We start from the raw sequence: 288358 nt of genomic DNA, 5'->3' as shown, positions 1-288358 counted from the left end.
ACTCTTTTTATGAAGACAATCCCCAGGCTAGGCTGCCTCCCTGACGCTCAGTGACTGCACGTCTTTCAGGCTTTGGTAGCTTCATTGATTCACTCATAAGCACTTGACAACAAATCCAATATTTCATTTGTAGATTGTCTGCAACCTCCCCCCTTGCTCCCCCAGATACAAAGCCACTTTAACAGTCTTCAGGCCTGGCCCTTTCTTCCTGCAAAGGACACCTCTCAACGGTTTTAATTTGGAATTGGAAAACCCAAACAATTCTCCTTTCCAGTAAGCGTGACCTGCCTGGCCCCCACTGCCATGCATTCAAACCCAGGCCTGCGGCTTGCCTCGATTCATGCCCTTTGCAACGTCGATATTTTTGTTTAACCAGCAATCTCTGGCTGCATGCTCAGGAAGTCATCTGTATGAACCATTTTAGCGATGTCAGTCCCTGTAGTACCATAGCATTACAAGGCTACAGTTCTATTTATTACCAGACATTTTAAGCAAAATAACAACATTTCACTTGTGTAAGATTATTATTAAAGCGTCCTCTAACCTCACGCTGCACAATGTGTCACTGTGATTAGGGGCTGATAATAAACCAAGCAGCATTCACTAAGTGCTGCTATATAAATGGCTCTTCTGAAATAACAGTACTTTAGCCCTCCAGCACCTATTTAAAGTCCTATTAAAAGGGATCTATCAAGATTTGGATGCCCAAAATGTGCCCTGCCTTATTTAATGCAGCTGGGTATGCACTTCAAACAATCCTTTCTATAGGGTTTTTCTCAAAATAAATGCTTAGTGCTCTTAAAATATCACTACTAGCATCCCAGTGCCCAGGGTACACGTATACAATTATAGGCCCGTGTGTGCATCCCAGGGCTCACGGACTAACCCTATGAAAACAGGCCACTTTACACATGACAGAGGAAACATTGTTTTGCTAAGAAAACAGATCCAGGCTTCAATCTGTCCATGAAGAGTTATAAACAGGGGAGAGACACGTGATGTAAACATTAGGGCTGGGACTCGGACTCTGTCCCTCTGGAAATGCACAGCCCCTTGCTGCAGCTAGCTGTGGGCGTCAGCTGGGCCCAGGAAGGGTCTGTTGTTACAATGCATGTAATGGCAGCAGGACTCTGGAGTCTGGGAATCTCTACGGTTGCTGTTAGAACCAGACCAGGGTGTGATTCAGACATGAGACTGGGGATTGTTCAAAGTAGCACAAATGGGCAGACTGAGAGCACATGTGAGGAGGCTCCAGCAGCTGCTGGAGTGTGTGTGTGATGGGAAATATAAAGCAAGCTGAAATGAATTTAGTCAATGTACTGAAAACACAAACCATCTACTAAGGAAATCTCGCTCTTTAGCCAATGTAAATCTTTATGCCTAATTTACCGTTTAATGTTAACCATTAACCTTTCTCCTGTGCCTGCTTCCCAGCGGAGGCGAGGGGTACACTGAAGAGGTTAGAGAATGAGGCTTTCAGGAAACGTTTGTGTGGGGAGAAGGATTTGGGAACAGGGTTTAAATAGACTGTTTTAAATAAATACAAGCAGCCAAGGCCTATTTTCCTGCTATTGCATACTAACAGCAGAACGTGGGTGCACACCCCAGTGCACACCCTCCAACCAACTGCTTGAAACAACAGACCTGGCAGTTGCAGGTGGTGGGGTGACTTGACCCCAGACAGAGATTTCCTCTCTCACATTCACTGTTGGCCCGATGGACTGGATGGAGCATGCACCATTTTCATTAGATGCACGGTCTTACCTCCCTGGGCAAGTTAACGGTGCTTGGCCAGCACTGCAGACACCATCAGGACAACACAGCTTTCTCCTGTAACCTGCTGAGGAGAACCTGTGTGCCAGGGCAGCAATTCCTTGGTCGACGTCTGACATTAAACAGGGAAATCCCTGGGTTGGCCCCTGAAATGCAATCAGTGCGAAGTGGCATATTGTCAGCGGACGTTTTTGGCCACACACAAAGGATGTTTCAGAGGGAGAACCGACCCTCATGGAATGAGGCTGAGTGGGCCGGGGGGGTTGTGTCCCACACTGACTACAGAAATGCATGCAACCCGAAGTATTCTTCCCACAAAGAATACCGAGCAGTTGCAATAATAGTAAATGATTGTAGTTAGGGATGACACCAGTTAGGGGGTGATGCTCCCCCTCAGACACACACACACACACTGAGCAGACAAGCGTTGTGAAGGAAACGTAGTGGGGATTGCATGATGAAATAATGCTCTTCTGTACCCACGCTGCCTCGCCTCTGAAGATGGCAGCTTATATGCAGGGGTCACTGGCTGCTGGAGCCACGTAAGCTCAGATCCAAGGGTCTGTTCTTGCCCCCCCGGTTCCAGCCTATCCTGATCAGCACAGACCCCACCTCTACACGATGCATGGAGCATAACAGCTTTCAGTGCTGCGTCTCCACTGACAATCCAGACCCCACCCACACACCCGGTGTACCCTCAGGGCATCATGTAGGCAAGTGGTCTCCTGGGCCTGGCAGAGACCCTGGGAAGGGGGGGAATTCATCCTTTGTACTCAGCCATTTAGGGGGCTTTGAAAGCAAACCTTCCCCAAGGACATAGCTTACCCAAGAGCCAGGCCTTACTGAGATCCTTAGGGGGCTGGCTTTCTCCAACCAGGGGAAGAGAGAGAAGTGTGAGGTCTTTTTAAGTCAGACTTTGTGTTGTTTTCCAGTGGCTGGGAGTTTTGCGGGCGAGTGGGGACTAATGGTTGGCAGGGGAGACTCCTGGGTTCCCTTCCCAGCTAGGGCAGGGAGTGTTGTCTGGAGAGCCCAGGCGGGAGAGTCAGGAATTCGCTCTGTTGCTGACTGGCCAGGGGGAAAGTCACATGCCCACTCTGTTCCTCGGACTCCCCGTCTGTGCAACGGGGAGTGTAACGCGTCCCGGACCCACAGGGGTGCTGGGAAGCCAAATTCAAGTGGTTTGTGAAGTGCTGGAAGCTACTGGGCTCACAGGCCCTAGCAAGGGAAACATTTGAACTTTCAGTTTATGCTTCCAACGCTGGCCCCTCTGTGCTGCCAAAGGGAAGTGTCGTGACGCCGCACAGTTAATGACTCCGGCAGTCTGGTGACGTTGGAGGGCTGCGTTGCCCATCAGCATAACACACTGTTATTAAGCAATATTTCAGATTCATTCAGTGGTGTGCTGGCTGCCCTGCGAGGCTCAGTATCTCCCTGCCGCTCTGATCCTATTGTGAATGCCACAAAAGCTGTTTCCTGCTGCAGCTAATTGCTCTACAAACCAGCGCGCCTTGTGTCATTGTTCGCTGAATGACACGAGCACACTTAATGACAATTCAATTTCTTTTTGACTCTAAAGATAAATCCTCTACAGCCCCCGTTCCGGGACCAAGACACAGTGCAATAATCTGGATGAGGTTGTTGCTGAAGCTAGAACTAGGGATCTGGCTAGACGTGAAGAGGAAATACGTGTTAGAGCAGGTGTTTCTCAACCTTGGGGTGCTGCCGACTCCCTTTGGATTTAAAAGAACTCATGAGCTCAGGGCTCAGGCTTCAGCTCCACATGGCTCGGCGCTTCGGGCTTCAGCCCCACACAGCTCGGAGCTTCGGGCTTCAGCCCCACACGGTTTGGGGCTTTGGGCTTCAGCCCCACACGGTTTGGGGCTTTGGGTTTCAGCCCCACATGGCTCAGGGTTTCAGCCCTACACGGCTTGGGGCTTAAACATGTAAAATAGCTTCTCTGTGGTATGGGACCCCAGGCAATTGCCCTGCTTCCTACCCCCCACCCCAATGCTGGCCCTGCTTGTGACCCCCCTCTGGGGGTTGAGAAACGCTGTGTTAGAGGAGTCTGAGAGAGTGGGAGAGGGGTGGGAAGGATTTCTAGATTTGGAGGGTGTGGGTGTCAATTTGTAACAAGGGGTCAAATTTATCCCTGATGTAACTCCCCAGAGGTCACTGGAGTTACACCAGAAATCACTTTAGCCCACAGGCCCACTTAGGTCAGACTGGGATAACTTCTGGAGCTGAATACGCTGAAGGCGTGTTTAGCGCCGTGCTGCTCAGCGGCCAGGCACAGGAGCTGTGCCCTCCTTGCGCTTTCCCTCTGGGCTGGCTATGGAGGCTTCTGGGGGGGGGGGGGGATTTTTCCTCTTCTGGGCCCAAAAGTTTTACAAAAGTTTTCTGTAAAGCTTAAGTTTGAAAAATCGTTATGAAATCACCTGGGCTCGAGACAGCTGCTCAGGGCAGGAAGGTCTGGGTTTGCTCCTACATGGCTGGACAGATCTGAGGCAGCCTGGTTATCATCATCTTCAGTCCCTTTTAGCTCAATAAAAATGTGAATAATATCTACTCTACGTGACTTTGCGTAGAAGTGAGCTCAGGGCCGAGACTGGGAATGCTAAATACACCAGGCTCCAGACTAGTTTGGATTCAATGAAAACAAAGCAATTGTCATTCAGAACAAACGTCTAGCATTTTGAACATCATAAACCTATCTAGCCTCACCCCCAAAAGAGTGTTTTCATCTCCACTGCCCAAGCTCCTTTCTGCAAAAGCCCAGGACTAGAAGATCTCCTAGCGTATTGTATGGGATAGTGTGAACAGGGTCTGAGAGCAAACCCAACAGATTCTGAGCTGATGCAGGCATAGCCAACTCCAGTGAAGTTCATTTAATTTCACCGATTACCCCAGGGCTGCATCTGACCCTTGGACATTATCTTCATTTTGTAAGAATCTCCCTTCAAGGTGGTGAAAGTAGGAGCTGTTTGATCTTCTCGTTTAGCTACAGCACTGCTTTGGTCAAGAATTTTTTGGACCTACCTGTTAAATGTACCTTTCCCTCTTCTAGGAAATATTCCTCAGCATCCATTCAGGAAGAGGCAATATTCTAAAGGAATTGTGGCCAATGACTGTGACAGGAAATAAACCAACCTCTGTTCAGGAGGAACACAACAGCAAATGTCTTCTTATGAGTATCTGTACAAAGAATTGTCTCCAGCTAATATCCCAGTGTGACATCACCCACGGCACTGCTTAGAAGCAGAGCGCTGACTTTCAGGAAATCAGATTGGAACGTTGCCAGTCATTGCATATCTTTAATATGCCCATAAAACAAACGTAGTCCTTGGGGAACAGGGCACCGCTCCAATGGGCCTTCGCAAGATGCTGAGCTCAGCAAACAAAAGGCTGACAATTCCTACATGCTGCAAGCTTCTGAATGTGATGACCCCCGGATCCGTATTGTCGATGTGAGCTGAATGAGTTAACAGGACTGGGAGAGATTTAAAACGTAAGCGGCCCCCCAACAACCCAGATGTAGGTCAAACACCTTACTATAACTACTCTTACTGCAGAGTATTGACAGTCTCAATGCATAAGGCTGGGAATGTCAAAGGCACTGAAGGGCAGTTGAATTTCAGCACAGGGTGCTGCTGACAGCACAATTTACCGTCTGGCAAAACTTGGCTTCAACACCCCCACTGAAAACCACATTTCACATATAGCAAGAACCTATAGAATTGGTCCAGCAAGAGGAGAACTATTCCCCTAAATTAACGTGACTGGACGCTAATTGCACTTGACAAAAGTCACCTAGATGGCCCCTAGGTAGGGATACTTTAAAAAACAAGCTAGGAAATGCTGATGTTCTCTTGACTCCTTGCAGTGCAGATGTCGAGAGGACTGAGCACTGGACTGGGCTCAGGAGATCTGGATTCAGTTCCTGGCTCAACCACAGACTCCCTGTGTGCCCTTGGCCAAGTCATTTAATCTGCCCGGTGGCTCGGATCCCTTCTGTACCATGGGGCTAGCAGTGCCCCACCTCCCAGGGGTGCCGTGAGGACAACATCCAGTCATGACTGTGAGGTGCTCAGATATTACAGTGATGATGGCCATGCAGGTACCTCGCAGCGCAGGTCTCTAGTGCACATCAGTGGCTCTCCGTTTGTATGAAGAATGTCCACTGCCATCTGCGGCGCTAGGCTGACCATGGAAACGTGGACTCAGGAACACTCCGCTACGAGATTGCTCACAAGTGGTGAAGGGTTGCGTGACTGGCTCTAGGACTCCACAGGGGCTTGGGGTCCACGCTCATCCCCAAGACACCAGTCAGTCCTTAGGTACAATTAATGCTGCCTTTCTGAGAGGGTCGTTCGAAAGCTGGTTTAGAGTTTGCAGCCGGAATTCAGGTATCTCTTATCATCTCCGTACACATGGTTGCCATTATTTTATGAAACATACGCAAGGACTGCCTCCCCCCCACCGCAGGCCATCTGTCACCCCGGCCATCTGCCGTTCCTGGGAGCCCCACTGCCAGCAAGTGAGGGAACAAGGCTGGCATGGAGGGACTCTCCTGCTGGTGGGATGCCAAGTACCGAGCTAAGCAGCCACTCCTAGGCAATGAAATTAAATAGGGGGCTAAATGCGCCTCTAAGAGGCAGCTCCAAGCAGCAGTATAAAAGGACACTGAAGGCACTAGAGGAGAAACGTAGGGAGGTGGAATATTACTCGCGTTTACAAACTGGCTAGGGTATTGCCCTTCCAGAAGGTGCCACGCAGCCCTGGATGACCACAAGGGGTCAGGATCTTACCTACACGTCTCATCTGTAATACAGCACTCCCAGGAGAACGGCTCCCCCGCCCCACAATCTACAGCATCAACTTGTGGGATTCACAGGGAAGAAAGTCGTATGTCGGATCACCAGGCCCACTTCCTGCAGCACGGAGCTGCTCTCTGTCATCTCCTAGCCACGTCTGACCAATGCCCGGACATGCCGAATGTGTACGTTGAAATGGGTCTCAGCGCCAGGCAGCTGCAGCTTGCCACGTTGATACCTCTACACAAAGGGATTGACTTTTTAGAAGAAGATGCATGTTAAAGAAAAAGCTTTTGCAATGACGCACTGAGACGTGTGTGTCTGGGATAAAGTAGGCTACAAACTGCCCCAACCTTGTTTTGCTGGCCTGCCCTTTTCTAAGTGAACTTAGAGGGATCCCTGGGTTTGCTTTTTAATTGGATAACATTTCATTTCCCGAGCTTGTCTGGGGAGCAGGCTAAGCGCTGAGCCAAGGAGGATCGGGAGCCGGTGTGAAATGCCCACAAGCTTTATCTTGGCAGCAAGTTAAAAATAACAGAATGCAAGTGTTTGCATGTGACTGCTTCTCTGTGTGTGTCTAACTCATGGAGTGAGCTTGGCAACCGTGCGTTAGGGTAGGAACTGCTGATTGGAATCACGGCCTGGGAGCTTCAGGCCCTGAATGCACTTTGAATGGGTTTGCGAGTTTGAGCTCTAAGTCCGGTTAGAGATGAATTGGTTGGGACTTTTCTTATTTTCTTTTCTTTTTACATTTAAAAGTGACTTTATTGCTGCTGAATGGAGCTGGGACGAGAGCCCTAATGGCAGACGTCCTCTTTTCAACCGCAGAACACCAGCAGTGCAAGCTTCTTCCCTCAGTGCACGTTCCCTCCTCCCCCGCCACCACCCCATCAGTCGTGCTGCAGAGCGACCTCCTCTCAGGGGGAGAGGGGAAGGGAGGCCCAGTGGCGACCGTGCTAGCCTGGGACTTGCAAGCAGACTAGCTGTGTGTGACCTTGGGCCAGTCATGTCATCTCTCTGTGCCTCAGCTCGCCATCTGTACAATGGGGACAGTAGCGCTGCCGGGCCTCACAGGAGTGCTGGGAGGAGAAATCCATGGAACGACTGGGAGGCGTTCAGATACCAGGGTCATGGGGGCAGAACTGCAGAGAGAGATGTTAGTCCTTGGCTTTTTTTGCCATCAAGGGCAAGAGTGTGCTGGTGATTTTTGGTAATGTAGACGCCTGGCCAGTAGAAACTAGATGGAAACCTCACTGTCAACTTGGGGTTTATCTAAACTGGGCTAATGTGTGTTTCTGCATTTCTGCTCTTTGTCCCTGGTAAAGGGCCCAGTGGATGGGAGCAAGTATCCTGGATAATCCACGTCTTTTTTCTCCTGTATCATTTTGCAAGAAATAAACCACAATCCTACCATTTCTGCCCAGCCATCCCTGCAGTTTTTCAGTGGCCCCAGTTAGTAGCTCACATTGCCACTTCATCCTCCACTGCCCCGGCTTCGGCACGTCTCCTGCAGTCCTGAGCACAGTTCCATGACATGCTGACTCTCCAGGGGCTTCTGCGAAGGCTCTTGGCTAACACAGAACTGCTGTCTCTGGAAGCGTCACTTTCGGGAGTTTGCATAGATGCTGTCCAAGCCCCTCTCAGCCTCTGTGATCAGCGTTAGCATCTCCAAATACAGTGAAACTCTAGCAAATTAATTTCTAAATATTTTTGCTGACTACAGATTGGCTGGGGTTTAAGCCCTTGCATTTCAAATGAGTTTATTGAATTCCTGCCTATTTGCAGAGTGTCTTTACAGGCAGCATCAGCTGGTGGGGATCAAATATGAGGCTGAAAGCACTGTGAGGGTTTTACATTCGCCTTGCAACTGAAACGATGACAGGTTGTTTATTTCAAATGCTTCAGGCACAATACAAATTGCCCCCAGTTCCGACAAGTCCTGGCAGAAGCCCATTGCTATTAGCATAGATTGTCGATGGCCCTTTAATAAACAGGCTGGGCGGCAGTTTAAGGTTTGTAAGTAGGAAGAAGATTGAAGGCAGCAATTCCTCTTGGTGGAAAAAGAAATGGAAAATTGCTGTTTTCCAGGCGACAGCAAGGTGCGTTTGTATCAATTACCACAATGACGGGAAAACATCCAGTGTCAGGTTTGCCTCTCCAAGTCTTTGCTGGGCCTGTTCGGTTGGACTCTCTTTGACATCCTAACAAATAACCCTGCCCTGGATGCCTGGGCATAGAACAGACGCCAGGGCAGCTGAGAAGGCTCAGACAAACGACCCAACTGGTGCCTGCAGCTCGGGGTGACCTGGGGATGCTGACATCAAACATTTCCCTCCAAGGTTGGAAAGTCTGTGAAAGAGAAGAGCACTAATCAGGATCTCTGTTACTATGGCAACCCCATTGGCAGCTGAACTAGTAATTAAAAGGACACACACCTGTCAAGAGAAGACACTCACCCAGGGAACCCAGCATGTCTGCTGCTTAAAAGCCAGGCCTCCACGTTGGCTTGCCGATCCCTTTCTGACTAAGTAACCAAGAGATGACAGTGAAACCAGACAATCAACAGAGTGGCATTGGCGTGGCAGGCCCAGAAGTCACAGAGCGAGCATGGAAGGCAGTGGACAATGCTAGGAATGAGCTGAGCAGTTCCATTTCTAAGCCTCTCTGTTCTCCTTTCTCTATAGTGCACATAGGATCCGATCATGCCGGCCCTTACTTGTGAGAGCAAGCCTTGTTCACATGAATCTGGGCTACACAGGTGAGTGGGGGTTGTAGGACTGGCCCGTAATTTCCCAGGGGGCTGTGCACTCTGTGGGGAGTTATACATTCAAATCAAGGAGATCAGACTTCTCAGACATACAGGTGATCACAAGACTGTACAGCTTATCCAGCTGTAGGGCCTGACCTCGTACGGTCCTGAGCACCTTCAGGAGAGGGGCTGAGTTCCCTTAACTCCAGTCCCTTGCGGGATCAGCCTTGCACCCCTTAAAATATTCCTTCAGGTAGCAAAGCTCAGATAGACAATCCCACAGAGTCACTTAAATGCCATCCTTGTTTCTCTCCCAGAGGTCAAATGCATCCTGCGTACAAGCTCACAACAAAAGCAAGTGTTTGCCTGCTCCAAATACCTGTGTTTGCTGCTCAGTGACCCTCAATATTATGGATCTAGTTATGCCCTGAGTAACACATATTTCTCCCAAGCATGCATCCATATCCGAAGGCAGAGTGGTCCCCAGAAATATCAGCCCATCAGTCTACGAGCGATGGCAGCCAGTAGGAAAACAATAGCCTGTCAAATCAGCTCATTGTAAAATAGGACCTGGCTTGCCAAGGCTACAGTGGATTTAATTAAAGCCAATGGAGAAAAACAATAGGATGGGACAAATGATGACGTGGGACACATAATGAGGAGCCTGTCCCTGCCAAAACAAACCCCAGCCAATGAATCGTTCTCCTCCATGGTGTAAAACAGGACCAAGTGCAGCGAAGTCAGTGGGGTTACACCAGTGTGAAACGGGCATTACTGCGGGGGAATCCTCACTGTGAAAGTGGTGCAAAGTGGCTGCATCAGGATGAGAAGCTGTCCCCTGGTGGAGATGAGAGGAGAATCAGGCTCTCTACCTGCTAGGGATCAGACATTCAGCGGTGATGAGCTCCCACAAATCCAAATGGAGCTATGGATGCCTGGCACTTCTGTGACTCAGGCTCTGGCTTGAAACTCCAACCCCCCTGCCCAGCCATAACTCCAAGCAGCCACACCCAGCCAGTTCCCAGACTCTCACCTCTCTCTGCTCAGCCGTTATCCCCTTGTATCTACCATCTAGGCTCTCTGCTCAGCCGTTATCCCCTTGTATCTACCATCTAGGCTCCCAGGGCAAGGCTTGCCTGCGTCCCAGTGCCAGCCAGGGTCCACAGCCAATCTGATTCCAGAGAATAAATCAAATGCCTACAACACGACCTACCAGCCAAGGGACTGGCAGGAAAGCTCCTGCCCCAGCTGACGAACGGGATGTAATTGGCATCCAGCATGTTCGTATTTAATAACACCACATTAGCAAGGCTCTTTCCTCTTATTAGTGGTAAGTAAAATACACATCTTTGTAAGGGGCGTTATTTTTCTGTCTGTGGTTAGAGGGAAATTCTCCTCTCCTCCAAGAGCCATGCGGCAGAGCAGACATTTAAAATGCCTGAAGATCTAATATTTAAGCCTTACTTTGCCGGTGTTCCTCTACTACTGCAAATCTACTTGTATGGAACATACCACTTACGTAGCATCTGAGTGCCTCGTAACCCGTGATGGATTTGATCTCAACACCGCCACAAGGAAGGGAAGTCTGCCCCATTTGGAATGGCAGGAAACGGAGGCACAGGGCAGATTATGTGACTTGCCCAAGGAGGCTGAGCTAAGAATTGAACCCGTGTTTATCCACTAGACCATCCTCCCTACCAAGGCATCCTCTGCATTTGGGATGTGGGAACTCCAGAAGGAGCCTCTCTTCTCAAAACACATCACTTATTCCACTTGCCTTGCCAGGGCACGAGGGATCCTACCTAGGGATGATTTACTAAGTGCAAGTTACAACTGACTTGGGAAGGAATAATTTATGTTCTCCCTGAGTCTCCTCAAACGTGGAGTCAAGAGGGAGCCGTCTGGCTTCATGGGTTTTTATGCATCTTTCAGCAGAATCTGAGCTCTGAACGCCGTGCCCAGCACCGGGGGACATTTCGGAGATTTGTGGCACATTTTGGGCCCATTGATTGATTAGACTCAGCCTCAGCAATTTGTTTTCATCACTCACAGCTGTAATAGCAATAATATTCTGGATGATAATGTTTGGTTTCACTGATTGGGGATGGATGGTGTCGGAGAACAGAGCAGAATGGAAATGAACCTGTCAAACAGGACGGTAGGGAGTGAGTAAGGCTGGTCTGTGGTTAGGGATGGGACTCCGAGATCTGGATTCAATTCCTGGCTCTGCCCAGGCTCTCTGTGCAAACTTGGACAAGTCGTTGGCGCTCCCTGTGTGCCAGCTCCCCATCTGTAAAAAGGGGGCAGTGGCTCCTCCGTATCTCCCTGGCTGGGGCTTGGAGGATAAATTCAGTCCTGTTCGGCAGGTGCTCAACCCTATAGTGCAGGGGCTGTAAGAGTGAGGAGATTGCAGTGACAGGCTGCTCACAGTGTTACTGTTGCATGATGGGCCTTCCCTTAGTTGCACAAATTGATAGCAAAGTAGCTATGAATAGCCCTGAGCCTGCGCTGTCTTGCAGGCCGTCTCTGCTGCCCCACGGTGTAACATGCTGCTGGTGGGTAAATTACAGGAAGGGATGCGGATTCCTTTACATGTGGGAAACAGGCCTGCATTGCATTGGGGATGAGTTCATGTATAAACACAGCCCTGGGATCTCAGCTGTCTGCTATTTCCCTCCAGAGGCCTCTCAGGGAGACGCCCTGCATGCAGTGAAATACACAGCTTGCTGCGAGGGAAGGCGAGGGGATGCCGAGGGATGCTCAAATCCCTCTCCAGGGCAGCCTGTGTTAAGGTCAGATTAGCTAGCTCGGTCTCTAGTGCAGGCAAGGGGCTATTCTGCTCAGGCCCTGCTCACCTGGCGGTACAGGTCTGACTCCCCACCCAGCCAGACGGGAAGGAGCTGTTGAGCTCCATCCCAGCAGCTCATCTCAGGCAGCTCAGGGAGGCCTCCTGGCGGGGCCATAGTCACTTGCAGCTGAGCCTTGTTACAAGAGGCTCGGCGGGTTCCGGGGAAAGACGCCGGGCTGGGCCGGGCCGGGCTGGGCTGGGCTGGCAGCTTGCTGGTGGGCAGGGCAGGCGGTGGCTCTGGTCTGGTTCCATGTTCATGGAGACAAGCTGCATGAAGGGAGTGTGGCCCCAGGCTCCCCATTTCAATGGATTGTTCCTTTGGTTTCCTCAGGGTCTCATGTACGTAACTCTGTCAGGCCACACGGGCCTCGTGAGCGTCCTGCTGAGCTGCACAGACCCCAGCCCATTGCTGGCCGTGGTGACAGCTGGGCCCAGCTCCAGTCAGATCCCAGCCCAGCGTTTAATGGTGGGGAAGAGAGCGAGGGCCTGGTTCATTAGCAAAGCTGGGCTCCTTGGCTGGCTTGTAGGCTACTCCCCCCTCTGCTCTCCCTGCACTGATGCCCTTGGGGAGGGGAAGGAGGCTGCAGGATGAAATCCTTGGGGAGGTCTCTGAATGGCCCCTGGGGACAGACCCTGGTTCTTGAGTAAACAGTTTGTTGCAGAATCATAATTGTTGTTCCCCCAAAAAAGTCTCTGAAACAGAGCTCCTGGCACCCGGGTCTCTACTGCGAATGTCAATGGCAGGAGCCGGGGTTCCAGTAGCTCCCGGCTCACTACGGTAAGGGCCCAAGGGGCAACTGATTTGAACAGTTCACAGTGTCAGAGAAAGTCCCTGATTCCTAAGCAAGGGGTTCTGGGCTCGTAACGACACAAAGGTCGAGGTTTGGGGCTGCCTCCATTCTGGACTGTGTCGCTCCTCCCTAGGCCTCAGTCAGATTTCCATCCTGAGCTGGGTTCTGGTTCAGCTCCCCCAGAGGCACCTACTTCCGAGCCCGCTTTCCAAAGGTGCAGCTCCTAGCACTGAGTCACCCTCGAAACGCTGGCCTGACCTTCCACGGAAGGCATTTTAACGTGTGCAATAACCTCCAGTTCTCATGTCCATCTCTCCTTGTGCAGGGACTGCTGGGGGCTGCTCTTCCAATATTCTTGGCCGGGAGTCAGATTCCACGTTTGACGCAATACTTCAGCGTAGTGCACATACTGGTTCTCTGGCATCTCTACCCTCATGGCCATCTGCTTGAGCGGCACCATGCTCACTCACTGCGCAATGGGCGAGTTTCCAACAGGCAGAGGTGCCAGCTAAAGCCGAGTTGTGAAGGCTGGTGGAGCAATGCAGAAAGGAAGCAGTGTGAGGCCAATGCAGCTTGTTCCCCTGACACCTTTACGTTGCCCCTGGAATCGAGGCATGAGACTCTCAGAGCAGCCTCCTCTCACTCCATGTCCCCGTCATCTCTCCAACCTCCATCTCCAGTGTTCGGCAGGGTCAGGAAGCACCCGGCAGTGGTTCTGCTGCCTGACGTGTATAACATTGGGCCTGATCCTGAAGTTTTAGGGAATTTTGCCATTGGCAGCAGGATGGGGCTCTGGGTCCGTGGGGATGTCGCTCTCTAAAGCAGTGTTTGTCCATCACGGGGTGGATTTTCCCAGGGACAACAGAGATATTTTCCTTCCAACTTAATTTCCCACTGGTCTGAACAAAGGCTCGGCTGCCTCTTGCTCATCTGTATACGACACCCCATAAATGCTTCCACTCCGGACTAAGCCATAACATTTAAGGGGCTGTACTGCCTTGCTCGAAAGCCTCTCCCGGCCACCCCAGCCTCTGGGGAGGAGGCTAAGGGTCATCCAAGAGCGGTCTGTATCCAAGAGCGGTCTGTATCCAAGAGCGGTCTGTGCCTTGGGGAGGCGGTGCTGGAAAGAAGACACTAGGGGTATGTGTACACAGCAACTAGACCCCTGCGGCTGGCCCGTGCCTGCTGGCTCGGGCTGGGGGGCTCGGTCTGGGAGGCAGTGTAATTGCAGTGGAGACTTGCAGGCTTGGGCCGGAGTCCGGGTTCTAGGACCCTGCGGGGTGGGAGGGTCCCAGAGTCAGGCTGCAGCCCCAGCCCCGAAGTCTACACAGCAGTGAGACAGCCCCACAGCCTCAGCGCCCTGAGCCTGAGTCGGCTGGCGGGTTTTTCTTTGCTGTGTATCCACACCCTATGCCTCTGCCCTAAGCTAGAAGACATGGGGGTTTTTCAGCAAGAACCTCTTTGAAGTGACTCATCCCCTTGGGGAGAGGGTCTGGGCCACTTGGTTTCAAACAGGTGCCTGGTGACCAGGCATCCATGTCACCCCCACCTCCCCTGCGCCTCCCAGCATTTGCAGCCAACTGACCAAAGAGAGACTAAATTTCCCCTTTCACTTCTGGAGCGGTTGGTCCCTCTGGGTCGGTGCAGAGGCCTGTTGGTAGGGGACAGTAGGAGGGTAGCGAGCACGGATGCTGCTCATGTTCATTGGCTAAATAGATGTTGGTTTGTAGCGCTACCTCCCCACCAGCCCTAAATTTACATATGCGCCCCACCCCCCAAATAAATGAGAAAGAAATATATTATGTGTACTATGGTAGTGCCTGATCCTGAAGTTTTAGGGGCCTCCATTCATGGAGCAGGCCCCAGTGCGCCAGGCGCTGTACAGACACAGAACAAAGAGATGGCTCCACAGCGCGTACCTCCGCAGAACAAGGCGGGAGAGACAATGGGTGGATGCAGCAAACAGCCAGGGAGAAGGCAAGGAAGTGACGAGATGATACTGGTTAGCCGGAGAAGGAGGAGACCATGCGCCCACCACTGCACACACAGAGCTGTCGTGTTTATAAGGTAACCCAAGGAGGCGCAGGGCCCAGCGATGCAGCATGTCCGTGGTAGCAGGAATTAGTGAAGCATTTTGCAGCATACACCAGGGATAGTCAGTTAGAAAAATAAATGATGAATGTAATAGTGTGTGTTATCTATCTAATTACTTTTGCCAATGAATTGTTCTGAAGTGCAGCTGTAATTGTCAACGCCTCCCCTTCGTTCCTAAAACAAGCCCCAGCCCTCAGCAGGGGGCTGCACCGGCAATGCGCCCTTGCCTCCAGAAGACAAAGGAGAGGGGAAGGGCGCGCTGGAGACAGCAGCTTCTTCCAGAGGGATTGGGGCCTGGGGCTCTCTGCTCCCTGCTTCTGTGGGGAGGTGGCTCCTTTGTGTTCAGCCCAGGTTGGGCTGCTCCTGTCAGGGACCCCCGAGAAGGAAAAGTGCTCAGGACTTTGGCATGTTAGGATGAGACTGGCCTGCTGTTGCCATGCAATAGCGACAAAGGGGTAGAGAGATCCTGACGGCTGAGAGCAGGTGCCTGAGGCCAAGGACACTTACAGTCACCACGCAATAACAATAGCCAGACAAAAGCAACAGAGGGTCCTGTGGCACCTTTAAGACTAACAGAAATATTGGGAGCATAAGCTTTCGTGGGTAAGAACCTCACTTGCATCTGAAGAAGAATACTTCTGTTAGTCTTAAAGGTGCCACAGGACCCTCTGTTGCTTTTTACAGATTCAGACTAACACGGCTACCCCTCTGATAATAGCCAGACAGTGCAACGACCTGGGCCTCTACCAGCGGGCATTGGCGGCAGCTTTCAGAGGGAATCCAAACGATTCTGTTCCTATCTGCGATGTCTCTGTTGTCAGTGTTCGTTGTGCATGAAATTCACCCCCGCGCACAGAGCTAGCGCCAGGCCCGGGTACCGCCGCCCCGTCACCCCCACGCACAGAGCTAGCGCCAGGCCTGGGTACCCCAGCCGTCCCGTCACCCCCACGCACAGAGCTAGCGCCAGGCCTGGGTACCGCCGCCGCCCCGTCACCCCCGTGTACAGAGCTAGCGCCAGGCCTGGGTACCGCCGCAGTCCCATCACCCCCGCGCACAGAACTAGCACCAGGCCTGGGTACCCCCGCCGTCCCGTCACCCCCATGCACAGAACTAGCGCCAGGCCTGGGTACCCCCGCTGCCTCATCACCCCCACGCACAGAGCTAGCGCCAGGCCTGGGTACCGCCGTCCAGTCACCCCCGCGCACAGAGCTAGCGCCAGGCCTGGGTACCGCTGCCGTACCATTTTATCTCAAGTTTTGTAAGAGAAAGGATTTGCCCCAATCTCCTTGGCCTAAATTCCTTCTTTTTCCTGCCTGCTATTGTGCTGGAATCCGTGGTCCTCCCCAGGGCTGGCTGCATTTCATTTTCTTATTGCTCTGGGATAATGGGCACATGGCCTAATTATTATGGCAAAATACCTTTGTAGTTTCTTTCTGTGAAGGCACCGAGGGGCCCTCTGGCATTGCTGCCCAATGGTTAGTTCGTCGTTCTCTTCCGGCTACACAATAGAAGTTGCCGTGTTATTGTTAATAACAGTGATAACACGTTACAGGGCTTCAGTGCAGGTAGTAGAGTGGAATGTATTTTCAGGACATTGTGAATTGTGTCTGCTGGAAGAAACATGAGGTTTGGGGAAAGGGTGGAGAGATTCTGTGAACACCCAGCAAGATGCTCCAGAAGGTGGGATGAGTCTGTGCGAGCGTTCCTGGGGCTCGGCCAAAAATGCACTCAGCTCAATGGGCAATTCCTTCCACGCGAGGTGAGGCTGCTCGTGCCTTTCCCCTGGATCCCCTGGCCCAGCGGATCAGGGCAGGGATGCTGCATCCCAGGACTGTTCATAGTGAGACTTTACGTTCTGTGCTGAGAAACACAGAGCCGCATTTTATGCTTTGCAAGTGCGATTGCTTACAACTGCGTGAAATTACAGCCCGAACCGCTCAGCCTCATGGCAGATAAGGGAACCTATCCAGTGTGGCAGTGCGTTAGTATACGGCGGGGATCAGAGGAGGGAGTCTGACATCTCTGAGACAATCAAATAGACTTTGGAATCAGTCTCCTTTGTGGGAACTAACTCAAAGGGACAGTGCCTGGAGGCCAAAATGTGACCTGTCTGATACTTCCTTGGCTCTTGGTGTGTGTGTGATTCCCAGTTACTGTACAGGTCTCACCTAGGCACTCAGAAACCATGGGGATGAACGTGGGTTAACAGTTAGCCAGGACACTTGCACCGAGAAGGGTACAAACCCCATGGTGAATTTGAGCGGAGGTTTCTCTAGCCAGCCCAGTCCAAAGCACTCCGGATCCCGCTGCAGCCAGCACTCCGCTTGCCAGATGTAACTGTTTACATTAATTAGCATCAGGACGTTTCTTTCTGATGTTATGTTTTATGTTGTAAGCACCGTGCGTGCTCTCAGGGGAGGCGTTAGGCAGAGCAATGGCTGAGCTCTGCCGGACTCTGTTGCTAGCACTGTAGCCAGTTGGCTGTTCTCCTGTGTTGGCTATGTTCTCCCGTTGAGTAAGGCAGGTGTGCGATGCACTTGGCTGTTTGCAGGGTTCTGCACAGCCATGACCCCTCCGAGAGCTACGGAGATGTATGCTCCCCATCATCTCCCTCCACAGCACTGGTGCCCCCCACCCACCCACTCTCCAGGCTGGTAGCTGTCACAAACAACACACCCCACGCAAGCTTCTGTTATGCTCTCAAACTGTCACTGCAAGGAGGAAATGAATTAATCCTTCAAAAACTCAGTGACTCCAGTGTACAATCCAAGCAGCTATTGCAGGAGCAGTGAAACCTCTGCCTGCAGGAGCCAGGGGGCCATTGGGAAGAGAGTCAAACAAGCCCTCGTCGGCTCACCTGGGGATTGGGGACTTGCCCCTCCCTCTGGGCTATACGCATGCTGGCAGCCAGGTGGGACAGAGACATGCTGCTCCAACCCATCTCACTCAGATCATTGCCAAGGATCATCAGTCAGCTGGGGAGAGGCTCGGGGGAGGCTGGACATATGCAATATTGATGTGAACTGGAGCTAATGGTGGCAGAGGCGTGACTCGCAGGGGAGAAGATTGTCTGTGGTTTTGGGGGATATATCATCCTGGCTCCACACACGGAGCAGCCTGGGAATCGGCTGCTGGAGAGGGGAAAATCATATTTTAAATGGGAATTCTGTCTGTTTCTTGGTACAGAGAGAGCCAGGCACGGAAATATGCCCGGTCCTGCTGCGTTGCAGCCGGCACCAACTGGAGAGGAGTGGACTTGGAGGGCGAAGCAACTCCTGCTTAAAATGGTATCAGGTCATTTTAATTACATGTGTGTGTGTGTGTGTGTGTGTGCGCGTGCATGCTGTGTGTGTGTGTGTGTGTGTGTGTGTGCGTGCTGTGTGTGTGTGTGTGTGTGTGTGTGCGCGTGCTGTGTGTGTGTGTGTGTGTGTGTGTGTGTGTGTGTGTGTGTGTGTGTGTGTGTGTAAAATCCCCGACAGACGTGATTTGCAAAGCACTATACTAAACATAGAGGGGGATGGTGTGTCCACACAGACTCACACGATGCATGGAGCACAGTTATACAGGCACAGGCGCACACAGACAGTACATACACTGCATGTGCGCTAACAGAGAGATGCGTACACAAAGCATGTGGACACCCAGGTGCATACACCACGCCAAGCAGAGCCATACACAGAGTGCAAGCATGCACCAGTGAATGGTGAGGGGGTGTCTACCCCACGCAGGCAGAGAAAGGGTTAATGTCACACCCGGAGGGTGGGCCAGGCCCAATGGAAGGAGAGCTGGGTAGCTACTAGAAAGAGAGGCGAGAACTCTGCCGTCACTCTCTGGGGTGGAGAGACCTGAGGGGAACAAGGAGATTCCTGCAGGAGCCAAAGAGCCCAGGACAGGCCTGGGGAAAAGGCCTGAGGAAAGGCTTGTGGTAGGAAGGAATCCAGGGAGGTAGCAGCCAGGGGTCTGCCTGAGCACACAATGACTGTTCATCCTAGGGACCCTGGACAGGAGCCTAGTGTGGTGGTAGGGTCTGGGGGAATCTACCAGCCGCTGGGAAAGGTGACATGGAAACACCCTGCCAGCAGAGGCGGAAGGACTGTGGAATTAGGAGCTGGAGCTTGAGGCGAAAGCCCTGGGAGGCGTCACCCTGCACGACCCCGCAGTGCCTGGGTAAGGGTGAAGCATTTTCTGTATTTGAGTTTATTGCACTCTGTTTACCCTGGAAGGGATGGGACTGAAGGTGACCCGGCTGGAGGGCTGAGTCACAAAAAGAGGTGAACCACCGTGAGACCAGGGCAGCTGTCGGGGGCACTATGCAGGGGAGAACTGTTATGCCACGTGGGTGCATTAGTGGCGAGCCCACTCTGCTGCATGCCCGCAGAGAGAGACGCAGGCCCTAGGCGTGTGCACGGAGAGACTGCCAGGATGCTGGCACACCCCCCAGAGCTGTGCTCTCATGCATGATTTGAGGTCAGGAATAGTGCCTGAGGTTTACAAGACAGACAGATTGTTTTATAAGCCTTAGTGCCTGAAGCCAAAGGCTGAGGGGATATTGCACCAAGAAGGTAGTTTTTGTAACCCGTAGGCAATGATTTCTCCCTTGTGCTCGCTTCCTTTTTCAGACGCACAGTGGTGTGTACGGATATATACACGTGGTGTGTGCCTCTACGCAGTCCCTCCACCCCGAATACAGCTCTGTGTATTCTCTGGCTGTAATCCACCAATTACCATCAAACACTGACTCCTGCAGAAGGATCTCAGTATGGTGGACACGGACTCCTATAGAGCTGTATCTTTGTAGATCCTTTCTAATCAGGGTGAAACCATCACCTTGGGGAGGCACATAGCTGGCTTCCCAATCATTTGTTAGTTTCACTCATCTAATAGTCAAAGAAGACAGTGGATGGCGTTTGTTGAGGGGTAGGAAGGGAACGTTGCAGAGCGCAGCTCAACACTGTTCTAAATGCACAATCCCAGCTCTGAACAGTCACGTGGGGGCAGTGTCTCTGAATGTTCCTCTTACACTCTGACAGACAGCCTAGCGACATTGTTTTGTGACAGTGGCCCTGGAGTTGTGCTGACTTCCTAAAGGGCAGCTGCTCTGTGCCAGAACTTATTACACGAGGTTTAATTTCTCCTGAGACTCCACACCTCCTGGTTTTGATCTAGTTTGAAACACTCCCCATCTCGCAGAATTCTCTAGCTGGTGGAAGCCAAGAAGCCCTGGTGTTTGTGAAAATACCTATAATGAACTGTCTTGAGTCTCAAGGAAAGTGCTGATTTGATCCAGTTCTTAATCACACCAATCTGGCCCGTCCCTAGTAATATAGCGAGGTTCAGTTTAGTACAGCTGTCTAAGGTTTGCTACTGTCTGTGGGGCTTGCACAGGGACTCTGATTAGGCCTCATGCTTCAGAGCAGAAGCTGATGACGACAAAAGATGGGTCAAGAACACTCCCATGATATCGTAGTGTGTGTGTGTGTGTGTGCAGGGCCGCTTTAGGCCAATTCCCCCGATTCCCCGGAATCGGGCCCCACGCTTAAGAGGGCCCCGCGCCTTTTTAATTTTTTTTACTCACCCGGCGGCAGTCCGCTCCGGGTCTTCGGCGGCACTTCGGCGGCAGGGGGTCTGCTCCGGGTCTTCAGCGGCATTTCAGCAGTGGGGGTCCTTCAGTGCCATGGAAGATGCGGAGCAGACCCCCCACCACCGAAGTGCCGCTGAAGACCCGGACCGCCGCCGGGTATTCGAATCGGGCCCCGCAGGTCCTAAAGCTGGCCCTGTGTGTGTGTATATATGCGAGGGATTATGGTTTCTTGGCCACTGTTGGAGAGAAGAGCTCAGATTGGATGGGCCATTGGTCTATTTCAGCATAGCAGTTAGCATCTGTGTGTTGTTGTCATATAGAAGCTATGTTAATCCTCTCTCTATCATTTCTGATCACATAGAAAGGGCCCTGGGAGAAGAAAACAGGTACAGTGGTGATGCTTAGAGCTGGTAACATTATTTGTTGCAAATAACCACCCTGCTGAATTTTGCGGTTCCTTCTGTTTGCAGATTAATAGCTCCTGATTCTATGAAATGGTTCATTGTTCAAAATTTTTCGATGAAGCATTTGTCTCAACAAACCCCCTTGGTTTGTTGTTGTGAGAACTCTCCCCACGTTACCCACAACTTGTTCCATATGATTGGTCATCTATGTCACGTGAGATTGTTTCTGTCTCCTAAGATTCCAACAGGAGAAGATCTTTGTCCTGGTCGTACACTACCCATGAATATCAACACTCACGTTGGACAAATCCAGGGTGTACATAGTAAGCAGCGCTTGTCAGGGCGGGGAGAGGAAATCAGCTTGCGTAAATGCTCTCACAGCGTTGTTGGCACTTGGATTCGCAGTGGTTTTGCTTTCTATTGTTTATTAGTATTTTGGTAGTGCCTTGCCGCCCCAGTCATGTCCTGAATAAAATCCCTCCCAGGCCCATGGCCGACGTTTCACTGGAGCCTAGTCCTTCCTTGTGCTTTCCCCGCTTTGTTACTGTAGGTTTCTCCAGAAAAGGTCTCATCGTAATCTGTTGGATTTTGCTCTTATCTTTGCTTCAAGAAGTGGGTGCTGTTTAGACTGGCAGATTAATGAGAGATGGGAAATATTCTCAATGGAGCAAATGACTACTCCTAAAAGAAATACCTGCATTCTTAACAGCTATTTTGACTGTGTGACCTCTAATCATTAACCGCCCAGAGATGGACTCCATGTTGCAGACATCAACCAGAGCGTGAATTCTGCCTATACTAAAATAATCCCTGTGTGTTGCATTGTCATAACAACGTGTGTTGATGTATCAGGCTAATTCTCTGCAGCTCCAGCCTTTGTGGGACGCAGGGTGTGGTGCTGCTGTGTAACCACCTTGCTGTCTGTTTTCACTGCGTTGTTCTGTGGCTCTCCTGCATTTCAGAGAAATTTCTCTTTTGGGACATTTTCCGGTGCGAAGAATAACCCAACAGGCCGAGGGGATTGGGCCGGGAACACTCTAGGGGGTTGGGATCGTTTATGGAGAGACGGTGCTGCGGCAGCCTGACCTTTTCAGTATTCAGTACTTAGCTTGGCTGGCAGAGGCTCCATTTTGCTGGACGCAGCCCTTTCCTGGAATGTATTTTCCATTTGCTTCCTTTTACAGTCAGCAATTAAAGCTGATTCGGGGGCTTGAATGCGCTGTCTCCATTCAGGGAAGAGTCCCAGGCAGCGCAGTGAAGACAACACACAGCAAAGGTCAAAACAAGCGAGCAATGCTAGGGTGCATAAGGAACAGGATGGCAAATAATACCCACACTATCCTAATGCACTCGTAGAAATGGATGTTCTGCCCTGGCGTGATATTGTGCCCTCTCACTATCCCCACACCTGGTGCACCTTGACTTCTCTCTCTCCCTGCTGTGTCACCACTTTGTTTTCTTTCCTCCCACTGGCTGAGTTATTTAATTGCACAGGGAATTGTTTGTTCAACTGCACCCCCCTCTTTTTCCCCAGACTCCTTACCAGGAGGCTGGTGTTCGAGTCACCCGGTCCTTTGAGCCTCGGGATTTGTCTCAGTAGGTTCAGAGCCTCATGTGTCAAGGAATTCCACAGGCTGATCAGACACTGTGACAAGGAAGCTGCTCTGGTTCTTACTGTAGCCCACAGATCTGTAAGATTCATGCATTTACTTCTGCAGACCAGCTTTCCGTCCCACCAAGCTATGCAGCTGGCGGGGAGGGCTGGCAGATGGCAGGATGTTTACTGATCAGGAAATTCTCACCACCTCCTTCCTGGTGCAGTGAGTGCTGGGATCAGCTGGTCTGTGTGGCATTTGGGAGGTCTAAATACGACATCAGAGCACAGGAAATCCAACAGGTAAATTTGTGTTTACTTATTAATGGACAAATAACCTTGGAGGTTAGGTCAATGTGGCACCACCTTTTTATGCACTGGCATTTCTTAGCATCCTGCCCTGGGATCTGCAGTCAGTTTCACATGTGGGCAGAGGGAGCAGGCTGGCGCTTCTATACCAAAGTTGTTGAGATCCCCTTGACTTGTATTCGGGCAAGGAAAACCTTCCACAGCACAAATTTTTCGGTGTGATTTGATTATATTTAACAAAACACATCCAGCCACTCAGACTAATCACCAGCTGGGTTTGGAGAAGCGTTGCAGGGTCTGGAAGTGCCTCCAGGTTGTCTCACTTCTCCCTCTGCTCCCTCCCCAGTTCTATGGCCCCCAAACCCTTTCCTCTGAACACTGGTTTCTGATTGGCAGCTGCAGTCAACCCTGGAACGTGGGGTAAGCGGAATGAACTGTTCTGAATACTCTTGTCATTAAACAATATACGTGTGACTGTATAATGGAGTGATATCCTGGGGGAGCCCCAGGCATCTCTGCCATGGGGTATCCCAAGACATCCAAGTATCCCTGAGCTTGGCCAGCCCCAATGGTAACTGGACAGGCCGGGTGTGCAGGTGCCTGTTCAGATGCTATCATTGGGATGCGAACAAGTGCCTTTCTGCCATAATACATATCCCACCTCCACAGAGCAGCATGTCAGGGAGGGCCTTAGAGCACTAGCAGAGCTGGCTGGATTGCTCTCTGACTCATCCTCCAGATCACAGGTTTATGGGAGAAGTCCTTCTCCGCACATCAGTGAGGGTATCTGCGACTGAGGACAAAACATGGGCACAGGTCCCTACCGGGCAATCTAATACCTGTCACTCATCCTACCCAGTATCCAGGAGTTTAATGGTTTGTTACTAATTTGTAAAAACAAACAGATCCTCTGGCTGATTTTGACCATTGGACCATTAATGAATATGGGATGGTTGTGATGGTACCTCTCCAGGCATATGTGAATCAGTCTCACTTGTCATGCAATTTTTCCATCAACGCTCCCTTCCTGCCCCATTACATCCCAGACATGTCTACAGCTAGCGAGCTGCCTTGCATGCAGCTGGTCTGTGGTGGTATCTCCGTACGATGACCTCACAATCGGAGCATGCCCTCCGTTTCTCCAGTAGCCATTTCAGTGACAACCTAGTTACAGTTGGAGAAACATCCTTCTGAGGCAATGGAATTCACTGTGGGCAGATGGGTGACACCGGGAGGCTCAGAGGGGATAGGTCAGTGTTTCACAAAATACCGGAAAGAGCGTAACCTCAAAGACGAGATGGCCGAGGTCAGCTGGTGCATGGAGGGACGATGGTTCTGCCAAGACCATCACACTCTGAACAGTCATTCAAAATAAGCTGTGGCGCTTTGGAGATGGTCCCATGAGACTAGCTGAGGAATCTTTAAATATTCAGCAGGACTCACTTGCATACTGAGTTGAGGAAAGCTAGCTGATGTGCTAGGGATTGGCACCTCTAATGTCTGCCAGTTATGCTTGTGCAGACTTCTAACACACAGTGGCAATAGTTCTGCCACGCTTTTATGAGGCATTAATGCAGTTTCCCTGTTGGAATTAAGTACTTGGCTTCTGCCCACATGGTTTTTCAACACAGGGAACTGGTTTATCGTCTCTTTAATTAGTGCAATTGTGCTATTAAAGCTTAAATAAAGTGCTCCTGGTTTAAAGGACTGTTCTTTGCAGTGCATTTAGGTTGGGATTAAGAGACCAGGTCTTGGCATTCTCTGTCCATGTGTGTCTTGGAGGCTGGGAATGCAGCTGGGAGTCAGGAGTTCTAGTCCCGATTCTTCACATGACTTACCCTGGTTGGTTTGCTTTGGGCAAACCACGTAGGAACTCTGTGTCCACATTTCCCACCTGTAAAATGGGGATAACACCACCACCCTACCGTACAGGGAGACTGTAAGGAGGATGCGTGAACGGTGCTTTGACTGTGTGCTGAGGATCCTCCTGGTGATGGCATAAAGCTCTTCGGGCAGATTGTATCCATGGCAGGTTCATTTTCTGGTGAGTTTTTGTGTCCTGTAACTATCAGCATCTGAGATTAGTACCACTGACAGAATTTTAATAAACACATTTACTTATACTGCTTGCATTGAGACTGGACAGTAAAACCAGACTGATGTATCTAGTCAGTTTCACTTTCTGCTGATAATTAGTTTCATGTGTTGGTTCCCCTTGAATCAGCACTCAGCCTTCCAGCATTGGAAAAGGGGGTTTAAAAGCCCCGTTCCTCACTCTTCCATCTGTGGAATGGCATGATAACACTTACCATGTGTTCTACACACAAACACGTACCCAGGAGACAAGAGAACAGGAAATATCCCCAAAGGATGTCCAATCCATTCAGTCTTCTCCTGTTGGACACTGTCTCTTTGTTATTATAAATCCCATAGGACTAAAGCTCCCTGACTGTGTCCCTTTATCATACAGCTGAAATCTCTAGCAAGAAACTAGGCCAGATTCAGCCCTGAATAAACCCACTGACATTCAGCTGACACTGGACTCTGGCCTGCTCTTTGTAGCTATTTCTTGGTATCTTTCCTTTAGCTCCCAGAGAGCACTCTGCCACTTGCTGCCACTGCCCTGTTGCGAGTAGGACTCTCCACTGACCGCCAGCTCGCAGCTCACTCTGTGTGCGAACACAAGCTGTTCAGGTGAACATTATATCACTGGGAGGAGGGAGGCAAGGAAGAAAGAGAGGGAATTTTTGTCTAGTGTTGAGCACGGGGAAACATTTGGCATCTCCTTTCTTTCCCTGCAGAGTCTCTCTCAAAGATGCTCGTGAATGAGGGCCTAGTCGTTCACCTCATGCTGTGCCTATATTTTACACAACCCAGGGATGGGTGGTCTCCTTAGGGTGTGGTGCACTGCCTATGATGGGTGCTTTGACTCACTGACTTCAGAATAGGCTCTGTTAAAGTCTGCGGCACCATTCGTTCAGAATCTCTAGTTGGAAGGGAGATGTTACCTCAGTGTCCAGCACCCAAAACATGTCCACAGACCTCAGATACCACTGGTCTTTTACTCCTGGGTTGGATCCCTGAATACCATGGAACACATGGTCTAATGATTTCAGGAGACATGAGCACAAGCCCAAACCCCACATTTTTAGGAGGGGATTTGAAGTCCAACCCAAGTTTGGAAGCTTTAGCCTTCCTCTATCATCCCATGCAATAACCAGAAGCCCTCTGCTGCAGCTGCTGATGAGAGAGAACAGTTACTCCAGCTTCTGATGCCCCTTAGGAATTATGCCGAGACCCTCAGCTCATTTCAAAAGCAGTAGGTAGGAATCAGCCAGGTACAGTTAGCGCTATTTCCTGAGTGGAACTGGAACCAGAAGTCATTGCCAGCTCCCTGAGCCAGCCAGCCCAACAGCGGATGCTCATAAAGGAAGAGTAGAATGGAAGGTAGGAGAAGGACTTCTCTGTTGAAGTATCGCTTTGTCCTGCTGGCAGGGATTCCTGCCTTCCTTCTCTAAGTCAGAGCTCACCCCACGCTCCACAGGGAATAGTAATAAGAACACTCACCTCTTTCTAATACTTTCCCTCTGCAGATCTGAAAACACCTTACAAAGGTGGGAAGTATCACTAGCTCCATTTTACAGGAGAAACTGAGGCACGGGGGAGGGGAAGTGACAGAGGTAGGCATAGAACCGAGCTCTCTGGAGTGTCAGTTCAGTCTCTACCAGTTCTCGTTGCCTCACGTGAGGGTGATAGCCTCTCCAGGCTCATGGACACCAGTATGTAACTGGCTTGGTACTTTTGGCATATACTGCACGTAATTTGCACAACATCCCCTTTATAGGAGTCAAACTTGTTGGAGAGGGACATGGGTAATGCAATGTGTGCTGTCCAGGGTGCTGACACCTTCTGTACACTGCAGGAGGTCCCCACTGCATAGGGAATGTTACAGTGTGGAGATGGTGTAGGAAATAACTGATGGATACCTTACAAAGCTGCAAGGACTGCTCCATGGGTGGCTTTCTCTATGGGAGGTAAAAGCATGCACCTGTCACCCAGGGCAGCATGGCTTTGACACCAGCCCTTCCATGTGGGATGCCAAAACAGTAGCTAACACTGTTATGCCTAACAAAGAAGGAAGCCCGGAATCGGGATAATAGCAATTCAATGTGCTGTGCAAAGATGGATTTGGGGACAGCTCATAATGCAGAAAAGGATTTCACATGCAGTGAAATACTCCAGTATTGTCTTCTCCTCCCAAGTCAAAGTCAGCCCTCTCAAACAGCTGTGTCCAGTAAGGCAGCCAGCCACTCCCCTCCTTCATCATCACCAGACTTGCCACTGCTGCATCAGTTCCTTCTCTGGCCCCACTGCAGACATCTGTGGGTAGGCTCCACACTAACAGCTCGCCCTTTCCGTCTGTCAGATGAACTAAGAGCACTGGGGTATCTTGTGACGAAGTGCTGGGTCAGTGTTCAAGGTCCGTCTGGCAGATACTGCCCCAGCGCCTGAGGATGGGGCTGTATTACGCTGTCTGGAGTGACAATGTGTTCATGGTAACTGATGCTTTTGTGGCCATGTTCCTTGTGCCTCTAAAGGTGTCTGTGATCTGTCTTAGCTGTAGTGTGCATGGCAATGTAGTCTATGCATTTTCAGTGCATGTCTGGATCTTCACCAAGCATTCTCAGAACTATGATACTCGCACGAGGAAATAAGGAAACAAATCAACAGAGTCAGACGTGTACCCAGAAGCCTCCTGCTGCAAGACAAGCCCAAGAAAGAAACCAACAGAACTCCACTGGCCATCACCTACAGTCCTCAGCTTAAGCCTCTCCAACGCATCACCATCATCTACAACCCATCCTGGACAATGATCCCTCGCTTTCACAGACCTTGGGAGGCAGGCCAGTTCTCGCCCACAGACAACCCGCCAACCTTAAGCATATTCTCACCAGCAACCACACACCGCACCATAGTAACTCTAACTCAGGAACCAATCCATGCAACAAACCTCGATGCCAACTCTGCCCACATATCTACACCAGCGACACCATCACAGGACCTAACCAGATCAGCTACAACATCACCGGTTCATTCACCTGCACATCCACCAATGTTATATACACCATCATGTGCCAGCAATGCCCCTCTGCTATGTACATCGGCCAAACTGGACAGTCCCTACGTAAAAGGATAAATGGACACAAGTCAGATATTAGGACTGGCAATATACAAAAACCTGTAGGAGAACACTTCAACCTCCCTGGACACACAATAGCAGATTTAAAGGTAGCCATCCTGCAGCAAAAAAACTTCAGGACCAGACTTCAAAGAGAAACTGCTGAGCTTCAGTTCATTTGCAAATTTGACACCATCAGCTCAGGATTAAACAAAGACTGTGAATGGCTAGCCAACTACAGAAGCAGTTTCTCCTCCCTTGGTGTTCACACCTCAACTGATAGAAGAGGGCCTCACCCTCCCTGATTGAACTAACCTCGTTATCTCTAGACTGATTCTTGCCTGCATATTTATACCTGCCTCTGGAAATTTCCATTACATGCATCTGATGAAGTGGGCATTCACCCACGAAAGCTTATGCTCCAATACATCTGTTAGTCTTTAAGGTGCCAGAGGACCCTCTGTGGCTTTTTACAGATCCAGACTAACATGGCTACCCCTCTGATACATGAAATAAAGAGACTCTCTCCCAGCGCTGAGCATTCCCAGGGACTGCTGAGAATCAGCTCACTGACACTGGGACACTGCCAGGCCCGGCAGGGTCTGTGCTGATGATGCCAATTCTTGGGGCCATGCTGGTTTACGTGCCACACTCAGCAGGAGCAGTTCACTGTGTACTCCTCTTTCACAACCAGATTTCTAAGCAGCAATTTCCCTGTATCTGTTCCTTCCCATAGACTGACACCTGGGGCCAGGGGGGACAACACATGCTTGGTGTAACCTGCTGGCTTCCGGGGAGTGATGCTAGGGAAGAATTGTCTAACTCTCACACTGCGTGTCTGCTCTTTGTGTGAGGTGCCAGCTTTATGAAACCGCTGCAGCAATTCCACAGTAATGACCGAAATGAAATCCCTGCCGAGGGCGGAAGGTCTATAGACATTGCTGGGCCGGCGCTGCTGGGACAATAAGTAGCTCAAACACGGTCAGACCTGCCTGAACGATGCAGGGGGCTCCAGCAGAGAACGGAGCACTAGGGCTTTAGTTCTTTATTTACCTATCCGTTATCCCCCTCATTCTTCAAGCTCCTTAGTGAGTGATAGAGAGAGAGCTGCAGACCCAGTGACACCGCTCTGCCCCGCTTCACGAAGCTAGACTGTGCCTGGTAAGCAAATGCAGAGCGTTCTCCTCCAGAGACAGAACGGCTCTCTCAGCTCCCAGTGCAATTACGGCCCATGGTTCCGAGAGAAAGTGGGTTGAGGGGAGAAAATTAAAACAGGAAACTAACGGAGCAGCTCCAGCAACACCTGCCCGGGCCTCTCTTCCCATGGCAATACAGTCAGGCCTTCCAGGGCGGGGCTGGATACTGTGCTCTGGTTTCATCAGTCTTTGCTCCCCCATATCGATGGCAGCAGGATGGATCTCCCCACGTGATGGTGCACTGCCACACAGGGGCCCTTCTCTTGCTGGCTTTGTGTTCGACAGGCTGAGATGCAGAGTGCTGGAGCCACTGGAAGTGTTAGGAGAATATGAGACATGAATTTAGCTGTACGGGGGCAGGTACTTTGAAGCAGGAAGCGTTTTGCCAAGGGAAGCTTGCTTGTAGGTCTATGCACTGAGAGGCTGAGGATGATTTGTACTGTGATAGCAGCCAGCGGCCCCAGCCAGAATGGGGACCCCATTGTGCTGGGTGCTGTGCAGACACATAGGGAGACTCTGGCAACCCTGTGATCTCATTTGTGTGATCTCAACCTACAGACCTGGCCCAAGAGCCCTGGCTTCTGTGCAATATGAGCATTTGCGGAGCCTCTTTAATATCTTTCCATGACATTTTTTTGTTCCTCCTTTAACTGGGGAGTCAGCAAGTTTGTTCTTTCGCCACCTGAGTTCTAGCACATCCGCACTGAGTGCACAAAGAATGCATTTGAACCAGACAAATTGGGCCTCGTTGATTGCACACAGGAGATGGGCTTCTGTTTTACCATAAACCCAAGGTGGGTTGTTGTGTTCCCTGATTCCCATCTAGAATTTCAATCCTCCAGCAATGCCCTGCCAGAAAGCTAGGCAAGGGGAGAACAGAGGGTTTTGACCACCCAGCAACTCAGCTCTCTGCCCCAGCTCGCTTAGCGTTACATTGCTGGACCTATTTGTGATTCTTCCTGGCAATTACAGTGTCCACATCTAAACAATGTTAAGATGGCCAATAAGGCAAGCGCAGAATAACCCAGCAAGATCAACACCAGCTTTTGGGAGGTTCATTGCTGGGCAAAAGCTGCGACTTTGCCTGAAATAAGGCCCCTCCAAAGCAGTAGGAGACACCATGATAACGCTTTTAATGTTTTAAAGAATGTAACTCCCTGCTGAGCATCAGCTTAACTTCACATTAACCTGCAGGTGAAAAGAACCGAGTCTAATGACAGTTTCCTCACCTCTTGCCGGAATGAGTTATCCAGGAAAATAGCAATCCTCCCCCCCCCCCCCCCAAGTGATCTTGTTTTACTTTGATGTCTATATATCTTTGTTCCAAGAGAACAGGCCCAAGTTGAAAATCAAATCTGAACTCCACATTCCCTCAGGAATTCCTTTTCTTCAGGCTTCGCTTGGTGTTATAATGATCTAATCAACTCCAGGAGGATCCGGATATTTAGTAATTAACGCAATGATTGGGTGATCTGGACACTATTGCAACTGCCCTTCATGCGGAAAAGGAAAACACTTTCCTTCTGCCCTCCCCGCCTTATTTTCCCTTGTGCCTGGCTTTCTGACGACGTGCTCTTCTGCCACAACAGAAAACATGAAAACCAGAGAGACTCACAGTCAAGAATTTGTATCCAATATCGGTTCAGATTACATTAGGTTTGCCTAATGCCTTAGCAATAAAGTTACTCTTCATTCTACAGCTGCAATTTATTCCAGCTCCTGCTTTGGTACAGAGTAAATACTAGTCCTACTGCAATGTGTGTGCCCTGTGAATGGATCACACGCTTGTTACTTGCTAGATTTAAATGGAGCTTAGGAATTTCTGGCTTTGTACATCTGCTCCTGTGCTTCTTTGCTCCTTGCCATGGTACCCGTTATTCAAGTTAACCACAGTGGCCCTTTGCTTGGAGGTGCGGAGGGTGGGGTCTGCTCATAAGAATAGTTTTAAAGACAAACACAATGAAGTAAGACTAGAAAAGTTTTTTTTGAAGGAGATTGTGCTCAAGTAAGGTCAGCAAAATGGGAATGCTGCAAAGCAAAGTTCCTTCTGTTCTCACATTGGAGTCCAGGTTTGGACCCCCGGCCTGCCCTCCAAGTGCACTCTGTGACTTCAGGTTGGAGGGGCTCAGACAATTACTTGCGTCTCGCTGTCGGAGCTGTTCTTGTAAGTTGGCTCAAAATTTCCAAGAGAAACTCGGCTGAAATGCCAAGCTGGGCCTGGTTTGGGGTCAGACCCTCTCATTGCTGCCCTGAACCTGTGAAGAAGGTAGGAAGGGAAGAGGTGTGTGTGTGGAGGGGAGTTGCTCGCACTTTGGCCCACGTTACCAAGCCTCAGGAAAATCTGGGCTGAACTACAAGGTTATAAACCAGGCAGGGTCCTGTATTTTTGGAGTGGGCTAGCAGAGCCTGGGGAACTAGGGTATGTGAAGCATGCACACCCTTCCAATGCACTTAGGACTAGGCCCTGGTCTTTGACAGTTACCAGCCCATGCAGCCCTCAGAGCTGGCCTGGCTGGTTTGCAGCCCTGTGTTCCCGATGTTGGCAGTAGCCCGGGCAGGCAGATCGACGGGCACTCCCAGGACCAGATTCTCTTGGCAGAAGGCACAGGTTCCATTCCAATGGTCTTGCAGCCTCGGGCTGCTTTAACTAATGCTGGCTGCTCAGAGCCAAGGACTGGAGCAGCATGGGGTGTCCTAGCCATGACCCCTTTCTTCTGGCCAGGCCCTCTGTGCTGGCAGGGAGGGCAGTGGCTTAGGTCATTGGGAGATCCTCAGGGACCAGACAGACCAGGAACTAAATTCTGCTAGTAAAGCTGCCATCCCACACTCCAGGTCTGAAGTCTGGACAGATCAGTTGGCAAGGAGGCACAAAAGTGCGGGTGCCTTTTTGGAACCATTTATTCGATCGGCGATGATGGGTCCATATTCCGTGGAGTCCATGTAACGGGTGCGCAATGTGATTTCCATGCAGGTGATGAAAGCACCAGTGCTGAACGCAATGTTTAGATTGAATATTATACAAGCAGCAGAGAATAAGTCTATGGATCGCATTTCAGTCTAAGGCCATTGGTTGCTTTGCCTGAGCACACGGGTTCTGTCCATAAGGGTTCTAACTTGAGATATAATTGGGACTCCCCTTGCTCCAGCACTCTGGAAATATCAGTCCTAATGTCAGCTACCCGCTTCCCCAGACCAAGTAGTGTTATCTGCTCAGCCAGAGCCGTACATCTACCAACTGACCAGACTAAGTCCAAGCCCCAACGTAACTTTGCCTCACGGAAGCGAAGGCAGCCATGTTGGATTTGCTCATGGGGTGATAGCAGAATAAATAAATATCTTCTAGTTTTTAATTAAAAACACAAGATTAAAAATGCATGAGACTATTATTCCAAGCGTGTAGCCAGTAGGCAGAGAAGGGATTCCAGCTGCATGTGCAGATCGTATTGCAGGTCAAAAAGCTCACTCCGTACGCCAGGGCTGGGGAACGAAATTGTGGGGTAGGGTTGACCTTTGTGTGAGGTTTGGGTCTTTGTCTCCTAAATGTGGGAAGGTGTTTGAAGTGCCCTGACTGACGGCCACCCTACAATTGCTCTCCGATAGCAAAGCCACAGCCCTCTCCTGCTCTGAGTCCAACAATCACCAGTGTCATGCAGAATAGCCCAGGGCTGCCTCGGAGTGTGTGCGCATGCCCGAGAGAAAGCGTCTTCCTCCGCCTTTCTGTCAGTGCCACAAGGGCGGGTCCTTGGCCCCTCCTCGTCTCCCTCCAAACTTTGTCACTGGGCAAGGTCCTCTATTCCTCTGTCTCTGACAACCTTCTCCAGTGAGTTCTGCTCTCGTCTGACAGTCACATGTGCATCTCATAAGTGATCTCTCTCCTGCCATCCATCTCCACCCTCTGGCATCTCCACCCGCTGACATCCACCTCCTCATGGATGTGCTCTCCCACCTCCGGAACAAGTGGCTGATTCCGCATTGCCCATGGCTCACGTCAATATGTAGTCACGCAGTGCTGTCCCGCGACACTGGTCTTCTGCATCTGCCACATCCAAACTGGCCGACGGTCCAGGATCCCGTCCCCAGTAGCGGCCAATACCTGAAGCCTCAGAAGAAGGTGTAAAACTCCCATGTTGCATCTTCTCATGAAGCACTCTGTACCGTGACGGGAGAGAGGGGATTCTTCCTGGCCTTTCATCTGGGCAACATTTTCGGGGACACTAGCAAACAGTTATTTTTATACAGCATCTCCACCCAAATGCTAGCCTCTCCTTGTACTAGAAGAAGTGACTGTCATGGGGCGCTCAACCCTGGAACCAGGACTTCACTCTCCAGCAGTTGTGGAGGTTTACACAAAATATTCTGCATCCCCACTTTAGTATTTTGTTTCAATCTTCCATTTCCTGACAATGCATTTATTTGCACTGGCTGGGTTGCCGCTTTGCCTGCTTTCTCTGCCATCTTAACTCTGTCACTCCCACGGCGACTTATCAGCTTTGATTAACAAGGGATTTTAATTCAAATTTGAAGTAAAGCAATTTAAATCTCAAGAGCCCTGCTCTCTTAGCAGCACTTACTCTGTTCCAGAGACCAGTGCTGAGAGAGCCAGTTTGCTGTCTAACCTGATGGGTTTGTATTTCTTTTGGGCTGCACACTGCTGCTTTCCCTTGCTGCTCACATCTCCCCAGCCCTGCTATAGACCTAGCCACCTTTGCACTTACACGTCTCTTCCTTGTGCAGAATCCTTAATAAAATAAAAGGCACTCAGCAAAGAACCCAGAAAGACTCGGATTATTGAGTGCATTCGCACCCAGCAGCAATTGGTTGGTAAATGTTTGTTTAACTTTTTGAACAGCTACGGTCCATTCTAAGGCAGAGCAGGCAGGCCTAACAGGCAGGGAAGAGTGGGGTTGATTTTGGTGGAGGTGCAAAAGGGTGAAATTGGGGTAAAGAACAGCCTAGCATTAGGGCTCAGTATGTGTTACGCTCCCCCTGTGCAGTCAGCGTCTATGCTCCACAGATGTGCCACCTTTGGTTTAAATTGGGTTTTTGTTGCATGGCCTCATGCCGTCCCTCCACCTGGGGTGAGTGTCGTAAGGTCTGCATCCTCCGGGTGGGGGGAGGGCTCCTCAGAGGCAGGAAGGGAGCAATGCTACAACCCTAATGCTGACACCTGGAACTCATCACACTAGGTAAAGAAACATCCCAGGCACTGGCTCTGTCAGTGAGCGTTGGGGCTGCGCTGTTAATAGACCTTCAGACACCCAGCAAGGCCACGCACGCCTATCCAGCACATGTCTCTGCCGGCATTAATTATTGGGCCTCTCTCCAGGGAATCCCTCGGACCCCGGTGTTGATTGCAGCAAACATTCTCCTTGGATTCCCCAGGACTTACCTAGGCTGATTCCTGCGGGCAACATTAAGGAAGAGTCTATCCTCTCCGTGGTGACTTGGCAGCACCAGTTTAGTATGCATCTTCAAAAGGGAAACAGGCTTAAAAATAGAAACTCCTGGAGTCTCCCAAGGAAACAAGCTCTGACAAATGGAGGACTGAGCAAGTTGCTAATGATGTATACAGCTCCCTGGGGATGCCATCCAAGCCTGGGGGATCCCAGTTTGTATTGCAGAAACTGACTTATCAGTCTTGTCAAAAGGAGAAAACAGCCTTAGTAAGTCTCTCTTGAGCCTCTCCCACTGTGTGGAGAAGTCTGGTGGTTCCTACGAGTCATCGCCTTATAGGAACCGGAGCGTTCCCATCTGGGCAGGTCACAGTCCCCTCTTTGTGATGGCTGGTTTATAGAGACCTTAGGGATACTCGACCCAGAAAGGCATCTAGGGGAATAAATGTACAATGCCCCCAAAGCCACATCTTCCCTGGTAACCTCCATGCTCTGGTTATTATTTATCACTTTGCTTCCCATCACAATCAGGACCCCTTGTGCTGGTGCTCTACATCAGTAAGAGACAGTCCCTGCCCCAAAGTTCTTACAGTCTAATTTAAGTCGAGACGCCACAAGGGAGGGAAGCCAGCAGCCCAAGGGAGAATGAGGGTGCGGTGGGAATATACAGTTACACAGAGACCCTAGGGAACAGCGACATTGTTCTAGATAACCAATCAACACAAGACAGGTCATAAATCATGACAAGCCTAAGTGAACAGTTCATGAGCCACCCATGAGCTGGAAATTAGCTGCTGAAACAATGTGGTGAATACCAATAAATGTCAAAGCCATTCTGAGAAATCGGGATTGACTGGTGAATATTGTGCTAATCAACAATGGACAAAACCCACAGAGTATTTGAAGAGAATAGTTCATTCAGCAATTGGAATGCTAGGCCCAGAGATAAAAAGGGAAACTCAGTCATTAAGGCAAGCACTGAGTGTACAGTGTGATCTCTATCTATTAGCATATGTGATAACCAACAACAGGGTGATGGTGCTAATAATGTCCCTGTGGGCTCTCCTTCCCTTAGGATGCACCGACTAAGTTGGAAGCTGGGGAATGAAGCTGTATTGTTTGGAGTGTGCTTTGAGCTGTTAATGATACTGTAATTGACTGGAGACATTGTTAGGGGTGACAGATAATTAGTGAAAATACCTCAGGCTCACAACTTCTGGGATGTCAAGTGACACTGGCTTTGCGCTACTGACAGGCTCCCAAGTAAAAATCAGAAGTAGTCAGAGTGCAGCCAGCCCAGCAGTCATGTGGTAACACAACGTGCTGTCACACTGGAGATGTGTCTGGCCAGCCAGCCAGCCAGGGGGGCGCCTAGCATTGCAGAGGCATCGGGTGGGCCAGGACCAGCTCCTAGCATTTCACAGGGACCCTCAGCAGCATTGCTGATGCATTAAGCAATCTCAAACCATGGCAGTGGGCACAGGAAAAATGCCTCACTGGATGGGTTGGGGTTTGGCTGGAAAGACATCTCAGCTGATGTGGGGTTGAAATATGTAAGAGAAGGGAAAATGGAGCAACATCAAGGTTCCCAGAGAGGTTAAAATGACCAGGAGGGAAATTATAGAGCCAGCCCTGAGCTCTCCGTCTAGGACAAAAGTGAAGATGAGGAAAATGCGGTGATCGCAGTGCCTGTTCTGTCTGGTGTGATGGGCGCGAGTGACTGCCGCGCCCTGTCCAGACTAGATGCGGATTTTTTATTGGTGGCTTGTGGGTGACTCACATGGTGGTGCAGGACATGTATAAACGAAGGCATTTAACAGTACCCAGCAGCTCTCCCTGGAAGGGGGCTCAGCTTTCCAAAGCCGGGGGCAATGCTGGGCTAGGTCACTGCAGGCCACTCCACTGGTCATTAGCCTTAGTCCCACACTAACTAGTTCCCGTTAGTTAACCCAGCAGAGGTGAAGCAGGGCTTCAATCCACTCTGTTATCTAGTGCACACGGACCTTCCGCTTTCCTATCGCAAACACTCCCTAGGGAAAGCTCAGCTCCACAGGCTCCTGCTCTGATTCTTAGGGGGCCGTAGGCTGCACTGATGTGGGTTTCTGTTAGCTTCCAAAGCCATCTTCGTAGAACCTCTTTGCCAGTCCCGTGTTTTGCAGTCATGCCCTGTGCCCCTCCCAGTTTAACCACCTGATAACTGAACAGATCCTTCAACGCCTCTCACCCTAATCAGCCAGCAGTTCTCCCACTTGATCAGCCACACAGTGATTTGAGACCCTGAATTCTCAACCAGGCGCATCCCTGGGAACTCACCACAAAGGCAGCATTCCCATTTAATGGAACCAACAGTAAATCTATTAGTGCCCACAGAAACATCTAGTGGCCTAGCCGCTTGCTGTTAAAATATCAATGCACTGAAAGCGTCTCTGGCACTGAGAAACTACTCTAGCTCCAGCAGGTATTTTTGGCTTCCTGGTAACATTTGTATGCTGATGAAAAACATCCCTGGTAGCCCGAGAGTCACATGCTTACTGTAACTCCCAGACAATCTGCTTTTCACCCACAGACCCTACTGCGGTCCAAAGGAGGGGGAACCGTTATGACCTCCAGCCAGCTGCCCTGTCTGCTGGCCACGCTGCTTACCAAAATGAGCCCTTTCTGGAGCCACTGAACCCCAAACAGCAATAAGTACCCGAGCACGAGGCATTTCCTGGGAACTGGAGAACAGCTGAGAGCACCAAGCCCAAGGTACAAAGTGAGCATGAGATGAAAGCTGGAGTCTGGATCCGATTTCTGGGTGATGCTCTGCTCTGTTCTGGGCAGCTCTGCTCCCTCCATTAACCAGTCACGTTACTGGTGTTTAGAGTCTCAGCAGGATGGAATGGGCCATGGAGTCTGAGCTCCCGTCCTTCCCCCGTGAGTGGTTTACCCCTACAGAGCACTAGATACACTGGCAGGGGGCCCAGGGTGCAGTGCGGGGAGCTTCTCTGTTCTGCACTCATCCAACCTTTCACCAGCATGTACCTCACCTCGGAGGGAGCAGCCTGCATGGGCTAGAATCTGTAACGTTTGCTTGAGCAGATTGCAAACGCCCTGCTTCGGGGTGAGTGAGTGAATGTTCTTAGCAGAGAAATGACTCCCTGTTAGTCCTGTCCAGGCTTCCCTTTGACAGTATGCATGGAGGCGATGGATTTGATTGAGGAACAGAGCTGTCCATCCAGCAGTGCTGATTCTAATCCAGGGTGTCATGTTTACCCAGTGCTCTGGTGAAAAGGGCATAATGCTGACATTTCTGCTCTCCCACTGCCTTCTGCTGAGAGATCCCATATGCAGGATGTCATTTCAGGGTCTGTTTGGAGACAATGACCTTTACACAGAGCACAAAACCAGAGAGGCCCCAGCTAAGGTAAATGCCCAGGGTTTTAGCAGGGGAGGCTAGAAGTGCTCTAAGAGTGGATAGAAAACTCAGCCCTAATGTGTGTTTCCTTCACAATGAACTCTCTGGGAATTTAGCTGCCTTGGAGCAGAAACTTTGCACAGCAGAGTTTGTGGTACTTTTCCAAGCCAGGAATGCCCAGGAAGGGAGCTGTTTCTTGTGAACAGGTGGGCCCTGTGTCCGTGACCATGACCCTGGCCTGGCGAATGTGTTTGTCATGGTCACTGTGTGATGAATAGTTTTCTCAGACATATTTCTACCTCTGTGCTTTGCAAACTGTTGAATTCAAGTGCTCCTTCAGCCATTCAATATTCAGAATCATCTGGTGCTCTTTTTGTTCCCTGATTGGATGACTCCACCTTTACTAACAGGATCAGGGCCTTCAAAAATCACTTCAAAAACAGCTTGATTGTTACAGATGCTGAGCTCCTGCAGCTGGCTGGCTTCGATGAGTGGTGGCACTGGCCTGTCCTCTGAGGTTGTGCAGAGAAGGACGCAGCTCCGTCCACCCAGCCCAGAGAAATCGCAATGAGCTTGAAGGAAATAGGGGACAAAGCTCACTTGCCTTGTGCCTTCAGGAGGTTGCACGGCCACCTGAAAGCTGTGCTGTGCCTCACCTGCCCCCAGGATGGACCAGGGGAGGGGTGCGCCGAGAATTGCACCCACGCTTGCGTAATCATCCCCATCTGGTGCCATGTCTCTCTTGGGATCCCAACCACGTTACCCCTCCCTCCGATCAATTCATGCTATACCTACCAGCTGACAGCTGCATCCCTTTTTGTCTCTCTGGACACAGCCATTGTCCCCCGCCCTTCCCGACTGGCGTTTGACTCTCTGGCACCAGGCGAATGCTGCCCCAAAGAGAATATGGTCCAAGTAGCCAAGAGAGCCCAGGCCTGAGGGGAAGGGCCCAGCACGGTGAGCAGAGTGATGGGCGTTAACGAGGCATTGGGGCCACAGTTGTTCAACGCTTTGGCTGAGTTGTGCTGGGAGCTACAGACAAACAAGGGAGGGCGGAGGGGGAAGAGGGGACAAGCAGGGGAGCACAGAGGGAGGCAGAAGTGGAGAGATGCTGAGGGGGGCGGGAGGGAGCCAAAGTGAGCTGTGAAGATCAGCTGGGCGCTGAGGATGCCGGTCCCTGCTGCAGCTGCTTGTCTCTGCTCCTGCCAGCTGGCTCCTCTCAGCAATTCCTCCTTCCCCAAGCTCACGTGCCTGGGAGGCAGGGTGTGGCCGCATGGCTCCACCTAGCTCCACTCTGCTGTCCACAAAGGGACCATGATGGTGTCATTGCAAGACACAGCAAAGGAATTAATGACCATGGAGGGGTTGAATCTGCCCTGCTCTGTGTGTGGTCCCATGGGCGCCCCAGTGTTACTCAGCGTGGTCAGAACTGGGCCCACTGGGTTAATGTGGTACAGCGCAGCCCCGGGAGAATGGCACCTTCAGATTTGTGCTGGAACCCACCGCACTGCAAGGAAAAGGCTGGAGACAGTTCTGGCGCATCTGAGGCTTGTTTAATACATTTCAGGAGCCGGTGCCTGACATTACAATTTCCCTGTACCATGCACGTCAGGAATTGACATTGCATCTCTGTCAAAAACACCCCCCTAGCTACCTGCATGCAAATGGGAGCTGCTCTCCGTAGCCAAGTCCATCGCTTAGTGATTCCACAAAGCTGTGCTCCTGTAATTACTGTGATTAAATAAAAAAGCAAGTCCTTGAGCACCTCCCCACTACTCCTGTATTACAGCAGCACCCACACAACACATTAATGTTTAAATAATCCCTTCTCTCCCTGGTAGCAGACTCCAGAAAAGAAACACAGATTAAGCTGGGGAATGCTATTAATCTCATTACTTTTGTGTGCCAGTGCAAAGCTCATTGTCTGAACCCCTCGGAGAGCAGGTCTAATGCAACGTGCAGGCTCCTCTGGGCTCTCGTTGGACTGCACCCCACTTGCTACGAGATTTTCAGTCCAATCTGGACATTAAGGAACCCAGCAAATCTCGCTGCACGTGGCAAACGCGCCAGGGCTGGGACTTTGTTTTAGCAGCGGGGTTGTTATTGTAAAGAGCCTGGCACACTGGGATTACTACACCAAGAACAGCTAATAACCTCAGCGTGTTAGTGCCCCGAGGTCATAGTCTTAATTACTCCCTCCTGGCCCTCTGATCATCTTCTTGCCCTTTGCCCAGCCTCAGGTTGGAGACCTTTTAATCTTGATCTTTGAGCAGTGCACTGAGGTCCCTTTCAGCTGGCAATGTAGCTCTGTGAACTTGTCCCAAGTCAGCTCGGTCAGCTACATCCTGGTGCGTGACACCGGGGGGGCAGAGTCTTCCCTCAGCGTTAGCTGGAGAAGAGACTTTAAGGACAAACTTCTAACTTCCCTCCTGTGCAGAACATGGTGCAGTGTGTGAGCCCCAAGTGCCTCCAGCAGGCTTCCGAGGGACACGTGGCCCTGGTGTTGGGGAGTCAGCAGCTTTGACGGACTCATGACCACATGAAGCCGCTGCTTTGTCCCAGGGTAACAGCCCAGCTTGTGCTGCCCCCAGGGCCGGCTCCAGGGTTTTGGCCGCCCCAAGCAGCCAAAAAAAAAAAAAAAAAAAGCGCCGCGGTCGCGATCTGCGGCGGCAATTCGGCGGGAGGTCCTTCGCTGGGAGCAGGAGTGAGGGACCGTCTGCCGAATTGCCGCCGAATAGCTGGACCTGCCGCCCCTTTCCGGAGTGGCCGCCCCAAGCACCTGCTTGCCAAGCTGGTACCTGGAACCGGCCCTGGCTGCCCCATTGCTCCCCTCAGAACTCCATGAGCTTTAGGAGTCTGGGCCTAGCAGTGTCTGCGGATCTGGTGTCGCCTCGATCGGCTCGTGCGGAGTTAGCCTCCTCTCCCACTCTTACCCAGCTCAGACCCGCTCCACCCCCACGCCCTGTGACGGACGCTTCATGGCAGCTATAGCTGCAGAGGAAACAGAAGTGACAACAGCAAAGGCAGGTTCCCCTGGAGCCAGAGCCCAGCAGCAGTGTCCTTGCCATGGGCGGCAGGAGTGTCAGGTCCCCTCTGTATCACCACAGTGCGAATCCATCCCCACTCCTCTACTGACTGCTGGGCGCCTCTGGGCTGTCACTGCACATAATTGTTACCTCCTGCTTGACAGCTTGTTAATGACCAGGCTAGCCCACCCCAGTGGCAGCACTTGGGGGGTAGGAGCCCAGGTCAGTGTGGGGCAGCATTTGGCTGCAGCACTTGCAGATGGGACTGAGTCAAACAAGATGGTCTCCCTAATGCCCTTGGGAAGACGAGGGATCAGATCTGCCCTTGGTTACACCCATGGCTGGCCTGGCACTGGTGTTTCTGAGAGCAGACTGTGGCCCTAGGAGCCCTTTTAACATCTAAGGCATCAAGTCTCTGGTTTGGTGCTTGTCTCTTACAATCCCTACGCTCTAGATCTGGGCCTGGTCTCAGCACCAAGCCGCCTTCTCATCACGGAGGAGTCAGACTCCTTAGAAAGTAATGCCAGGCTAATGGCAGGAGCAAGCCTAGTCCACTCCGAGTTGCTAGACATTTTGATCAGTGTCCCAGGAAGAATCTGGCCGGATTTGCCTGATAAATACAGCAAGGCTGGTTTGAGGTAGTTGTGTATAATCAGCTGATGTCTGTGTTCTGCTCTCCTTGTACAGCCAGGATGCAGCATGTCTGTGCATTAGGTGGTGGGAACTTTCCAGTTCAGCGCCTGGCCTTATTTAAAATCTGTCTGTGGATTATACTCTGTAACCTAGGGCTGTGTCCTTACTGGAACTGGGTGTGAGTCTCCCCAAGGTCCTGGTCTGAGTGACATTGACTCTGCTTAAATCTGGTGCGTTACAGCAAGAGCATTTTACTACAAATCATCCAAGTCATGGTAATGAACAGTAACCCGTGTTCCCAAACCAAAGCCTTCCATGACAACATTGACGGCCAGATTCTCATGTGGTGTAGCTGGATGTGGCTGGTGCCATGGCAGTTTACACCAGCTGTGGTGGTGACCTATAATTTCTGCATGGAATCGGTTAGTCCCATAAGTGGACCTAGTTTCCTGTGCAGGGATTTAGCTGCATTTGCCATGCCAATTTCCAAGCCTGTCCGTCCTTGACATCAACCATCACCAGTTGAGCACAGGGTAGGGGGAAAGGGAGTGGCCCCGGGGGAGGATATTCTGTGTCTGCAAAGGGCTGCAGAGTTTGCCATAGTTTTATTAATACAGATCACAACTGTGTGTAATAACAGAGACGAGGAAACACCCCTTATAACTGGAAGAAGCAATTTCTATCCTTTCCCAGTCTCCTTGGTTACCAGCGACTCCAGCCTGACATTCAGTGCAAACTCCATTTCTGAGAGGCCCGTGTACTCTAGTGGTCTGAGCGGAGGACGGGGGATCTGAAACTGGAAAGTTCTTGTTCCAGCTCTGATAGCGACCCCTCATATGACTTTGGGTGAGACACTTAAGCGCTCTGCCTCAGTTTGCCACTTTGCAAGGCACCTGTGAGGACCTAGTGCTGATGTTTGTGAATCACTCTGTATGTGAAAGGTGCCATATAAATGCTAATTCTCCTCTCATGATCGTTTTACCTGGGTGTAATCTCATTGAATTCAGTGACTTACACCAGTGCAAGAGAGAGCAGAACTGGTGTACTTTGCGCACTCGGATTTAAATGGCCCTGTTGTGCCAGGGGGTTGATGGAAGTCAGGTTTCAGCCTTACTCGGAGCTGACTCCCTGTGTCTGGTAGAATTCAAGCAGTGAGGCTCCATTGTACTTCACTCTGGAGTCTGACTTACTCTGCGCTGCCTGCCTGGGAAGTCACCATGAGTTATCGGCTGAGCTTCTCCCACCTGGAGCACTCAGCGTGGACAGGATCGTTACAACATTCCTGTCCTTGGAGCATTGCCCATTAGCAATTGCAGGCATGATTAACGTGTGGGCGAATGGTGAAACTGCCCCTGGGGTCAGTCACACGTGACTCTGTCAATTGACACTGAATGCTGCAAGTGAACTGCCAACAAACCCACTCCAAGACCTTGCCTGTTCTTCACAGCCTGTGTGCTTGTCACTAGCCTTGTCTAGACAGGCTTCTAATAGCTTCACAATGCACAGCCTGTCCGATGGCCCCGCTAAGAGCCCCTGTGTTCACACCCCACACTACTGCAATGATATTTGTCTAAATTATCCCTTGTGAGGTGTCGTCTGAAAACTAATAACATATTGATCAATAATTATTGATATCATTGTGGAATCTATGTGACAACGCTGACTGGGGAGTTATGGATGTCCTCTGATATTATGTGTTCACTTCCCCTCTGTTATAATCCAGTTAACCTTTGCAAAGCATCTTTTCACCTAAGAAGACAAAGAAACTGAGCACTTTGTCTTTGGGGAGAGATCCTGACCCAAGGGGTGGTCAGCCATCTTGCTGGACAAAGGTTGTGGTAAGAATCTTACCCGATACCTAGACAGTAGCTTGTTAAAGTCTGAGCACGGTAAAGTGTTTTTCATGTCTGTGTCTTTGTAGCCATTTCAATCTTTACCTCGTCTCACTTAAAACTGACCTCTTTGTAATTAAATACCCTTGTTTTACTTTACAGTGCTGTGTTTGAATCGAAGTGACTGTTAGCTCCAGTGAAAGTGATACATTGTGCACGTTGTCTCTTTAGAGGAGCAAATGAACTTTATTATTGCGCTGAATGGCGCAGGGCAGGGCTGGACATTGCAGAGCACTGGGCTGGGGAGTGTTGGGGTCATCTTGCCAGGTGTAACCAGGCAGGTGGAAACCAGGGAGTGACTGTGTTGTTGCAAGAGGCAAACTGCTTATGTGAGAGTACAGGGTCAGGGCTGCACACCATGCAGACAGAGCATGCTTGTCGCTGACTGTGAGCATCCTAGGCAGGAAGCTACAGCAACGGAGCAGGGTCACAAGGCAAGTGTGACACACCCACTTACTGGTCTGGATTGCATGATACCATGGTGTTCATCCAAAGACATGTAACCAAACATCACACACAGATGGGACCCATTGTCCAGTGCTCAGGGCTGGCAGTGAGAACCTAAACTGATTGCCATGGATCATCTGTCTTTCGCCCTGGGCAGGAGAAGCAAGTATGCCTGTAATACACAAAATCCAAGTGCACTAATTATCTGGCGCAGTTTAAAACACTCATATAGATGCATTTACATGCAAGCCCACAGAGCCTGCAGATGCATTGAGGGTAGGTAATGCATATTGGAACAGCTTGCTCAGACGCATCATAGGCTTCTGGAATACAAAGTCAGTGATATCTCTGTCTCCACATGGAAGTTAAAAATAAATCTGTTAAAGTTATACACAAAGGCTCCAAACCACCTGTAGCATCAGGGTCTAGTTCTTCTTAGTTCCTTTTTTATTTTGTGCCTTGCTTCCTTGGCCTCTTTACCCCACCAGCAGGTACAACAGCTCCAATAACCGTTAAAGAAAAGTGAAAAATTTGGATCTATTTTGAAACCATATGAGTTTCTTCAGCAGGAAGCAATAGGCTCATTTTCCACATGCTGTTTATGGAGGATTCGCTCACTCCAGCTACAGTCTTTAGTTCTCACTAGGGAGCCATATAAGTGCATCAGATTCTTTGCAATGGCATGAATGGTGAATGCTACAGCATTGTCGGACTTCACTGTCTAACAGCCTTCAGTTTCCATGGCAAGGGGTAACCAAAGCCCTCGTGAAGATCAAATGATGACTCTGTGTGAGTTTAAAAAGAGCAGAGAGAGTTTCCCCTCTCGTTCCCCAATTAACACAATGAGTTATTTAAAATCAGTCTCATTCTCCCTACCTGCTGCTTTTCAAGTGACTGCATTTCTGATGAGCAGCCCTTCCTTCCTTCCTTCCTTCTTCTCTTTCTTTCAATAGATTTTGATGAAACTTCTCTTTTCTGAGGTGTCCGTGTCTCCCTGCTGTGCTGCCCTGACTCTATTACTAGATGCAGAGTTTCTATAGCACTTCCCCACTAGCTTGTGAGCTGCTCAGCATGTGCCCACCATCTTGTAAGAGACAGGTAAAGTGTCATGCTCATATCTGGTGCTGTCTGACACAAGTAATACCTCCCAGATAACACCCAGCACTACCCGAGGCCAGTGTAATAAATATATGATGTCCAGGTAAGAGACTAATCTTTATTTCCTGGCACCATTCATCCAATATTATTAATTCACAAACATTCAAAAATAGGAGTTAGGTCCCCAGAATCATGAGACTGGATTAAAAATCATGAGATTTTAAAAATTAATAAATGTTGGGTTCTTTTTATAGGCTGCCTCATTTCTGAGCCTCTTGGGTTCATGTTTTCAAGCTTTAATCCACAACCACAAGCGCTAGGAATTTACTTTTTCTTTTAAATGAAAGGGGAGATTCTCCTATTATCAACAGACCTCAGGAGCTGGGGTTTTAAGAAAAACAGCAGTTAGTGGGAGACTCTCAATTAAATCACAAGTTTTAGCCAAATGGAACTTGACATAGGTCAGAATGACAAGAAGTCCCAGCACCGTCACAGGCAGAGGTGAGCATTCGCTGACTCCTGTCGCTAATGTTACATCCCTGGCTTCAAACATTGTGTTCTGTGGCTGTGCAGAACTGGAGGCAGCTACTGCTTTGAAGGGAAATGCACTAAAACCAAGGGATGCCAGCAGTGGATGCTGGATTGCTTCAGGGAGTCTAACATTTCTCCAGTGAATTAGGAGGTAGCGAAAGGGTCGAAGCCACCAAGAAAAGGTACAACGTGGGCTGTGGTAGGACAAGCTGGGCACGTACATTGGTGTGACATGAGATAACTCAAGTCCGAGCTGCAGAGACTACCCCTAGTAGTTAAAGGGCAGGTCTCTTCCCTGGGCTGAGACCTTTTTAGCCTCTCTCCTGACACTGCTCATACAGGGGACCCAGGGACGCTCCTGGTGGCTCTTGGCCATTGCTCCAAGGACTCGGCGGATGGGTAACTGTCTGACAGCAATGCACCAAGAATGATTTTCTTAGAGCACCAAGGCCACCAGTGTTAAAAGGACAGATTCTTTGGGGAAGGAGGGAATAGGACTCTTTAAATCCTCCCCACGTGCCCCTGGTTCTATTTACCACCTATTTAGGAATAGACATCGTTGCATGTTTGGTGGTTTCCTGGATAATGACTTACGCAGAAGAATCATGAGCACACTAGAAATGTCCCTTTGTTTGTTCACAGCCCCTTTGGGCTGACCACAATTGTCCATCTCAAGTGGCAGCAAAGAACCTCTTTGCAGCTTTGTGCGGGAGGGATTTAATTCTCCAAAGCGGAGAGCAAGGAGGAAGGCAAACGTGGCTTGCTGCTTTGCTTGTTTCTCTGCTTGGCTTCTCTGGCGTCTCTGAGGCTGCTGCACCTAGGGATGGTGAAATAAGGGATTCCAATCCTGGCACCCCTAGGGTCAGCCTGAGTCCTCTTACAGGCAGAAAAGCAACACGGCACCCACGGTTCTGAGTGGCACTAGAGCGATAGCGGCCAGCCATGGTGCCCCGTATGGTGGCAATCTCTCTGTAGCGCACATGTTCCCATGACCAGCCACCTCCCCCACCCCACTCAGAACTCTTATGTCCATCAGACAGCAATCAATAATAGGGTAGTCAAGCTATTTGGGGATAAGCCCACCAATCTCTGGTCTTAGATTTCTTCTTCCAAAGCAACTTTGCCAGCCCTGGCATGACCTTCCCTTTAGAAAACCCTAGAGAGCCTCCTTCTTTCTCCTCTTTCAGTCAGAACCACTGCCGTGAAAAGAGAGACACGTGCAGTCCCTGGGATTATACAAGGCTGAATGTACTGGGAGAAGAGGAAATACGATCTTCTACCCACAACAAACTGTAGAAGGAGGGAATTTGTAAAAAAGAGTGACTGCTGGGCTTGATTCACTCCCTGCACAGGCAGGGCGGCGGTGCCAGACACGCCCTGGTTGGTGCAAACAGAACTGAGCTGCTTTGAATGATGAACACGGGCCAGGGACTGTGCGTCTCCTGCATGTTAGCGTGTCCAGGACTCAAACCAGGGCCCATGTGGTCAAAGATAGCAACTCTACAGGGGGAGAGAGAGGGAGCCACTCTCTGGTCATTAAGTAGAGCCAGGCTAACGCTCGTCACATCTGGAAGTTGCTCCTACCTCACACGTACTGATGTGCAGAGGGATGACCTCCGTAATGTGTTCCTGGGAGAGTCTGCCGGGAACAGCTGAATCTCTCTGTTCCCCTCCATTTCTCCCAATCTACAAGGCACATCACTTTGCAACAGGCCCCCCGATCACTCCTGAAGGCCCGGGTGGCCCTCTCGTGCAGCAGTAGTATGGACTGAAACAAAGAAGGCGTTACGTGGTGGAGCGTGAATATTTCACCTATTGCCCCTGAATGTCCATCTGTATTGCTGGCATTGTTGGGCAACATGCCACATGGACCAGATCCTCAGCTGGTGTCAGTTGGCGCAGCTCCATTGAAACCATTATACCTATGCTGGTCTACACCACCTGAGAACCTGGCCTGATATTTTCCTATTCACTGGCACTCAACTGTTCCTACGTTGGCTACCCTGTTCCCCAAGCTATGCACTCGAGCTCGGCTTGGAAAATCCAGTGAGGAACCACATTTTAGGGATTTTGTTTAAAAGCCACAAAGTTCTTTGTTCCTCCTCTGGCATTCCTGCGGACCATGCCCGCATGGCTGGGTTGAGGTTTAAGGTCATGTTTAGTGGCAGCAATAGCCCAATTCGGTCCTGTGAGAAGTTCATCAGGACCTTTGACAACAGAAGGGGAGGACTCGCAAAGCCAAGCTGGTCGCTCTGCACAGGTGTTATTAATGCCTTTTAACTGCTGTGAAACCCCCTTGGATTCTCAGCTTGTGACCTGGAGAACAGACTGTGATGTGCCACGCACACTATGGAAGCATAAGACTAGTGCATACTGGGCAGTGTTTTGTACACAGTGTGTCTGTGATGTCTCTGCCTCGCTCGCCATCCCGAGCCTCCGGAAGAACAGCCCTTCAATGGCTCACTTCTCCATTTGTTCTATTCATTATAATTGCCCTGTAATTCCACAGCAATCTCCCCCCTGGGCCACGTTATTCATCGGGAAGCAGGCAGGCTCTCAGAACCTGGACGAGCTGCTCTAGAATATTACTGACAGAATGGATGAACTGGCTGCAGCTAGCAACCAAAGGCAGAGAGAACAGCCTCCCCCCCCCCCCCCAGCATTGCAGTGGGTACCAGGCACTGGACTAAAGCAATTGGTTTGGTGACTAATTTGTTTCATTCTGCCCATGTAGGGTGCCCATATGTCCCGTTTTGTCCTGGACAGTCCCTTTCTTAAGCCCTGTCCTGGCTGTCCTGACTTTTTTTTGACAAAAGTGGGCATTTGTCAAAAAAGTGGGGTGTGGAGGAATGTGCGGGGGGGGGCAAGCGGGGATGCCAGCCTCACGGGGGGGGGGGGGGCAGGGCTCGGGTGAACGCCTAAGACCAGCCCCACATGGTGAGGGGGGTGGGGAAGGCTCAGGCTAGCCCCACAGGATGTCCCATTTTCCCTTTGGGAACTAGGGTCATCCTATGCCCATGCAACCCCTGAGGTACCACCAAAGAGCAAGGACTAAGGTCACATGACCTACTGTGCTGCCTTGAGCTCAGTAGAACAAATGGATGTAGGCTGCAGACCTGGGGCGTTCGGACTGAGCCCTAAGCCCTTTGACAGCCCCGTGTAATGATTGTCTATTAAATACTCTGAAACAGACAGCCCCAGAGCCAAGCGACAAGAGCTGAATACTGCATTGAAGCCTGCCATCCAATTTAGACTTCCTTGTTGTCAATTTCAGATACATCAGCATGTATCCTCTAAGTAACCACTTAAAAGTCTGGCTACTTTCAGTGACTGGCAAACCTCAAAATGTTGCGGTTCGGATGAGCATCCCGTAGTTCAAACTCTTGTTCTGACCTCCCCTGAACCGCATGTGTTTTCCAAACCGTGCTGGGGCTGGTGAATGAAGAATCTTGCTTGTTACATTCCTGATACAAGCATGGCATGGCTAGGAGGTGCTAGGGTTAGTCTCTGCATTACTAAAGGTAATGTAGGATCTGTGCACTTCTTAACCCTCCACCCCCCATGAGGCAGGGCAGTGGAGTGATTGTACAGATGGGAAACTGAGGCACCATTCCCACTAAATCTCCTTTACTGGTTCCATCAACAGCCCAGCCTGGCCAAACCCCCTCCGGGAGACACTTGGCAGAGGGCGTGAGAGGGTGTTTGTTTTGAGCTAGAGTGGCATCTTCCCACCCTTAGCCCTCTGCCCTTCATCGCTGGAGAAGTAATTCTAATGAACAGTGAACCATAGGTTGTGAGTTATATCTTAAGGTCAACAGGCGAGAGACGCGTTAAAAATGCCATTCAGCATCAGTACAAAGGAGCAAGCAGAGATCATAGTGCATCAGACTCAAAGCTGGGTAGGCAAAGCGCAGCCAGCGTGTCCTGAGGAGACCTCTCCTGGCCCTCTTCTAGAGGTTATTAGTGTGTAAGTTCCATATAAATATGGTATTTGCATTCGTAAATGGCCAACAGGCAAAACACCCCCTCACATACACACTTACACGTGCAATTCCCCATCCTAGGAGACACCAGCTTGGCCTCAGTGACCCATCCATTCATGAGCTCCAGAGTGGATTATTGCAACTCATTATAGCCATGAAAAACTGAAAATGCTATGAAATGCACCAGCCCATCTGCTTCGTAACACTCGTCTGGATGAACATCTTCCCAGGGCTTCTCTCTGCATGAGCTCCCCTGAGAAAACAAAGTCCAATTCACAATCGCTGTCCTGATATGCAGACTTTCATGCACTGGCCCTGGCTATCTGAGCTTCTCCATTTGTGACCGTTAAACCCACTACAGCCATGTTCCATCAAAATGTAACTTTAGCCAGTAGGGGAAGGGTCATGAATGCAGAAGACAGAACTTTCACAAGAGCTGGACTGTGGAACTCACTGCCACAAGACAGCCACCATGCGCAGAACTAAATACAAAACTCATTGCTTTGAGTTAGCATTCCTGCACTGAATTGCCTCTTTCACCCACGCATACAAAATACTCACCAAAGGACATTTAGCAACTATTAAAAAGCCATTTCTCATACAGGCTGGTAAGGAAGAGAGAGAGGCAGATTACTTAGTATAAAGTGTGACCAGAATAATAGCAGTAAACTTAATTTATTACATTTAGAAATAGTATCTAGCGGATTAATAAATGATGATTAGCTCTTATAAATGTTGCAGAGAGGAGTGGTACTGTATGTGTTTTCAGTGACTAAAAGCACAGCAGTAGAAGGTATTATTGATGGTTATATGCACCCTACGGCTGGAATCTATAACAATAAATAGATGCTTTTATAAACAGTTTATAAAGGGTCAACAAATAACTGGGTTAGTTATTAATGGAGCATGATCATTCTTTCTATTGTCAGTACTTGGAGGTGCTCAGATACAAGAGCGCCGCCAGCTTTTTTGCTACCTTAGGCGGTGGAAGGTCCCGCCCCCGACAGAGGCGGCGGAAGGTCCCACCCAGGGCCGGCTCCAGGCACCAGGCAACCAAGCTGGTGCTTGGGGCGGCACCTGGAGGGGGGCGGTGCGGCGCTCGGGCCGCCGGGGAGAGCGGGGCCACAGCCGGGCTCGCTGCCTTCCCCCCGGCGCTCTGGCCGCCCTCCCCCCCGCGCCCTCCCTCTGGCTGCCGGGGGGAGAGCGGCGAGCCCCTACTGGGGCTCGCCGCCCTGCGCTCTGGCCGCCGGGGGGAGAGCCGAGCCCCCGCTGGGGCTCGCCGCCCTGCCCCCGCCGGGGCTCGCCGCCCTGCCCCCGGCGCTCTGGCCGCCGGGGGGGGAGAGCCGAGCCCCCGCCGGGGCTCGAAGCCCTCCTCCCAGGGCTCCGGCCACCCTCCCCCCGGCGCCCTGCCCCCGGCCGCCGGAGGGAGAGCGGAGCCCCCGCCGGGACTCGCCGCCCTGCCCCCCCCCGTGCCCTGCCCCCGGCCGCCGGGGGGAGAGCAGAGCCCCCGCCGGGACTCGCCACCCTCGCCCCCGGGCTCCGGCCGCCCTCCCCCCGGCGGGAGAGCGGAGGCCCCCGCCGGGGCTCGCCGCCCCACCCGGCTCCGCCCCCCCCGCGCCCTCCCCCCGGCTGCCGGGGGGAGAGCTGCGAGCCCCTGCCGGGGCTCGCCGCCCTGCGCTCTGGCCGCCGGGGGGAGAGCCGAGCCCCCGCCAGGGCTCGCCGCCCTGCCCCCGGCGCTCTGGCCGCCGGGGGGGGGGGAGAGCCGAGCCCCCGCCGGGGCTCGAAGCCCTCCTCCCAGGGCTCCGGCCGCCCTCCCCTCCGGCGCCCTCCCCCCGGCCGCCCGAGGGAGAGCGCGGGGCTCGCCGCCCTGCCCTCGGCGGGAGAGCGGAGGCCCCGCCAGGGCTCGCCGCCCCCCCCGGCTCCGCCCCCCCCCCCGCGGGGGGGGGGGGGGGGCGGGGCGGCCGGAGGCTTTTTTGCCTGGGGCGGCAAAAAAGCCAGAGCCGGCCCTGGTCCCACCCCCGAAATACCGACGACGACCGGGGCGGCCGAAGATCCGGTCGCCGCAGTCACCACCCCCCAAATGTTAGTGTCCTAGGCGACCGCCTAGGTCGCCTAATGGGTTGCGCTGGCCCTGCTCAGATAGTACAATAACAGGGCAATAGAGGACAGTTACAGGTGTGAGCAGAGAATCAGAGGGAATTCAGTTCTTTTGGAGAAATAAGGCACAAATTCCTGCTAGCTTTTCTTCTGGGGCTTTGCTCTCTATGGCGCTGACAATAATTTTGCTTTAATGGACTAGAGACTTGCTAGAAATACCCAATGCCTGTTTAGTGTGGATCCTGGATAATGATAGTTGCCAAGAGTGTATCACAGCAAATGACTTTCTGACGCTATTTCCCTAAACCAACGAAGTTGACAAAGATTGTCAGGAATCATTTTTCTAGGAAACCGTATAGAAAGAACATGCCAGGAAATTACAAAGAAGCATGTGTGAGCATGTATGGTCACATATACGATAGGTATAGAAAGGGAGGCGAGATGGGATAGCATCACATACATGAGATCAGAAGGCCCTGATTCTGTTCTTACCTCTACATCAGCTTTACAGCTGTGTAGCTGCAGTCCTTTGAGCAGAGCGGCTCCTTCCTGGTCTGCCCTTGCGTGAGTCAGCTGAGAATCAGGCCAGCTTTGGATATTAAACTGAGCAAGTGAAGCAAATCTGAGAAAATTGAAATGTTCTGTCTGTTGGGAAAGCCACGTAAACATGGCTCTATAATGGAGAAAGCATCTGAGCAAATACATTTTTATTGTATACTGTGAGATTAAAAGGGTTGTGTTAGAAAAGCAACGACACAATTTTATAATGGGAAGGCAAAAAAGGGGTTTAATTATTATTCCCGTCGCTAGCATGATATCTGAGAAGCTTCTACACTGTGTTAAATGACTTGTTTAATTTGGAATAGCAGGATGCAGGCTGAGAGAGGGAAGTATATGAATGCACCAGCCATCCAGTTACATCTTGTCCATCCCTAAAACAGGCTGGAAGGTGTGACAGCTTGAGTGATCTGTCTGTGTCCAATGTATGAACTCAGATGGATATTATGTACTCTCTGTATGGAGCTACATCAAACTACCAGCTTCATTTTGTTGTCTTAGCCCAGTTTTGATTAGAATACTCTTCTATGGCTTCACATTGGCTCTGTAGCTTCTAAAATGAGCTGAAACACATTGGAGGTATCAGGAGAAATTCTTTCACCTACCAGAGGGCTAACAATGGAAGATCATTAAACCTTGATGATCATCCATTCGCATGGAGGCACCCTTGGACAAAGAGCTAGCCAAGGGCAAACCAGTTATTCAAGTTTGTACTCTAGGTGGGTGGTGACCTAACAGTAGATCATCTGATGAAGGACTTTTATCACCTCTTGGGAGTTTGGGGCTGACCAGGTCAGTCTACTGCGGCGGGAACGGGAAGTCTATAAAGGGAAGCATCTCTCACTGATCATGGAGGCACGATACCAGAAGGCAAGTCTGTGTAGGAGGAGAAGTGGGAGAGGCAGGACCCTGAATTCACTAGAGGACCTGGCCAAAGCCCAAAGACTGCTCAGGAGTGGTGAGGAAATGGAGGCCGGGAACTGTGCACAGGTGTTTATTATGTTGCCTGGAGCTGAATAGCTCTTTTACTGTCTAGCGAGAAGAGCAATTGTTGTAGAAAGCCTTCTGCAAAGTCTGTGTCTGTTTGCTTCAAATATCAACGGTCCCTGAAGGGGGTAAGCTGTGACCCAGGGCGGAGCGCTGGAGAAGGGTGCACTTGCGCTACTGCAGAATCTGGTGGCGGGGTCAGCTCAGCCCGGGTTTGGGATGGTTTGTCTGCAGCCTCCCACTGCTGAACAGGGCTGCCAGGCAGAGCGTCTATGCCCAGGGAGTGAGCCTTGGGGCCAAAGAAGGAGATAATGCTTTGAGCCTCCCCAGACTAGAGAGGAACTTCCACGCACAGAGGCCCAGTGCATGGGTCCAAACACAGACTTCAGTGGCGCACATGTGGCCCTGGCACAGGGGTGAAACCTCATCCTTAAATGAACAACAATGGGCTAAAAGGCCCTGGAGCTTGTTCAACTCTGGGTCTGGAGCAAGCGCTGCCCCATTCCTCCTTGCTTCTAGGCTTCGATCCCATGACCTTGCGGTACAATCCCAGAGCTACGTTCCCAGCCATATCTGAGCACACTGGCACCGCGTCCGTCTCTAAACTACAGCTCACCCACCCCCAGCTCGGTTTTGTGAAGAGAAACCCCAGCAAAGGAGTTGAAAGGGGAGTTGTGCTGGCTGAGAGCTGCAGCATTGCTGTGAGAGCCAGCACCCGCTGTGCTACGTCTTTGCAGAATGCTGGCTGGGACCGCGGCGAGACCTCTGTTTGCAGGTGTCATTACATCAGCCGTCGGAGTTGATTTGCAGCCTGTTAAGGGTGCATTTATTGCTTGGTTGTGGTAAGGCCTAAGAGCCCCAGTCATGAACCAGCCCCCCATTGTACTGGGACTGTACAAATATTTCATTGCTGCCCTAGCCCTCGTTCCCCAGTCCCTCTGTTTGTAACACACACAGACTAGATTGTATGCTGTGTGGGGCAGAGACTGCCTCCTCTCTGTGACTGTAAAGTGCCCAGTCCTGACTGGGACCGCTGGGCTCATATCAACAACAGCAACAGTGATGCACCACCAAGGCACCACATTCATGACTCAACTTGTTTCCAGTTTACATATTGTCTCATCTTTCAGCTGTTGCATTCCTCATCGACTTGGAAATGAACCAATTCCCTACTTCCAGAGCTCCCCTGGCCCTACTGCCCATGTTCTAAATGAATCCCACTATGCCAGCCAAGGGAAATGCCGATGGAGTCACTGTTTGCATAGCTGACAGAACGAAAAGGTCTAGTCGGTGATTACATCCCTGCCACTCCGGCAGCTGCCCTTCCGCAGGCCTGCAGTGCCTACCCGCGGCCTGCCCGCCGTATTTTCCTTACCTCCCTGGCCAGCCTGAAAATAACAAACCGTCTCGCTACTCTGTGTGTGTGTGTGTGTGTGTGTGTGTGTTCACCACTCTCACATCTGTGCCACAAATCAGTTTGCATCAGCTGCCACCCAGCTCTCCACTTCCTGTAAATGCCACTAAGGGACTGAGCCACAACCAGCAGCGGACGCGACGTCTTTGGGCACATTGGCCCCTTCCTTAGAGGGAGCAGACGGGCTGACATGCAGCCTTTTAAAAAACATGAAGACTCCCCGGACTCTGGGAGGGCCGGGTGTGCGGCTCTGGGAACGTGGCTCTGTGAGAGCCAGGACTGTTGCTTGGTCACATGGGAGAGACTCTCTGAGTGAAATCAGGATCATGTTTGAGGGATTCGCACTGGGCGAAGTGCAGCCCTGGGGTAGCTCCGGGTTAGCTCTGGATTCAGAGCTTGGGGGGAGAACTGAGAGAGAGCGAGAACGTTTTCGGAGGCTCAGGGTTGCCCACCAATCTCCTCCCCCCCCCCTCCAGTGGGGTTTAGTTACAGGGGCTCTGGCTTAACCCAGACTGACACCTGCTTGGCCAGTGTCCCCAGCTGCACGTTTCTCCCCTCCCTGCAGAGGTACGAGCAGCCCGCTCAGAAATACCAGCCCACACACCAGGTCGCTCCTAGGGCTCCCAAAGGCCCTGCCTGGCTTCTGGCCAGCACAACCCCCTTGTCTCCCTCCCCCTAGAGGTTAATCTCCCCCCCCCCCCCCGTTATTTTAAGGTGTTGAGCCTATAAAGACTCAGCCGAACACTGCTTCCAGCTGGGAGCACCTCCCTCAGCTGCCTCGGCCCCCTAGATTGGAAGGAACTTTCCAACCACCAGGCGGCTGGCTGGCCCAGAGGGGCCTTGTCCTAGGGATAACCCTGGAGCTGGGTGTAACACGGTGTAGCTACACCACGTCTTTGTTTCACTCGTCTGTCATAAAAACAACCTCTGGCCCCTCAACCGAGGTCTGATTTTATTAGAGAGACCAGGTGGGTGAGGTAATAGCTGTTTCTGGACCAACATGCTGTCTCTCTTACCAACAGAAGCTGGTCCAATAAAAAATAATACCTCACCCACCTTGTCTCTTTACTATCCTGTGACTGTCATGCCGACAACGACACAGATTTTACTAGAGGCAGACAAGGGGCCTAATACCACCCGAAGTCACTGCAGTACTACAACGGTCTGACTGAAACAGAACTTTGTCCTTTAGGTGAGCAGCTTTCCGGGGCCTTTAAGCATGTGGGGCCTGATTTTTTGCAAGCGACTAGGGGACAGCGCCAGGCAGCAAAGAGGTTTTAAAATAACTTTTTTTGAAATTGCGCACCACTTTCTTTCAGGGTCATGTGCTCTAGGTGCAGATGAAAAAAGTGCCTGGTGGGGCTTTCTGCCATTTGTGGTATCTGCTCTCATCTTCACTTCAGAGTCCCCTGAACATGTGGCCAATACAAGACACTGACATGCCATGTGGACAATGCCAGATAGATTGTATCTCTCATGAGCTATTTGAACTAATTCAGATAATGTCAACTACGTTGATTGAACTTTAAGCATGGCTATTTCTGTTGTTGACCCTGCATGCATAATTTCCCCACGATGTCTTGTGCTGTTACTATTGGATTCAGTGAGCCGTCATGTACATTGAGTAATGGTTTCTTATCCCTATGTGCATGTGAATGGATTATTGTAATGTAAACACAAGTTTACTCAACCTGGGACAGATATTATTCATATGATCTGCTAGTTGGTCAAAGCCTTTTGAAGCTATAGTAATGAACTAATGTCATAATTGTGAATTATGTGAAATTTAAACCTAGGGCTTGTACATAAAAGATAAAATACCTCAGTGCTCCTGGGAGCTCAACGCTCTTTGCTTAGATATTTTGGCTCCTCAATATATCCACTAACCGTAAGCAATCATCTTAAACGCTTTTCTTCCTTTTATGCCCATGTTTCATCCTTTTATAGCTCTATTAAAATGCTAGCTGCGCTTTCAATTAAGCAACTCCCTTTTGCAATTGTAAGCACATTTCATATGAATAAATAATTTAATTTGTGAGGTGTTTGGAGCTCCAAATTGCAACTGGCAATTTTAATTCACAAATGTTTCAAGGGTGCACAGCTCACAGCCCTGCTTGGAAGCAAGAGCTTATTAATGTGTCCGCTCCCAGAGAGAGCTCAGAGTTTGCAATTTGCCTGGCTGCTGAACATCATTTCTCAGTTCAGATTAGCATTGCCTCTCCGGTGGAGGATGAGACCCTGCCCTCCAGAGGAAAGTCAGTTAGTGATTTTGGCCAGCAGGGGGGCCAGTGTGACTCAAGATGATCAAACGGTCTGATGGAAACCATGACAATGATAAAGGAACTACATACAGCAGACTTTTTTCTCCTGAGCGCCTATTCAGTGCTCTCTAACCTCTGAGCCTTGCTTTAAAAAGTTGTGCTGGGCACTTGGTCTCTCTAACAGCACTTTCTCCAGCTGCCCTTAAATGGATGAGCTCGGTCTTATACCTGCCTTGACCCTCTTTGGGTTCCAGACAGGCTCCAACCTCACCTCCATGCCCTTTAGCTTCTTTTCTGCTGCATGTTAATTCTCCTGCTTTGTGATAGGCCAGCTCTCATGATGAAAACCCTGTACAAATATTAGAACATAAGAACGGCCAGACTGGGTCAGACCAAAGGTCCATCCAGCCCAGTATCCTGTCTACTGACAGTGGCCAATGCCAGGTGCCCCAGAGGGAGTGAACCTAACAGGTAATGATCAAGTGATCTCTCTCCTGCCATCCATCTCCACCCTCTGACAAACAGAGGCTAGGGACACCATTCCTTACCCATCCTGGCTAATAGTCATTAATGGACTTAACCTCCATGAATTTATCTAGTTCTCTTTTAAACCCTGTTATAGTCCTAGCCTTCACAACATCCTCAGGCAAGGAGTTCCACAGGTTGACTGTGTACTGTGTGAAGAAGAATTTATTAATTAATTATCAAAGCTGCACAGCTTGCACGCTGTGAAATTCACCATCATCCTTTCACTAAATTGCACATGAAAAATCTGTCTGTTTTATGCCATTCCTTAACCTTCAAATATTGCTTTATTGGCACGTTCCATAAAGCACATATTCACGTGTTTTCAATGCAGGAACTCTATTGGCTTGGATCCTGCCCACATTCGGAGTTTTTAACAACATGAGAAGAGACCTTGCATGCTGAGCAGTTTTGAGGGGAACTTTGCACACTTCTGCTTCTGACCACCCCCTATCAGGGAGGGGTTGGACCTGCTGATGCACAGAGAGGAGAAAGTCCTGATTCTCCACTCGCTCACACTGGAGTGACCCCTTTCAGCTCAGAGAGTCAGCCCCATTGTGACCAAGCAAGTCAGCCGCAGAGCTCAGCTCCTTGTTCCCCATTGGACAGCCCTCCCTCCCTCTCCATGCAGGGTCAGCACTGGGAGGAAGCCTTCCACAAAGCAGAACTTGGTACCATTTAGCCCTTCCAGTTACACTATCTAATTCATTAGAATGTCTGTGAAGTTGTAAAGTATCAACGTTAGAACTGGAAAAACGCTACTAGAGCATCGACTCCATCTCCTTCCCACACCAGACAGTCCCCAGACACAGGCCACTGATATTCATTTGTTCCAAGGAAAGTGACTTTGGATAGGAATCAGACTGGCCATGTCCGAGGTGTGTTGTACAGCACCTGACACAATGAGGCCTTGATCTTGAGAGGGGCTGTTGGGCACGGCTGCAGTATTAATATTAAATAATAATTACAAACACTGCAGTTCCTGAAGTCACTGCCCTGGCCAAGGTCCCCCTGCTGGACATTAACCAGGCCACTGTGTTTGGACCCACAGGTAGGCCCCATGTCCCTTTCACCTCCCCTTGGTCACTGGGGAGGCTTCAGCCACCGTCTCTGACTCTGGCCTCTCAGGCACACTTTTGGGGCAAGCTCTCTGTCTGGCACCCCTTCTGGAAGTGGGACCCAGCAGACCCAGACACCTAGGACCAGTGCTGTGTCTCTCCCCACCCGCCAAGACACCCAGTAGCTCTACCCTTGTTGGCAGTCTGGTTTATACTTGAGCAGGGCCGGTGCTACCATTAAGGCAAAGTAGGCGGTTGCCTAGGGCGCCAAGATTTGGGGGTGCCAAAAAGCGGTGCCCCCAATTTTTTTTTTACAGCGTTCCTGGACTGGGCTGCTGGCGGCGTGCTGACACATGCGGCTCAGATTCCCTCTTCCAGCGCAGCAGCCGCTCCACTTCTCCCGCCTCCCAGGCTTGCAGCGCCAATCAGCTGTTTGGTGCTGCAAGCCTGGGAGGGGAGGAGAATTAGAGCGGGGGCGGCGTGTTGGGGGAGGAGGCGGAGCAGAGGTGAGCTGGGGTGGGGAGCTGCCGCACGGTTCCCCGGGCCAGGGGGGTGGGGAGCTGCCACGGGGGGGGGTGCCTCATGGCGGGGGGGAGAGCTGCCACAGGGCACCCCACCCCAGCTCACCTCTGCTACGCCCCCTCCCCGAGCACGCCGTCGCTGCTCCACTTCTCCCGCCTCCCAGGCTTGCAGCGCCAATCACCTGTTTGGCGCCGCAAGCCTGGGAGGGGAGGAGAATTAGAGTGGGGGCGGTGTGCTCGGGGAGGAGACAGAGCAGAGGTGAGCTGGGGCGCGGAGCTGCTGCACGGCTCCCTGGGGGGGGCAGCTGCCGCGGGGGGGGGTGCCTCAGGGCGGAGGGGGGGGCGGGGAGCTGCCGCAGGGCTGGGGGGGAGGGGCGCAAGGTGGAAGTTTCGCCTAGGGCGTGAAACTTCCTTGCACCGGCCCTGTACTTGAGGGATATGTGATAGCTGACATAAATAGACACGAACTTTGCAAAAGGATTTCTAAAACAATGACTCCTTATGTTAGAGGAAGAGCAATACAGGTCTAGGTACACAATAAACACCTGTATATGCCATTCCCTGCTTCTGTTGCCTCGTCACTCTGGAGCATTCATTAGGATTTGGGTCAGCATCCTTTCAGGGTTCCAGGTCCCCTCTCCAAGACATCACTCCTCCAGGTCAGACGTCTCTTCTGAATCATGGCTCGCCTTTCAGCGGCTGCAGCCAGCTTCCTTTAGCTTAGGCCAGGGGGCGGCAACCTTTCAGAAGTGGTGTGCAGAGTCTTCATTTATTCACTCTAATTTAAGGTTTCGCGTGCCAGTCATACATGTTAATGTTTTTAGAAGGTCTCTTTCTATAAGTCTATATTATATAACTAAACTATTGTATGTAAACAAGGTTTTCAAAATGTTTAAGAAGCGTCATTTAAAATTAAATTAAAATGCTGATCTTACGCCACCAGCCTGCTCAGCTCGCTGCCAGCCTGGGGTTCTGTTCACCTAGGCCGGCAGCGGGCTGAGCAGGGCCTGCGGCCGGGACCCCAGACCTGGGGGGGGGTGTTTCAGGGGTCAGGGCAGAGGGCTGGGGGAGGGGGTTCAGGGCAGAAGGCTGGGGTGTGTGTGGGGGGGTTCAGGGATCAGCGCAGAGGGCTGGGGTGTGTGGGGGTGTAGGGCAGAAGGCTGGTTGTGGGGGGGGTTCAAGGGTCAGGGCAGAGGGCTGAGGGTGTGGGGGGGGTGCAGGGCAGAAGGCTGGGTGTGAGGGGGTTCAAGGGTCAGGGCAGAGGGCTGGGAGTGTGTGGGGGGTGCAGGGCAGAAGGCTGGGTGTGGGGCGGGTTCAAGGGTCAGGGCAGAGGGCTGGGGGCTGTGGGGGGTGCAGGGCAGAAGGCTGGGTGTGAGGGGGTTCAAGGATCAGGGCAGAGAGTTGTGGGGGGGTGCAGGGCAGAAGGCTGGGTGTGGGGCGGGTTCAAGGGTCAGGGCAGAGGGCTGTGGGGGGTGCAGGGCAGAAGGCTGGGTGTGTGTTGGGGTGTGGGGGGTTCAGGGCAGAAGGCTGGGGGTATGGGGGGGTGCAGGGCAGAGGGATGGGGCTATGGGGGTGCAGGGCAGAGGGATGGGTGTGTGTTGGGGTGGTTCAGGGCAGAGGGGTGGGGGGTGCAGGGCAGAAGGCTGGAGTGCTCGGCTCGTGGGGGTGCTCCCAGCCCCCTGCCCTGAGCGGCTCATGGCAGGGGGCTGGAAGGGATATGCCCTGTTCCACCCCCTTCCCCCAGGCTCCGTCCCTACCTCTTCTCTGCGTCCTCTACGGAGCTGTGTGCACACTGCCGCTCTTCGCCCTCCCCCTCGCTAGGGCCATCAGCTGATTGGCCAGGGATGGAGAGGAGGAGGGGCAGGAAAGCACCGCTGGGGGAAGAAGAGGGGGAGGAGGGAAGCTTGGCTGCCGCAGAACCAAGCTTCTGCCTCCTGCCCCCGCACGGGAGAGCGGTGGGCGGGGGGGCTGAGTGGGGCTGGGGGCCGGGACCGCGGCAGGGAGCTGCGTGCCACTCAAAATCAGCTCGCGTGCCGTGTTTGGCACGCGTGCTGTAGGTTGCTGACCCCTGGCTTAGGCGGTCCCGCAGCCACCAGGTCCCCTCTGACTCAGGAAACCTGCCCCTTTGAATCATGCCTCAACTTTGCAGTCTTCCGGGGGCTTTGAAATCCCTGCTCTGACCTCTCTGGCTCTTTCACTCGTTAGAACCCTCACTCTCTGCAGACAAGCTGGAGAAAACTGGCTTCCCCTAGGATGCAGCCATGTGGTTGTTTTTGGTTGGGCAAGATCTATTCAGGTGTTGATGGTCTTTAAACCCTCCTGGCTAGCTAGCCTGTATACTTGTGCTATGGAGACAGGGCAGGGTGTCTGAGTGTCTGGTTTTGAACAGTAGAGGATTCATAATCTCAAACAGAATTCATACACTGTACCTACCTGGAGTCCCAAAATGGTCACTTGTGACATTTAGGAGTCTGAGCTCTTCACAAAATAAAATCTCTTTACAGTGTGTTGATTAGGACATAACCCTCCCCCCTCCCCCCCCCCAGCTGAATCACTTTATTAATACGGGGTAAAATTAACTCCAAAACAGAAGGTATCTGGCCTTTTTGCTGACCTGTACGCAGGGATGAATTTCACCAATCTTTCAAAACATGCTGAATTTCCCCACCTGGAATGAACTACAGGTCTTTCCTTCTTGGCCTTGATTAGAAAAAGCTTTTCTTTCATTTGGGTCAGTTTGGATGGCAATAAAACTCACATCCAGCTCAGGCCTCTGACCCAAGCCAGATGTTATGTTCCCAGTTGGATCAAATGGACGTATACTAAAAATCACGTTTTTTTATTAATTATTTTATAGTCTGCATTTCAGGAAAAAGAAAACTGCCATTCACGTTATTGCTCCTATCCTTCTGCAACAACCACCCGACTATCACTGCCGCTATGTCCCCATCCATTGACCAAGACACATGCATTGCGCCCAACACTTCAGTGCCCAATGGACGGGAGCGTTAATATTCCCCGGCATAGCATTTGCAGCACCAACAGTTTGCCCCAGTTTTAGCTCGTGCACTTGTTCAGCATAAGTGATGTCTGGGTGGACTGAATTTGTACCGTCAATGCCTAAGCTTTGCACTATGAATGCAAATGAACCTCTCACTAGTTATTCCCATTAAAAATAAATTCTGTTTTCACTAAAGTCTCCTAACACTGGTATGCTGCTCTCTGAACAGTTCCTGCTGTAGAAACTTTTCACCCACCAGCTGGTTTGCAATGTGCTGCTGCTGCAAGCACAGGGTTCGTTCCCGGTAATTAAGATCAAGCTATTCTTTCAGGATTTTAATTCAAAGCAATGGCTCGCTTTCAAGTCATCTGAGCAGCTCGCCTGTAGAGAAACAACATGTTTTCCGTAAGTACCGTGTCCGAAGTACGGAGATTAGCATCGTTTTGCTGGGCTGCAAGTCACGCACAGCTTCAGCAGGGTCTCCAAAAGGGTCCCCATTTGATTTAGTAATGCAGGGACAAACCCTAGGGTCCTTACTTGGGGCTTTAACCAGGCGCTTGTATGAGTAAATAATCAATTCGTCCCTGTACACAGCTAGCCAGGGACTCATGACACTGATGGCCACCAGCTGTGAAATAACCCGCACCCCAGCCAGACCAGCACAGCTGTGAGAGCCCTGCAGCTTGGGTTGGAATTAATTTGTTCCTCTCAGTGGAGGAGCCCAGGGGCCTTAGCTGTCAATACTGGCTAGTGCCAGAGGTACATAGGTAGCTGAGTTTCAAGTAGTGATGAGCAGAGCTGGGGGAGCAGCAACCACATCACTAGAGTCATTCCATTTTAGACCCTTTTCCCAGACAGTTGGGAACCCAAAGTCGCGTGTACAAATCTGTTCAGACTCACAGAGGACGTGTTGTGTCCACTTGTGCAAATACCCTACAGTTAACCAGGCTGGCAGCATCCCAGCTCCCATCTTAGGCAGAGGGCTGGTGGAACAATGTCAGGGCCGGCTCTGGCTTTTTGGCCGCCCCAAGCAAAACAAAAAACAAAAAAACCGCGGCGGCAAGAACAGCAAAGCAACAAAAAAAAAAAAAAAAAAAACCCTGCGGCGCGGCCGGAGCCAGGGTGCAGGGGGACTCCCTGCCCTGCAGATGTGCCCTGGCTAGCGGGGGGAGGGGGAGGGAGCGGGGTGGGAGAGAGAGAAGGGGGGCGGCCAGGGCTTCAGCGGGGCGCTGCCATGCGGCCCCTCCCGCCGTGCCCCCTGCTGGGAGGGCTCCGCACCACTCTGGTCGGCTGGGAGGGAAGGACGCGGGCTGCCCTGCCGGGCTTGCTGCAGGGCGCTCCCGTCCTCCGCGCCGCCGCCCCCTACAGGGCGGCCGGAGCGGAACACCACCAAAAAAAATAAAAAATAAAAAGCGGCCATGCCGCCCTAGGATCAGGCAGCATGCCGCCTCCTACAAGCTGCCGCCCCAAGCACCAGCTTGCTTGGCTGGTGCCTGGAGCCAGCCCTGAACAATGTGTATTGTGGGGGTGCTGAGAACCACTGAACCAAACCGTGAACCCTGGGTATAATGGAATCCACTTCAAGCCAGGGGTTCAGCAGCACCCCCAGCACCCCTAGTTCCAGCACCTGTGCTTGGGAGTCACCCAGTCAATGTCATGTGCCTGAGCTGGCCAATCCCACAGCAGGAATGTGTGACACATCGGGCCTGATCCTGCCCCCGTAGAAGCCAGTGACATCACTAACTCCCACTGGCGCCAGTGGTGCTGGGTCCTCATCAGCCAAGCAGACCTAGGGGGGCTTTGCTGGAATGAAGAGCTTCAGGTGAGTTTCTCCTTTGTGGTTTTAGCCCATCTTTACTAGTTTTCTATTCAATCTCACCTGTAAGGCCAGAAGCTGTTGCAGAGGCTCTGCAGCGGATGGGCCGGGATGGGGGAAAAGGGGCAACCCAAACACCTTTTCAAGCGGGTGGGCTGGGCTCAGGGGCGAGCGCCCTCCCAACTGAAGCCCATTCGCTGTGCTTGAGGTAATCCCATGGCACTGCATGACATTTACATAATATTAGCCACTCCAGCGCAGGGCATGTCTGTGGTGAGGCGCCCGACTGGCCGTACTGGGCGCTCTGAATGGGCATGAGAACGCCAGACAATGGTGCTGAGTCCGGGGGTGCAGGGGCTGGGAGAGTTATTGTGTATGCGGAAGATACACCAGGGTTTCAAACAGAATAAAAACCAGCCTGACAGTTTTGGCCTATCAGAATGAAGTCTGTGACAGCCGGGCTTTAATCTGCTGCTAACATGGAGCTGACAGGCTAGTGAGCAGGAGCTGTACGAAAAGCATCACTCTGCGCTTGACTCAGTCACCTCCAGCTCTGGCCCGTTGACAAACAAACCAGGATCCAGGCATCTGGAGCCCATAGGTGGGTGACCTCAAAGGGGTATTTGAAATGTCAGACTTTTGAGAGCGGAAATTGGGAAAAGACTCCAGAGCTAGATGGTTCAGGGCACTAGCCACGGTCTGGAGAACCAAGAACTTCTCCACTTCCCCACTCATGGCACACACCTGAGCTCACCTCCGCTATGTTACAGCATTCTGTCGTGCCTTTCATCGCAGAACCGGCCAGCGGCATGTAAGGGCTGGACTCCCAGCAGGAGGGGTGATCACGGTGGGGCGGGGGAGGCTCTCAGGGAACGGGGCGGAGGAGAAGAAGTCTATTGTTTGTTTCGCCGTTAAAATGGTCTGTGTCCCAGGCCCAATCTGATTTTCTTTCTTAGTAGATCTTGTCTATAATGAGACCATTTGAGCCTTTGGTTGTGCTAAGGTAGCGATGCTGTGATGCACCCTGGATGAGAAGGTGACCTCCTGACCTTTTGGGGGGGGGCAGTCAGGGAGAAAAATGGGACTGAGCACAGGGCACTTGGTCGGGCCAACCGTGAAGTACCACGCGGGCAGTGGGGCCGGGGAAGCCAGTGGAGCCTGTGGAGTGGTGTGAACAGGGCACATTTCTGCCTCATTCATAGTCACTGTGTAGATTCTCCCAGCATAAGGCTCGGCTTCCTCCCGGTGGTGATGACTGCCCAGGGCTGACTCATGTAAAAGAGCAGATTTCCCACCGTGATACTGCTTTTACAGGCCAAGAACTAATTTCTTCTCCCCTGCAGTGCTCCACATCAGCTCAGCCTCGGCCCTTTTACGTACCGAGGGAATCCGCCAAGCCCAGGCCTGTTTGAAGGTTACCAAAACACCAATATACTGGATGTGGATTTAGCTGCTGTCAGGGAATTAGGCCAGTCACAATGGCGAACACTGAGAGTAGCATGAGGAGGGCTCCAGGCCTATTGAACCTCCTGCAGGGAGAATCATTTCAATTACATCACCCTTTGGAGAAAGAACTCCTCTAACTGGCAGAGAGGCTCCATGCACCACGGCAATTGCGTGTTCATTCACTGTATCCGATAGGCATGAAACTCAATCCCATCAAATAGAGGAAAGGAGGAGGAGGCCATGGGAAGCCCTGGCATTGATTAGGTTTTAGCTCCTTGGAGATGGCAGAGGAAGGCCCTTCCCTACCCTGACCAGTGGTTTTCTGAGTTACGAGTGAACTCCAGGCTGCACCGTGGTTCCCATGCCCGTGCAGGACGTATGGACATTGAGCAATGGATCAGTCCCACCGAGGAGCGGCTGTGTGGCAATGTGTTTAATGCGCTTTCCCACAGCGATACCTGCATCTCCTGATACAGACTCCAAACGGGGTGCGGGTCTGTGTGTGCATTCTGAAGGGGGGGGGGGCTGGGTTTGGAAAGGGGGCTTTCACGAAGAGGCCAAGGCTGGGAATGGCTGTGATATAAGCACCAGACAATAAGATACTGCCCCGTTACACCTGGGAGCGGGGGGTTTGGAAGTCAGTTAGCCCTGCTTTGCTGCACGCATTGTGCAGCTCCGGTTGCAGCCGATCAGCTGATGGTGAGTGTCTGCAACACTTACAGCTCCCACAAATGATGCTGGATGCAGAGTCCTGCCAGCATGGGGATGTTAAGCCCTAACAAACCCTGGGTCCCACACCGCGCACCAGTTATTAGTGCACCCTGCCAGGGCTGTCATTCAAATAGCTTTGCCTGCAGTTGGGGCTGTGCAGTCGTTCTTCTCAGAAGCGTGAGACCCTCCGTTTTCAGCAATACCGTCAGTGACCTCGTTCGTGAGCCCTGGTTTGCTATGCGGCCAGCGAGCCGCCGATCACACACACATTCAGCGTGCAGAAGAGCAGGGCTGCTGTAAACTTAAAGGCAAGGCTATGGGACTGGCCAAGCCAGGGCTGTCCAAGGTACATACAAGTATCCTCTGGATCCCCTACCCATCCCTGGGCATGCCACGCTCCTGGAGCTGCTGCGTTTCATTTTGCCCCTCTTGGAGCTTGCTGGCTCAGTACTCAGAGGATACGATGCTGAGAACAGACGTCCAACAGACAGTCTCCAATGTTGCCGGTTGACCCCCCCATATGAAGTAGATGTACTGGTAACGCATTGGCTTTCCGCTGGCTTGCAAACACTACTTCTCTGCCTATTCTTGTATGCTCTGTCTCAGCCTGGGCTCTTTAAAATCCTAGTTAAAACAAAGACCCTCCCGTCCTACAAGAAAGGACCAATGTTAAGGGGGCAGCGTGATTTTAAAATACTGTTTCAATCAAGCCAGTGGCTGTGTTTCCATTGCCTGAAGCTGTCATACATACAATAGCCTCTCAAGCATGACAGCAAGTTTGTCAGGAAGGCCAAGCTAAAGGGATCCATATAATTAAAATAGTTCTGCAGTGAGGTATGGGTGAGCACCGGGGAGATAAAAAGAAGCCACAGATTTCTTTAAGCCATTAATCAGCCTCTCCCTCTCTCACATACACACAGCTACGTGGTAGAAGTTTAGGCTGAAGTTTTCAAAGCTGGGTTCCTAAACTTCTGCACCCAAATCCATATTTCTCCCCACCAGCATCACACTTGCAAGCCGACATTCCAAGGGCCATGAAGTTAGCGCTCTGTCATACTTGGACAGCTGCGAATGTTTGGTGCGTTCACAGCAGTTTTCATTTATAAAACGAGATAGAGAATTATTGTAGCATTATTAATATATGGCAGAGAGCAGTCGTGGTGCTGAATAAAACAGGTATGTGGGAAGAAAAGCCAAATGAATTCCTATATACAAAATCCATTATTGGGTGCAATATTAGTTAGGATTGATTTGGCCGTCACGTGTTCTGACTTTCTGAATGTCTTGCAAACTAAGGTGCTTGTTACAGAAATCATTGCCCTGATGGACGCTCTCAGAAGACGTAGCCATTGGAAAAGAAAGCACACTTTAATTAGAAACTTGGCAAACACCACCACTTGGCCTTTGCAGTCTGATATGGAGACATTCCCGTCTCAAACGTCTGCCTTACTCAAAGAGAGATGGTTTTAATGTTGCATCGTTGGCGGTTATAAAAGCACTGGAGACGCAAACTGATGCATGGAAGGATATTCCTTATAGTAACTGGGCCTCCTCCAGCTTCCATTACAGTCAAAAGAAAAAAATCCCCCTGACTTGCCGGGGAGCTGGTCAGACTCTAGGTTAGCAGGAACAGATTCCATCCCAACAGAGCCTTACAAAACGTGGGGAATCATAAAACCAGGAGGAAAGAATTGAAAAAGTGCCCACCGTGTGCTAAAGTGCCTAAAGCTAGCCTGACGCGTTCTAAATATAGGTAGAAATAAAAGCCACTAAGCAGCTGATCTAATAACTAGTCGAAGGCAGTAACTCTTCCGGCAGCAGCTGTGAGCCTGGCCCTGCAGGATGGTCTCATGGAGGCTAATGTACCAAAAAAGCAATTTGACAGCCCAGCACCCGGAGGCCCAGGATGGCTAGTTCGGAACGCGCAGCATTCCAGCCCCAGCAAGCTACTGTCCTTGTTCACGCCCAGTGAGGTGCAGCGCGGAAGCCTGAATTCCTGCGCCTGCTGCTCCAGAAGTCACCCTCTCGCCCCCAGGGCTTCCAGCAGGCTACTCCTCCCACACGCTTCCAGCCGCTCTGGCCTGTTTGCCGCTGCCTTTAAACATCTGAGCACCGTGTCTAAACGGCATCACTGGTAAAATTACAAATGTAACTTTGATTCCTAGCGGGCAAGATCCTGACTGATCAACAGTCTTTGTCAGCTCCATACGCCTAGCTCTCCTTATGGTCTGGGTGTTTCAAAGTGGACTGAGGCTGAAACGTGCTAGCATAAACCTCATTTTCCCCTGGGTGGTTGTTAGATGATGTGCAAAGCTTTTTCTCCTGATCAAGCAATTTCCTTTGTGTCCCGCAAAGCCAAAATACATAAATAAATTCAAATGTCTTCATATTAGGCTCAAATCTGCTTTTCCTTTGCAAATGTCAATAGTTACATTTTATTGGGCAGCGAGTGCGTTGCAGCAGCCTGATGTTGTATTGATTCCAAAGAACAAGCTCAATGGCTAAGGACTCGTGCCTTGCTACTGCCACTAAAGAACAAACACTTTAGGTACGGTTTTGAGGTCATTTAGTTATTTGCACACAGCAATTTTGGATTAACATGAACTGTAAACTGAGGCTCTGTGTGGAGATTTTCTTTTACCCACTAGCTTTGGTGATTATGCAAAACAGGGTCACATCTCCTGTGGCCCAGCCAGTTTGCTCGAGGCGAAATGTGCTTCTAGCCAGGCAAAAATGGCAGGAACAAGAATGAGCCAAATGGCTGGCCTTGTCTTTTAACACGGAGCAGGTGCTTAGTGTAGAGCTGCAGCAGGATCCTGGAACAAACAGGGCATTGAACTAACCCGCTGGCGACCCAGGCTGCTTTGCCACTGACTTGTGTGACCTTGAGCATGTCTCTGTTCCCCCCGGCTTCTGGCCTGTTCGTTTAGAGTGTAAATCCACGGGGCAAGGATTCATTCTCCCTTTGTTTGTACAGTGCTCGGCACAAGACAGCCGTGGGCTCAGTTGGTTGCTACCAGCAGCCATGGTAACACGAGCGAATGCTGCTGCTGGACAATTCCTCCACATGAGCTTTCCGACATGTACCCAGGTCGCTTATGTGGCGACATACATGTGCCAGTCATGTCGCTTTTTTGTGACCTTAATAATGTTCTTTTAAACACAAAGTCGGGCATTCACGTGTTAGGAAAAGCCAGAGCTAAGGTTGCCCGTGCAACTTCAGGTCCCCCCCACCCCATGCATATGCAGTATGAGACACACTGTGGTTGCAGGCTCACACACTCGTTTTTACATAGGCTCCCTGCCTCAGTCAGTGCCAGCAATGGAGCACTGAGAGCCCAGGAGAGATACTCTCCCTGCTGTCATTACCTGTGCCTGGTGCCATAGCGTCCGCTGGACAAGAGGAGCAATTGCAGAGAAAGCCCTGCTCAGTCCCTGCAGCCCTGCCCTGGTGCATGTGTGTCCAGTCTGATACGGGACCTGCCAGTGCGGTCACTTGGCTCCGGGAGCTGGAACTTTAAGACAAACACCGATCGTCATAAATCTAGTGATGGAGCGGGCAACATTCTGAGCTCCAATATTTGTGTGTGTCACTCCTCTGAGCGATCCCGTCATTCCATCAGGTATGGCTGTGACATTACCGTAGCAAAGGAGGAGGAAACAAATTGGGTCCAGCTCAGTATATCAGTGTGTAGCCTCCATGTCTATCACAGGTCTGACTCCCATCACCAGAACATCTGAGACCTCACAACATTCAATATATTTATCCTCACACCACCCCGGTGGGACAGAGCAGCACAACTATCCCCATCGTACAGAGGCTAAATGTCTCCTGGTTGAGCGTAAGGGCGCAGGCAGGAACATGCACACTCTGGGGATGAATGCATAGCTTCACAGACGTGTCGACAGGAGGGCTTTCCTCAGCCATGGGCTGCTGCTCTGGGAAGGAGGTCTGCTGGCAAGAGCTGAGGGGCCACCAGCCCACGAAAGGGCAGCACATCTTTGCACACCAACTCAGGAACCTAGTGAGGAGGGTTTTAAACTAGGTTCAAAGGGGGTGGTAATAAAAGCCCATGGGTCAGTATATTAAAAAAAGTGACCTTACTTTAACAGAGGGCTGTATGTTGGGGTGCGAGGGATGGAAAATTACACCAGGGTCACAGGAGCAACAGACGTGATAACCGTGGGGGAATCTGCTCAGTGTCTTAGATGCCTATATACAAATGCAAGGAGTACGGGGAATAAACCGTAAGAATTAGAATTATTAGGCCATAAGCTAAATTATGTCTTAATTGTCATCCCTGAGACAGGGTGGGATGAAGCTCCTGACTGGAATATCCGTATAGAGGGATATCACTTGCTCACCACGGACAGGCAAAGAAACAAGGGAGAAGGTGTTTATTACACACCAAGAATATATACACTTGTTCTGAGGCCCAGAAGGAGGTGTGAGGCAGGCTAGTTGAAAGTCTCTGGGTGAAGATAAACAGGGAGCGGGGATGGGCAACATCAAGGGATAGACCACCTGGTCAGGAAGAGGAGGTGGATGAGGTATTTCTAGAACATGTAACAGAAATACAAGATCTAATAGTAATGGGGGCCCTTAACTACCCAAACATCTGCTGTAATACAGCAAAACACAAAATGCCCAATAGGTTCTTGGAATGTATTGGGGACAATTTTTTGCTTCTGAAGCAGGAGAACATAACCAGGGGCGCAGCCTTTTTAGATTTGGTTCTACCAGGGAGGAATAAATTGTTAATCTGAAGGTTGAAGGCAATTTGGGTGAAAGTGATCATGAAATGATCAATTTCAGTAGTCTAAGGAAAAGCAGGAATGAGAGCAGCAGACTAGGGACAATGAACTTTAAAAAAGCAGACAAACTCAGATTTTCTTCCCATGGGACCTTATCTACCAGTTCTCTACGAGATAAAGGAGTTCAGGATTGCTGGCAGTTTCTCAAGGAGACAATATTAAAAGCACAACTGCAGCTATTCTGGTGCGAAGGAAAGATAGGAAGAACAGTCAGAGGCCAATATGGCTCCATTAGGAGCTCTTTAATGATGTGAAAAAGGAATCCTACAAAAAGTGGAAACATGGACAAATGGCTAAGAAGGAACACGAAAGACTAGCACAAGCATATAGGGACAAAATCAGAAAGGCTAAGGAACAAAATGAGTTACACCTAGCAAGGGACATAAAAGGCAATAAGAAGAGGTTCTTTACATACATTAGGAGCAAGAGAAAGGCAAAGGAAAATGTAGGTCCCCTGCTTAGGTGGGATGGAGAGCTAATAACTGATGACATCAAGAAGGCTCAGGTGTAATGCCTAGTTTGCTTCAGTTTTCACTAAAAAGGTCAATGGTTACCAGATACTTAATACAAGTACTATGAACAACAAGGGGGAAAGGAACACAAGCCAAAACAGGGAAAGAAAAGGTTAAAAATATATAGATAAGTTGGATGTATTCAAGTCAGCAGGGTCTGATGGAATTAATCCTAGGTACTGAAGGCCCTAGCTGAAGCAATCTAATAACTGTTAGCAATTATCTTTGAGAACTCCTGGAGGACAGATGCAGTCCCAAAGGACTGGAGAAGAGCAAACGTAGCTTTAAAAAGAGAAACAAGAGGACCTAGAGAATTATAGACCAGGATACCAGGAAGGATACGGAACAAATTATTAAACAATCAATTGGTAAGTATCTAGAGGATAATAGAGTTATAAATGATAGCCAAAGCAGCTTAATTTCCTTCTTTGACAGAGTTACAGGCCTAGTGGATGGATGGGGAGAAGCAATACACATATCTTGATTTTAGTAAGACTTTTTACACAAGCCCACATGACATTCTCATAAGCAAGCAAGGGAAATGTAGTGTAGATTAAATTACTACAAAGTGGGTGCATAACTGGTTGAAAAGCTGTATGCAAAGTGTAGTTATCAATGGTTTGCTGTCAAACTGGGGGGGTGGGGGTTGTAACTAGTGGGCTTCCACAAGGATCTGTCTGGGGTCTGGTACTAGTCAATACTGTCATTAATGACTTGGATAATAGAGTGGAGCATATGCTTATAAAATTTGCAGAGGACACCAAGCTGGGAAGGGTTGCTAGCACCTTGGAGGAATTCAAAACAACCTTGACAAATTGGTCTGAAATCAACAAAATGAAATTCAAGTGCAAAGTACTGCACTTAGGAAGGAAAAATGAAATGGAGCACTACAAAATGGGAAATAACTGGCTAGGTCATAGTACTGCTGAAAAAGATCTGTGGGTTACAGTGCATCACAAACCGAATAAGCACCAACAACATGTTGTAGTTGCAAAAAAAAGGCGGATCTAATTCTGGGCTGTCTCACCAGGTATATCATACATCCGACACGGGCAGTAAGCGTCCCACTCTCCTCGGCGCTGGTGAGGCCTCGGGTAGAGTTCTGTGTCCAGGACCGGGCATGACACTTGAGAGAGATGTGGACAAACAGGAGAGAGGCCAGAGGAGAGCAACAAAAAGGTTCAAAGGTTTAGAAAACCTGACCTGTGAGGAAAGGTTAAAAAAAACTGGGCCTGGTTAGTCTTGAGAAAAGAAGCCACAGGAGGGAACTTGAGAACAGTCTTCAGATACGTTAAGGGCTGTTATAAAGAGGAGGGTGATCAATTGTTCTCCATGTCCACTGAAGGTAGGACAGGAAGTGATGGGCTTAATCTGCAACAAGGGAGATTTAGATTAGATATTACGAAAACTTTCTAGCTATAAGGGTGGCTAAGCACTAGAACAGGCTTCCAAGAGAGGTTGTGGAATCCCCGTCACTGAAGGTTTTTAAGAACCCTGTCAGGGATGGGCTGTTTCCTTGGCCCTGCCTCAGCCCAGAGGGCTGGACGTGACGACCTCTCAAGGTCCCTTCCCGCCCGACATTTCTGTGATTCGCTGTGTGCCCAAGGTAACAGAGGAAGTCTGTGGCAGATCTGGGAACTAGCCCCTCCCAAATCTGAGGGTTGTGTCCTAACCACTGGTCAATCCTTCCTCTCAGACATAACTCTGCTCCCCCTTTATCCACCATCCCCTCCCACTGCATACGTGCCTTATGTAGTCCTCACACCCACCGCCTGTGTCATTTGCACAGCATCCTTGATGGTTTATGCAATACCCTGCATTGCCACAGAGGTAAGCCTGGTCTCATTAAAGTTTAATCAGATTGTATTAGTGTGCACAGCTAAAGGTTGTTGGATCAATCGATGTAATGAACTTCCCAGGGCAGCACTCATTTTGTGCATGTACATGAAAAGTCCTTGCAATAAACAGCTTGTTGAGTGGCGTATTTTCCACTCTATTGCAAAAAGATTCTGTCCACACTAGCACTATTGAGCCACGCGCCCTCCTGGCAACAGGCCAAGAAGACAGCTGTTCCCAGCAGCCCGCTCCCCGGGCACAGTGGGCCGTTGTCTCAGCACGGTGCTCGAACCATGGAGCAGGATGCCCCCCGGCTGCACAGGGATCACGGAGCCTGTGGAGGCCAATCGTGTAAATGTGGCTGCAGGGAGCAGCTAACTAATGGCCAAAGAAACTGAAATGCAGGTTTTGCCCACCATTGTACTATCTCTCCAGCTCTGATTTCTAGGAGCCTGTGATTGACTGATCGTACCACTGGCTGCCTTAATCCTTTCTCCCATCACCTTCCAGTAAGTGTTTCTCCCGGGGTTGCATATCCCACTCCTCCCTAACCTAGTCATCACCAGCCTCTTTGCGCATTAGAAGTGTTAATACGGCACACTCGTATCCTATGCATTAGGAGCAAAACCTCATTCCGGGCACAGATTAGTCAAGAACATTCATCCAGTCGTGTGGCACAGCTCCCTGGAGATCTGGGATGAACTGGGCCCTTTATTTCCTGTGTAGTCTTTCCATTAAAACATCTTTCACTTGTTTGTGCCCGGCGATTTAACATAACAGAGTACATTAATGTCCTTTTTGTATTAAAAAAACTGTTAACCAAAAATACAGCTCTGTTTGTAAGAAATCACAAACAATATTCCAACCGCTCGGCTTGCCATGGGGCCTTCTTTGCTAGCTCACAGGAGAGCATATTAGAACTCGGGAGACGTAACAAATCCAGTCAATAGTCCTGCTGGTAAAGTGTCTTTTATCTCCATTTTTTGGTGCCTGTGTACAGCTGACATCCTGCCAAAAAAGCCATTTGCTATTTCTTCCTCCCCACTCCCTTTTTCTCCCGAGGATGTGGCTTTCTACACTCCCTGCACTGAAGCAGTGGGTTCCAAGGAAAGCAATGCAAATTCTGTCCCCTGGAACGTTTATACCTAGCCTGGACCAAACATTAGTGAATGTCCAGTAGCACCAATCCTGTTTTGTCCAGCAGATGGGCTGGCGGATATAATATTACAGCAGTCATTATTGTGACCAAAAATGGCTTTTCCAAACTATATGCAAATACTTGTGAAAAAAGTATTGTTTGAAAATATTGAATAATAGCATGTTTTTACTCTTTAAGAAGTGGGTTTTATTTTCCCTCGTCTTTACCCGTTTTTTTGGGGGTTTTTTTTAAGGAATAATCAGGAAGGTTTGTTCCTGCCTTGCAATTAGACCAGCTGGTTTTGCTGCCTCGTAGAGCAGGGGAAAGATGTGGAGGGGGGGAGGAGTCTGACTACTAGCATCCTTTTAGCAAAGCATGCTGGGAGTGGGAAGAGTCTGGGGCCTATATAACACAAGCTTTTCTATTTCTCAGTCACTGCTAGGATAGGCAACAGCAGAGAAAGATGTGCTGGAAGGACGAGGAGAGGAGAGACAGCACAGGAATACCAGGAGCAGGTACTGTGCCTAGAACACTGGACATGTTATTATTCATCATCATTGCTTGTTTTCTAACCCCACAATTGTGTAGAACCAACTTCTATTGGCACTGGTGGATACCTGGACTGCCAGGTCTAGGCCGTTGAACAGATGGGGAACCGAGGCCCAGAGTGGCTAAGTCAGAGTCACACAGAAAGCCTGTAGCAGAGCAGAGATTCGTATTAATATTATTTATTTGTATTACTGTAGCCCCTAGGGAACCTAGTCACGAACCAGGACCCCGCTGTGCTGGGAGGGGTCTGCTCACTGAAAGAGCCTATGGCTGCTGTAGAGGGAAAGACTTCAGATGCGCCGAGTACTATGTACTCATAGGGAACTGGGGTTGAATATGACTTGATGAGTCAGTGCCTGTAATGAACGACTCATCTCTGTCTTCCTTTTGCCAGCACTTCTTTGGCGGGCAGGACCTCTTGGTTCACTGGTAACAACACCCTTCTTTTGGGGGATCACCTGGCCTCTGCGCCTCACTTTCTATGTAGCCCTAAGGCCCTGGTTCAGCGCGCACATATCTACCTTCACGCACATGCCTCCATCTAGCCCTATTCAGCAAACCAGTGAAGCATATGCTTGACTTGGACATCAATGCGCTGAACTTGAAGCATATGGTTTAAGGGCTTTGCTGAATGGGGCCCTAAATGCAGATGTCCTGGTGCCAGGGATCCTTCCAGCCTGGAGGGGTTAAAATAGGAAATATATATCCAAGGGGAATGAATCATTTCTCAGACCAGGAGCACTTATAAGTTTTCTCTGCGTTTGATTCAAGATGACTGATGATAGTGTCGTCTGCCTGGCTTGACAAATGAAAGTAACTGTGGTGACAAGCTAAAGTAGTTTCTCACAGGGTCCTATGAGGACAAAAAGCAGTGACATGGGCAGTATATGACTATGCAGAGCTTCTTCTCAGTGTTATTTATAAGGTTCATTATAACATGTTGGGATATTCCTTGTACATAATGTATGGGAGAAATGTGGGGGCTGGCCTGAGGCTCAGCTTCTTTCAGTTGTGATGAAGGACTGAATAGGTGCTAAGATTGAACATGAGAATAGATTGGGCAAAGTGAGCCGTACGTTTGGCCATTCGCCATGCTCTTATGTGAATGTTATGGTACCCTATATGAATGGGCCAATGGGTTCCAACCAATACTAATAATATAATACTTTGAGATCTCTGCACTTTGATAGCACCTTTCATTCGATGCTCTGTGCAGACATTAACTAATTAGACATCACAGTACACTGTGTGATAGGTAAGAGAGATATTTTCCTTGCCCCTGAAATGCAGCAGCCTCTGGGGTGGAGTGGGGGAATTCAGTAGCAGGTAACAGTGCAGTGCAACACTAAGTGGAAATATAATACCCTATCCAACTGCAACTCCATGGGACAGTTTGTGAAGGCAGAATCACCAAGCCCTGCTCTTGACTGCAGCCATAATAAACATGTGGCAGAACTCAAAATGCAGGCAGGAAAGCTGTTTGATCCTTGGTGAATACATTGGAGACAGGAAAAACAACCAAACAAAAACCCAACATCATCATAATGGTGGGCTGGTCCACGCTGTACTGCCACCAAGGTCGTATGTTTGTCCTGCCATGGATCTCGCAGCCTCTCCTTTCAGAATGCTACCTCAATAACTCCCTAGAATGAGGTACTGCAGATCAACTCCATTGCTTCAGCCTCCGTTCTTCCTTTTGGGTGTATACAACCATCCCTCGCACCAGGGAACTCTGTTGCATAGTCCAATATGTGCAGGCATGTGTGAAAGTGGGAGCAACTTAATCTAATTCGCACTGAAAAATTGCATGAGAACTTCCTCTCCTCATAAATTTTATGCAGATGCTGAATTTCATTAGGCAAAAGTCCCAGGCAAACACAGGGATCTTGACATGTTCAGTCTATTCTGTCCTGTTGTGTTTTTTTTTTTTCCAGAGAGCTATTAGCGATAAAAGCTGCACAAACGTTCAGGCTGGTTTGAAGGATAGACTACAAAGATTTCTCTGTTCTGAAATGCACAATCTGTGATTTTTTTTTGTAATATATGAATGAAGAGAAGAAGGAGGGCCTGAGGTTTTTTAAAATCATATTTCATTTGCTTCTTTCTTTTCTTTATAGAGTGAGAACTGAAAAAAGACATGGTTCCATTTCAGAAATTGCAAAGGCTATAATGAGTGTGCAGTGTATTGTGGTGATCCATTTTGTCAATTTTAAGGGGAAAAGGATCTTAAAAAAAAGCCATGATTTCTTAATGGTATTGCACTGAGAACTCTGGAGGAATTTAATATGCCCATAAAAAACCCTTTTAATGAAGAACTCCACAAGGAACACTTTGAATACATTTTGGCTTTGAAAGCAGGATCCTTTTTTCCGAAGGTAACATACGTGCCCGATAAACTGTTCCACAACCTGAAATCATCCTAATGGCAGAGGCAATGATACCTACTTACCCTAACTCCCAGGGGCGTGGTAAGAGCTTGTTAATATTTGGAGAGCACTGTGAATGTGGAAAGTTCTCACTAGTAGTAATATCAGAGTATATAATAGCGCCTACACCCTAGCCGTGCTGGAGTTTAATGTTATTCTTACTGTTGATCCTTGGCTAAACACTGAAAATGTGCATGGGTTTGAATAAGACAAAGGAAAAGATATGGTTCCTGCCCTGTGGAGCTTCAATTCTAAACAAGGGATAATAGCTACTATGAATGGAACAAGCAATGCTGCCAGGTGGCTTGGTTGCAATGTTCCTTTGGAGTCCTTGACCATCCCGGGCAGCCTGTGCAAATCCCATGCATTTCAAATCAGATACTTCCACCAAAGGCAAAGTGTCCAATGAGGTCACCCTCTGAACTGAACTCCCTCACACAACCATGTTATCTTGACTGGGAATCAAGCTGTGCTCAGAAATGAGCCGGGCCAGCTGCCAAAGTCATTAAAAAGCAGACTGCTAGAAAGTGACAGCATATGATTGCTGTCCAGCTGGTGTCAAAAGTAGGTGCAGCGCCATGATGGGGGTGAGCTGGCAAGGAATGTTTCAGTATTGCACCATAAACCCCACACTGAGCATCCACCGGCCTTGGCCTGGAGGGGGCTACTAGCACCTGCCTTTCACCAGGGAAACGTGCTTGTGCATCTGTGTTCTTTGCTCTAACACATGAGTTTTGCTGGCCTTTCCCTTTCACACCTTCATGTACTACCCACAAGGCTATGTGCAGAATGGTGAAGGGGGGAGTGTATTCCTACACCCGCTGCTGGATGCTCCCCGTATGGTTATTTGTTCAATCTGACTCTAATAATATTCTTACTTGATAAGTATAAAATCAGCCAGGCATTCGTTCTCCTCTAGAGAGCAAGACAGAAAGACACGATTCTTCTCCAATCAGTGGTGGTGACAAACTGACGTTCCCACAAATACCTCGGGGTGCATCATGAATGGGGCTGCTCTCACCGAGCGAGGAGCAGGAGTTTGCCAAACAGCGGAATTGCCATCAAGACACAAGCCATGCTAGTCAGCGCATTCACAAAGCTTGTAGCACATAAAGCACAGGTTAAAATAAGCCCCAGGGTCCACTAAACCGCACAGTTAGAGATGAGCCAATGACACTTCAGCCCTTACAGATGAGCTTCTTTAGAGCCACTTTGGAAGGTCAATGGTAAGTATGTCATTTAGATCATTTTTATAAGTGGAAAACCTACACAATGGATTGGTTTTGCTTCCAATAATGGCGGGGCCATTAACCAGGTGTGTTAAAATTGTGTGGCAGTAATCAGAGGTAATCTATGCTACTGCACAATTCTTCCATTATTTGCTTTAGAAAAATGCACCAGAACTCAGGAAAAGTTACCATGGGCCCAGACACAGGCATGAAGAAACATGAAAATATCAGGTGCTCTCTGCCGGCAGGGCGGCGGTGCTAAGGACTGCACAAAGCCGGAGAGGAAGTGGAAAAGTTTACCTACTTTTGTGTATATTGTAAACATCTTTGTGTAACTGCTTACATGAACCCTAATATGAAAGTTCTGCAGTCATCTGTGAGAAAGAAAATGCTTCTTGCTACAAAGGTTTAATTTTAAACTAAAAATGCAGCAGAAAAGAAGTGTGAGGAATTCTAAAGGCTGAAACGCTGAAAATTGCCTAAGTGCAAAATTTCTGGTCATGCCAAAAAGTATTTAGCAAATGAGTTATAACACCCACCTCATTCAACCTTACAAGAGCCAGTCAACGTGCCAGCAGATTGAAAAAGTGTCTTAGACATTGGCAGTGAAAGACATTTTCTGAAGAGCTTCACAGTTTTGCTACAAACACCTAGTAAAATAAACCCTGGAAGTTTTGCCCTTTCCTGGGAAGCTAGAATTTTGAGTGGGATTATTAGAATGCACAGATCCAATGACAAAGCAAAAATCTATTTGAAGTAAAAATTGCCAAGAACTTTGTTTATTAAGACTTAAGTGCAGATGACTCTAGGGAGCTTGTATACACTGAGAAATGTCTCCTAAACCTCCCCGCGGCAGTGGGCTGCACTTACGTAGTGGTGGACTTTTCAATACATGCATTTTGTTTTCAGCTGCCTGTTCTCACTGCAACGAAAGGAAAGAAGAGAAGAGGCTTAAGTCAAAGAAGCAAATATTTTATTTTGTATAAAGCAAGCAGAGGTCAGAACCACAGCTTCCCATGATAGTGTACATCGAATCTCTGTCTCTCATATCATTGTCTTTTGGTCAGAAAGCATAGCATTCTCCAGACAAGAAGGAACCAATGAAAGCCACCTACGTATCTATGTTCTAATAACCACGAAATTATGAATGCTTTAAATAAGGCCTCGACTTCTGGAAACTACAAAATGAAAAAGATGTATGAGGAGGCATGTTCAGTGACATGGTTCATACCATGGAACTCAGGACAGAACAATTCTCAAGCTACCAGCTGAAATGTAACTGCAGCTACTGATGCCACATTCTGCTCGGAGAGGCTGACTCCCGCCTGGGGCTGGCAATCCTGAGAGTCACTCACTGGTTATTCTATAGAGTTTCCTAATGCGAACAAACATCTGTCCTTTCTGTGCTAGCTCACAGCACCGAGGGCTTGTTCAGTTCAGTGACATTTCTCCTTTTGGGCACTCCTACTCTCATTTCCGAGCAAAGGGCATGCTTTTTCGGCTGGTTGATGTCACTGGGCTTTATAGTTTATAGACGCCACTTACTTTATTAAAATGAGGTCTGGGGGAAAGTGGGACATCTTATTATGCAAATGCAGCTTCCCATAAAGAAGTATTTTATTAAGGCGTCCTCTGCTCCTGTGTTGGTTTAGCAGATTTGGTCACAGCTTGACATCCAATAAGTTTGTCTAAAGGCTGCATTTTTACAAAACATTTTTCTAATCTATTTTAAACACAGTTCCGGTTATGATGCATTCATTAGGGAGTTTGCTTTCAAACCTGGATTGTAGTAATAAATCTTAATTCTGGAAACATCAAAGGCAGTAAGAGAATTGTATCCAACTGGTTGTCAGAATCAAACGCCGAATACAGGATGTGAGAGTGACTAGAAGCAAAACCTACCTTCTCTGGAGGGGAGAGTTTCGGGGCCTAGGCTCATCAATGTTTTAGATTAATAAACCGGTAGAGATGCAGTTTCAAAATGTTCCAGAGCCACTCGATGTAATTCAATGCGAGACGAGCTAGGTGAGGCGATTCCAGTGAATAGGTAAGGGCGAGGGGCTAGGTGAGGCTCAAAGTAGTCTGTTCGGAAGAGACTCCCTTGCTCTCCCATCACTGATAGCAGTGCAAAGTGGGTGTAAAACGCAGCTAGCTCCAAATGGTGCTTCATGCCCACCGTGCGCTGGCGTCAATGGGGAATTGGGCTCCCTGCATCTAATGCTGTCAGAGCCGTCACTTCCCGGGCGGGACACTTCCTCCTCTGGCCGGGTTCTTAAACTGCTCACTTGGGACCAGATCCTGCCTGGTCTGTGTGCTGTCCGAGGGTCAGGAAAGGGCAAGGAGCCTCCCTTTATCCCTTGTACAGCCTGCGTCAGGGCCAAGCGCAATGGCACTCCGGGTGCGCAGGGCAGCTGCACACCCTGCTCTCTCCATGCCCTGCAAATGGTCCCTCCCTTCTGCACACTGGCCCCTGGAGCAGCAGCAGCACATGGGGGAGGGGAGGCGTATGCTGTCTCGGGGCTACTTCTGCTCTGGCCAGAATGTAGCCCTAATTTGGCATGGGGGGACTGCCAAGGGATGATTATTCATTATGTTAATACTATTTATCAATAAAGCCAAGTAAAAGGGTAGATTCTGGTCAGAGTTTGGCTTCTTAGCCAGGATTAGGCTATTCCAGACCAAAAGCCTCTGGAGAGAAGAATTTGCAGTGGAAATGCTGGCAGAGCCTCTAGCTCAGTGGCACAAAGAGCAAACCTATAACAGCCGGCCTAAGTGAACCGTACAGACGGGTCGTGGTTAGTATATCGGCAAGTTTACCTTAATCTTTTCCTAGATATTTCATCATAATGCTATTTACATCATCTTCTTTTCCTTCTGCCTCCCATCGCCTTTCATCTTTAGCACCTTCAATGATCAGTTTTCCGGCACATCCTTCACCTTCTGGTCTTTGAATCTTTGGTCGGCTCTTGACGCTGTCAGCACTTTTAAAAGAAACGATCGAGCCAGAGGATGAAGATGAGTCGGAGAGGTTTCCAGCGTCCTCTTTGGCCTTTGAAATGGTCTTTATTTCAGACAAAAAAGTGCTGTCTGCCGAATCCTGGTCTTCAAAATGAACGCTCATTGGCCTCTGGCCTTCTCTCCTGTCCTTGACAGGTCTGGACAAACTGCTTGTTGACTGGGATTTTCGAATTGCTGGAAGGAAGTCATCAAAATCAACATTTGTTCTCCTTTCATAGTTGAGAGTTGGTATTTTCCAAGTGAACGGGTCGCTTTCCTTTCCTTCAGCCATAACATCACTGAATTGCTTACTCTGAAATACCAGAGAATCTTTCCCCAGATCAGCACTGGCTGTGTCATCTAATGATGGCTCAAGGTAACTTCTCCATGGCTTAAGTCTCGATGGATTGAACGCATCTGCTCCCACAGCTGGTGAACTCAGCGTCAAGCAGGAATTATCAATATTTTGTAAGAGTGAGTCACAGGAGCCAAACTTCGATATTCTTCTGAGAGCTGGGGAGCGCACTGGCTCTGTGTTCTCAGATGATATGCATTTTAAACTGGATGAACGCACTAGGCTAGCTCCTGCAGGCACTCCTTCACTTTCTGTACGTTCATGGACTCCAAACTTTATTGGGAACTCATCATCCTCTTTGAAAGTCCTGCATCTTCTCAGGGAGGAGGCACCAGTTGTTTGGTAGATTGGCAGGGGAGAGGTGTCCTCTAACCCTAATGTTCCCTGCACTTTCTCTGTTGCCCTTTTCCTCCTCAGCTCTTCTACATATTCAGAAAGTGCAGATGAAGAGCTTGGAAACGTCTCTTCTGCTGTAGGAGATGACATCCTTCTCATCACAGATGGAGATATAGCTCCTAATTTATCCATAGCTTTTTTCTGACTGTCAATCTCCTTATCTGCAATTCTTCCAAATTCCCGTCTTTGAGCGCCAACTAAATGGCTCACATCCTTGCCAAAATCTGCCTCACCCATAGGTCTTCCGTATTCCCCTCTCCGAGCACTCAGTGCAGAAGCTGGTCGGTTCATTTCTTGATCTTTGATTTCTTTGTTCATCCTAAGCAACAATGGAAAGAGATACATTTTAGTTTGTTACCTGACTTGATGTAGCCGCAACGTCAGTCAGAAAGGCCATGTCCTGGTATCCAGAAATCTGTTCTTACTTTCTAGTCTCACTTGAACCATTGCCTCTAAGTAGGAATTGCTTATTGCAGGTAAATGAACTCTAGCTGTTTCATTAAATGACACTTTTGAGCATAACTGAACTCAACATAAATGTCTCTGAGTAAACTAGAGAAGCTAAAATGCATGACTCAAGGTAGATCACATCACAGACACTGTACTTCATCAATCTGACATACCAAGACATGCCTCAAAATGGGTTGCTTTCTCAATAGATTTTATCAATACATGGGATTTATTTGATTTCTGTCACTACCCAAAGATGCTACACTGAATCTTCATGAAGCTGAATTATAGCGCACTATCCCAATGCTACTCCCTAGTATGTTTCTCCAGTGCTCCCTTTGGTAGGAGGAACTAATTATAATCTATAAGAGCAAAATAAATGTCTGGCTGTGGGCTGGATATGAACAGCACACACCACGAGACAAACTCCTTCCATTCGGGGGTATTTCAGGATTTGCCTTTCTGAAAACAGCTTTTTAGAATGGAACACAGGCCAAAATCAAAACCTGCTCCCAGGAAATAGGAACCTAGCTGTGATGTCAAATTAGCCTGCAATGAAAGAGCAAAGCAAGTGGAGCTAGTTAACCTTTGCTTTATCGAACGTCATCTATTGAGGGACGGGGGTGGAGAGGGTATGGGAATTCCTTCTGCAAACAACCACAAATGCTGATTTTTAATTAAAGGAGTGATGCAGGCTCTGCTAATTAATCCCTGTCAACCGATAGCGATCGTTGTCGTAGCTATTATTAATGGGATGGTGCTCTTAAAGCTTGTAGCTTTCACTAGAAAAGGAATTCAGTGTGTCTTTAGAATTCCCTCCCATTCTCTTAACAAGGACATGTTCTCTTTTGGTAAACAGTATCAGCAAGTATTTGAATGGAACATTACTGTTGTTGACTCTGGAGCGTTTTTTTTTTAAGGGCAGACATATTGAGCAGGAGGAAATGCAATAACAAGGTGCCATGGCTCATTGAGAAAGGCTATCGGCAAAGTCAGTGGAGATTCTCCGTGCCTGCACTAGGGATGGCAGATGCCAGCTCCTCTGAAAGGAGCGGCTCAAAAAACCCAAGGCTTGACACTGACAGCCTGGATAGCTGTCAACCAGCATTTCTGGTTAGGATCCTACGGAAGGTGAGGACGAGAGAACTCCCTGGCAGCCCGGTCGCCACTACATGTCTCTTTGACTCTGGGCCATTTGGGTACAGCCCTGAGTCCAGCGATCTCCTCTCAGTGATGAAAGAGGATCGAGTGCCCATGCGGATATTGTTATGTCTGCTCTTTCCTGGCTGAGTGTGGTGAGGAGGCGGTACGAGGAGGGAGCTTTTACTATAATGTGGTGCTCTGCAGAGACCCATCTTGCCTCCCTGCCAGTTCGATGGGTGTCTGGGGCTGTTGGGAGGGTGGGTGAGGAGGCTGATGAGGTGTGCAGATGAGTGAACTGCTGGCGGCTCAATCCAGATAAGAATGAGTTGAGGCTGGTAGGCTGGGGGAAGTGACTGGATGATGAAGAACCTATTCTTGCCCTAGCTTTACCTGAGGGTTTGTGCCCACCCCTTGTGACTCATGTTCCCAATCTGGGAGTCAGGTAGGATCCGCAGGTGCTTTTGGACCATGTTACAACACCACAGACCAGGAAAGCTTTATCCCATTTGTGCCTGGTGAGGTTATGAACCTTCCTTTTGGCTGTGGGATCTCACGGACGTGTAGGCTATGAGGGTATGGCCCAGCCACCATTTCAAATTAGTTGTAAAAAAGTCCTTTTTGAGCTGGTGGGCCTTTGCCTTAGCAGAGCAGGCTGTAGCATAACTCCAGAAATGCCCAGGATGCAAAACAACTACAGAAAGGCAATCAGTTTAAGAAGCAAGACCACCCCCTATCACCACACACACTCCTTCCTCTCTTGTCTGCTGCAGAAAGACTGCAAAAATTGATTGCAATCATTGTTACCCTTTGTGCCACAAAGCTCTGGGTGATATTCTTCAAAAAAGATTGCACACATTCATCTGAAGGCCTGAAAACACATTCCCCCCCCCCTATTTAATTTTAACAATATCTGAAAGGGGGAGTTCGCTGTGTTTCTTGTATGCAGCATGACTGACAGTTTGAGGCGTTGTTGTATGTTTCTTCATGGTATATAATTTTGGATCAATAATATCAAGTAACAATCTATAGGGTGCTCTCCCTCAGATTCTTGCCTGCGAAATTAGAAATGGAGTTTGTCAAAATGTATTTGCCCGTAAAGAATTTTTTCCAGTGTTTTGAAGCTGGAGACATTGCTGTAAAGGAAGCCTCGAATTTTCTAACACAAAAGTATATTTTGTACTGCGTCACTGCAGTCAGATATCATCAGTTAGGAACTATAATTTTCTATAATGAAAAAGCTTCTTGGTTTTGAATTTGTCTAACAACAAAAAGAAGAAAATGTGTGGATAATCGATTAAACCAGAGGAACCTAAATATAAATAAATACCCGTGTGTGATGGAAGGGCTGAGGTTTTCAAAACCACTAGTGGAGTTTTACCTTGACAATAATAAACCATCCTGACTAGGGGAGCATTCTAGTTGCTATGGTAACATTATGGTAGTGAATGATCGCAGAGACAATGCCGGGCAACTTGAGACCTGGCTCTACTGACCATAAAGCAATTTAAATGTTGAGACGAGTTGATAAACTGGCATCCAAAAGCAACTGAAGAAGTGCCAGGATAAGGGAGCATTTGAGCTGCTTTCCTTATTGCGTGACATCAATAAACAAAATCCCGGGGTGGGGGAGGGCTGAGCCTCTGTACAACAACTGCTGCTCTGTGAAGTTGTGGGCCTGTGATTTCACAAAGCCAGCAACGAGAGACAAGGTGCACCGAGGTTCTGCAGCAGGAGGAGGCCTGAGCAAACTGCGGAGTGAAGGGAGAGGCTCCTAAAATGGGAGCACCTGTCCAACTGCACTGGCCTCCCCACCCCTCCGACCGGTTCGTGAGCATCTCGTGGTCTCACTCCACCAGCCCTTTGGGTCAACAGACAGTCTCCTATTGACATCGGTGAGCCATGGATTAGGCCCCAAGAACTCTTCCTGACCCCTGGGGCTAGCAGGTGATGGAGAGGGGTAGCCATGAGTCAGATAGAAACACAGCTCTGCCTTCACCCAGAATGGTCCCAAGCTGCTGGACTTTCCCGCAGTAAACGAATTGAGCCATAATCACTTCAATTTTACTAGCATACAATACAATTCTGGGGAATGCGACGACTAAACTAGTATGCTGAGCATACTATTGCTGTAGCCCTGGCTTTCGTGCAATTTTCACTTACAGCTGATTCATGGCAGGTCCCAAACCATTCACATCATCTCTTGGAATCCAAAATTGTATCCTACAGAAAAGCTGGTGTAATCCTTCCAAGAGGATTTACATGGGAATTGCCCCTGTCCATGTCTATGATTCCAAGCAAAGTTGTAAATTGCAGAGCCACTGGATTTCATCATTTAAACAGCCAGCTTTTCATTCAGCAACTTCACTTTTCCTTCTGGTTTTCAAGGCTTAGATAAAACTGCACTAAAGAGGCAAGAAACCCTAACTGCCTGTGAACATAAAAGGGTTAGAATTGGATATTCACTGCTCCGTTCAATGTAGCAGACACATTAACTTATGAAAGTGTTTGGAGCCTGAAACTTAATGAACCGCTCACTTATTTATTGTTTTCGCTATCTGTGATATTATAAAATTCAATCAAGAGGAACCATTCTGCTTTTAGACCTTGTCCAAAGAGCAACTGTCAGAGATCTTCTTATTTGGTTCATGTGCAATATTAGCTGCTGCTTTCCTTTTTTTTTTTAAGGAGAAGAAATGAAATCATACTTAAGGCCCTACTTAACTTGCAATATTGTGGAAATTGTGGATTCTGCAATATTAGGCTTTCACCGCAATTTTGTCAGCAGTAACCCCATCGTGTGTGGGGCTGAAAGTGGGAACCCCGGCCACCCTAGAGCTGAGAGCCATTCGCCCCTGCTCTCATGCCTGGGCGGCCAACAGTGGAAAATCATGAAAAAGTAATAACGGACTTTATTGCTGCAAATAAAAAGGTCCATTATTACTTGTCTGCAATTTTCCATGGCTTGTCTGCCACTCACCCGCAATTTTTTGACAATCATCCTGCAATTCAAGTAGGGCCTTAATCATACCCAAAAAGCAGAGAATCCAGCTGTTAATGTCTCCCAATTAGGGTCACAGGGTTTAAGGCTAGAAGGAACTGCCAGATCATCTAGTCTAGCCTCCTGCATCTCACAGGCAGGGCCGGCTCCAGGCACCAGCTTACCAAGCAGGTGCTTGGGGCGGCCACTTCGGAGAGGGGCGGCACGTCCAGCTGTTCGGTGGCAATTCAGTGGACGGTCCCTCACTCCTGCTCGGAGCGAAGGACCTCCCGCCGAATTGCCGCCGCAGATCGTGATCGCGGCTTTTTTTGTTTTGTTTTGGGTTTTTTTGTTTGGCTGCTTGGGGCGGCCAAAACCCTGGAGCCAGCCCTGCTCACAGGCCACCACCACCACCCAGCATTCACGTACTAAACCCAGGAACCAAAATTAGACCGAAGTATTACAGACCAGATTAGATTTTTATGTGCCACAGGCAGAAAATAGGAGGGACCAAGACGCACTAGTGTCTGAGGCCCCTCTAATGGCAGGGAAATGATTAAGTGAGATAGACCCAGAGAATCCTGGCAAGTGACTTGCACCCACATGCTGCAGAGGAAAGCAAAAAATATATATATATATATATATCCAAAATAACCCCCAAGGTCACTGCCAGTTGACCTGGGACAAAATTTCTTTGTGACCCCACATGTGGCAAGCCAGCCAGCCAACCACCTAAGAGAGAGAATGCTCCATGCCACCTCAGAGCCCTGGTCTGCCCTGCCCAATATCCCATCACCAGCTGTGGCCATCCCTGATGAGGGTAGGGGGGGAAGTCCCTTCCTGACCCCTGCAGGTGGCCAGCTGAAACTCTGAAGCATGAGATTTTAGGAGCATAAAACAGAAGCCGGAAGTGAACCCCGGGGCTGCTGAGCCCTGCCCCTTATCACAAGCAATTCCATCCTATCATCACAATAATAAAATAGTTCCAAATCCTACTAATCTGCACCCTTTGAGAAAAAAACCTGTTGCTCTCTGTAGGCATTCCACAGAGCACAACGGATAGGGAAACCAATCTGAGCATTTGTTGCTCCACTAGCCTTAACTGCCAATAATATAGAATATAAATATTTCTGCTCTGGGGTTTGTGTCATCTGAGGTTAAGCTAAAACCTACTAACATTCTGTGATAATCGCTACTTGACGCCATCCAGAGGGGTGATGGGATGAGGTAAGAGATCTGAGGCTAAATCAGTTGCCGTTGTACATCTTAATAAGCGTTGTGAGTGAGAGCAGCACAGAGCCTGTAAATGGGATTCAGGGGGTGCAGGGATAGAGAGCGAATTCCGAGTTCTGCATCTCCAAATGAAGACGGACTTGACGTCTCTGGGCTGCGATCTTCGTTATAGCAAGTGCTGTAGTCTAAGCTCTGTGTAAGCCAAAACTGCCTGGAAAGAACAGTTTCAGCACTGTGCCCTAATGAGCAAGAGCGAAATCCACCTCTGCAGCCAATGCCCCACTTCAACCATAAGCAGTGCCTAAACCTCATGCCTGACCTGTTCTGCTGGGGTGAATTTCATTCCAGACTAGTAACAGCTGCCCGAAACCTGTGGAAAGAATTAGGCAACTAAGCTAGCCTTCCCCTCTGCCATTCTGTTATAGCCAGCAGTCAGCATCTGACCTATGGCTCCGGACTTGTTTTTTCAGTCTGGACACAAGCAACAATGTAGTCAGAACAGCCGTGTGAGTGAGAATGGCAGAATTTAATCATTCCAGCCTTTTTAACAGCATTTCCACTCCTCCCAGAGCACAACAGGGCCCTGTTTCCTGTCTCTTCCCTGCTCCTTACCATGGGGCGGACATGCTCAGCTTCTTCCTGTTCCTCCAAAGCACTCTCAGAAAGGAGTCTGGATTTCACACACACTAAAATGAAGGGAAATCATTCTTCTAGCACAGACAGGAACATGCCTCCCAAATTAACTGCTCTGTGTGGAAGAGGAGTGGTCTGTCTGTATTTCAGTGTCTGTCAGGTTATTGCACCCGGAGCAAACCTATGCACCCTGCTTCTGTACTGTTATCTGAGGGCAGCAACGGTCACCCTGTGTCTTGTCCTGCAGAACTTTATAACAACATGTGCCCTCAGACAACAGAAGTGAAGTAATCCTGTGCAAACACCTCCAAAGAAAACCCAGCTGCAAATACATGCAATGGGTTTTGGGAGGGTGTGACAGGCTACACTCTTATGTTCACCCTTTTTACAGGAGTATGAGAAATTTTGTACAAAGTGTGCCTTGTGATGTATCATTTGAAAACTCATAATCTGCTGAACATCATTGTCCTCATAACATGTGTGTATCAACATTGTATGTAAAGTTATAAGATTCTACTGTATAACACTGCTGTAACATGCTCCAAGTTTAGAGGCACAAACCAGTTCCTCAGGAAAAAAAGATGAACTAACACCTAAGCCAGGTGTCAACAAAGCCAAGTAGACTATCACCTAGTTAAATGGGCATTCTTTGAAAGGAAGAAGGGTATAAGCAAGAAATTTAAATATTGGCAAAGAAACAGCTGGAGGTCCCGTCCCACAGACCTCCTGTCACCTGAACTCCAGCTGGAGATAATCCTCAAAGAGGAGAAAAAGATATAAGAATAGAGAACACACAACAAAAATTACCTCTCTCTCCTCCCTTTCTCTCTGCTCATGCCATCAACAACACCTGAAAGAACACTGAACTGACTGAGGGGTCCTGGTTTGGAGGCTTCCAGCCAGTAAAAGACTTCAAAGAGCATGTGGTGAGGAAAACCTTTGCTTTGAATTCATTTGGCTTGCTAAATTAGGTATTACTTTACATTTTATCTTTTATTTTCTTTGTACCCCAATTCTGACTTTTATGCCTCATATTACTTGTAATCACTTAAAATCTCTTTTGTAGTTAATAAACTTGTTTTATTGTTTATCTAAACAAGTGTGTTTGGACTGACGTGTTTGGGAATCTTCACTTGAGATAATAGGGTTTGTGCATAGCATTTTCCATTGATGAAATGATGGACTTTCTAGGAGCTTGTATTATCCAGAAGGAGAGTGCTGGGCAGTACAAGACACACATTTCTGGGGGAAAGTCTAGGACTGGGAATTTGCTGGTGTCATGTAATTCATGACTGACTGGTCAGAGCATTCATGTAATTCAGCTGGGAGTAATTTACAAGCTAGAGGGTGTGTGTGAGCTGACCAGAAGTGGTTGCTCTCACAGCGAAGCAGTGTAAAAGGCACCTCAGGTTGGAGAATTGAGGAAGCACAGCTGTCCTTCTGTCCAGATTGCACCCTGGGTAATGTCACAGAGAGGGGAAAGGAGAAACCAGAGTCACATCAGGAACCAGAGACATTGCAAGGAAACAGGTTAGACCAAGACCAATCCAGTAAGGGAGTGAGCACGGGTAGCACCTACTGCTCACAGATCTGTCCCTGGGGAGATTAGCACTGAGGACTGAGGACGTAGCTGGTTTAAGGATCACTGGGAAGAGAGAATGAACCAGACCTTGTACAGACTGGATTAACAAAGTCATGCCTTGCACTTCAGTCTATGCAGAGGGTACACTCTTTTCAAGGAGGACTCAAGATTTATCATGCTGCATTTACGAGGAAACAAACATCGTCTCTTTCTTCTGCAAACCCTTGAGTCGGCCCGTTGTGACACTTTTGACAAGTCACACTGTACTTGGAAATCAATTTAAGCTGCAAGTGAGTTTCTAAAGTAATGAAACAGCAAGGACTATATTGAGAAAACACGTGTCATGTCTTCTCTGCACACAGTGGTGACCTATGTGGATTTTCTACCCAGCCAGTCTTTTCCGATGGGAAATGAACAGGTTGCTCAAGGTCTGCAAGCTTTTCTGCAAGTTGCTGTAGCAGTGCTCCTCACAGCATGGCATAGTCCTGGGGCTTTGTCCTCTCCTGATAACAGCGCTCTTGACATATGGCTCTACTTTTTCTCCCCCAGTTCCTGGGCATCTAAAAATAGCCAAGTGAGCAGATTCTGGCAGCTTGAAAAGTAAAAGCAAACACCACCCAGCCATCCTGCTAGGAGGCAGTGCCCAGCACTCCCAGCTCCCTGCACAGAACTCAGTGGAAATTACATTCTTTGTTTAAACCCATCGGCTTGTGCCACTTGCACAGTGTACCTTCCCCTGCTGTGACCGTCTGCCCTATTCATTCCTGCACGCAGGCCCTACAGCATGGGGTACAACTGGTCCTTCCCAAGCTTGGTGGAGTCTAGGCCGGCTGTCGTAAAGGGCTTACCCTTCCACCCTGCCTGCTTTGGCCCCCTTGCTCGAGCTCTGTGGTTTATCCTGAATCAGAGCGGTTTGGAGTTTCCCCTTCTTCAGCTCACGCTAGCTCGCCACAGAGCCCTGCAGTGCAGAGAGGCCTGCCGTCTGTTCTCAGGCCGGCTCGCTTTTCACCCGGAGCCTAAAAATGCCTCGAGACGGCCGGTATCGAGAAGACAGAATGACCTGCAAACGTCTCCCAACACGAGCGCTCCGAGAAGAACTGGGATTCCTGGACTGGATCGTGTGGGGTGAGCCCAAAGCTTGAATTGTGGGGCAGGGGCAAAGCAGGGGCTCCCCCAAGGAGCCTCCAAGCACAATCACTCATGGAGACCTATTGCTGCCGCAGGCCGATTCCTGGCTTTAGACAGGCCCTGTCAGCGAGCAGGTGACGTGACACGGGGGGCCGAGTGACAGCACTGGTGCGTAGGTGCCTGCAGAGTGACCGCACCCACTGGCTGAAGAAAACACGGCCCCCGCTGGGGAGAATGAAACCTGCGTCGCGCACGGCTGTGAGTCACTGCTGAGGAACAGCACGGACGCAAATCCCCAGCACGGCTTTCATTCTTAGCGCTGCGTTTAACCTAACACAAGAGCACGTAACAGGGCTCAGCCTAGGGCTGAAGCCAAATGTGCAAAGAACAATGGACTGGGCTCTGCTCTAGGTTTCAAATGAACCCCTTCAGGTGCAGCTCCACACACCTAGCTGCAGACACAGGTCCTCATAACAAGCGGCTCTAAACTAAATGGGATCCAGAGCCACCAATAGTCTCCCTTCCCTCTACTCCAGAAGAGGATCAAGGCCCCATTCATAAGACTCTGCCCTGAAGCCCATGTGTGAGAGAGAGTGACTGTCTGATGGCTGAATGCCTCTTCCCTGCCAGTGTCACTCCAAGGCCGGGAGCTGACATGACGGAGGTATATACACACTCCGAGCAGATCCAGTGCCCCTATTCAGCCTCTCTCATAGTACCAGAACAAAGGGATGTTCAGCAGAATTGAAAGGTGACTCATATAACACTGTGTTGTATACGAAGTGGTCTCTTTTATCAACCAGTGGAACTCATTGCCACAAGATACCACTGAAACTGAGTAGTAGGATTCTGAATTGTAGAATTCAGTATAGACATGGACAGTTATATGGATAATAAAATCATCCCCAGTTACAGTAGCTAGAATAAAAAATGTATAACTATTATAAAATCTTATGCCTTATGGCAAAAGCCAACCACTCCTTGTCTGGGGTCAGCAGAGCATTCTCCAGGGCAAATCCCAAAGTGGACAGATGTGCACTTTCTTCTGTGTTATCTGCTACTGGCCAGGACGCCAACAAAGACGGATCATTTGCCCAGTGCAGAATGGCAATTCCTACGCTATGCAATTCTGGGTCCTAGTGCCCCATAGCAATGGGATTTTTTGACGACTCCATCTACTGTTTGTCAACAGAATTTCTGTGAATTGCTGACAAAATATGTAGTTAGACTTTTTCTTTTAGTGGGAAAAGCTGGAAGGGGGGGAAATAAACACAGAAACTGGAGCTGCCAGGGGCAGCATCTCCCCTGCCACTGAAACTGACAACAATCATTTCTGTTCTGCTGAGAGCCTGAAAAAAAAGACTGCATTAAAAACATGTACTGTTCAAACATTTATATTTATAGATGCACCCTGGAATAATCAATGTGCTTAAAAACTCCATGCTGGCAACAGCAACATCTGTGCCTCTTTTCCTGATGAATAAACATAGCTTCTGCCAGACGCAGAGGAACCATCCCACCTTGTGTATGGAAGATCTAAAGTGACTTTTTAAAACGGCCTCTGTGAAATGGTCTGTGCGCTCCTGCTCTCTAGGTGCACCTGGCTCATTTATAATGCTGCTCCTGCAGCAGCTCCTTCACACAAAGCCTTCTGTTTTGTAACCTCCTTGTGAGGAAGATCCTGATCAGTGAGAAGGGCTACAGTGATGGTCAGAGGATGGAGAACCTGCCTCAGGAGAGCAGACTTAAGGAGTTTGGCTTGTTTAGCCTAACCAACCAGCCAACGGCTGAGGGGAGATATGATTGCTCTCCACAAATACATCAAAGGGATAACCACCAGGGAGGGAGAGGAGTTATTTAAGTTAAGGGTCAATGCTGGCACAAGAACAAATGGATATAAACTGGCCACCAAGAAGTTCTTCTTCCAAGGAGAGAACTGGGGGCAAAAAAACCTAGACTGAAATGGATAAGTTTTTGGAGGGGATGGTATGATGAGGTTGCCTGCAATGGCATATGGCCCAACCGTGACTGCGATTAGCAAATCTCTCCAACAGCTAGAGATGGGACACTGGATGGGGAGGGCTCTGAGTTCCGACAGAGAATTTCCCCCCAGATGTCTGGAGGTGGGTTTCACCCACTTGCTCAGGCTCTAACTAATCATCATATTTGGGGTTGGGAAGGAATTTTCCACCAGGTCAGATTGGCAGAGACCTGGGGGGAGGGGGGAAAGGTTCACCTTTCTCTGCAGTGTGGGACATGAGTCACTGCTGGTTTGAACTAGAGTAAGTGGTGGATTCTCTGTAACTTGAAGTCTTTAAATCACGCTGTGAGGATGTCGGTAACTCAGCCAGAGGTGAGGGGTCTATTACAGGAGTGGCTGGGTGAGGCTCTGCAGCCTGTGTTCTACAGGAGGTCAGACTAGATGATCAGGGTGGTCCCTTCTGGCCTTAAGGTCTGTAAGTGGGCAAATGGGACTCGGAGAAGGACGTTCTGCCTGTGAGCTCATATCCAAACTGTGTTCTATGTGTTTAAAAACAAAGCAACCCATTGCAAACAGCGGCTTGGCTCCCAAGCAGCCAGGCTCGGCCTATCTGCAGTGCCAATTCAAGACAACGGAGGTGCACTAGGATCACCCTCACAACGCTCTGTGCTGTGACCGAGGACTTGGATGTCACATTTTTGCTTACGAAACAATCATCTGTGTAGCGAGGCGCTAAGAGCGACACAAATCCAAAGCAAAGACCCACAGAACAGTGACTAGTATTTCCATGTGTCACATAAAGTGCTGTGCCGTCTTGGAGCAGCGATGGGGCTGCACTGCATGGTACGAATGCCAAAGGAGCAAAGCCCTATTCATTCAAAGCAGCATCTGCTGCCTGGGGCGTTAGCACAGGGCCTGAGCGGTTTTTACATTAAAATGCAAATAATGAATGTGGTTTAGCGCAACAGCAGCAAGGCCTTGTGCAGTAAGGAAACACTGCATGGGTGTGGCACCTTTCCTCCCAGCGCCCGGCACCCTAGGGTCCTTGCAGCCAACAGTCGTTATCGCTCCCCTAGCAGGAAGCAAGGATTCTGGTCACACCCAGCAGCCACCTCCAGCCCAATCTGTCTCTCCACCATGGATGCCAGGAGCTCAACCCCATGAGCCACCTCTCACAGACTGTCCTGCTGTGATAGTTGGAAGGTTAGACGATACTCACGTGGATTAAAGAATGCCTCATTAACATTACTGCCCTGAAAACCCTGGCATTTCAGGCAAGAGTGCCTAGTAATGGAACAGCTCACAAGTATGCCCCTATCTATGAGAACTAGAGCTGATGCTGCAGACATGGGGAAATGCAGACTATGGCATCAGATACGCCCTGCAGGGGGCAAAATCTCCCTGCCCCTAGTGCATTTTTAATGACTTGGATAATGGAGTGGAGAGCATGCTTATAAAATTTGCGGAAGACACCAAGCTGGCAAGGCTTGCAAGCACTTTGGAGAATTCAAACAACCTTGACAAACTGGAGAATTGGTCAGAATTCAACAAGATGAAATTCAATAAAGACAAATGCAAAGTAGTGCACTTAGGAAGGAAAAATCAAATACACAGCTACAAAATGGGGAATAACTAGTTAGGTGGCAGTATTGCTAAAAGGGATCTGGGGATTATGGTAGATCACAAATTGAATATGTGTCAGCAATGTGATGTAGATGCAAAAAAGGCTCATATCATTCTGGGGTATATTAACAGGAGTGTCGTATGTAAGACACAGGAGGTAATTATCCCACTCAGCACTGGTGAGGCCTCAGCTGAAGTTGTGTGTCCAGTTCTGGGTGCCGCACTTTAATAAAGATGTGGACAAACTGCTGAGGGTCCAGAGGAGAGCAACAACAATGATGAAATGACCGATGAGGAAAGATTTTAAAAACAGGGCATGTTCAGTCTTGAGACACAGAAGGGACCGGAGTACAACCTTCCAATATGTTCAGGGCTGTTATAAAGAGGACAGGGGTCAATTGTTCTCCATGTCCACTGAAGACAGGACAAGAAGCCATGGGCTTAATCAGCAGATTAGGTTAAATAGTAGGAAAAACTTTCTAGCTCTCAGCTCTCTACACTTACCTCGGGGTCCGGCGGTAAGCAATCGATGTTCTGGGATCGATTTATCGCGTCTTGTCTAGACAAGATAAATCTAGACAAGACACGATAAATCGATCCCGGAAGTGCTCGCCGTCGACGCCAGTACTCCAGCTCGGCGAGAGGAGTACGCGGCATCGACGGGGGAGCCTGCCTGCAGCGTCTGGACCCGCGGTAAGTTCGGACTAAGGTACTTCGAATTCAGCTACGTTATTAACGTAATAGCTGAATTTGCGTACCTTAGTCCGAAGTGGGGGGTTAGTGTGGACCAGGCCTCAGGGTAGTTAAACTCTGGAACAGGCTTCCGAGGGAGGGTGTGGGATCCCCGTCACTGGAGGTTTTTAAGAACAGGCTGGACAAATACCGGTCAGGGCTGGCCTAGGTATATTTGGTCCTGCCTCAGTGCTGGACTTAATGACCTCTCAAGGTCCCTTCCAGCTCAACAAGGACAAAGGTGTTAGATTAGAAGAGATTGACTCCTTGGAGTGTAATGAGTTTGGGCATTGTAGGAATTCAGCTGTCTTAGTAGTTTTGCACTAAGTTTGGAAAAAAAAAAAAAAAAAGCCAGTACCCTTAAAGAATTAGCAGCCTACACGCACTGCAGTCAGTCAATTCATCCACTGATTTAATCTAAACAGATTTTCAATTAGAAAGTGTACGCCATCGGGGGGCATTATGCAAGTGTGGGAGGAGAGAATTCTGTAAACCTGGTCAGCATCGGCCTTGCTGCTCTGCATGCTGCAGGCATTTTTATTTTGAGCATAGTGGCAGAATCAGCCTGTATTTTGCTACCCAGTCCTGCATTATGACAAGTCTTCTCTAGGATGTTGGTTTCAATTGCCAGAATTTTATCAAATTATAATGACATAAGTTAAAACTTTTGATCTGTCCATGTGCTGAATATCCCTGCAGGTCTACAACCATCTGCTGCACCTCTGAATTTATCTGTAAACAAACTGGTAGAAGCTGGAATTCAATCAAGACAGATTACCACCTCCTACTATACATTGATCCTTTATCATAGCTACTGTAAAGGAAATCTAACTGGCCTCTTTCATACTGTGACAGTGCTTAAAATTATGTCGAGCAATCTAGTAATGTTTGTATCTGAGATTAGTATGTTGCACTGCATTTTATCCAGAGAAAAGCAGAGGGGAAGCTGATATGCCTTTAGCAAGCAGTTACGAAGTGCTGCATGCCAAAGAAGTCCTTTCCTCCTGAATGAAATGTCCCTAGGTTCTTGTTGCCATCCAGCACTGAGAAGTTCTGTGCTACGCTGACATTTCTCCGGCTCTGAAGCGGTTCTCTGTATTATCTGTTATCTTGATTTGATGGAGGGACTATTAAAAGAGGCTTCAACCCTGGCTCTCCAGCCACACACAGAGACTGAGACTAACTTTCATTTACAATTAATTACATTCTGAGAAAGCACTTTGCATACCAGAGGCTAATTTCTCCCTTGTAACAAATTTCTGATTACTGGGTTGATCTACTGTCTCTAGGAACATTCCCACTAATAGTGATGTCATATCCTCTTTATTTTCCTGCCAGGACCGAAGAACAGCCAGTTTGAAATTCTGTCTGGGATGCTGGAACCTCTACATTCACCAGTGATACCTTCCTTCCGGGATTCATACGGGCTCTGGGCCAAGCCTGACGCTGTAGAGCCAGTGACCCTACTCTGAAATGCACAGCCAGGTAGCGGCGCTGGGCTCAATTCCCACAATTCATTTCTCAGTGATCTGAAAACGGATTGGAAGCAAGGGGGAAAGTTTAGGGACAGGGGACGTGCTTCTGGATGGGACCTTCTTGGTCATCGAGTCCAGCCCCTGCTCTCACAGTTTCATCCATAAATTTGTCAAGATCCATCTTAAAACCAGTTCAGTTGTTTTTCCTCACTCTTGCTTTGGGGAGGCTTTTCCAGAACCTGACCCCTTGGGTGGTTAGAAACCTCCTTCTCATTTCCAGTGAAAGCTTCTTCACGGCCAGTTTATCCCCCGTGGTTCTTGTGCCAACATTGTCCTATAGCGTAAATCGCTCATCTCTCACCCTGCTGTTCACCTCCCCACCTTCCTAGGCTTATCTTCAAAATCCATGGAAAGGGAAATCTCCCCTCCGCACACCAGTGCTGCCTTCCCGAAAACCCACTGTCACACTGAAAGCTTGGCAGCAAGGAGTGGCATTTTCAGAAGTACTCAGCACAGACCTAGCTGCACTGAAAGCAAAGGGAAACCTCCCTCTGACGGCGATGGGAGCAGAACTAGGCCAATGGGAAGCACATCCCTGGATGTCTGTGTGTGTGCCTGATTCGCCTCACAAGAGACAAAGCCAGGATCACCTATCCCAGTTCAGGTGGGTGTTTGGAAATGTGCCAGAGAAGAGAGAGGATGAGCACGGAGACCCACATGTTAATGAGACGATATCTCATGAAGATGGACAATTCAGCACAGTTCTAGATATATTTCATTCAAAGGGTCCATATGCTGTGTATTCTGGGAGCTCGTTTAATAAAGAATTGTGCAATGATCTTCTGCTCCTGTTTCCTGGCTTTGCTCCGCTACAGAATAAACACGATTGTGAACGCAGCGATGCCAAGGGCCTGCAATGAAACGCTGGCTTCCTCTGTAAAGGGAGTGACACAAGTGGCTGGACAGATGGCTTAAGAGTGCACTGGGCCCACCAGGGATTGGAATGGATGTACCATGATGACGAGCTTTCATGTCACAGCGGCTGCTTTAGAAGCATGCAAGCCAAGCATGGAAACTATGTGTAAAACGTCTGTTGAAAAAGCACCCCTCTCTGCAGTAAATCCCACATCTCTCGGCAATATGGGGTTACCCATGTGAAATTCACACTCATCAAGAGATTTCACCCAAGATGCTCCTCACCACAGGCTCTCTTATTACAGGGGAGTGCAGCCAGAGTTTGTCCGGCTGTTTGTGGAAGTTGCAAAGCCAGGACTGAAAATGGAAGAGACGCGTGAATTGCTAACATCACTCAGACAAGTCTCGTCCCCACTGCCAAGCTTTTTAGAGTGTCAATACACTGGTCGCACAGGGCTGTCTCTCAGTACTGTCCCCCCAGGAATGCAGGCCAATGAACAGCTGTGGCCTTTGGCTTTGAGAAATAAATATAGCAAAGGCATTAATTCTCATTGTGGCCAGACTGAACAGCCATTGGGCATGTATCATTAAGGTCCAGAGGAAGAAGCAATAGGACGTTATCAAATCTAATTTAGCCCATTAACCTGGGATCACTGCCGTACCACATTTCAGCCTAAAAACAGTATGAGATTTGCAGAATCAATGAAAACAATTTAATCCCACAATCTTTTTTAATACAGTTATATAACATAAACGAGCCACCTTCTCTTAAGAGCCACGGAAGCCTAACAGATAAGCACACTAACTAATAAAATACAGAAGACACACTGTTAAGCCAAACATGTTTTAACTGAATAAAAGAAACATGTAAAAAAAGCCTGAATCCCTATTTCAATGGTTCAAGTGCACACTCGTGAACCACAGCTCATATTTAACTGCAGTTTTTAAAATTTTCCATTCTCATCATAATTTTTTGGCCATGAAAAGAAGAAATATCACCCCAAAAAATAAAATGCTCACCCAACCAAATCTACTACTGTACCCCTTTCAGGAGTCTGATTTATCTTGTGTACCCCCAAGTTTCACCTCAACTGCTTGGTTACAAAATCAGACATAAAAATCCAAAAGTGTCACAGCACACTGTTACTGAAAAATGGCTTGCTTTCTCATTTGTACCATATAATTATAAAATAAATAAATTGGAATATAAATATTGTATTTACATTTCAGTGTATAGTATATAGAGCAGTATAAACCAGTCATTGTCTGTATGAAATTTTAGTTTGTACTGACGTCACTAGTCCTTTTTCTGTAGCTTGTTGTAAAAATAGGCAAATACCTAGAAGAGTTGGTGTACCCCCGGGAAGACCTCTGCATACCGCCAGGGGTACATGTACCCCTGATTGAGAACCACTGAGTTAGAGGAACTTTGCATTACAGGGCACAAGTACTAGACAGATAGTTCCCATTCTGAAATGTTACCCTGTTAGTATGTAAATTCAAATCTTAAGACTGAAGTGTCATCAATAACTCACAGAGCTTGAAATAAATGTTTGGCATGTTGGCCTTAGCCCTGTATTTCCTCATATTTTTCTGGTTTCAGCTACATCCTGAATGTCAGTTAAGCTCAGTGTGTGTGTTTCTCTGATTGTTTCAATTAGGGCTTTGGGCAGTGCTAGAAGAAGCACAATTTGTAAGCATATTATAATTGCAAAGCAAAATATTGTAAACACCACGGAAAACGCTTTGCCTAAATTAGAGGCAAACTAAGACCTGATACAAAAAAAATCTAAAAGCATTTGCAAGCCAAACAGAATTCTGTAGTGTGCAATCCACACCAAAGCAAATGACATACAACACTAATTAGTGAAGATTACACAGCAATTAACATGATTATGATTATGCTAGTTGAAATAATTTATACCATAACATCCACACTTGCATTGCAATACAATGCATGTCCAGAGAAAAAAGAATATCGACCAAATTATGCTCTTGGTTCTGCATGTATGAAAACCAGTACAGCTCCAAGGAAGTAAGAGAGAAGAACTTGTCCAGATTTCTCTAAGAAATTTTCCTGTCATGCTATCAATGCAAGGCAATAAAGTTTTTAATATAAATTATTTGCTTTTGATAATATCATCATGTTTTAAAATAAAATAAGTAACATGGCCATTTCCTGACTGCTCCAAGACCTCCAGTTCTAATATAATAAGAATATTCAGATACTGAAATCCAAACCTAGGTGATCTCCCTTTTTTGTGTGTCTTCAAGCGGTTCTTTCCCTATGATAGTAAACATATAAATAAATTATAAAGTTCAAAGTAATTTATTATCTGGGATTAGGCTCTGACTATCATCAGATACGAACAGTGAGCCCCCACAAGATCTTAAGAACAATTGGATGTATCCTGATCTGTTTTCATGGACATGAAAGTGTGACACTGTCCTCTCAAGACTCAAGAGCTACAATTGAGAGCTGTGCTGATGGCTCTATGTGGTCAGTGTTGCTGTCATATGTGCTACCAGAGCCGGCTCTAACTTTTTTGCTGCCCCAAGCAGCAAAAAACAAGCGCCGCCCCCCCGACCCCCCCCCCCGCCGAGCACCGCGCCGCCGGAACCCCCCCCCCAGCGCCGCGCCCCGCGCCGCCCCCCCCGCCGAGCGCCACACCGCACCGCCGGAACCCCCCCCCCCAGTGCCGCGACCCGCGCCGCCCCCCCACCGAGCGCCACACCGCACCGCCGGAACCCCCCCCCAGCGCCGCGACCCGCGCCGCCCCCCCCGCCGAGTGCCGCGCCACCGGAGCCCGCCCCCCCCGCAACCGAGCGCCGCCGGACCCCCCCCCCCCGAGCACCGCGCCCCGCGCCGCCCCCCTGCCGAGCGCCGCCGGAGCGCCCCCCCCCCCGCGGAATGCCGCGCCGCGCTGCCCCCCGCCACCCCAAGATTGGCCGCCCCTTACCAGGTGCCGCCCCAAGCATGTGCTTGGTTGCCTGGTGCCTGGAGCCGGCCCTGTGTGCTACCACATCTGAGAGAGACTAAGCTTTGTTTCCAAGAACTCCCTTGGATGGCAGGGTCTAACAATGCTAAGGAGGCACCAGGGGGAAAGTATAGCTACTGATGTTCATCAGCCATCGACTTGGAATTGAAATCCTTGGATGCTTTGCATTCACAAGGGCAGCGTAGCTGCAGTGAATAGTGCCACAAGGTTCCCAAGCTGAGATAGCATGTGCTAAGTGTCACAAATATATGTCTGTCTTCTACTCCTGCTGTCTCGTAAACTAGTAACAGCTCATTGAGATCATCTGGGGAAAGGGGAACTCTGCTTCAAGAGAGGAAACTGACAGCTTCCAAACAAGACCCTGCAGGAAGACTAGCACCAGAGGGACCAGAGCAAGTAGCTCTCATTCGTCAAGAAGAGTTGTCCTATGGCATGAAAAGAGATTGAGTGAAACTGTGTCTCTTACTCCTCCCCTTCGCTCCTGAAGGTAGCTTCACTCACCTGTTGTAACAAGGTCTGCAGAAAGTCTTTGCAGATCCCATAATCACCAGTGCTGGGCGGCACTCATCTTTGGTACTTGCAGAGAGACATTTAAAGCTTGAGCAATGTAAATATTTACTACCAGCTTGTCAGCACAGATGCCAATCGAGCCAAAATTACCATTGCAGACAAACGTAAACATTGTGCCATTTTGTCATCACTCCTCTTGGAAGAGTCTACACTAATATTGCAATGAGCATGCCTGAACACTCCTGCCCTCTACTGCACGAAACTAGAGCCACATGTCACAGGCCACACACTAGTAACAGCTAATGGAGCTGTTCCTTTTGCAGCAGGACAGTCAAAGTTCTGTCCCCACCATCACCACGAAGCTCCAAGTATGCATCATTGTGAGAACCATGACGTTTCTAGGGTGCAGTGGGCTTGTTACCAAATCAATGGGCCTAGAGAAAAGACAGACCCTTCATCCCACAGAACAGTATCTGCAAGGAACCCAGAGTGTAAGAGATGACTGCTATAGTATAACTTCAGTCTAGTAGGGATGTGACGAATACCCAAAACGGTTATGATTTTTATGTGTGTGTCCAGTCACTCTGGGACTGTTCAGAATTGTTTGGATACTGACCCCTCCAAGTGAAGGCCCCCTGAATAGTCCCCTATCTCCTGCATACTGGGCTTAGAAGCTCTGTAGTTCAGCAATTTCAACCTTGTTACCCAAGGATGCAGTAAATTCACATAGTTTTGAATTCACTTTCTAATAAAAAGTTGACATTTTATTCCGACTGTGAGATGTCTCTGATTTACTGGGATTCAGAGTTGACAGCCATTTTTGTCCAAATACTTAATATCAGAGAATTATAGAAAAAGTTAATCAAATTCCTGATCTCTGTACACTGGGCTGAATATAATAGCCTTATATCACTCCCTTTTGGGAGCTGCTAGTTCGGGGAAGGAAAACTATCCCGCATATATTAGCAAGAAGTGAATGCTAGGTAGATTTGTTTCTCATTACTGGGGGTTTGTGTAAGCAAAATCTTAATAAAACTGAGATCAACTGAGACAAGACACATAGGCTCTTTCTCATTAACTCACTAGATTCATCATCTTCCGTTTGTTTTCATTTGATACAGCTTCCTGCCTAGTACTTCAGTCTTAGATTATCTGAGGCCATTTGCAGGTATAAGGTTAGGATTTGGACTTTGCCTTTCCATGGACTTTAGAACAACTCGAGATTGTGACATCTCTTCCAGCCTGAATGCAAAGGATTGCTTTGAAATTAGGTCATGGCTGGACCAACATGTTGCTTTTATTTCTCTCTTTATAGAGATAAATACTGTGCTGCCCACAGTCTCCAATGCTGCCCGTTTAGTATAAATCCAGCACAGTTCATCTCAATAATGTAGTTTAATCCATAATTTCTGATTTATTGCCATTCATTTGCAGTTACGCCTAAGTAATTTGGACCAAAGACCTAAGGCAGCCATAGGAATGAAGATAAAAGCATTCTTAAATACAATGCTAGAGTAGAATTCTGCACACCAAGGATGCTCTGCTCTCTGATGAAGGACTCGTGTCAATTACCTATGCCTAAGTCAAACCATTGCTTTTATTGGTTTTAAATTCCATTTCATACCAGCAATAGACAAGGCTCAGAAAGGCATTTTCAAACTACCACAAAAGGTATTTAAAATATTAGCTGCGTGGGGACTTGCTCTTCAGAAAATTAATTCTGGTTTGTATTTATTTTACCATGTAAACCTGAATTCACAGGGCTCAGACCGCTGCACAATAAGAATGGAGTGTTTAACATTATAGGGAAGACACCAGTATTAATCTTGAAAAATCACATAAACTCCGTGTAGCTACATATCAGACTCTGCACACAACTACAGGGTGACTATACATCATGTAGGCACTAAACCCCACTTTGCAATGACTGCAGTCTGAAAGTCAGGTAATTTTGTATACAGAAATGAAAAAGATATGTGCACAATATAAGCAAAAACGACTTGGAGCTAGATTGTGCCATGGATTGTGTGGGCATGAGACGTGCCAGGGGGTAACCTCCTCCCTTGCCCCACTGCACACACAAATCTCTTATGTTCCTGTATAGTCTCCCTGGCCTTGGTTCTGGGTATGCTAGAGAAAGCAGGTGGGTGGTGAGTGGGTAGAGGCTTGGCTAGTGCAGCTGATCTGGGGAGAGGAGTACTGCAAATAAATACTGGGAGCATGGAGAGATTCCCTTCCCTACGCAGCCCCTGGGCCAATGGAGCTATGTACCTTCTCCCACGCAGGGCTCCTGGCAAAGCAATGACATAGACTTTGATCTCAGGACTTCTGAAAATCCAGCCCATGTAAGTACTTCACATCTGAGATGTAAAGTCACTGTCTGTCTGAAGATCCCCATAATACCAGGGAGGAATTTCAAGTAAGATGCCCACCTTTTGTCTTCATTTCCAGGGCTATTTGGAGGGTTTCAGTCAAATCCTTAACACTTAGGTGCCCAATTCTGAACCCTTCCTCATGCAGAGTAGCATTTCCTCATGTCAGGATTCTCTCTGGTTTCAACTGGCCTGTTCCCAGGAATAAATTCTATCCCTGCAAGCAAAGGCTGCACACTTGGCCTCTGTGCTAATGTCGTTTTGTGTGTGTTTTATGTTCCGACCTTTTTCCGGGGCTAATTTCCTCAGTTTCTAGTCCCTTACAGCTGTGAGCCAAGCTGAGCCACGTTAAGTATCTAGCTGTCTGGCTGCTTATATATGCCATTGTCCAACTTGCTTACAGCATGTTTACATTTTCTTCAAAAATTAACATGTCATACATTTATACACTTTAATATAAAAACTTCCCTCAGTGGTAAACATGTGAGCATATGGCACACAAATCCACAGATAGACTGCATTATCTCTTTAAATCACCTCTAGAGAATACATCAAGGAATATCATCCTGCTTGAAGTGTGTTTTTGAAGTAGCGGCTTTCATCTAACATTCCACTGATCCTGGTTTGGAACCAACTACCTTCTTTGATTTGATGGTTTGACCTTAAATACCACACTCTCCCACTGAGCTTCCTTCTCCACATGTTGAAAAGAATGTAGCCTGAAACATTTTCACAGCCTCTGGGCCAATGACTGTGTAGTACCTGACCTGATTAGGTGGTCACTTTTCTACAGAGGTTTAAATAATGTATTAAAATTAATGACACAACAGTATTAACCTCTCAATTATGCCCCACAATGTAACTTTCCTGTTTCCACCTCTTTTCTCTACTCTTCAGCCTATAAAATTGCAACTACCTTAAATGATGGTGCGATCTGTCAAACCAAGACATATTCGTAAAATGCATACTTGACAAGACATTCTTCGTGATCTTTGGTACTCTTTTGCCATTGTGTGATAACTCCCCATTTTTAACATTCATGTGTAATAACATCTACGGGTGTCTCCTCTGTTCCCCTCCAGGTACCTGCAAACTAGACAAGATTGGGAAAAAAACTTTCCAAGAGTGCTTGCTGAAGGCTGCTTCTGAGTAGTTTAGCAGACTAAAATAGTTCATTAGTTGGTGTGTTATGCAAACATGCATATTGAACAAAATACAAAATTGTGTATATTTTAATTAGACAGCAAGTATTGAAAATGTAATCAAATATCTTTGCCAGATAAGCCACTTTGATGAATCCATCAGCAATGTTTGCAAATTGATTGATTTTTCCCCGCTACTGTTTTAAAATTACACTGGCTTGAAAGAAAAACAAATGTGAAATCAGTAGATGTCACCACCTGTGGTGATTGGGACTGATTCAAAAGGCAATCCTGGTGCCCAGTAATCATTGGTGCGGTTTTATTACTGAATAACCATCGACATGCAATAAGCCACCTGCAGCAGTTATGTTTAGGTTCTCACTTGGACCTGCAGTTGCTTTTACATTCAGATTAGAATCACATCTCCTGAGAGTTTGCCCTCCACTGTCCACACCGAATGGGCGACAATGGTTCTAGCTGAGATATTGGTGCATTGCTCAGGAAAAGGTCTGGTAGGCAGCTCTTGGGACATGTCGGTTGAAGCAGTCAAGAGATGGAAGGAGATGTTCATTCCCTCTTTTCTCTCCATTAAATGGTGGGAACAGGTGTGAGAGTCTCTGTGAGCAGCAGTAGACAGCACTCCGACCGTAAGCCTTTTACCTTCCCACCACCAACTGGGGCATAGATGGAGTCATGCAGACAATAACTTAATGTACAATGGCACATAATTCAGTGTGTCATTTTTCTCTGCCTAGATGGGTGAGTTTGCATGTGTCTCCAGTTGTAGCTAAAGCTTTTGACAAGGCACATGATTGCTAAAGGGCAAACACAAGCCACTGGCATCACAGCACTAGTCTGACTAGCAAACAGAGACCCAAACATCTCTCCCTACTTCTTGCTTCACAGCTGTGGCTATATCGCCATCCCTGACGCCTCCACAAACAACAAGCTTTTCTGAAGCAAATTGTGAACGGCTGCTGCACACTTTCCGATGGGGCAGAATGTTAGACCGGAGCCAGCCCATTAGGGGACTGCAGAACGTGTTGATGTCACCAAAATATCAGCATCTGGGCCAGGCGTCTTCAGTGTGCGCTTGCTCTGAGAATCTCGAGCTCTGCTGAGCTCAGTGGCATGACTGTGTCCGTCAGAGGCAATATCAACTCCATAAGAATAGGCAGCTTGCAGCCCAACTGAAGGAGCAGGGGCTCCTGTGCAAGGCTGCTCATGCGAAGCCAGGGCTGAGATCAGTCTCAGAAGCGGAGGCAATTTCTCTATAAGACATCATGCTTCTTCCTCCAGGGCTGCAACAAGTGCGATCACAGCTTCTCTCTTCTTCTAGCTCTTCCATTGTTCACTAAGCCCCAAACGAGACAATAGACAGCTACCACTATCTGGGAGACCTAGAGGGAAAAGCCCAGTAGGAACCAATTAAATGGACCTCTGCCAGATCCAGTAACAAAACCACGTATTTACTAAAAAGTGACAAAGCGTCCTGTGGCACCTTCTAGACTAACAGACGTATTGGAGCATAAGCTTTCGTGGATGAATGCCCACTTCGTCAGACGCATGACATGTATTTACTATTTGTTCTTCTCTGTTGCTAAGTAGAACTTTTAAAGTTTTGTCAAAGAAGAAAAATAATAGCTTGTTTGTTCCAAAATGTGGTTAAAAAAAGCCATGGTAGACATTTCTGTGGTTCTTGCTCAAAGTCTGTCTTGTTCTTGTTTGTTTATCACAAGCACTGGGGCGCTATGATGGATACAACTTGCTGCAATGTTAAGCCTGTCCGTGGCGTGGATTTACCTTCCAGCTACAGATAACATTTGTCTTTTTAGACAGCTGGTTCATCCCATGTATTCTATTCAGTGTCTGCACCACACTCCAGTCCAGACCTAACAATTCACACTGAGAACAGAGTGGCACTTTTGATTTTGAGTTTTCCCTCCTATATTCTCCTATGGGGCCCATTCTGTCTGTACACACTTGATAGCTATTTTGCATTGACAGAAGGAACAGCAGTAGTCTGAGCTTGGCAAACCCCTCTCATTAGCACTCAGCAAAGTATACATGGTCTGTGACACATGAGATGTCCACGTGGCCTACCCTGTCCTGTCAAACAGAGAGAAATTTCAGTGGCAGCTGCCAGATATGGTTTCCATTGCCGACTTCATTCTGCTGCAAATCTGACCAAGTATCCAAAATGGAAGGGCTTGAAATAAGCATGCCCTACATTGCAAAGGCTGTCAAACAGCCGCTGAACTGCTTCAAGAGTAGAAGAAAGATCTTGTGCTTAAAGCAGTAGACTGGGATTCAGGAGAGCTGGGTAAATCACTTAGACTCTCTGTGCCCCAGTTCCTCATCTGCAAAACAGAGACAATAATATTTCCCTCCCTGGCATGCTGGTGAAGTGCTAAGGTACGAGGTGAAATGCACCGTGGAAGAAGTCTAAATTTAAAAATGTAGTTTGGTTTGTGCTGTAGGCCACAATTCCTGTTTTCCCTTTTGTGGAATTGATCAGTATTGTGACGTGCTTGGTGATCTGACCAAAAATGGCCTGTCCATCCACTGATTCACACACATTTCCTTCGTGCCACCATCTCCACCCACACCAAGCTTCTGAGCACGGGCGCTATGGGTGAAATCCTGACCCCACTGACGTCAGTGGGAAAAGTCCCATTAACCTCAGTGAGGCCAGGGTTTCACCTGCAGGAGAGTAGCCACACAATTACTGTAAATAAACATCTAGGTGTGGGTCGATTACAGTGTCCAATACAAGCAATGTGAAATCCTCTCATGTTAGGTCATGGTCTTCCAACTCATTCGGTAAATGCCTCTGTCTCTCTTTAATATCACCATTTTCTGTTGCTTCACATAACATTCCCATTGCTAATAGTGCTAAGGCAGCTACCAATTGCAGTAGGAGCATCTATGTAGAGAAATCATAGAGTACTTCCTAACACAGTGGTTCTCAGAGGTCTGCCAGGGGATACACCAACTCACCTAGATATTTACCTAGTTTTACAACAGGCTACAAAAAGCACTAGCGAAGTCAGTACAAACTAACATTTCATACAGACAATGACTGGTTTATACTGCTCTATGTACTAGACACTGAAATGTAAGTACAACATTTATATTCTAATCAATTTATTTTATAATTATATGGTAAAATGAGAAAGTAAGCAATTTTTCCGTAATACTGTGATGTGACACTTTTGTATTTTTATGTCTGATTTTATAAGCAAGTAGTTTTTAAGTGTGGTGAAACTTGGGAGTACAAGACAAATCAGACTCCTGAAAGAGGTACAGCCATCTGGAAAGGTTGAGAGCCACTGTCCTAACATGATACTGCAGTAATGAGGTGAGTACTAAAGATAAAGATGTGACTAAGACTGCGTGAAACAGGGAACTCTGAATACCAGTCTTAAGTTTTCCCAAACTTATTGTGACTCAAAGTTCTGGATATTGATCCGAACAGAAAGTCCAAAGCTTTTTAACGTTCACCAGTCAGTAGTTCTTACCCAGCTGAATGTAGTCTCTTATATTGAAAAGGGCAATGAACAATCATCGGAAATAAACATCAGATAGTAACCTACCTCACAACTAAATGTCATTGCTTTGGAGGTCTGGTCAAGTGAAGGGGACTGGTGTGGAAGAGTTGATGTTACTTTGTACCTGCCTCTTTTATAATTCTAGGAGGGCAAGATGCAGAAGTGCAGCTTTACACAGGAAATACTGTACCCTTAAAATACCATTCGCCTAATGGCGCCTTGCTGTCTTGTTGCAATCTGCCAAGTTTAAAAGCACGCAAAATCAGAAACCTGGATGGCTTTTTAAAAAGAAGTAACTGATTCCGAGCTGGCTGCTGCAGCTCCTGAAGGCCCTAGGAAGGCTATCTATGTTTTCTTGGCTGCGGTGCCTTGTACATCCTCCTGTGTGTGGCACTTGGCATTTAGTGTTTAAAGTTTCTACAGAGGATATGTTTGGTGTGAGCTCTCTGTTTCTCACATCTCGACCTGCAGCACATACCATCCATTACCAGTGATGTTTTTTTAGTCTAAGAAAGTTCTGGACAGGTCTTACCTCAGGCTCGGGGTGCTGCGGCTGCCCAGGGATTGCCTTGAGAGACTTCCAGCCACACTGGGACCTGAAGGTGATGACCAGCCCACTGAAGACCCCATCCAGGATTTGATGCTTTCTTCTGGCTCCAGACTTAGAGTGGAGCCTAAGCTAGACTGATTGTCCCTGTAAGCAGAACACACCACCATTTTACTTTGCATTCACTCTGGCATGCCCTCCTTCTCCAAAGACAGCAAAGAAAGCTGAGGTAAGCTGGCAAATCGGGTATTTGAAAACCTTATCCTGACTAGGCTATCTCACCTGGCTTCGCAGGTTCCCTGGACTGGAAACAACCACATGTCAGCCTCTCACTGTGTTGCCGAATTTGTGCTCCAGACCCAGGTCAAACCAAGCCATGCACAGGAAAAATGAAGTGGGGGAAAGATGACTAAAACCTAGATGGGTTCTCTCAGGGTGGTAGTTTGGGGTGGCTTTTGTTTGTAGCTGTTTTCAACTACCTGAAGGGGGGTTCCAAAGAGGATGGAGCTCAGCTGTTCTCAGTGGTGGCAGATGACAGAACAAGGAGCAATGGTCTCAAGTTGCAGTGGGGGAGGTTTAGGTTGGATATTAGGAAACACTATTTCACTAGGAGGGTGGTGAAGCACTGGAATGCGTTACCTAGGGAGGTGGTGGAATCTCCTTCCTTGGAGGTTTTTAAGGCCCGGCTTGACAAAGCCCTGGCTGGGATGATTTAGTTGGGAATTGGTCCTGCTTTGAGCAGGGGGTTGGACTAGATGACCTCCTGAGGTCCCTTCCAACCCTGATATTCTATGATTCTATGATCTGTATTGGTCCCTTCATCCCTAATCATTTTTTTTTTTGCACCTTTAGATGACAGAAACTGTTCTGGTCTTTCACAACATCAGCACAGATGGGCTCAGAGTCTGCTTTCAGTGCACATGAAACAAACTTTTCCGGGCAACATGATTTTCATGCAATTGCCACTTCAGATGGCTGTTTCTCCTTATGCTGGTGAAAATGCTCTGTAAACCAGCTTGGTGGTGTGCAAACACAATCCCCATCTTATTCACTGTATGTTCAGCTGTGGGATGATGGCTTTAATTGTAAAACACATTTGAACCAGTCCTCCTGGTCTGTATCAGAGGTGGGCACAAACCTTCCAAAAGGGTTTCACACTATGTTAGGGGTTTGGTCCCTGTATTCATTTGTCATTAGTGTCCACTCCTGATATGGTGATAGGTTGATTCCCTTTAAGAGATTCACTCCCTTTAAAAGTACAAGCCAGTTTAATATTCTCAAATCAGACCCGGCAAAGAAAAAAAATTGAGACCATCTATCTTGGATTATAGGCAGAATATCTAGGGAAAATGTGGAAGATCAATGTAGCTGCAGGGTATGTAAAGGCAATACATCTGAAATTACATCTGAAACTAATCAAAGCACATCTAATACGAACACAATCACATTTTCAACAGGTATTGACATCTCCTTGGAAAACGAGATTTTGACAACTATGAGTCAATATCACAAAAAAGGTGAAAAGCTTTAACCAGCCAGCAAATCTTAGGGTTCACTTACATATCTCCAGGGCCGGTGCTACCATTAAGGCAAACTAGGCGGTTGCCTAGAGCGCCAAGATTTGGGGGCGCCAAAAAGCGGTGCCCCCAAATTTTTTTTACAGCGTTCCTACGCCCCCTCCCCAAGCACGTGGTCGCCGCTCCACTTCTCCCGCCTCCCAGGCTTGCAGCGCCAATCAGCTGTTTGGCGCCGCAAGCCTGGGAGGGGAGAAGAATTAGAGCGGGGGCGGCGTGCTTGGGGAGGAGGCAGAGCAGAGGTGAGCTGGGGTGGGGAGCTGCTGCACGGCTCCCCGGGGGGGGGAGGGGGGAGCTGCTATGTGGGGGGGCGCCTCAGGGCGGGGGGGGAGCTGCCGCGGGGGGGCGCCTCAGGGCGGAGGGGGTGCGGGGAGCTGCCACAGGGCTGGGAGGGGGGGACAGCACAAGGTGGAAGTTTCGCCTAGGGCCCGAAACTTCCTTGCACCGGCCCTGCATATCTCTTCTTAAACAGGCGGATTCCAGGGCCGTCTGGACACTGTAATGAATGAAGAAAAGATCATTGCACTTGGCGATGGATTGTGCTGTCTTTACTAAACCACAGTGGAAGTCAGAGGATCAGCTTCTGTTTGAGGAGATCGAAAACATTTCAGATTCATTGTAACACAACTTTCTCCTCCAGCTGTCATTACAAGGAGGAGCAGAGCTACCAGGGCCTTTTCCTATCTGTCCAAAATATGTCCTAAAAATCAGACACACTGGAGAAGAAAGGCATATGGGTGTGCGTGCGCACACACACACACAGAGGCCACCGTTGTGCACACTGGGGGAGAGGTATATTGGTAGAGTGATGTATGCCAGTCCAGAGCCCACTGATGGTAGTGCAAGTTGTGTCAGTTGGATGGCTAACTATCCTGTAACATGCTCAAACACAGCCCAGATCTGTAGGCTGACTAAAGGGCCTGATGTGACAAGTACATGTTATGCCTGCTGTGAGCCACAGTGCTATTTGCAGTTCTTCTGCATCAGAGCGTATTGGCTTTCCTAGGATCTACTTAATGCAATATGTTTGGGGCTTGACGCTGCTCTCACGCCTGTGTGCATCAGAATTAACTCCACTGAAGTCAGAGGGGAGACACAACATCAGGCATTGAGCAGTTGTAAATCTGAGCCCCCTGCAATGCATCATAAACCTGGTTTGTTATAGAGCTGGTAGCGTTCAATGAACCGTCCAGAAGGACTGAATTTACTAATTCAACTTAGTAACAGGTTGTGCTGGTTTTAGGATCCACTGGTTAAAAGTTAAAGACTGCAGGGAAATGAGAAAATCTGAAGCCATGGATGTAGAGGAGGGGTAAATAACTGTAAAAAGGGCAGAACACCATTTTCCTCAGCACAGCAGCCTGGAGAGTCCCTGCTGAGAAGTACTTCTCATCTCCAAGGAAAGCATGACTTGTATCTGAAATCAGTTTTGATTAGAAAGGGCATTTTTGAGCTCTTGGGTTCCACCCTGTTCTACCCGGTTTTTGGGGAAAGAACTGCATCTTTTCAAAGAATGGTATCAATATATATATGTATATATACACACACACGCCCCATTCTTTGAAAATATATAATCTTCATATAATATTGAATAAGTATATCTTTTCAAAGAATGGAGTGTGTGTGTGTGTGTGTGTGTTTATATAACCCTTCTCTCTCTTTGTCATAATGCCCTCTTAGCAATGAGGGAAAGGAGGGAACAACAATCATCAGAATGTAGCTAGTCCAAAAATGGGGAATGGAAATTGAATGGAAATTTTTTCTTGTCAAAATTTTTCAACCAGCTCTCCTGCAAAAACGGATTCTCTCTCCTCACCCAACCTCGATTTTGAAGGCAAGTAAACGTCACAGGGCTGTCTGGGTTTTTTTTAATCAATAACGTTACTTTATTGAGCATCTAGTTGTCAGAAGTCTGATAATTAGATGATCTGTGGAAACATCCTTCTCTCACATTAGCAGCTATGGCTGAGGCAGCCCAGTGTGTACCCCTTTAAGACTGAGGCTTTCCAGGAGACTTCCTCTTACAAAGAGCGAGGAGCCCTGTATTCACGGCAGGGGGAGCCAGGAAGAGACAGAGCAGATTTATTTTCAGGAAGAACATCCTATTAGATCTGCTGCAAGAGCAATGGTCTTGTCTGGAGGCTGTCTGGGAAAGAGACACTCTGAAGCAGTCAAAGAGACTAAAAAGCAGTTAGAAAGACAGATGGCACTGGACTGATTTACCATTAAAGAACAAATATTTTAAGAGTTGTGTGAAGATGTGTAATAGAAGGGAGGTTTCAGACTAGCATTTCAGGTATTTGACTGTATATGTGAAAGCCATGGGGGAAAGAATGACTTTAGCTGAGTAAGAACAGGTCTCTCAAACACAGATCTGGGAAGAGCAGTTAGATAATTAGCACTGGAGACACAGCAGGGCATCATGGGTTTGGGGGCAAATTCCCCTGATCTGGAGATTATTCAGTCATTTGTTTTGTTTAGCACAAAATTCACTGCTGGAATTATTTTGCCTTTTAATTTGTTGGAGAATTTTATTTTTAAATTTATCTGGTAACAGCCTTTTTAAAGGCTTGTTGTCAAGGTTTTTAGGTGGTAAATTTGACTTGCACTGGATTCATTTTGCCCAACAGTCTGAAAGCACAAGGTCACAAGCACTTCTCTGCAGGAAGGAAATGTGAAATGTGTTGGAGAATAAAGATTTCAATTCCAACTGGTATTTCTGAGCCTCCTGCTGGGAACATGCATTTTTCTGAAACGTGAGATCATTTTGTGACACTGGCACTAAAACGATTATCCCATCCGAGACTGGAAATGCTTTCCCCAGTGGCTTTAAGATCCGATTAACAAACAGGAGAAAAACTTTAGAAATTAAGCATATAGTTTTAACTATTCAACACTGACATTTTTATCATTAAGTTTAGCCCCCTTCAATCCTGGCCTAAATCCACTTCAGTTGTGACACAGCAAAAGGAAGTTATCCAAAGGCTGAAGGACCAATGCAAAATTAGGGCCTGGTTTTCCCATTGCCCTGTGCCTTGTGTAGCCATTTCCACTTGTGTTCAAACACTGCCCTGCTGCATTGGGAGCATTCGACTCCTATTTTGCACTGGTTCAAATGACTGCACAAGGTGAAGAGCCATGAGCCATGGAGCAGCAGGCCCTCATGTTCTGAAAAGACACAACCACAGCTATATTCATGACACCAAAGACGGGGGATTAACCCTCCCCCTGAGGGAAACCATGCATCTGGTGGAAAATGGAACCGTGATTTTTGGAACCCAAAATCTTTTTTCATTGATAAATGGTCTTTTTTTCTTAAATGAAAAATTGTGCATAGTAGGTGGCACTCACAAACTATGCTGAGTGGGATGATTTACATGAACGTAGAAAATGGACCAATGATTTTTGTGACTAGACTATTTCTGTCACAATTAGAGACATCAAGCCCACGTGGTCCCTAGTGTATCTGCACTAACTTTAGAATGCTTCCCCCAGGGATGAACCTGGCCTTCTTTGTTTTGGCTTGTTTCTTTGGTTTTAGTCTAGATACCTTTCTGTATCACTTTCATCACTGGACTGCACCTCTTCGAGGGCGACCTGCAGATCCGCAATGCGTCTGATCGAGGTTTCCAGGTCAGCTTGCAAGGTCTGCCTCACTGCAGACAGCTCATCCACCTGCTTCTCCTAGGAAAAACATATATTAAGATTAGGTTTTGCTCAGGAAAGTTGCAGACATTCAGCCATGGACCTAAATATCCAAGACGGGTAACAAACCATTCACTTACATGATGTATTTTCTTATAGAATGTATTTGTTATTATTCCAGTAGCACCTAGAAGTGCCAACCAAGATAATGGCCCCATTGTGCTAAGTCACGTGCAAACACATGATAAGAGACCGTCACCGCCTCGAAGAGCTTACCGTCTGAATAGACCAGATAAGCCAGACAAAGTGTGGAAGAAAGGAAACACTAGTATCTGATGTGCAGATGGGAAACTGAGGCATGGGGAGGTGAGGTGACTTCCCCAAGGTCGCCCAGGAAGTCGGTAGAAGACCCGGGGACTGTACCCAGATCTGCAGAGTCTAGTGATTTTAACCATTAGTCTATCTCCTCTTCCCTTCAAGAGCAGCAGTGTTATGGCAGAGGTTACAGTGCACCCCCAAATCCTGTAAGGAGACCCCCAAACTCCTGAACATTTCCTCTCGTTTTAAATGCTAACAGAGCTACATCCTCTGATGGCTTTTGACCTTGGGTTTTGGCCTCATGTTCTTTTCTGGTTTTGCTGAAACAGCCTTTAGAACTGCATTAACCTACCATATTTCTATCCCCCAAAATAAAATGAAACAAATGCAGGATCCTCTCTACCTCCTGGGTGCAGCTGGCAGTTGTGCCTGCGCTCTCTGTAGGGCGGTGTTACACTGATCTGGCCAGAGGGTAGACTCCATGATCTAGGATGCCTTTCCCATCTTTTCAGTCTTTGACCCATTGGATTTGGTTCCACCACAACTCTCTTAATGCTCAGGTTTTAAGATTCAGTTAAATTGTGCTTTATCCAGGCGAGATGTGAGGAAGGAAGGAGCTCATTCATAAGACTAATCTGGGAACAGACCTGCTGAGAGTGCAGGGGCCAAAGGGACATTTTTTTTGTATTTCTGGGTTGCTTATCCACTTACATAACATGGTACAAACTGCTGAAAGACAAAGCTCTTTTCTGAAACATTGCCAGCTTATAAGAAAATCAGAAGCTCAATTTAAACCGGGGTGGGGGTGGGGGGTGGAAGTGTCGCAATCCTGGATTCTATTGTTCACCGTCAACATCAGCAACAAGCTGCGGCTGAGATTTTCCCACCATAATTGCAATAATGGCTGCGTGAGCTGGCGCTAATCACATGGGGATTTCACTCTTTTACCACTCGCATCTTAACTCTGCAGTTTTAATTTGCTTTTGAGTCTTTTCAGCTCACAGCTAGAAAGGCATTCTTCAGCCCGCGTTCCTGAACCGTCACATGACGGAGACAGAGCGCGCGAGCTGCAAATTTCACTTGATTGAAGGTGCCAGCTGTAAAATTGCCGTCTCTGTGGTGACAAGGTGAGAGTTGATTTGTAGTGCAGGCAGCGACAGGCCTTAGTGCAGGAGCCAGCCGCCTGTCAGAGTAAATAATGAAAGCCTTGGTATCACAGGGTGAGCCGCCCTTAGGGAAGAGCATTTCAGTTCATAAAACATGCAAAGAAATGTCTGAGTTGGGACTGCACACAATCACAGTCGCTTTTGGGAATGCTCCGATACTTGTCGAGACTTTAACGCCACCCAGATCTTTCTCAAATCTAGCGTTTCCAGGCCTTTATTCCCTGCCTATTAGGGGGGAAATGTAAGTGGACATCTGACTGGTTCCCTTCGTGGAACTCCCCAGGCTAGGAGTTAGAGTGGGAAAGGACATAGCAGGTCATTTTGTTCATCCTCGTGCCGATGCAGGGTATGAAAAGTGCTCCGTGACATGGCTTTCTGCTCTGGTCCTGTGGTGTTGTAGGCCACACAGTAGCAGACACTACACAACTGAGGTGGGAGATGCGGCCAAATGAAATAAAGCAAAATACTCTAGCCTGGGAACACAGGCAGGGAAGTGTTAAATCACATTGCGAGAAAACGCAGAGCTTTAGCGACCACATCCGTAATCAGCTATTTGTAAATTTAAAACCAGCAGTAAAACAACCTATTGATAAAAAAGCAAACCTTCAGATATACTGTAACAGCCCTAATTAAAATAATTCCTCCGCTCCGGGAAGATGTGACTCAATGAAATGGAGTTCACTGGCTGCGTTCTGGGTTTGCTGCATTCTATTATTATTTTCCTGACATACCGATGGGGGACTGCACTCCCCCCTCAACACAATGGAATGGAATCGCTTCTCCGAATCTGGGAATTCAGCCGCTTTCTTACTCAATGTGGTGAAAATAAAAGGCCTCGGAGTCTTCTACAGAGGTGAAATATTAACAAATAACGTAATCTCAGCAGCTTGCATTGTGAGGACGCTCTCTCTCCTTGGGCAGCTGCCGTACACATCAGCTTGTTTTACATTGTGTTCACATGTTGTTATGAGTGTCTACCAAATTTTAAGGCTGCAATTTTCAGTGCTGCTTCTAAGGGATCTGGACCCCCAGTTCCCATTAAAAGCAATGCCAACGGAGCACTCAGAAAGGAAGTGAGACCGTCGAGTGAAATTCATCCGTATACCAAGGCCAGTACAAGGCGACTACGTACGTCCCACTCAGAGCCATAGAGGTAGATTGAACCTTGGGTCGGCCTGGAGGATGGGGCAGCCCCTTGCAGAAGTAGTGGGACAAAACTCACCCCGAGTCACAGTCTCCCACCTGCTCAGCTCGGTCTCTAGTACGGGGAAGTAAGTTGTGACACCCCTTTCTGGAGTACTGCTTACCTCCCTCCTCGCAGCTGGCTGGCTCTGCTGGTTGGCACACAAAAGGGCAAACCCATGGCTCTACCCCTCCTTACCCCATTCATTCCCCTACGGGATATCAGGTGCACAACCTCTTCTCTCTCCGACCCCATTAGTGAGCTGCATACCGAGTCATGGGTCCTATGCCCCCTTGGGTTCCCTGCAAGGCTGTGTTTCAGCACCTTGCTCTGGGGGTGATTTTAGGAAGGTCACTTTTACTGTTGGGGAAACGCAGAGAGGCCAACACAATTCACCTTCCAAACAGGAAGTGCTGGAGGAACCAACTAGGGGCAGAGCTTTTCTTGACCTGCTGCTCACAAACAGGGAAGAATTAGTAGGGGAAGCAAAAGTGGATGGGAACCTGGGAGGCAGTGACCATGAGATGGTCGAGTTCAGGATCCTGACACAAGGAAGAAAGGAGAGCAGCAGAATACGGACCCTGGACTTCAGAAAAGCAGACTTTGACTCCCTCAGGGAACAGATGGGCAGGATCCCCTGGGAGAATAACATGAAGGGCAAAGGGGTCCAGGAGAGCTGGCTGTATTTTAAAGAATCCTTATTGCGGTTGCAGGAACAAACCATCCCGATGTGTAGAAAGAATAGTAAATATGGCAGGCGACCAGCTTGGCTAAACAGTGAAATCCTTGCTGATCTTAAACGCAAAAAAGAAGCTTACAAGAAGTGGAAGATTGGACAAATGACCAGGGAGGAGTATAAAAATATTGCTCAGGCATGCAGGAGTGAAATCAGGAAGGCCAAATCACACTTGGAGTTGCAGCTAGCAAGAGATGTTAAGAGTAACAAGAAGGGTTTCTTCAGGTATGTTAGCAACAAGAAGAAAGTGAAGGAAAGTGTGGGCCCCTTACTGAATGAGGGAGGCAACCTAGTGACCGAGGATGTGGAAAAAGCTAATGTACTCAATGATTTTTTTGCCTCTGTCTTCACGAACAAGGTCAGCTCCCAGACTGCTGCACTGGGCAGCACAATAGGGGGAGAAGGTGACCAGCCCTCTGTGGAGAAAGAAGTGGTTCGGGACTATTTAGAAAAACTGGATGTGCACAAGTCCATGGGGCCGGATGCGCTGCATCCGAGGGTGCTAAAGGAGTTGGCGGATGAGATTGCAGAGCCATTAGCCATTATTTTTGAAAACTCATGGCGATCGGGGGAGGTCCCGGATGACTGGAAAAAGGCTAATGTAGTGCCCATCTTTAAAAAAGGGAAGGAGGAGGATCCGGGGAACTACAGGCCAGTCAGCCTCACCTCAGTCCCTGGAAAAATCATGGAGCAGGTCCTCAAGGAATCAATTATGAAACACTTAGAGGAGAGGAAAGTGATCAGGAACAGTCAGCATGGATTCACCAAGGGGAAGTCGTGCCTGACTAACCTAATTGCCTTCTATGACTAGATAACTGGCTCTGTAGATGAGGGGAAAGCAATGGATGTGTTATTCCTTGACTTTAGCAAAGCTTTTGATACGGTCTCCCACAGTATTCTTGCTGCCAAGTTAAAGAAGTATGGGCTGGATGAATGGACTGTAAGGTGGATAGAAAGCTGGCTAGATCGTCGGGCTCAACGGGTAGTGATCAATGGCTCCATGTCTAGTTGGCAGCCAGTTTCAAGCGGAGTGCCCCAAGGGTCGGTGCTGGGGCCGGTTTTGTTTAATATCTTTACTAATGATCTGGAGGATGGTGTGGACTGCACTCTCAGCAAGTTTGCCGATGACACTAAACTAGGAGGCGTGGTAGATACACTAGAGGGTAGGGATCTGATACAGAGGGACCTAGACAAATTAGAGGATTGGGCCAAAAGAAACCTGATGAGGTTCAACAAGGACAAGTGCAGAGTCCTGCACTTAGGACGGAAGAATCCCATGCACAGCTACAGACTAGGGACCGAATGGCTAGGTAGCAGTTCTGCAGAAAAGGACCTAGGGGTCACAGTGGACGAGAAGCTGGATATGAGTCAACAGTGTGCTCTTGTTGCCAAGAAGGCTAACGGCATTTTGGGCTGTATAAGTAGGGGCATTGCCAGCAGATCGAGGGACGTGATTGTTCCCCTTTATTCGACATTGGTGAGGCCTCATCTGGAGTACTGTGTCCAGTTTTGGGCCCCACACTACAAGAAGGATGTGGAAAAATTGGAAAGAGTCCAGCGGAGGGCAACAAAAATGATTAGGGGTCTGGAGCGCATGACTTATGAGGAGAGGCTGAGGGAACTGGGATTGTTTAGTCTCCAGAAGAGAAGAATGAGGGGGGATTTGATAGCAGCCTTCAACTACCTGAAGGGGGGTTCCAAAGAGGATGGAACTCGGCTGTTCTCAATGGTGGCAGATGACAGAACAAGGAGCAATGGTCTCAAGTTGCAGTGGGGGAGGGCTAGGTTGGATATTAGGAAACACTATTTCAGTAGGAGGGTGGTGAAGCACTGGAATGCGTTACCTAGGGAGGTGGTGGAATCTCCTTCCTTGGAGGTTTTTAAGGCCCGGCTTGACAAAGCCCTGGCTGGGATGATTTAGTTGGGAATTGGTCCTGCTTTGAGCAGGGGGTTGGACTAGATGACCTCCTGAGGTCCCTTCCAACCCTGATATTCTATGATTCTATGATTCTAGGAGCTGTGCGAGGAGGAATTCATGTTAGTAAAGAGCTCTGAGAGCCAGTGGCCGAAGGCACCAGAGATGTGCAAAGTTACCAATCGTTTTGTGGGGAGTGGGGGTTAACATTGGATGGTATTGAGCAGGTGACTTAATACATTACATTGCCACTGTGCTAATGATATCAATGGGCTTGGGATTCTTTTTGCAGCTTCTGGCCAGAGTGGTTAGTTAATGGTAGGCTGGAAAACAGAGATTTCTAATTAATGCTGGCAGCAGGGCTTAACAATACCGTTGTCCCTAAAACAGATGGGTTTACAGTTGAGAGCTGTCGAGTCATTGTTATCATTAGAGGCACTGGAACTGTTCCAATACTGCAAAAAAATTTCATGCAAATTTGTGTTCACTCTTCATTAACCTTCAAGTAATTCACTTGTGCAAATCCACGTGAAAAGTAAATTTTAAGTCTGAATGCTCCAACTTTCACTGAAAGTTAATTCTGAATTGTACATTCACTTATATAAATGTGCAGCAGGAACAGTTGGGGAACAGAACAATACTACATGATTTATGGAACCTGTCACTCAGCATGAATTGAGAATATTCAGTACTTTCCGAAGAATTAACAAAGGGATTTGAGAATTTCATGACCAGTCTGTAGGCAATTTGTAAACGGAAAAAAAGGAGAAATTTGTCAAGTAAATGATTGGCTCAGCTTGAGCAGAATCAAATAAGCATAAACAGAATGTCTGCTGTTTATGGATTGAGCAGAGGTCTAGGTTTGGTCTTATTTTATCCCAACTGATTCACACGTCCTTACCTGGGGACAGTTGTATTTGTAAATAAACCATGTAAAAAAAAGACATGATAGATTGGGGAAGGTTTCAGAGATTGTAACACTCATATCTTTCCATCCTACAAGTTAATAAATTGTTAGTTTATCCCACGTTGTACATACATCGAGGGCTTGATCCTTCATTGAAGTCAATAGCAAATCTCCCATTACCTTCAATCGCCCAGAATCAAGACCTTTGCTTTTAGAGACAAGCTATGGTAGAAGCAGACGCAGCCAAATGCTGTATACTGCACATGGTGAGTATCTAGTGTACACTCTGCTCTGCAGCTGCACCCTTGGGAGTGCCATGCACAGAGCATGGAAGTGAGCTGGATGGAGGAAAGGTCTGCAGAGTGGATTTGAGAGCAGTCCCTAGTTTAGCAGGTCAAAGCTCAACATTTATGGCATAATTTCTCTCTCCAGTGAGAGAATTGAGTTAAGTACATTCTATAGGACAGAAGTTCCAGATGATTCAAGCAGGACAATCTTTAGCCTCAAATGGATGATGCTATCCTAAAACTGCTGTTCATAGCATATATTGGGTTTTCCTATTAGCATATGCCTGGGATTTCAGCTACTATCAACATAATTGGTGCCTGCAACAATTGTACCTATTTTGCCCTTCTACTTAAATTCAAACATGGCATGTCTGTACCACGCAATTTTCTCGAGGAAAGGAATCATCATATCAACATAATTAAATTTCAAATGCAAAAATTATCTTCTTTGCATAAACTGACAATACAGTTCCCAACATCAGAACACCATTATTCCAGATAGCAATTCGAAAGACACCTTGACACGTGTTGTTTCAAATTTGATGTAAATGCAAGAAGCATTTCCCCCTCAATACACCAACCCCCATGAATTTTACATACTCATTGAGAATGGCCTGGAGAGAGGTTCTGACTTTCCTATTGAGAGAAAACACAAAGAAATGCTCCGAGCGCCCACTTCTATTGCTCTGACAAGTCCTTCGTGCTCATGAAACGAAGGAAGAAAGATCCAAGGAGATGAGCAGCAGCAGCCAGAGGAGCTCACAGGCAGCCGACTAGGAAATCCCCAGACCCTCCTGGCAGGGAGAGGAGATGGCATAGGACCCTCTGTGCCAGCAGGGGTGATCCTCCTGGGACCAGATCTGCTGGCCCCAAAGCTGGATCTCACCAGCCAAGAGGTGTAAAGCAGCCACCCCATCCTCCTTTCTCCAGCATCATTCTTGAGTCTGTGTTTTGCTTGTGGCCTTTCTGCACCTCCAGACACATCTCAACATGACTCATGCTTGTTGCATTCTCCACAGAGGAAGCACTCTGGGGGCAAACAGCACCTGTCAGCATGGCATCTAAGAGACACGGGGGGGGGGGGGAGGGAGAGCCTGCCCCGTAACATCTCAGTCAGTGAGACACAACAAACACCACCAGCAGGAGGTCAATGCGGGACACAGAGCATGCTACCAAAGAGACAACAAACCCCAACAACACCCCTCTCCTCAGCACAGCTTGGGCAGTTATGCAGGGCACCCAGTTACTTCTGAAACACCCCATCCAAGCGCTCAGCATGACACCCAGTTTTTCCCCAGTGACCTGAACGCTGCCCCCAGCAAAACATGCAATCCCTTCCCGGTGACCTTAGCTGTGCTCCAACAGTAAGGAAGCACCGCAAGCTTGGCTAGCTTGTGTGTGAGGGGGTGTCTCTTTCTTACGTATCTCACCGTTCAAGCGTATTTAAACTGTCCTGTCAGCCCATAAAAGCTCTGCACGCTGTGTGAGAAGTCGGGTGCGAAGCCGAAAGAAAGGATGCCAGCGAGGCTGTGCGGTGTGGATAGAATTGGGGTGATGCACAGTGGCCCCCGGAAGACAGGCCGAGGTCTGACTGGACATGGACGGCAGTCAGGGCCGGCTCTAGGCACCAGCAAAACAAGCTGGTGCTTGGGGCGGCACATTTTTAGGGGCGGGATGGCCGGCGCCAGAATGCCGCCCCTAAAAATGTGCCCCGGCCGCCCTAGCTCACCTCCGCTGCCGCTCGCACGCCGCTACTCGCCCTCCCTCCCAGGCTCTCAAACCTGGGAGGAAGGGGGAGATCCCGAGCGGCCGCGGCGCGCGAAACAGCTGTTTCGCGCGCCGCTTCTCCCCCTCCGTCCCAGGCTTGAGAGCCTGGGGGGAGGAGGCAGGGCTGGGGATTTGGGGAAGGAGCGGAGTTGAGGCGGGGCCGGGGGTGGGGTAATTAAAAAACGGGGGGTGGGGGCGGCCAAAATTGTTTTTGCCTTGGGCGGCAAAAATCCTAGAGCCGGCCCTGACGGCAGTCACTGCCTCCAGGGCTCCTCGGCGAGCAGGGGGAAAAGCGGGCCTTGCCACGGCCCATGCAGTACCTGCCCTAGGCATAGACCACCTCTCTGCTTTCCCAGGCTGCCAGGCCAGCCCCTTCCAGCTGCAGTGAATTCACTTTAAAATAAAGCCTGGCAGACCGAGCATCAGTCTGAAGGAGGCCAGAGCCTGTTGCTGTTGTTCTACCTTTCTGGGTGCAGCCCTGGTGGAGGCACCTCCTTCCCGTCGAGCTGTCGGTTCCCTCCCTCTCTCACTCTCCCCAGTAGCTCTTTACTCCGCCCCAGTACACACCCCCAGGGGTGGGCGAGGTCTCTGACACTTTCTCCAGGCTTCCTGGCTGATTTCGGGCCAGTGTCTCCGACGGGAGGATCAGTTCCATCCACTCACCCAAACGCTTCATTTCAATACACACGTACCGAGTGTGAGACGTCAGTGCTCCCGCAGGTCGTTCCTGTAGCGCAGCGGTTCTCAACCTGCGGCCCGCAGGCCGCTCACAGCCCAATCGGCACAGAGCTGCGGTCCATGTGACACCCTCAGGGCCATACAGGTAGTATTGGATGGTAAATAGGTTGAGAAGCACTGCTGTAGCGCTTTCAGGTAGGAAGCGCTATTCTCAATCCGAAGAACAATTTGGCTTGAGTGTAATTCAGCACAGCGCTTTCCAAGGCAGCGCCCTCCAGAGCAGTGGCTCTCAACCTTTCCAGACGGCTGTCCCCCTTCCAGGAGTCTGATTTGTCGTGTGTACCCCCAGGTTCCACCTCACTTAAAAACGACTCGCTTACAAAATCAGACATAAAAATCCAAAAGTGTCCCAGCACACTGTTACTGAAAAATGGCTTGCTTTCTCAATTGTACCACATAATTATAAAATAAATCAACTGGAATATAAATATTGTACTTGCATTTCAGTGTGTAGTATATAGAGCAGTGTAAACCAGTCATTGTCTGTATGAAATGTTAGTTTGTACTGACTTCGCTAGTGCTTTTTATGTAGCCTGCTGTAAAACTAGGCAAACATCTAGATGAGTTGATGTACCCCCTGGCAGACCTCTGAGTACCTCGGGGTACGCGTAGCCCTGGTTGAGAACCACTTCTCCAGAGTGATGTAAGCTGGAAACTGTAATCACCCCCCTTTTCTGCAAGCAAGACTGATGAAGACTGATCTACCCTCTCCATTCAAAAACTCTGAGAGGCGACTCTGAGAACCTCGGGCTATTTAGAGTGCATGAATGTTGCTCTAATCAGCCGCTCCTGCTGCCTGCATGACCCCCAGTGGTTTGTGTTGCAATTCATTTACCTCAAGTCACACCAAGGAGCACAGATGGAATGAATATCACAGCTGAAGGGACCATTTGCTCTATTGTGTATCGCAACACTTATCAGACACAAGGAAATAACTCATGGAGCTCTGGGCTGGAAGGATTCTAGCTGTGGGATTGTTATTTCCATGCATTTCTCTATCAGCTGGTGCTAAAGGGTGACCAGTTTAGTTGAGAGGGCCACTGGAATCTCAGGAAGCAAGCAAGGCTGCTGGGATTGCAAAGGGGAGCTGGCTGAGCTAACAGGGGAAGCGGAGAGAAGGAGTTTGTTGAGGGTGTATGGAGGACAGAATTGTCGCAGTAAAGCATAGGACAGGTGCTGGGTGTTCACTGACGAGGTGGCACTAACCAGTAGTGGGTTGGTCTATAGATGGCTTGAGATGCTAAACGGATTCAGGAACCTTTCCATACTTGCAGCTTTTCTAAAGATCTGTCTCCTGTTTGTACTAATCTTATGTGTATCTACCGTGTAATTATTTAATCGCTAGTTACTCAGGATCAAAGAAGAACTGCCAGTTATTCCATGTGGAAATCACCCCGATTATTACTGTAATTCCTGCTAAAATATACTTTATTTGATAGATGTACCATCTATTTATGCAAAGTGGCCCAAATTGGATTTTCCTACCGACTACGTGGGTGGATAAATTGCCTTAATGTACAGCACTGTCAAAAAAAACCCTGTACAATACCGTACAGTCAATAGTTCAAAAGCATTTATTTTAGAAAGCTGAGGTTAATATTACCCGACTTGGAATATGAATTAAAGTCTTCCAAGATAATAGGGAAGAGAATTCAGGCTGCCATTGTTATTGTATAACAAAAGCCATATGTAGCAAAAATCTATTTGTCGCAGTGAGGAAACCTTGTCTTCAAAATCTATACAGAAAATTTTGCAATTCAACTGTTGTCACATGCTTAAAGTTCCCAGCCTTGACATTCTTCAAATAAGATTTCATACAAGACCATTTACTGCTGATCTAATTAAACATCAAAATTCTGGCAATATATGTCATCAGCAAAGCAAGGAACACTGCCCTTCTAATGCAATTGTCAATGCTGCTCAGTTATGAAAATGAGCCCAATGCTCTTCCCCTGAGATCGCCCTTTGCCTCAAATACTTCTTTGAACTTCCCCTTTCATATTGTCCTTTGTGGACACTGCGATTCCCAGACTGATCTGCCACACATCTTCCAGTGTGGCATAGAGAAAGAGAGACACTGTGCTGGGAAAATATTATTTCCGCTTTGTGAATGCTCCAGAAAAAAAATAGCGAAGCTAGGTTCAATGAATCCAAGCCATGCAGCACACTCTGTTTAGCTTCAATAGAAACATTTTAAAGCAAACCAGTGATCCAACCAGAGATTACCTTCCATTTGGCAGCAAGCAGTGAAGTAAAAGAGTAAAAGACAAGTGCAGTGTACATAACAGGTAGTGAGAGAATGCAAGGACAATGGGGTTTTATTATGCATGCTAACATGCTTGAAACACTTAGGGTACGTCTTCACTCAAGGGGGGGGGTCGATTTAAGATACGCAAATTCAGCTACGCGAATAGCGTAGCTGAATTCGACGTATCGCAGCCGACTTACCCTGCTGTAGGGACGGCGGCAAAATCGACCTCTGCGGCTTCCCGTCGACGGCGCTTACTCCCACCTTCGCTGGTGGAGTAAGAGCGTCGATTCGGGGATCGATTGTCGCGTCCCAACGGGACGCGATAAATCGATCCCCGAGAGGTCGATTTCTACCCGCCGATTCAGGCGGGTAGTGTAGACCTAGCCTTAAAGTGTCAAACGCTTTCCAGGCTGGAGGTTCTTACTGTCTGTAATTATTGATTGTGGGTCAGGTTATGTTCGCAGTTACTCCAGTGTAAATCCAGAGTAGTAACTGCATTGCCTTTACTGGTGTCACAGAGATCAGAATCTGGCGCTTTTGCTCTAGAGTTTGCTAACATTATGCAGCATTACCTCCGGTGCCTAGAAGAGGACATGATTTAAAGCTGTGTGATAAGCCTCTTTCCAGGCTGGGCAATTTGTTAGAACACAGTGTGCTATTGACGAGGCCAAATGAAGGGGCTTTGGGTTTCTTTTTGCAATCACGACTCTAATCCAGCTGAGACAAGAGCTGAGCAGAATCTCCTCTACTTGTTGGAAATGGGAAGGCAAAGCAAGGCCAGCAGTGACCAAGGTGTCTGCAAATAAAAGGATGAGAACTGCTCAAACCCTCAGCTGCAATGGCTTGGAGGACAAGGAGAGCATGATCAGAGTGCAGTGAATAGTTCGTGGTGGATAATTTATACAATTTGCCTCATTTAATGGTTCGTGACCTATTGACAAGCACCTGACATGTTCTCAAGGTCATTTGAAATTATTTCAACAAAATCTTCTTGGGGAGTCGACTGTCTGTTGGCAGTTCGTTGCAAATGATCCATATTTGAAATTCAAACTATGTTGTTCAGGTTTGATTGGATACATAGGTCACATGGTATTGTTTCTGCTCCTCCCACTGGAGGAGCATAACTTTTAGAGTCAGGTTTCTGGTGTGAATAGTAAAGACTGCAAATTCAGAATTTGCTTTCCACAAACAGTCTCCAATATTCACTTAAACACGTGTTCTTTCCATGAATATTCCTGCCAGTAAACACAGTGGCTATGTTGATTAATATACGCTGGCTAGCATACATACATATTATGCTAATAATACTATCCGCAATATGTATTCCAAGCATTTAAGCATACATGCTATTAAGCATTATTATAGCAGTTATAGATCCCATACTGGTCTGTATCTTTATTATAATCATATTCACTTATACTAAGTATCCCATAATACCTTGCATTCGCTGAAGTAAGCTTTGTCTTAAGATAGGAAAACTGTCAGTATCAGGATACATAATTGTTTCCTCATTACAACAGATAAGAAGTTACTCTCACAAATCTATTTACCCTGGTGCCAGCCTAGGAGCTGTCTTCACACCCCTTAGTGCCTGGAATGCTTGCACCCAGAACAAAGATAAGGGTGCATCATTACCTGGTACACATGGGTTCAGAACAAAAGATAAATGGGCAGTACACCATGATACCGGTAACGAACAAGGTAAAAAACTGATTAACTGAATCTAGTTTCAGGTCACGTATATAGTACCTTTTACTGGTACACAAATAGGGTATATAAAGATGGCTTTAGGGATGTAACTTTGGGGATCACACCTTCTATGAAAGGTGAATGCACCATCACTCCACAGGATTGCTCTTCGTAGACTCGTACAAAGTCTTTTTCCTGTACCATATTAATAAACCTTATTGACACTGGTTATTTGGGCTAGAGTATATTTCATAATGGCCCAAAGTGTGGTCGAGCAATTGACTAAACAATTTATCAACAGCTGGAATAATCACAGAAAGAAAACACTATTAAGGCAAAACTCATACAAAACACATTCCTTTAAAAACGGATGAAACCATAAATAGGGAATGACAGAATTCTGCTGAGCCTGCAAATGGAGTTGCATGGCTCTGTCAAGGCATCGGGGAACTAGTAAGACATTTATTTACTGACACCTGATGGCAGTTTTGACAGACATGCAGGAGAAAATCCAAATCACAAGCCTACTCTGCATTTCCTTTGCTTGTCTTAGACTGAGTTACACCCATGCCCTGTGGTCTTCAAGACCTGGATGCGAGATAGCATCCTCTTGGCACAGAGAGCCCCCCTTGGAAGTGGGAGTGGGAAGGCTGGGCCTACCATCCTGTCAAGCTCAAGCCTCGCCTAAAGTTGTTGCTAGACAGCGAGATGGTTTTTCTGTGGTGAGAACCACCCGTGGTGTTGGGTCATGTTTAGATTTGAGCCATGCTGAGGCCTGACTGTGGCTCAACCTGCCAGACCCCAGATTCAGGTATGTTTGTATCAGGAGGACAGATCCTCCCCTCTGCCTTCTGTGGAAAGAAGAGATGAAAATCTGATGGATCCAGGCAGAGACCGGCTGGAAAGGCTGGGAAACCTCCTGGGCCTGGGGATAGGAGGTAGGAGTTGGGGCTAGAGAGGCAGCCACTCTCCATAGATTCAGCCTGCCGACACCCAGAGAAGGAGCTCACGCTGACATTGGTGGCAATCCCAGGAAGTTAATGTTGGCAAGGCCCCCTCGGGCAAGGTGTGAGGGCAGCAGCCCAAGGATACGATCAAAAGGAAGCTGCAAGTGCTGACTCACATGCCCCAGTTCTCTGCTAGGTCAGAGCTGGGCTCGAGTGCAGTGAAAAATGGGAGCAGGTTCCAGCCTCCTTATTTAGAGCCACCCGGGCCAGCAGGAGGGGTCCTCTCTGAGACAGGCTGCTGACAGCAGGTCCCTTCTGCCGGGGGAGGATAGGTGGAGTGGGGCTCAGCTTTGGCATCCCCAAACTGTCCTGCGCGCACACACACACCCCCGCGTCCATGACACAGCCACTCTTACACCAGACTATGTCTGCTCCACACCAGTGCAGATTCTCCCTACACAGGGGCAATTCTCCACTGGGAGTCTCTGGCTGATTTAAGGCCACTGAGTGTTCCAAACGGGAGAATCCAGCCCACAGAGTTTCCAGTCTCCTGCATGGAAATAACCACCCAGGCAATGGCTAAGAACAACATCCTACCTGGCCATCCCACTTGCTGCCTCATCAGCCTAAGCCAGCGCCAAGGCTCTGAAAAGGGATTTACAAGCCTCTCTTTCTTACAGCTCAAATGGTGTTTAATTGGCCTCAAAAGCATTTCAAGATAAGGCAAAGCAGAGATTAGCCAAAGTGAAATAATTTAGTGTGACTTAGTCTATAATGGATTTGTGGTCAGAAGACTTGGAAAATTCATTACAGCTCCTTCATGTCTCTCTATTGTTTTTGAGTGTATTCTGCTGTCGCAACATAAACTTTGTCAAATTTCCCATCCACCTTTAAGTGAAGTGTAATCTAATTATAGATGTTTGGATCGGCTCTATTTGAATAATTTAACGTACACCTGCAGCATTCATCAATCATTATTATTTTTAATTAAGTAATTAACTTTGAGGTTTTCAGCAAGTTTGAAGTGATGAAATTTCCAGTCTAACTCTCAGGCGAGACGAGATTAGTATCTGTTTCTAATCTTTCAAACACAGGCTTTATTTGTAATTGGTACTAGCAACTGCAAGTGCCGATTAATTGCTATAGAATTTTCCCCCCCCAATGACGAAACAAAACTGTACGTCTTATATGCGCTGGATCTAATTATGCTAAGGTAGATTGCCCAATGAAAGCTTTTCGTATCATGCTCTTTCATCTCAAAGTGGGGCTTAGAGAGATTGATTTTAGCTAAATTTAACCACAGATGATATCAAGCAAAGTCATTCGCTTTTAGGGAAAGGCACAACTCCAAAAGACCTGTGCCGGGAATGTTCAGGGATGGGGGCTGTAAGTTGGTCATCGGCTGTTCAAAGCATTTAGTTAAAATTCGGTTGATATCCTTTAATTTGCTTTATAGTGCAACCCCTTTGAGAATCCAGCAGCAGTCCATACACCTTACTAAGAGTATAAATACCTGTGTTTCTTCTATCAAGCTCCCAGCAAAGACTGAGAAACCATTAAGCCTTGCAAATGAAAACAGTTTGTAAACACCAAGGCTATAATGTGCTAAGCCGTTCTGGATAGCACGCTGATAACACTACTGTAATTAGGAAGGCTATCTTCTGTCATGAGAACCATAAAAGGTGTTATTTACACTGTGACTGTAGCCTAAAATACCTTCCAGATGGGATTTTTTGAAGAAATACTTGAGATCTCAAGTAGTTAAAATAGTTAACAGTGCTCAAAGTTTCACATCTATTAATAGAAGAAACATTTAGAAACGTTAAAGTAAACTTGTACATGCTTGGTTTTAAGATAAAGGTCAGATTCTCCTCTCTGCCACACTGGTATGAAGTGGCAGCGGCTGCATCTCGGAATCACATTAACTGAGATCAGAATCTGGCCACCTGTGTGCTGCTGAACTTGTTGAAAGCCAGGGGAAGGCTGGACAGTGACTGACATTGTTAACCAGGTCCAGAGGCTGAGAACTAATTATTACACCAGGAATCAGAATTACAACCTGGAAGCTTTAGCCTGAGTGCAGGTCTAGAGGGTTCTAACTTAGCAAGTCATTCTCCCGCCACAGCACACACGGAGTCTTGGAGAACACTCTCGCCAGCTGTCATTCTCTTTGATTCCCTGATCCTGGCCCAAGATATCCCTTACCCAGGGAGAATGGGAAGCTTGCTATCACTCAGCACCATCCCTGACCCTTATCCCAGGCTCCCCTTTGAGGCCCCTCTGCGTGTGCTCCATGGAAGTCTGGGCCTGGGATGATGAAGCAGGGCAGGAGATTGCTAGCACTGCTGAGATCATCTGGGTACACCTCACCAAAGCAGTTCCCTGCCATTGCAGGGGCCTCAGGCACTGATGGTATTGTCTGCCTGAGGCACACAATAGTGCAGTCTCCTAAGGGCTGTAATACTCTAGTCTAATTCAGGTTATTGGCTTCAATACAAGGGGGTAGGTGGGATTCAGTGGCCTGTGATGTGCAGGTCAGACTAGTTCTCCTGCAGATCACAGCTTACCTTATTCACATGGGCCGTGTTAGCAACACATCCAGCATGTGCAGAATGGTCCTGCTTAGGCCTGACTCTCAGCTGTGAAAAACTGGAGGCTTTCCACTGAACTTCACAGATGCTACAGTTACACAAACACTTCCAGGATGCTTCTGTCTGATTGCACCATTACCCTTAGCTGCCAAACACATGTCATGATACAGAGACATTATCTTGCATGAACTGTGAAAAGGGTGCTCCCTCTCTCATTGCCACCCCTCCCAAGCATAGGGGTACCCCCACGCTTCTGTGAAGAGGCAGGACCATGGTGAGTGGAGCCTCTCTCTGCAGGGGCACCACAAATGCTGTAGAAGCCCAGCCTAGGGAAGGAACGTGTAACCTGTTATGCCTACCAAATTCATGGCCATGAAAAACGTGTCACGGACCGTGAAATCTGGTCTTTTGTGTGCTTTTACCCTATACTATACAGATTTCATGGGGGAGACCAGCGTTTCTCAAATTGGGGGTCCTGACCCAAAAGGGAGTTGCAGAGGAGTCACAGGATTATTATAGAGGTGTCGCGGTATTGCCACCCTTACTTCTGCGCTGCCTTCAGACTAGGCGGCTGGAGAGTGGCATCTGTTGGCCGGGTGCCCAACTCTGCAGTTAGCAGCACAGAAGTAAAGGTGGCAATACCATCCCATGCCCCCCTTACTTCTGCGCTGCTGCTGGCGGCAGCTCTGCCTTCAGAGCTGGGCTCCCGGCCAACAGCTGCCACTCTCCAGCTGCCCAGCTCTGAAGGCAGCACCACCGCCAGTAGCAGTGCAGAAGTAAGGGTAGCAGTACCACAACCTCCCCCCCCCCACACAATACCCTTGCGACTCCCCCACAACTCCTTTTTGGATCAGGACCCCTACAATTACAACACCCTGACATTTCAGATTTAAATAGCTGAAATCATGAAATTTATGATTTTAAAAATCCTATGACCATGAAATTGACCAAAATGGACCATGAATTTGGTAGGGCCCTAGTTATGTCAGTTGGGCATGTTGTATGACTACTGATTGTTCCGCTAGAGAATTTCATTACACTGCATGGCCTTTGAGGGCATTTTAATGTGTGGAAAACTCCCACTGGTGCTGTTGACCTCTTTGCATTTCAAGCTGTAATCCCAGCCCTCAGGGAGTTTTTTTCCTCTCTTAAAATACAAACAGCTGTAGATAGTTCAGTAAGCAACAATGTTAAGCACAAACAGGTACCTCTACTGCAAGATATCCACTCTGGTGTGCTTTCAACAAGTGCTTTAAATTTACTTTGTATTAACTTTGATATTTGTAGAGATAGTATGAATAATTAAAATGCAGATCTAGGAAACCTATAGTTCTTAATTGGAATCTATGTCATGCATTTAGCCATCTCTGTGCCAGGAAATCTGCAGTTGCAAAGGGGAATGCCCTGCCAGAACTGCACAAACTAGCACTGAAAACTGCCGGGCCAGGACAAGGCACACAATGGGGACTCCCCGCAGCAATTGCCGAGGACCCTGCCTTTTCAAAGATGGCTACTGATACCTGCAGCTACTCCTGGGATGCTTGGGCAGTGCGGGCCCCCCTCACCCCCCTCCAGAGCGGGGTAGCTGGGAATAGGCCTCCTGAAAATCCTCACGGACTCTCCAAGGCCCGTGACAAAGCTTACAGCCTACCCCTACTCGTGCATACCCCTATATAACAGCCCAGCTGTGTAACCTGACCAGCATGCGCCTGGTAGCCTGCAATAACTAACAGATGTATAGGGGCAGGTCCTCAGCTGATGTAAATGGTCATAGCTCTATTGGGGCCTCAATCGCAGCTATGACAGTTTAACCCAGCTGAAGATCTGCCCAGTAACATTTAAGGCCCGAAGGAACCCTTATGATTATCTAGTCTGACCTCTCCTGTATAACACAGGCCAAAGAATTTCACCCTGTAATTCCCCTATCAAGCCCATAATGAACGAGTGTGCACATAAGATTAGAAGAGAGCTGGTTTTGCTTTTAAGCTCCCAGGGGTTTATTCTAAATAGTCAGCTAACTCAGGGTCATGTCAAAAAAGAGACGAGGATTTCAGTTTCCGCTGTAGCACAGAGAACAGGTGGCTGGGACTAAAGCTTTTAACCTCTGGGCGCTCAGCACTGCGCTGGAGAGAAGAGAAGCCGCCAGCAGCCCTGAGCACGTCCTGCAGATCCACATCTTTCAGGAGGAGGAGACATAGCTTCTGGGCAGATACTTTTTCCACACACAACAGAAGAGGAGAGCTAGATGCCCCTGAGCACACGCCACTTACTCCATGAGGAAGCAAGCACCGAAAACTAACGTCAGAGTGGGCTCTTGTAAATAAGGTCCTCTCGTGTGGAGGATTAATAAAGCAAAGCAAATGTTATGGCTCCTGGCCCTTTGCCTTGGGGCCAACGAGTCCTTGCGCCTTGTCGGAATTTTCCACAATGGATAATGGAATAGGGACCTGGATGCTCCTATCCCCCAAATGTCCAGGTTTGAGTCACTCACCAAGAGCCTGTGGATTCAGACTGAAATTCCAGCTCTTCGGCCCAGCTCAGATGCCAAGGTAGTATCTCCACTAAGCACAAGTCAGTACTGAGGGCACTGACACCAACCTGAACTCTGTAGTAAAGTGGTCACCATAGGGATAACTGAATTACCCAAAGTATTAGGGGATGGATCTATGTTCCACGCCTTCCTACTTCCTCTCTGTCAGTGGGAGCCATCCCCCCTCCCACACCCCCAGCACATACAATTTTATTTTGTTTTTTATGATGAGGTTGGAATAAAGCAGCACGTTCCCAGCCCGCACTCCTGTGCACAGAGCATTATTTTTGTTCCACTGTGCAGACCTTTTACAAAAAATCTCCATGAGGAAACAATGAGTTTGGGCAAGTTTGCCACTGGTTTAAGTTAGTGGCATGGTGGAAAACAATTTCCCTTTAGACGTAAATTTTCCTATGGCTTCACCACTGCTAGACGTGACCTATTGGCATTTTATGTATTCACACATATCTGAGCATTGCAAATGCAATTTTTAGCACTCTTAGAAGGAACACTGAATTTTGAAAATCCACCTGCACAATAAATAAGTCTCTTCCTTCCATTTCTCCAATTCACTTAGTGGAATGAGGGGCCAAACCCCACAGAGGACAAAGGAAGAATTGTGTTTATTTCATTTATTTATTTATTTTGGTAGGTGCAGACTAGGGCTGAAGTACTGTTAAATGAATAATTCATGCAGTATTTATAATTTATGTTGGATTTAACAGGAGCAGAGCCATAAGTGGTTGTCTATTAACTATTTATGTTCTCACCACCAGTTGACAAGCATGGCTGGGCACTGAGATCACAGCTCTCCTGCAATGTTTTATTTAAACATTATTAAAAGTACACACAATCCTAAGGAATGCCTTCACTTTCAGGGAATACTAGACTCTGCTGCTCAGTGTTTGCTCAAAATACTCACTGGATTCCAACATAACTCACTAGAAGGTCTTCATCCAACCCCTCCACACACAATGGTCCATCCCCACCTCCACTGGATGAAGAGATTTTTTTGTGGCTCATCTTACAAGCCTGGGCAATGGGCATTGGATGTGCCCGAATGTTTTCTGAAGGGCCTTACCTCCTAGCACAGCAGTGTTCCTTAACTACTTTCCATTAGGCTCATGCATTTGGGCAGCAGAGGTCAGACAAACGCAGATATCTTGGTATCTGGGTAAATTTAAATCAACCTACATGTCTTTAGCCTTTGCTTATGGCTCTGTTATTTTTACGGGGTTTTTGTGTTGTCTCAGGTAGAGGCATAAACTAGGATTCTCGCCGATGCCTTAGGTTCTTCAAAACCCTAGCCCTAGAAATTGAAGTACCCGGTGTTGTGTTACATCAGCCCCATAAATGTCTCAATGAAGCATTCAAAAATTCTTTGTTTATGTTTACGCTTATATTTTCCAAATGCAATTAACAAAACCTGTGCACTCTTCTAACATCCAAGGTTTCAAAAATGATGCATTTCTACCGAATGCCCTTCTGAATTAGCTAAACCACTAGAGTCTGCAAAAATGGCAAATACACATTCTTGGAATTAGCCAAGTATCCAGTGCTCTTTAATTGTGAGTGCAGCCTAGAGCTGGTTCAGATGGAATTAAGGAATTGATCGGAACATTTGATAGATTTCCTTTCATTCCTGGGGGAGAGTGGGTCCTTTCTAGACAGAATTTTCTGGCCATCTATACAAAATTTGCATACAAACATACCTAAGACAAAGTGCGTTTCAGCCCCTCGCAACAAAAATCACTCAGACTAAAACACCTTTTCCTGGGTTTTGTACATTTAGAGCAGGTAAATTGTTCATCACAACTGATTAATGTGCTACTTGGATGGAGAAAGTCCTCTCTTTTGCGGGCTGTACAGTTCAGATGAATGGATGCAAAAGGGAAACTTGTGACATGAGTTAAGTCTCTTTCCATTCAAATTTCTCCCTTCCTGTCTCAATGCACCAAGACACACTGGCCATTGTGGATGGCTCCTAGTTGTGCCTCTGTTCAACATCATGAGATGGGGAAGGAGGGATAGGGCAGCTGGGTGAATAGAAGGGTTTACTATTGATCATTCTGGATCAGTGGTTTACAACCTTTTCCATACTGTAACCCCATGTTACAACGGAACACATGCTGGGAGAACGACGAATGGAGCTCTACTCTTCTATGTAAGCAATTGCTCTGGTTGCCAGGGGTGCTATGCAGTGAGGAACAGGAGAGTAAGTGGGGTGCACAATTATGAATGGGAGAAGAGATGAGACGAGAGCGCATCCTCCCCTCGCATGGAGGAGAAGGGAACACCACGCAACAAGTCACACCCTATTACCGAAAGCCTGTCATAAAATATTACATCAATAATAATCACCCGTGAAGTAACATCCCCCAAATCCACCCCTTCCCTTGAAAATTAACACAGGAAAACATCCTCTATGATACTGCAAACACACGAACGTTCAGGATCTCCAGGGTAAGGGCAGAAACACAACTACGCCCAGCTCCTTTGCCTGGTGGATGGCCGAGGGCACTGCACTCAGGACTACACACGTGCTGGCCTAAGGCTGCTCCTCCCGTTTCTCAGTCCTCGTCCAATAAACCACATTTTTAAAAAATGTCCTGTGAACTGGAAATTCTGAAAACTTTTCATTTTGGAAACACCAATACACGGTGTTTCTGAAACAAAATGTGTTCCCTGGGCCCCGGCAGCTGCTGATGGAGATCGTCCGGATTCTGATCAGTTTCACCACTGCCAGCCGGGAAACAGACAAGAATCATTATCAATTTCAGTCAACAGATGCCGGGGCTCCCAGAGCCCCTGGCCTCAGGGCAGCTCCGCCACGCAGACTATCCCAGGACTTGCAGACTCTCAGGCCAGCAGGCCCCAGTCTCACAGCAGGGATGCTCTGGAGCTGCAGAACCTGGTAGCCCACCTGGAATCCTGCCTGCGAGTCAATGAAAGTTCATCAAAACTGGACATTTCCATAAAACGTTTTGGGTTTGACAAATCGGCATTGTCTGAAAAAACGGTGTTGTTGGAAAATTCCCAACCAGCACTGGTCTGGCTAAAGTTCTCAGTATTTGTTGGAGCTGAGGAGGCAAAGCAATTCCTTTATTTGATAAAACCAATCACTACAGGGACTGCCTAGCTGCACTGGCCAAGGCTACGTGAAGAGTGGGATGCTAGAAGGCGAGAATAACAGGCTCAGTTAAAGGATTTGGGCATGAGAGGGGAGGGAAAGCGATATCCCGCACCACCAGAGAGCTGCGCTGATTGCTCGCAGCGCTCCGCTTGTCAAAACCAAACCTGATGTGGCTGACATTAGAGAAATCCAGGACAAGCAGTGGGAGGAAGTGGCCCGTAAAACATTACTTACCCTGCTTGAGGGCCAACTCGAACAATAAATTGGTTAGACCTCTCTCGAAATATCGAGCACACAGAACATCAAGCAGAAAATTACCTGTTGTTCCGGGACCCTTGGGCCAATCTGCAGGTTATTGGGAGGCTTCCAAAGAAAAAATGGTGTGCAACAGACAGCAATGGGCATTGCAAACTCTACAGGACCCTCCCAGCATGCTGGGACTGAGCGCAGACTGGCTAGGCTAGGCCAATTAGTTAGCACAACTCAGGACATAATTTATTTTCCAGCATCACAGCATCCCCCCGGTGTATGTTGTTATGATATGTGCCAACTATTAGATTTCATAGCACAGCAGAGCAGCACCCACGTGAAAGGCTGCTGGATAGAAACTGGTTTATATCTAGAAGGCCCCAAGACGTAGGGCAGGATGAATTAAACCTGCATCTGCCGTGGCAGCTCATGCATGTCTCTGCTTCCCATGCACCGTACACGCATCTGGCAATTATGTTCTAACTAACCACTAAAAGGCAACACAGCCCCAGAATAAATCCAGTCAAGTATCTAAGCACCCGAGTGATGGAGATCTCAGAACAATGCAGAGCTGGGCAAGTGGTAACCAGACTTGATTATCTGAAAAAAACCGGGTCATATCCATGAGGCATAAAGAGGTACTGATGCCGCAATGCGCCCTTCCCAGCACCCCAGCCTAGGACAGTCCATTGGCATCTGACACAAGGCAATACCCTCTCTTATATGATAGCCCACTCCTCTTCTTACCAGCTCCATACGCCTGTGACTGGCTTCCAATTCTCTCTGCACCAGCTCATTCATATCTGCTTTCATCTCCTCCATGCGCATCTGGTAATACTTGGTGTTCTCCTTCTCTCGAGCCTCCGACTCTGCCGCCTTCTCCAACTCCTCACCCATCTTTATTACACTGTCTCGCAACCGAAGGACAAGCATCTGGAGTGATAGGGAGGGGGACAAAAGGCAAAGGGGTTTTCTGAAATAAAAGATTACAAAGAGTTTTTTCCCCATTCTTTACTCTTTTATAGTGATGTACTTGGAGGAATGCTCTTCCTTCCTGACCCCTACAGAAGGTCAGCTGATGCCTTGAAGCATGAAGTTTATATATACTTATTATTGTATCAAACATTGACGCAAATGCTCATAATGGTCCTGATATTAAGCAGCTCGTGTTTGTCTAGTGATCCTGTGATGCAATGAATTCCATACAGGCTGACTGTGAACTCCACAAAGCATTGTTTCCTTTGGTTGGCTTTAAAATGATGGCTCTTTAATTTCATTGTATAGCCCAGAGGTCGGCAACCTTTCAGAAGTGGTGTGCCGAGTCTTCATTTATTCACTCTGATTTAAGGTTTCGCGTGCCGGTAATACATTTTAACGTTTTTAGACGGTCTCTTTCTAGAAGTCTATAATATATAACTAAACTATTGTTGTATCTAAAGTAAATAAGGTTTTTAAAATGTTAAAGAAGCTTCATTTAAAATTAAATTAAAATGCAGAGCCCCCCGGACCGGTGGCCAGGACCTGGGCAGTGTGAGTGCCACTGAAAATCAGCTCATGTGCCGCCTTCGGCACGCGTGCCATAGGTTGCCTACCCCTGGTATAGCCCATTGCACTTATTGTGGGCAGTTTTAAGACCCCTGAGAGCTTCGGCAGTGCTCCAGTCACAATGCAGTAGCGGCACACAGTGGCCCTTCTGTGTCCCCATCATTCATTACTCATCGCCTAGAGCAGGGAAACAATTTGTGAGGCAAGCGCCGCATTGCATTACATTTCCTCTCTCCTTTCCCATCCTGCTGGTATATTTCCCTTTCCCCATGTTTAAAGCAGACACATTAGAACTCACCCGACTGAGACAAACACATGGTACTGTACAAATATTTTGATCTCTCAGCTATCCTTCATTTAAAACAACAGCTCACATTAGCACTCCCAGCCTTCAGCTCCAGGATCAATCACAGCATCCTCGACAGGTCTAACTGAAAGCTGGCACTGCGCAGCAGAACTGGCAAACGCAGAATGATGGAAGGCCTGATCTCTGCAGAGTCACTCCAGGAACTCTCAATGGAGTCCAGGTCACAGAGCCTGTCCTAGCTACATCTCACCACAGAGCAGCTGATGGGCTCTGCTACTCCGGATTAGATAGGCAGGAACTGAAGGAAGGATGAAAGCAAGGCTTGTGGCAATGTGAGCAGAGAGGCTCCGATATGGAAGTGGCCTGTCATTTCCCAAGGCCTCTTGGTGTCTGTATCTCAGCTTAGGTGTCAGAGGACGGATGGGATCAAAGAGGAGGTGATGGGAGGTGAGCCGCACCAAGGGCACCCACCGAATGGCAATGACCTCACAGGAGGCTGCCAGAGAATGAGCTTTGGGGTTCACAGACACAAAGGGTTAAACAGCCTGAGGGAAATAAAGAGCCACCAGTGCAGCCTGGGTAACTCTGAAATGCCTTTCCTTTAGAGACAGCTCTCCTGCTGGGCCGGGCCCAGCTGCTCAGGGCTGTCTATGTCGCCATCATTGTGAAGTGACCCTACAACATGTTCTTGGCCTCCCCTCAATTAGTCATATGTAAGTGGGGGTGGGGATGGGTATTTATATTTTATCTCATGGCATGAAAGGAAATGAGCATAAACGAATATAGGCCAGGGTTTAAGCGCCTAGGTTGTTCTATATGTATACTGATGTACCTACCATACCTTGACTGATTTGAATGTGCTGGAGTTTGGACTATGCCACACAGCCCTGTGACACTGTCTGAAAGGCACTTTGATCAATGTGCTGAGTAGTAAATAAATATATTGCTATACACCTTGAGGCAGGGGCCGTATTTCCTTCCATGCTTTTATAGCACTGAGCACACTGCTGGCTTGCAGTAAATACAGCAATAAAATAAAGCAGGAATAATTAACCTCCCTGGTATGAAATACACAGACTGGTCAGAGCCACAGATTCCAGAAGAGAAGGCTTGAGCTGACTCGGCCTCTCACCCTTCCAAGGGCAATGCAAAGGGTTCCATGCTTTGGGGGCATTACAGATGTGACCACACAAGCTGCTCTCTGCTCTGGGTAGGAAAGATCCCAGGGCAATTTTCATAAGGCTAGGAGTCTGCTGTGGTTTCCAGAGCTTCTCGTCCTACTGTTTTGCACTACGCTGTGAGCCACTTGGTCTCTTCTCTCCACACCAGAAGTAGCTGCATTGCTTTGGAGCACACCATGATGCAGGCCAATCTATCACCTGGACAGGATGGTTGACATTGCAGGAGAGGGATGGGAGGGGGCATTGCCAGTGCACATGCCTGTCCCAAAGGCAACCACTTTTTTCACAGGGATTTTCCCTTTGTGTGTTAGAGGCAAATAAGAGGCTAAGAAATACGCCGTACCTCGAACCGCTTGATCTGCACACTCTGAAACTCCAGCTTGTTCTCCAGATCGCAGATCAGCGCTTCCTGTCGACTGACGATTGAGCGTTCGACCATCGACTGCTCCACGTAAGCAATCCGGGCCTGAGCCACCTGCAGCTGTTTTAGAGAAGAGGGTGGGGGAAAGACAGGGGTCATGATTCGTCAGGCTTTTGGTTGGAAACGTCAGAACCAGCTCAAATGCTCCTCAGCCCCTTTCAGCCCTCTTTTATTAATCCCACTCTGCGCTATTGTCTACCCTGCAGACTTCTCATGGCTGCACCAAATCCACTGGGGATAGAGAGATTTCAACAGTCCCGTCTCAAAACACACTGGAAGTGCTGTGCTGTACAGAAGCTACTGCCGCACAAGGAGGGTTGGCACCTGTCCAGGTTTTCCCAGGAACATCACTTTTTTGAGGTAACTGACCTGGGAAATCTGTAAGGCGCTCACTACACACTGCCAGCTGTCCAGTTTTATGGGCTCAGGATTATCCCTGATGTCCCGCTTTTTTGTACCTCGGAGATGGCAGCCATACTCCCAAGCTTCCTGTGGTATTGTTTGTGTGAAGATTGTGCAGACAATTCATTACAATTTTTCACCCGGTTGGGTGGGGAGGGTTTCCTCTCAAATCTTTAGAGGACGGTATATGTGTGGAATTATGCACTTTGTCCCAGGGCGGGATTTTGGCTGGCACCTGGAACTCCAGAGGCAGCCTTGGAAAGAAGATTAGACCAAGGCTCAGAAACAATGAGGGGAAAAACTAACCAGCCCTTTTCAAACCTCAGTAAAAGTTTGGTTCAAAATGTATTTTTGGCCCAGACGGGAAATATTTCTTATTTTCTCCAAACTGTCTGTCAAACCCTCCACTCTGTCTTACGGTGAGTGAGTCCAACTCCTGGTGCCTGGGAGAGCAAAACACTCGGTCAATGGCACTTCTCGAGTGCTTAATATTAAAGACACACTGTACAGGACTGGAGCCATGGTGCCATGAACAAGGAAGAACAATCCCCAGGTCAGGTTGTGGAAGGAGATATATTCCCTCTGTCCCTGGTGTGGTGCACAGCACGAGGCTGGCTTGTGGTCTTGCAGCGAGAACATCACAATTCAAGAAATTGCAACAGCGAAGAGAATGAGCAGTAAATTCTCCAGCTCTCAAAGAACCTTTTAAGTGTGAGTTTTCCCCAGTCCCAAGGAAAGTTCACCTGCAGGTTTCCATAGACTTCCTGAACATGCAGTTTGACCCAGTTTCCCAGCTTTGCCCTGAGGAAAGTCGATACTAAGCAGTGTTTACAGCAGCTAAAAGGAGGCTTTTACGTGTGTGCTTGTTTTATTGCTCTTAGAGGAGTGGGACCGTGGTATTGTACAGAGGAGATATTTCCTGACAATAAGCGGGTAAACATTTCACTTGAATTCACCCCAAGGACATGAGCTCACCAAAGAGCCTATATTTCAGTACTGACACTCAGAACTTCAGTGGATTCTTATACATGCCTCCGTATGGGAGTATTCCAGGGGATCTGAGTATCTCACTAAGTTTTTGTGGATACAGACTAACATGGCTACCCTCTGATACTCACTGAGGCTACGTCTACACTACGGGGGGGGATCGATTTCAGATATGCAAATTCAGCTACGGGAATAGCATAGCTGAATTCAACGTATCTGATCCGACTTACCCCGCTGTGAGGACGGCGGCAAATCGACCGCCGCGGCTCCCCCATCGACGGCGCTTACTCCTACCTGGGCTGGTGGAGTACGCGCGTCGATTCGGGGATCGATTATCGCATCCCGACAAGACGCGATAAATCGATCCCCGAGAGATCGATTTCTACCTGCGGATCCGGGCGGGTAGTGAAGACAAGCCCTAAGTCCTGTGATTGGCAATGAGATGCCAAAGGACCGAGTGATTCTTGAAGGCCTTCATTGCCTATCTGCTCCAGGTCTGAGTTAGTGACTGGGCAGATCTACCTTATTGCCAGATATTTCAAGCGTTAAGGGGAAGGGGGAGGACTTACTTTCTCTTGAAGACTTTGTTTCTCTTTCTGCACTTCCTCCAGCTGCGTCTGTAGCTCTCGAATCTGAGTAATGTCCACTGCAGACTGTGAAAACAGAAACCCCAGCAATAGCGACAAAACAAAGAACTTGGAGCAGAACTGGAAATGCACAAGGAAGTTCTGTTTTGAAGACTGGCAAGGGAAAGGCAATTTTTAGTACATCTGAATGGGCAGCTGCTCCTGTCCCGAATTAAGCAAGCATAAATCTACTGACCTCACCCGATTTCTCAGCTTCTGGGGACAACTCTTTGCAGAGCTAATCAACCATGACATCACCAGGGTCATCCCCAAATGCTGATTCTGTAAGTCCTTAGTCTTGTTCCTCTCGCAAAGCTACTATGGACCTTTCATGGTCCAGGAAATTTCTGGAAAATACTGGACCTCTGGCCAAATGGGACCCCTACTGTACCTTTGAAGACTCTGATCTTTTCTACACTGAGACAGGTCAGATCTCTGGTGCTGTCACAATATGTTTAAGCTATTCAAATAAAATCCATACACACTCCCGGCACATAGCCAGTACCCTCAACACATCAATGTCCTCTTCCAATCTCTCCCTGGTCAAAGGCTGAGGACCTCACAAAGGACCTCCAAACTCAGCTTGTCAACATTTTTCTTTGAAACTTTTTTTCTGCAATTTTTTTTAAATGGAAATTTTTCCAAGAAAATTTTTCAGTGAAAATCATACAATTTCCAGTGAAAATGGAAAACAACCTTTTCGGTTTTAAACTTTTTCAGTTTTAAACAACTTTGCAGTTTGGCTACTGAAAACTGGAGAAAAAACATCAGTGTTGAGGTTTTCAGTGGAAACCTGAATTTTTTTCATTTTGGTTGACATTTTTCTTGGGAAAAAAGTAATAAATTCATGACCAACAAACTCTGAGCCAGTTTGTTCTTCTAAGTGGCAACTTTTTGGATGGATTTGAGGTGTTACTTTGATTACTTGCATAGACATCCAAGGTTTAACACTTGATAAAGGATCCCTAGCTGCCATTTCTATTAAAAACAATGATTTCAGGAGAGTAATAAACTAGCTGGTGCAAACCATATTGGAATGACTCTCCATGTGCGTGTGTCCGGGTATGCATGTTCAAACTGCTCATTAGAATTATTAGAATTAATTGTTTGAAAAGTATTAGCAATATGTCTATGCAATTCCAGCAGGTTACATGTTATCTTTCTAACCCTCCCCTGTGGTGTGAAGCCATGATGCCCTCTGGATATCTTTCTAGCAATCCCTTTTTCACCCCATGTTCCTGTGTGTATTTCCTCCTCATCACACTCTTTACCTGTGCAATCAGAGCCTTGTGCTTTGTCATAAGTTCATTCAGATCCTCCTGGTCCTCATCAATGCGTTTCAGGAGATCAGCTTTCTCGTGTTGCAGCTGATATAGGTGCTCATCAACCTGCGGAGGACAGACAGGGTGCTGCTCACTCAGAGATTACAGTAAGGTGCTGACAAGTTCCAAGTACTGCCGGTGGTAGTGGTGGGTTTTTAGTGCTGTAATTCTCTGCCTTGCATGCAGATGTGCTGTGTTCAGTGGTGGCACTTCACTAAAGGCCTTTTCCATTTCCACTCAAATTTTGAAAGTCCGTGTGCTTCTAATGTTGGCAGGGAGAGGCAAACAAGGCTTTATTGGCGTTCACCACATCTCTGCAGACAGCTTAGGGTATGTTGTGTGTTCTGGATAATTTGCGCCACTTTTACATGTCCCTGGAGACAGTAAAGGCCCCTGGGCTGGGTTCCCCCTGAAAGGTTGGACAATTTAAAGTAATTTACAAGCAAACAACATTGGCAAGTCCCAGCCCTGAGAGTCTCAGAGTCTAAATAATAAAGTCCATAAAACATGTAAAACTATCCACAAAGCACCATAGTGCCCTGGGGTGCTGGGTGGGTAATAAGCAGTTTCAATAATGTCTGTTATTCAGGGCACGTACCAGGTTCTTGTTCCTGCTGATTGTCTCCAGTTCCACGTGCAGGTTCTCCAGCTCCACAGCCAGCGCTTTCTGGGACTTCTGGGCCTCTGCACATTGGGCTTTGCTCTCTTCCCACTGGGCAGAATCGAAGAAGACCATAATTACATCCGATGGCACTGACAGCCAGAAGTCCTTTCACTGATCGGTCTTTCCCCTTTGCTGCACAGCAATATTTATTTACATTTTACTCCCAGAGCGTTTTCACCCATTGAATACATTGTCACTTGGCCTTTTAAAATTTATGTGGCTCTTGAGGCATTCGGTTTCTATTTTACCCTAAAAACCTCCTTTCTCTTGGTTATAGTGCCATGAAATAAGACTCCAGAATAACACGTGCGATGCTACTCTCTCTCAGCGGTACCCGCTTGCTTCAGGCGTCATTCAATTCCCTTCATAAATAGAAATCCTTAAAATAAATCCCCATCTTGCTGAGTAGTGAAGCAAGCGCCTCATATTGAAATTCTACTGTCTGTCTCTGCAGTTGTGTAGTAAGGTAGAGCTGGGATCATTAATTTGCAAAATTATGTGAATTACATGTAATTTGTGATTAGAGCAATTCATGATTTGGAGTATGCAAATGGTCTTTTCATGTAGTGTAAATTGCATTTGCAAATACACATGACATCTCACATTTACAAATGCTAATTTGCTCTTGATTTTTATTGCCCAGCTATTACAACCACAATGATCTTAAATGTGCTACAGACATCTGGAAGACAATGTCATTCCAAAATCTTTCAAAAGACAACTGCAGTTCAGTGCAGGGTATATGACCAGCTCCCAGTACAGTAAGGGTAAAGTCCAGCTTCCCTGTCACCTTTTGTGTTTGGGTTTTCTTTCTCTCTCTTTTTTCCTTTTGTTTCTTTGCTTAGTTTGTTCAACATCTTCATTAATGATCTGGAGGATGGCGTGGACTGCACCCTCAGCAAGTTTGCCGATGACACTAAACTAGGAGGCGTGGTAGATACACTAGACGGTAGGGAACGGATACAGAGGGACCTAGACAAATTAGAGGATTGGGCCAAAAGAAACCTGATGAGGTTCAACAAGGACAAGTGCAGAGTCCTGCATTTAGGATGGAAGAATCCCATTCACTGTTACAGACTAGGGACCGAATGGCTAGGCAGCAGTTCTGCAGAAAAGGACCTAGGGGTTACAGTGGATGAGAAGCTGGATATGAGTCAACTGTGTGCCCTTGTTGCCAAGAAGGCTAACGGCATTTTGGGCTGTATAAGTAGGGGCATTGCCAGCAGATCGAGGGCCGTGATCATTCCCCTCTATTCGACATTGGTGAGGCCTCATCTGGAGTACTGTGTCCAGTTTTGGGCCCCACACTACAAGAAGGATGTGGAAAAATTGGAAAGAGTCCAGCGGAGGGCAACAAAAATGATTAGGGGACTGGAGCACATGACTTATGAGGAGAGGTTGAGGGAACTGGGATTGTTTAGTCTGCAGAAGAGAAGAATGAGGGGGGATTTGATAGCTGCTTTCAATTACCTGAAAGGAGGTTCCAAAGAGGATGGATCTAGACTGTTCTCAGTGGTACAGAACAAGGAGTAATGGTCTCAAGTTGCAGTGGGGGAGGTTTAGGTTGGATATTAGGAAAAACTTTTTCACTAGGAGGGTGGTGAAGCACTGGAATGGGTTACCTAGGGAGGTGGTGGAATCTCCTTCCTTAGAGGTTTTTAAGGTCAGGCTTGACAAAGTCCTGTCTGGGATGATTTAGTTGGGGATTGGCCCTGCTTTGAGCAGGGGGTTGGACTAGATGACCTCCTGAGGTCCCTTCCAACCCTGATAATCTATGATTCTAAAGAGATTGTCTCCTGCCGCATGCACCTTCCTGCCCATTGCTGCTTTCTCTGTCTTGGCTCATCCTACCATTTGACACTGACATTGGCTGATACTTCTGGAAATGTTTTTAGAAATACTAATGCCATGTTCAGTCAGTAGCACACTCTGGCTTGGATTTCAAAGGAGGTTGTCATTGACTTAACTCCGCTTCCTTTGAAGTCAGTAGGAGTTTTACTACTGACTTCAATGTCAGCAGAGTTAATTCAATGCTGAGAGCTTTTGAAAAGCCGATCCTCTCTGTCCGCATATACATGTGCTCATTGTTTTAGTTCAGCTGTCAAGAAGTGGAGTTTGGCATGACCATACTTGTCTTCTGCAGCGAAGAGGAAGCTACTGTGTATCCATGTTTGATCCCACTCTCCTTCCACGGATCCAGTCAGAACCTAGCACCTGTTTTATGAAAACACATCTACAAATGTGGTATTGTGGGCAGAACCACAGCAGCTAGGAACAATGAATGATACCACCACCCAACAGCGTAGGAAAGGAAGGGAAGAAAAATAACGTCCCAATTCACACCACAGATGAAACTGTAGAAGGGCTGAATGTATTAGACGCATAGTCATGGCCCTATTCAGAAAGGTTAACACAAATATTATTGTAAAAAATACCCTGGGATTTCTTATGGCAGCAGCAGTCTGGATCGCCTCCAAAAGATGGTAGCTCCTGTATCAGTGTTCCCCTAGCGTCATGCAGAGGCCTGGCTTCAGCACTGCTTCAGAGGTAAGAACACCACCGACTAAACTTCCCCCTTGTTTTTCCTGCTACAGACAGGCTTCCTTTGGCATTTCCTCTTTCTAGTACTGATGTAACACCGCCATGTTTAATGCATGAGAACTCATGTGCCAGGAGACAATGTTTTTATAATAGCTAAAGAAAGACAAACATCCTGATTTTTTCAAAACGCAAAAACGTTTTAATTTTTTTTCTTCTTTTAACACAAAAAGAAGAATTATAAAGTATTGGGACTACAGCTTTTCTCAGTTCATTTTGCTCAATAATCCTAGGTGATTGAGACATACTTGGAAAAGTGACTGAAGGCAGAAATAGGTAATTTGCTTCCTTGGGGCCTAAGCTTCAGAGGAAATTGAATGTCAGTTGCTGTTCCCTCCCCTTAAAGTCTCTGATTCTTTTTATGTAACTAGCACCAGCGTGATTTCTAACATGCTGCAACATAGTGAGATGAAACGGCAGTTCATTGTCAGTAAGTGCTACTCCACTGTATGGGAGCACTCAGGGCACCAATCCTACAGTATGATTTTCATAGCAGCTTCTTGTCTTCCCAGGGGAGCAAGTCCACGTGATATTTGCACAGCATGTGAAATGCATTCAGAAGAGTACCCACACACTCTGGTATTTTTCTTGATTATGTCTACTGGGCCTCTAGAAATACCACGTCAAACCATTAAGATCTGCCTATGCCAGAGAAGTGTTGATTGAATAGACCCCTGAGCTTTCAGAATGAATCTGAGGGATGCAAATGGCTTGACGGGTCGCAGCAGCCGGGTGTCACAGTAATTCATAAACTCTGCAGGCCTGGATTTAAACTGCCTGTGAGATGCAAAGGAAATTAACGATGAAACTCACCTATCAGTTTATTCAGTTCATCCCCCTGCTGGAGGACTGTTCCTTCCGCCCATCATTCTGAATGCTTCAATGCCATGTTCAGTCTCGTTTTCAGCGTCCCAGGCGCTGAGATTCCACCAAAATTTCCACACTCAGAGGGGACTAACTGTCCTGATATTCATTCTACATTTTCATTCACTTAATTGCATCCCTCTCCTCCTATTTCTAACTCCGTCAACCTGAAAAAAAACTCCTTGCAAACACAAGGTTGGTCTCCTACCACTTAAAGCCATAGCAAATCCAAAGGTATCCAGGATGTTGTGTTAATCTCTCTAATGGTGCTGCTACACACCCAAAACCCAGTGAGCTTTCTCCTCATAGAAATCAAAAAGCCTTCATCTCTTTTCCCTTTCGGGGCACCACATTATTGTTAATTTTGTGATACACATTGCAATGGTGCCTAGAGACCCCAATCAGGATCCAGGACTCTTTATACTAAGACCTAGGAAGACAAGGTCCATACCCCAAGGAGACTGCAATGTAAGAAGGCAAGTGAGAGACGGAGGGTGGGGAAGAGGGGTAAAATTTCCATACACATTTGCATTTTTGAATTATAGTTTTTATTAAAAAAAGCAACTGAGCAGAGAGGTGTGCTTGTGGCACAAAGCCATCTTCTTCCCCTCCACACATCCCATTTGCTGTTTTATCTATGCCTTGCATCTTGTCACTCACCTAGATTCATAGTTCACTGGGGCAGTGAGTGTCTTTGCAGCTCTGATCCTTGACTGGGCACCAAGTCCTACTGCAAAACCAATAACAACTCTCAGCTTTCCCTGTCTGCCCCCGGAGCCATGATTGGTTGGTGCATTTCTAGTGGGCATCACTGCAGAGGTGGGTTTTGAGGAGGCATTTCAAGTAGGGGACCAGATGGTTCGCCAGATTTTGGTAGTGGCATTGCTGTTGCAGTCTTGATGGGGTACACTCAGCCCTGGAATTTCATCAAAGGATTTGGCCCGGCATTTTCCTGCCTTCAAAATCTCAATTTCTGGTGCTTCACGGTCACCAAATTTATATAAAATCAGTCATCTCCAGCTGATTCTTTCCTTCTGTGCGAAGTGTAGTAAATAGAGCTCAGCAAGTCTCCGTTCCCTATGGAAAGGGCTGGGCTGACACTTTTATGAAGTAACACAGCCCGCCGTGCTGGGACGCTGACCAAATCCTTCACAGTCACAGCCATAACAACTTTATCATTCCAGTAAAATAAAAAAACTTCCTTGGGATTCCCTCTAGGCATGTACACCAGCTAGAAATACAACGGGAAATGAGCGGCCAAGGCATTTACCGGTTCAAGTCCTGTGAAACTCTTATTAAACCGATATTCCCGGGTCTAAAGTCAGCCCAATTTGATGAAATGTCTAGTGGTTATTGCTGAGGTAGTCTCACAGTGAGGCTCTGTGAATTTCCTTTCCCCCACAACTCAAGATAGTGTCTACATTTTACATACAGCTTGGGCAATACATTACTGAAATTACCTAAGTGAAGGACCCTGGAAGGAGTTAAACATCATTCATTTCAGATTTCAATTCCTATTTGTACTACCAAAAAAAAAAAATTAAAAATCAGAAGGCTGGATGAAAGTAAGACAGGTTTTGTGTACTTGTGTTTGTGCTATAGAGATGTTGTTCTCTGAAAGGAATTCGTTTTCACAGCTGCTTGGCTCTCCTTTGCACAACTGAATGCGTACATACCCAGCCTGTTCCTCCTGGCGTTCCTTTAACGTCATTAGATCATATTCATGGCATAATAGGAGATTCCATATTCTAATGAGTTTCAGTTCAGGGATGGAAGTACCGGGATGCCTCGGGTATAGCACTAATTGCTGTAGAAAATAGAAACATCTGAAATTGTGCCAAGGGTGACCCAGCATCGGGACGTGGGGGTCGCTCATTGGCTGCAGACCAAGTTCCTGTACTAGGGCTGCATGTGTATTACATTCCCTGCCCCTGTGCTGTGCGTCTGGAACTCGCCATGACAGCTGTTAGCCTGTACTGTGCAAAACACACCATTCCCACTTCATGCTTTATTCCCCTGCCTCTTAGTGTGCAGTAAAGCAAGCTGATGGGAACAGGAGATGATGCGACAGCGTGGAGTCCTTAAGTTCCTAGGGAGGGCCAAGAAACATTGCATGGTAGATTTAGGAGGTATTCTTCCTCTCTCTCTAAAATCATGCTGTCTGTGTGTCTTATTGCACACTGCGCTCCTGACAGACTGTTCCTCCTGCAGTGCCGGGTGTGCCCTGGAAGATCTCACAGGCAGAAGATGGCTCAACCCTGTGACAGCTTGCGATGTTCAAGCACAGTCTCAGTGCTTACCGATGTACATCAGTGCTTTTCGTGAAGTCACCCTGATTTCCATGGGAAACTCCTCAAACTCCATGAAGACATAGTGACTGTCCCTGATTTTTCTTATGGTATTAAAAATACATCAAGACATTGCCTTGGGCAGCATGATTTCCTGTGTTTGCTGGCCCGTACAATGTCAGTGTTACTCTTTGCTGGCAACTGGGCTGCTGAGGTGTATTTCCTGGTCTTCTGCTCGCTGTTACTAACTTGCTCCTTCACAGAGGCCTGGCTTTCCTTCATTGCTCTTCCTCCACAACCTCTTCTTGTCCCGTATTTCAGGCTCACTTGCTCATGCCCTACTACCCTGCCTAAAGGAGGCAGTGGTGTTTCTAATGGCATTTCAGCCCTCATGGGTTCTGATTTGCTGGAAGTGTCCAACCCCAGGCAAATTAAATAGGTTAGAAATTCTCCAGAAGGCTTCCTCCCCATCCTTAATTCAGGTTAGGAACACAGATTTCATTCTATCTGAACTCGACTGTCTCCACTGTCTCCCATTAAATACCCAGCTCCCTTGTTCTCTCCATAATGGAATTTTCCCACTCGGGGAAAGTAAATTGAAATTCCCATCACAAATGCATTATGTATGAACTGATGAATAACATTAGTTTGCTATGCTAAGCCATCTGTTAAATACCTGTGTAAAATGGATGCTTCAGACTTATTAAGATACCAAACAACACTCCAAGACCATGCAGGTTTTGCTAAAATATTGCATTTATGTTCCAAGTTTTTGTTCTACCAATGATTTGTGGAGCTGGTGGTAGAATTTATTAGATTTTGAAAGCCTTGTCAAGCATGACATTAGCAATCTGAGGAAAGGGGTAATCATGAGGCTGTTTTAATACTGGCCTTGCCTCGCAGTGTTGTCAGCACGTTGAGGAGTCAATATTCACAGTATTGAGTCTCTCTCTCAAGAACATCAGTCTCCAGGGCAGGCACCAGCCCCTAAAATAAAGGCAAACAATGAAGCGGGGCCATGATGCAAAGCTATGCTAAGAGAACAGCTATGGCAGGAGGGCTGTATCTCCATCAATAGTGCAGAAAAGCATTCGGCAGGACACAGCCGGAAAGGTCTCTGTACATTCATGAGAATGGCTCCCAAGTACTTGAACTTCTGGATTTTCCTTGATTTCTGCTATGCTGGGATTCCCTTCCTCGTCTTAACGAGGCCAGGATGCATCATTACTGGCCCCCCATTCTGTATTGCAAGTGCCGACCCCCATTGGAGGGTGAAGTTCTCTTGGCAGTGGGCGAAGGGTGTTTGGCACAGCCCAAGTTCTACTGCCAGTAGGAGGAGAGGTGGGAGCTACTGACTGGTACACTGTAAAAACTAGTTCAGCAGCACAAAAAAGACAGAACCACTGCATTAAGGACAGTATTAGAGCAGATGGCTATGTCTGGCTCTTCCTCTCTGGTCCAGAATAGCAAGGACCCCTTGACTGTGGTAGACACACTTCTCCCCAGCCTCTGCATAACTTCTACTGACCAACCTCCTTTCATAACACCGAATGGAACTTAGAAAACTCCATCCATCACAAACATTCCACCCCAAGTGGACACCACGGAGTCCTTCCATATCCAGTTTCACGCTTCGATCAGAAAACCATCTTCCAGCTGCTTCAGCAAAGGTAAGTCCTTTGCAAGTTTGAAGTAGCTCACGTACACGACTAGTTTACTCTTCGGCCCTCTCAGTTCCATTTGGAGACCACTGAAGGTTCTCCCTGGGCACAGTGGGAGGTTAGCATGATGTCTTCATTGTCAGTCCAGCACACTGTCACATAATCCTGTCAAGCTAAAAGGTGCCTGGTTTGTGCCTGAGGATGCCCCGTAGAATTCTTACACAGGACTCTTCTCTTCCTTTCTCAGTGCTTTGTATTCCCACGGAGCCAAAGGTATTTTCACAGTTCAAAGGTACTTCACGTAATTATCTGTCAGTTGCCAGTGGCCATCAGAATATGAGCAACGGTCTGTAGTTGATCCTGGGTGCAGACACTACTTCTGAATCGCAGAGTGAGTCCCCGGGGTTTGTTGAAGAGTTTATATAAAAATTTGCATTTCCTACGCCCTCAATAAATCCATAAATCCCAACCAGTCGCTACTGTATTGTTTAGCAGGCATGTTCTTTGTACTAAAAATCCATTCATTCAGAAATACAGTTTTCTTACATGCCCTTAATGTCACTGCATCTTTTCTTACTTACTGGTGGTTTTAAATGTCATTACTTAAATTAAAGGATTTGGAAGGAATCCTGGGTTTAACCAGCTATATATGATATATTTATCTACTACATGAGAACCCCTCCAGCCAGGGTAATGTTGAATCGATTTATTTGAAGGGATGGTACAACAATTATGCACAAATAAAGAGTCAAGTGGCACATTTCAGTCCCTCTCGCAGTCAGCAATCTCCATTTTTGCCTGGTTATTGATTCCCTCCGCATGTGAAAGGATTCTGTGTAAGGGTCAGTTACTCAGGTTACTGTGATTCATTCTTTAAAATGCTATATATATAAGTCTTTGTCAAAATGGTGACAAATTGCCCAATTAAGAACACTAGAGGTGGGGGTGGGGGAAGCAAGTGAATGAGCATCATCAGTCTTCAGCACTGAAGGGGATATAAGAGACTACTAGGGATTCATTTTTAAATACGGTGTTACAACAAGGAAAAACCGTAGAAAAATAGCTTGTGAATGTCTGGGGGAAAGAACTTATTAGTTAAGAGAAAGGGATCCCTTGAGAATATTGAACAGTGAGTTTTCCTGAGCAGAGCACCTATATCTGACCTGCAGCCATTGATTCAAGAGCACTATGCTTTCATGTGGTTTCCTCCTAAGTGAACAATAGCACGTACCAGGAGAGCTAACCCACAGGTGTCAACTCCTTACAAACTCCTTCCAGCTGCCACTCTGAAGTACTTCTTTTGGCGTGAAATCAACACCAGTCCTAATGAACAGCAGTGCCAGGCTGTGCTGTGTAAGCCCAAGCACTTTGTACGACCAAGCAAGGAAACCACACTGCCCCCTCTGCAATCAACAGGCATCCTGAGTGCTTAAAGCAGGACAGATTAAACCACCAAGACAGCCTGCCTTCAGAAAGGACTGGGAGGTATGGAAAACAAAGACTGGGTTCATTTATGATACAGCACGAGAAGGACAATACTCAAAGGAGGTTTACTTTGGTAACAGTCTGTGCAGGACAGACCCAGCCAATTTTGTGGGGAAAGTGCCTTATTCGGTATTAACTGCTCTGTCCTCAATGCAATTGGTATCTCTCACTTCGGAGTATGGCTGCCTACTCAGTGCTGCCTGCTAAGTAAGATGTATTTGAAACTACTGGCATTGACGATCCCTGATTAAGAGTGTAGGACTGTCACAGCATAGGGTCAGGCATTTGTGCATTTTCCTAGGGTTCCTTGGCATCTGCAGGGCTAGAACATGACAGCACATGCTTAAAGAGCCACAAGTCTCCTCCAGTTCTGTTTGTTTATGCCTCAGCACCTTCTCCAACTGCCACATTCCTGGAGCTCCTACATTACTTTTAATCTTTTATTCTGTTTTACGTGGAAATGAGCAGCTGGTTGAATATTTCTGGAACTAGCAGCCAGCCCCCTCCCCACCAATCTGAAAGAAACAGATGCATCTTGGGATCAATAAATGATGTGAGAAAATTAATGTATGTCTGAGTGAGAGCAGCCGCATGTGTGCATACCGGGAAGAAAGCACACAGGCACTGAAGACTATTAGCTGCAGTTCAAGGCTGCGCTAATTTGATAGCATGCCACCATTCGCCTCTGCGAGGTGGGACAGGGAGGGGGACCAGCAAAAAGAGGGCAGGATGAAACTCCCCACTAAGGGAGGCTCTGATGTAGCATTAGGAGAAGCATACCATTACGGCTTGTTTTTTAATAGGGAAAAGCTGTGTTTTTCAGGGCAAATTTCATGAAACATTAAAAATCGTGAACACCCATATTTTAATGATCAGCATCAGCCAAGCATTAACCCCCCACCCCGCCCCACCTCCCGCATCATTGGTCCATACAGACACGGGAAAGAAAGAGAATCTCTATGCACTGGATAGCAATTTTTTTTTTACTGGTTTGTTACTACTGTGACCCGAGGTGCCTCAGGTCACCCACCCTGAAAATGCCAAGGGCAGGGCAGGCTGCACAAAGGAGAGCAGGTTTTCTTAACACTGGTGGTTAACACTGTAGTTAGATTCACCAACCAGCCACAAACTATCAGCCACGTTGGCTTGTACGAGGCAGGGATTGGGCCTCCTGCCCCTCGCTGCAAGGCAGCTAGCACCCTTCTGGGGGCTGTACAATAACACGTGATGCTGACGGATAGTGTGCGGGCTGTACAGCAAGTATAGCAGAGGCCAGTCACTCTGAGGAATGGTAACAATGGGTGTCCCTAGGTTGATACTCTAAGGGTGTTCTGGAGAATCAGGACTGGGATGAACGCGTGTGGAACCCATTGGCTCAGTATGTGTTATGTGTCCGCCCGCTCCAAAAGGCTACTATCAGTAGCAGGTAATGGACTCACGCCTTCACCGCAAGGGTTGAGGTTAGGCTCACAAAGCGGGAGGTCTTGTGTTCAATCCACACAGATGGACCCTGGTGAGGGATCCAGGAAGACAGAGCTGAGCAGCATGCTCCATAGTGTGTTGTTTCCAAGACAAAAGGCACCAATCGTAAAGAGCAATTGCTATTAGGAAGACTAGAAAAGACACTGCACACAGGAGAGTGGGGTGAGTCCCGGGCCTGTCTCCCGGAGGTGGCTGAAGAAGCTTGGGGGATATTTGATCTTTAACCAGGAGACAGGCCTTAAGTGCTATAACTCACACAGCTAGCGCAGTAACTCAGACATGCAGTGCGCAGGGTCTGCACAACTGCTCACAGGGGGCATTTCTCTCAACTGTTTTTAATCCCCTTTGCCAGCTAAAACAAGGATCTTCCAGGTCAAAAAGAAAAAGAGGTGCTGAATGATATGGGCTTAGCTTCCGTTTGCTTTTCTGATTCAGCATCAACTAGTGTGGGCTTTTCACTGTCTCAAGCCCCTGTGGGCATCATTTCAAACTCCACCTGTGTCCTCCCAAACCCCACTATAAGTGAGTCACAGCTAGTACTGTCACCCATGGAGCAGGATATATTGGGGGTACTGAGTACCACTAGAAATCAGTCAGCTGATGCTCACTCTGCTCCCTGCCGCTGACCAGAAATTAATGAGTTGCTTTATTAGAGATGTTTCTCTTCAGCAAACAGAGAATTGCTTTAAACCAGATCCCCTTCCATTCCCCCCCCCCCCCCAGTGCCAGGTGGAAACAGCTGCAGCTCACAGATGTTATTTATGCAGAACTATTATCTCAATTATATATGTACGTTGTTGGAATTGCTTATGTCTCCAGATTAGTCTGTTTCCAGTGGAAATGTACAACGTGGATTAATTACTAAATGGCTTCTGAAGATTGGTGTCATTAAATCATCATTACTCTCTTGCCTCTCCTTTCCGCGTTGTGTTCTTGAATAGATCCCAACGCAGCAGTAGCAAGCACAGCACAGGTGATAGTTAGTGTGAGGTTCCACGCGCAAACGGCACAACTTGTTATACCTGCTTTGCTGGGCTTTGAGTGGAAGCCAACGCATTTCCAATGGCATTTCCATGGTCTCCAATGACAGCAAATGGCCAGGAAGCCCTTATCTTCTTACTGGGATAGTCAAGCAGTCTAGCAAGGGTCCTAAGGCTGTTCACACCAGCCCGTTCACTCGGATCTGCCATTTTCTCAAGATGTCTCCCAACACCTTGCACTAACTGCTCCAGCCTCTTGGCATGGCAAGCGGCCACCTCTGAAAGAGCAGAACATCCAGGGCGCTTGGCTCTGCACCTGCTCCTGGGGGCTTGAGTGCAGCTACACCAAGAGAGACAGATGCCCAAAGTCACACCCACATAAGCAGAGTGCTCCATGGGGTAGTGGGCTGCTCCACCAGGCTTTTCATTTTTTTCTGGGGCAAGGAGCCTCCCCTCTGTCTCTCTCTCTCTTCATCAGCCACACACCCCAAAGGGCTCTGAGCTTCACATAACCAGGGGAGTGGCTAGGAACGAGCCTGGGGAAGTGGGAGCAGCACCTCCAGAAGAACTTCCTCTCGAGGAGATTTGTGAGCATGGGGAAATAGTGTCCCAGGAGAAGTGGTGAAAACCCCATCACTTGGAACCTTTCAAAAGATACTGATGCAAACATTATCCAATGCGCTGTAGGAAACTGGCTGCAGCAGCTGGACTAGATGACCTAACAGGTCTTTTCCATTTCTCTAACAATGAGATTAATTTCTCAAAAGCAGCAACCCCTATATCATTGCAGAGCTGCAACACACAGGCTGTGTGTGTCATATTCCCTTCCAGTGACTAATCTCCATAGAGGATAAGAACCTACTACTGCTGCCAGGTAAGAGAGCTACTCCTTGAATTCCTGTAGTCGAAGCTAATGCTTTCAGTGCTGGAGGTCCAGTGTTCAGACTCTGCTCACAGACCTTGGGTGAGGTTTGTTAGAAAGACTCTTACCCATCCTTTCATTATCTTCCCCCTCACCACCATTTTCAATTCTTTGGAGCAGTCAAAAATGAATAAAGAAAGGTGTGTGTGTATATTTAAGATCTGTTCTGCTCTAGGCTAGTTATGGAATACGAGATGTCTGTGCTTAAAACAGAAGCAAATTAAACTCTGATCCTTGCACAGATTATAATACAACACACAATACTTATAACCATTTCCATGACAACAGATATGAAAAAGGATTTCATTTGCAAGAAAGGTAGAAAACACATTGAGGAGAAGGTAATTAACATGGGCTGTAAAAAGAGAGACCAGAACATTTTATTTAACTGTAGTTGCCTTACTTAGATACCCATTGTTCCCAAGACAAGATTTCAGTCTGCACTAGAGAGGGGAGAAAAGCCTTTTACAGGAGTCTGAGATAAACTGTCTTTGTGCTCAGGCATGTGTGCAGAGGCTGCTGTTATCTTGCCGCACAATTAACAAGGAACGTTCTGTAAAAATGTCTTGCCTCATATAATCTTGCAGTTTCACTTTGGTTCAGGTAAATAAATCATGTCCCCAGGAAATGCTAGAAAGGCTTTGCTGTGTCAGGATAGCGCTGTTCATTAGACAGATGATTGACAGCCTAAAACAGCCATTAGCCTCCATCTTGTGCACGGTGAATGAAGTTTGCTGGAAGCTGTTCTTGGGCTGACTTCAATGAGTTTTCTATTTCTTCACAATTTTTTCCATAGTAGATGTGACTAGTAACTAGTAAGTGTCTAGAGACAGAGTGAATGACTGTGGAACTGACTAGATTCCTTCTGTACCTTGCAAATCCCACAGAACCAAATCCAGGTTCTGGGCGTGAGCCGGAGCCCTTTGACAGTCATCCCACTGACTTCTACGGGCTTTGGATTGGGCCTCTCATGAGAACCATGAGTAGGAACCCTAAAATCAGAGGTGCCCCATTATTTAAAGTCACACTCATGCCTATTGATTTGAATTGTAAGTGCCCGCAGAGTGAGTCCAAGCAGCATGGGACAGCTTGTATTATTTCAGATGAGAGAGAGAGAGATGGAAAAGGAGTTTCAAGCCCAGAGATTTTCTGAGGCTATGAGAGGCTTGTTTTACTGAGGGCTTTGAGGGGAGCTTATGAAAAACCTGTCACACAAAGAGGTGCCCTATCTTTTACGATGCTCACTTAGAGACCCAATGCCAGAGGGTACTTTAGTCTCAGCAGGGAGATCTCCCAGACAGTAAAAGGTACAGCACTTTTAAACACAAGGATTTGGCTGGAGCTCACTCTGTGTCCTACATGCAAACACACTTCCCATCTTTCCTCTAGCGCTCCTGGCAGCAAAGAGAACCTGGGGAGACAGCAGCTGCAATCCTAGCTGTGCTTTCCTGACTAAACTCCTAATAACAAAACATTACTTTCTGGAGCACATTTCCAGCTCCCTTTCTTACTTCTGCTATCTCAGTTTGAAAGCAGGGAGGCCAAGAATACACAGGTCACAAGATTTTAGATACTAAGGAGAGCAGCAAAATATCAGAATGAATTTCTGTGGGAAAACAGCTGGAACAGAACTCCATTAATGACTCCACAAAAGTCTAGTCCTACTGGAGCTGAAGCTTGTTCTTTCCTAGCCCTGGTTAATGCATACCAAAATCATTACGGCAGGGCACTGGCCAATTGGTACGCATGTCTGTGCACGTTTACAGAACAGGGGCCATGTTGGTCAGTTGGGTGTCGTGAGGTTATAATGTACTTGGGATAGGCCCGTACGAAGTGTCTGATTTCTGTGCGTGTAGGTGCTAGAGCGTTTCCAGCATCCCAGCATAACAAAGTGAGAGGTGCCAAATGAAAAGAAAAAAGAAAACCAACCGGGTCTATCAAGACTCTATCAATAACCAGAGCGTTACGGTCTCTGACCTGACTGCGAACTTTCTCGAGCTCCTCTTTGCTGACAGACGGACTGGGCTCTCCCGCTGTCACCAGCAGGAGCTGCACATCTGCAAGCAGAGCGTGTGTCCTCTTCAGGTCCCGCCGAAGCCGCTTCTCTACGTCGAAGTCCCGATGACCAATCTGGGGGCAGAAAGGTTTTCATTAGAGCCAGTCCCCCGGTCCGCAGGCGATTCCAACATTTCAGGGGGGTTATTTTGAATCAGATGAAAAGAAGACATTTCCAAATCTCCCAGGGAACCAAACCCCAGGAACAATTCGAACTGGGACTGTGGAAATGTTTCACTTCAACAAAACTTTGTCAAAATCAACTCACCCTCCCAAAACGTTTCGAGTTTGATGCAATTACATTTCCCAATAGAAAACTGTTGCGTTAGAAAATTGCCGACCAGATCTAGTTTCTGTTAGCATCTTGTTCGTACAGAAATGCAGTCTGCCTAGTCTCCAGCGCAAGCCACAGATTTCAAAGGAGCAGCAAAGAGACTGTCTGTAGTGACCCAACAGATCAAATGAATAACTAACGACAAAGTCTAGGACCCAGGTGCTTTAAAGTTTCTTTATTCTGTGGTACTTCCTATATGTAACACATGTGCACCGTGATTACTGAGATCCACAGCGAGTCCAGATTTTATCCACCATCTCGCCGCCCTTAAACGATTTCATCTTTACTGTTGACCCCACTCAGCAGTGACAGATTCCGGTGAAAGCTTTATGGGTATCTTCCATCGGAACGTGCCAGGCTTTGCATGCTGAACTGCTCGCCCGTCGAAAGATGGCTATAACCCTGGCCCTCACTTAGAGCTTGCAGATCTGAAACACCAGGTGCTGCTGTCCAATGCCCTGCTTCCTACACAGACAAACTTCTGAGTAAACCCTGCACCAGGAATGAGCTATCGCTCCTCTGCAGTAGGAAGAGTCCTACAGCAATATTCTCCCACTCTCAGTGCTAGAGAACATTGTTACCAAGGATACTAATACAGAAAAAACAGCATGGCTCGAGGAAGACCAAGACAGCAACGCAGCACAATATCAGTCTGGAATCATGGAGGATTGTAAAATGTATTTTTCATGGTCACTGTCATTACTGCAGATTTGACCATTTGGGCTTTACACCCGTGGAACGTGAACCAGCTGGGAGGTGAATTCGCCCCCCCCCCCCCACAACCCAGGCTGCAAACCACCCATGCGGCCTCTCTGCAAGGCTTTGTGCTGGCATCAGGGGTGAAGTCCAACAATAGTGGGGGGGGGAAATCCTGCAAATCCTCATTTGAATGTTGAAATGGATTGGCCTTGCCTGGATCTCTGCCCCTTGCACACTGGCCTTCTGTTAATACTGGTACAACTGAGAAATACTAACATGGAGACTCACGGAGATTGAATCTCCGATTTCTACAGGCATTCACACCTAAAACCTGGTTACTAGGGTTACACTCATCTAATCAGGGAACAGAAACTACCCACTGTGCTTTATGACCCAATCATGGTTAAGCAACATCTCAAATTTCAAATACTGAACAGCTAAAATGTAAAAGTTATCACAAGTTATTGAAGAATGAAAAAAAATTCAAGAAAACATACAATTTTATCTGCGAAATTCCACATCAGAAAAAAAAAAACAGGGAAAAACCCCACCAAATAAATATTTAGTGTGAATTATTCCCACAGCGCTAATGCAGAGCAGCTGTTTTTATAGCGAAAGGACTCTTTGCAAATGACAGTTCTTCAGTTTGAGTTGTGTCCCTTGCTTTATAGGCAGAGGTTTGTGTTATAATGGGGGCTCCTCACCAGTTAATTTTGTGCCAGTGTATTACCGTGAAGCCCTTTAAAGAAGGGAAAGAGGAAGTGAGTTTAAAATATTCTACATCCAAATGAATTTGTGAGTATCCATGGACACAAGATAAGAGAATTAGAAAAAAATGAGCAAACAAGGACATGGTTTCAGTATTTGATTTCATACTAATTGGAATATGACGGCACTTGCACTCTGTGCTTCTAAATATTCCTTTATGTATCTCCTCTGCTCTCAGATCTATTCTCCTATCATCTGTTCCCTGGTTAAAATTCATTACACAGACTTGACCTTGGAACCTGTTTTAAAGCTGCTTGGCATTTTTCCGTAACCTGAAAACACTGGTGGTGTCTCCGCTTCCTTAATTGGCTTTCAGCTGTTTGATAAGAAGGTCTGCAGCATACTGTCCACTGCAAATCAAAGTGTAGCGCTAACAACTCTAAAGCAGAGCAGATGTGCTCTTCTCCCATTCTCTCTCCCCACCCCTCCCCCAGAGGCAGGCTGTCTCCTGGATGCTGTACTGTACTGTTTGTCCTATCTCAGTGCTTGTCTGCCACAGCACATTAATTCTGTGTCATAAATACAAATTGGGTTTATTGACTTTGCCATTTTCAGTGCACAGAGAATGCCAGTCTCTGCCTGCCCCCTCTGTCATCACCGACAGGTACCTTTTCACTTGCAATCAGGGCCAGAAAAGCTGACTAATACAGTGTTTTTCATGCCCACGTTTGCTCTTCCTTTCCGCTAATCACAAAAGGAAATGAAGAATCACAACAGTGAACGTGGTCATTTGGTGCAGGGCATGGAGAGAGAGGTTATACAGTCCTGGCAATGCCTTGTGTGAGGTACCAGCAGGACAGCATTCTTTGGTAAGGACAATCTGACACTACCTACCTCCCATGCACTGAATTCTCTCTGCAGCTCATATGCTATATTCATTCACCTGTGTTAATTTTTGTAAACTATCAGACAGAAGGAATACGCTGAATTGACTGGTGGTAGTAATAACGATACCCTGCATTTATATAGCAGTGTTTATTCTGCCAGTTAACAAGTATTTTATTAACTGAAAGCCTATGGGAAGTTCTGGATAGGCCCCATTACACAATTTTACATCTATCCTGAAATCTCCCCACCATTGCACAGTGTTGTTAAACTCCAAAATTCTTCATCTTCTCTCCAAAACGTAATGAACATACATACGTGCCAGACCTCATGAACCCCAGCCAGCTCATTCCAGTGAGCAGGAGTTAGGCTAGCTAATGACCATAACTCCAAATAAGTAGCTCCCACTCTCCTCGGTGTGCCCTTGTTTTAAAGCTATTTTAATTGCAATATAATGCTGAGCTGTCCACAGGCAGTTTGAAAACATTCGCATAAAAGACTCAGCTCACTGGGCTACAGCCCTGAGTCTCGCTGTCTTTCCATACAGAAGCGATGAGACAGCATGTCCAAGTGTCCAGGGAGGCTGCTCTTCTGTCTGGCTGTTACCCTGCACACCCAGGTAAGGGCCAGCATGGCCCTGGCCTTTAATGAGAACTCCCGCTACAGGACATGGTGCATGAGAGAGTTTCCAAACGTGGCTAGGTTTGTATGTCACCTAATCGAAATGTCGTCTAATGAAGCTACGTTCAAGTTCCTTACCGTATAATTTAACATGAAAGAGCTGTGTATGCTTTTCCCAGCACGCTCCCCAATCACTGCCCTACACACATGAAATGGTGACAAAAGATTTGTTCGAATGAATGTGGTAGGGACAGACATCTACAGTAAATAACAATCTGATAAACGGCTTCTCTGGGCCGAAGGAGTTGTTCCAGCATTTTGGTTTGTTTGCTTCTCCCACAAAAATAGTACAAGGAAAGCATTCCTTTCCAATGCTTAGTTATCCAGACACTTATCCTGGGAAAAACGATAAAGCTGCACCTCCAAGATCCCCTTGTGGGACCAGCCCCACCTTTGTTCTGAGACTATATTGGGACCACCGCATTAGAACTGCTCTAATAGCCGGGACAATATTTGGTGGAAGAAGAGCTGGGATTTGCCCCTTGGCAGCATCTTTGATAGCAGGGGGCTCATTGTGTTCTGGCTCTGGCTCCATTTGTTTTTTGTAACTTGTCCCATATTAATAAAAAAAGGCAATAGTGTTTTGGGTGGGGGCATCCCGAGTGCAAGATGGTAATGCCAAGGATTGGAGACACACACGTTCGTCTGGCTGGCAGTTTCATAAGCCATCTCCCAGGAGCTGGTAAAATAAGGTGACTGATGGATTCCAGTTTCCTACCTGCTCACAGAGGGTCCCAATGAGCCCTTCCAGATCCTGCTTCTCGTGGAGCACCATCTGCTTCTCCTCAAATTCCTGCTCCAACTGCATCTCCAGCTGACGAAGCTGCACACAGGTGAGAAGCACACAGACGGCTCAGAATGCAATCTCCTGCCCCAGCTGAGGCCAGCAGAAGCCCGTGGGGGTTGCCTCCGACTTAATAACTACTTTGCTTGCTCCTTCCAGCGGTCTCTGAACGGTTTGCACCTTTCCGTATAAAAAGGTGAAGGCAATCACAGGCCTAGCCATTCATGTTACATGAAGTCCCTCATTTCTGATTGAAAATATAATAATATGGCCCAATGGTTCGGTCTGCCCGGGCGTGGCCAAAGCAGCAGCAAAGTAAGGGTCCCTGCTGGCACACACACAGTAGCTTGGCAGCCAGCGGAACAGTCCCATCCTTGCTAGTAGGGACTGGAGACTTGTTGTCCTTTAAAGACACTCTGGATATGTCAACACTGCAAAGAAACCCTGCAGCAGCAAGTCTCAGAGCCTGGGTCAATTGACTGGGGCTCACGGGGCTCGCGCTAAGGGGCCAAAATGATCAGTGTAGACATTCCCACCCACTGCTATTTTCAGCCCTGTAGCATGAGCCCCACACGCCTGAGTCCTTTGACACGGGCTCTGAGACTCACTGCCACGGGGGTTTGGGGCTGTGTAGACGTACCTGCTGTGTATTGGCGAGATGACCCCAGTACCTTCTTGGCAACACAACCATGAGAGGGAGACGGGGAGGCCTCCTCCCAACCCAGAAAGCTTTCCAGGGGCCACTTCCAGCTTGGTCCGTGGCACCACCCCGAGTGAATTTGAAGTGCATGGCCAGAAGCACCTTTCACGTCTATAATTATTGTTGCCTCAACCCTCTTTTGCAAAGCTCAGTGTCTGTTCTGCTTCCTCATCCTTTGGGAGAGGCAGACGGACCAGATGCTCCAATTCTCATGGCTGCTCTGCACAGCTCTGGTTGGAGCCTACCCTGAAAACAGGGGATTCCCCCAGCAGGGTAACCCTCAGGTGGCCTAGAGATGCCACAGCAGCTCCTGAGAATTAGTGCGACTGTGGCCAGAGAAAAGAGGGCCATATTCCCTGCACAAGGACTCGCCGTCTGACCTCGGGCCGAGTCACGTAACCTGCGTGTCTCCGTTTTCCCACCTGTGAAGAGGTCACAACAGTGAGCTCACAGAGGTGTTGTGAGGACTAACCAGGCCACGTTTGTGCAGCTGACGGAGGAGGGAGAGGCTTGAAGAAGTGGTAAGTGTTAGGGGAACCGAACTGGGCTCATTTATCTGGCCCCTCTCTAGGCACCACTTATCACCTCTTGTTGAGACAATGGAACAAGATCCTGATGAGCAGTTCAGAGCTTTGCTGCGTGGCTGACAGAGGACCAGCTAGACCCTAAATGGGGTGGGGGAAATCAGAATGGTTTATTTCATAGCATGGTTTTTGTTCCTTCAAGCCACTGGAAGGACCTGGCCTAGAGCAGCAAACTTGCCAAGAAGACTCCATCTCTGAACCTGTTAGTGGCTGGCATGGCTCATCAGAGCTCTCTCAAGTCATCCACCAGCCTCCTGCATCTCTGAAAAGCTGCTCATCAACTGTGTTTAAAAGGGAAAAGCGAGATACTAAATATTGATTCCCCTCTTGAGAGTCTCTGCCATTTACTCATTTAGAAAAGAAACATTCAATCTGTTTGGGGCAAGGGAAGGAAAAGAAGAAAAATATCTGTTCAACTGAGAGCAGCCTTGGAACCTGTTCAAAGTTTTTTCAGTGAAATTGACACTATCTTACCCCTTCATAGAGGGCAATTAACAAAACAAACACAGACAAAGCCTGGGAATTGTGACTACCGGATTTCCAAGTGGAATACAACGTAATAATGCCCAGTAATTGAAAGCCATTGGGCCTAAGAATAAGTAGAAAGGAATAGAAAAAGAGGGGACGTGTGTAGAGAGAATCATAGAAAATGTGATGAGCATGGCCAACAGTTGAACCTCCCTGTATTAATTTTCCTGGACAGAATGATGACGCTGTCCATGATTCTTCACCAGCACATTGTAATATGGAGGGTCTCTCTGCAGGACCATGGCCCTGACAATAATGGAGTCATACATGCATCAGTGACCCAATCATCCTTCAGATGCGACTCCTCCACAAATGTCTGGCTGTGGCCGCTTGCGTTTGCGTCCCATTGTGTCCTGACACCCACACTCCTCTTTTTTGTTTTATACAAACGCACAGATAAATTCATCCTCAACAGAGATAATTTGCTCTTGACAACAGGGTGCTCAAGATGCATGGCTCACACTGTCTGCTTGAAAGCAGCATGTCAACGCGATGTTAAACATAGGGGTTTGCACCTTTCAGAATACTGCACTTACATTACAAGCTATATTTGCCCAGTCCCATTTTCTGTCTAAATCAGTTAGGCCTTGCAATGCTGAGCAGTGCAATGTCTAAATACTTGTAAAAATCTGGGCCTAATTCCTTAATTGTTCCCCAGTCAAAGCCACATGCAGAAGAGAATTCTAAATCCCCGCCCCAAAGGCAGGTTAATAACACATCCCACCCTGAGTCTCTTGGTCACACCCTTCAGCGAGTCCCATCCCAAATAACACTTTGCTGACATACCCTCCTCTGACAGGACTGGCGAACATCCTCTAGCTCCTCTTCCTTGTCTTCCAGCTCCTTCTGCTGCATCTGCTTCATCCGTTCTATTTCCAGTTCAAGCCGCATGTGGAGCTGAGGAGGCCCAAGACAAAGAGCTCTAGATCAGCCGGGGGAATCGTTACAAACTCTCCCAGCGCTTCCCCAGTTTACTGACCAGGAAGGAAATTGCAGCACATTTCCTTTGAAGATTTAAGAAGGGTGCCAGGTGGGCAGCCCAGGCAGCGCAAATGCGTGGGAGGGGCACAACTACCTATCACATCCTAAAATATATCTCAGATCCCAGACCTCACTGCCAGGGGGACTTCGCATGACAGGAACTGCCGGGAGCTCAACGTTTCCAAGCAGAAAGCTGATGAAGTTACCACCTGCATGCGTCAGCCTTTCACAGTGATGTGCTGCTATCACCTTGCAAGACTCAGCCATAACAATGCAAACCACCTGTTACCCATCAATTGAATGGGTTTCTGAGCCTAGGGCTTGATAAGGAAACAACGGAATCATATTAAAATAGTTAAAAAAGGAGAAGAATCAATACACTGAACACTGAGTTTCTATAAGGTGAGAGGCTGCAGAAGACCCTAACAATCAATCTCAGGTTGGGGAGCTGATTACTTGTTCTGCGCTTCTCAGGGTGGCCGGAGACCACGGCACCGCCTTGGACCTGCTGGATAGAATAGTGTCAGGAGGAGGAGATCTTACCTGTTCCAGCTGCTCAACAGCATTTGCATGTCGGCTCAGTTCTTTTTGCTGTTCAGTAGCACTGGACTCAAGCTCCCAAAGCTCCTTCCTTAGGGTGGCTACAGCATCCCCGTCCCAGGCCTCCGGGGAGGTGAGCTCCTGCACTCGGGTGGCCAGCACTGCAATTCGCTGATTCAGATTAGAAGTTTCCAGGTCCTTTTGCTGTGCGGGGGTGAGGGGGGGGAGAAAGTTCACAGCTGTAGAGGGTCCGAGGAGGCCCGTTAGCCCCGTCAGCAGTGCAGCCATCTGCTTCCCCAAGAAAACAACCTCCTGGGGCTGGACTGAGAAATCAGAACATGTTGCGGGTGTGTGGATAATTTCAATTCAAATGTGACAAAACAGCTTTCACTGAAATTTGGAAAATTTTCAACCTGGCTTGTTAGGAGCCTCTTGAAACTTCCCTTTTAGTGATACACAGCGAAGGAGGATACTGGGAAGGGAAGAGGCATTCTCTCTCTCATGCAGCATCTAAACAACCATAATGATAGCCGTTAACCTTACTTTGCAATCTGCTACAGACACCCTGGGGATTCAACTCGTGACAGTGGTCCCTGCAAGGGATGGGAGGTGGACTCTGAGCTTATCTGATGCAGCAGTCACTCAATGAAAATAACTATCACTTCTTCAGACTGCTCCATTGGCCCTCAGGCACTGCAGGATCTACTTCTTGTTTTAAGACACCCTCCATGAACCCGCGCACCTAACTCGGACCAGCTCATCTGAGCAGTCCTTTTGTCTCTTTCTCTCTACTCCTCTCTAGCTCCCTCCGCCCACCCACCACTGACCTCTTCTCTTACTCCCACATGAGGTCACTGTTGTGGGTGTGACAGCGCCTTCCTAGCAGCTCCTGCCGTCTGGTGCTAACTTCTCTCCATTGCTGGCCCTGCATCTCATTTTGGCTCTCCACTGAAAGCATGCCCTCTCTCCTTTGCCTAGTTCTCTTAATTCCCTTCTTCCTCTGTTGGTCTCTGTTCTCTAACTGTCATTGTAGTTCTCAGCTCTGTAAGGATTTTTGGGACATGAGGGGTATGAAAGTTTCTCTAACAAAATAAAGCTGTGTTGCATTATCACAAGCTTTGATGGACCTGCCTCATTGATCAACTGGCATTCTGAATACCCTCATTGACTGCAAAATTTCCCCAGCAGCTACCGTATCTCTGAGATTCCAGAATAAGAACTACGTCGTATCAACAAACACTATCAATACCCTTGACTAAAGCTAGAGATCTTTTTAGAGAGACCCCTATGATGGATCTGCTAAGGAAAGGATTACAGCTGCCATCATCCCCCTCCCCACTGTATGCCCCTTTCCTCCTTTCCTCCTGGCCGGGTAAGGGCAAAGATCCTGAACCAGGTGGTGGCCGGGCTCTGTTTGGAAGTGGCAACCGCATGGCAAGCCAGGAGCTGCAGAGAAGCTAGAGACAAAGAAGATATTCTCCAGGAACTGAATGCAGAGCGGCTTGTGGAACCGGCTGTGACTGACAGACGTTTCAGCTGGGGGCAAGTCTACGTGGGACTTATGGGGAAGCAGCAGTGGCTAGGCAGGAAGCCAGGGCAGAGGAGCCCCAGTGAGTCTGTCCTGGGAAACTGCAAGCTGCTATTTGCTTGAATAGACTGGAGAGGGTACCCCAGGCAGTAGTGCTGAAGAGCTTTGAAGAGCCATCAGTTGGATGGCCCCCAGGACCCAAACAGGAAATACTATCACTCCCTTTGAACTTTGTCTACGCCTCTTACCTAAGGTATCTGCAACCTTCCCCTTCCCTGTCAGCCCTAGCAAAATACCCTTCCCTTAGCCATGTGCCTGAGTGGTTATTGGGACCCACCAAGGCTAGCATCTACAAGGTCTAGCTGCTGAAGCACCTACAGGGCATGCCTCCAAGTCAGAATACACCTGGCACCCTACGGCTTTGGGGTCCTCCATTACTGAGCAGCCCCAATATTTACACCCCATTCCAAGTAAACAAGGGCAACTTCAGTTTGAAAATACCTTTCTTCTACTTCTCTCTTTACACCAACAGGGGCTGATTTAACAGTCGGTTGCTCCCATTCTACGCAGTCTTCAAACTCGGAGTTACGCCAGCATAAAACTGGAACAGCGATGTGCTGATTCGGGTCCCGAGATCATTCCCACAATGCCTTGGGGCCCCAGTCCTGCCGCTTGTTACAGACAGACTTATGGACAGACCCCAAAACCTGGGCAGAGCTCTATTTACTTCAGTGGGTTTCTGTGTAGCAGTTGGGTTCCTTGTCTGTCAGAGGAGCCTGATATGGGAGAGCCCTATGCATCCTGCTCTGTGCTAGAAGAAATCGCAGAATAAAGACGTCTCTAGCAGAGTGACTGGTGTCTAACTATCCTGACTGTAATTACAATTATAAGAGCTTTGCTGGAAGATGCCAGTTCTGCAGAGCAGTCATACAAGCAAGGGCAAAGTGGGATATTTTCCTCTTACCTCTAACCTCCGCTGAAGTTTACCCAGCTCCCATCTGATGGTGGTGTTCTCCTGGGTCACTTTTTCACGAAGGCTCTTTTCAAACGCTGACTCTCCCAAGGCCTGGGCTAGCTGCATGTCAAACCTGCCACATGTGACACATCCGCATTACTGCTCTACGGACAACAGCCCGGACAGGAACATGACTACCAGGGAGCATTAGCAGGGGAACCGCTCCAAAGGAGAGGGCAAGACAGTGGCAATTAGCATCCACTTGGCCTTGGACTTGCCAAGTGCTTCCGAAGTGAACTCAACTCATCAGGGGCCACATAATAGATCTAGAATCTGCAGAGTGTTGCAATCATTTGGTGAACTGTTAATTACTGCATTTAAGTGGTGGCCTCATGAAATTGAAGGCTCCCGAACAGCAGCTCTGCACATTTAGCCCTTTGCACATACACACCTAAAGCCGCACTCAGCAAAGAGCAGAACATTAACAAGAGCTTTAAGCGGCCATTACTAACGTGAAATACTTTAAAACACTCAGACAGGCAGAGTAAGCCTGTGCATGGAGTCTGCCCTGAACACACACAACATTGCCGGCAGTTCAGAGATCAGCCTCTTGTGCTGACCCTAGGACTCCGCACTGCCCTCTCCGTGCTACGAACCTTGAGATTTCAGAGCACTAATTAGGTGATTAAACTTTCTTGACTTGTTAGTAGATATAGGTCTGACCCAAACCCCTCAGATCTAAACTCAGGATCTGAGGTCCATGGAGATAGTAAAATGAAGGATATTGGCAATGAAATGTTTTGAAAAGAACACAGAGGGAGCCGATAATTCTCTTTTTCTCTGTGCTGTGATGCAGAAGACTCAGTCTTGGTCTCTCACTTCCTTGGGAGGAGGCAGCACCCCACTTCCTTCACAAACATCTCTTTGGCCAAACAATAAGTAGCAGCACTAAAGCGTTTTGCACCCATTTCTTGGCTAGAAAACGGTGGCAGTGGTGCAGGAGTTGGAACATGGGCTCCAGGGCTTCCTTCATCCCACTCAAGGACATACAGGATTTTGCTCCCAGCATGGGGGACTTACACTGTCAGGGGCAAACCCAGGGATCATCACTAATGGTAGATCTTTAATACGTGCAGATCTCCAGGTCCTGGCCACTGCCTCTGAAATGCAAATTCTTTGCTGCATCTCAAGAAGTAGTCACCACCTTTGAGGAAAGGGGGTGCCCATCCTGCCTCACCTTCTCCGTGTCCTTTAAAACGCAGAACGCAGCTCTCTCAAATTTTCCTTACAGAACAATGTTTATAATGGAAATGTGTTATAGTTACACGGCAACAGAACATATTGCCTGGCACAATATCCAACATTCAAAGCAGGTGAAAATAAACAGCTCCACTAGGAATGTCAGCCTCCAAAAGAAAAAACAGTGTTTGAGGCCTACTTTAGGATTCACAATTCGCTTGCTACATGCTATAGGGTGGTTGCCTGGTGCCCTTTAATGGAGATAGTATTTAAACTCTGGGTATCAGAGGAATCACAGCAGCAGCCTCTGCCTTCCATGGGGGTTCCCTTCAGAAGATGTTCCTGATTTCGTGTGACTAGCAGCCTTTGGCTATAAACGAACTTACATGTTGTCGTCTCATTAGTATTCGTCTCAGAAAAGACAATGACTGCCTCACTGGGTCAACAGCTGTCATATTTTCAGAGATCAAAGTAACTCTTGCTTGGAAGGCTTTTTGTGTGAGGGCGTCTTGCTGTCCATTACCCACTTCTTAGGCTCCATCCCCATTTTTAGTGGCTGGATGGCTGGCCGGCCTTGCTTCTGCTTAACACCGATTGCTCTAGGAGCTGACCCCAGTATATAGATCAGAGAGCTGGGGTCCCCAAGAAGGGACAAGTGGTAGGTTGTTGAAATGTTCTGATCTCCTCAGGTTGTTGGCTAGCGCTGAGGTTGCTGGGAAGGTCTTGATCTCAGGATCTGGCACAAAGCCCCTCCCCCCCCCCCACACACATTTTCTTATTGCTTCAATGGAGAAAACCATTGCACCCTGAGAAATGGGGTCTCCTGTTCCCTCTAGCGGCAGGCTGGGTACACCCTGTCCGGCTGCTGAGAGGGAAGGGTCTGGATTCTGTGTGTGCTCGCAGCACAGGGCTGGTGAAGCAGACACTAGTCCCCAGATGAAGGGCTAATCTTTCCAACAGCAAACACAGTCAGAGAAGTTTAAAACAATGGTACAATGTAGGGCTTCTTCCAGGCTGGTGCAGCACTGGAAAAGGAAATGTGGGACAACTGTCAGATAGGGAAGTGATGGTTCCAAAGGCCATGAACACAATACATTTCTAACCCTGCATAATCACTTGGGGAGAAGCTTTTGGGGGCACCTCCGGGCACTGTGGAGCTCAAGGGGATAAGGTATCTCTAGGCCAGCTCTAACGCCAGAGCTGCCTCTGATGGCAGACCCCAAAGCTAGGTCCCCACAATCTTACTTTTTCTGTTTCTTCTCCAGTTCATGATTGCGGCTCTGCAGACTTTCCATCAGGACCCGTGTGTCCTCCAGATCACAGGTCAAGTGTTTGCACTTCCTCTTCATCTGCTGTGCCACCTTCTTGGCACCCTCATAGGTGCTTTGCACCTCACCGAGCTGCAGAGCAAACAGCAATGAGAAATATCAAGCTGAAATTTCTGCTCAGTGATAACTGGGGGGTGAAATTCACCATTTAGGGGATTCCCAACCTGCAACCTGCCTAAGGCCTCAGTCCATCTGAGAGAGAGAGAAGCCTGAACCAAACACCCCAGTCCAAAAGCACCCAGGCTTTGGGGCAAGTCTGGATCCCTGCTCTGAACTTTGCAACCAGTTCACCAACCTCTACGATGGGCTGAACCTGAACCCCAGAACAAAACACCCACTAGATTTGGTGAGAAATTCAGAGCTGAAGCTGAACTTTGCAGCTCAGACCTACTTCTCCTGGCAAAGCTCTCCCAGGCTGAAATGCATCCTGTGCAGACACCAGCATAAGGGCCACCTAGGTGCCACTTAAATCCAACAAGGCCAAGTCACCACCTCCCTGGGGGCTGAAGCGGGACTTATGTGGTGCTAGGCCTTGTGCTAGGGCTCTATCTAGGGACACATTTCGCCGTCCGGAGGTCCCTTTTCCAGCAGCAGTTATTCAGAATGATTTAACCCTTGCTACTCTGTGTCTATGGGGGTGAGTTCAGGATGGCATAAATGCCAGTTTGGACCCAGTCCCCTCATGTCTGCGATATTTAAGAACATTGACTCTCATCTTTGATGTGAAAGGGAGCCTTTTAATTTACTAAAGTGGAAAAACGTTTCTGCTAAGGATCCGCATTGGGCTCGGGAAGAAGAGAAACCCAGAGCGCTCAAGTATGAAGAAGTGGAGTCATTAAAGAATAACTTTAAATAAGCAAAATGTTGAGTTAATGAAGCCTGTAATTCTGAACTAAGTATCTGAAAGCAAATGGGCTGTTTTCTTTCACCCTAGCTCCTTAGAATTAGTTGCAATATTATAACTTTTTAATGTACCGTGAAGGTATTTATTTCTTTATTTTGCTCCTAATGGCGAGTGAGCTGATTTTCTAAGCTGCTGTAAAGAGAGAACCACACTCTCAAAATGCCTCTGTGGCATTGTGAGCTCTTCCTAGAGCTAACATCTGCCCATGAGGCCTATGGCAACGAATACGCCTTGATCAAACATTGGAGAGGTGTGGACTTGGTTTTTAATGTAGTCTAGCACGTCAAATGTCATTCCAGTTACTAAGAAGATGTGGAGATGAAATGTATCAGCTCCTTGATGCAGCTCGAGACATGCGGAGGCTTGGTCATGGCTCAGGGCTGCATGAAGGAGAGGACTCTAGTTCCATTGCCCCAGGACGTTGCTATGTTCAGGTTTCAATTCTTTGCTTTACTTTCTTGACCAGCACAAGCCAAAACGTACAAAAGTGGACAGTGATTTTGGTTGTCTCCATTTTTTGGGTGCTCCACTTGAGACACGGTCCAGGCTGTCTCCCACCCCCAGGGCCTTCTCAGTGCTTCAAGACAAGCACCCACAAAATGGGACAAGCACCCACAAAACAACCTGTCATTTTTTAAAACCGGGGCCACATTTTCCCAACACAACCGGCACTTACTGGGAATTTAAGGCCCTGCAGGTGTGTACGTGTATCTTTTTATGCATATTCACACATTTGACCCATGCTGAATTCTGATGTATTCTTGTGTAAATGCAACTTTACAAAATGGCTTTGTTTTTTTCTCAGATTAACAAAGACTTGGTGATTTTTCTCGGGCGGCAAGAGTGTGACTGGGGAGATGTTATTATTACACATCTAAGAGCACAATCCTACAAACCCTTACTGACCGAAGATATCCTTGCTCACGCAACTAGCCCCATGGAGTTAGATAGGCACAGAGGCGGCCCCAAAACTCTGCAAACAAATTCTAGAGGCTGTGTCAACCCCCATCACTAGTGCCAATGGTTTTACCATGACAACAGATTTCTTCCAGCTCAGGACATTCAGGATGTGAACTTGCTCTCTCCCCTACCCTACCCGAGCAGCTCCCCACTCACGTACCCAACAGAACAGGAACAGCGCTGACCTCTCAGCACTTACCTTTCGCTCCAGCTCTTCCCTACAGTTCAGTTCAGACTCCAGCCTCTCTTCAAGCTGTGCAAGGCGTTTTCGGAGAAACGTGATTTCCGTCTGAGCACAGTCAAATCGCATCTGCCACTCCTCGTCTGTAAGCAGAAAGCGTGCCCAGGTAGCAGCCTGGAACCAGGCAGCAAGCACTCTAAGAAAGCGAATTCCCTTTTGACATGAGTGAAGGGTTGTAGTCAACGAGTCAGCTAGCCAAATGCACCACCTCCAAGACAGTCTGAGAACGCTGGCACGATGCAGGTGCACTGCGCAGTGCTGACCCGTCAAGGACAGAAAAACATCTCTCTCATGGAGTTCATGTGGATCACGAAACTCTCCGGGTACGCGACCCGGCAGTTAAACACCTGCAGCTGGCCTGTGTCAGCTGACTCAGGCTTGGGCTACAAGGCTGTACCACTGCGGTGTAGACATTCGGGCTCAGGTTGGAGCTCTGGCTCTGGGGCCCTTCCCCATCGCAGGATCCCAAAGCCTAGGCTCCAGCCTGAGCCCCCACCTCTACACCACAATTGTACAGCCCTGTAGCCTGAGCCCTGCGAGCCCGTCAGCAGACACAGGCCAGCTGCGGGTGTTTATTGCGGTGTAGGTGTACCCTAGGGAGCTACGCCTTTCCCATCCAGTAACCTCAACTGTGCCCTCGCCACGTCACAAGGGATGTGACTGTCTGTAAAACCCTCTGGTTTAAATACTCCTGACACTTCTGGAGCGTGGAGTCTCCCGGGCAGCAAAGAGAAGCACCAACGGCTACTTGGGCTGACACACTCGCTCTCCATCCTCGCTCGTCCTGCACTCCGAAGCCGTAGCAGCAGTGACGGGAGAAAGGAGATGTCACTCCCGAGCTATGTCAGACCGGGCAATCTAGAGTGACAGATGGCGGCAAATATGCAGCTGGGTTAAAGGTGGTTGGTGGCAAAGTTCTAGGAAGGGAATAGCACTGGGGGTGTCCTGAAACTCCCAACAACCAGACAGATGCAAATGGGGTAAAACTGACAGGACACTGGGGGCCCCATTCAGACCTGGGTTACAGAGGTGCCATCCCCCTGAACACAACAGGGGTGCAGCCATTTACACCCGGTCTGAGTTTGTCTCTGAAGCACATCACTGTTCTTGACGGTTAGTGCTCCCTACCTCCAGCAGCGCCACTTATCCCAATTTCACGCAACTGAAGTTGCTGCTGAGCTTCTTCCAGCTGCTTGTCCACGGACTCCAATTTCTTCTGCACTTGGTCGTATTTACTCTGAAAGGAAGAAGTGGGTCAGCTCCTACCAGCTGCAAGCAAACTGCACAGACCAAATGGAACCAAAACTGTCTTCCCCAGCGCAGCCACACTTCCAGGTGTGATCCTGACAGGAAAGGTCCCACTAGTGCCCACTTTTCCACTATCTCTGGCTTCATCAGAAATAAGAGATTCCAGCCCTGGCAGCTGGACTCACACTGTCAACAGTGAGTGAAACTAAGTATGAAACTGAAATAAATAATAATGATATCATATGCACTCATCCCTAGTGCCTTTCCTCCAGGATTTCCAAGTGTTTCACAGACAAGGGCAAGTGCTGTCTTCACGTTACAGGTGGGGAGCACGGGCCACAGAGAGGAGAAGTGACTTGACCAAGGTCCCAGTGAGTTAGTAGCAGAGATGCATACAAAACTCAGGTCTCTTTCCTCTCAGGCTGTGCTCACACTAGGCCACTCACCCCTTGACTGGCAGCTGCCCAAAGAAGTGAAGGTTCCCAATGTTTCTCACAAGTCTCGGTACGCAATGGCTGGTACTGTGTTTGCCCTGATAACCAGCCCCCAGAGTGCACTTCCCCATCAGCGCAGACTTGAGCCCCATGGCTGGGCACTCTCTGCACAGTCACAGCGCTACTGGTCCAAGTGAAAGGGGGCCGCGCTGCTCAGTGCCGGAGGTGCATGCTGGGCTGCCCTCAGCCAGGAGCTGCTCTGCTGGGGAGAGCACAAACATGCCACCTTGGCCATGGCCAAGCTCTTCAAGCCTGACACTCACCCGCAGTTCTTTTATCTCTCGTGACCCCCGGAGCCGCTCAGCCCGTTCACCTTCTAGGACCTGGCAGGCCGCTTCGCCTTTGAACCGCTCGTCCGAGAGTTCGGTTGTCAAGTCTAAGATCTGGGGGAGCGTAACACAAAGTGAAGTCTGAGCTGGTCAAGCACATCAGCGCTCTTCTAGGGGAAGCCAACAGAGGTGCCTCGATTGGAACAAGAGTCGCTTTGGTCCCTCTCTGCCTATGAACGGAGCCCGGGCTGAGCTGGCGCTATCTGGGTAGCTGACCATGCTCAGTGTCTGAGGCTGGGGCGGCACAACTGACATGAGGAAGACAAGCTACTGACATGTACTAACAGCTGATTTGGTTTCTGAAGCTGCCCCACTTGTTCTCTGCAGACAGGATCAATGCACAGTATTGACTGACTCTCATTCTCCTCCTTGAAACATGCTTGTTACCTCCTCTGGAAGCCTGGCTAGAACCTAAGGCTGCCTTGCGCTGACAAGCTGGGAAGTGCAGTAGCTGGAATTGTCTGAGTGCAGAAGCTCCCTGCGGTAATATTCATTTGTTTGTTTGCTGTACCACCTGCTGCCTCTTATTTGCTCATGCTCAGAACTCTGCTGATTGCACTAGGTTATTTTTTCACCTTCTCTTGTCCTGAAAGACTCAGTAAGAGTTCAGTCTATCCTCCCACAGACCCATACAAACCCACTGGGTCTAGCCCAGTTAATCCAACCTGTACTTTAGCGCCTTGGTCTCGTGTTCTTAGCTCCCTTCCAGTCCCCCAGTTAGCTGTAGTGCAGACTGTGTTATTTACATACAATGATTATTACAGGCGGGGCTGGGAACGCCACGTATTACTGTTGCCAGACACTTCCCTTCACAAGACCCTGTTTTCAGTTGCTTATAACCTTGCCAAACTACAACTGTTTGAGCTGAAATTTTCTATGCCATGTATCTGCCTCACGCTGAATTTTACTGGAATTTTTCAGCCAAAACAGTTCAGCCATTTCCAAGAACAAAGCTGGGGAAAATATGTTTTGCCCACATTAAAAAAAAAATCTGGCGACCTTCTCTTTGAGAGCTCTAGCATCCCCATACTTTGGAGCAGTGATGTGAAATTTGGCAGGTGGGTGGATCTTGTGTCCGGGAGGTGCCTTTGGCTATTCCTGTGGAAAAAGTAGGGGAGGGACGAGGGGAGACAGATCTGACAAGGATCTGGGTGTGGAGGGAGAACTGGGACTAGGACTGGCGACGAGAGGAGAATGGGACTGGGATGACCATCCAGGGATGCGGAAGAGATGGGACAGGGACAGGTTGGAGGGGATGGGGCAGAAGGGTCAAACTTGGTGGAAGTGAGTAGAAGAGTCTGTGCCCACTAGAGCACACTCCCTTTCACAGCCTGAATCCGAGATCCCTGAGTCTCACCATCCCTCTGCCATCAGCAATTATCTGTGAAACCCAATGGCAAAATGCCCCATCCCCTCTAGTTCTGGTCCACATAAAGGATGACAACTTACTACTGCTAACGCTTACTCTGTTAGTTCAAATGGCAGAGGTCTGTATGGAGGAGCTGATGGTTCCAACCCAGCTGATGATCCACATGGGTGCCAATATGATGCCACCTGATGGAATTTTTATTTTTTCAGTTTGTTTTTTAAACCAAGAAAATTGCAACCTTAATAATGTTCTTTTAATGTAGGCTTATGCGTGCAACTAGTTATTTATATTACAGTAACCCCTAAAATGTGCACAGCCCTATGCAGACAGAAAAAGAATGTACCGATTGCAAAAACAGAAAAAAAGCAGGTGCAAGGGATATGGCATACAAGCAATGTGATTGGTTTAATGACTGGCACATGGTCCATTAGTTCCACATCTTTTGTGTGTGTGTGTGTGTGTGTGTGTGTGTGTGTGTACGCCCAACGTTCCCATAAGCCATTACTGACTAAATCAACACAGGGTGGATGGTTGTGATCAACAATCCAATTCAGCACCCAGGGGAAGGGAGGAAGGGAAGGAGCAGTCGATACAGGATTTTCCCCCAGGAAATGCACTTGGCTGCTCTTCCCCAGGGATTGTAGAGAAGAGGGGAAAGCATTGGCCAAGGTTCAGGTCGGAGCTGCCTCTGCTTTGCTCCTTGTGGCTGTGTTTCACACCCTTTGCACAGGCATAGGTGTCAGGCACTGGAGGAAAAGGACCTGCTTCTACAGAACAAGTTGCCATAAATTGGGCATCTCCTCTCTACTTCACACAAACGCCACTTTGGAGTAATTAATTCATTAACATGATCATTACACTGGTGGGAGCCTGGGGACTCCAAACAAAACCTTCAGCCTGTTCCTAGGGGATCTGTGCAAATAACGACAGAAAACCATCTCTGCCGAGAGAGCAAAATCATTCTTTGCTGCTCACATGAAAACATCGTCATCCCCGAAGTGAACACTCATTATTTGCCTGATCAATTTACTGACGCATCCTCAGCCGCTGAGCATGTGCAATACAGTGTTACGTGCGTGCCCATGTGCACACGCTCTGTGACCTCAATCCCGAGCCCCACTCCAGTTGGTAGGAGCCAGGATGAAACCCTGGCTCCACGGAAGTCAATAGTCAAACTCTAACTGACTTCCGTGGAGCCAGGGTTTCTCCCGGACCTCGCTCCCTGGCTGGAGGAGAGCCATTAGCTGCCTCTTATGTAACCCCCTCTCCCCTGCAAAGAGTCATGCCGGGAATTCTGCCAGGAAGAGGAAGACAGGCTGGAGGACACTTTGCGCTGGTTATCCCCCAGCTGGCCTTTGGGGCCACAGCCAGATAGGCCTCATATAGAGCAGTTCTGGGGCTGAACCAGCTCCAACTGCAAACGACACCCTCCCTTCTGCCCCTTGAGCTGTGCCCAGTGGATACTCAGGACAGCTGAGGGCTGAGGCTACACATGGTCATGAGTTACACACTGGAAAGCAACTAGCTGTTGGAGCAAAATATTTTCATGCAATTTGCCCATTGCGGAAACCATCTGACATCGACTGGGTGCTGCGATTAGGGTTAATCAGGTTTCCGCACTGCTCTCACTGCTCAGGCTGACCAGGGTTAAATTCCAGTTGAAATAATCAGCATGTGGCTACAGGAATAAGACATTAACTGAGAGTGGGATTTCCCCTTTCTGCAATGTCTGTCTGACCAGGATCTGGCCCTGCAATCAGACCTGGCTGACTGGTTCCCTTGGAGGCAGCTGGAAGGCTCCAGAAGTAGAAGTTCCAAACAGATCATTGACTCTTACAAACTGTCCAGAAAAATCAGAAAAGATGGAAACATGCAGGTTTACAACGATTTTCCTTTCCCTATTTGACAGCCTCCCGGACAGCCTTTTAAGGCACTTTACAGCTTGCAGGAGGGCTGTACAAGCGGCTCCAGCAGTGGAACAAGTGTAGCTTCGGGAAGTGAATTCAATCTGGGACAACGCAGGATCTATAGATAGGCGGCTCAGAGACCTGGCGAGTAGCAAGGGCCAGGTGGTTATTCATCTCACATACTCCCAATGTGGAGCCAAGTCTGGGACCAGAGTGCAGACTCCTACATTCTGCCCAAGCCAAGCCCTATTTTGTCCTCGGTACATCTCCCAGCCCCTTCTTTCTGAAGCAGAATAACTCTGCCCCCAGCTGCTGTCTCCAGAATCCTGATATCTGCTCCAATGCTTCCGCCTTTTTAACATCCCCAGCTCCCAACGGGGTCACACTCTGTGCCCACAGATTGGTGGGCTATTTTACTGCTTGTCTCCTCCTCTCCTTGTTAGCATTTGTTCCATTAAACTAAGCTACTTCTGGTATCTGCAGACATAGGCGCTGGAACTGGGGGTGCTGCCGCAGCCCCTGGCTTGAAGTGGTTTCCTTCATATCCAGGGTTTACAGTTTGGTTCAATGGCTCTCAGCACCCGCACTACACAATCTGTTCCACCCCTGCTGTCTGCAGAGGTTGCTGAGACTGCAGTCTGGAGAGTGAGATGAGAACGTGTTACATTTGTGTACAATTTCTAGTTTGATCAGAGTCCTTGTCAGGAGGCTGGATTCCATCCGTGAGGCCGTTTCTCAGCACCCGAATACCCCGTGTCTTTGGTGAGCTGTGACCACAGGGGACTGCTGCCACTTCCTCACTACCCTTCACTTTGGTTGCGTAGCTGTTACCCTGCCCCTTGCAGCCAGTCAATGAGGTTGCAAACCAGTGGGGGATCTGTGTGGGGGGGGCAGGGGGGAGACAAAGGGGCCGGAGCCAGAGATGTGTGAGCACTAGAGCAGACACGAGAGGAAATGCGAACAGAGCATTCAATGCTGAGAAGTAGATTTGTGATGGCATTTATTAAAGGGGCATCAAAGTGGCCCATGATGAAGCTGTTTTTGAGACACTGGCCCTATGAGGTGGATGATACCGGAGAACTCTGTTAACACTGTTCATGCTCATTGTGTCGGCCGCTGGGGCTCCAGCAGCACACAGCCCATCCCTCTTACATGAACTGGTTACCTGCCAGTTACTTCTAATCTCATGGTCTGTCAGCTGGCATCAGTACCAGGACCTCAAAATAACAGGGAGCCTTTAAAATTGCTCAGCAGCCAAAATAATGGCAGGCAGCGTACAACGATTCTCCCATCTGCTAGGAGAGAAAACACCCATCCCCCCTCAGATATCCTAATAGAGAACAGCAAAAGCTGCCGGCTTCCCAAATGGCCCATTTCATGCACCTGACCTGATAAAATTAATCAGTGGGTAATTTTCTTGGTAGATTAAATATAAAATCAACTCTTCAAGGATTGTTAACCCATGTTCAAAAATGACAACATGAGGGTTTTCAGAACCCAGCTCTCCCGACTCCCAGTCGGGCTGGAGAGGAGGACAGGAGAGAGGAGCTGGATGTGGACAGGCATCACAGTATTCTCTCTAAACGATCTGCAAGGTACTGACAGGGAGACAACTGGCACGAGCCCAGACGTGTTTAATACACCAGCAGGTTTTAGACTTGTCTGACTCCTCACAGAGCCAGTACAATTCAACTTCAATCTTTTGGGACACATCTTAATTTGTAATTGTGATCTAATAAAACCGTATAGGAAAGAGGCACAAAGAGTTAATTTGTCAGGGTTTACCTTGCTTTCCAACAGTTCTGTGTTCTGCCGAAGTTCACTACGTGACTGCTCTGATTTTTCGAGCTTTCTTCTTAGTGCTGCAAGCTCCTCCTAAATAAAATTGCCAAACACAAACTTAGAGTTCTAGCCTCCTTTATTTATTTATAAATCTAGCTTTTCTGTTAAAAATAAGTGGGAGAGACATAATTACCTTATTAAGAAAATTTACTGGGCAAGTTTAAGGGCTGATCGCTGTTAATTGCTTGGAATGTGGTTTCTGACACTAATTTAAAAGGAGGGAACATCAGCTTTGGTATATGCACAGCACACATTTAATTAGAAAGAAGCAAACCTCAGACGCTTTGGATGAGCATCCGAGTGCCTGAATGCTGCTTATCTAATAAATATTCTTGAAACCCCGGCCAGCTATCAGGCAGGAACAGCTGCGAAGACACACACACACACACACTTGTGAGATCCCAGCATTTCCTCTTGTCAGGCAGGTTAACAATATTGCAAGAAGAGCTTTGCCTTGCAGTGTCTTGACCGTTTGATGTCCAATGTTGAACAGAACCAGAGTGTGCAGAGACATGGTTAAATGCAGACACCAAAGGGCAGCAGGGCCTTTAGGAACCTCCAACAAGTTTTGAGGGATAAGCAAAGGCTTGGGTCAGTTTTCATTTTATCTGACCCAGCTCACACATCCCTAGTTCAAACCTATTAAGGGAGGAGGAGGAACAGCCAAAGCCAAGGAAGATATGCTGAGGGCTTAGCACAAGCCACAAACTGTGGCTACATCTACACTACAGGGGGGGGTCGATTTAAGATACGCAAATTCAGCTACACGAATAGCGTAGCTGAATTCGACGTATCGCAGCCGACTTACCCCGCTGTATGGACGGTGGCAAAATCGACCTCTGCGGCTTCCTGTCGACGGCGCTTACTCCCACCTTCGCTGGTGGAGTAAGAGCGTCGATTCGGGGATCGATTGTTGCGTCCCGATGGGACGCGATAAATCGATCCCCGAGAGGTCGATTTCTACCCGCCGATTCAGGCGGGTAGTGTAGACCTAGCCTGTGAGAAAGATTGAAAGCTGGTTTTACCGGGGCAGTGAGTACCAGTTGAAATAGCTGGTACTAAATCACTGGGCCAAATGGAGCTATGGTTGGAGCAGGCATCACTCCACGGACATCAGAGAGCTGAGCCTGGTCTGTCAGGGGTGAATGTGGCCTGCTAGCCCTGTTCAGCACTGCAGAGCCCAGTGTTTGGCAGCCAGAAATCAGCTGCTGTACGTGGTCCCTCCATGGCCTAGGTGATCTGCTTACCAGAAGGCCAATATTTCAGTGGTTCCTCAGGAGCCTTTGGAGTTGGAAAGAGCAGGGGGGGTGGGGTCCCAGGAAAGTACATTTTCATGGTATGGAGTCTGGGCTCCACGTTAGATTGTTTAGGGCCCCTGGAAAAGGACCTCCATGAATGTGGCGCATTGAAAAGTCCCCCTCTTTAACTGCCCCTTCTCCAGGCAAGGTGAGGGCTGCTTCCCACTTCTCCATTCGGATATGAGAGAGAGAGGGGCCTGGACCCTCCCACGTCCCAGTGATGGGGCCATGTCTAAACCAAAGCTAGAAGGGGCCTCTTGTCCAGAACCAGGACTGGGTCCAGTGCTTGTATTTGCACCCAAAAAGCTGGGGCCTTGCCTTTGTAATGGGCTTGAATTTAATTTCACAGACCGACTTGTCGCCTGTGTGTTTTGTTTTATTCTAAGGAGAGGTTCAGATTCCCACTTTCCCCATGTGTCCCTGAAAAGCCTTATTCTTATTTCTGTAACTCCGCTCTCGGACAAGCTGAAAACACTACCCGGCTCACACAGTGCAGGACTGGAAACAGGATTTAAAAATTGGGTATGACCAACAAAAACCTACTTCCTGTCTGGCTAGCATGCTGAGCATCCCACTCAGTGTCTTTGCTCTACTGTTACATACGTCTTTGACTCGGAGCTGGTCTTCCACTATGTTCACACTCAGCAATGGCCGAACACAGCTCATCAGCTGCCACCATGACCAGTCCTTCACCACGTGGAACACCGCCAGATTCTTCTGGATGCACCGAATGGCTAAGCGCTGAATCTGAAATTAGAGCATCAAAACCAATGGCACTCGTCCAGCAATGACATCAGTCTCACTACATTATAGCGAGAGATGAGCAAAAGCTCCAGATGAGTGCTAAAACGGAGCGCTTCACCAGAATCGAAACAGGGCATGGCAATGTGCTGCTTCCAGCACAGACAAGGCCGAAGAGCTTGGTATTAAAGAAAATATGAAAGATGTTACCAACTAACATCAATATGTGGCTTTGGGAACGAATTGTTCATTTCCCAAGCTGCACAGGACTGCATTGCTTGACTTCAGAAAGTCAATACACATGGCCCTGAGCTGTGGTTTGACTGGCCTGTGCCTAATTGCTCAGTTATGTTTCATTTGGCTTTGCAAGATTTAGCTTGAAAATTAGAATGTACAAATTAAAAATGAATCCTGCAAACTTTTTAAATACAGTGAGCTGTGTGTCTGTGTGTGCATGCGTTTCGAGAGGCTGTTATTAATGTTACACAAGACCCAGGAATTCTGAAATATCGGGGCCAGCACCCTTAATTAGCCTGGGGCTGCTCACGGTGCTATTCAACAGGAGTACAGGGTTCCTAGTATGGCCCATGATTAATGGGCAGACGTTTGTTCCATCTCCTATTCAATACGATCATTTCAAGCTTTTCCAGCTGTATTGACAATGTCCTGCCTGGGGACATGAGGCCTCTCTCCTGCCCAGGGTGACTTAGGGCAAGAGGAGAGAATACAGGAACGCCCAGCCCATTCGTGCAGCAGCAGAGCCACGGGTCACCTCCGGCCCAGCTGGGTTCTCCCAAAGAAGTGGGCGACCCCTATCGCATCGCTGAGGCAAAGGAGCACAGGAGGGCAGTTACCTTTAATCTCTTGAATTTCTGGCGGGAGAGGAAGCCCTTGCAAGCTGCCTGGAGCAGAATCATGTTCTGGGATATCAGCTTCTCCCGCTGCTTCTCCAGCCTAGAGACTACGCCCGGCTTCAGGAAAACCTGGGGGCAACGGATGGAAATCAATCCCCACCGGAAATGTGGCCTCTCACCAGCATTTGTCCAGAAGGAAATAAGAGCTGCTCTTTTAACCGTGGCTTAGTGACCACCTCTGCTAAAGCCAAAGGCCATATTCTGGCTTCTGATCTCTGCCCGCCAGCCTTCCGCTGAGATCAGCAGGAGCCCCACACGCGTCTCCAGACTCTGGCCCTATGTCTGTAACAATTAATGGTCCATATTTGGAGGGTGGAAAGAGTCCCCCCTCTGCCCAGGGCTGCTGTGCCATGGTACTGCCGTCATGTCCCCCCAGCACAAGGGGGGAGCATCAGCAGTGAACCCCTCAGAGCTGAGCATGCTGTAGCCGTGCTCATGTCCTGATGGCCCCCCAGGGCCCAGCAAATCCTCACCCTAGATGGATGCTGTCTGAAGGAAGCACAAGCTATGTTTTTTCAGTAATTAAGAATGGGTGCCCATCCCCACCCACTTCGAGGCACTATTCTTGCTCTCTCCAGACACAGCATCTCCACCACTGTCACTAGGGCATCTCTGGCAACTCTGGCTCCGGGAGCCTGAATGGACCCCATTGTATTCAACTTGCAGGTCACTCACTGTTTCTACGGTTTACTGCGTCCTCTCTTTCACGGGTGCATGCCCTAACTCCTATTCAAAGCTGCATGTTGTTGAGACATTGACCATGGATCTTTGGTCATTACCTACTTTATGGGCAGATGACACTGGACTCTCTGTTGCAAAATGCATCTGCATATGCACGAAGTGGTAACATAGGAAGACACGTACCAACGTAGGTCAGGAAGAAACCAAAGAAACGATGTCATTTACTTTACCTGAGCGTGTTACAAACATGCCTCAAACAACATAGACTGTGCTGATGTATTTGTATTTTGAAAGATCAATAGAAGGCTAAATTCAGAGATCCTGTTCCACCCCTTAGTCAAGCAAAACGCTCAGTGCTTTAACCAATATGATTTAAATACTCCATATTACCCTTTTTATATTGAAAACGAATTATTAAAATAAAACTGTATTTGTGAGCCTTATAATATAATTGAAATCTATATTTTAAAAGAACCAAAACGGTATAAGAGAGCATTTCCAAGAAAACTGGCTTTCTTGAGATAATGCTCTGATTGCTTCACCCCTATTTGATTGTCTCATTAATGGCTATATTAACTTCACAATCCAGTACAAAATCAATGTTCAGAGTGATGACAATACTAACTCCTATATAACAAGATTTGACTGGTGCTGCTATCATGCTATTGATAAAATAAGAGGGATTCATAGAAGAGATAATTGCAAACTATTGTATGCAGGATGAAAGAAAGTTATTCTGCTCCCTAGAATAATTCAATGAATTCTTTTTTTCTCTGTAGCATCCCCGAGACAGAGGCAGCAGTGTATATATAATTAATTTCTCTTTGCAATTAGCTTTAAGTTTGAACGTGTTACTGTGGCAACTATTCATCCGGAAATGTCCTGCTTGTAGGATCTTAATGGCTTGATGTATAGATCACATCGGGTAACATTTCCAGAAGTGACTGAGTGAGTTAGGAGCCTAAGTCTCATTGATTTCCATCGGGACTTAGGTTCCTAGGTTACAACATGGAAGCAAGAAAAATGTCTTTCGCTGTATTAGGTCACTAGGGGATAGGTTCTGAATCTAAAGTGCTCCTGGTCACAAGCCTGGATTTTACACACTTACGACACAAGGACTGTGGACAACATACCTGACTGTGTCCCACTGCTACACTTTTCTTTTCCAGATCAAGTACCTGGAAGAGCTCTTCTATTGCCTGTAGAGAAAGAGCACATTAAGGAATGGACTGGTGAATTCATTGACCACAGAGACCTGGTTTGACTTGTATTGAAACAACAAGGGAATTGGTATATACTATACTCTTCGGGCCGAATCAGACCTGAGTTACCCTCCACTAAAACTGACAGAGAGCTGCCATTTATAACAGGCCTACAGTGTAGTGCTGAGGGGAGGCGGGTGGCCAGATTAATGGTGTAGTCTACAAGGCGCACGGTTTTGGTGCATAAGCACTAGAGGACAACCACAGTGTCCCACATGAGGGATGCTGAGCACCCACAATCCCTTCTGATATCCAGGGGTGCTTAGCTCCTTTTAGGATTGCCCCAAAAGGATGGGTCCCCTCCTGCTCGCCACAACGCAAACAGGTGTTTTGCCTTTGAATCAGGGAGAGCAGAATCAACTCCTTAGTGGTTTGAGCCTGGAGATGCTCAGAGCCCTTCAGGACTGGTCCTTAGAAGCGAAGAGCTGAATGTTCCCCATCAAAGTACAGCACAACTGCACATAAGAGAAAGCGAGACCCAGAACTACAGCCCACTCTAGCCCTGGGCGACTTGAAATGATTCCGTTAGACGCACCCCTGCCCCACCGTGCAAATACCAAAGAGGGAATTCTTCCGTAGGTCTCTGGCAAGGATGCATTTTAAACAAGTTTTTATTTTAAAATTGAACCTGTCAGAAAAATAATTGTTAGTTCTTTGCAAAAAAAAGCCTAACGGTCTCACAGCGACTTAGCAGATGGATTTCATGCCCTCACCCCTGCTGGGCTTTGGCTTCACAGACTTGCAAAACGTTTATTAAAAATATTTCCAAAGCAATGAAAGCAGAAATGACCCCCGTACACAGTGCACAAGGTACGTGCCCTTTTCTTTCCCATTACCTTGCAGCTAAGGCTATGCTGAGGAATCACAACCATGCTGTTATTACCGAGGAGAGCTGTGCCTCTACAGTATAATGCATCAAACAATACATGTCCCTGTCCAGGTAAAAAATAAGCAGTCTGGTTTTAGGCATTTTTACTCCCCACGTCTGCTCACATTACTTATTAATCATAAGGTACAAGAATTAGAAGAGCAGTAACTGAACTTATTTTAGGTTTAGGGCTTCCACTATGAAAATCATAACACGGCGGGTTGGAGAATTTTTACAAATCCAAGCTAGTCTTGTCAAAGAGAAGACGGTGTCTCATTACAGATGAAATGTATAGAAATTAATGCCATGCAAAGCTTGGTGGGCTGGGTTTATGAGATTTCAGGAAAAACTCCCCCCACCTCCCATTTCCATTCAGTTTGGGGTTTAAACAAATGCCAAACCTCAATGTAGAACGCAGCCCAAACAACTGAGTTTTGTATGATTTCACCCCAAAACTCAAAGGGTTTGATTTTCAGCTGTGATGACCAACCTGGGCTCCCAGTGACTTCTAATGGATTTATGACTATTTCTAATAAACAGGCCAAGTTTGCTCAGGCTCATGTACTTTAACAAATCCTGCAGTGAACCTAGCTCACAATTTGGGTTTGTAACAAACCCTCAACCCAGGAGGCTTCAGTGGTTTGGAATTTGGTGGTGAAAATGTCATTTGAATCCAGTGAGAACATGCTAGTGTGTCTCATGAGTTCTGCAAACATCCCAGTAACGGGGCACCCACAAGCCACTATTTCTGTACTGCCTTCTGTGATGTGCAGTCAGGAGATGAGGGATGTGTCTCAGTACTTTATACTTCTTTTTAATCAGAAACCCTTCCCATATGGATGTTCCCTAAAAAGTGAAAGAAAGGCCCCCCACACTGCTCACAAAGGGCCATTATAGATGGGCTTTCCTGGATCGTGTCTCTGAGTTCCTTTGACATGAAATGAGAATTGATAACTGATTCCACTTCCACTCCCCGGACAGCAGAAAGACCAAAGCAAGAAAGGCGCCGCTGAAGTTGACTTCTGTAATACCGAGGCAAGGTAAGACAAGGCTACTCAGCAGCCTCGGAGGGAGAGAGCTATTTGAAAATATCATGGGATGGAGTTCTGCACTGTCTTACAAGGTGTTTTCAGGTTTTTGTTGCTTTCTGCCGTACAAAAAGGCGCCTTGACATGCTGGCAATTGGAAAATGTGACATATTCTTCAGAGAGAAAGCAGGAGGGCTTTCAGAGGCTAGATTGACAGCTTTTAATTATAGTCTTTAGAAGAACGCTCCAAGGACACTTATCTCTTTGTTTACCGAAAGCCTACACATTTAGGAAGAGCTGCAGGGAGTCTGAGGAGACAGCTCCATATTTCTCACAAATCCCATAAAAAGAGGAGGATGGAGGATTTTCTGGATAGTGCAGCTCACAGCACCACTCAATAATACCCATGTTCGCTTATTATCAAAAGCATGGAACTCAGATGCTCTGGTCTTTGAGTCAAGATAATAAACTAGTGAAAAACAAAGGGCCAAAAAAACATAGTACACATCCTGATGAGGATGAATATGATCTAAAAGAAGGGCTGCTTGAAAACCCCAGACCTCCGGGAGTTTTTACTATAAAACCTCCAGTAAAACAACATTCCACATAAAACCTTCCCAGAATAGTCTCCTTCCTTGTTTAAATTCAGACAGGCACCCCTCTGTCACTAGGGATACATTTGTATGAGAAATATTTAAAAGCCACAGCATGATATGTGACCTCTCTGGAGCGCTCCATAGCCTTCTAGTATACAGGGCTGGCATTAAAGACTGGTTGAAGACAAACCAACATCACTGAGAATCTGGTTCCCAAATTATAAAAAATACAAAAGTCACACCTTTGGCTCACTCCTTTGAAATGCTCTGCAATCTGCAAGATCACAGAACAAAGCCAAGGTTTCATCAGTCATCCATGAAAACGTCAAAAGCCTATAAAAATGGCTATTGATTTAATTCAGGCACCATTATAACATTCTGAACTGAAATGAATCCAGCAGTAAAGTTATTTAAAAAGAACAAGAAGAGCAGAGAGAGAGTATAAAGGCTCAAGCAGGGCCACCCAGAGGATTCAGGGGGCGTGGGGCAAAGCGGGGAAGCTGCGGCACTTGTACTCACCCGGCGGCGGTCCGGGTCTTCGGCGGCGGGGGGCCCTTCAGTCTCTCCACGTCTTCGGCAGCACTGAAGGGCCCCCTGCCGCCGAAGACCCGGACCGCTGCCGGGCCAGGGCTCGAGGGGCCCCTGTGGGGCCCGGGGTCTGGGGCAAATTGCCCCACTTGGCCTCCCCTCTGGGCGGCCCTGGGCTCAAGCAGCTGAGGGCCTCAGGAGTTCGGATCCAACACGACACCAATCTGTAATGATTCTGTGACTACACAGTCTCTCATTCAGGTTGTGAGCAGAAGAGGGTATTGAAAGATCTGACAGAGTGCTTATTGGAGAACTACAAGAGAGCATTCCCAGATAAGCTACAGGGAACCTAAACTTGTTATGCTGGGTTTATCATGGGTGGAAGTTGCTCTTTGTCTATAGATCTCTCCATATTTTACTCCAGTCTTCCAGGGTCTAGTTGACAATGAAAATACTCAGATGGATTTCAGTGGACATGGGATCAGAGCCTGACTTGCATACACAGGACAAAACATATCTTTCTATTAGGAGCAGAAATGGTCCTTCAGAGATACAAGTGACCTTGAATCGAAACCATGAGCTGCAGAAAAACCCGCCAATATGGGAACCGGAGAACCCACCGAGGTCAAAGGTCGAATCCGAACTGCTAATTTCCTTGAGGCACCACCAGAAGTCAATACAATTTGTGCTGCTAAATCACGTAGGCAATTTTGAAAATCCCACCCAACATCCATGATGACATCACTAGTTAATCCTAACACCTTTCCTGCAGGTACTGCTCAGTATTTCAAAGAGCTTTCACAATTGTTACAGATATAAAAGCCTGGTTAATTCTCAGTGATGCCCCCTTGCCTTCAGTCATAACATATCCTGTATTTTCAATACCTCTTCTCTAGCATAACTGGCAAAAAATATTATCTTGCCTCACTGAAGATTTCATATCAGTACTTAACTGACACTTCTTCTGAGGCCTTGCAGATTTATGTGGGACTACTATATGTGCCATCATTTTTCATTCACATATAAAAAATGAGAGCATCTTATCGACCTAGCGTGTATGTGAGTGCTCACACGGGCTTGTGTGTGTGTGAGATCCTATATTTGTTAAGACAACGTGTCAAAGTCTAACAAATCCATTCCAGCATGGAGTTTTGTTGAAATCTGCATTGCTTTGATCTATCTGTATTGAGTTCTGTGAAGAGCTAAGCAGATTTGCCCATGAAAGCCTGACATAAGCTTTCTGGGGGGTGTCAGACCCACTATGTAATGCAATTAGATACCGTATTATTCATTTCTGAGTATGCAACAATGCAAATTCTCATGTGGAGCCAGGATGTATAAAATCTATGAGAAAAGAAAGAGTGCACGTTTTCTTTGGTGCTAGCTTCCGAGTGTTCCGGGTGATTCTCTGAAGTACACATCCTTGCTTTAAATCCATAAGTGATTATTAACTTTGGCCAAGCGTGAGAGTCAGAATGTCTAAGACTGTCAGCGCTTTGAGCCAGTGACTGTCTTGTCTTCTGTATCTGCACAGCACGTAGTGCAACAGGGACCCAGCCTGGGCAACTCTTCTAGGAGCAACAAGGAGTCCGGTGGCACCTTAAAGACTTAGAGATTTATTTGGGCATAAGGTCACTTAAGGTTTTTTACCCACGAAAGCTTATGCCCAAATAAATCTGTTAGTCTTTAAGGTGCCACCAGACTCCTTGTTGTTTTTGTGGATACAGACTAACACAGCTACCCCCTGATACTCTTCTAGGAGCTTCAGTACAACAAATACATACAGAACCAATAACAATAATCTTCATAACAGCAGGATGGGACAGTGAGGGCCAGAGACTGCCTGGGGGGAACTGTGCCTGGGAATTGATAACCTAGAGCTGAGTGAATACTGTACTATAGGTAGAGCTGGGCAAAGTTTTTTGTACAAAACATTTTTTCAGAGAAAAACATAGATTAGGTGACCCCCAAACGTTCTGCAAATTTATGTTGGTTTCACCTAATTGTTTCAGTAAATATAAATGCCAAAAAAATCAAAATGATTTTTTGATTCAAAATTTCCTTATTTAAAAAACAATACACATGATTCAAAATGCTCCAAACCCAACCAAAATGTTTAATTCAACCCAAAACAGTTTTTTTAAATTTCAACACAACTTTTTTCCCCCATTTTTTTTTAATTGCCAATGCAATTTGGTTATTTGCCACGCTCTAGTTACTGCATGGTGGGAGTGTTTTAGAGGTGGAATCAAAATACACATTTATACTGCAAAGGCCCAATGCTGCGCTCCCTAATCAATGATAAAACTCCCATTAACTTCAGTTTGGGAAGGATTGGATCGTACAGAGAGAGTGTGCACACTGAACTCAAGAATAAAGAAAAACCTCTCTTCTCCTCCAGTGGCTGAGTTAATGCAGCTAATTGCAGCTTAATGCAGACTTCCTATAACACAATGTCATTACAGCCAGCACCAGGGAGGATGAATTTTCCCAATCCCCTGCTTACACTCTGCTGACTCGTCAGCCTCTGTCTTCTTACAGCATTTAATAACAATATTGACCATTTCCAGCCGTCAAACTTGTCTGATAAAATCCTGAGGTCTGAACTGACTTTGCACACTGACAGTTTGCACAACAGAGCACATCTATGTATAATTTATCTCCTATCGGCCTGTCCAGACTTTGAATATTTATCAGCTTTTTCATAACAAGTTACATTCCCTCGCCCCCCATTTTCACTCAAAATCTATGTGGGAGCAAATAAACCAGTAGGTTTTATTCCTAAGCATCCTTCTCCTTTTACACTTCTTAGGGGAAGGGAAGGAGTAGGTTGGAGCTGGGATTTTCATAGGCTCCTAAGACAGTTTGGCTCCCAACTGCCCCAGAATTTCAATGGGCTTTGAGCACATCCTTGGAAATCCCTATCCTCGACTGATAAGCCGCTCTGGTTATGCAGAGAGCTGCAGCTTCACTTTTCTGCTATGTTTATTGCACGTGGTCACAGGCTGACCTTGTTTCATCATTTTCCATCAGATCAGACCCCGGCCCCATCCCATAACACTCATGAAACTGATGAACCCCATGAGAAGTGTCTTGGTGAAGTCTTTGCTACACAAAAGGCAAGTGCGTGACTGACATGGCCATTAATGAGAAGAAATGGAGAGAGATGTTGATGATTAAATTATCCACCTTCCCTTCTATAAACGCTGCCTTATTTTCTTCTCAGACACCCCCAGCTGGAGGAAATCTATGGGTGACTCCCTCTCTGTGTTGGGTGAAGGCAGAGGGAAAGGGAGCCAGTCACAGTGGCCAGGCCCAACCACTGCAGGGAGAATGGGAATCTGGGGTGATTCGTCACCGCGCTAAAGAGACAGGCGGTGCTACCCTCAGTCAATACAACACTCCTGCACAGGCCAGGCTGGGGAGGTGGATGGAGGAAGCATCACCTCAATGAAGCTTGTGCAGCTGTAGTTTCTATGGCTCTCTCAATATAATCTCGGAGGCAGTTGTGGGTTTCTTCACAGGTAATCAGAGCCCGCTCTTTGGCTGAGGGCTAACGAAACAAGTCCCTCTGCACTCAGGGGTTCCCTGACAGTGACCCTTTAAGCTTAGGTTTGGCAGACAAACTGCTGCCGCTGCTACTGGGAGCTTTGGTCTGCCCCCTCTGCCCGCTCCATGTTGAGGCTGTTTGCTGGCAAGCTGAGACCATCCATTCACCCACCCACCCACCCGTTTCACCTTCCACAGAGCGTATGGAACCCGCTGTACAAAATAAAGTTACACTGTAATGTAAGGGGACTGCAGCCCAGACCACTGCAGAATAGGGGACCAGCCAGCCCCCCACGAGCAGGACTTTTAAATCAGTTTACACTACTCTCTGGTATTTAAGGAGGAACAAAGCAAGTTTCATTTCCAAGTTGGTTTCTCCAAGGCCTCTCCACTGTGCAATAACGGGGCAAATGCTGATAGCGTGACCAGGACTCAGATTGTCTATTGCATTTGTGAAAACCCAATTCTAGTGAGGAGAAGCACTGGGACTAGCCAGGATCCTTGCTGCTGTTCCAGTCAAGTTCAGACAGATGCTAAAGTACTCAGGTCACTACACCCTCATTAACCAAAGGGAAGGATGAAGCCAAGAAGAATGGAGAGCTGTCCTCCACGAGCCAGAGAGGGCAATTTAATCCCCATCTCTGCATTGCGCCACGTGAAACATGCCAGAGCCTTGCCCGGAGTATCTAGATCTCAGTGCACGAAAGCAGCATGAACTCAGGCGCTCTTCTCCCCATGATTAATCCTCAGCTGAGAACTACAGGGGTCAATTAGAACGTCTCAGGCTTCTGAGATGAATACTCTGGCTGAATCAATGGCTGGCTAAGAGGAAGCTAGCAGATGAATCTTGGTTCCTTTGCTACTGTGCCCATGGTTTGTCAAACTCAGCCACGCCCCAGTGATGCCAGCACCAGCCCATATGCAGCCTCTGCACGTTTTGTTTATGAATACTGGGCTCTGACGGCTCATTGCCTGAACAACCCATGGGTTGGGTCTGCAGATCCATGGGCCTATCGCTTCACTCGCAGTGTTGCCAGCTCTTGTGACTTTATAGTCAGTCTCGCTGTATTTGGTGTTTTCTTAAAGCCCCAGCTCCTGCAGTCAAGTCCTTACTTGAGAATCTCAGCTTTCATCTGTGTAATAAAAGCAGCTCCCAGCCCTGGTGGCGGCAGAGAGAAGATTGAACACATTCGCGAGTACAGCTGAAAGGCTCAGAAGCTAGGAGAGAAATAACAAGAAGCCCAAATAGACTCTTTTTTCAACCTTGTGAATGAATGCTTGCAGCTGGGAACGCTGCCTGAGAGCGGATCTGGCTGCAGGTCACTCCCTCCCCAGCAACACACTGTGGGCAATCCACGCACCTTATTCTCATCTGGTATTTCATATGCTGAGGTGTATTTCTTCATCACTGGCTGAGCCAGCACCTGGAAGCGGCGTCGGAACTGAGTCAGCACCATGCGATCCACGTAACCTGGGAGAGACAGAGAGGAGTAGGGTACAGATTTCAGAGTGGGGTGCTGCACGTTAGCTAATTAGTGAATCAGAATGGGGGCAAGTCCATCGATCTCTACGGAGAGCAAATTCTCCTCCTCCCGGGGTGACAGGTTATGCTGGGGTGGCTGGTGGAGAACAACATAACTTTCTTTCTGTTTTACAAAAAGCCTTCCAAAAAGCAGAGAGAGAGAGAGAGAGAGAGGGGAGGGCAGGGGTGAACATGCTAGTGCAAGGGATTGAAATGGTAAGAGAGAAAGCAAGGCCTGGGGATGCTCCCCATGAAGCAAGGCTGGGTGACAAGAAGGGACATGGGCTTGCGAGCATGTTATGTTATCTCGGCACCACAACCTCTCGATGGAGTGACAGCGAAGATTGCTCACCTTCTATCTACAGATGGATAGACCTTATTGTCCATTTAAAAAGGCAGTGACAACCTTACTGCCAGCTACTAACGAGACCTGTATGGCCCCTATTGCTGGGGCATCTCTGCACCTCACAATCTATCTGTGAGGTGGGAACGTATGATGCTAGTCCCCCTTCTACAGGGAAATTGAGGCACAGAGAATATAAGTGGTTTCCCCAAAGTCACAGAGGAAGCCTTTGACAGAGCAGGGAAATAGCCCTGGGTCTCCTGAGTGCCAGGTCAGTGCCCTAAACTCTGGGTCATCCTTCCTCCTTAGTGCACAGAAGCCATAGCCCTGGAGAGGCAGGCTGGCCTTGTGGTTAACCTTCTGCACCGGGACTCAGGAGAGCTGCGTTTATTCTGAGCTCTGCCACAAATGATCTGCCCTCAGACAAGTCACTGAATCTCTCTGTGCCTCTGTCCCGCCACGCATTAGGTGGGGACTGATCAGAGCTTCTCTCTCCCCCATTTTGTCAGTCTCGTCTGTTTGACTGTAAGCTCACAGGACCAGGGACTGTTTCTTTCTAGGTGTGTATACAACACCTAGCACAACAGGGCCCTGGTGTCATGTGGGACCTCTAGGTATTATCATAATACAAACCATCTTCACCCAACCAAATCTACACTCCGTGGCTGGGCTAACATGACGAGGTGCCAATTTAAAATATACGCAAAAGCTTTTCACTGTGCTGTATTGGCCGAGAGAGAGAGAGTGTAACGGAGTCCCAGCTCCTGATCTGTCACCCAGCAGGTCAGCCTGCCATCTCGGCTGTGAATATGTCCCCGTGGCAGCTCCCGGCTCATTCTGCGTGATGTCAAAGCCAGCAAAGCAGTAATCAGTAAGGCACCAAAGTAGGAATAATTTCTCTTTGTTCCTGATTGTCCCAAATGCTCACACTCGCTCTCACAAGTGCTTTCGAATCCAGTTATATTTATTATTAACAAGCAGGAGACAGGCATCCGCACAGCTTGCAGAGCCAGGCTTTATTCAGCATCAGAAACTCTCCACCTCGCCCAATAATTCTAACAAACACGTACCCGGAGCAGTGACTAATATCCTTCAAATCGTCTCTGGGTTCTGCTGTCCACACCTCTGTGGCTAAAGACACTGCAGTGGTTTGTAAGTCAATAACACTGCCTGGCTTGTGGGGAGAGATGATTATCCCTGGACACCTCACGTCTAGACCACTGCGAGGTTCCTCACCTGTGCCCAGCTCTCAAGGCCATGCCCAAACGACGTCTAACGCAGCCCATGGCCCCCCACCTTGTGGGCACAGCAAGGCACCAAGAAGATAGACGGTCTATGCTCTGTGCTCCCCACTGCCAGGCATTTCATTGCCAGGGGAAGCTCTACAATGCACTAAATAGCCTGGGCCCCCAACTGTCCCTGCCCATTTAGCCCCCACCATGGCAACTGCTCTTGGAGGGGGCACTTTGGCTGGTTAACGCTAGATGAGTCAGAAGAAGCAGGGGACTCACTCAGCAACAGTTACTTGCCCCTGGAATCCAGACCCACCGGAAGCCAGTCCAGGCACATTCTAGGTGAGATGAAAGATGCACCCAGATAAATAGAACGGTCACCAGAACTGAGTGGAAGTTGGTCTCAGCACCATGCAGCCTCAAAACTGGGACAATCTACACAGTTCCCGGCTCTTTAGCGGCTCCCCTTGGTAAACTGCCTTGCGTTGTGTGGGAAATGTTTGCAAGCCTTCTGGGTGGCAGTTCTTGCAGGCACTGGCCGAGGAGCAGAGCCAAGGGAGTGCCGGTTTTGATGTGTGGATGGAATTGGCAATTTTTGTGCCTTGGTTCTGACTGTTTAAATGACAGGAGATCCAAGTGCTAGGGAATGTCAGGGATATCCGATTTTTAATGTAAAGGCTCAATAAGGAGAGCTCTGAACAGGCAGAGCCTGGCCTGATTTACGTTTCCCTTTGAAACATTTGTGTTGCCAACTGCTCAGCTGGGAGCATGTCATGCTCATCCATCTCAGCGGGGAAATAAAGGAAAGGCAGCCATTAGGACTGACGAGGTTATGCACAATTCAGCGGGCGCAGCTCCACGACTGTAAACTGGCAGAGGGGACGGCAGCTCCTGAGAAGGCAGAACTGCAGTCGGGGGGCTGGAGAGGTCCTGAAGAACCTCAGCCTGGGGTGAAGGAGCTAGAAACCATGGTAAATCCACCTCTTTCCCATGGCCAAAGCAAAAGACAAGTGGGCAATCACTGCGCTGTGACAGACGAAGACAGGACATGCTGAGAAGAGGCTAGTCAGGAGCTAGTAGTTTAGCAGCCCTCCATGTATTAGTAACTGCATACTTGAGCTGCTTTGCAGTACAGCGGCTAAGGGAGGGTGGGACAAACACATGCTAAAAAACTATAGCGCAGCGTAGGCTTGCCATACCAATCCTGTACAGGCGTAATGCATCTAATAGCTGGGCCCCAGACAACTGAACTCTCAGGGTTGGTACGTCCAAAGTCAGCTCTACTTCTCCTGTGATGCAGGGCTGGGAGGGCTTCCCTTCTGCGCCATCTGCTCCCACTCTTGGAACAAGACAATGGACAAAGTGTATCTGGGATCGTTTTACCAGGTTTGCGAGAGCATCCTGTGGTATAAATAAAAGATAAATTAGATGAGTCTGAGTTGGGGACTGAAGTAACAGAAGAACAGGAATTCCCTTTCCACCTCTTGATGGGTTTTTCAGCCACATACAAGGAGTTTCTTCAAATAACTAGGAATCAGAAACTGAACTGGCCAATGGAGAAAAATGGCACCAAATCAGTGTCACTGTTTGAGTGAACTGTCAGCTGTGTGGGGCAGGAGCTGTCAGTTACAGTGTTTGTACAATGCCCAGTGCAATAGAGACAACGAGCCAGCTGAGGCATCAGACGGCTCTCATGACATAAGCAGCAACAGGCTCTCTGGTATAAAGGCACTTTGACCCACCCCTTACGATACGTGAGGGTATCAAGACAACTCTGTTACTCACCATCTGAAGTTTGATCTGAGCACACACAGATTTCTTCTTCACAGCTGCCAAGCTGCTGGTGAAGGTCTTCCTCACACAACCAGTACGCTGCAAAGCTTGCTGGGAATTTCCCTCCAGACCTGCCACTGATCGGCAAATCAGGGGCATTTTGGACCGAGGCAGAAACAGCTTCTTCAGAGCATCTCTGTCAGAAATGAAACAGTGAAATAAACCAGCCACGGTCACAAATGGACTGATTGATAAGATCACAGAGATGCCGCAATAATGGCCCAAAGGTGAATGGAAAATCTTTTCCTTTCAACTTACTGCAAAACGGAATAAAAACCATGATTGTGCACTGGCTAGCACACTGCTAAGGAAAGTGTTTGGATACTGTAGCTTCCTTACCTATGGCGAAGCTGCCACATTGCGTTATCATTGTCTGAAATGCAGTATTTCCTGGAATGATGTGCCAAGAACCTGAGTTTCCTTCTGGATGTTTAACCAGGAATTGTATCCCAGCACATATGCTAGAGGCAAGCACTGGGACCAGGTACTGAAAGAATAGGGTATCTCAACAGCACACTTCCCCCTCCCCTAGAAACTGAGTCTTTTCTACTCCAGGTAAAGGGAGTGTGTCACAGGGCTCACATCGAACACAGCCTACGTAAGACAAACCTGGCTGTGAACAGAGAATCTCTGTCTCTCATCCATAGTGGATAATGGCCATTAACCTCCTCACTGAAATGAACCCCAAACACAGTGAGCTGAAGGTGGCTTAATAGCGGGTTAAAGTTACTGCCTATGTAAGGACATGAATAACTATTTGATTATATATGTGCCAGGGTGCTAGAGGAAACAATACAAATCCCAGTGGTTTTGAGACAGAAGGAATGGTGCTAGTCATGTGACGCCTGGTGTCTGACACAGCCCCGTGTGTAGTAGCTGCTCCCGGTGGCCCTAGGAATCTGGGGATGTTCACACTCATCCATTCTCTACATTAGTGGGGACTGGTGCTGAATAGCATTAGTGTCACCTTCGAATCAATCACCCTTGGTCAGGGGCAGCCAGGGAGACCAAGATCCATTCCTGGAAAGGATGTTTGCACTTTGAAACTGCTGTTGAAGACACTAATGACCTGAGCTCACAGTGGGGACTCAGGCTGGGACTTAGAAAGGGCCCAAAGAGAGTCAGATGCCCAAGTCCCACTGAATTTCATTGTAATGCCGAAATCCGAGCCTGGGCACTCAGTTTGGGCCAAAGACCAATGGGAGTTTTGCCTGAGTGAGGACTGCAGGATCTTGAAATGCTCTGAATAATAAATATAACATAAACTAGATCATATCATATATAATCAAAATGATGTCGAAATGAAGCATTTCAATCTTATTGAAACAAAACTTTTCAACCTCATTGAAATGAAACATTTTGATAGCTTCCCTTTGAAAATGTAGGTGAAACTGAAACGTTCCCATGAAACAAACCCATTTCATTGAATCAGCATGTTCTGATGGAAAACTTGTGACCAGCTCTATACACAATGTCTATTCATTCTGTATTGTATGTCAACCAAATTAATGGGCCCAGCTGCTGATTAATCATAGGTGTTTGATGTTATTGCAGACTACCAATGAGTGAACCTCAAATCATTCGGCACCTGTTTCTCCAGCCTTACCCAAATGATCAGACTTTCTGCAAGACTGGGTCAAACAAATGCCATTTCTGCTGGCTTTGCAGCATTTTCATGTCTGATCCCAGCTGGACTCCAACAACAAAATACAATAGCAATAGTGCTGACGTTACATTCTGCTTTTCATGTTTGAAGCACTTGAGAAACCCGAAGGGACCAATTCTGCACCTATTATTCACACCAAATAGCGCTTGCCTGAGGAGTCCCATTGAAGATAATGGGTACTTCTCACTCTGATTAAGGGTTGCGGAATCAGGACCTAAACTCGAGAATACTCAAAATACCCCAGGGAGCTGGGTAAGGGAGAGTATTACCAGCCCCCTTTCACAGATGGGGACACTAAAACAGAGAAGTGAAGTGACTTGCCCACCATGGTCAAAGAGGAGTAAATATCACAGCCAAGATGATAACTCAGAAACTGCTGGCTGCCCCTCCAGTGCTCAGACCATGAGATCCTGCCCCTCTCTCCCCTAAATAATGTCAGGAAAGGCAACCAAACTTTCACAAACTTCTGCCAAGTTTGGCTCTGAGTTTGGGGTGAGGTTTCAGGAAGGGAGAGAGAGCTCTTGGATGACCCAAACCAGTTTGTGCATTGCTGCTACCAACTGCTGTGATTCGCTCTTGGGACTTGTGTAAATGACTGCACGCCCTTCATAATTCTGGTTTCTTAGTAAAAATTCACACTTGATCCATTATGAAACCATGGAACGGTGATTCCTGATGTGACGAAAGAGGAACTGAAATCTGTTCTCTATAGCACGAAGCAGCCGTGGAGACAGGTGGTTTAACTGTGGCAGACATTCCATTAAGCTATCCCCGACTTCAGGAAGGATTATGCAACTAGGGCAATTATTTTCCTTAACTTCTCTGGGACTGAGCTAGGCTGAAGCTGCTCTCAAAACAGCCAGTGAGGATGGCCTGCCAACCACTTCGGAGTATCGTTATAAATGCTACAAAAGGTATAATTTCCACTTTATGATCCCCAGTTGGTTCAAAAAATACCCATAAAAGTCTTAGGCTTAATAAAAGATGGGAGAAAAAACCACATGCAGAATTTCCTGCCTCCAAAATGGAATCGCTTTCCCCTCCATTAACTTTGCTTTAGCCCCAGAGAAAAGTTTTACAACTTCCAGTCCCAGTTAAAACACTTTGTTTCATTAAGGAGGGATGTTATCCCAGAGCAGTTCTCATTGGCGACGTTTATTATTGCCAGTGCTGCAGTGACAGAGAGCGCGCTGCGGATGTACCCTGCTTCCTAGCTCTGATTTACCTTGTCACAAGATGCCCTGCTTGAGCTATCTGCTTCTCTACTGCACACTGACCAGGACGTCTGCTCCTGATACTTACATTTTGGATTGCTGCAGGACTTGAATGGAGTTTTGGGCTGACAGGTTCAGCTTGGCTTTATTCATCCAGCCAGTGAGGTCGTAGCGAACGGGATCTTTGCCCAGTTGGTGGAAGATCTCAAACTGCAGCATCTGCTCACACTTGCGAAGGAAGCCTTCCTCTGGAATGTCGATACACCAGCAAGCAGAGGTTATTCAAGGTCAATGGGGTGAAGTCAGCAAAGCTGCACAAACAGGGGGCCTATTGTCCAGCTAATATGAATGGGGTTTCTATGGGCTGTGTCCATTAGCACAAATTTGAGGTAGCCCGGTATAGTAAGAGACCCTGCAGCGTTAGGCTTGTGAAGGGTGGCACTGACATAACAACTAACGTATATTGCACCTCCTTTATGTACCGGAAGCTGCACCTGTCCAAGAGAAGCAGGGGCAGAGACTCTGTCTGCAGGTTGTACATTCCTGTATCCCTGACCTTGGAATGGAACCTCTGTCCTGCGCCCCTCCCAACTCCTGTCCCAGCAGAGAAGGTAGCCAGATTAGTGAAGAGCAATGTCATACGGATGCACATTAAATTAAAATACTCAAACAGGTACCGCACTGGCCTTTCCCATGGTGCAATTCTGCTGACTTCTGGAAAACGATAGAGCTAGAAAGCAGCTGTGAAGCCTGAAAAAACTCAGCCACCTGTGCCATTCTCCATCCCTGCATGCTGCTGCCTTTCCTTAGGGCATAGATGCCCAGGCATAGCCCCTGCTGCCAATGTGGCCCCAACCAACCCAGCAGACAGGGAGGTGGAGATGCTCACAGGGCCGGTTCCAGGCACCAGCGCAGGAAGCAGGTGCTTGGGGCGGCCAATGGAAAGGGGTGGCACATCTGGGTCTTCAGCAGCAATTCGGCAGCGGGTCCCTCAGTCCCTCTCAGAGGGAAGGACCGGCCGCCGAATTGCCTCTGAAGAACGAAGCGGCGCGGTAGAGCTGCCGCCGAAGTGCCGCCGATCGCGGCTTTTTCTTTTTTTTTTTCTTCGCCACTTGGAGCGGCAAAAAAGCTGTAGCCGGCCCTGCTCACAGTCTCACCCTTGTTGCCTGGGCAGACTCCAGCTTCCTGTCTATTTATAAATGGTGCCTGTTGCACATATTATATAAAAGGTCTTTTCTCTGGGTCACTCAGGTTAGCAGCACTAAGGTTTCTTTACGCCGTGCACACTGCAGAGACGACAGCGTTTATGGGCCTGCTCCTCAGTTCACATGAACCAGCCCAGCTCCTCTGACTTCAATGCCAACTCACACCAGCTGCGGCTTGGGCTCTATACGTTTAAGTTTGCTTCCTGGATTTTAAGTTATTTTGGAGCTGGGTCTGAAACACTATTGGTCTTGTTCCCACCTTCAAAGGTGCTGCTGTCAGAGGCGCATGCTGCAGCTAACCTAAGGAATCCAGCAGGCTGCTGTGTGGGAACGAAAACGATTTTCTCAGCAGTGTTGATATTTGTCACAAACTCTTCTACCACCGTTGACCTGGGCAGTTTCACAAGATGAGAATGTTGGGAATTTTTCAGTCTAGTTGTCCGGGTTAGCACTGTCAGACTGTTCCACACTGTAGGACTGGGTGACTACAGATGTCCTGAACACACGGTAATCCTTTCTATACTTGACCTACCCAGAAATAATTTGGGTATTGCGTCTGTAACTGGCTTTCCTTTAGATGCACCATCACTCGGACACCAACCGTAATCATTTCATTTGACTCTAGTCTGCTCCAGCTCCCCTGGAAGTGAATGGCAAAGCATCCACTGATTAGAGTAAATGCATTTAGCTGGCACTGTACATCTGCTCACACAAAACTTCCTCTCCAGTTCCACTGCTGAGGATTTATTCAATGATGCAAAGATAAATACTGTACATGCATCGAAACCAGGAACTTCCATGAAAGTCAAGCCCAGCCCATCCCATGTCCACTAGAGAGCACCAGGAATGCCCCTGCAGCCTGGCAAGCTGGCTGCTCAGCCGGGATGGAGAGATTGTTGGTTCCCATGTATGGATGAGATGTTAGGCCAGGCAGTACAGCATTAAGAAGTTATATGTTGAGTCCAAAATGCTATCTCAGTAGCTTCACAGGCTTTTAGGGCCACTTTGTCAGAGACTACGACGGGTGAGCCCACAAAAATGCATGTGCACCCACAAAACCCAACCCCACATAAAGAGGTGCCTGCTTCTACTCACTAATGTGTGTGTTGTGAGCTCAGTGGGTCTATGTGCTTTTTTGTGGCTCCCCCTTTACACCCTCCTTTGTAAATATGGACCTTTGGTTGATAGTTGCTATTCATCGTATTCAGGAGATGCAAAGGCAGAAAGCTACGGTTTGATCAAGTGCAGCAAGAGGCCCCTGAAGAGGTTATAGCACCAATTGGAGAAAGGCTAGAATGAGACTCCGAGGCCTCCATTCCTCTCCGTGCCTTTTCACAGGGTACTTTCAAGGACTCATTCTGACACCAAATGCCCAAAGATCTGGCAGAAAGCTGAGAGGACGGGGGAAGGGTGTACTGCACGTAACAGCCACTGAACCAGAGTGCCTCCCCGTGGCTCAACGATGGTCTTCCCCCAGATAAAATGCTGTGAGTCACATTTGCTTGCAGTAGCCAACAGAGTCAGACCCAGGCTGAGCCCGGCCCTTTGCTGCCAAGAAACGATCACCACCCCTGGACCCCAAGCAGAGTGCAGCCCACTGAGGCATTTGATTTGCCAGATGATTTCTGAACCTTTCCAAGCCCAAGGGAGGTGCCAACGGAGGGGCAGCGCCCATCGCCTCTGCAGATTTTACAAGCAGAGTCCCCTTGTTCCTTACCCTCACTCTCTGTGCCCTTCTTGGCAAAGTACGAGCACAGGCGGTTGAGCACCACGCTGTCGCTGGAGCCCGGAATCAGAACCTCCTCGTCCAGGATCCAGAGCAAGCCCTTGGGCTCTTCCGCCTGGCCCCCAGGCGGCACCTGCAGCTGGTAAAATGATACAACCCATCAGAACATCTCCCACGTGGAGTGAAGAGGGCAGTGGAGGCAAGCGGAGATGCGAGCTCAGCTGGCCCTGTTAAATGAGGCATTACATTACCCTCTAGTGATGGCTCTTCGGTCACTTATGTAAAATGAGTTCGGATTATGTATCCATGTCCCCAAAAACTCAGCAGGCACTAATGAGCTCCTCTGCTCAGTCTGTTTGCTGTCTCAGGCCAACAACTGACCGGACCATCGGGACTGAGGTCCCTGTGAAGTTTGATCACAGTGTCCATCCAGGTGAAGGCTGAGGAGCATGGACCAGGTAGTGTGTGTGGGGAAGCAGGCACTGCTGCCACTCATGCTGGATGTGCTCTAGGGACAACCAGATATTTCATTCTCTGTAGCAGTTATTTGGGCCCTTCACTAGCACTAGCCCATAGCTTTAAAAAAACAGCCGCAGGGAACATAGCGTGAAACGTTAAGAACCTAACTGCAGCCTTTGCTCCAACCCCCCCCCCCAGTCACCATTCCGTTCCTGTCACCCCAATGTCAGCGCACCTCACGTTAGCGCATTGCCGTTGTCCACTGCGAAAGGGAGACTAATCCTCGTGAAATGCAAGATCCATAACCAGCAGCATTCCCAGCACTTACTCCCTTCCCCGCCAGCGTGGAGATGGACAGAGAGCAACCAGCTGTTGCTACTGCTTCCCGGCCGTGTTACCTGTGAGGAGTTCTGATCGATGACAGACACCGTGGCCATCGGAGAGAGTTCTGGCAGATCAAAAGGCACCTCGACATTTTCCTGGAAAACATTAGTGAGAAGTTTGCTTCCTTGGGGAGCTGACATTTGAAATCCAAGAGGAAATAAACTTGCAAGAAGAAAAACTGTGTCTGCTCCTTCTCCCCCCTTGCTGAGTGACAGCCTGAAGTTGGCTGATCAAAGCTCCTGTATCAGAAATCTTTGAACTGACTGCACTGGCAAAGCCTCAGCTGACATGACTGGGTAATTCTGTCACACTGAGGGTGCTCACAAGGCTTCTGCAGTGGTTTGGGTGAATGTCAGAGAAGTTGCATAAATAATGGATGTGATAATAAAGGAGGACTTAACAAGGAAGCATCTTGAAAACAATCAATTATTTAATTTGCAGCTTGCAGGCTTTTTATTGTTTTTATTCAGTTTTCCTCTCGAGCTGAGAATTCTAAGTCAACAAGCCCATGTTACCAGGTGCCTGTTTCTACAGCTGTTAACTTTCTCAGCCTCACTGCCCCACATAGACACGAGCCAGCCATTCATTACTGACAGCGTCTTCCTTGTGCTACATCACTGGATTATGCCGCTCCCCAAAGGGGATTTCAGCACTTCTGAAAAACATCATTTTACACACATGCTTTGACTTTGTGCAGCTAATGTAACCATTTCACGCTCAGGGCAGCCGTGAGTTAAGTGGCTCCTGGCCCCAGCAGCAGATGAATCAGGTGTTTTCTGCAGAATTCACAGTTTTAACGTCTTTCCATGCGAATTGAGTGAGGCAGCTGACTGCGGTTTCAGATACGGGACCTGCACCCACACATTGAGATGGAACCAGTTCAAATGCGGGGTCCCAGTTTTAAATGGACACTGAAAACACAGGCTGATATCAAGACAAATTGTGCCTGAGCATTGTGAGTGAGGCAAGTAACTCCAATATTAAAATGCAGATTAATTTTTGACTTGCTGCAATTGTTTGTGGATTTTACATCAACTTGTTTCCTAGATAATTGAACATTTTCTTTTATTTTCTCTACCTGGCACACAGGGGTACAAAGACAAGTGCTCAGCTATGTCACTAGCAGGGCCTCCTCAAGCCACCTCCAGTGTGACAAAGCTACTCAAAGGGAAGTCCAAGCCAGTGATGAAATCTAATGGGATTTCTATTGGGACCACAAGGAGCTGATGGGGAAGGAGTACCAGACAAACAAGGTGGGAAGGGGACATTGCTTAAGACTTCAATCTCCATTCAGATTTTGGGATGCGTTAGCAGTACTTCTCTCATTAAAAGCCAGTGTTTAAAAAGCCATGGACACTGGCTGATATGCAGCAAGTGGAACAGCAGTTCAGATCCTAGAGAGGGTCAGAGCAGGGGCCTCACCTCCCTGTACCTCTCCAGCTCGGACATGAACGTTCTCTTGTAGAACAGGGCCTGCAGCTGCTCATGCACATAGTTGTGACAAAGTTCTTCAAAAGTAGCTGCTCGCTCCTTCTTCTGGTGTCGAGGGTTGTGGAAACCAGGGGTGTCCACCACCATGATGGAAGCCATGGAGAGGTGACTGGATGAAAAAGACCTGAGAAAACACAGTAAAAATAGTGTGGAAGCTTTAGACAAGAACATATCTGAGTCCTATTTGGTTAATTGAAATTATTTCCTTCCCCAACTGTAAATATTCTTTCCTCCTGTAACTATCATTCCAGGAGGCACTTTTAATCATTACAGTCCTACGACCCTAAGCAATAATAACACCACATTTAATATCTCAACAATGCCTAGTTGGTTGGCATATGTTTGTGTCTTTAAAACAGAGTGCTAATAACCACATAGCTACTGATATTTTCCTGTCCTTTAGAATTTGAACTTTATCCAAGTCCTCCTTGTTTTATTTATTACTGGTGACTGCTTCCAGCCTAGAACAGAAGATCTGGCATAGCTTGTTCCTGACCTGGACTAATAAACTTTTCACGGATGATGGGATGAGATGCCTCTTCTTAGGCAGCATACCTGAAATATGGAGTCCTCAGACCTAAGTCGTCTTAACTTTGCGTGGCAGAACTGGTCCTAAAGATGGTTAATTGATCCACATTGACTATGTTAATGGCAGTTTTAAGTTCCAAAGTATCGACTGTAGGAAAATAAAGAGTGTGATATTGCTACTGTGGAAGAATACTGGGGAAATGATTGAGGAAATGTATAACCGCAAACGCGGAATGCAGCAAGTATGTTCTGAGGGAGAGACATACTGTAGGTCGCTGGGAGAGAAACCATCTTTCCAACAACTTCTTCCAAGTTTTGTTTCCATCCATGTCAAATACTTCAGATAAAAATAACTGTGGGAACATGACCTGGAGAAAGCTCTGTGGTTTTTTCAAATATCTATTTCTGAAAAGGTTGAGTTACTCTGCTCTCCTTCAGATGCATTGTTTTATGTCGTTTCCCATCTCGTCCTCCCGTGGCATGATACAACACGATTTGTAGAGCTGCACATTCTGCACATAGGTGAGATGTAAGAGCATGTACTTCTGTCAGATGGCAAATGCCAACTGAAGAAAATTGCTGAAAATAATTGGAGGGAAAAATGCTAGGCATTAGCGTCCCAAAATCTCCCTGAAAAATACAAGTTTGCAGGAAGAAACAAAAGTATTTTTAGAATTCACTTAAACAATTTCCTATCAGCACCTTCCCCTAGCACCACTGACATGTCCTGTGATTCTGAAATTATAGTACAAGTTGAAAGTGATTTAAATTCATGGTACCTCATCAACTCAGTGAGAGTCAGCAACATTTTTTTGACTGCACTGAAACATATGTTTTCCACTGTGACATACTGTATCATTGTTGGAATGGCTTAAAAGGCTTTGATGGGCTGGCTTGAAAAATAAAAACAAGTGAAACAAAGCTGGTGTTAAAGGGAACGGAGGAATACAAGACACATTCTCTGAGCTAATGCTTCATTATTCAGGATTTTAGACAGCCAGCAGCATTTTGCTCTTCCATGAGATCTCAGAGAATCATCTTTGGACAGGCTGAAATAAATCAGAAGCAACAATCTGGAGTATTTCCAATCACAGGATTGAATCTAGATTCTGGATTTGACAACTTGAGCTGTAAATCAGAATGAAAAACAAAGAGACTTCCATGGCCTGATTCTTTTCTCTATTGTCTTGACTAGAGTTGGCCTTGATTTACCCCAGGATAAGAAAGAGAGGAACCAGTTCCCAGGATTCCTTCTTTTATAGCAGCTGCAGCATCGCTGCTGAGAAGCAAGTGGGAGATGGGATGGTGCAACTGGGGTTTCCAGGCCAGAAGGCAGCATTAGAACTGTTAGAAGCACCAGAAAGAGGCTGATTAAATGTCCAGTAATCATCAGCCGCTTTTGGAGTTTGGATACAAACTCTATAATTCTTAACAGCTAGCTCACAGCTCACAGTCAAGCTTTTTATTAGAGAATGAATCCTACCAAGCAATCTGTATGGCTCAATCTTTGATTTCACAACCAGTTTATGACTCTGTACATACTGGTAACCTTGATTTCAATCCTGCAAAGTCACAACGATTATTAATAAGTAAACAAGCCAGTTCTCAACACCGCAGTGCTCCAGTGACTGTGTGGTCTACAGGGAAATAAGGCGAGTGGAACTAATGAGGGGAACAGGCCCATCTGACTGTGGGGAATACTTCACCTCAGCAGAAAATGTGCTAATTGGATATTCCAGTCTCCAAGATGCACACTGGATATAAGAAACAGAACGGAATGTATTTTTGTCATAGAAAAAACGAATCTGATTACCATCCTCTGGCTACCAAAATCCACATAAACATGACCATCAAAGAGGAGATTTCACATCCCCGGGATTAGGAAGGTTTGGAAGGCTTTGAACTAAAGGTAGGTATGAGTATGGGTAAACTGGTAAAATCTTAATTTTAATTTCATGTCACTTGTAAAATACTCAGTTCCGTAAGCCGTGGTTTGTGATATTGACAACTTGCACTTTCAGTTTTAATAAAATGAAATATTTTAAAATAGAAAGGATGCAATGTAGCTAAAAAGGGCAAACAATCTACAAAGTGGGACTCATAAGGGGGCTTCTGGAGGCAACACAAGAGCCTGAAGTCAAAGCTGGTTTCCCGTAGTACGAAGAAAAGGAGTTCTTTCCACCTAGGCTCATGAAGAATGCTTTGGAAAAGCAAGAAAAATCATGAAACTTCTCAGACTGACTCTGCGAACCTAGTAAGCACCAGTAAGTTGAAAAGAAGAGAGGTAGCACAGAAGTAGCACAGTAGCTAACAAAGCAGGGTCCTGGTCTGTGACTGGGGCTCCCACCAACCACCACAATGCAAAATACAAGTAATAAGAAGTGAGTGCTAGGCTGATCAGCACAACTGGGAGCCTGGGAAGCAGAGGAAAGAACTCAAAAGAGTCCAAATAAGAATCAGAGAAACCTCTGAATGTTTGGGGCGCTTGCCTAACCTAGCAAAACGTCCCTTCTACTCACTGTCTGGCCACAGCCCCGGCACTGCAGCTTGCTATCTGCTAAGGGCCACATGAGCTCTGTGTCGGATTTTTCAAGTGCTCTGTATCCACAGTTGAGACCAGATCTGCGAAAGCACTCGGCTCCCGGCACCTCCCAGTGGGACACGGATGGCCGGACTTTCCAACGCACTGAGCTCTTGGGAAAATCTGACTCCAATTCTGGGGGCTGAGTCCTTCTGAAAATTCTGGACTCGGGGTGGGATTTTTGAAAGCACTGACATGACCGAGGAGAAAGAGTTCCAATGACTTTTAGTAGGACTTATGCTCCTAGGAGGAGACGGGCGGATCCCTTTGCATGAGGGAGTGTGCCCGCCGTTAGTTACCAGGGCTCACAATGCAGGGGTGATTTTAGACACCCAGCTGCTGTTGGATGATCACAGCCCAGCAATAATTCAGACACTTTACCGTGTGCGTCTGGTCCAGAGGTTGGCACCTCTCCTGTCGGAGGAGAGCCTGGCCAAAGCGGTGCTCAGCACAAGCCCTTCAGCTGGATCCCTCATGCTACAAAGAGAAAGGGCTGCCAGCCCTGCCTTCTCTGTCGAGGCCCCAGGATGCTGGGATTTGTCCCCCCCTTGTCCCAGAGCCTTGGTGACCTGCCGAGCAGGCCGGAGGGGCCATCTGAGGACGGTTGAGAGTCAGGCCCTGGTCTGATGGGAGGGGGTGGAAAGGAGCTATTTATAGCTGGCTGAGCAGTGCTGATTCCAGCCTGAATGTTTGTCCTGTAATGTGGCTGGGGTATGGGGTTGTAATGCTAGTTAAGTGCCGTGATGCCCAGGTACCAGCTTTTATCATTGAAATCCAGACAAACAGATACAAAAATGACGAAGTCGCATGGTTATTTTTGAAAATCCGACCCAAGATATGGAGCATCCTGCACGCAAAGGAACCAAAACCGGCTGTGAGCAAGTAGCTGCTGCATTATGCTCCAGGAGCCTTTCCGCCTGCTTCTTCATCGCCGGGCGGCCAAACACATCCCGGCTGGTGATGAGCAGAATGATCTATTGAGCATGCTGTAGTATCCTTTAAGAAGTTCATTCTTTGATTTTCTTCTGTTACAGAAATATTCTTCAGATAACCTTTCTGCAGCAACCAGGGGCTACCTACCATATGCATCTCTTCAGAGTGCGTTCGGCGAAGATTTCTCTTTATTAATGTCAGGGATGGGGAACATAAGGGACAAACATAATGGACATGAATCATTTCTATGTATTTATACATTGTTTATCAAGCCTTCCGCTCTCTACTAGCCCCAGAGAGACTTATTTGTTTGTTCTCTTAATTGCCTGGCTTAGGAACACTCAATACCTGTTGATCAGAGAGACAACAGCAGCAAACAGTTCTTCATAGAGACCTGCAGCCATCCCCTCCACACATTCCACCCCCGTCATCTTGGGCCCTAGAGGATACAAAGAGAAAAGAGGACAGAAGAGCAAAGACACTGAATGATTTATTTTCAATCCTTTTTGATCTTCCATAGACAGAATTGATAACTACATCACCTGCTCCTAATTCCTATGTCCAAGGCACTATATAAATCCATTTACGTGAGGAATAAATATTTGCATGAGTGGCCCTGAACTGCTCCAATGTCTCTTACCTGATTTATATTTTGTAATCAAGGCTTTACAATATAGGGACTGATCTCACAAACTCTTACTCACACAAGTATATCCTACCAGAGTCAACAGACCGCACTCCAGTCAGTAAGGTCTACTCATATGAGTACGGGCTGGTTCTTAATCTGCATGAAATCAGAGAGCGAGACACACACACACACACACAAACTCTAAACCTGCCTTCCTGAATTAGCTCCATTCATTCTTCTGTTCATTCCAATTATGCACTGGTTCATTAATGCTACCAGATCATATATTTATGCTTGCTCTTCACTGAGCTAGCCCTGTAAGTGCCATACAGCATGTTACCCAAATTTTCTCTAGAAAGACACAGGCTTTTGCAACAAATCTGCAGTGCTGCTTCATGCAGGAGCGTGATGAAAAGAGGCTACCTTTACATACTGACTTTTGTTTTTTTGATAGCTCTTAAAACATTTTACATTCTTCCTTTAACCCTGGAACCTGAGCTGGTTGCTAGGAAACAAATAGCCTCCTAGCACCTTTCTCAAATATGACAGTCCTTTCCATGGCAGATGTCAGAGTCTGAGAACCGTGAACACTGGCTGCAAACACACAAAGGGGAAAAACAACTTTCAAAAGGAAAATATCACCAAAAGAAGGGAGAAAAATAAAACAGACACATTGAAATCAGAGGGATGCTGGCCGTGAATTACACTCAGTGCCCAAATGTCAGCAGGGAGCAACACATTCTTGGCTTCTCAGCCAAATGATTTCCACTTGCTACTTAAAAATACTTGACATTTACAATTCAAATAACTATTTGTTAGGACTGATGCTCCCCTCCTCCTCTGCTGCTTTTCAGCCTCCTTGCAGGAAATAGTTGGCAAGTGCATGTTCAATAGTTCTCCTGTTGGTTTCAGCACAATGCAAAATTGTTACAAAAATACACAAATTGCCCTGTGAGTGACAAAAGAAATGACAAAGGTGTGGCAGCTTGCTGGTCTTGGGAAAGGCATTAGCCTGTTTTGGAGTGTCACTGCCTCATTTGCCTGTTCTGTTCAGGTAGTGATGTTTCTTCTTGTGGCATACAAAGAAAAGTGCGAATGACATGCCGATCATGCAGATGGCAAGGACACAGCCTAGTCCAAGGGATTCGAATGACTTTGGAGATGTTCAACACATCTGATCATGCAGATGGCGGAACAAATATCGTCTAGCTCACCCTAATTTACAGGAGGAGAGGAGAAGTCGGGTGTGCCCATGCTAGCTGTGCTCCAGCAGGATCTCGCTTGCAAAATGGAGCAGAGTCTCATTGGAACAGGGTCTCTCTGACAAATGTGTCTTCGCTTTGCAAATAGATTGATTTTTAGACCATGTTACTTGACTTGCCTTGCAGTGGGATTGTAGGATTAATTATCTTAAGATGCTCTGAAGAAGTGACATGTAGGATCAGTATTATAAACTGGGGACAATTACATTAATTATCTTTAAAAAATTCTTTAATATAACTATGTTTAAAGGATCACAGCACTGGTGAGAGATGGGTGAAGTATATCTCTCGAGAACACTCCGCAAATACTCTAACTATTCCTTGGTCAAGTCAAGAACAATGCACAGGGCAATATTTCCACATCAATTATGCTTAAAGGAAAGGGTGGAAAAGTCCAATACCAGCATTTCGTTCCTCATCTTTGCTCAGCCGACTCGTTCCAGATGTGACCTGTTCTATTATCTGTTTCAGATGGTGCTTGAAGACCGCTGTTGTGAGCTCCTCAAAATCGCAGCCCAGTACATCTGCAGCATTGTTAGCCCACTCAAATTTCATGAACTGCTTCCTGCCAACTGACAAGAGAGGAGAAAAGACAATAGAATCACACAAAACAAGCCAGAAGATCACGAACAGCTGCATCTGACTGCCTTCCATTCACAACCCATGTCCACCCATAGGTACAGAAAGCAAACCTATCATTTACCAAGGAAAGGGTGGAATGGGGTGGAAGAACATCCTGGGTCATCCTCCTGGTGAGACCTATTTACTCTTTCCCCACCAAGCAAAGAAGGATTTCACCCTTCCCTGAATACATAAATTGTTCCTCACATGCAACTTTCAAACCCCCACCCCACTGCCTTCACTGACCTCAGAATAAGATGGACACGGTCACATGCTAAGGGAAGGTTCTGGAAAGAATTCATCCAGATGAAAACAGGCAAAAAAAAAAAAAAAAAATCCCGACCCTCTGACCTGAATATTTTCTGAGCATGGAATGAAAGCCTGCCTACCTCACATTCATGTTTTGAGATACATTATGGTGATAAATGCTCAGGTAAAGGCTATAAATAAATGTTCTTGTTTTCACCTTGAAACTGTGGTTGCCATTAATAATTTTACCTTTTGCCTAATTGCCATTATCTTGTTATTCCCTGCACCCGGTGGAGAGAACACTACAAATACCACGGAAACATTAATTACTCACAAATAACAATGGTAAAGATTTTAGCGGTGACCAAGTAACAAAAGAAATGGGGCAGATGGTCGTAGGCTATAACAGTGGCACACTAAACAAAGATAGGGAAAAATCTGCAAATGCAAGGTCATGTGATCTGGAAATGATTTTTCGATAGAAAGTACTTTAAAATAAATTGCTGCTCAGGTGTAATATGGCAGAGCTAATTAGTTACAACATGATGGAACCCATTCATAAAGAATACAGAGTAGAATAAAACTGATTGCTATAATTAGGCTTAATTTCACCTCCACGGAGTGCTTTATATTTTAGAACCTGTATTTATAGTTGGAGCTGCAGCAAACCCACGCATATTTGAAATGCTGGAAAGAAGCACCACCTCCAGACTATGGCACTTCCTGCAGTTTTCCCTGTAGCCTCACGTCTAGCGGAGACACTGCTCTTTGATCTAATCCCAGTGCCTACAGAGGGGCATGTGTGCCAACTGCAAAGGGCAGCACCATTCAGTCTGGGAAGAATCACTGCTTGTGCATTTGTGTTTTAAAAGGATTAAGTAGGTCTCTGCGCTGGGGGCAAGTGTGGAGCTTGAAAAGGCTTGGGAGAGTGGGAGGAAAGGGAATTGGCGAGGAGCAAAGTGTGCCAGAGCTTCCTCAGCTCAGCACAGCAGACAGGAATGCTAAAGAAAAGCAGGTATCAGAGGGGTAGCCGTGTTAGTCTGGATCTGTAAAAAGCAACAGAGGGTCCTGTGGCACCTTATAGACTAACAGAGGTATTGGAGCATAAGCTTTCGTGGGTGAATACCCACTTCGTCAGATGCAAGACCCACGAAAGCTTATGCTCCAATACCTTTGTTAGTCTATAAGGTGCCTCAGGACTCTCTGTTGCTTTTTAAAGAAAAGCAGGCTGCTTGTTATTCATATTTACGTGTCAGTACTCAAGTTACTGTTCCAGCTCAGTGGCAAGGAACTGAGCTCCGGGAACAAACTGGGAGCACTGAGCTCTGCCACGGAAACTAGGGAGGAACATGGCACTGGAATCAGCTAGAGAAGACACTATAGCAAGCCAATGGCAACCTAGGTTGCTTTCTGTCACTATACCACACATTGTAGCTGCTTGGAATGACACAGAGACAGCTGAGATTAGACTCAGGCCTCCCTCCACCAGCCCAGGACCTGTTACCTTTGAGTTACTGAAGAAGTTCCTTTATAATATCGGTATACAATCTATGACACACAGCTGAGCAAGTCCAACTCTGTGCAGTAGAGGACAGTTGTGCATTTACCTTATACTGCAGTAGGCTATGCCAAATTCCTCCCTGGGGAAAGTCCAAGGAGAAACCAATAGAATTATACCAGGGAGGAACTGGGCCAGTCTTTAAAAAAATTATTAGATCAGTTTCTTCAGGAAGGATTGAGCAGGATCCAATGGCTGGGAGAGGCAAAGAGGACCAAGCTACCATGGCATTATGATCCAATGCCAGGGTAGTGGCTGGCATCGCTGGACGTGGCCATCAGCCAGGCACATTCTATAACATCAGTAAAGCAATCTCTGCCAAGGATCATGGGCTCAAGCAAATCCAGTGAATAGCTCAGTCACCTGGCTACAATGGATTGCCAGGGCCAGAGTCTGCACTCAGTTGCCCTGGTGTAACTCAGCAGTCATTCCACTGATTTCAGTAGCGTTACTCTGGATTTACATCAGCATAACTAACTGGGAGAAGACTTTGAGCCAAAGTTGGTTATTAATTACAAGCTCATTTAAATGGTTTTAATTACTTAAAGCTTTTTCAAAGATTGTAATGAGCACTGAAGCTTGTTAAAGAAAAATGGTCACACCTTGCAAAAAATAAAACCCAAGTTCCAGCTTCTCGGATGGCACTGAAAGCCGAGTCCCGCTGAGGATGTGACAAGCATCTCTCGGAAGGCAAACCAAGATGAATAGGTGAACAGGGCCCAAGAAGGCCTCTAAGCATCACTTCCAATGACACAATGCTAGCGTTCCTGGGGAGAAGAGCCCTCAGCATTGATAATAAGCAAAACGTGTTTCCTGCTCTAAGTGCAGCCTTGACAGGGAGGTCTGGGAGAACTGGCAAAAGATGCTCTGACTCAGTGGGGTTTGTCTATTGCAACCCAGCCAGCTCCAGTTACAAGGCGGGTTTAAAAAACACACACACAGAGTAGGACTGCAGTTGTAAAAATCACAGGGGTGGGTGTGGTTCTGAATTCTGTTTTCCAGATAATTTAAGAGAAATCTGAACAATGGAAGTAGGATACTGGCTGGAAACCAAAGACCTTCCCCTATTTAAACTATGCCAGTCAGACGCAGACCAGCAAAACTGACAAAAATCCAAGTCAGACATTTTATGCATCTTTTTTGTCTATTTTGTAAGGTTTTTAATTTCAAGGGTTAATATTTCATTTTCCAGTCTCCGGCCTCTTTAAAAAAACATTTTTCAGAAACACAGGTCTCTGCTCTGAAAAGGTCTTGGAGATACACGCAGCCACAACAATAGGAAATCTGACCCAGCCTTTGACTATTTTTGAAGTGCTGAGCACAGATGCCCCCAAACAGAAATAATACACAGCTGCCGGCTGAGCCTGGGCGCTGCTGACTCTCAGTAGCCCAGGAGATGGTGAGTTTCCCATGAACACTAGCTCTGTGTGAGTTAACAGACCTGGCAGACGCTAGAGTGCATTCGCATTACTGCCATCATCGTTATTCCAGATGAATCCTGACATCTCCTCATTCACTGGGAGTGGGCCAGCACTGGGACTATGCATTACTTCTGTTCCCCCCCCCCCCCGCCCCAGCTCTATTTTCAAGTCTTAAGTGGGACTTAATAGGCACACAGGGCTTGTGACGGCCCCTCTGCGCAGGAGCTAATTCCACCCAGAAAGCTTTCTGCCGGTGCATTGGAAGGGATCTGGAATACTAGATACCAAACCCTGTCACCTCTGATCTGGAGCTGAACTTGGAGGCCATCACTGCTAAAAATAAAATAAAATATATAAACTACATAAAAACTAGAATTTGCTTTTTAAAGTTCACAGCTAGTTTAATAGCCACCAATTACTGTAGATCTTGTGCATTTATTAAGACAGCAACCGAAGTGTTCTCTATTTCTAACGTTAGCAGTTTTACTGAGGTATCCCTCAGCTTTAGGCAATGCATTTAAAGCCAGTCCTTTGGATTCTCATTCCAGTGCCCAGATGTTCACAGTGGCTAGGGGCTGGGATTGCACTCCCATTGCGGAGTGACACCAATGGGTCCGTGTGCCAACCGAGAAGTTAATTAGCCCTTAAAGTCCAAGCAACCCCCATCCCCTTTTAGTAAGAATCCCACACCCCCAGTTAGCTGCCAAGCATCTTGTCTTTCTTTGATCTGTCCCTGCCCCAGAGAGCTTACAATATGAATATAGGCAGAATATTGTCTATATTTAGAGCCCTATATCCATTAATTTTACCTCTGATAGAGATAACAATAATAAATAAATAAAATAATAAATAGTATAGCATTTTTCCTTAATCATTTGCAAATTTCCATTGGCATTAATGGAAGTTTGGGTTGAGTAAGGATTGCAGGATTTGGTCCTTAGTTAATGGCGCATTGTAATTACACACTTCTAGATGTAAGTGATTTCTCCGACTGGTCGTGCTCCTAATGGCTTTTTCAGATGGTTCACACGTCTATTAATTTAAAACCACTAATTTTCAAACCTAGCAAAGTCACCGTTTGCCTTCAGCACAGCTAGCTGCACACTACAGCCTCAACCCTGCAAAGACTCAGGCAGGTCCTTTTTGCACTGCGAGTGGTCCCATTGATTTCAAGGAATCATAGAACAGAACCACAGAATCATAGAAACGTAGGGCTGAAGAGCCTCGAGGGGTCATCTATTCCATCGTCCTGCTTAAGCACACCATATAGACAGCAACTCAACAATACGTGTGCAGTTGGCTCAAACCTCTAAAGAGATTCTGCCTTTGGGCAGAGACTAAGCAAGGAAAATGTCAAGCCCAAAGGAAATTATTTTCCAAAAGTTCAGAGTGAGTGAAGACAGGGGGGTTGAATTGCAATTGTAACGATCTAGTAGTTGCTGCTAGCAAAGGCTAAAATAGCATTTTCTTGCATAGTTTAAGAGCTTCAGAAGACTGAACTAACAGATGTGTTTATGGAAGCTGATGAGCTCACGATCAATCCCTTCAAATTCAGGATTGTCTTATTCAAGCTCAACAATGATTGCAGTCCCCACAGCCCTGGAGGGCATAGTGCTGTGGTCTCCCACAGCAAATAAAGCTGACATCTATTTTCAATGACAATTATTTATATGCAACAACAGTGATTCCATCTTAATGATTAAAATCCATAAGGAGGCAAAATGCAGACTACATCCTTTCAGAATTGACGAATATATATGCGTCTGTGACAGCAAGCTGGCAGGAAAACAGCGAAGATGCGCTGGAATGGACAGAAAAGAAAAGAGACGGACAAAGTCCCACAGGGACTTATCATTGCTGTAAAGGATATATTAGACTAGGCTTTTCCATAAACTGTGGCCAGAAAGTGAATGCAAAAGGAAAGGGAAGGAAGCACTCAGACCAGGTAGAAGATAGAGTGTGGACAATTAGCAAAGCACAGTCAAGAGGATCTCTCCATTCTTCTCTGTGCACATTTCTTTCTCACTTATTTTTGATTCTGATAAAGCTCCAAACATCAAGGCGTGCACTCTGAGTGTGGGGGCAGTGGCTGGACTCCGTTCAAGCTGTAGAATGTTGACTCTGCCCAGGGGATGCAGAACACAGAGGGTTGGATTCCCTTCGCAGCCAAACTAGGAAGGGCCACTTGCTAGGATCTGTGACAAGGACTTTCAGTGAGACTTAGGCTGCGTCAGTTACGCAACACTGAATGGCAACACATCTAAATACCTTTAACTATCAGGCCTACATGCATCTGACGCGGTGGGTATTCACCCACAAAAGCTTATGCTCCAATACGTCTGTTAGTCTATAAGGTGCCACAGGACTCTTTGTCGCTTTTTATCAGGCCTACGTGACTTCCTCAATTGAAGCGAGGCTTCTAACTCTACATGCAGTGCCTTAACCACAAGGCATCCTTCTTCCCATATTTCAGTTCCTCTTTCAAACATCCTTTCTAGCACACACACCCTTGCATAACAACACTGAAAGGTACAAGACTTGCTTCCCAGGATGCCTGAGTTAATCAGACTTGAATGTCCTACTAAGCATGAGAGGGCTGTTCACAGCCATTCCCTCACAAGCCAAGCACCAGATAAATCTCTCTTTCAGACTGAAACCTGCAAACTCTGTGCAGTTCTGCTTAGCGTCCTCTTCTGGAAACGAAGGGGTAAATGGACAGATAAGCACAATGATGTACTGTATGCAGTGTTGTTGTAGCCGTGCTGGTCCCAGGACAGATAAGTACAATGTTTATCTTGACATGACATAAGATGGCTGCCTCACGTGAGATACTTTGGAAATATTTGGATTTCTTTCTAGGCCTGCTTTCTGCTGCTTCGTAGGTAAGATCTTGCAGCTACCCTAAGAGGGAAAACACTAAACCTTATTAAAATGAGATAAAAGCTGTTGCTCTATAATGCACACATTGTTTGAGGTTAGGGAAATGTTACTAAGTTATTAATATACACCAGCTACTCTCTACTTCATGCCTCAGATTCTCTCTCTGGAGACTGTTCTAAGAACATATCTGAATAAACGTTAAATAATTTCTGAGATACTCTTCATACCGCTATTACTTTTCACACTGAAAAATATTCCTTAAATGGCACATCAACTTTACTTGATTGACATATCCTGAATAAGCAAATTAGCATTCACGAAAAAATCCTCATAGAAATCCTGATTTGTTTGGTACTTTTTTCCATGCATTGTGCCTATTGATTTGTTAAGCAATTTTCCTTTCTATTTTCAGCCTGTTCTGTGTAGTGCTAAGCAGGCTTTTTCCACTTCATAAATTATAAATAAAAACAGCAGTGTGCAGTCACCTTGGTGTGTAATCCACCTATTGTACAACATCTGAACTTCAGCACGTAAAAGGTAATTATTTCAGCCTGTTTAATATTTAAGAGAGGCAATAGGAAGCGACACTGTCAGTATGATGCTTGTTTACATGCATGCGCACACACAGCGTGTACACCAGAGTGGTAAAATAGCAATTAAATTCTACCATATACCATAGAACAGGCCATGTGACATTCCCATAGTATAGAATCGAGGTCCATAACTCACATTAGCTTTGTTTGTTTCTGTTGTTTGAAAAAGTTGTTGTTGTTATTATTAAATCCCAGGAATGGCACTTCTTTGGTCATGTAATAACAGCATAACCCAGTGGTCTCCAGGTAACCTAGAAGGCCATATGGCAAAGTTATGGGGAAAACCCAGATGATTCAGAGGTGACTGGACTTGGAGTTATTTTTTCTGCCTTATGCAAGTGGGAATTGTCTAATAAGATTCCATCACATTTAACCTTTCCTTAATGCTAAATCCCCATTGCATTGAGCTCTGGCATTAACAGCACATGGTGGAGCAGCAAAACGATGATGCTAATCTGGGCAGGTTTCGGGAGCACTGATAGAGTGGTGTTTCTGTAGCACTGCGGCGAAGTCATTCCACGTATTCCTGGGAGAAGCTAAACCCAGCGGTACCATCCTTGTTACTCACAACCTTCTTCCTTCACTTCCCTGGAATCAGGCTGGCTCTGATTCTCGTCTCACAGCAGGATCCTGCCAGTTCATGCCGCTGGTGAGAGGTGAGTTACTCTTGAAGACAATGAAAATGGAACAAACTGTGACCAGTCCGGGGACAAGAGCAGGAATTTTGAGATGTAAATCCAAGAGAAACATATTAATAGAGAGTATCAGAGGGGTAGCCGTGTTAGTCTGGATCTGTAAAAGCAGCAAAGAGTCCCGTGGCACCTTATAGACTAACAGACGTATAGGAGCATGAGCTTTCGTGGGTGAATACCCACTTCTTCAGACATGCATCCGAAGAAGTGGGTATTCACCCATGAAAGCTCATGCTCCTATACGTCTGTTAGTCTATAAGGTGCCACAGGACTCTTTGCTGATATTAATAGAGAGTGCACCTCAAGCATCTACCAGTCAGCCTGATTTAACACCCTACGCTGCTCAAACCGCCTGTGAAAACTCATGGAGCAGCACTGAAAGTTCAAAGGCAACGTCTGTTCCTTAGACAGGGCACTTGACGGATGAGAACAGCTGTCTTAAAGCCAATTGTTTCGCTGCTCTCATTGTCATGCATCCTCAGAAGCCTCTGCATACACTGAGTTCATCTTAATTCCATAGGCAGCCTGGCCGGGACGGGGTGGGGGGAATGGTGGGCAGCAATTGGGTATTTCAAGCTGTACTTGGTGTGTCTGTAATGGAAGTGGATAATTGCATCAGAAGGAAGTACGCAGAGCTGTATCACTTTGTTCAGTGGTGAAAACACCAGCCTTCCCAGCCACCTGCCTTATACCCCCTGCAGTTCCTGCAGTTCACCCCACCAACAATGTATTGACTTAATAATTGTTAATTAAGAGCCCTGAGACATCAGGAGTTAGTCACGAACATGCACGCCTCACATTTCCACTCTAATCAGTGCATGTGGGAAACAATTAAGGGAAATGAGAACGTGCTTGGGGAACCAAACACCTCGCTACCAGTCTATTAGAGGAAATGCAGCCTAATTAACAGCAGAGACAGCAAGTGGGAGATGGGAATCCCACTGAGAACCAAGAAAGCAGGGAGAGCTCTGAGAAGCTGCTGCCCAGTGAAACATCTGCTTTGTGTACATAACTTTTCCTTAATTCCCCATACCTAGGGAAGGTCAGGCAGACTACTGTACTATTTCTCTTCTGCAGACTAAACAAACCCAGTTTTTTCAATCATCTTCCACAGGTCATGTTTTCTAGACCTTTCATCATTTTTGTTGCTCTTCTCTGGACTTTTTCCAATTAGTCCACATTTTTCCTGAAAGATGGCACCCAGAACTGGACACAATACTCCAGTTGAGGCCGTATCAGTGCAGAGTAGAGCGGAAGAATTAATTCTCATGCCTTGCGCACAACACTCCTGCTAATACATCCCAGAACGATGTTCCCTTTTCTTTGCAACAGTGTTACACTGTTGACTCATATTTAGCTTGTGATCCACTATGACCCCCAGATCCCTTTCCGCAGTACCCCTTCCTAGGTAGTCATTTCCCATTTTGTATGTGTGTAACTGATTGTTCCTTTTTAAGTAGAGAACTTTGCATTTGTCCTTATTGAATTTCACTTGCACTTGCAACCCCTCCTACCTTGGTATTGTCAGCAAACTTTATAAGTGTACTGTCTACACTATTATCAAATCACTGATGACGATATTGTATAGAACCAGATCCAGAACGGATCCGTGCAGGACCCCACTCGATATGCCCTTCAGCTTGACTATGAACCACTAATAACTACTGTTTTCCAACCATTTATGCACCCACCTTACAGCAGCTCCATCTAGGATGTATTTCCCTAGTTTGTTTATGAGACAGTCATGTGAGATAGCATCAAAAGCCTTACTAAAGTCAAGATATACCACATCTACCACTCCCCACCATCCACACAAGTACATAAAATTAAGACAAGAGGCAATGGGCTTAAATTGCAACAAGGGAGGTTTAGGTTGGACATTAGGAAAAACGTCCAGTCAGAGTGGTTAAGCACTGGAATAAATTGCCTAGGGAGATTGTGGAATCTCCATCATTGGAGATTTTTAAGAGCAGGTTAGACAAACACCTGTCAAGGATGGTCTAGATAATTAGTCCTGCCATGAGTGCAGGGGACTGGCCTAGATGACCTCTCGAGGTCCCTTCCAGTCCTACGATTCTATGATGTTGTAGGGCTGGGATGCAAAGGGGCCACATACCCAGCTGGTGCAAATCAGCCACAACTCCACTGACATTAACAGTGCCAGATCCCCAGCTGGTGTAAATCACCACAGCCCTATTAAATTCAACGCCGATTTATGCCGGCTGGAGCTCTGGCTCACTATGTGGACGAGGGAAAGCGAGGGCAGGAGACATATCTGAAAAGGAACCGTGAGGAGCAGAGTCTCGATAAATGGAATTCTGGTCGCTGGGGTTTGGCTGTACCAGGCCAGCAAAAGCGTGTGCATATGCACCGCAGAAGCAGTATGACATTCCCAGCAGACACTGCTGCCTGCGTGAGTCACCCTCCCCACACCCAGCAGCCTTCCAGAGCCCTGCATCAGGGCACCTCGGGCACCATGCACTGCATGCTGGACTCTGAAGGCTTTTGATTAACTGGCCTATGGGCAGAAATGGTGTCTATTCCAATCAAGTTGGCTTAACTTGACTGAAACCCCCCTGAGCATCCAGCAAGGCTGCACCCATGGCCAGCTCAGACGATCTTAGAGGTGATAACTCATGTATCTGAGGCGTTGGGGGGAGGAGTGTTCATTAAGCGAACTGGAGTGGAAAACACACAGGTTTGCCTGCATAGAAAGGGCCATAGTTTGTACATTTCAACTGGTTTCCTCTGCGATTGTTCATGGTTGCTGCATTTGTCGTGCTGGCTGCACTTAGATGCCATTGCAAAGGATGTTGCATAAAACAGTAACTGAACAGACAAGTAACACCAGAGTGTGGCAGGGGAGTGGTGGAGGTTTTATCAGCCCCTGTGTGGAATAAGCTGCTTCACTCACTCTCCCCTGGCCAGCCATTCATGCCAATAAAACTTCTGGTTCTGAGAGGGCTCAGAGGGTAACTGGGCAATTGCCCCTCTGCTTTTAGGTGTCATGGGGGGCTGCTTTGCCACCTTCCCTAGAGGAGGATGCTGGGATGAGCAGTGAGGGGACATGGCCTGGTCCAGCAGACTGTGTAACCCAGCGTCTAGATGAGCTTGGCACTTGGATGGGGCTCAATCCAGATGAGACTCAGGTAACGGTGAGTTGGGAGAAGCAGCCAGAGCAGTCACCAGGACTTATATCAGTGCCCCTGACTCGGGGGTGGGACGGCCCTTGGCTTCGTGGCACAGGCGTGCAGCATGGGGGACACTGTCAGACCCGGCACTGCTGCTGGATGGCCAGGCAGCTTCTGTGCCCAGGAGCCCTTCACTCGGCAGTGCCGGTTAAGAATGGTGCAACCTTTTCTTGCTGATTCAGGGGGCCTTTTCCCCTCGAGCTGGGATCTCTGTGCTGCACCTTGAGACCACCCAGAAACGGAGGGTTGCAGCTGCTGCTCATTAAGTGGAGTTTCATACCAAGAGCGACTCCCACCAGTGCTCCAGGACCTGCACAGGCTGCCCATGAGGAAAGCCAGGAGTTGGTTATATGAGAGACACTTTCCTCCCTGTGCCATAATCCATGGATAGAGTCCACAGAGGGGCTTGAGATGGAGCATCCTCCACATAGGAGAGAGGGAGGTGCTGGCCCGGCCTTTACGGGGTGGGGTCCTTGACCCTGGAACCCACTCCACTCCCATGGTCTGGGAGACGGACTCTGGTAGTTCACAGGCCAGACTGCAATGCCCATCTCAGGAACTTGGGGATGGAGCAGAGATAGGATGGCTCCTGTAGAGGGGTGGGTTTATTTTACTATTCTGCTTCTGTACTCATGGCTAGAGTAGGACTGGCAGACCCCGAGGTCATTTCATTCTAAACAGCACAGGACATGAAGAGGGACCTGCAGCCTGTAAGGGGCACTCGCTATGTTTCAAACCCCTGGCTAATTAGTACAATGTCTCTCTCACTGTACATACCACTCATCTATGCTGTAGGACTCCGCCGCTCTGTGAAAGGAGAGTTCAGCCACAGTGCCAAGCGAGCAGCTGAGCCACTTTGCCACCTCGGCCCCTTTTCTCCACTGATTTTATAATAACGTTTCTGTTTATTACTGATAATGGGACTAACACAGATGCCCGTTTTCATGGCTTTGGGTGGGTGGGGGAGGACCGGGAGGGTTGATCCCTGCTTGGATGTGTAATTTATTTGTCTTCCACTCAGTTCCGCAGCCTATTCTCTGTTGACCCCTTGGCTAATGTACGACCCATTAGAGCGTATGGATAACAATGGGAAGAGCCGTGTAATGGCCTGATTAAAGAAATCTGCCATTCCGGCTGCATTTCGCAGCCGGTTTGTAATGAAGATGTCAGAGCGCTGGACAGACAGTGCCAAGTCTCCGGGCGAGGAGAGACAGCTTGCCCCGGCTGAGGAGCCATGATAACAATAAAAAACAATCACAGGAAGGAGAAACAATGTCAGTAGTAACAAGCCTCTGGAGTCAGACCCCTCCGCACCGCCAGTGACTTGGCAATAGCAACGGCCAGGCTGTGGGACTGAAGGGCAATGGATGAAGGAAAGGCAGCTAAAGTCTTTCAGAGACAAGGAGAAAGCCAATGAAGCTGAGGGTCAGAAGTAGCGCTCACCGCACAGGTTACAACAGCCCAGGAAATGAGAACACATTCTGTGGGAATCCTCAGGCCTGGCCAAGCCGGGGCGACCAACAATATCATTTGGATTGGGAAAAAATACTCGTGTTGGGCGACATTGTGGTAACGTTACAGACCTTACGGGAGCTGGGCGGTGCAGCTACACCAGCGCTACTGGGCCTCAGCTCCTGAGGAGCACCACTGCTGCTCCAGCCCGTAGAGAGGGGAGGGGAGCATCCACTCTTCTTTCCCCTTCCCCACCCCTTTCAGGAAGGAACAGCACACTGCAGAGGACTCAAGGAAGAGCACAGAGCTGCATTGGCTACGGTGTGGCCACAGTCTGGCCCACAGAGTAGTCCATACCGGGGGGGTGGGGGCACTGCGAAGGAGGGCAGGTGGGGCTGTTGTCAGCCCCGCCCCCCCTTTTGCATGAGGTCTCAGCGGGGGAGATGCTTTAAGTCACAGCCAGAGGCTTTCAAGAGCCATGCCAGCAGAGGTAGCTGAGGGCATACACTGGATCAGTGGGAGCTTCCAGCCGCATTCCCTTCCTGAACACTCTCTGATTTGCAGCTTTGATATATTTCTCACCCAGAAGATAATACATCTGGCGAGTGCAGATCTGATCAGTAAACACCAGTCCAGGGCTTGAGTGAGCTCTAATCTATCAGAGCTATTTGCAAACCAGCAGATTTGTCAATTCTCCAATTGCTCCTGTACTTCTCTGCTTTTGTTCTCATGGCTCTGAAACACTCAGGTGCCCCCTTAGGAGAGGTTCAGGTATAACCAATACCCGCTCTCAGTGCAAATACAGCAGAGGAATGTGAGAGACCCGCTACCTACAGCAATGCCGTGTGCTCCCTGCAGCGACACTATCTCCAGATGCCCTCTCTCTGGATGGCAGGAAGGGCAGAATAAGGGCACTTACGGTGGCAGGTTCAAATAAAACCCTTTGTCCAATCTATAGCTATTGTCTAACTGAGGTTTCTGGCCCATACTTGTATTTTGGCTTTTGTTTATATGGGTTTCCACCGCCTGAGTTGGACTTTATGTTTCAAATGACTCAAAGCACAAACTCCACCCAAGTCCTGGAGTTTTGCATGGTTCCCCCTCAATATCTTAAACAAAGAACCCTACCTCTGCCACAGGTGGGAAAGGCAGTGCACATTTGACCTGGAATGAGGCCCAGGTTCACATACCTCAGCAAACCTTTCCACTAATCCAAGCTGAGATTCGGGATTGCCACGAAAAACCTAAAACCCAGTGAGTTTCCCTGCAACGCTCTTTGCTCCACACAGTTCTGCCACGGTGCTAACGGGCCAGGCAGACCACATGGCTTTAGTGATAGGGAGAAATATCCATTAGGGACAAGGGCTGAGAACATAAAACTCATGTCACTTGTGACCTAGTGACCGATCATTTGATGCCGGAGGAAAAGCTGCTGCCCACCCTGTCTCCAGGACTCTTCATGCGGCAATCACAACAAACCAGGTGTTTATCATCACTCGTCAGGGCAGCGCCAAGAGAGCTATTACATTCCGAAACACCCCACAGCAACCTCGGCCTCTTGAGGCTTTGCTGGCTTTGTGCTGCCAGGGGACAAATCCTCTCTCCTAGCACATTCCCCCTGCCAAATTAAACCTGGCTCCAAGGTGAACAAACAAATGGAAGCTCAGAACCCCCTTCCCTTCAGCACTGCACTCGGCAGGTTTCCACAAATCCACTAAGATTGTGCTCGGGTGGTTTTTAAGGCCTTTCCCATGAAGCCTGTGTGGATTTGTTATTTCAGCGCATGCGACGTATAAGACAGGAATGATCTCACTGCATCCTGTCCCTTTAAAGAACATAAGGAAGAAAGCCCCGGTGCTGAAGAGAGGAATATGTTAGAACTTATGGAGAGATTCATAGATTCAAACAGCAGGCCTAGATGGAATTTATCAAAGCAGCATCTTCATGAATGATGCAAGGAAGCCGGGAGAGGTAGTTAGGCTTTTCACTGACGTTGCAATGGGGTGAGACACAGCAGAATATGATTTAGCTGAGCCAAATGTTAATGTTCTAGCATCACCATCAGGAGAGCAAGCTCTACAAAAACAAAACAAAACAAAAAAAACCCACCTTCCCACAACTGAAGGCTGATGGATCTTGATGGTGATGAAAACGCTCCTGCCGTTCTATAAAGATTTTGACTTTGGTAAAAGAAAAAAAAAATCTCACTGTATCAGCTGCCTGACCCCACAAGACTTCTGCCCATTGGGGCTGCATCTGAGCCAAAATCAAACCGGCAAGGTCGGGTGTGGTTGGACCTGAGGACCCTAATCTGCCTCTCCACTCCAGAACTGGTCTGATCTGGGCCCTGCTCAACACCCTGGCACTTGTGCAAGAAGCTCAGGGAGTCAGAGGAAGCTAGAGATTATTCATGGTTCCTAGCAAGTCAGCGGATCTCCTCTCCCTTTCCTCAAATTCAGCTGGCAGAGAAGGAGCCTGGCACTGGCTTTCCAGCAAACAGGATTAAAAATGTTTTTAAAGCAAGATTTTAAGCCTTAAGCATTTCTTTGAAAACATTGGGAGGGGAAGAATTGCCCCTGTGTAAAGCTTATGAAGTTACACGCAAAACCCAGCCTCTCACACTCTGGGCTCTTGCTTCATTTGGAGATTCCCACCCATTGCACAGATGTCAGCCAGTGCCGGACTTTAGCCGGGACAACGATAAACGTTCTGAAACATGCTAAAGATGACACCAAAACATGCTGGATTTCTTCCCTTGCCACCCTCTTAGGGATACATCTGATATTGCATTTATCACAAAAGGCAGCCTCTGAGCCAGTGATAATTCAGGAGACTTCATCCTTTTAGCAACCCACAATAATGAACAATTTGGGTAAATGTGGGTTTTGAGCCTTGGTGGAATTAAGAAAGTGTCATTTCCACATCAATTATTGAAAGGTCACTACATCTCCGCGGCCATAAAACAGCAGCTGTAATGCAGGTTTAAGGATTTTCTTACTACTGGTGAGGATGAGATAAGTCAGACTGGGCCATTCCTGATTGGCATTCGTGCTCACAGGAAATTGGGTAATTAGCGCCTGCCTGATTCTGCGAGCTGCCCTCATTCTCACATTCTGATTGACATCCCCATTACCCTACTCATCTAAATGGCTCTGAGCGATTCTGGAAACTTTCCATTTTAAAAAGCTAAAAGAGGTATTGAGGTGGGGTTTCTATAGCTCATTTTCACTGCCAGTCACTTCTCCCTATAGGCATCTGAGAGATTATTTCACATCAATGGATCCAGGCACGGGGGCTCTGTATCATGCCTCCAGTGTGGCCTGGAGCAAGTCACATAATCTCTTTGTGCCTCAGTTTCCCATTTGTAAAATGGGGATAATAATCCTGTGCATGACTCAGTCTTTACAGGCCGACGCCATTGTCCACATGATATCTTGCATGTCTCCAGGAAGACTTCTTATGTGGATTGGAGCATTCCAAGATGCATTGTTCCCCAAGTGTTTCCTGATCAGGTACTTAACCTGGCGAATTCCTTCCAAAGCTTACTTAGAAACCAAGCAGGCATACAGCCCATATTCTTAACCTCAAGTAGAAAATGATACATATATGTACAAATAGGATGAATAGATATAGTAGACCATAACCTTTACGGAGATATGTTACCTGGCACAGGCAGCACAAAACATATTCCAGTTATGTCATACATACATTTATAAGCACCCCCTCCCCATAAAGCCTTATGGGGTACACCGTCACAAATCCTTCCCTGCCTCCAACAGGAGATGTTCAGATACTACAGCAATCAGACTAGGGCAATAAGTAAGTACCTAGGTAGCTAATCTAAAGCCTAGATTTCAATATATAATCTAGGACTGTACCTCCAATAGATGTATTCAGGGGAACTAATCACAGGTTTCCTTTCCCTTCCCCTGATGGAAATAGCAATAAAACAGTTTGGTTCAAGACCCAGACTGCTATTAAGATGCAGATACAATTCTGAGCCCTGAAGTCTAACTTCCGCAGCACTTTGGTGGAGATCCCAACACCCCTGGATCAGACAAAGCAAGATTTTTCTAATTACGGGCACCTCCAATCTCAGTACCTGAAAACCACATTGGGTTCCTCCCGATTTGCACATCCTCCTCCTCCTCCTCATGTCCAATAGATAGTTCTGGGAGCAGAATTTTACTGGCAATATTCTCTGTGATACACAAGAAGGTGTGGAAACCAGCTCACCCTTCCATAGCCCCACTGAGTTCTACAGGGCTGGTGGTAGAAATGTTTTCTCATGAAACCATGCGGCTATGACCCAGAGTAATTGCAGAAAGCAGGCGAGGGCAGTAACAAAGTGGAAATCTTAATCACTTTTCTAGACAGAGCTGCACTTGACGTGCAGGATGGCACTGGACAGTTTCCAGCTCTCCCAGAACAAAGAGTGAAATACACTCTGTTAACTGACATGTGCCAGGCATGGATGTCTGGGGATGTTCTCAAAGCATTCATAGAAAGGAAGAGATCAAACAGCAGTCCATAATGCCTTGCTTACTTCAGTGGAGGGCAATTCTGTGCAGAATATACTCCTCTGAAAATAAACTGCTCCTATCAAAGTCTAAAAAGTAAACCTGTAGCAAAGTCCTGCCACGACAGGATGTTCCAGGCATAACAATCACTTTTCTTAATATTTTAAAAAAATGAACAAACACACTGAAAAGACAGATGCAGAGACTTTCCTTCCAGGTAATGTTCTGTCCCATGCAGAACTGTGCCAGCTCACTTTTCTAAAGGGGAAGTGGTGGGAGCAACCGGGGCAGCATTCTCAAACAGGATCAGTCTGCTGGAAAAACTTGGGTCATTTACTCCAGTCCTTTCCATGTTGATCTTCAGCAATGGGCTCTCTGTGTCCTTACTAACCACAGGAAGACATTGATCCAGCTCCTTTCCTGGACACCCCTTCTGCCTGCTTTTTGCTCCTTCTCCCGGGATCTGCAGGATTCCTACTGAGCCCTGCCTCCCAGAGCTGCAGCCCCTTTCCCCCCAGCAGGTTCCCAATGCTCCCCTCCCAAGGGGACCCAGGCGGTCACTCCAGGGAAACTCCTCTTCCCTGCACCTTAATGACAGCCCCACTCTTTATAGAGAACTCCTGTCCCCGCCTTAACGGCTTTTAATGAATGAACAGGGTGGGCTGGCCCTAGGCCTCTGCCCGTAAAGAACCAGAACACCCTGTTACAGACGCCAACCAAGGCCATGGAATCTGGCAGAGAAACTGAAAATGGACTGGCTCTGCACAATGCCACCTAATAATCCCTGCCTCAGACGGGCTCCCTAATCCCTTTCTTCAGCTCCTGAAATTTAAATTCCATGCTTAGCAACCACAAAGGATGCAGCTTTAAGAGTGCTAGAGATGAGCACCCTCAGCACCCCAGGGAGATAGAGAGTGCCCAGGGTAGAGAACAATGCACATCCCCAGTATACTGCAGCAGGGACAGAAATACCTCAAGAAATATTTCCCCTCAGAGACAGCCCATGGAAACAGCCCTGACTATTGATGCTAAGATGTGGGAAGCCCTAGCTTGGAGTACATCGGCGCTGTGATTTTTATACCAGTCAGCAAAACAGACAGACTGAGAATGGGCTGACTCCAGACCTCCAACTGCACCTGAAACCTCCTTCCTGGTTAAAACACTAATGAATACAGGAACACATGTAAGAGACTGGGACTCACAAAGGGGATTGAAAATGCTTAGGTGAATGGGCCCCTAGGAGGCCTGCTGGCCTCTGGATGTCATTCTCCTTTCCCACAAAGGGAATGTCACAACATTTCAAAGGCAACAAGAAGAGCTGACACCAAATGGCTCAGGCTTTTGAAATCCTACGTTTTTTGTTGTCTTTAGTGCTACAAACTAGTTTCTCATTCTCAACCAGCAATAGATGCCACTTGTCTATTCCTGGGCAAACCAAATTTGTGACAATCTGCAAAGAAAATGCTTTAACTCGCATTCCCCTGGGTGAATACAGTGTGTGCCACAAGTTAAGTGCCTTTGTTTCTGAGATAAGGGAGGCTGCTGCCGCTCCTGCTGTTCCACAGGGCTGCAATGTCTGGCTGTGTTGAGGAACGTGAATGAAAAAGGCGGGGATGAGCTCTCTTTGGTGACGTTTCCAAAAGCAAAGGGTTTTGAACACATAACTTCAAAGTTCATGAGAAGGGGGAGGGAAGAGATGGCTATCAGGGTGACAGGTTTAACCACATTAAAAGAGTGCCCCTCAGAGACTCCTCCTCCAACTGGCTTTGATCCATTTTTTATCCACATTTCCTTTCATTTCTCTCCTTTTGTTGACACATGACAGGGGAATCGATACTAGAGTGAGTGGAGCTGAGACATGCTCTGGTTTTTAATCCTGTAGCTGAGTCACTTCTGTGAGCAGTCACAAGCCCTGTCTGGGCCCGTTATTAAATACTCCAATTCTTGCCCAAGTAGTTACAAGATTTTTCCAACTCAGGAGACCCTTGACCTTAAACTGACTCACAGGACAGGGGACAAAAGGCCCCTGCTGAAAGTTCAATAAGTTTGAGTAAATCAACTCCAGTTATGATAGGAGGGAATTTTTAAAGCCTTTCCCACCTTCATAAAGTAGATATACTGTTCTGCGTATTCTGACACGGATGCGTAGTTGGCTCAAGAGCTGTGACCCTCAAGAACTGAAGTGGAAGACGAGGCCATTCTGAGTCTCCTGTGTTTGCATTAGGCAATTTTCAATTCCAAATTGAGAGCATTCTAAAAAAGTCAGGGTGAGTCTCCCCCAAGACCCTAACAGTTGCAAACCTTCCTTTCCCCCTTCCCAAACAATAATCACTTGATTAAAAGAGGGAATGCACCCCTCCATACTCTACAGCTGTTACTGTGAATGGATGGGGAGCATTTTTTAAACATAACGTCTTCAGGAGCAGCCAATTAGATGAACAGTAAGAGGCCACCCACCATTTATTTAGAAGACTCTAAAGGTGAAAGTGATATAAACCCTCAAGGTTCAGTGTCTACTTCATCCACGAGCTCCCCAGGATTAGGGAGAAGCTTCCTCTGAAGCAGAGACAAGATACAGTACTAGATGGACCATTGGTCAACTCTAGTACAGTGAGAATGCAATGTTTCTATCAGTCTCCTACTCCCTGGGCAGTGCTGGCACCTATCTGCCTGTGTAGCTTTGTGCTTAAGTTCTTTCGTTTTTAAATGAGGGGTCACTGTTTCCAATTTTGCCTTTTGCTGGAAACTCTGAGGCTGGAGGAACCTAGTCCCAAAGGACCGGTAGAGCTCAAATCAATGTCAGACACGTGTCCTGGCTGACTAGACTTTGCTGCACTGTAGAGAAATAGAGCTAACAGATTTACCAAGTGGGAAAGGAGTGGGGAGAGGGAGAGAGAACACACTTCAGATGAAAAAGTTCATCCATTTAAAATAATTAATAAATGATGAATGGCATAAATTACCATGAGATGTGTTAGGATATGTTGCAGAGACTTCTACTGATGCCTGTGGCTGATTTTAAAGCCACCCATTATTAAGCCCCTATAAATTGAAGTGTGTAAATCATGTGTGGCTGTCTCTAGAATAGGTTAGAACACAGCTTAAATACTTCATTAGGGAAAAGACAATTTCTGTATTCAAGTAGTAATGATGTCTTTATAATCTTCCTTCAGACTGTTACCGTTATAATTCAATGACACGAGACATTCTAGAGAAGCTAAAATAATTGCTAACTGAACCTGCATCTCCACACAACCACTGTAAGATACTACAAACTAGGATGGATAATTCCTTCAGTGACCATGCCTCTTCTCTACCTGGAGCACTGATAAAATGCTAAGGAATGACAGACACAGCAATTTGGGGTGAGGCGGAACAACTAACTTCCTTGTCATAGACAAGGGCCATGAATGTGAACAAGCTCAGTAAAGACAATTCATTTCCATACATGTATACCGATCCTCCCAAACATGGCAGAACACCGGAAGGGAGACAGGAGGCAGTGGGATTAGTATAATGGGTGGGTCTGGCAAAACCCGGATGTGAGAAATAAATGGGATTTCTCTGGACCACTTGATGATACTGATGGTTGTGTTTGGTAGGGTGTATAAGGAACTAACACATTCCAGAGAATTCCTCCAGTAGCCTTAGAATCATAGAATATCAGGGTGGGAAGTGACCTCAGGAGGTCATCTAGTCCAACCCCCTGCACAATCCCCAACTAAATCATCCCAGCCAGGGTTTTGTCAAGCCTGACCTTAAAAACCTCTAAGGATGGAGATTCCACCACCTCCTTATAGGGTGACCAGACAGCAAATGTGAAAAATCGGGACAGAGGGTGGGGGGTAATAGGAGCCTATATAAGAAAAACACCCAAAAATCGGGACTATCCCTATAAAATCAGGACATCTGGTCACCCTACCTCCCTAGGTAACCCATTCCAGTGCTTCACCACCCATCTAGTGAAAAAGTTTTTCCTAATATCCAATCTAAACTTCCCCCACTGCAACTTGAGACCATTACTCCTTGTTCTGTCATCAGGTACCACTGAGAACAGTCTAGCTCCATCCTCTTTGGAACCCCCTTTCAGGTAGTTGAAAGCAGCTATCAAATCCCCCCTCATTCTTCTCTTCTGCAGACTAAATAATCCCAGTTCCCTCAGCCTCTCCTCATAAATCATGTGCTCCAGTCCCCTAATCATTTCTGTTGCCCTCCGCTGGACTCTTTCCAATTTTTCCACATCCTTCTTGTAGTGTGGGGCCCAAAACTGGACACAGTACTCCAGATGAGGCCTCACTAATGCCATTCTTTGTGTCTTCCCCTCCCCTGCCCCACAATCAACATTCAGGTCCCAAATAATTAACAAGGAACTCCCACGAATGATGAACCAGTGGCAAAGGCTTCCTAGTAGGTGTTACTTCCTGAATGCTTAAGTCATGTGATGTGGCAAACTGCTGGAGATATATGGGTCAAGCCCTCAGCTGATGTAAATCTGTGTCACTCCACTGACCCCAGTATTGAACTTCAGTGGAGTTATTCTGATTCACAGCAGCTCTTGGTTCTGTGCATGTCACAAGTTTGTAATAGAAGGCAGCACATATTTCATACTCCCATTGCTTTGGGAATGGCATGTTTCTGGTGAAAAGTAAAGTGTACTTTTGAACATGCCTAGGAAAGGGATGAATGATGGGAATAGAAGTAACTGTCTACGGTATAGCCTATATACTACAATCCAGAACATAACGTCTCTAAACCCAGGACACAATATGATGGACTCTGTAGGCCTGACTCTTCACTCACACAAGTTGTACACCAGCATAATGCCATGGATTTAAACTGCGTGAGGGGAGAGTTGGGCCCTGTACCAAACCTGCCGACTAACACTACAATGGGGCCGAGGGCACTGTTATCTGGGAGTTGCTATGGATATCTACAAGAGAAATGCCTTTATCATCTAATATCTGTAGCATTCAGTTTGTGTTGAGCTTATCACCCCGGCCAAGCCAGTAGCCCATTATTTCTTTACTTTGAGACAGTAACACCTGTTCAACCCCCTGGTAGCCAATGAAGTCAGGGAGATGGCAGGATGATCATGTAACCTGAGAGCTTCAGTCTGTCTCAGTTCAGGTGACAGAACTCCCACCTCCACTTTGCATTCCTGTCATTGTGACCTCAGCATTAAAAAGCAGGAAACTCACAGAAAGACCAGCACACAGAAGCAGAGGAGGAAATAACTGAAATCTAGTTAGACTTTAAAGCGTGGACTATGCAATCTAATTACAACTTTTTCTCTCAGGTCAAATTTTGTATCCGTCTGGGCTGCCTTCCCCCTCCTCTTCCCCCTGCACAAGTAGCAGCCTGGTAAGAGCTGTAGGAAAACAAGGAAGATGAGAGGTGCAAGCACTCCTTTACCTTTACATGCCCCTGCAGCTCCCAGGTGATAGATCCCTGCTAACACACGCCAAATGGCAGTCTGCTCATCCACCATGATTCCCAAAGTCTCCATAGCAGCTTGAAGCTGGGCAAATGCCACAGAAGCCTTCTGCTTCTCTTCAGTCTAAAAGGAGGGAAAAGAAACAACAAGAGAAACGTAATTGTCTCTAAAGCTAGAGCAGGGGATTCTTGAAAACACAAATACTCAGTCTCAACCTTGGTGGGAAATTAAAAAGGGCACCAAGATGCCAAGAGAGGAAATGGTGGAAAATTACTAGCGATGCTCGAAAATTTCCCAGCCAAACATTTTTCCTTCAGAAAATGTCCTAACTGTAGCTTTTCATGGGAACGTGATGTTTTGGAGAAAATTTTGTTCTGGGACAAAAAAAATTGAAAAAAAGCATTTTGATAAGGTTGAGAGATAGCATTTTGATTTTTCACTTTGAAATGACTTTCCATTTCAAAATTTATTTGATAAATATTATAAACTATAAAATAAATATTTTAAAAGTTAGAATTGGAACAAAACATTTCAATTTTATCTAAACAAAATGTATCAATTGATCCAAAAAGAAATTTGGGGGACATTTTGAATTGTTTTTATTTCATTCTGAATCAGAATGAAAACCAGTTTCAACGTGGAGATTCCGAGTTTTGACAAGCCCTAAAGATCACAATTAGCCTGGTATGTGTAGAGATGCCATCCGAGTAAACCTGCCCTGGTGCCGAAGGAGCTTGCGCTGATTCTCCTTCCCAGGCTGAAGGAGGTCTCATGAGCCCAGCACTTTGCCTGCTAATGCGAGTGCACATTTAGTCATGCCTTGGGCTGTCACGTCGCATTCAGTTCAGGAGGTACAGGCAGGAACGGTGGCAACCCCAGGGCAATTCCTGCTGAGTTGGATTTTATTGTCATTTTGGTCTTCACCTCAGCCTGGCTCTGCTGCCAAACACAGTGCAAACTGGGCAGGAGAGTTTGACTGGAACTTTGCCGCAAGCACCAAGCTCAGCATGTTAGTGATTCCCCCTAGAGTATGAACATGTCTATGCAGATTCAAGCTGGCACCTCGAACACTAGGCGTGTAGTAGAGGCCCTGGTAGCACTGGGCTGGCTGGCTTCACTGCTGCACTGTCAGTTTGCTAATGTTCAGAGCATGGGAAAGCACATGCAGCATGTTTTGTGGGGAGGCATTGCCAAAAATTCCCATCTGCCTTGGAGAGGGCTGTGCTGCACAGTTCAGTTCTGAATCTGAATGCCAGCCCCCCACCAAAGACCAGGACGGTCCTCCGCCGGGGTTTCCTGCAGTCCATCACAGCGGGAGAGTGAGAAAACAGTTACAAGTGTCAGATCCAGATCTGGACTCCAAAATGCACTTCTGCTGCTCAAGGGAATGGAGCTCTAGGGTCTTTATCCTTGCGCTTCTCTACTCAGTCCTCCAGCCAGCAGCACTCATAGCTGTGCTAAGACAGTGCCTGGGACTGGCCAGATGCCTTTGAACCCAGCACCATTACCTCTTTAATACAGGAATCTTCATCACTGTTATTAGACCCTTCAGAATCCAACTACTCTCCTTATATGCAGCTAATCCTACCTATGCTCTTCACAGAGACAGAAAGTACAGTACCACTCTTTTTTTAAAGGCTCCTGGTTGCTGTACATGAATTAAAAAGCATAGATTTAATTTTGAGAGGTGCTAAGAACCCACTGACGTCAGTGAGAGGTGTGGGTATCCTTGAGGAAAAATCCTGAAGATGGGAAAATGATCACTTTGCTTTATCAGCGTGTTTCTTGGGCCACCCTGCAGAATGAGAGAATTCTATTCTAGGAATGTTTACAGAACACTACACAAACACTTCGTTCACAGCAAGGCCGGGTGTAAATCTACCCCGCCATGCACTAACCAGCGACCCCTTCAGCTGTGCACTACCAGTTCCCTAGTGCGCGTCTCCCATTTCAAAGCCGGGTAGATCAGAGGGCACCATGGAACTTTTCGTGTGGGGCTGCAGGGTCCCCAGGGACACTGCGTGGGGTAGGTTTACACCCCAGCTTGCTGTGAACTAAGGGTATGGCTACACTTGGAACTGGGGGGGCGATTCCCCGCTCAAGAAGACATAGTCGCACTAAAAGTAGCGTGTAGCCGACATGGCATGAGCAGCAGGAAGGGCGAGCCACCCCGAGTCCCTGCCTGGGGTCTCAGACGGGTACGTCCTCATGGCAGCCAGCCCGTCCCACAGCTTGCATAGCCACGGCTATACTCTACTTGCTGTTGCTTTTTGTTGTCATGCTCACAGAACTAAAAGTTAGTGATTGCTGAGAGGTACGCAATCGTGACTTGATTACGGTTGTGATGGGCAAACAAAATAACGTCCCAACCAGTAATATACATACTTGGGGCTAGATTTCACAAGAGGGACTGAGCTGCCTAACTGCCCCCTTAGGTGTCACTGGCATTCACAAAACCACCTCTCAGCTGCCACCTAACCCTATAGGCACCTAAATTCTCTAGGTGCTTAAGTTTCCACCAGTGAAATCTTGTAGGCACCTGTTTCTGCCAGTGGGCATGTGCAAAGGCACCTAAATTCTGACACCACTGACCTGCTCACCACCTAGTGTGGGTCTAAGCCCCAGCCAGATTCACAAGTGAGGCATTCTCCTAGCTATCTCATTGTGGGGCCGGGTGCCATATGCATGCTGCAAGCTCACCTAACCAGCACTCCTGGAGGAGGCGGTGCTGCAGCTGCTTCTCTTATACCCAATAGCCCAGTGGTGAAGGTACTCACCTGGGGTGAGGGCGGCGGGTTCAAATCCCCACTCTGCTTTATTCAAAGCAGAAACTTGCACCAGGTCGCTCACTTCCCAGCTGAGTGCCCTAACCTCTGGTCTGCTGGGTCTAAGGCGGCATCACCCCCACCACCATCTGACCTGGCCGGGGCACCTATCTCCAGGCCTGGCTCACAATGATGGGACTTGAAGCAGAAATTAATTCAGGGAAGTTCAACAGCCTGTGATACACAGAAGGGCCGACTGCATAATCACAGTGGTCCCTTCTGGCCTTAAAAGCTCTGAATCTACAAAAAAAATCATTGACTCTTCTCAGCACAGTATCTGCAACTGGGATTTGCAGAGAAGTGAAAATTATTATGATTAGTTACACAATTATTATTAGTTAAATATATGTGGTCCCCAATTCCAGTGCTACAAAAATTATCATTTTAATGCACAATTAGTCACGGATTTTAATTAAATGTTTTGTGTAATTGTATTAAACCCTGTATTTAGGAGGGTTGGTTACTGATTTAATGATTTAATCAACTGATTTATATTTTCATACAATTTATATAATTCTGTACGTTGCCACAGCAATTTGGACTTTAACCATCGGTCTTCTCTCTTCTTGCCAAATATTCCAGCCTGCTGTTAAATTAAGTCAGCTAAATTGCTTCAGCCTACCCAGCAGCCCGAACTACATCCTTATCCGTTCATTTCCAATATACTATTTGCCCTGTAGATCTTAGTGTCAGTAATATTTCCATGATGTGATATTAACAAATAAAACAAACCTGAATTCCTTTCCCCTGTTCTAGGAGTTAAATCTAAGCAGGAGCTTTATATGTCATGAACTGGGAAATGGACAAATGTCAGAGCCACAAGGAAAGTTATATTTTTATTTTTCTGATGTGATGAATGGCAAAAAATCAGGTGCCCCAAATCCGCACTGTGATGAAAAACAGAGACTGCCACAGAGGCACAATGTGAGCTGCATTCAATGCCCAGAACAGGGAGGAGGGACTGTTCGACTGTTCTCATTCTAACGCCGTCACCAGGTTATTCTGGCTCTTTCTCCAAATAATAGAATCTACTGAGGATATAAATCTTGGTTGCCAGTGAAAGATTGAGTGAGTAAGTTCCCAATGCAGATTAGAGAAGCATATAAATGAATGGTGGGCTGGCTTCTTGCAGAAATGAAACAAATAGAAGAGACACTATCTATACACACACTTCCAGGGAAAGTTCATTCCAAATATTAGCAGCGTAGGACCAGATCAAAATAATAAAATGGCACAAAATCTGAGCACCGGCATACGACGGGGCCAGCATTGCTGTATGGGGAACCCTATTTTATATCCCTGGCTTCAGGACTGTCCACCGTCCAAGAAGTCAGCCATGCAGTCCTCAGGGACCGGCAGAGGCTGAGAAAGCCATTTAGAAGGGAAACAGGAACAACTTCCACCCCTCCTCTAGTCACTTCTTGCCCATGAGGTGGTGAGATCCCCCGATGGATGCAGCAGGCAGTGTTCGCATGCAACTGAATGGCCACGCTCCAGCCCCTGCCATCCACAACAAAAAACTAAATCCCAATGACCCAGGAGAAGCACGGACTGGATTCCCTGCAAGGGCCATTTCCAATGGCAGCAGGCAAATGGGTTTCAAGTGGAAAATTTTGGGAAAACAGGAGTCAGAGTTGGGCCGAGGGTCAATACCAGGTATCAGGGTCTGTGCTCAGGTTCCAGAGGTTGATCAGGGATCAGAATCCAAGTCAGAGCTCCAGGAACAGAGAAGGGCCGTCATGGCAGCTAGCTAGGGAACCATGTTATTGCCTACATACTTTCTGGTCCACCCCATGAGCTGATATAGGATCAAGGAGCCAATCAGGGATCGCTAAAGCAACTGTCAGTCAGATCACCCAAGGTGGTGCAACCTCGGTGGATTATGGGTCGCAGGGAGTGACCAGGTTACAGGGGTGGCCATATGGGGCTGTTCATTGCCAGGGAGCCCTGCAGGCCTGGGTTTAAATCCCACCAATCCTTGCAGCAGCAGAAAGGCTGCCTGGGCTATCTTTTCCCCCATAGCAGCCTCCACACTGTCATCTTTGTTTCTTTTCAAGACAAGGAAAAGTAGAGCATCGGCCTCGCGAGCAGTGGTGAGGAGTCTTTGCAAGAGGAAATGTATCAGACTAAGCCCATCGTAAGCAGAGCTGTCTACGGAGCGGGCAGGGGGAACTGATTTCACTGCTGTCTCCACGCATCACACCCACTGCAAGCAGATGGACCATCTTCACATTTCATCCCTGGGTGCTGGCCTACACAGAACGTCATTTCAGCCCTCAAGTCCACATAGGAGAGCCTCGAAACTGTGTAAGTTTTCAGCATGGCAGTCGCTCTTTGCCATCACCCCTCCCTTTGCTTGCCTATCACGGATTGTAGCCCCTCTAGCCGCACCAGCTCATGAAGGCTCTGAGCCCCGCTGCTGCACCCACAGTAGATGCTGCACCCCTGGGTGGGTTCAGACAGATCACTGCATGAGTGTGTTTTGTACAATGTCCAGAGCCTCACCGACTCATGTCACTTCACCAAGCCGATGTCACTTATTCACAGCCTCTAATTACTATGAGCCAGAGTTTTCAAAGTATTTAGGTGCCTAAATACCTTTGAAAATCTGGTCTGACCGTTCGGTGATGGCTTTGAACCAGTGACCTACAGATGAAAAGTTCCATCTCTCCTTATCACTCCCTCACCCATCCAGTCACCCTGGGGGCTAGCCAGAAATAGACCTTCCACAAAGGGCTCTTCCTCTTCAGTTTCGGCTGGAACTCTTCATCATTTCCGCCTTGGCTGCAGGAGTGAATTCTGTTAACGGGCGAGATGAGCCCAAGCCCCAATAATCACCAGGGCTGAGGCTGCCTGTTTGTGCAGCACGCAGCCCAATGGGCTCTGATCCTGGCTGGTGCCTTTCGCTGCCACCCCAGTGAGACTAATCACGAATGATGATCTGGACTTCAAACTCCCTAGTGCTGCAAACTGCTGGCTATTGGCTCAGATCCACAGCTAATGAAGGGCCCAGTTCTGCCTCCTTTACTCACCTGGAGGAGTATTTTGCTGCAGTAGTGTCCCACTGGTGCAAGGGCAGCAGCATCAGGACTAGACACCGAGGGCAAAAGGTGTCAAGAAGCTCTCATTGAAGGCACTAAGCTCCTGCTTCCTCCGCTGCAGGGGTTCAAAGCACAAAGGCAGGCTGCCGGCAGCAGGGGAGCAGGCAATGGGAAGGATAGCAGCTTGCATATGCAGTCACAGACGCTAACCAGGAAAACTTCTGTGAGCTTCCTTTATTTCTATATGATGATCTACTAGAAAGCGCCTGCTACGGGCATCCGCAGCTTACACATCAGTGTATTAATTCCATTGTATCAGCCCCCAAAAAGCTTCCCATGGCACTGTAAATATCATTCTCCACTCCCGCCCGCCCCCACAAGGAAATCCTGGGAGCATAGCCATTGGCTGTCTGTCTCATGTCAAACCCCAGAGAAAGGCAGGAGAGCAGATTTCTCCTTGCTGCCACCATCCCACAGCTGGTCGCAATCCTCCTTTGCTCCCGGCTTTATTAAGTTCCTGAACTCTTCTTTACTCTGGACTGTCAGGCCAAGTTCATCCCAGTGCAACTCTGCTGAAACCACCAGGAATTTGGCTGGTGCCTCTCTCTTGTTACAAAAAAAACCCCACTCCTGGGCGAGTCATGCAGATGCTTGTGATGTCACAGAACTTTTCCTTTTAAAGAGGATTTTCGATCCAGACACATGCAGCCCTGAGGCAAAACAAAACACTTGGGAGTGTCTACAGGGAGCGCCGCTGCCTTGGCAGTGGATAGACTGTGTGATCTAATGGGTCTTTGCTGCTGCTATTGCCTAGGATAAGGCTACTGATGAGAAAACCCATTTAAGGTCTGCAGTTTTTCCAAACACGTGTTTGGAGCTGGGCTGTCTTGGCTAGAGAGAAATCCATGACATGACAAAGGAGCTGGTAGGAGGAGAAGGAACAAGGCCTTGAAAGCAGAGGGAGAATATGAAATAGACAAATTACTGTGGGAGAAAACAACCTGAGCAAAGAGCATTGCTGGGACTGGTATAAACACACAGCAGGATGAACAATAATTCAAGCACACGTGGAACCACTTGTGTGAATCATTCTGTGGGTTAAATTAGTTTCAAGTTAAATTAATCCAAGTTCCAGTGACACTGGCTTTGCTTCCGACATGTGAATATTCACATGTGAGCTTTATGAGACTAGCCATATCCCTGCAAATTCCATGCAAAGTAACACTTGGGAGGTGACCATCATTCAAATGATGATACAAAATGGGCAAAATTCTTCAGTGCTCTAGATGCGGCCTTTAAAGCGCTGCAGCTTTTATGGCGACGTGGCTCTGTGATGATCAGCCAGCAGGTTCGCCAAGATTTTCCAAAGCCATCGGTGATTGTGGAGACCCTCTTTGAGACATTAAAGGGGCCTGATTTTCAAAACGCGCTACGCACCCACCCCCTGAAAATCAGGCCCACTGAAAGGTGTCTCAGACTGGCCATTCAAAAACGGAGATACCCCAAATCACCAGTCACTTTTGGGAATCTTGGCCATTGGCTTTCTCATTGTACAGACTATAAACTGCAGTAAATGCTTTAGTTAGAAAAAGGGGAGTGGCAGGGAGCGGTTGGTGGTTTTTTAAAATGGACTTTGTTTGTTTTATTACGAGATTCCTGTACTGTCGTGTCATTTCCCTTAAACCCAACCATGGTTTTCAGAAACAGACTCAATCTCCAGGGTTTGATGCAAGTCAATGCCTCTGGAATACCTGATGCCTCATTTCTCTTTCAATCTGCAGAGTTTAGCACAGCATGTTGCAATACTGCACGTGGCAACTCATCCCATCCTTTGGTGCGGTGGCACAGCTGGGGTTTCCTCTCCCAGTTACTATGGCTGAATGATTTATTCTCAATAGGCAAGAAACTTAGAGGACCTTCCCCTCATTCCCCGCTCAGCTCAGTCACTTAATAAGCCCTGCATGCTCTGCGAGAGCAGCAGGCTCTGCAAACAGGCAGCGTTCCTCGCCGGCTCAGAGAAACAAAAGCAAAATCAATCAGCTCTGGTTCTTCTCACTCCTTAGAGTGGCTTCATGGGCATGGCCAGCGCTGGGCTCGTCAGAAGCGAATCCCTTTTTTTCTAGGGGTTTATACCTTGGCCATAAAAAAAAATGGATCTGTGCCATGCTGTGAAGTGCTCCTCTGCAGCCAGTGAGTGGACGTTGATTCAAAGTGATTTTACTTTGTGAAAGCCGCCGTGAAACTAAGTGCCCTCTATACAGGTGACATTTTCCTGGGCTCCTTCTCCCACAGAACATAGGTCAACACAACCCCTCAGGCTGGCTTGCTTGGTTGCCCTTGCATTGGCTGTGCTTTCTAAAGCAGCTGTGAGCCCAGGCAGTGTTACAGCCCGACAGCACCAGTCCAGCTGGCCAACGGCAGCATTTCTGGTTCCCGGGACATTTCAATAGTTTGACATTTGGTTTCAGAACAAAACCAAATTTTTCCAAATTTCCCACAAACCAGAACTTCAAAAGAAATAAAGTTTCAGAAACACCAACGCACGGTGATTCTGAAACAAAATATGTTCCCCAAGCCCCCAGCTGCTGAAAGCGACACTCAGTTTGCACAGCAGGCTACCCCAGAGCCCTGAAACTCGAAACCCTGGGGTGTCCAGCAGCCCGCCAGCCAAGCTGGCAGGGAACCAGGCAGACAGGGCTCTGCCACCCTCTACCTGCAATTCAATGAAAATTCCCCAAACTGTTTTCACAAAACATTTTGGGTTTGACAAATTGGCATTTGTTGACAAAACTCTGCTTCATCTGAAAATTTCTAAGCAGCCCTACTCGGCTTGCAATGGACACCGCTCCATCACAGAGGCCAGGGAATCAGCAAGGAACTGCAGTGAAGAGGCTAACTTTAGGGGGCTTTACCTGGAGAAAATGCAAAGTTCCCTGAGTGCTTAATGCCATATGACCATGTGCAGCCGATCTCATTTTGTTTATATCAGTTCTCATCACTCGTCCATGGAGCTGCACTGTAACTTTGCAGGGGTTGGGGTGAAGTTCGGGTTTGCTGTGAGCTTTGAATTAGAACAGGTTGGGACGCAGGAGTCAAAACCAGGCAAGCCAGAAACAAGCCCTAGGGACTTAGCCAATCTTTACATTCACTTAATAAACCCACCTTATTGATTCAGGATAGAGTCATGTAGGGAAAGGTTTACAACCAGCCTTCAGCCGGCTCAGAGCGAACCCAATCGTAGGCTACAGCTCTGATTCCTCCTGACTTCATGGGGTATTTGATTCTTAGTCCCAAGGGATAGCTTGTGAATACTTGCTGGGCTTCCTCCCCTGAGCTGCAGTTTCTGCAGGACTCTCTGATAAGTAACATGGTGCCTCATGCATGCTGTATGGTTCTAGTTCCATGTTTCAATTTCACACATTAGTCTCTCTCCGTCTGCACCTCAAGAGCACAGCAAAAGCTTCGCTGTGTTTTGAATGTCACTGCAGTTCAATCCCAGGGACAGGAGAATATGCTGGTGGAAAGGGATTGTCACAGATATATTTAATAAACACATAGCGGTACGATGTAGATGGATACGTACCTATACCCCACACATATACACATAGCTATAATCTCAGCAGGAACTGGCAGCCAGGGAGCTAGTCCCTTGTTTTAGCAAATATTTTGGAAACTGATCACAACACACAATAAATCAACCAGCACTAATTGGTGCCCAATTCCAATCTCTTGACCAGCCTAATGGATCTTTCCCAAAGAAACAGCCAACTTTACATTGAGAACAAGCATGAAAGATTTCAGGCCAAAGGGTACATGCCTGGCATAACAGCTTATAATGGAAGTGTCTTTCCAACCCTAACAACTGCGTCACTACCATAAAGCTGCACTGTCTAGAATGGCGCAATTTGTTTTCAGCTCACTCTGCTGCAGAATCTAAAAATAACCCTGCCCCGCCCTCGATTGCTAGGGGTGGGTGTGAAGGTTTTTCCTTTTTATTATTAGCCCCTGGGTCTGCCACACGTAGTATGCAATCAGCATAAATCCATGTTGTTTACTTGATACCCCCCGGCAGTATTCACAGCCACCACAGAGAGAAATACGAAGCATCACTGAGGGAGACGTCCCGTCTGCTTCTCCTCCACAACCGCCCTAATCTGAAGAGGAGGCACAATATATGCCCAGGCTTGTACATACAGTCTTGTAACACTAGCCAGAAATGCAGCTGGGCTTTGCTTCATCCACATTAGGAAACCAGCTCTCTCACAGCATGCCCCATTGCCAAGCACAACCCAGCAAATCCAACCACTGGGGTGACCGCTGGAAATCTGGAAGCCCTTGGTACCTAGGAAGTCACTGCTCTGTCTGAGTCATGCCTTTGTATTGGTGGCTCAACCCCTGTGAAAGGAACAGGAACTGCCTGGGGAAATGGCTGTTGTGACTTTCCTGTTAATTTCTTTTCCACTCCCCTGGGCACTCTTGTTAACTCTTTATGCACCCAGGAGCTGAGCAGCTGGAAGAGGCCTCAGGGAGCGGTCTGAGTAGAACAAGGTGATATTGTTTCAGGAACAGATCCAGCTCCAAACCCAACCAGAGATCACACGGGCCATCTGGTGGTGCTAGGCAGTGGATGCTCCTGCAGCCCAATCTAAGCCTAACATCTGAATTTGGCTTAAAAAGGGCCTTTTGCGATGTAGGGAAAGCTTCCCGACTGATGGAGAGGACGTGCATTTCTGTTTATCTTGCCACATTTGCCAGTTATCGGCGATCGCAGACCCCTGCACCCATGCACCTGGAATGGGTCAGAGATTAGAAAACCCATTCTGCAGTGCACGAGTTCCCACTGCATGGTGGGCAGCATGTCAGCAATCTGCAGATAAAAGCTCTCAAACAGGCACTGACACCACAGACCACAAGGCATCTGCAAATGCCGCTGCAGTCCAGCAAGCCACTAATCCCCAGACTGAATGTCCCAGATAGCACAAACTGGCAGAGAGGCTCATTAGAGCTCTGAAGGAGCCAACAGACTCCGCGGTTGCATTGCCCAGAGATTGTCGGAATCCTGCCAGGGAGACTCCTTGCATTTTAATTCTTTTCACTTTGCTGATTTGCTAAGACTAACGAAATGTGCACGCTGAAGAGGACATTGATGGAATTGAGGCAACATTAACAGGCTGGCTTAAATATGCGCCATTTTCATTTTTCTATACTGACTGTTAATTAGGTCACTTTCCTTCTTATATTCGCCACATTAACAGTGCTGGGGAGGAAGAAGTGAAGCCTAGAGAGATCAGTGAGTGGGAGAAAGGAATAAAAAATCCTCCACTTTGTACTGAAAGACTTCAGCTAGCACAGTGAAGAGCATCATATATCAGTTTTCTGACACAGGCGTCAACTAAAATGTAACTCAAGAAGCCCTTTGCCTGGTGCAGCATCTCAGAGATCGCAGCCTGAATTCCTATTTAATCCCATGGGCAGCAGAGCAACAACGAAGAAAGGAGAAAAGAAATACCCCAACCCTGCGTCCTTTCCTTGTCAATTTCAGGTTTCAGAGTAGCAGCCGTGTTAGTCTGTATCTGCAAAGGTGCCACAAGTACTCCTGTTATTTTTGTCAATTTCAGAGTCACAAATGCAGGTGGATCCAGCCCTCCCCACCCACTGCTGCCAAAGATACAGTGCACCTGCAGAACTGGCCCGTCACTCACATCTGCCATGTAATGCACCGTGGGGCTGGAAAAAATGGGCCAGCAGCGCTATTGACAGGAATTGTCCACAGGGAGGATATCTGCAATTGTATCCAAACCTGGGCACTCCAGAACAGGAGGAAGGCATGATGAAAGAAGGTCATTACACTGGGAAATAGGCAGCTTCCATTTTAACCCTTTGGTGAGACTGTGAAAACTGAGCTCATTGCCTGGTGCATTAGCAGTGATCAGTAACAGGCCATGCCCTGCCAAACCTGGAAACTCCACCCCGCCTGTGGCCAAGGGATCAATTACAGAGCAGCTAATTTGTCTGGCCCTGGGATTTGATTAACAGCTACATAATGAAGACTGAAAATTGAATTGTACCAAAAGCTGATACAACTGTAAATTGCTGTGATTCATGCCAGTGCTTTGGTGCATTGGTAAAATGCCTAATCCCCGCAAACAGCTAAAACTAATAAGGATCAGATGATGAAAACCAAGTGTAGTTATAGCCCCTAAAAATATGATTCTGATGTTCTCCAAAGCCTGATCTCACCCATCTGAGAACTACTATCGCACGGAACTATCAGGAATTATTCACACAGACAGAACAGTACATTCTGTCTGATTTCACGGAATCAGGGACAACAGAGGCAGACATGTTTCCTTAAAGGTGCCGCAGTGAGTGCTGAATTTTGAAACACAAGGTTGAAACAAACTCTAATCCAGCAGGGTGCTAGACTGCTCCACTACAGACACCAAGAAACCAGTGGCCCACAATCGCCCCGTCTCTGTCTGCTAACTCTGCTTCCCTTCACCAGCCCTCCCTCAGATCAGCTAGCAGCGCCTCTCAGGTACCCACTGTAAAGCTGCGCTGAGGAATTTCAGCTCCTTCACTTGCACTGGGTCCCACTGCACAGCACAGCCTCATCCCCCACCCCCCCACCAGAGCTCAGCATAACCCAGCACAATACAAGGCCGTTCTGGATCCTATTGCAGTATCTAGCGCTGGGAGCCAAAGCAAGAAGTGTGTGTCAAAGTCAGTGTGTGCTAGGATCAAGGGGACAGCTCCAGACTGGGGGGTCCCAATCACTGCAAGCCAGATGCCACGGCACACTGCATTACTACGGCTATTATTGCTAGTATTTACTATTGAGACTACCAGAGCGGCTAAGAGCCCTAGCCAAGGACCAGGTGCTGTCCAGACAGAGTGAACAGATGGTCCTGTCCCAAGGAGCTCACCAGAGAAGAGACGATAGATAAGCTACCGCTGGGGAGCACTCAGAACCAATGACACAGTAGCCATCAGCATGATACCCAGTGCTCTCAGCACACCCGGGGCTAGCCATTGTCGGGTTTTTTGTAGACAGCCTGGCAAAGGAGAGTTTTACGGGGGGATTTGAACGAGGAGGAGGAGGTAGCTTAGCAGGGGATTATGGGAAGCTCCTCCGAAGTGCGAGGGGCCACATAGAAGCAACCACAAAGGTGCCTGTTGGGAAATGTACCAAGTGGGTGATGGAGGCTGGCACCACTGGCTGGTCAGAGGTGGGAGTCGATGTTCTGGTGTCATCGTATGGGTCTGGGACAGGCCAGGAGCGAATCAGGCCACTGGAGACTCCATAGTCACCCCTCTCTCTCCCCACAGAGCGGTATGAAGAGATTGGATCTTGCAGTCCAGAAAACCATTTCCACACTAGTTGACAAATAAACTCAGTTCCTTCTGACGCACTCCCTGGCTCCTCGCCTGCCCTCCTGTGTGCCCCGAGCTAATGACACACCACCCACTTTGCCATCCAACACTGAGAAGAAATGCAAAGTCCATCCGAATTGGGAGCCAGTGGGTGTGATGAAGGCGCTTGTTCTTGAGCCTCCCAGGAGAGACAGCTGTATTTTAGAGAAAATGTACCGTCCATCCATCCTGAGATGAACTGTCCAGTCAAGGAAGGAGGAGCTGTGCAAATAATAGAGCTTTTTTGATCCCAGGATTTGGTTCAGACCCCTGCACCCTAACTCTGAAATTGAGAAGTAGAGCCGGTCCGAATTTTTCAATGAAATGTCTTTTCATCAGAAAATGTTGAGTCATTAAAAATGAAACTTGCCATGGAAAAGTGTCATTGTCAATGAAAATGTCACTGGGGAGGTTTCTCAGGTTCAGGATATTTCTGGTCAGAGAGAGAGAGAGAGAGAGAATGGCCAGTAGCCTTGAGGGTACTCCCCTGGGATGTGAGAGAGACAGCGAAAGTCCCAACTCTGAAGCAGGAGCACTCACTCTCTGGTTTTTCACAAGCTCTAGTTTTTATACGAACGTGGAACAAAAACAAATGTGGAAACTTCAAACATTTTTCACAAAACCAAATTCTTGTTTTCCAGCCAGTCCTACTCCAGAGCCACATTAGGTTCAAAATGTCTCAGGAAAGTTCAGGGTCTGTGCATTCCATACATCACACGATGACCCCTAAATTTCCTGTCTAGACCTCCATGACAGTACGTGGGAAGAGTTTATCTCGGCTGTGCTGGTAATTTGGTCTGAGGGGTATTCCTCTGTTAATGCATAGCTCACAAATTCTCCATCTGCAGCATATTTCTAAAACCAGGGGAAGTGCCATTTGAAAGGTTCACTCCTAGGAACAACGCTCTTGTCACCTGGTGTGTAAGAACAAAGCCATGCACACCAGACAATGCTATGCAGAACAGTGCAGGGAAAAGCAATACAGGCAAAGCAGGAGGTAATGCAACTGGTTTGTATAGCCCTACCTTCGAACACGGCCCGATTCCAAAGGAGTTGCTCTCAGCTGTCTGGTGCAAATGCAGCATCGTCCTGAAAGCAGTTATGAAGAATGAAAATTAAACCACACCTCAGTGCTACCTGATAGGTCTTATTGCCCTCCAGAGGGAGCAGGATTTGGTGCATGAAAACGTTACCCAATGCAACAGCACTGAGTAGTGTTCAAAGCTGAGAGAGAGAGAGCATGTCGCTCTCGAGGGAGGTGGACATATTAAACTCATGTTTTCAGGTGTGTTTCCTAAAGGCTCATGCTATTGGAAATGCTTCTCTGTGCCCCTTTCGAGATCATCAAGCCCAAAGGAGTATTGTAAACTTCACTCTAGAAAGGCCTTCACTGGCCAGAAGTTTCAACTCCTTTCACCAAAGCAGATTCTCTCCAATTCCCATCTGTGTTTTCTGATTTCTGAGTGCTAGTTCCCCTCTTGCAGTCCCATGCTGCATGCACAAGACGTACAAATGTCCTTGGCACTTCCTTTCCCTCCCTTTGATAAGTAACTCATTGGGTTTGGAGGGGAGGTGATTAATAAAGGCTCCTAGCCATGAACGGGTTTATACCTCCAGTCCTACAGTTACCAACACCACAATACAATTCACACCCTGGTGAGCTATTCTGTTGTAGTGTGAATTCACTACCATGCTGTACGGTATCGCACAGGGTCAGGGTCGCAGTCACAACCCAGCTTTGCAGATACGAACCAGGGTGCCCACATGGTTCTGTGAAAGGGAGATGGGGAATTCCAGGAAGCTCATGGGCCAACTCAGACAAACAGAGCTCATGTTGGCCTCCTGGGTTCAAGGGTATTCGTTACTTGTATAGTGCCACTGGTGTGTATAGACCGCTGCAGGTACAAGGGGAAATGGCCGTGCCCGTGGAGTTAACAGTCAATGGGACTATTTCTGTAGTAGGGGGCGAATTAACTTGGGTCGGATGCAGCCCAGAGTTGTTAGGTGGGAGTTGAAATCATTCATATAAAATGAAAAGTGACCCAAACTGGCATCCAGAACTCAATTATTTGTGTGTGTGTTAAACTGTTAACTGAATTTTTTGGAATTATTTTTCATTTTCTTCTGATTCGCTCAATCCTGGTTTTAGCCAAGATGCAAAAGCGCCAGAAGTCTCCTGCCCGACCCTGTTCTCTGAAGATTTCTCGCCCAGTTCCACACTCGAGTCTCTGAAAGTGATCACTCCACACCCTGGAACCTTTGACGTTTGCCCACTTCCCCTAAGATGACACCCGAAACAAACTCCCTATAATACAGTGCCCTGGTTTCTGGTGCTTATGTGTCTTTGCTGTCCAATCTCATTCTATCAGACAACAGATTAACAAACAGGCCAAAACTAAAACCAAATTCTGTGCGGGGAAATCATTTCATAGCTATTCTGCTCCCTCTGCTGGGGAAATCAGAGTCCCTCAGTACAGTTCCAGAGCCTAATTCACATCCCCTGACAATATCATGTTGATTTGTCTGATCCTACATCTCTTGTTTAAAGTCTCCCTTATTAGCCCATAACAATACATCTATCTCTAACAATAGCCTTGTCAAGGGCAGTCCTGTCCAAAGACCTTTAGAACAAAGCCTCTGCCCGACTGATTTTTTTTTCACCTTCTTTATCAGCACAGAAACATTGTGCTTAATGCAAGGCCCCCTGGATGATCTGCACCATACGATCCAAGTGTCTTTGTTCTGTATTCAGCCCTCATCACAGAGAACTGGACCACACTATTCACAAAGCAGCTCTTGAGTATAAATGAGGGGGGGGAAGAGAGGGGAGCCTGGAAGCAGATCCCAATGGTCTAACAGTTATCTAATAGAAAGCTGCGCAGATTGGCCAACCGTGTCCAGTAGCAGCTCTGTGACTGAGGAGAAACATCTCAGAATCGGTGGCCTCTCTTCTGAAGCCTATACACATTTTGTGCCCTGGATGCGCCTATCGACCTAGATGGCGATACGCTTGATTTACACCCGTGTACACAAGAGGAGAATCTCTCTCACTGGTGTAACACTTCTTTGACCCATATTTCTAAGTGCGTCACTTTTGTCTAGCATCTCTCTCCACACACACACACAGCTCCCTGCTGAAACCTCATCACGTCTAGCTGCTGAAGGGTCTAATGTATCCACCCTTCTATGCGGGGGATACATCCGGTATTGAAATGGACCCTTTGTAATAATAAAGGGACATGGAAACCGCAGTGCCCGTCATCCAGCCAAGAACTGATACATTCGAAGGCACTGGGTCATGGTACAGCTGACTATTAATGAACGTCAGAGGAGCAAGTGAGGGGAAATGTGCTGTATGAAATACTGATCGGGTGGAAGATCTCAATCTATTGTGTGCTGAGGTCTGCAGTGGTGAGGTTATATTCGCAGACAGTACTGTACCTCCACAAGGGGTGACCCAAGTGACCAGCACACTGAAATTTTGTGGTTTGTAGCCTTTTTTAAAAACTTATACCTGAAGACCATTCTCTGGGTGTAATCAGAGTGGCATGCACAATTGGCTAGAAGAGTCTAAATGGACCTATACAGTGAAGATCTCCTCCTGACCTGCTATTTGCCTGTGCAACCTATATTGCAAAATCATAACTTCTGTACATTGTTACTAAATCGGCAGCTACTGGTTAGAGAACATGAGTTCGGCCTCTGTATCCCACAGCCGTGGAAGGATTTTCCGGGCATTCCCTGAGGAATGGCTCCTGGACTCAACGTGTGCAATATTCCTGCAGGAGTTGGGAGGAAAGAACTGCTTTTCATTCCTCTCTCTGGAAAGGGACTGACTGTAAGAGAGAGCTGAACAAACACGCCTCTGCCCCACAATGGCAAAGAAGCCACCCTATTCATTAGGATTCAGCTGCCAGTGTGGAGAGAGAGAGCCCTTCTGGTTAGTCTGACCTCTGGGCCCCAGCGCGGCTTGTGGAGCTAGCAGGCCTCAGCCCTGACAGGACCCCAGCCCAGGGTCTCCTCCAGCAGTGCCTCTCTTGTGCAGGTTTATTACCCCGCACAAGACATAGCAACAAAGCAGCTCCAAGACCCTGACGTCCCTTGGCTGGTGCTTTCCACCACATAATAGGGACTATTTGCCAGGAAGTGCTAACAGAGCCTATTTACTCAGAGAGGCACATCTTTCCCTGACAGGTAACCCAGCCAGAGAGACCAATAGCTCTCAGCACAAACAGAAACAGACAGGAGAGAGATTGCTAGAGTCCCTCATAGTCCATATGTGTTTCTCACAGGCTCCATTTCTCACCTGGAAGCCTCTGCACAGATCCCAGTATCCCTCCCAACAGTCCCCTCCAATGCAAGAATTAACTAGCCCGTTCCTTGCCTGCTGTCCCCTCCCACCCATCGCTGCCTCCTCCTCACACCTCACTATACTGCTGCGCATTCTCTGGAGGCTCCCATGCATTCCTCTGGGTTCATGATCAATCCCGTCCTCAGCAAAGCTCGTCCAGGAACTCACTTGGGGGCACACAGGATCAAAGAAATGTGGGGCTAGAGAGGACCTCGAGAGGTCATCTAGTCCAATCGCCTGCACTGAGGCAGGACCAAGTATTATCTAGCCCATCCCTGGCAGGGATTTGTCCAACCTGTTCTTAAAAACCTCCAGTAATGGGGATTCCACCACCTCCTTTGGAAGCCCGTTCCAGAGCTTGGCTACCCTGAGAACTAGAAAGTTTGTCCTAAAATCAAACCTCAATCTCCCCGGCTGCCTGCGATGACCTTGCTGAGGTCGGTCCCATTGCTGTCCCTTGGTCTGTCTTCATGAACCTGTCCCCCGGGGAGGGGAGATATTAACACGTCACACTCCCTCACCCAATCTTGTTAGACCACTCTGTGCTGGATGCGTCACTTCTAGTGGCCCCATCACCACGGCATCTAGCCACGAGGGCATGGCGGAAAGCTATCGCACACAGACACACCGGATTTCATCCCACACATACGGCCTCAGCTATACCTGTGAGCCATGTCCAGGCCTGCCAGCATCTGAGAAAAGACACTGAAGTTGCTCTCTCCTTCTGGTTGCTGTGCGACACGGACCCTTTCCAACAGCATCGTCTGGCAGAGGAAAGAAAGAGAAACTCAGCACCCACTCCCCAGCCTGCAATCCCCGCCCAGGGGCAGCTGAGCGCAGAGGCTGTGAAACCCAGACTGGCTGGGAATAGCCAAATGACCATCGTACGTTGTGACGGGAGGGGTTCTTTACGCCAAACGCCCATCACTGGCCAGAGCAGAGTCACCGAGGAGTGAGCCAGACCCACAGACCTGGGGATAGGACGATGCCACCTGGATTTTTTACATATTTTGGATGTGGACAAAAGGTTAAAGCTTTTGAAAATGGATTATTTGAGAGACCAAACTTTTCTCTGGGTTACACCAGCCCAGCACCCCTGCGAAGTAAGTGGTGTAACTGAGAGGAGGATTTAGCCCAAGGCATGAAGGGGTAAAACTTTCAACAGCATGTAAGGGACTTTCAATGGAACTTGGGCTTTACATCACCTAGACGCTGTTGAAAACGCTAATGACCACTCTCAAATGATTCTTTCCTTTGTATCCCAGGGACAGGCAAACCATTCCCGGACTGGAAATGAGCCTGAACCAAACTCTTTGATCTTTATTATTTGTTATGGCTCAGTGCCCCTGCCTTTGCAGCCGGCAGCTGAAGCGCCAACCTACTGCAAAGAGCCGATTCTTGTGATGGTTCCCCCTAGAGCTGCAGGTGATTATCCGCTATGCAGTGCCATATAGCGGCGCATGTTCAGATGGCTCAGACACACCTCACCGCACATTCAGTGCTGAGCCAAGCTAAGCCAATCCTGCCAGCAGAGAGGGGGTGGAGCCTGGCAGCTTCACCATCACTGCTTACTACAAAGACTCGCTCTTGGAAACCGGGGACCCCCCTTGCTGCTCTCCCCTATGTGCTGGGAACAGCCTGCTCCACTGTGCCGTTAACTTCCCGACCCATCCACGGTTCGCCCTGGCAATCTGACCTGTACAAGCAGGAAGCCAAGGGGGGTTATGCTGCTACATGGGACGCCTTGGTGAGTGGAAGGGAAAAGAAAGACAGAAACGCCTCCGTTGCCTGGAGCGTCTCTCCGAGCACACCATAGCTGGCCTCTTTCAAATGCAGGGATTCAGGGAACTTAATCTTGGAAGAAGAAGAATTGATGCAGCGGATTTCAGGGAGCATTAGAAATGGAAATAGCGAGAGAGCCAAAGTCAGCCTTGAGCTGCACCAGGGGTGTCTCTTCTAGTCTGCCCCTCCCCAGGCAGCTGCAGGGCTGGTTCCCGTTTTGCTGCTCAGCAGAGAGGCCCAGCTAATGCACTCAGGGGACTGTTCCAGCCCCAAGGCAGGTCTGCTAGCTCCGAGGCAGGCCAGAGCAGTAGGCAGCATGTGCCAGTGACATGCAGGAAGTATATCTATGCTGCTCGATTCTTGGTCCCTGGGATTCCCACCCAAGTAGCTCAGCTCCTGAGAGCAAGGGCAGGGCAGAGCTTTGCTTCCCTTAGCTGTGCTGATAATGAAAGCAGAGAGGCTTCTGTTTAATTTCATGGCCAACATGTACGGTGCTGCTAATTAAATGCCAAATTATAGATTTACTTATGCATATTTCACACCAGCCCCATTCTGCTTGTCTCCCCAAGACGAGGTGGCTGGTTACTGGCTGCTGTGGAGCCCAGCGGCGTCACTATAAAAGCTCCTGCTTAGCTTGGATGACCTAAGTCTAATGCTGGACAGATGAGAGACTGGGGACACATGCAGGGCTGCAGCTACCATCGCTGTCCCTCCTGGCAGCAAATAGGTAGAGGCAGTTTCCATTAAATACACAGAAACCAGCTGCCAGTCAGAGCTCAGGCCTCCCCCAGGTTCTGAGGCGCTTTGGTTTGTCTCAGAGCAGCAGAGAATCCAGAGCCCCGGACAGCCGGTGCGGATGTTACTTGTTGCCTATTTACTGAATGTTCCACCAGGATGTTCCTCGTGGCAAGGGTGGCCTTGCGTTCAGATCCATTTTATATCAACTTATTTTCTCCGGAGTTCGTATTCCGCAGGACAATGCAAACACATTCTGGTTTGTTAACCGGGTCTGGCAACACTCCCTTGGCGTCGCCTGGCACCGGGCACTGGACTCAAAGCAGGGACTTGAGTTCTAACCATGGCCCCAGTGGCCTTGGGCAAGCTGCTCCCCTCTGCCTTGGTCTCCAGACAATGCTGACCCGCCTTGCAGGGGTTGCTAGGGTTAAACAGCTGACACTAGAAGAGTGCTCTGCAAGGACTCAGTCGGATGATGACTGAACCAACCATGGAGTGAAGGGGTCTGCGTGGAAGGCAGCTGACGACCGACCTGCCATGCAATAGACCCCAGAATTCTCACACCCCATTAGACGCCAAGGAAGGGAGAAGTTTTATAGAGATTCTTTACTGGGCAGCACTTGCATTCCCCTTTACCTCCTCTAAACCTCCACCCATTTGCATCCCCAGCAGGACGCTCTGTGCATGTCCACAAGTGCTGGACGGCAGTGTGACCATGGGGATTACTGCGTGGTGCTGCTAGAGAGGGACCAACCCTGCACCTGGCATACAAGGGCACCAAAGAATTGCAGTAGGTCTCCTCTGGCCACTTGAGCTCTCCCATCTTGCCAGTGGAAGAGGCTGGCACTGTGCAGCACTTGACCTGGGTGCGGTGGCAGGGGTATGCAGAGTTACCTGGAGGTGAGCGGCTGTTATTCGGCCTGTGGCGTTGAAATCCAGCGACATGACCATGGAGAAGCGAGTGGAGGCGCCATTGTAACAGGTGGTCACTGTCCCAAAGGCTTTGAGGATTGTGAACATGGCCTGAATCTTCTCCACTGCAAAAATCAACACAAACAGTTTGGTTTGCAACAAGCTCTGTGACTGGCTGTAACAACACTGCACGCTTCCCCGGTTCGAATCCCAGGTCTCCATCTCCTTGGGCCCCGGTGCGACAGCTACACATGGCTGCTGCTATCCCGAAAGCATTCATGTTTTTCACTGAAAATCAGACCCTCCTCCAAGTCACAACTCCTAAGGCATCTCTGGGTTGGGTCCTGCACTGATGGGCCCGCATGGCGCAGACTCTCTTAGCAGGGAAGGCTGTGATGACACAGTGGAGGCCGCTGGCTCAGTGGTGTGTTGTGGCTCATCATTCTGTTTATCCCTTGGGAGGGCCTTCATTTTTGCATGCAAGGTCATTGGGAGTTAACCCTGTGTAAACCTAGATGAGAAAATGTTTAATTTATTAGATTTTTTTAAAAGTCATCTGTAGGCGCCATCCAGGCTGCGGCCTCCTGCCCCAGCAATCAAACAATACAATGTAAATGTAGACCAGGGACTATCCATAAATGGAGACTTCTCAGTCCACACCCTCCCCCACAGCCTTACCAGAGGGAGGGGAAGAGGTGCTGGAAAGCCTAACAAACCCAGGCTCTGGGGAAACGGGGTGTGGGAGCAAGTTCTAAAATCATTCCAAAATGTTACTGCACCGGGAGCATTTGAGACAGGCACATTACACAAGTAGAAGGGATAAATTGATACATATTCTTCCTTTCCCCTTTGTGCAACAAAAATAAAATAAAATGCAACCACACAGTGTCAGATTCCACAGTCATCACATTGCAGCTGCATGGACTTTACCGTCAACAGCCAGGAAAGCACCCAGAATCTCATGGACTCCTACCACCTGAGCTACAAGAGAACTTCTGCTAGTCAGAATGGGGCTAGGACTTAGCAGGAACAGGAACACAAAGGTTGTGGGATTCCACTCACATAACTGGAGAGGACAGTCCGGCCCTTTTCATTCCTATCTGTGATCAGTTCTGTGCACACATGGGAGAAGTTCCCCATAAACATCCACACAAAGCCACCTCCTTCATATCCTTCCTTGACACACTCCTCTGCCCTGAAGTCTACAAAACCTTGGCGTTTACAGACCAGTGTGGTTGTTACTGAAGTAATAAACTTGGTGATTGGTTCAGAATAACTAAGTGTCCTGATCTGGGAAATACTGTCCAAGGTAAAAGTAGACCTGAAAAAGAACCTAGGATTAACACTAATGAGCTACTGCTCCCTGGACTCAATACAAAGGAATTATCCTTATTAAATTCCATTCAAATAGTGGCTATCACATTTATCCAGTTGGAAAATATAGTTTGTTAGATTTCGGCTTTAAACAAATCTCATCAACACCTCGGTAAATTCATAAAACTGGCCCCTACTCACTCTCGCAGTATGCTGAGCCCGCTGCTTGCAGTGCTGAGCCAGACTAAAATTAATTGTAATGATCTGTATTATGGCAGCCCCCAGCAGCCCCAGTTAGAGACCAGGCCCCACGATGCTAAGCACTGTAGAAACACAGGACAAGGAGAGGCCCCTGCCCCCAACTGCTTACACAGAAATGTAGAAATGTCGGGCTGAAAGGGCCCTCAGAGCTCACCAGGTCCAGGCCCTGGCATTGAGGCAGGATCAAGTAAATAGACCATCCCTGGTAGGGGTTTGTCCAACCTGGTCTTAAAAAACCTCCAGTGATGGGAATTCCACAGCCTCCTATAGAAGCCTGTTCCAGAGCTTAACTACTTTACAGCTAGAACGTTTTTCTACTAGCTAACTTCAGTCTCCCTTGCTGCAGCTTAAGCCCATGACTTCTTGTCCTACCTTCAGTGGACAGGGAGAACAATTGATCACCCTCCTCTGTATAACAGCCCTTAACATATGTCAAGACTGTTCTGAGGTACCACTCACCCAGCCTTCCCTCCTAAGTCAGGGTTTCTAAACCTCATATCATTTTTGTTGCTCTCCTCTGAACTCTCTCCAATTTGTCCAAATCTTTCCTAAAGTGCGGCACCCAGAACTGGACACAGTACTCCAGCTGAGGCCTCACCAGTGCCGAGCAGAGTGGGACAATTACCTCCTCTGTCTTACATACAATACTCCTGCTAATACACCCCAGAATTATATTCGCCTTTTTCACAGCTGCAGCACATTGCTGACGCATATCCAGAGCCCAGAGCCTTTTCAGCAGTGCTGCCCTCTAGCTAGTAATTCCCCATTTTGTAACTGTGCATTTCCTAAGTGAAGTACTTTGCACTTGTCTTTATTGAAGTTCATCTTGGTTTCAGACCAATTCTGTAAGTGGCCAATGTAAGTATCGGACAAGACACAACAGACAGACAGACAGAAGGGGAGCATGAGTGCAGAGGAGTAGCGTCTCATTGTTCTCCCCCAGCCATTTGTCTGTCTCCACCAGTTGTCTCTTCACTTATACTTGGATTGGAAGCTGTTTGGGGCAGGGACTGTCTCTTTGTTCTGTGTTTGTACAGTGCCTAGAACAGTGGAGTCTTGGTCCATCAGTGGGCTCCCTCCGTGCAACTGCAATACCCAGAACAATAACGTGCAGACATAGCCACCCGCTGGCAGTACCTGAGACTCTGTTGTCCACGCTGCGGGCGGCGCCCACCAGGTATTCCAGAGCGCTCTGGCAGCAGGTTGTTTTCCCGGCACCGCTTCTCCCCAAGGGCACAATTGCCTGGTCCTGCCGGTGCATGAGCAGGCTCCAGTAGGCGCTCTGTGCCACGGAGCAGATGTGAGGGGGCATGTTGTCTCGCTTCCCTTTGAACACCTAGAGACAGAAGGGCCACGTGAAGGAGCTGCTCTAATGATCTCGCTTAACACGGAGTCGCCCGGTGGGGTTCTCAGACATGAAAGACTTTGAAGGTTTTCACGTCAAGCCTGTCTGTTTCCATTCAGGCTGTGCTTTGTAACCTCACTGGGCTTCCCTGCAGCAGGCCCTTCCACCGCTCCTTCCCTGAAGTGCCCTCCCATCGCCTTGAGCCTGGCTGACGCTCGCACTGGAGGGACGGACAGTTCCAGATCACAGGATAGGAGCATGCAAGCAGAGAGAGCCCGCTGTTAACGAGCCCATCTGTTAATGAACAGCTGTGCCTTTAACGGGATTCCTCCCCTCTCTGCCCCTTCATGTCACCCACTGGCCCAGTTTCCTAAAGCTCTGGGAAACTCAATTCCTGTTTTGCAGAATTTCCTCTCCGTTTTCAGTGCACACCTCTCCAAAATACATCGCTTTCTTTGCAATTCTAGCAAAACATCTCTTTTCTCACTCAAAGCAGGCAAGCACACACTTCTAATGAGAATAACCTTCTCCCCTTGCATTCAAAAGGGTGAAAGAGAAAGGCCCGCTTCACTCAGCTTTTGCTTCGAAATGGGTCCGCTTTTGTTTGAAAAGTTCATGTGAATTGGGCTTAGTTTCACGTGCCTGATGCCAGGCAACCTCCCCCCTTGATTTTTCGTACTGCTTTGCATTTCATTACGGACACGTCTCACCCCCCTCAGTTTGCTCTGCCCGGCCATACCGAAAGACCCAGGTTCTGATCCCACCACAAGGAGTGAGGATGCTCAGGTTGGTAAATCCCACGTGTACTGATGAGAAAATGGAGCCCTGTGTGTCGTTTTCCGCCGATACAGGAGCTCCAGTCCTGCTTCCTCAGATAGGAGCTGGGCACAGTTCCCTCACACTCTGCTTCCCAGCCCCCTCTCTGTGGCTATGATGGTTCTGGAGCACCACCTATTGGACACTGATGGAAACCAAGGAATTCTCCTAGGAAAGTGTCCTAGGGAACCAGGATATTCACTGAAGATCACTTTCCAAACTAAACAAATAAAACCCACTAAAGTGCTTCTAAAATAGCTTCCCTGTGAAATACGTGGCATAAACAGAGCACTCAATGGTGTGGGATTTGCAGCCATCCCAAATCCAAGCCAGGGAACCCGTCTACCACATCACACCATCATGTAGCCTCTGCATGAGACGGGTCACGCCCACCACTTACCTTTCCTGAGTAGTTAGTAGTGGCCCAGCTAGGCTTGAGTGCAATCAGGCAGGGCCCTGCATAAGTGTTGCAGAGCTGGGACTGGTACCGGTGCTGGAGTGTGTTAATGACACTCGATTCATTCAGACTGAGAAGTGCAGCAAGATCTTCCGTGTCATCCAGTTTGGAGGGATTGGTCTACAAAAAATAATGCACGAGAAGCCGCTTGAGGGCCCGGCTGTGCTGGAGAGACTCATTTCATTCTTGCAGCACACAGCTGATAACCTGGGAAACCTAACATTTCTCCAGCTCAATCGGGAGTTTCCTGTGATCACCCTTGGCATGGGGGGAGGGTGCCCAGTTAGAGACCTCACAAGATGTGACTCCCTGGGGCAGAGAAGTGGTCAGTTTTGGTGCTGCTAAATGTATATGTATACGGACATACCACCCAAAATGTGCTAGACACTTTCCAGACCAATCGGAGGCCACAGTCCCTTCCCCAAGAGCTCACATTTTAATAGGGTTGAGTACAATTAACTGTGAGCAGGAACCAAAAACATTGTCGCGCTCGGTAGTGTCTTGCAAAGTAGGTCCATGAACAGAGCCATGTGGCAGCCAGAGCAATACTCCAGCTCTGCTATTGCAAACTGCAGCCTGGTGTACAACAGCTTCCAAGCACTGCAGCCAATCGCAACGGAGAGTCAATTACCAAACAGCCAAAAAGTCTCAACCACCAGGAGAATCTCCAGCCATCAGACAGGACATCCAGTAGGGATGGGGGCCCGCGTTTATCAGCATAAGCTGGCACAGCTCCATTGACTTCAGCAGAGCTGCCCCCACCTCGCAGGAGCAGAGAGGTTTGCCTTGGGGCAGAGAGACCATTTCGGCTGGGATGGAGGAAGAGGCTTTCCAGGCAGGTTTGACAGCATCTGTGGGGTTTTATTTCTGGGTACTCACCCAGTGAATATCCTCCTCGTCCACCTCAGTGACAGTGTTGTCAGCTTCTAAGCGAATCCTCACCCTCCCAACTGGCAGCTCCGGGGTCCCCACATCCGGCTTCAGCACGGTAGCTGCAAGAGAAGCCCAAAGATGAGCTCTTTCCTAAATAAGGGGCAGCTAATTACAGAGGTAGCTGAACAGGCCTGCACAAGGTGTGGTTCTCGTTCAGAGAACTACAGAGGGGCCAATTCCGATCTCGCCCCAGCACTGTACACTAGGGAACTTCTCGTGCGCACCAGCAAGGTCTACACAGTCCAAGCAGTGCACAATGCTGTAGTGGCTTTACAACTCACACCCCTATAGTGCGCGTAGCCCGAAGGGCTCTGTCTCCACTGCAAGTGTAGGTCTGAGGGCAGCACAGGGAGGCATGCACATTTAATCTAGCCAGCACGGGTAACAGTGTAGAGAGATGTGGCAGAACAGGCTTCAGCACAGGATAGCACCAGAGTACGTACTAAGGGTCCCGGCTGGCTTGTACTCCAGTTGCTAGTCCAGGCTGAAGCCTGTTCTGACAGTTCAGCACCACTATTGTCACCCATGCTAACTAGATTCACGTTAGCACAGATAAGTCTACCCCCGTTGCATTCGCACCTCCACTTGCAGAGGAGACGTGAGTCACAGTTCCCATTATGTACACGTACTGCCAGAGCGAGGGAAAGGGGCCACAGGATAAACGAGAGATTCAGACTGGTTTATAAAACCAACTCTGAGAGTTAACAACAGTGTGCACAGAAAAGCATCATGGGAAATACCTTAAAGAATACGAAATGCTGCCTGTACTGGAAGAACGTTACAGGGGAGGGCAATGTGGGCTCCAATGTTTGTATGCCTTCAGTGAGAGCGACCAACAGGAAAGAGATCCCGTCAGGTATTAGGTTTGCTATTGTACTTCAAGGGTGATATTTTGCCTCTCTCCCCACTAGCATCTGGAGGCTTAGTGGCACTTGCACCTTGCACAGCCCTTTACACACAATAATCCCATTTCACACTCTCCTGCCCGTGAGAAAGCCAGACAAGATTCAACCCATTTCACAGATCAGGAGAAGCAAGTCATCCAAACCTAATGGATGAATCTCTGGACAGGCTGAGCTCCCACTAATCCTTCTGGGGCCATGCAAGCTGCAGGCATTTGGCACTTTAGAGACCAGGCCAGGCAGGACTTGGCCAAGCCACACAGTGAGTCCTGATGGAGCCCGGAACAATACCAAAGAGCCCCACTCCCCGGCTGTTGTAACTGCCAGACTAGGAGGAGGTCACAGCTCTTAGAAGAGGCTCCTCTCCTGTCTGAGCTCAGCAATGGCCACACAGGGATAGCCAGACTGGATAGGACCTGAGATCCACCCAGTCCAGCACCCTGGCTGCAGGGGTGGCCAGTGCCAGTTGCTTCAGAGGAAGAAGTCCTGTAGTCTGTAGTGATGGGATTAGCTTCCCCAGGAGGGTTCCTCCTAGCCCCCAGTGGTGCATCCAAAGCTGGAGGGTTTATCTCCCTTCCAAACAACACCAAAGCAAGTTACTCAGCTTAGGTATCAGAGTGCAGATGGAGAAAATGAAAGTTACCGAGAGTAAATCCATCTTTCTGGACAAGCCAAACTTTCTCTGTTTCATACCACACGTCGGCATGAACCTGGAGACAAAAAGAGAGTCAGGTTCCTGCAGCAGGAGACAGTGAAGCAGAGGCAGTTCTAATCTGATCTTTTAACAAAGTCTTTGACCTTTGATCTCACACACAATGACCATTTGCTTTCCAGCCACAGGAATTAGCACTTTCCTGTTAAAGATCTTCATTTGCATTACACGAGGCTTCTTTCCCGTTTGCTGGGTTACTTAGTTACAGGGGTATAGAGAATGCAAATGTTTGCTATTACATTATAACTGGGTACAGATACATGAAAACAATGCATGCAACATCCCACCTGGTTTTCATGAAATTTAAACACTAAACACATTCTTACACATTTTAACGTCTGCATGCATTCTAATCAACTTGTCACTTTTAAGTCTACATAACACACCAAGTCTTCTGATCTGGGACCTTAAACAGCTTCTATTTTGTTTCAGTTCTCCTGTATCAAAGGGGTTTTTACTCTAACTCCATAGGGAAGGACTCTATACGCCATATTCTAGCTGAACAGCAGGACATGTGGACAGGGCACAAAATCACCTTGTCTGAGTCTGTGCTTTCCCCTGGCTCCTTGATTTCTCCAGGGTCCTTCTTATTTTCCACTGGTTCCTCCTTGATTTCCACTGGTTCCTCCTCGATTTCTCCTGGCTTCTTCTTGACCTCCCCTTGTTCCTCCTTGATTTCCACTGGTTCTTCCTTGATTTTCCCTGGCTTCTCCTTAATCTCCCCTTGCCCCTTCTTGATTTCAGCCTTGATTTGGGGCTCCCGCTGCTTCTTCGTTACCACCTTCTCTTTCCCTGAACTTTCAGGACGTTTTCTCCTCAGTGCGTCGCCCTCCTTTGCAGGATCTTCACGGTGGCGCTGAAAATCCTTACCAGTTGTTGGAGCACCAGCAGGGGCATTTTCCCCTTTACTTTGTTCCTTAGAGCTCTGCTCAGGACATGGAGGTTTGGCAACCTTGGACTCATCTGGTGGGATCGTCTCCCCTGGTTTGGGAGTGGCTGCTGCCTTTTCAGGTGCCGGGGAGGTGGCTTTCACGATGTTGCTCCTCTTCACGATTCTCTTGAAGGGAAGAGGCTTTCTCGGTGCAACTTCCGCTGTCACTTCCCCTTCGTGCTGCTCTCCGTTCAGGCCGTTCTGCAGCAGTTGCCCTTCACTTGCCATTTCTCCTCCTACTTCAAGGATGTTCTCATCCTTTATCACAAACTGCTGCTCATGATTGTTGTCGTGCTTCCCAGGAGGCTAGAAACAAAATCAAGATGAAGCTGAGCCTGTTAGCATTAAGCCTGGTGACGCCAGAGGAACAGCTCACTTGGTGAATTCATCAGCCTGGATTTGGCAGCCAACAGGCACCAGGGTCTCTGCAGAAACTTAGACCCAGACTCATCTCAGGCACAGAGCTACAGGGGGGTTGGTGAGTTGCTCTCCTCAACAGGGGGTCGAGGAGGGTTTGATTTTAGAGAGACTTGGAGCAACTAAAAGCAGCTTCCAATTTATAGGGATAAATGGCAGGGCCAGGTCACAAATTGCAGGAACAGCAATATGCACAAGCAGCTATGTCCTTATGTCCCATTTTCAGCAGTGATGTGGGCTCCTAGGACTTTAATTCAGTGGGACCTAGGGCCAGATTTCCAAAGTTATTTAGGTGCCTAAATGAGCAGAGGGGCAGCTCATGGGATTTGGAAAAGCCCCCCCGACTACTGACTCCTATTGATTTCACTTTGAAGTTAGGTGCCAGGTGCTTTGGAAAATCCCACATGACGCCCATCTACTCCTTCAGGTGCCAAATACCTGTGAAAACCTGGCCCTTCTGACAATGTTACCCAGGGCCTAATCCTGCAAGGTGCCGAGCAGAGCTGGTGGACAGTTTTCGTCCAGCCCTGGTGCCAGCATCTCTGGTGGAGCTGAGCATGCTGAATGCCTGGCAGAACTGGACACCTAGGGCTCTTGCCCTGACCCAGGGACGCACACAGTGCTTGCTTTAACTCGAATGTGTGAGTTGGAGCCCAAACCCCTGGGGCTTAACTAGCACAGAGGCCTTGAGCTGCCCTCTGCAGAGAGGCCAGTCGCATCCCCGGCTGCACACAGCGTGAGAGAGGGGTCTGTTTCTCCTTCCAAGCGCTCCCTGTGAGCATGTCCAGTTTAGATGCCTACACTGAGCTGCAAGGTCTAGCTCCAGTCCTCCACCCATCGCTCTGCGTGTCCATGACTCAGGCAGTGGAGGCGATAGCGAGGGAATTAACGACAGCCGGGTGAGGAAGGCATTGTCACCTGGCCCTATCTATCCACTACCCTTTGGCACCGGATCTAGCTGGGGAAGACAGAATTCTTCCCCCGGAGAAGGTCTGTTGGCTCGGGGATGGAACTGCCATGGAACAGACTCTGCGCTTCCCTCGCCAGCTAGTCATGCCTTTGAACCTTTCGTTTTGGGCAGTGACCAAGGGATCAGGAGGCTCAACGTGCACCACAGAGAATTTTTCACTTTGCCTAATTTCTAGACTGGCTGTTAAGTGTGTCTAGGGTGGCTAATTGCACTAGCAAAGCCACACGTGCCTCAGATATACGTTAGTGGTGCTCAGTCTCTGCCCACGGAGCGTGCTGGCATTCGCTGGGACTAACTCCCTGTTTTCATTGCTACCCAGCAAACTCCAACCCGGAGCCAGGCAGTCCAGAAACTTCAAGGGAAATTCCAGGACAGCACGGCCTTCCGGTGACCACAGGCCACCTGGCATCTTCCCGAGGAACCTCCCCTTGGTAACATCATTTGAAGTGCTGCCTCCAGTGCACACGTCCCCTGGCTGCCTTCTGACTGACCTGCTCTGGCCCTGCCGCCAGAGCACCTGTACAAACAGATCGCTTTGCACACTAGAAACGGCAGCGATTGCTTCGGCTCTGGAGGGCGGTTTTATCAATGGGGCTGATCCTTTCCCACAGTCGCGGCTGCTCAGGACCCTGGGAATCTAGCTGGGATCAAGGCAACTGGTCTGAACGGCAAGTCGGACCTCCTGGGGCAGGTCCCAAGGCTGGAAAGAGTGTAAGTCAGGCCAGCATTTGGCTCCCACAGACTCCCCAGCCCAAATAGCTTTGATTAGATTCATAGATTGTAAGGCCAGAAGGGATCACTGTGATCCTCTAGTCTGACCTCCTGCATAGCCCAGGCCTCAGGATTCCACTGAAACAGATCAGAACTTTCAGAAACACACCAATCCTGCTTTAAAATCTACCAGTGATGCAGAATCCATCATGGCCCTCGGTAAATGTTCCAGTGGTTAATTACCCTCACTGTAAAAAACGTGTACAGTACTTAATTCCCAGTCTGAATTTGTCTGGCTTCAACTTCCAACCATTTAATCTTGTTAAACCTTTGTCTGCTAGACTGAAGAGCCCTTTAGCAAATTCCTGTTCTCCACGTAGGTACTTACAGACTGTGATCACCCTTAACCTTCTCTTTGTTAAGCTACATAGACTTAAGGAGCTCAATGGATCACTGTATGGCATGTTTTCCAACCCTTTAATTATTTTTTGGCTCTTCTCTCAACCCTCTCCAACGTCTCCATTTATTACCCATTTGAAGACACTGCCCTGATTCTGATTCCTGCATCTCACGTGAAAAACTTTGCAGCTAGCACCAAAAACTCCAGTGACAGCAGCTGTTGTAGAAAGACACTGGGGACTTTGGGTTTGGCATTGCTCATGGATAGGGTGACCAGATGTCCTGTTTTTAAAGGGACAGTCCCGTTTTTGGGGACTTTTTCTTATATAGGCGCTTATTACCCCCCACCCCCTGTCCTGTTTTTTCACAGTTGCTGTCTGGTCAGCCTACTCATGGACCAACTACAAACCTCCTTTGAGGAGCCTTGCAAGCTTACCCACCACTTTGATATTATTGTCTATTAACAATTAGCTCTGTTAGCGAGATTCATTGCCAGTGTTTTCATCCAGGGAAAGGTGCCTCTGCAGTGAGGCTCTAGCACTTTTGATCTGTTAGAAGCACAATTGTGCAAACAAGAGTAAAACTAGCGGCTTCTCCCCTTTTGCTCCCGGCAGCCCTCACTAAACCCAAATCTTAGCACTCGTAATGTCATGGACAACAACATTCTGCCTTTCCAGCACAGGGGCATTTTCAGGATGTACTCATTATCCCAGATGCACAGATACTGGGGCCCTGTCAGCTTCTCAGTGGGGGATGAACCTGGGACATCCAGCACTAAAAGCACCAGCCATTACTAATTGAGCTAAAGGAGCAACTCCTCTAACTGGCAGTTGTAGTAGTCTGGTATCCTCTGGCCCAGCAAACTGAGGGGGCCATGCCATGCACATGTGATGGTGGAGGTTACACCGACAATTGACCCCCAGGATACTGAACACAGGGCACAATTTGTTTGGTACTTACGTCTTCTTTGGAGTTCAAGGTGCCTTTCTCTTTCCGTTTAGCTACCTTGGATTCTTTCTCTGTTTCCCGAACAAGCTGTTTGATGAACCCCCCAGGAATCACTGAGAAAAGCGGAGGTGGTGAGGAAGGGGGCGGACTCCGGTCCTCTTCCCTGATCTGTTTGCACAAGCAGAGGCTACATTATTCAATGGCACGCCTCGTGGGCCCTGGCAAAGGTCTGCTCTTCGGGCTCAGACAGCATCACAAACCCCTCGAAGAGCAGTTAGTCGGCATACATGACTCAACCAAGCTCATGTATGACAGGCCAAGTCCCGTACTCTGCTATAGCATCACACGGGAGTAGCAAAGTGAGAGAGACGTGGCAGGGGGCTTGCAGAGCTCTTTCCAACAATCAGACGCTCTCGTCGCTCATCATACCACCACCACTCACGATCTGGAACTGGACCCTCCCCTTGCTGAATTTATTCCCTCCCCAGGGCTGCATCTACTACAGGTACTTGCATGCTGGTTTGTTATTGTAGGGTTGCTTGAGAGTCTTGGGGTTGCACCTGCTGGGTTGTTGTGGGGTTGCCTATGAGCACACGGCTGTTGTCGTAGGGTCACTCATGAAGACCAAACTAGCAGCATCAATTTCTTTCAAAAAAAAAAAAACTAAACAAATTTAAGGGAAATACCCCACATAGAACTGCAGGGGAGATTTCCAAAGGACCAAGGGCAGTTAGATGACATCCCCCAATGCAACTCCCCCTTGCACCTCTGAAAATCATTGGGGACTTTGCCGGAGTGGTCTAATTTGGGGCCATCTAGCCTAGCCATCGCCCCATTAACTAGCTCTCCCTCCTTTGCTTACAAACATTTCAGACGTTTCCTACACATTTCCCCACTTGTGCTGAACAAGATGTGCAGCTGGGTTTTTTTACCTTCAGTTGATTAAAAGCCACTAGCTATTTAGCGGGACACAAAGAAGTGCTGGATGAGTTTTCATCTGTCCCCCTGTATGCAGGCAGAAGCAGTCCAACCTTCTGAGGATACATATCCAGCATCTTTACAAGTGCCGGTGCAAGCCCATGGGGGGGGGGCTTTAAACTGGAATATTTTGGGGTCCCTCCCCACACACACAGCACATACTAATAATTAATGGGGGGCCCCTTGAGCTGCTTGGGGCCCTAAGCAATTGCTTCGTCTGTTTATGCCTAGTACCGGCTCTATAGTGGTCTAGCGTCCCCTGGCAAAGCAGCCCCAAGGACAGCTTGCAGAAGCAGATCTAGGCCTCCATAAACCATTGTCCTCTCCTCCTCTTACAAGGGTGGACATGTTTAAGGGCCTCTTCCAAAGCTGACTGAAGTCAATGGAAAGACTTGCACTGCCCTCAATGGGCTTGGGATCTGGCCCCACGCACATCGCAAAGGACGTGGCTGTTGCAAAGAGGCACAGGAACATTCTCATTTTCAAACCTTGGAAAGCAGGGAAAGCTCGGACAGTTTAGGGCCTTTCAACCTTCTTACTTGTGTCCGAAAGAAGACTGGCACTTCAGACCCATGGTGTCCTCTCACACACACCTGCACATGGCTTTAACCTCAGGTGAGGATAGTTATTCTACTTTTCAAGCATATGTTAACTCTCTTCTTCTACCTGGAATTTACTGGCAGGAGCCGTCTGCTCCCAAGGCAGTAGAGAAAGAGCTCACAACACAAAACACAACACACAAATGGCCCCCTATGTGCTAGGAGCTAGAATGCTCACAAAAGGCATTTGTGGAAGGCAGCAGGACATGCACAGGGGGCGACAAGCGAGCCATTGACTATGAGAAGCCAAATCTAATGGGTAAAGTGAAACCAAAGGAATGGATCATGCTGGCTAGCAAATGGTTAAAGCCGGGCATGCTCCTTGCCCCCTGCTGGAAGCGTTGCTACTGTGCGATTGGGAACCCTTAGCTCCTTCCAATGATCTGCTCCCTCTAAGTGCCCGAGGCCCCGCACCCAGGAGAGACATGCCACGTTCAGTGGGTGCCAGAGGGAACCCTGCCCCCGCAGCAGCACAAGTGTCGTCACTTTCCTTTTGCTCCCACAGTGCAAGGCGTGATGAGATGGCCATGCTTCTGCTGTGACAGTGCCTGAGGGCTGGAGAGCTTCGGATGTGATACAAGGAATGATGCTTTATGGAGACAAATGACACATCGACCTGGGCCGCGGACCAGAGACACACACATAGGAGGGCGGGAGGAGAGAAAAAACAAAGATGTCATTAGTCCATGAGCGAGAGATGTATGAAACACACAAGCTGCTCTGCCCCATCTCACCCTCCACACGGGGTCCGACCCAGCGGGCTGAGCAGGCCCCTCCTAGCTGGAGGTAAATAGCCTGGCAACCAGCGATGCCGCTCCGGAGATCCGGGGGAGTGGCAGTCCCTGGAAAGTCCGTGCACTGTCAGTTCAAATCAGAGGCAGCTACTAACCCTGCCGTGGGTGTAGAGGACTCAGGCAGATGACACAAAGTTCCCGAGGTTAATCAGGGCCAGAGAGGGCTGTGAGGAACTCTACGGGCAACACAACGGCAAAGGAACTTCACTGTCAACAATAGCAAAGCAATGCACGTGGGAGGGAAAACTTCAAACTTCTCATTCCCCTCACAGGGTCTAAATTAACCATGTCAACCAGGGAAGGGAGCTGGCCTGTGCTCAGTGTGCAGCTATGGCTAACACGCTAACGAGGTGGAGGAGGCCCAGGGAACAGGGCGGTGAATGATATGGAGAACATTATACCAATATTATATTAGCCAATAACTCCACCAGAGAGGTCCTTTGGGGCCATCTGCCTGTCCCAAGTCAGGATAAAGGAGGAGGGTTGGGCGTGGGGCTAGCAACTCCACCCCGTAAAAAATCAACTTGCTACAGAAACGCCAACAATAGAGATAACAGAGACTTTTAGCCTGGAAAAAGAAGGGTCTTCAACTCGAAGACGCATGATGCTGGGTGGTGAAAGTCGTGAGGAAGCCACTAAGCCGATTACCCTTCTTGCAACCAGGAGGATTACCATCGGTACATGGAACGTGAGGACCATGTATGAGTCAAGAAAAATGGGCTATACCTGGAACCAGCTAGAGCAAATGGCCCAGGATAAAGGACTCTGGAGATCTGTGGTTGGCGGCCCATACCCCGATTTGGGTGACGGGCATGAGAGAGAGATATTAGCCAATGGGGTGGCCCCCTCTGGGTGGGCAGCCCAGCTCACAAAGGACATGGCAGAAATGGAGTGGGTTTGGGGGGGGGAGAACCTGGAAAAACTCTCTGAAGAGACACTGAAACCACTGTTACTTAGAGAGAAGATGGAGAAGAGGGGACATGACAAAAGTCTATAAATATTGACTGGTCCATAGAAGAGAGATCAGCAGCATCTGTTCTCCCTGCCTCATAACACACGAGCAAGGGGACAGGCAGTGAAATTAAAATTCAAAACCGATAGAAGGAAATTCCTTTCCCACACAATGTGTAACTAAGCGGTGGAACTCACTGCCACATGACACTGTTCAGGGCAAGAAGTCAATAAGGTTCAAAAAGGGACTGGGCATTTCTGTTAAAATCAAGACTATGCAGAGTTATTTAACTAACATTAGCAATTTGGCAGGGACAATAAATCTGCTGCTTCAGGGCTCAGGGCAACCTCTAACGATCAGACACCTGGATGAAATCTAGTGCGGGGGATGGGGGAGCAGATAATGCCACATCGGCGACTGCAGGTTTCCTACACCTTCCTTAGAGGCAGCTGGGTCTGGGCACAGTCAGGGCAGGACACTGAGCTAACTGGACAGTGTCTTTGATCCAGTCTGGCAATTATGATGTGGATCTGACGAAAGCACTGCAGTGTGGAGTCCTTCATGCTGGAGGGATTCAGACGGGGACTTTCTATCTCAAAGGCCTCACTCTGGGACGGGGGGAGGGGGACAACCTGTGGCTCCGGAGCCACATGCGGCTCTTCAGAAGTTAATATGCGGCTCCTTGGACAGGCACCGACTCCAGGGCTGGAGCTACAGACGCCAACTTTCCAATGTGCTGGGGGGCGGGGGGGACTCACTGCTCAACCCCTGGCTCTGCCACAAGCCCTGCCCCCACTCCTCCCCTTCCCACCCCCTCCCCTGAGCCTGCCGTGCCCTCGCTCCTCCCCCTCCCGCCCAGAACCTCCTGCACGCCACGAAACAGCTGATCAGGAGGTGTGTGGAGGGAGGGGGAGGCGCTGATTGGCGGGGCTGCCGGTGGGCAGGAGGCGCTGGAAGCAGGGGTGGGGAGCTGATGGGGGGCTGCTGACGTATTACTGTGACTCTTTGGCAATGTACATTGATAAATTCTGGCTCCTTCTCAAGCTCAGGTTGGCCACTCCTAGTCTAGGACTATGACACTGTCAATGCAGGGTTCTCTCCAGGGCTGCTTTCAAACGGCTCAAGGAATGGGTTTCCTTTCTAGTTCTGTAAAAGGGAAAGCCCCATCCCAAACATGCACTAACATCCCACACGCCACCCTCCACCGCCTTGGTTTTACACTCCAGGGTGGGCACAGAGGCACTGACGAATCAATGCAGTAGCATCTCCCATGCGTTGGCCTCAATGAATGCACTGGAGAGACCCTAGGGAATCCCAGGTGCAGGTGAAATTCCTGCTTGGCTCAGAGAGACTTTTCCAGAAGAGTTTGTCCGTATGAAAGCAGAATCCAATGGACGCGTTCGTACAAATGCTCAGACACGTGCACGCACAGAATTTTTCCCTTGTATCAGACAGCCTCTCCATAGAGCAAACCAAAGTAACTCTCTGCGTCTTCACGACCCCTCTTACCTGAGGCTCTCCAAGGATACGTGAATTAAGCCTCACAACATACCTTGGCGGTGAAGCACTCGTGATTATTTGCCACCTTCCACAGCTGAGGAAAGTGCGGTAGAGCAGGGTGAGTCACCTGCCCCCGGGCCCCAGTGAGTCAGTGGCAGAACTGGGACCGGAGCCCAGGAGTCCAGGCCCCCAGACACCTGTTCTAACCACTTACACCAGCTGCAAAATGCTTATGAATTCCACTTTGACCACTCAGCTGTTTTAAGTCCCATTCTCTCTAACCACATCAACTGCTAGGAACCCACTTACAGATCTGCATCCTAGGCTATTTTTTTATTCTCCTCCCTCTGGCATTTGGCCTGGCAGAGAGATTTCAGGGAGGAACCTTGAACCTATCAGCCAACGCTGACACGAGTGACACCAGCACTGCCTTAAGGGCCAGGTTTTTGCCGGGTGATCAACTTTCAGAAGAAAAACACAGTTCCAGAAATGTGGGTTTCTCCCACCTTTTTTGCCCCCAAGAGACAAACACACACATGGGGGAGGGGGGGCAGGAAGTGGCTTCTGAGGGAGGCAATGCCACATCCAAAGCATGCTAATATTTGGGGTGGGGGTTGCAGATATTTCTGATACAGAAAAGTTCCCCATTTTATTCCAGGGTCCAATGAAGCAACAGAAACGCTGCAATGGAGTTACTTCTTCTAAACCCAGGAGCTGCCTTTCACCCAGCTCTGGCCCCCAGCTGCCCTGTCCAAAAGGCACCACCAGCGCTGGGATGGCACATCCAGAGCCACCAGCTGACCTGAATCAAACTGTTTTGATTTTCCCAACACAAAAAGAAAAACATTTGACAAAATCGAACATTTTCCTGTGGACCAATTTGATTTCGTGAAAACTGCATTTTCTGTCCAAAAATCATTCCTACGACATTCCCAACCAGCCCCGGCACAGAAGGGATCCCGAAGCACTTTACAAACTGCACACAGGCTGTGCGGGGGCCTCTCCTCTCCAAAGCCTGCCAGGGTACAACGTTCTGGTGGGCAAGCGCTGTGACAGAGAGTGCTTACGGACCCCGGGGGCTCTCCCTCAGCACAGGGCACGGACCTGCACTGAGCCATGCCAGAGGAGAAGGGAGTCTTTCCCCTGCACTGAGCCGGACATCCGCTTCTATGCCCTGCAGGGTGTGCTGGTGCCTGGGGTAAAGCCCTTGGCTCGAGACTCCCTGCCCGGGCCCATGATGCCCTGGTGCTAAGAGAAACCGCCCACCTGCTTAACCGCTAGCTTTTAAAGCAAACCAACACCGTGACATTGGCACTAATGCTGTACCGCGAGGGGCCCCGGTGCTGGAGCTGGCGCATGCTAACTCCCACCAGCGGGGCCGCAGGATGGGACGGTAGCTGCTTTCCCCCCTTGCTCACAGCAACGAGCTAGAAGATGGGACGTTCCCACACCTGGCAGAGAGAACAGCCTGCAGGGCCCATCCTGCCCACCATCCAGCCGCAGCCCCAGCACGGGTATCGGCAGGGCGAGGCCAGACTCAATGTGGTTCTTCTACAGGGACCGGGGGCTGGAGAGCGAAGCTTTGTCCTGGATGAGCCAGTGCCATTGAACACCGGCCAGCCCCAGAGAGCCGTTGAACCGCTTCACTGTGACATGGAAGGAGAATCCCTTTGCTTGGTGCCAATTCCTGATTCACCTCAGGCTGCTCCATCAGAGACGCCCAGTGTGACGTCCTACGCTGGGCAGAGCTGGCATGGTAATGCCATTCCCCCCAAGGATTGCTGTGCTGGCTGTCGGGCCTTCCCCATCGTTCCCTCCCCAGCTGCAGGCTCCCTGCCCTCCGGGGATGGTTTTTAATCATTCGCTCCATTCCTAGAGCCAGCCACAGTCTGTGCGCAGACACCCAGCCTGCGAGGGGCCTGGGCTGCAGTCACAGCACCCCGCAATCGGCGGAGAAGGGGGACGATTAGCCCAGCCCCCGGGAGAGGCACTGACCTTTCCCGGTTACATTTTGACGAGCTGAGCTCACTGCCTGTCCCTGCCACCTGGCGTCTCCGCAGCACGAATACCGAGGAGTGAAAGTCACTTGCCCATGGGCCGGGAGGGGCCGGGGAGTCTCTTCCTGCTCCGTGAGCTTGGTTGCTATTTCTGCTGCTGCTGCGGTAGCCCCTAGGCCTGTCCGAAACAAGCCCAGTGGGGAGGCGCGATGGAGTCCTCGGGGGGCGCCCATCCTACCCCTGCTGGGTCACAGGCCGGTTCTAGAACCTTCCGCTGCTGTTACCGCGGGAGCCGCCTTGAGGCGGGCGGGGAGGGGAACATGGACATAGGGAGGGCACAGGTGGCTGCCAGTGTCTGGGTTTTATAGCACACACACAGACACACAGACACACAGAGACAGACACCCACCAACACACACAGACACAGACACCCACACACACACACAGACACCCCCCAACACACACACACATACACACACACAGACACCCACACACCCACAGAAACACACACACAGAGACAGACACCCACCAACACACACAGACACACACAGACGCACAGACGCAGACAGATAGACAGACAGACACAAACACACGCACGCTGGCTAGGCCTGCCCAGAATACAGTTAGATAAACCAGTGGTTAAGATGCCAGCGGCTGCCTGAGCCCAGGAGCCCTGACACCCAGCACCCTCCCGCTCTAACCACTAGGACGCACTGCCTCCTAGCACGGGGAGCAGAACCCAGGAGTCCTGCTCTCGGCAGTGGCCGTGCTTTCAGTGCGGTGCGGGTGCTGGGCAGTGGACGGCTAGAGGCCCCTTGCACGGACACCAGCCTAGATCAGCAGGGCAGAACTCGAGCTGGGTTGCTCTTTAGACGCTTGGAGTCAGCGAGCAGAGCAGGGTCTTTCCCTTTCTCCTGGGGGCTCTGGATTATCCCCAGGCTTTTCGCAGGCAGGCAAAGGGCCTGGGTAGCCCAAGGCCGGACACGGCTGTCGGCACCAGCCCTGCCTGCCCTGGGACTGACAATTGATTAAGGGTGACACAGACAGCCCTGGCCAGCCCTGTCCTCACTCTGCCCTGCCGTGGCAGTAGGCTGTCCCCGTCTCCCTATGGGGCCATTTCCAGCACAGGCTCAGCTTGCTGGTGTGAGCAGGGCCTCTGGCGCGGGAGCAGGCGTTACACCAGCCATCCCCACGGTCTTCCCCAGGCTGCCAAGGATTGCCATTAAATGCTCGGGTGCAACAAAGGCATAAGCCTGGCCCTGGGCTCCCCGGACAGGAGGGGGGGCTGGGGAATTGGCAGACATAACACTTCTCTCTGACACCTTCCCCCCAATGCTCTCTGGGCTGCACAGACATGACTTTAGCCTCACAACATGGCAGCAAGCTGAATATTATCCCCATTTTACAGCTGTGTTAGCACTTAGCAGAGGAGCTGGGAACAGGACCCAGGCATCTTGGCTCACTGCGCCACCCTCTCCCCTTCCTCAGCTGTGTGAGGAGCACGGGCACTGCACACCAGCATGGTCACCCTGGTTGTTCAAAGCAGACACCCCTGCCAGGAGGAGGGGCGACACCATCTCATCTGTCACCAGCTCCTGACCCTCCCTCCCTGCTCTCAACAGTGACAGTTCATCTCGAGGTTTGTCTCGCGTTGAAGCCAGTGACAAAAGCAACTTGTGACTGCATGGAGAGCCAGGTGAGGCCCCGTGAGCTCCCTGCCAGCGAAGGTCGGGCCCTGCCTCACAGGGTCCATTTTACACTGAACAGCGAGGGGGAGAACAATGGAGATCTCCCTAGAACAGTGGCTTTGAGGTTTTCCATGCGTCCTCCCAGGCCTGTCCGCATGGAGGGGCTCCAACAATGTGTGGTACTAGCAGGGATGCTGTGAAGCTGGTGAGAGCAGCTCCCCTTCCCCAGCGTCCCTCACATGGGCTCCTGCAGTCCTGACTAACATTTCCCCCACCGCTGGCAGGAGTGGCACACCCAGCCGGGAGCTGCACAGGGGCGTTGGAGGTTAAGATTCTGTGCTGCTCACCCAATGCCTACTGCACTGGTAGCTTATTAATATGCAAATTGGGATGAATTGTCTCATAGATTTTTGAATGGGAGATGCCCCCAGACCTCACTGACAGACTGAAATCTGGGCATGACGGGCTCCCCACTCAGAACTTTCCTTAACCCTTTTGTTGTGCGTTTTATATTCAAGGCAGCACTGTCAGCAGCCTCTAAATACAGGTTACTAGAACGTAACCCACAGGCAGACCAGACACAGGCCTTGGGGGGATATTTCATTGCAGCAATTCATGTTACCGCCGAGCAAATGAAAATTCTTCCTCCCTTATCCTGAAAAGCACCACTGAGCTGTGAGCCTTGGTGAGTTTAGCTGCTAATCACTCTGCTGAGAGGCTGAACATGAGCGAGGGTTCGACACGATAAAGACTTTCCACCACTTTATGGCCAGACGTCTACTGGCGAAGTTAACACTTCATTCAGAAGCAAACAGCTCACAGAGGAAGTTGAGAAGCAGCTTCCAAAACTAACATATGAAACCCAGGTGCTACAGTCACTGCTACTGTCCTGCGGCTTCGGACTGCAAACCTTACGAGCAGTAATTACACCAGGCAGGTGTTTGGTCCCGGGTGTTTTACACTAAACTTGTTATTAAGAGCAGCCACACTGCGAAGTTCTCTCCAGAGCTACCATCAAGGATAACTAGCAGAAGGACTATTAAACCCCGTGCCTCAGGGCTCCAGCCAATCTCTGGCTTTTGGAGACCTAATATGGGGGGCAAATGATCCCATAACTGCTACTGCCAGGTTCTTACACCTTCCTCTGAAGTAGCTGGCGCTGCCACGGCCAGAGACAGGCTACTGGGCTAGAAGGAACGCGGAGATGAGCAAGAGTTCGCAAAATGAGATTCTGGCCAGAAAGCTGCGTTTCTGCTTTCCAGGGGTTCAGTCCCCCGCAGTGTTACTGCAATTGGTGGTTCTGGGAGGGGAGGAGAGCAGGGCAGATTGTGGTGACAAATAACAAAATAACAGTCCTGGTGAATGAATCATGCAGTCTAAAAACCAAGAGAGTGACATACACTGTGCTGTCCTTACACACACACACACACACACACACACACACACACACACGCACCCTGCCCACAAACACCACCTCCCCCACTCACCCCCCCCACACAAACACCACCACCCCCATGCACCCCCCACACCCCACCTCCCCCCCACACACTCCACCTCCCTCACGCACCCCCCACAAACACCACCTCCCCCACGCACCTCCTCCACACACTCCACCTCCCCCATGCACCCCCACACACAAACACCACCACCCCCATGCACCCCCACACCCCACCTCCACCACGCACTACCCCACACACACTCCACCTCCCCCACGCACCCCCCCACACACACTCCACCTCCCCCACGCACCCCCCCCCACACACACACAAGTTCTGTTTGCTGGGAGAGAGAAAACAGCCAATGGATGCAGTCCCCCAAAGGCAAACCTGTTACTGTAGCCCTTCATAGCTAGCTAAAAATAGCCCCCCACTCGCTTTTGAAAGTCAAGAGCCCAGCAACAAGCACACTCAAAAAAGCCCATTTTGGATCCCAAAGCAACACACGTCTCCTTCAGGACACAAACCAAACCAACCGCCCAAACAAGCTAAGCAGAGACTCTACCTTTTGTACAAGCAGCTCTGCGGGATTCAGGGAGTTAAAGTCCTAGACAGACGCCTGGCTCTATTAGCAGCTAAAAGATCCTACCAAGCAGAAAAAGCAAAGAGAGCAAGAGACCAGTGGAAAGGAGGGCCCTCCCCTTCCCCCGCCCCCTGTGATAGCAGCAGCTGAGTTGGCACATGTCATTGCTAAAAATAAAGCCCAGCTCCAGGTCTGGGTGAGGGGACTGGCCGCTCCGAGGCCCACGGCCAAACGGGCTGGCAGGCAGGAGAGCTTTGGGGAATTCTATAAGGGGGCAAGATGATGGAGGGGGACATCGTCCCCCACCTGCCACCCCCCCAAATCCACCTTGCAACTCACACATGCTCTTCATCTGCACCGACCTGCCTGTGTGTGCGCACAGCTGAACATAACCAGATATTTGGGGACTGACGAAGGTCTGATGCAAAGGGAAGAAAGTTTCCATCAGCGGTTTAAGAATGTTCTTTGGTGAAACACGTCCCAACGGGAAAAGTCAGCAGGCGGGAGCCGCTCCAGCCATCCACGCCCAGGCTGCACATCCCGCTGCTGGCACTTGGCAGGTGCTGCCCACTGGCCCAGCAGCTTGGAGGCCTTTGCACCACCCCTGCCCTGGCTCAGGAGTCCGAGCAGCCCTGTTGCTAATAAGACACAGCAGAAGAACCTTTGTGGCAACTGGTTTCTGCACCATGGTGGTGATACATCATGGTGCTGCCACGCAGCACAGAGCCCAGGAAATGCCCAAGTCCCAAGGGCATCAGAAGCGGCATTTCCAACTAGTGCTGTCCTTATCTGCTCCACAGCCCGAGATACTCCCTGTCTGGCTGCAACTCCCTTGGCTCCCAGGCACACATAGCAGCATTGCAGGCCCTTCGCTCTGCACCCAGCTCCTGCCAAACGGCCCTGCCAACTTCACTGTAGCTGCCGGAGGGATTTCACTGAAATACGCCGTGGGAATGGCTTGAAGTGTGTTTTTTCTCCGCCCGGCAGGGAGCTGTACAATTCTGCCCAGAGCCTGCTGGCTTCAGAAGCACTCCAGCAACCCCAGCCAGAGCCCCAAAGAGTAGGTACAGCTGTTAAAGCCACTCAGGCAGCCAGAGCCTCTCACACCCTCACTGGGCTCACGCACAGTCTCTGCAAAGGCAGCAGCAGGCTAAATGCAGGAGGGCTTTGTGCTGATAGAACCTGGGTCTGAATGAGAATGGTCCAGGCGACTCCTGTCTACCAGCATTCCACTTCTAGTCAAGGTTCTCACCCCAAGAAAACTGCCCTCATTCCATGAGCGTGCCGCCCTTTTAATCCGATACGGCTGTCTGAGGGTAGCGAGGGTAATTATCCAGGGACATGGGGGACTCGCCATCACTGGAAATTTTAAAACCGAGATTGGATGTTGTCCTACAGCAGTGGTTCTCAACCTTTTTTCATTTGCAGGCCCCTACAAAATTTCAAATGAAGGTGTGTGCGGACCCCTTTGGAAATCGTAGACATAGTCTGCAAAGCCCCCTGGGTTCGGTGGACGACAGGCTGAAAACCACTCTCTACAAAATCTGCTCTAATTCAAACAGCAATTATTTGGGGAAGTCAAATGGTCTGTGTTATGCTGGAGGTCGGACTAGACAATCACAATTGCCCTTGCTGAATGCAGAATCTATCAATAATCATTGTTTACTTTCAGGCTAAGGCAGAAAATCAATTAAGAGCAGAAGGCCACAGTAAGAAGGAAAGACAATTCAAACTAGGTTGGTAATTGAAGGTGTTTTTTACCAGTACGAAACAGGGCACATAACATAGTGCTAGGACTTGCACGTGCTGGTGAAACATCACCCAGATTGGAACTGATAGACTGGGAGAGGGGGATTGGTCAAGTCCCTAAAAATAAAATAAAATAGAATGAAAACCAGAAAGCAATGCAGGGGAAAGCACTCACTGTGAGAGCATCTTTGGATCTGAAATTATCTATCTAGATTAGATGATCGATCACAAATGCACACAAATCACTTAAGCAGCCTCAGAAATGCAGCCAGCACAGGGGTGGGATTCAAAAGTTGTTTAACAGCGCAGAGCAACAGTGCTCAAAACTGGGAAATGAAGAACACTACTCCGCTGAAACTGTAGGTGGCGTTCAAATTCACAATCTAATTTACTTAAATTATAGTACTAAAAAACCCACAAGTTTACATCTCACCCCTTGTAAAAGAGTGCATGGACCAGGATCACTGATGATTTCATGTGGCCAGGAGGACCTTAGTTTCACTCATTCAAAAGGCAGCTCTAATGCCAAAGTGCTCCCCAACCTCACATTGAGGGATGGGTCCAAATGGAGTCTGTATTTAATCACCACCACTGCTTCCTGCAGCTCCTTCGGTTTCCCTTCCATACAAGTAGCACTGATCATGCCTGACCGTGCTTAGTGCATGAGATCTGATGAGATCACAGTCTCAGATGGGCAGATGACCTGTGTGCAACGCTTAAAATAGCGCAGGTCCAGCTCTCTACAATAGAAAAAAAAATGTGTCAACTGTAGTGCCAAAATATCCAGCAGGCTTGATACAGCCAAAAAGTTTGGCCCTACTCATTGTAGGACAGAGTAGAAAACTGTCCCTATACCTGAGCTGTGAAATACAGCCGTCTGGGTTCTCTGCCGACGTCAGCTTCCCAGAGGAGTTTCTCTAACATGGCATAATTCTGAAGTGAATTAAAATAAATTGAATTAGTGCCACAATTCTGAAGAACAGCGTCCACACAGGGAGGTTAACTCATTATTTCAATATTCACACTTTAAATTCATTTGGATTCATTTTCCTGGGTGCCCCAGTGTTGGGTTTGAGGAGTGTTATGTGCCAGGCTCAGGAAGCCTCTTACTGAGCATAACAAACAACTTTATTTACCGCCTACATCCCGTATAGTCAGACATTGCTCCTACGTAGAACTCTCGTCCCAACGAGAGAGACCTGAACAACAGACGCTGCTATTTTTAAAGCACACCATTCCAAGTCATTTAATGAACTGGGATCTCAGAGCCTGGCCAGTGGAGTCCCAGATTTTTTTGTTAAGCGAAAGCATTATTGTGTGGCAGAACACCCAGCAGGGTTGGGATTTTTGGCTTCTGGACTCAGAGAGCTGCTATTAAATTTGTGCAACAAGAGGTATCCAACTATCCATCTTTTCCACATTCTCTCACGCAGTACCCAGCCCCTCGCTCTCTTCTGTTCCCCAAGGGATCAGTGATGGTTACATTTCCAGAATGCCGGTGCCAGAGAACTGTTAGTGAGAACGGAAAACAGGAATATCAGACTTCAGTTCCCTCATGTAAGGCTGACAGTTATACAAAGTGTCTCACACACACTTGTTAAAAATACCTCCCGGTCCCACTTGAATAGTTCAAAGGCATGTGATTGCAGAGGTTTCTGATTAGGCTGATTTAGCATCGTGTGCCCCTCCTGTGTGATTTGGGATGTGTTTGGCATGTAGGAAATGTTTGTAACCATTGCCGAGGGAGGGCCAGTGGCTGGGCAGTCAGCGAGATGCAGAGGGAAAGGTGGGTAACATAAGCTTAGGTTGGTGAATGAGCCAAAGTAGAATTTAAAAGCTGCTCGGCAGCGCTCAAGAGGACAGCCAAGCCTCGGCGTTTCTGCAAAGTGAGTGCAGCTGGTTTGCTCTCAGGAGCAAAGAATGGGCCACAGTGCTGCAGCTGAGTGCTCTAAACTGTTGCCTTGCCAGCGAATCCCAGCGCACCAGCCTCAACAACAGCTGTTGATCCCGTATCTGTCTAGGCATCGGTGGCAGAGTGACCCTTGCCTGGGGCACCCTCCGGCAGCCGGCTGCAGTGTGACAGGTGTGCCTGCCTCAGTTTCCCCGTCTGTTTGCCCATGAAAGGAACAGTCTGTCAGTGTCCAACACAAAGCCCCACCTCTGGGCATAATTTATGCATGCACACCAGTGCAATAGTTCCCTCGCAATCCTTGCAGTAAAACCATTCTTAACAAACCCACTGTAAACATAAAAAGATAGAGCAGCTTCCCCCTTCTCCACTTCATGGGCAACTCTTCCGGGTCACCCACCCAACAGTCAGAAGCAGCACGGTGTCGCCACTTCCTTCTGCCCCTGATCCAGGGCCTCAGTCTCCAGGCCTCCCTGCCTGAGAGTGACCAGTCTCCATGCCGCTCTTCACTCAGGTTTTCGCCCAGAGGGCTCCCCACAGGTTCTGCTCCCCAGACCTCCACGCCTGCGAGTCCTGCCCCTGCTCAGGGGATCGACCCTCCTGCAACAAACCTCTTGCTTCCGGGCTCGGCTTCCTCTGACCACGCTGGATCTGCCCTTTTTCTAATGACTACTGCCCAGGGAGTCCCCAACTTTGGTCAGTTCTCACCAACACTCCTGTTACAGCTCCCATCCAACCTCAGCTCCCTCGCCTCGGACTCCCACACAGCTCCTGCCAGATCTTCCTTTCTGCTCCCTGTGTCTCGGCCTCATTCCTGTGTCTGACTCCTCTACGAGTCTCCAGGTCTCCTTTCTTCTAGGGTCCAGATGGCCTCTCCTAAGCCTAACAGGGGTGCGGGGGGATCAACAGAGCAGTCCCAGGTGCACTGGCCTCTTCCCTCTTAATGGGCCAGTGTCACCTTCTGACATTGTCTCTCTCACCCTGATCCTGGAAAAGTACTAAAAAGAACAAAACACCCTTAGCATAGAAAACAATGAGTCTGATTTTCTGTTGCTCTGCATTCGGGCCAGCACTTTCACCAGCGAATCAATGCGTTCCGATCTGTCGGAAGAGACACCCCTTGCCCAAAGACAAGACAGACCAAGAGTGGAACGAGAGGCACAGCGAGATTCTGAGTCACCAAGCACGTCAGGGTGGAGGCAGGAACAGAGCGCAGCTCTCCCGAGTCCAAACCTCCAACCACTAGGCCACGCTGCTTTGTTTATCACTTGCATAGCCGTTCTGACTGATTCAAGCTCTGTTGCCAACTCACATGTGGGGTAGAGATCTGTTCACACATTTATCTAGTATATTTTTGGGCTTACAAGCATAACAAAAAGCTATAATTCTTTTTAAAGCAGCAAACATCACTAGGATTGAGCTAAGTCATTGCATCTCATTCATTGTGGGGAAATAGATTTATTGGAGTAACAGGTGCCGCTAAAACTCTTTCCCACTAGATGGCTCTATGTGTTGCTTTCTTGGTCGACAGATAAAAAAGCCTCAGCAACTTTAGCTTAAAATACGATGAAACTGCATTAAATTGTAACGCCTGATGGTAAATGGGAATATTACAGGAGCACTATTAGCAGCAAAAAACAGAAGCACTGAAGAGAGATTGAAGGAGGTGCCATTTATAGCCATGGTTTGGATAGTTGGATCAGTATGTCTGCCTCCAAAGGATCACCAAGGTTTCTGTAGACGCAATTTCATGACGGAAATCGATGTATTAAAAGGGACATTGTCAGATTGAAATCTAGTGAACTTCAAAATATGATTTAAGAGCATTTTCAGTTGCTATTCCTGCAACAGCCTCACGCTGCCAAATTTTGTGGGTTTATAATCGTATTTTCCTATTCACTAACATGTTTCTGTGTGCCCTATATAAGGGCCACAGATGAAAACAGGGAAAACTAGCTGGTTGACTGCACAAAGGGAACAGTGAAACTGACAGGCTGCAAAATGCCATCAAATGCACAAAGACAGAGAATTGTTTGAAAAATCCCATTTGATTTCAAAGAAAATTTCAAATGCAACAAGTTTTTTTTGGAAGTTTCAGTATTTCCAATAGATTTAAAACTAAACCCTTTTCCCCCATCTTGTTTCATTTCAAATCACCATTTTTATTTGGTTTCTTTCTGAGAACCAAAACAAAAATTTCAGTTCAAAATTAAGATATTTTCATTTTGATTTTTCCCCTTCCAAAAAAGTCTCTAAAATCAAAGTGTTTTCAAGAAATGTAACTGCTTTTTATCACCAAAAACACCCCTGCAGTTAAAAAAATTTCATCCAGTTGTAGAAAACCCACTGCTGAAGCGAGAAACGGTCTCCTATCACTTTCAGTGTTTGCAACCAATGTTCTAATCTTCCCTGGAGAATTGTAAAGCACTATGGACAGTTACAGATCTCACAGGCACGACTAGCCGATGTTGGGCAGGAAGCACACACAGAATGGGACCCACTGTGTCAGTTGTAGCTTTCCTTCTAGCGTTTGTGGGAAGCGTGCCTGCAGTTTTTGACTAGCTACGGGGAATGAATGAATAAATAAAATAACCACTTAGCTGCAGGGGTAGCAGCGCATCACTAAAAACTACCCTGGGCCCTTAGACTGTAGAAGAATTGTTTGCAAAAATCGGAAGTGTGCCCTTGCCCAGGTAACGGCATGGTGCGTGGTAGAGTAACAGCCCCTTGCTATAAAATCTCTGGTGGCCCAATGGTGACAAAGCTCCCTCAGAAACAACGGCCCTGGTTAAACCCCCCTCTCCGATGCACAGCATAGGCTCTTGTGCGCTACTAAATCTCCCTTGCTTTGCTCCCCACACAGCAGGAAGATAATGCACGACACCGGCTTTGCCCAGGAAAGCAGCTGCAGGCAGGGCAGTCTCTCGCTGCATTTTGACAGATGGCATCAGCTGGAAAGAACTCCCAACTCTAGGGGTGCAGCCAATCAGAGCCGGGAGAGAGCACGGCTCAATTAGCAACAGAACAAGGAGATTTTTTTTACCTTTGGAAGGAGTGGGATAAGCTGCATGAGACTTGCCGGATGCCCTTGTCTCACGGAGGAGCAGGGACCCCCCATCAGCACTGGGAGGAGTCCCCAGGACATAACACAAAGTGCTCCCTCTCTTTCTGGGGTAGACCAGCCCTCCTTTCTACGGTACAAGCCCCCCACCTGCAGCCCCATCCGGCTGGATCTGGGCTTCCCCCACGCCTTTCTTCTTTTTTTACGCATCTCAGCTGGGGCCTCTCATTTAAAAAGCCCCCATTGCCCCTGCCGCAGCTCCGCTTCCGATCCGATTACCTACACCTGCCTGGGAAAGTGGGCTAAGAACTGCGTCCATACCTAACTCATCATAGCTTGCTGCTCCAAAACCACAGCCTCGCCCTGCTGTTCTCACTTATCTTAAGCAGATCCTTGGGAGTGCAGGATGTTGACGGGGGCAGTGCCTGAGGCCTCGTCTCTCTACATTCGCATTTGGGGTTCCACTTGGTCAGATTGTTACCAGTCTCGCTCGGTTTAGCGTGCACCAGGGTTCTCATTCCAGGGCAGTGACAGGAGGGAGTTGTTCTGAAGGAATCAGGCTCTCAAAGATCATCAGCATTTCCCGCCATTTTGTTACTCTGTAGCCTTTCACAGTGATATTTTGGGCAAGGGATTTTCAGAGGCAAAGTTCTGTCTGTACTGCAGCTTCTTGGATGGCAGAATGTGTCTCTGGTCGCTCTAGGTGTCTCTGGCTAAGCTGTCTGGAGGCCTCCAGGGACCTGAACAGATAGGAGACACCTCATCAACTTTGCCCATTACGTTTCTGTAAATCAGCTGATTTTACCACTTGGTGTATGAATCGAAACTGAAGACTTGATATTGGTGAACTCCTTTGTGCGCGTGCGTTATCTTTGTTTAGTGAGCCAGGCACTGCCCAACCCAACCCACGTCTCAAATCAAGGCAGAGCAGAGGCAATAAAACCTCTGGCGGTCACCTAGGGCGGCAGGATGTGGGGGGCGGCATTTCGGCGGCGAGGGGCTTCTTCCGCTCCGGGTCGTCGGCGGAAATTCGGCGGCGGGGGTCCTTCCGCTCTGGGTCGTCGGCGGAAATTCGGTGGCAGGTCCTTCACTCGCTCCAGGACCCGCCGCCAAAGTGCCCCGAAGACCCGGAGCGGAAGGACCCCTGCTGCCGAGAGCGCAGTTTCAGAGGAGGAGCTGCCGCCGATTACTGTGGAGGAGCGCTGCCACCTATGGCGGCAACAACCCTGGTGCCGCTCCTGGATAAAACCCTGAGAGGAGCCGAAGGCATGGGAGTAAACTCAGCCATGGTGACACAGAAGCGCTGCATCTTGGGCTGCTGTCCCAGAGAGTGCAAAGACGAGAGCAATCCTCACGTGCCTGGAGGACGATAGGGCATTCACGACATGTTTGTGCAGCTCCTAGCATAATGGAACCTTGACTTGGTTAGCCTCTAAGCCCTACTGCCATGTAGACGTTAGATAATACCAACTAGAGAGGCCTTAGGGCTGCTTTATGTCCCTGGAGTCTTAGCGTAGGGGAGAACCAGGGAGAGGAGGCCAGATCTGTAATAAAAGCAGTGTGGAGCACATCCAGAGGGTCACAAAATCCTGCTGAGGGAATCCTCTATCTTCCAATCGATACCATCCGATCAGTCACTCTCCTGTGCAGGGAAGGCCACACTGCTGTGCGAAGGGGCCTTCCATATCCACTGCAGATGCTGACAGAGACATCCTGGGAGTTATGCATTTCCCTGCAGGGAAACCAGGCCGTCATCCTGCCACATTAGTTGTGGAAGGCGCGTGCTCCTCCTGATGAGCCAGAAAGCAGGTCCCAGGAAAACGAAGGAAGCACTGCTCTAAAATGAGGGAGTGAGCAGAGAAGTTGTCTGGGCAGGGGCACACTGTGTCTTGTGGTGGGCGGCAGCTCTCTGGGCTTGTTAGTGGTGGGGAAGGGAAACTGGAACCCCCCCACGTCACCTCAGGAAATCCTGAGGAGAATTATCCAGAGGAAAAGCATGCAGGCTCTTCAGGGCCTGTACTCCCTGCCTGGAGAAGGGCCGCGTGCAGAATTCCAGGGTTCAGCAGGGCGAGGGAGACAGCAATCTGAATACAGTTCTCCCGTCCCAAGGAGATGGCACTGGCTCACATTGCTGGCCCTGTGAAGCATCAGCATCGGCAGCATCTGCTTTAACTATACTCCACAGATGAGAACAACAGCCTGTTGGGATCAACCTGGGGACTGGAAGGACTCAGGGTGGCTGGGAGGAAGGGAGAGGAGTAGCTAAAGAAAAGTCACCATCCCCCTATGCACTGGTAACCTGAAGTCTCAGTGATGGGCCCATAACCAATCATTCTCTCTGTCATTCCTTTAAGGGCCTTCTTTTTCACGAGATTTTACTTCTTTCCTCCAAGAAATACGAAGATGAAAGTAGTAGAAGACTAAACAAAGACTCCATGCTTCCAGGAGAGGGTGCAAAGCAGAATGAGGGAATGAGAATACCTGATGTGACTGGCAATCATCTAGTCTCCTGCTGCCTGGCAGGGGTGGAGTTGATATGGAGCATAGTTTTATGGGAGAGAAGGAAAGGGGATGAACTGCTTCCCAGCTTGCCAAGGCAAATACCATCCACAAAGAATAAGGCGTCTGTTTGCCCTGGAAAGCACAGCAGAGGGATCATGACCTCAGCTTTCTAAATATTCTCATTGTACAGGTGCAAGCATGTAATGCTTCTGTAACCGTCTCCAACTCTTCCCCCCCAAAACATTTCTTTAGGAGGATCTTAAAATCTGCCTTACTTTGAGTCATGGTGTCCGTGTGCCCAACAAGCCACTGTACCCTTATCTTGAAAAGCTCATGCAGTCTTATTTTATTTTTATGTTTTTAAAAGCTGGAAAGAATGAAACACAGTAGCATGCTCACGTGATTTTTTTTTATTGGAATTCTCTTTGCATGAGAGCAGTTGACCAACACACAGAAGCAGCTTAGCTGTTCCAATTGTTAAAAAAATAATAACGGTAGAATTAACTAAGTGTGGCACACCACATAAACTGCCGAGGACTGTAAACTGTGACCACACAGTCTCTGTGGAAGATACTACTTCAAACGTGCACTAGTAGTATATCGAGGAGGTATAAAACCTCCTTCTGCACAATAAATATGAAAAGAGCAAAACATATAAAACAAATGTTTCTCAGATACAATATCTAAAGTTATTTACAGATACTGGCTTTTCTTACCATTAAATCACACATTGAAAACAGGTTCTCTTTCCATTTTTTTAATCACTCATTGCTATTAATTTAAATCTGCTCCTCTACTGCTGCTTCTGAATTAAGTCACAAAAATAAAGTGAGTAAGAAAATGCCTCTCTCAGGAAGTTCTAACTTTATTCTGTTTTTCGGTCTGCTTTTATTTGCACTAGTTCACCTCACCTGCTCAGTCACCTCTCTCATTTAAGAAAGAAACAAGTACATGTTTCAATAGGGAAAACTTTATCCTTCCACTGTACTCAGCTACAGCCTCATACCAAAACCCCTTTATGCAACTCCCCATTCTGCTGCCTAATAAGCTAGAATGGAAATAAAAAGCATGTCAGGAAAATCCTGATGCCAAGGTACAATCTACCCTCTAATGCAGGACTTCAGACTCAGACCTCTCGATATTATAAAGAAGTGTTCTGCTCTGGTATGTCTGGGTTTAACTGAATTGCAATGAGTTCTATTGCCCTCACAGTGCCTTTAAGAGAGAGCTTCAGAGAGAAGATTTATAATGGCAGCAGTGCATACTTCACCGCGGCCTAGTCTCTCTCCGTGGATGCTCATGAGGCAGGACTGCTCCAAATTCTGGTTTGCTTGATAGCAATAGCAATTAAATGTGGTCAAACAATTTAAGACTGGGAAAATGGAAAACAAAACAAAAACAATCAAACCAAAGAAAAGTATTTACCCTTACACAGTGCTGTCTCCAGCTCTGAATAAAGCACTTGTGCTACTTTGTTAATGAGAAGAAGAGGCTTAATTCCGATGGTGGATAAAAGGAACGTTTGATGGTGAGCTCTCCATAAGCAAGATGTTATTTAATGAAATACTAAAGAGTGCGCACTGAAGCTTCCCAACACATGGAGATTAAAAACATATTCTTTTATGCGGCAATGTATTCCTCAAAGCGTAGATGGCATGCTTAGAGATGGGTGGGTTTTAGCAAATGAGTTATTTGACAAATTTAGCCCTATTGTCTGTTAGTAAATTATCCACTACTAGATCATAATTTTGCAGAATTGTCCAATAGTCACAATAGTTTGTGAAGACAGAAGTCAAGTCAGCCAATAGTTTAGTTGCAAACTTCTCACTATAGGTGAAATGCATTCCAAGTGCAGGAGGGGCCACCAAGACCCATGTGCCACTTAAATACAATTTAAATGCCATTGTGAAGGTTTCAGTAGGGTTACCATACGTCCGGTTTTTCCCGGACATGTCCGGCTTTTTGGTAATCAAACCCCCGTCTGGGGGGAATTGCCAAAAAGCCGAACATGTCCGGGAAAATGCCGTCCGGGCACTTCCCCTCCCGTGGCTGCTCTGCTCCTCCCCTGACTCTTCGGCTCTGTTTAAGAGCCGAGCTGCCCGAGCGCTATGGGCTTCAGGCAGCCCCCTTGCCTCCGGACCCCAGCCGCCGGCCGGGCACTTCCCCTCCCGGGCTCCGGCGGCGCAGGGTCCGGAGGCATGGGGGCTGCCCGAAGCCGGTAGCGCTCGGGCAGCTCGGCTCTTAAACAGAGCCGAAGAGTCAGGGGAGGAGCAGAGCCTAGCCGAGCGCTACGGGCTTCGGGCAGCCCCCATGCCTCCGGACCCTGCGCCGCCGGAGCCCGGGAGGGGAAGTGCCCGGCCGGGGGCGCAGGATCCGGAGGCATGGGGGCTGCCCGAAGCCCGCGCGCTACCGGCTTCACGGTTTGCCGGGCAGCCTCCAGACCCTGCGCCCCCGGCTGGGCGCTTCCCCTCCCGGGCTCCAGCTGCGCTGGGGAAGCGCCGGCCGGGGGCGCAGGGTCTGGGGGCTGCCCGGCAAACCGTGAAGCCGGTAGCACTCGGGCAGCCCTTTTCGCGTGGCTGGGAGTGGGAGGGAGGAGGGGGCGGAGTTAGGGCGGGGTTGGGGCGGGGCTGGGGGTGGGAAATGGGCGGGGCCAGGGCCCCGTGGAGGGTCCTCTTTTTTTATTTGTTAAATATGGTAACCCTAGGTTTCAGTGGGAGTTAAGCAGTACCATTTCAACTTATGAGCGTTTGCTAGCCACACAGTGTGACCGGTCACCTATGTTCCATGATACTATTTCT

General features: G+C 48.1%; 1 protein-coding gene across 1 annotated transcript; it reads right to left on the bottom strand.

The window, feature by feature from the left end:
- Nucleotides 1-81447: 81447 nt before the first annotated feature.
- Nucleotides 81448-267918, bottom strand: MYO18B (myosin XVIIIB). The gene is made up of 41 exons (XM_065417569.1): nucleotides 267882-267918; nucleotides 265825-265982; nucleotides 261972-262673; nucleotides 261368-261434; nucleotides 259769-259881; nucleotides 258833-259009; nucleotides 257409-257607; nucleotides 254679-254821; nucleotides 251931-252031; nucleotides 247942-248005; nucleotides 233616-233760; nucleotides 211428-211598; nucleotides 209485-209575; nucleotides 205026-205218; nucleotides 203618-203698; nucleotides 202752-202899; nucleotides 199918-200077; nucleotides 196902-197085; nucleotides 196316-196517; nucleotides 193381-193490; nucleotides 185322-185387; nucleotides 183448-183576; nucleotides 182456-182599; nucleotides 180498-180587; nucleotides 175371-175490; nucleotides 174494-174602; nucleotides 173324-173448; nucleotides 171178-171332; nucleotides 168703-168826; nucleotides 166214-166414; nucleotides 165476-165586; nucleotides 162812-162916; nucleotides 158709-158861; nucleotides 144386-144499; nucleotides 143737-143853; nucleotides 142409-142492; nucleotides 140373-140510; nucleotides 137744-137929; nucleotides 114495-114628; nucleotides 109356-109517; nucleotides 81448-82696 (listed from the first exon to the last, which is right to left on the bottom strand). The coding sequence occupies exons 1-41, from the start codon at nucleotides 267916-267918 to the stop codon at nucleotides 81448-81450; spliced, it is 7062 nt and encodes a 2353-aa protein (XP_065273641.1).
- Between the last annotated feature and the right edge of the window lie 20440 nt (nucleotides 267919-288358).

The sequence above is a fragment of the Emys orbicularis genome, chromosome 16, assembly GCF_028017835.1.
Source record: "Emys orbicularis isolate rEmyOrb1 chromosome 16, rEmyOrb1.hap1, whole genome shotgun sequence".
Taxonomy (NCBI): domain Eukaryota; kingdom Metazoa; phylum Chordata; order Testudines; family Emydidae; genus Emys; species Emys orbicularis.
The sequence above is the reverse complement of the archived record's forward strand: the minus strand, read 5'-3'. Positions and strand labels throughout refer to the sequence as shown.

Coding starts and splice junctions, on each gene's coding strand:
- MYO18B (XM_065417569.1), bottom strand. CDS start 267,918: ATGGCCATCTCATCACGCCTTGCACTGTGGGAGCAAA. Junction 265,983..267,881: donor CCTTGCACTGTGGGAGCAAA/AGGAAAGTGACG, acceptor GCTTGTGCAAAC/AGATCAGGGAAGAGGACCGG. Junction 185,388..193,380: donor AAATACCAGATGAGAATAAG/GTGCGTGGATTG, acceptor CTTTCTCTACAG/GCAATAGAAGAGCTCTTCCA.